This window comes from Eleginops maclovinus, chromosome 21 (genome assembly GCF_036324505.1).
Source record: "Eleginops maclovinus isolate JMC-PN-2008 ecotype Puerto Natales chromosome 21, JC_Emac_rtc_rv5, whole genome shotgun sequence".
Classification (NCBI taxonomy): Eukaryota; Metazoa; Chordata; class Actinopteri; order Perciformes; family Eleginopidae; genus Eleginops; species Eleginops maclovinus.
In genome coordinates, this window is record NC_086369.1 from 12481459 (window position 1) to 12706571 (window position 225113).

Genomic DNA, 225113 nt, shown 5'->3' on the forward strand with positions numbered 1-225113 from the left:
CAGGGCATTTGATGCAAAGTGCAGCACCACAACATCAATAAAATATGGGCTGTGCACAAGACAGAGGCTTACTCCTCCTGGAGGTTGTTTCAGTATTGTCAGATGATTCCCTTAATATTAAATCAATTCAAATAATGTAACATAGAAACAAGCAGAATTGACAATAATATCTCCCAAACTGTGTGTCAAAGATGAAAATGTGGAATCCAAGATCCTGTGTCTTCTAACAACAAGATTGTTTTAGAATACCATATTTTATTGTTATTTTCCACAATGCTTCATCTTAACGGTGGTATTTCCTTGGTGATTTGCCATCGTATGAAGCCACATGGTTCAGTTCCTCTTTACTGACAGGTACTTTTTCTTTGCCTCATAAAAACACATGCAGGTTGGTTTGTTATGCATTCGTATTGTTATTTTTTTTCTCAGGAGTTGTTTCTGTCTGGCCAAAACAGGATAAAGGATTGATGGATTGCTGCAGTGATGCAAGTCTTTGTGGAGGGTTTACTCCTGTCTCTAGAGGAACTCTAAATCTCTTATTGGTCACCTTTCTGACCAAGGCCCTTGTTGCTTGGTTACAGAGTTTGACCAGACAGCAAACTTTTGAAAGTCTCGTCCGAGTTAGTATCTGTTTTTCAGTGATTTTGCTTTTCTGGAGTTCGAAAACCTCCCAAAATCTATAATATTCAATCATCTCAGCTCTATGGAGCGGAGGTCTCAGAAGCGTTGAATGGGGTAACGGACAGAACTTTCATATTTTGCAGATATTCACTTTACTGCTTTTTTCAGGCAATAAGGAAAACAGCAGTTTGTTGCTTACTGCCTGAATAAATCTAATTTCAAATGTTGAAATCTTGAGTTGATATCGAGGCATAGCCATTTTCTCAGTGCTCATTCATTATAAGTACAAGTATAGTATTTCTCTCAATACGAAAACAACCTTTGAACATACTTCACAAATACTCACTCTAGAGGATAAGTGGAAGAACATTAATACACATTTCTCTTTTTCTCCTTTTCGTCCCTCTCATTATGTTTTGTGTGGTTGTTCTGTGATTGGCATGTGGTGTGAGGCCGCATGTGAAAATAAAAAATGTCATTGGAGAGTCTGTTCTTCACCTCTCTGTTTACCAGCCCGCTGTCATTAGGACAATGCACATGAAAACCATGACAGATATAAAGGGGAAAAAAACTCTGAAATGGAAGATTGAGTTTACCTTCCTCCCCCGTTACCCTTTTGTTTGCCTTCCATTCCTCAAAAGTCAGAGTAATATCCATCTGGCTCTCTCCCACCTCTGCTGCACCTTCTTCCATCTCTCAGCTTAAAAGACACAAGAAGAAATGATTACCTTTGCCCAGAGATATCGGGCCCTGACTCAAACTCATTTGGAAAGCAGATGCTCATACATCATATCTCACTCACCAGAATACAAATCTGATTACCATGACACCGGCTGAACCACGAGCGCTGAACTTGGTTTGAGGAATTTTTACTCTGTTAATGAAACAGCAAACTTTAGTGTTTTCTTTTTCAGGTTCTGCCACCTCGGTCTTTCATAGCACTGGCACTAAAACATTCCACAAAGAAATGAGTTTCTTTACTCGGATGTCAACTCACGTAGTTTATTAATAAGTCAGGTTTCTGAAGACGTCACCTGCAGCATCTTTACAGGGTTTTATTCATTTGCAAAACACACGGGGAATTTACCTTACATGTTATTTAAATACTTATTGAAAATAAAACCAAGTATAAAACTTATTCTATTTATTTACAGTTTTTTACTTCATTTCTTTATTCAATTTTGGCATTTTTTCTTCATGGAATAAACATGTAAGGGCAATATAGGTCAATAAAAAATACTTTAATTCTAGGCCAATTGAAAATGGTGGTCAACACGGAGTGTAATTATAGGATTTAAATCACTAGTATAACATTCAATAGGATGTGTCTCCTGTACATGCCATCAAATGTTAGCACTTTTTCCAGGTCCTGTGACATCGAGCTACAGTCCACTCTGGTAAATTCACAGAGGGATCTCACTGATTCTACGGACACTCAACCTCCACAAACGAGAAAAACAGCAAACTGTATTTTTTTAAGCACACTCCATGACGAAATGCACCCCAAACTAACCCCCGGCGTTTAAGAACAATACTAACCATATCCACAGCTCTCCGTCTCTCGCTGGGTAATGTATTTACACTAAATCCCAACATGCTTGAGATTGTGAGTGAGTGTGACATAAGGCTTAAGGCTGTGCAGTGACATCAGAGCATACTGTACACACTAGCAGGCATTCATCAACAGGATGTTTGATATGATTAAGCTTATGGACACACAATGTGCTGCTATGCTGGAATTAATCTGACATGCTATATCAAGAGCAATAACATCAGGAGTCCTTTGCATACTCTCAGCCGCTACTCAATTAAAGGAATCAACAATTGAATATAAACTTGAGAAAATCCTGAGCTAACAACTACACAGTGTTACCCTGAAGCCTTAGTCTTTAAGGAAATAGGAGTTTTGGATTCTTTGGACAAATAAGATGTATTGTACCGTGTTTTGATAGTAATTTATTCCATTGCCGCCTGTGGGCATGTAACGTTTTAGCGTGAATACTGTCACTTGGCTGCAGTAAGGGTTTTGCTCCGAGCTTTATCCTCAGAGTGTGAGAGCAGCTAAGGCTTAAGGTCCTTATTCATGCAGGACTTATTACTACTAAGGCCAAACACGGAAGGTCATACGTGTTGGCAAATACGGTGGAGCATGTTACTTTGGTGAAATGCAGCGGAATGTCGTTCAGTCAGGCCGTAGGGTCTGCACATACATTACAGCTCGACACAATGCAGTTATACCGTGAAGGACCGCTGCTGTAGTCCTGTCAGTTTGACTAATTCACTTATGAGACAAGGCCAAAGTCAGTGCTGAAGCCAGAAGTAAAAAATTTGAATCTGTGACCAACACATGCTTGGCTGAATTTTCCATCAAACTGAAATTAAAAGTGCAATTTGTTTAGACAACGTTTAGTTAATAAATAGTGGCCTAAACAAGGACAAGATTAAGGTTCAACAGAACAGAAAACGACCCAAAAGAAGCACCAATTCCCTGAAGTCATGGACAAGCTCTGAATACTCTGGCTTTATGAAATAATTGCAAACATTCACTGTAACTAAGAGCCAAGGGAGAGAAAGAAAGATGGCCTAACCGCAGTGAATGATTTATGGTAATTATTTAAGTCGGTGTGTCAGTAGTTTCACTTGGTCTTTAGCATGCTAGTAAATTGTAATTAGCATCATCATGATGTTTCTGAGTAACCACTCTCTTCCCATGATACATTTCTTCACTAATTGCAGTGTCTTCCAGGATGACAATGCTTGTATCTACAAGGCGTAAGTGCAGTGAACTGAACAGCATGATAATGATGTTGAAAATATACCAATTTATTTTCTATAAACACGCATCCAGTCTGAGCTTTAGGGGACATTTTTCAGGGCGGTTTGAGAATAAATCTTCCACAGTATGTGTTACACACATTGTTTTGATGTCTAATGGAGGTGAGGTCCCCTGATCTTGTTGGAGAGGCTTAAAGGTGAACATAATCATTCATTAGCAATGAACTTGTATTCCACCCTTGAGAAATAATTCTGTCAGTCTCAGGTGGAAAAACAGTACATGTATAATATATTGAATCTCCAGCAAATCCCACAACTGAATGAAAGGCTCCGTACTAAAATGTCAGGTCATCTTAAGAGTGAAACTGCTTCCAACATACACAACACTCACAGTCTCTTGAGTGCTCAATCATCTCCACCAGAGGTAGGAAGAGACCATAACGTTTCAACACACCGTTGGAAAAAGTCATTTAGTCAACAATCTGTTAAATTTGATAAAAAGTTGTTTCTTTTGAGATGCGTGCACTAAAGCTTCAATGATTGGGTCATTAAATCCACAGCGCCTCTTGTCAGTAAAGACACATCACTTCCCATTAAAGAAGACAATATATCAGCCCTTTAGGGACAAAGTTTAGAAGACTTTCCTGAGGCCTCTCTTTAGCCGTCCTTGTCTCTTTGTGTCTGTCAGGCTCTGTTAAGGGGAATTAAGGGGAATCAGGTGCTCCTTGGTGCTTTTGTAGTCACAAACTAACTTTTCTTCGATCTGAGAACCAAAGCTCAACTTCACCAGTAGAAACTTTAACTTTAACAGTAGACCAGAAGAATACCATTCTTCGTGTCTCATCTTGATGGTGTTTCGTGCTCGCAATAGATTCCTCTTGCAAAGCTTAAAGTTTATTTTAGATGTTGACAGAGAGTGACGCTGAATGCATCGGCGCTTAATCCAAACATTTGAAAAGCAGCATTTCTTTGTGTCATGAAAACTTTCAGTGTGTTTCATTGTTTGTAATCCTTCTGTAGGCAGTGGGCACTCATTATTCATGTGTGGTCATCCTGTGGTCATCTTTGCCCTCTAAGGGCTTTTGCTCCAGGCTTCACACAAACACTAAATCAATTTAACTGATGCTAAGTGAGAGAGAAATGCATCAAAAGAGGAGAATGGGAACCATATATAAAAAAAGACAACAGAATGATTTAAAAACTGAGACAATTTCCATTAAAATTAGGATTCTAATTTAACTGTTCGACTTGGATGTGTTGGGAAGCATCTGGACGCAAATGAATCGGAAAGGTTATACAATCACTGACAGATGGTTAGGCCATGATATGATGGAATTGGTATTAGGAAAAGGTAAAGTCCGCCACATGCTGGAGCCCACAGGCAAATCATTTAAGCGAAAGTCACTTATCTGAATCTGTATCCTATATTTTCCATGCATGGCTAACTGCTATTAAACAGAAAACGGCTTACTGCAGGACAGCCCCGTCACAACAGTTTCCTCCGGTGATGTTTTAAATACACTCCGCACTTTTTAAATGTAACCGCACACACAAGGTCACACACCAAGCACCTCTCTTGCCGGTCGCATATCTGTTTTAAAAAAAATAAAATGGATAGAGAGCTGTTATGAATAAGAAATGATACATTCATGAAAGATTCACCCCTGTCCATACTGAGATTTTAGGTTCCGACTTTGTGTCACTTGCAATGTACCGTGGCCTCACTGATGACTTCAGGTGTGGTGGCCGGGCAGCAGAGACTGTTTTCTTTTTGCGCTGTAAGCAGATGTCGAGGTACGTCAGTGGGCAAGCAGGACAAGCTGACGATGTGAAGGTATGTCCTGTCCCTTAGCCATGGCCACAAGGTCACTGGGAAAGTAAGTCCTTCTCTCAAAAAGCCTACGGGTCATTCTGGGTTGCTAGTGCACTGTGTCATATTTGACTTCTTTGGTCAAATCTGCAAAGCATTGAGACTGAAGTTTGAATAGCAAAGGCTCTGTCAACATAAGCCAATGGGACTTCTCTATGGAATTTGAAATATTGCGGATATTAAGCTCTGTGGCTATTTGTTATAATCACACGTGTTGCTCAGCAGGATAATCTCCACATATAAACTCAACTTTGTTATAACCAAAGGGCAAATACGACTGCCAGGAATAAATGGCTAACGTTATGCTAAGAACAAACTTCCTCATGATCACGTGACATAACATCACCACCGCTAAGCTAAAGGCGGTGTCTGACGTGATGACGTTTAGTAATCTTATTTAGTAACTTGTTATTAACTGCCATTTTTATGACAGATATAAGCTTCAGACATTCAAGAGTGGTTTATTTACTGACATCATTCATGTCAAAGAACAAAACAAGAACATTTGCCAGCTTGTGTTAACCTCAGACCTAATGCCATGCCTCTAACCGTTGGAGAACGAGGTAACAGGTAGTGGTAAAATATGAACTTATTTCCAGATTCATGGACTCATTCCTACACCACTCTTTAAACAGTCTTTTGCAAGTTATTTCTTTATCTCTATCCCATATATTTAGCGATATCTGACATACTACTGCACGTGCTGCAGGACTGACACATGTTGATGCAGTGTACCTGACATTCCTGAGCCTTCACCTTCTCAGTAGGTGTTTATTTTCTTTAATTATAATCATGCGGATATGAAGTGAATAGAATTGAATAAACAAAGCCTTGAGCCAAAGCGTGGATTCTATTTACAGTGGATAATTGGTATGGGTATGTCTAGACTCTAGCCTATTAGACACAGCTTAACCGACTACGCCGCTGCTGATACCATTGCTCGTATTAATCTGAGCAAATAATGAAACGGAGAATGAAAAATGCACCTGAGGCAAATCTGTGGATTCTCTCCCAGAATAATAAGCGAAAACCCAAGATGACAAGCACACTGCAGCGATGCATCAAGGAAGGAGCGTGGGTCACACACTGATATTCATCACATCTGTTAAAAGATAGCTGGATCCCTCTTCTTTCTCCCTCAACTGTCTCTGTGTTCGTGAGAAGGACATGCAGTGCGTGATGATCCTACGCATGTGTTTGTCTGCTGTTATGTAATCTCTGTGCTTGTGTATAGGTCCTGTTTACCTGTGATCTTCCCAGATGTTACCAATATATATTTTTTCTTCCTCCATACCAAGTAAAACTCCCACAATTTTGAAAACACACAGATAACCTAAGCTCAACATGGGCTGATAGCATGTAAAATGGTTTTGTTCCAATGAGAGTGATGCTTTAACTTCTTTTAAAATAAAAATGCCAACCTTGATCTTACAAAACTCTTATGGAACAGGAGAATTTACATTAAACTAACACTTGCTGGTCTAGCCTGAGGTCATATTTGAAAGCCTCTGAAAAGCTGGATTTGAAAACATGCAACGTTTTTCCTTCCAGTTTACATATCTGTACAATATGCTAATAACCCGATGCAAATCCAACAGACTTTTCATCAGTAGCTAGATAGTAATGCATGTGCTTCCACTCACATGGAAATCCAACGTCTTTCTGTATGTCTTTATGGCTGTCTCCATTGTTTTATTGTGAAATAATCTGCTAATTAACATATTTGATCAAACTCACTGTTTTTACTCATTGTTCTTTAAGAGTTTTAATTTAAAATGGTAATGTGGAGTATGAAATGTAAGCAGAGTCATATAAGAAGGAAATTACAGCCCTATTATCATACTTACAACACAATATAAGAAGACTTTATACATTCCTATGTCTTTTATTGAGCAATCAGTGCATATTTAGGACACCTTCTACAATATTTTCATTTTTAAACAAGCAAAACAAATCTGACACAGCAGTTTTTAACCAATTCACCAAGAAATGAGTGAGCTACAGATGTTGATTCTGACACAATCAACATCTGTAGCCTAGAAATAACAAGCCTGCTTTTATATACCATCTGAAATTAAAAACCCATTGTTTCAAAACGTTTTAAATAATGAGTCTGAAACTTAATTTAACCAGTGTTTAGATATTGTGCTGTGGTGTTCAGCCTGTTATTCTCCCTCAATGCTTGCTTGAGAACTTTCTCATCTCACTTTTTATTTTTCCTCCATCTCATGTAAAAAGCCTTTCCAACAGTTTCTCTGTTGGAGGTGAGAAGTGTGTGAAAGCTTGAAGCCTGTCACAGCCTCGGCCTGCACCTCCCTGAGGGCAAACACTCGGGTGCCAGGTGACGTGCTGTGTGGGACTCCACTTATTGACCCTGTATAGCTCAGTGGGCTTTAACATGTTGGTTTTCAATGGTGTGGCTTAAAGCTTCTGCTGCCTGCAGACTGGCTGAGTAAACACAAAGCGTGTTCAGTTGCCCATGGGAAATGTTTCTAATGGATTGTTAGAGCAATATATTTAGCTGTAGATGAACTGGTAGGATGACTTTCATTATTGTGCAAAACTTGACTTAAACATAGAGGGGGTTTCTTCAAACCGCCACATGGAGTTCTGCCGTATGATAAACCATATTTCCCTATAAATCCATAGCAGTGTTTTTTCTTTGCCTCCCAGGGTCCAGTAACATCGGCAGTCACTTCGATGGGATGAGGAAGCTGTTTTTAATGATCCCCAGAGATGAACCAATATATTTACCATAATCCCAAACCTCAGGGAGCATCAACTTCTAATCACCTCCTTCTTCCCTCCTCACTGCAGATAGAGATCAGTGCCCATTATAAACCTCATAAAGCACCAGGCTTAAGATGAATCTCTCTCTCTCTCTCTCTCTCTCTCTCTCGCTCTCTCGCTCTCTCTCTCTCTCTCTCTACCTCTCTACACTCAATGGCTTATACATACCAGAGGAAACACTGCGTTGTAACTGGGTGTGTTTCATTCATGTTTTTTTCACCATTTCTTTTCAAAAACATGATGGGATAATAACGCTGTTGAAAAAAATAAACATCGACATGTAGCATTTTCAAAACATCATTGTCAACATGAATGTAACATATTAAACTCATGTTCAATTAATCTGAAAGCTGCAGCTCTGATTTCAGTCATTTACTTTACTTTATTTTCACTTGAATAGCCCTTCCTGTGATCTCACACTGTTGAAACTGTGGCAGAATAGCATTGAACATTTTTGGTACTACCTCTGAGGAAGAATTGCATTTTTTATATATTTGCAGTAGTAAAAACTTAGTCTGTGGCGTCATTTTTGGAAAAACTAACTGTATAACAATTGTTAACCACAAAATAATTGGAACAATGCACACAGTGCTCTCTGAGAAGCCTGCATGGCTGACATACGAGTTGTCATGGTTCTCTGTCTTACTTTAAAGCGATCAATGCTTTTTCTGTCATGATGAATATATCAAATGCACAATATGACGCTGAATGATGTCTTGATGGTTCTTTTAGCAGAGAGTAGACTCGTCTTTCAAAGCTGATGTCTTTTGAAATGCTTTCGACAAAATGCTACATATAGCGCCTTAATTAAAATATGCTAGCTTGCAGAGTGGATTTGTCATAATTTTAGGGTTAGGGATTAGAAAACTCTCCAGTTATCCTCTTTGATTGTTCTCCTCGTGTTTTCCTGTATTACATCACATTTGCATTCTGGCGTGAGTCTTTCATCTGTACTCTCAGACCATCATTATGTCATTTCTGCCTTACAGCAAAGAATGTATGCCAGCTGCTTTCTGCTCTGATGGACCACTGCCTAACCATGCTCAATTACTGTGACCTCACTTTACATAATTACATGATTGATACTGGTAATTACCTAGAAATGTGTCAATTACTAAATTATCTTCACTTCTTCTGTACATACACTGTTATCTACATATGCTTTATTGCTTTTTGTGTGACCCGGGCATTTTAAAGGTGACAGGAAGTAGTGGAATAGCAGCCTACCAGGTCAAGACCAACAATCAAAACATCATGTGGCCAAATGAAGTTTCTTTACTGATTTTTAATTGGGTTATACTTAGGTTTGTACAAGTAGGAGAACATTTCACTTCCTGGGGGGGAAATTGTTGGTCCACCGTATTGGCAGATCAAGCAAATTAATCCCTTCTTTATTCTTAATCCCTCTCCTTATCATAAGATTATGAAAATCCAGATCCCTCCCTTCTCTCAGATATTAAATTGCACCCATAATATAACTCCTGGCTTAAAGAGAAAAAGAGGACGTCAAAAAAACCCAAACATAAAAAACCGTCCCAGCCCCTCAGCCCTCGCAGATCGTGGCTCAAGTGCTCTTTGTTTTGAATTTCTTTCAGTCATTTCTAATTCCTCCGCTGTGTGAGCCTGGTCCACCGCGCCATGAATAATGTCATGGGCCAGCCAGGCTCTGGTATTCTGGAGTTGACAATCTGCTTAAACGGAAGTAAATTGGCAAAAAATAGCTTTCAAATGGACTTTCATTCCTGTGTGCGGGGGAGAGGTTTAGGCAGGGTGATTTTTTTCTCAGCAGAGGGCGTTTTTTGCTCTGACGCTCTCAACCTCTCTCACTCTAGACTGTGTGTGTGTGTGTGTGTGTGTGTGTGTGTGTGTGTGTGTGTGTGCGCCAATCATTGCCCGTTCATTGAGACTTTGCAATCAATGTTTTTCTTGTTTTTTTTCTTTCTCTTACGGCTGCTCATGCTCCGGCTATTTTTGGTTCCATGTGTCAGCTGCCACATGGGGATGTTAGGAATAATTAACTGCCAGTAAACAGATTCATATGCGCATACAACATAACAAACTGTGGAATAAGAATAAATGTAAGCCTGACGAAAGCTCAGGGTGATTCTTTTCACATTTCTTGTCCTTCTAGCTAGAAACTACTGCTTTGTGTTTGTCACCATAAAGTGTTCCTATATAATTACTAGCTCAATGATGTGCATTTATATGAGGCTTTCATCCAAAGCGCTGCCTTGATAAAACCAACCACCACCAGTGGCTTTACCTGCAGACATCACTTTGGCAAGTTAGTGACAAGACAAACCAGATGTCAAGTCCTATGAGCACAACTACCCACCTTTGGTCATGGGTTGACTTGGATTTTAAACAAGTCATTGACTCATTACAGAGGGCAACCGAGATAGCGGACATTGTTGCCATGGGGCAGCAGCATTAAGATACTGCTTCATTAGCACATTATTGGTGTGTCTAAATGTCACACAGCCACAAAGGGGACTTGAACCTTTGGGAAATAGTGTTCATGCACAAGCCCAACTCTTTATTTGTGTCAGTCTGCTTTGACCTCTCAGAAAGTCACACCACAAAGTGGAGGCTGCGCGTTTCTGTGTGCGTGTGTTTGCTCTTATTTGTGTTTTTGTGTTACTCATGCAAAATGACACCGGGGAGGGGGAGAGAGAGGGAGAGAGAGAGAGAGAGAGAGAGAGAGAGAGAGAGAGAAGGGGGAAATAAAAAGGAATAGAGTGTACTCATAAATCAAGTCAAGGTCCAGCCAGTTGCCGCTGCGACTGCAATTTTTTTCTCCTCCGTGTTTCCCGACATTTGATGCTTCCATCTTCTCCTCTTTTAATCTCATCAACCTCAACAAGTGCAGGGTGGGGGGGCGACAGGGCTCGGCGGTGGGCTGTCCGCTGTGTCAGATGAGGTCTGTCGATATCTCTCATCAAACAGGAGCTGATCAAAGGCCTGCCTGTGCCCATGCAGGCGGAAGGATTAAGCCACATCATGCACAACCTCCTTGACAAAAAAAGCCTCTCCACACGAATAAAGAGATTAAGTCAAGAGTGAAATCTAATTCAACGGGAATTGTTAAAAGCAAGCTTCCAAGTCCAGCTCTACACCTGACTACATCTGTGTGAGGGGGATGTGTTTGTAAGCTTTGTTGCACGTTAATGGTTACAAGCTGGTGTTTTTTTTAATGGATGGACTCTCCAGATACAACAGGATCAATTTAATTTATTTCTCAGCTGTTGTGGTGATTTAACAATGCAGCATCAACACCAGATGCGTCTCTGTCCTAAAGGATACAATTCCCGAGGAATAGTTGTAACAATTTACCATCCACTTCTCACATTGTTATCTACAAGCATGTAAATTGCCCCGCAGCAACAAGGTTAAAAGAGACCTTAGTTTTAGAGTAAGTCGTCCTTGGAACCCTTCCAATAGTATCAGACCTTGGCTCTCACAGGACCAATCAAAACATTATCCTGACATGGCCAATCAGCAGGTGGGATTAGCGAGGCTTTGATCCGAAGGCCCAGGCTTTGCTACTTCTGATCCACTCCTCAATAAGTATTTACAGGCTTTGAATCACCAATCATGTTCTTGTACAATAGCACCGTAACATCGTAGTACATTTCAAAGTGGAGCTTGATTGCAACAAGTGTACCATAGTGGACCCATCTGACAAAACCATTGACCCCATAAAGACTCTAACTGCTGATCTATTGTCCATTTGTTCCATTTATGCATCATTGTCTTTTAACAACATGGAAACCCACGCTGAAGGCTAGATTGTAGAGAGCAAACCAACTCTGCCGCAATGCACTCACACTATTGAAGCGTTAGACTTGTAATTCAAAAACTTAAGGGTGTAAATTCACAGCTCACATTACACTATTGATATGGATATTGTATGCTTATTCGCGTCGCCCTTTGGTTTTTTGAATTGATAATAAGTCACCTGCGTTTCGTGCAGATCCCATGGGTTTTATTTAATTGGAGAGGGGTGGTGCGGAACCACAAACTTAAGAATACTATTAAATCCAAACATTTTGTTACCAATCAGCATAAAAAGCAAAGTAACACCGAGGCAGCGAATGGCAGGGGTGAGTGAATATCTGGAGGCACACATTTTAGGTGTGACTCTCACCACCTCCTATTCTTATGGTACATTTATTAAATAATGTACACATTTTGACCTACACAAGACTTGTGAAGTGTACACAACAGTGTGCACAGAACCCGTTTTATTATCCCCATAGCGTCGGTTCGGGTCCCGGCTACAATTTGTCGAACATTTGTGCTGAGATGTACTCATCTTCTTCTCGGGTATCTTTTACAGCAGCACTTTACCATTTTTTCCCCTGATTTTATCTTTTTTCACTCATCTTTCTATTTTAGCCTTGCCATGCAATTACAGCGCCCATTAATGTCTCCATGCTCTCCCTTGCTCTCGACAAAATGCCCCAGATCAGTGTCAGATGGGGAGTAGGACAGAAATAGTCTCTCTGTGACATGCATGTAATATACCAGCCTTGAAGGATGATTCAATATTAATCACAAAAGTTGAATAGCAGCGGATTTGAAGACAATGCAATGTTTCAAATGTCTTCTTTTGTTAGGTACAGGACCAGGTTAGCTGCACTTTAAACACTTTCTAAGATTTAACATGTTGTTCAACAGAAATTAGGGGCAGGACAGGAGGAGTATTTTATCAATGCTGGTACAAGTGAACAACCTTTTACTTATCAGTCAAAGAGGACCACATATTTTTAAATGAATCACAATAACAAGTGTGCATTTGAGGAGCCCTTAGTCGTGGTACAGAACATTACAACATAATATATAAGAAACACAGATAAGCTGGTGAAAGATTATATTGTTTTAAAATAGTATCAGAGACAGAATACTTGCAACAGGTCAGTCTGACGCCCGTGTCTGAAGACTGAGATCATCCTACAGGTCTTTAAACTACCCATCACACAGTCCACCCAAGGCATTTTTCAGCAGGAAACGCACTGATAGCAGAAAGACGCTCAAATCAAATCAAACTTTATTCATGTAGCACTTTTCATATACAAAAGTCAACTTCAAAAACAAGAACAAAACTAAAAACAACTACGAATCCGTTCCTGTAACAAAATAGACCAACACATAACTTCCTGTTAGATTTAAAAACCCTTAATCTACAGTCGATAAAAACATGACAGTAAAATAATAAATATATAACATGTTATTACAAGATATGTTATTGAAAGCCGTTTTTCCTCACTATCATCAGACAATGTGGAAATGAGGGGATGTTTACCTGAGCTGGCAATACATTCTAGGGTAGAAAACGTGTGATGATCCTGTTGTGATGTGTGGGCGAAAAACCAACAGCAGGCAGTTCTCAAAGGAACAAAATAGTGACGGATCACACCAGAACTAGATATGTGATATAAAAAGGACTTCTGGCAACGTGTCAAACTTGCGCTTGTTGACACAATCTGAGGTTGCGATCCATTGAGACCACAGTGGAGAAAGGATTTAGCATGTACTATTGTTCCTGTGAAGCCCAGGAGAGAATAGTGTGAAAGTGAAGTAGAAAAAAGAAGACATCTTAAGGAACCATAAATAAGTTGGGGGAAGAAAGGATTCATGCATAGTAGGTATATTGTGGCCTGTTGACAGTACAGAGTGTGAAACAATCGGTTCACTCACTATATCGTTCAAAGAAGCCCCTATGCATTTGGACAGCCGGCCTGCATGAATACCAATCAAGCCTGAATGATCTCAGAGAGCAGGGATAAAAACACCACAGGGAGAGAAAATATCAGCACAGCAGCCGCAATAACCTCCGAATCCACAGGATCAGAGATTGCAAAACATAAAATTGACTGCCGCCTGAGACGCATACAGCACCACCTGATCTACATGCATGCACAGTACATTTCCATGCTTGTTAGTCTTGGCATACAACCTCTGCACCTTCCTGCTTTAAACCATAAAATATGATGGAGCATGTTAAACAGACAGTATCCTGCTGGATTTAGTTTTATGAACAGAAACATGTCTAATGTTCATCAGCCTGTCACACGCCTTTTTATTTTTGAACCAAAAAGGCTCATCATGTAAGTCCATCCTTTCCGAGGGGTGGCGGACACTAATGAGCAGTCATCCATCACTGTAATAAAAGCAGCGGGAAGATTATTCCTGGGAGTTTCTGTACTGCTGCGGAATATCCGGTCATCAGCATGAGGCATGGACGCCTCTCAGGTGGCGTTATGGGCTGCATTGCGTTCTAATGATTGTGTATTAATCTCTAGGTCTATTGATTTAGTCTTTCATTTCAGGATAGAAGATGGTTGATTCTATTTTGAGATGATAACTAACTTGTGTATTTTATTATATGCAATTTTGTGAGTTAGGGCTGAACAGGACATTGTCAAGAGAATGAGAAAAAGCCCAGAAGAATGTGAAATCAGTCTGAGATGTCTATGGTTGGTCTTTAGTCAATGTCAGGGTTCATCCAAACCGGGTGACAGGGGCGCTGCGCCCTCATACCCAAATGCTGATTTTCCTTGTTTTCTGTTCGTCCAAAACTGTATAATTACTCCAAAATATGAACTTCGTGTCAAATAAAGCCTCAGACGGCACAGACAGCATTGGTTTAACGTAGCTCTGAATAAATAGGGGCTGGATGTCCGGGGGGTCTGCCGATGGACAAGGGGCAGGCAGCAAGTTTACACTGAAACTGTGACTCACCTTTTTTCTTAGAGGAAGTAAAGAAACCGTAACTCTGGATTTATTTGTTGTTTAAGGTTCAATAAATGACTCAGCAGCTTTAAGACAAGAAGGAACTATTATTTTCCACTTGCTCGAATGCATTATGTTTGCTGGAAAGTGGGCGGGGCCGTCATTTTTTCAACTGTAAAAGATCATAATGAAGAACCTGGATCCAAACCCCATTTAATATGATTTCCAAACAGCACATTTCAGGGAGGAGTTTGTAAATTTGGAAAAGAAAAAATTACCAATTGTATTATTTATACAGAAACAGTAACTTGTTATTGCAGTTTGACATATGAAAATAGTTAATTCACCGTTCTATGCATTTCTTTCTCTCATTATACATTTCACTGCAGCTTATTACAGCACACCTCTCTCATCGTCACTGTGTATAAAAGTCTGTGATGTAGGTGGAGAGTATTTTATCATCATTCTTGCCCACTGCCATCATCAGAATACACAGATAAACAGATGGTAGGAATTCACGACAGGACCATTTTTTCCAAAGACAGTCTGTTTAAAAATGTGCATCTTCACACTCACATTCTGCACATGCATGCAGACGAGCATTCTGTCGAGTTTCAGGTGCCTCTGAACACTCCCAGAGAGGGTGAAACATTTTCTCATCAAAGTCACTCCTATCTCCACTTCTGTCAAGGAAACCCAGTGGGATCCTGGGAAAGAGCATTGGCGCTGCTCTGGAGTGAAGGCCCACGCAGCTTCCTGGCTTTTGCAATGAAAAGAAAAGCGCTCATAGTTTCTGGCCCGTGTTTTTCTCGCTGCTTTATGGAAATACCATTTTGATTCAAGTTCTTTGTTTTGGATAAACAAAAAGACGAGATGGAAATGAGAGTTTAAGAGAAATGGTGGAGCCTCGTAGCTATGCCTCAGGGAGTGTTTTCAAACGTGAACCCGTTGAAATAAATGTCCTTTTTACTGCTTTTATTGTAGAACAAACTGTTCCCTGATGAGCCCATTAAAGTTGGTGTTATTTCATGTATAGTGGAACAAAATCATTTTTAGTCCCCTTTCCCCCGTGTTGGTGATGATGAATATAAAAGCTCATTGTCTTTCAGTGCTTTTTGTTCTCTGTTGTCTTCCTTTTGAAGTTCTGCTTTTGAATGTTTTTGTTATAAATCCATTGGGGCTGAACAATACTTATTTTTCTTTTATCAATGCTTGCTGATCTTTTTGTGCAAGGGGCCAGTGAATCCAATCAGAATGCGACCTCTAAGCCCTTTGATTCCACCAACACAAGTCTCCCACCTTGTAAGCTGCATATCAGATAATAAGGGGGGGGTCTTGAATACCAGCCGGTGTGCTGCAATGAGGGTGGTCCTGGTGTTTCCACCTGACGTCCAACATGTCTTTGCCAGCCGCGTCTTCACTGTTCTCTCCGGGGAAATCTCCTGAGAGCAGCTGTCCTTATCAATGCTCCGGCTCCCCGCTCACTGCCTGCCTGGGCCGCATTCTCCATGACAGCAGCACCGAGGTAGCGGTAATCTGCCAACACTTCAACAAAATTAAACCCGCAACCAGGCCACCGGGGGGAGACGCAATGGGGAAAGATTTTCTGCTCATTGTGATATGGCAACAGAGGCCATAGACATTAATATGACTTTGCATTTGTGAGATACAAGCAGTGCTTAGCGTACAAACCGGAGCCCTTTGTGCTTCTACTGCTGATTCACAGTTAACCCGAAATACAGTCAAACTGATTTTGTTTTTTCCTGCAGATATTTGTCCAATCAGATATCGTTGCGGTTATTTTATAGGCTTCATGGGATGTTACTGCAGTATAATGATGCTCAATACAATCTGTTTTATTCTGCTTAAGCTTAAAGATGTAAGTAACTGCAAAGCTTGAGGACTTTGCAGAAAGGACTTTTGGCTCATTCAAATTTGGGCTGAACTATTAGAGAAAATATCTAATTGTATTTTTGACTGATATTGCTTTTGCGATAGGATTCACAAATGTAAAGGGAAGTATTATTTTTGCACTTCTCTTCTCATGTTTATTAGAAAAGATGTATCCTTAAATGGTCAGGGTTTAAATGATTCGCTAAGATCTGTACCAAACAAGGTTTTTTCGTCCGTAAAATATGATTTGTAGGCCTGGAGCTCTCCGCAGCACCGCAAAAATCAGAATGCTGTTTCGACACAGATATTGTGAGGATGCACTGGTGCTACTGCAAATACTTCAACAGCTCCACAAATCCCTTTACAACTACCTGGATAGGAAGATAGCAAAACGTATGTTGTTATATCTTGGATGAACTGATCCTCAACACCCAATTTAAGTACCAGAATATTAAAGTTGGATCCTAATTATTTGTGATTCTGCAAATCATTCATAATGAACTGAATCAGCATGAATAGCATCTTACCAACATGATTCATTAGTTCTCTATTTAGGCAGTGCATACATCGTTGCAAGTCACTAGTTTATCGTGCTGTGAAAATGGCATACATTACCAACAAAATGCACTGCTTAATAGTTGAGTGTTATTGTTGTCTGGAAGTTGTTCATGTGTTTGGAAGAAACAGACTGTAGTGAGCAGCAGCAGCTCTTATAGCTGAACCAACAGAAAGGAGCCCCACCTACAGAAACGTACACTTCAACATCAGCGCACCCACCATACAGACGCTGCTCACTGCATGAAAGCATGCTGGACGTATCGTTACACATTTTATTTGTATAGTAATATGTCTCAGGATGCAGATGGCAGTTTCTATCCATCAGCAGTTTTACTTCGGTCACCTGAAAGCAGCCATGACACATAATGACAAAACATTGTATTCAAGACCCAGGGAGGTAAAATCAGGAACTAGTAAGGTCTTTTATAGCACTATTGTACCATATATTTCGTAGTACTATTGTTATATTTGGTTATATTGGTTTTAGTTCGGATAGCACAGAATAAAGTCTGTATACAATATCTGATTCTTCAACTGTTTCAAAATGGATTCATCTAGTCAAGAAACTGGATTAGAAGTTAACCAATATGCAGACGTTAACAGACTACCTTCATCTGGCTGTAAATATATTTTAATGTAAAATGATCACAGGAAGCAGCAAGTGGGTGAGGAGTTGGGGAGGTGTCTCAAATAATGGGGAAAGAGTCAAAGAGGGGGAACTGTGAGCTTTGATAAAATGTAGACATTAAACATGTAATGTATTCATACGCTGAGAAACCAGACACACTGCTGAACACTAAGGTACTCACACACAGTGGTGCTATAGGTATCCCTGTAGAGACCCTCACTGTGGTGGAGCGTTGCTTTAACGCTCATATCCTGCTGTTCCACCATGTCCTCATGAATGGTTCAGTGTAAAATATATTAAATTATTGTATACGAAAACAAATTCTCCTTCTCCTTATTCGAGGTATCTCGGGGAAGCAGCGCAGCTCATTGTTAAGGGCTAAAACAAGGACAGGAAAGAGAGGCTTGAGGATTAGATCAAGTCTGGCACATACTGAGACGATAATAAGCATAGCAGGAAAGTGAGGGAAAGAGAGGGAGACAAACAGATGAAAACAGAAAGGGGGTGGTTATAAAATGATTAAGGACCATGCTATATAGAATTTCATGATTTGAAGAGCACAAACAGGTCTGTCAGATGGCACTGCATCACCATCTGTTCTCTGCTGCCAAAATGTACAGCGGGGAAAGATTTGTGATGCTTCACCGTTTCAAACTCTAAACATCTCTCTGATCCAGAATTACTCAAATAATTGTTTGGCCTTAGAAAGTTGGGTCATGTGTGTATTAGTGCAGAGATACACCCTTACACAGCTGATACAAATGTGTGGGAAGGATTTGATTCCCTATTAAATCATATATTTATTCTGTATGATCATGCAGGAAACAAGGCTCTAAATCCAGTTATCATACACCGATGACTAAGGGTTAACAGTGTGCATGCTGTAAATACTCATCTGTTATTTTAGCTCATAGAGCCTCTGGCCCCTTCCAGTCCGGAGCCTGAGAGTCTGGACACACATACTAAGGGCCAAAGTGCTCCTGGCTCCCTAATGCTGCACGGACACACACACACAAACACACTAAAACAGGGACATTTCTTTAGCGGAACCCCCTGGCATGTAAAGTGTGATCACATACAGTGTACAGTACAAGGGGGTGAACCCGATATTGCTCACAGTATCGTTCAAAAACGATGGATTTTTTTGTATCTTTTCATAAGAGGAAGGAGCATTATGGTAACACGATGCCCACTCATCTCTGCATTATGATGAATGGCTGCGGCTAACTCCTTAATCATTCCAGCATCTTATTACTCTTAATGCGCACCGCTTCAAAGGTAATTATCTGCAAATGTGTTTATTTAAGGCTATACATGAAGCATCTTCAACGTGAATGAGTTATTAGCATGGTCGTTGTGATCAATCAGTTTAAAGGAAGAGTCTGTGAGAGAGATGAATCACTCGTAGTGTGACACCGGTTCAGATTTTTGGGGAAATCCTTTCAACAGCTGTACAAAACAGGTAAAAGTGCAGGGGTTTCAGATTTGTATTCCAGTAACAAAGCAGGGAGAAGCTGAACCAATGTTGGCCTCATGATCCCATTTTAAATCAGCTACCTTTTCAAACAAACTGATGTGTTGGTTTTTTTCGTTAACTATATTCTCTTTGTATCTTTTTTAAAGAAAGAAAAAGGACCATTCATGGTTACACAGCTTTTATGCAGATTTAATTTTTTAGAAGTGGGTTTCAACGACAAATCTCAATCTATTCAATAATAAATTGAGGCACATTTTCAAAATATTATGTGATGAATGTAACTGTTTTTGGGAAACATATGTATTAGAATTAGAAATGGCAATATAAAATAATTAAATCCATAAAATCAAGCAGCACATAAACAAGCCTGGTCCACTTCTGGATGTACATGTTTGTTTAAATAATAAACAGTAGGTTTGTATTAGTCCTTATTTTTAAACCAATACACTTAACAAGGTGCCAAAATAGGCAGTGAGAAAGAAGACTGTCAGGGAGTAAGATGTAAACAGTTCAACATGTGCACTATTTAAAGATTTAACATTACTAATGTTTTAATAGGAAGGAAATACAGTCAATCATATGCACAATGCACGTTGGTGAGAAACATTGAATGTAGACATAACTTTTAAATGTTTACTTCAAAGCTCCTAAAGGCATCTTTCACAGAAGGTGAGGCATCTGTGCGTCCAATCCTGGGAGTCGTTTCTCGTCTGTAATGACTAAAAAACTGTTCTTAAGTGTCCCATCAGAGCCTTTTTTCCAATATTTTTCCTGAAACACTGAATGTTTAAGCACGATTGAAAACTAAATAACCACAGGGACATATAATTAATGATTCCTCAGTACTACTAAATGAATTGTTATTCAATGCATTTTTTTCAGCACTGCAGATCAACAGAAAATGGATTTACATAATCAGACTGTTTAAGAAGCAGGCTCTTACTCAGCAGTATTATTTTATAAGAACTTATAATGGCTGACATAAAAAGAGGGGGGAAATGACCGTGCCCATTATATTACAAGGGCTATTGCGATGTTTTACCTTCATAGTCCCCCTGCATGATTAGAACGGCAGCACAGTGGGAGGTGAAATAAAGCTGTACGGCGGGCTCTATAGCTAGCATCAGATGACTTAATCAGGCCATAAAGAAGGCCTCACTTACAGATGCTGTGTTGCCCCTGCGCTCCGCATTTCATCAGCCCCAGGGAAGGGTGAAATATGCTTCCTCTGAAGGTAATGTGCCCTATCTCTGTCCAAGCGTTGACAAATTTATCGCGCCCCTCGACTATTTACAATCCATCCGTGATGATCTGGCTTGTGTTATTTAAGCTGCAGAGGTACAGCCATGTTGATAATGATGCTGTTGTGAGGTGCCAACAAAGGGGCGCGGCAAAAACAAGGGGGGACAGTGAAAATATATTTCGAGAGAGGTTTCATAGTCCCCACATGAACCACCATGACATGATTAAAGTAAAGCAAACGCTGGCATGCATTAAAGAGCACCAGTATAAAGCTGGTCGTTATACATCCCAGTCAACTGCATCTAGAACCTCTTATTCAACTTACAAAAAAAAGATTAACAACTGAATGATCACGACAATATCTCAAGTGCTTGCTCAGTGACTACCTCGGTTAAATGGACCCAAGTTTCAAGAAAGTAATTACAGTGAAACCAGAGGCTGGTGATATTTCTCTCAAACACAACACGAGTTTCCCTCAGAAAGCTAATTAGCCAGTCACATTTAATGAACCTAATTAGGCACAAACTACTATTCAACAGCATTAAATTATTGATTTACTAACTCGTCCAAAATGTATACACACAATCAATAAAAGCTCATTTGCTCTTGCTACATTTTGAATGATCTGTGGCGGCTCCAATGAATATCCAACTGTATTGTCATTAAATGAATTACATCTCAAGATTAAACTACAAATACGTACATATCAGTGTTTAATCTGTGTTGTTATAAAACACGAGAGTACATGAACACATATTTATAACGCAGTTTAACACTTAACACATATGGTCTACCTAGCGTGCCCTCGCCACTAAATGTGCTTCATTATGCTAAACAGCTCCAGGTTGCACGTTGGCTCAACACAACCTGCTGGACAGACCATAAATAGGTAAAAAGGAACTCCAGGTTGCTGACAACAGCTGATTGAGCAATTCTACTGTTGATTTAACATGAACACTGTACCGTGAGACTGTATGCGTAACACACACGCATACAAACACAGAAAGCTAAATGACTCTGGCAACATTTTAAAGAGGTAAACTGATATTTCGCTTTTTATTTCCTATATTTTCCTCTAATTGTGTGGGGGGAAATGGATATTAAGTATAGATGAGAGCTAATTTAAACTGTATTCCAATATCTTCAAAGCGGTCTTATCTCGAATTCCTCATTCATTTAAATGTAACAGGATTCCAGCTGGATATCTGCCACGAGGTCATATTGTCGGGCTCAGATGTGAGAACATTGCAGCGTTAGCACATCTAGACGCAATAATATTCTAATTCTAAAGGGCAATATGGCTCTGATGGATGGTATGTAACAGTTATGTTTCATACAGTATATATTTTTGAATCATCTATCAAATAGGATAATTTATCCAAATATTTCGCTTTGGGTAGACTTGTGCCCGTTCATCATTATTACTTAGCTGCCTCCATACTGTGTGTACATCCTAGCCACAAACACCGTGTTCACATACTTTAGGATATTTATTTTCTTTACTGAAATGTACTACCAATCATATTTGTTAATGTCAAATTGGTCATTACAACCCATGGCAATTTCCTTTGAAGTAATCCAGAAAGCCATTCTTATGTCATCATTGTGTCCAAGAAGAGTCCACTCATTCAAGGTTCAAGGTTTCAATTATGGTTAATTATAGTTCCCCTTATTACAGACGTATCTACCGTCTTAAGCATTATTTAGGATTTGCATTCACTAACTCCCCACTTTAGTATTGTTGTGTATAATCAGATGACCTGCTAACTCAACTGTGGTCTCAACACCAAATCACCACACAGCCACACAGACACTTGGCGATGTTGTGATTAAGGGGTTTCAATTTCAGTGATGACCTGCATTGCTCGGATTTCCTTTGGACACCCCGTGTGTAGAACTGAACTTCAGCTTGTCGCATGACCTGTTGGTTATATACTCTATTTTCTGTAAGTTGGAGAAGTTAGGGTACTGAGCACAGAGCCTATGTTCCCTATCTGCCCAAAACAAAGTATTCTTTAGCATTTAGCATTCTTGTCCTTGTTGCTTTCTCTAGCCAAATCTACAGGTTGCTGGAGAACGAGGCACTTTGCTGTCTGCACCATTTACAGTAGAGGTAGCAGTCTCAAGGGTTTTGTGAATCCTAAATGGGGGGGAGAGAGGTAAAAGGAACATTGACAACATTACCTCCAGTGAGTTGTATGCTAATCACATTTTCCTTACTCTACAAACCACCTCCGATATAAAAAGGCACAAGCGTAGCCGACATGTTCCACTGTGCACACACATGTCAAACTGCCAAAAAATAAAATAAATTAATTTTAAAAAATCAATGTCTGGCCCTCAGTCGATGTGCCAGTGTTCCAATACCCCCTTTTGGTTTCCCAGCCTCTCTCAACATGTGGGTTCCCAACATCCTTTGCTTCTTCCCTGTGTCAATACGATTCCCTTCCACTTGTCCTGCTCGCCAACTTCTCTCTCTAGAAATTATGATTGCTTATTGTACTGTGACTTTCCCAGCCACTGCCTCCCAGTCACCTACACACACACAGTTTACTTCCTCTATTGTAGCCTCAGGTCCCTCGCCTCTCTCCCTCTCTCCATCTATACCCCCCCCCCCCAATTCTCTGCTTCTCTTTCTCTTCCTCTCCGTCCTCCACTCACTTCAGTGCCTTTGTGATCGGAGTGACAGGCTTTACAATATGTCGCTGCGGATCTACCTCACCTTTAATATTTCAATAAAATGCCAATGCGAGGTGGTGTAGGACCCTGGGGAATGACTGGTCTGTTCCGTCTTTCTCTCCCTTTCTGGGTCTTAGTCTCTGTCATCTACCCTTTCCAGTCAAAACAAAAGGCTAAACAAACAGCCACAAGCAGAAATGATTAGACAATATAGAGCAGAGATGGATCCCTGAGCCAAAGACAAAAAGTCAGACGCCTGCCTGGTGTTGAGAAAGAGAGAGGTTTTGAAGAAAATGAAAAAAATACTTGTTAAAAATAAACACACGTGAAAACCTTTTTATATTTTGACTCTGAAGTGTTGAACATTGTGTTAAGACTTCTATAATTGGAGTTGATGCATTTGAAGTAAAAGCCATATTTAAGACAAAGTGCAAAGTTATGAATAAAGTAAAAAAGACTGCAAATGCAAAACATGTCATTTCTATTAGAAATGGAATGCCAAAAAGCATGACAAAAAGTTAGATCGTTTTTTATGCTCAGTCCAAAAATTACAAAGTCTTTGGACGTCAATCATCAAGTCCTTCCATCAGGTCAACAATTTAATCTGATCTGTACTTTGGTTCATGACAGAAAACCTGCCAAACTATGTTCAACTCGGCTATATTTGTGGTGATTGTCAGCTATTATCATCCCTACACACCAAACTAAGTTTGTAAACTTGGTTATTATAAGCTTGTTAGCACTTTGACAGTGAGCCTTTATTTCATCGTCCCACAGAGCTTCTACCCTGGCTTTAAACTCCTTCTTTTTTTACCAGGAATTCCCTTTGAGATGAGCAAAAACAAAAACTGGAACACACAAGATGAGTGCCACCTAAAACTTAGTAAGATGTCTTCTTCCGTGCATAGTCCTAATGTGTGATAATTGCCCTCAGTAGGCATCAGTTTCGAAGCAGAGTAACTTATTAACCCAGCTATTACTTCTACTGCCAACGAATAAAAGCAAACCACAACCCTATTCACATATCCTTGAATGGATGCCAATTATGCGGGACAACAAAATGAATATTTATCAAGGTCTTATGTGAGGCATATTTTAGCTTAATATGGTTAAATCTCCTTAAATAAACCCCTGATAACAGATGATATCTACAATAGATGACTATGCTCCGTGACTAAAGAGCATATTTACTTTTTTTCCATCGTTATCTTCCATCAGCATATCGCCTTAGTATTCGGTGGAAATCTCTTTTTAATTGCCTGCTTTGGATCTTATTTGTTTAACCAAAGATGTCAATTCAAAAAATATACAAAAGGTATTTCATGTAGTGGGTGTTCCTGCAATACAGGGGGATGATGGCTGGTTTTCCATCTCCTGGAACTGGAGGATTTGTTCCATAATAACCACAGTGATAGAATTCACGTGGAAGGATTCAGGATCAGTCCTCAGACGTCATTACACAATACCCTAAGAGAGATCGAGAAAATCTGTGTGAGAGAGAGAGACAGAGAGAGAGAATGGATATGTAAGAGAGACTATTCTCCAGCCTCCAATATTAGAAGCTGGCCTGGGGATAATGGTTGCCGCCTTTGAATTCTTAATCCAGAAGACAAGAGGCAAGGATTAATCATGGAGGAAATCTATTTTAGGGACAGGTCAAGTATGTTTGATAGGCATTAGCAGAGTGTTAATACCAAAGGTTAAAGAAGCAAGCGGTGTGATCACTAGAGCAGACAGTGAGACCATTTTAAAATGCTTCCAATGGGCTTCCATGATTATGGGGTAAACAAGTGCGCTTAAGAGCGGTGTGTAGGCTTGTCTTCAGCCACAGACGTACTGTTGCCAGTGCGAACGGTTGCATTAACTTGTGTGATTCGGCTCAGAGTAGTTTTATGTATATTGTGGGTGATTATAAGAAATTAAAACGCCTACTCACCACTTTGAATTTAGTTGTATAACTATTCTTATTTGTTCCTGAGTTCATTTTACACTGCTTGTGTTGCAGATGAAAGATAAAGCTCAATTTCAACTACATTTCCACACACACCAAAATAAACCTCTTTTGATCGGTGCATCACGCTTTGATTGGTCATTAGGCTGAGCTCTAATATGTGTTGATCTGTTCTATCCGAGATGGCAGGCTACCATGAAGATCTGCTCCATCAAATGTTATCTTTACATTTCCAAATGTGTAAAGATATATGTTTATCTTTAGAAAGAAGGATTAGTCCATCCAATGTTTTATTGTGAAGCAGACAAACTGTTTTGGGCATATCCAGATTGACAGGATATCTAAGACTTGTGGACAAAACAAGAAACAGAATGTTTTGTTTGTAAATGTTTATTTGGTTTGGATTTATTCAGCTGTTCATCTTTAGTTGTTGACGTCAACTTTCTATGCACTGTTTGCATGTTAATTCTTGGATAAGCTTTTTTACCATCAGCCCAACATGCCGTGAGACCTCGCTGCTGCAGCCGTGCAGTGAGTCTGGAGTCTGTGTGTAACTCTGGAGGCGAAAGGCGATACCTGTCGCCTTTCCTTCAGTTTATTCAGACTTGAGGTTGATCAATGCCTTGGCTCTGTATAGACTGGGACTGGTGTTCCTAGGCGTCACTGGACTCGTTTGTGTAGACAAGCCTCCAGCCCCCCTTTACCCCCACCAGTCCAATCTGTCTTCCGAGACTTTTAAAAGGAGAGAAGTAGTTAAAAGACTCCTGGTAATGATATGCTACCACTCCTTTGGTAGTTCTTTTGCTCCTTTACCCTGTTTTCAAACACGCTTGCCCACCAGCAGTATTATTTGTTCTGCTCTGTGTGACCTCAATGACAAGATAAGCAGCGGCTAGATCACCAGGCACCCGCAGTCAGTCAATTGTTCAGTGATCAAGCATCGAGATGACATCATTATGCGCTGAAATATTAGCCGAGCGCAGCTCTATCCACCCGGTCCCACATACCTGTCACTTCTCCCTGGACCCTTTTTGCATATTCATTGACAGTGTGATCTCCTTGACGTGTACCCAGGGGAATCAGGGGGATAACCTGAAGTGTTCATCTGTGCCCGTGTTTATCTGGGCCGCGGTATGGGGGTGGGTGTTAGGGTGCAGAGCGGGCGAGCCAGGGCTCAACTGGGTGTGTGCATACATGATTTATGTGGCTTATACACAGAAGGGGGAGATAGAGACGACCTTCCCTGCAGTCAAAGCCAAAGCACTCTCCCTACACGTTAGGATGCAGTTCATCACTGTAGGCATGATGGTACGTTACATTAAATGTCACATTACAACATATAATTTATGACGTGTATTGCTTTAAAGTTTCAATCAGGGTGTCTCTTTTATGGCTCAAATCTTGTTTTTTATGTCTTGAATATGAAGACGATTTGCTTTAAGATTGGGTTAGGGTTAGCAACTTTCCGAAAGATCCATGTTGCTGCTGTTTGTTGCCAAAAAACGTTTCGCTTTTACTCCTCTGAACCTCATGTGTGAACAATGCTGCACACATAGGCGGCCAAACAGTATCAAATATAAAAACTGAAACATAAAAGTGCTGCAGTTTTTTAAACATTACATTAAATGAATCAGTAAATTCAACATTAATGGAACATTAACTTCAAATATCAGAAATGGATGAAGTTTTGATAAAGGAAGGCTGAGAGAACCGAGTAGTAATTAAAAGTCTCTACCGTTGAATTAGAACACCCCCTAACCACATCTATTAAAACTACATATGAGCTCGTAATGGGGCCGCTAATGCTTCAGCGCTCGCATGTGGTTTTATAAATGAACAGGTTTCCGGTTGCTACCTTTTGCCCTTCACTTCACTTTGAGCACTCAATCCAAAATCAATGTGTGCGCTTGACCGTGATGACTTTTTAACCTGTGTCAAAACAAAGGAACGTGTAGGAAATGTTGCATTCAATTGTTGTGGTTGAAACCCTGTACATGCGAGTTCACAGTGTCATGATGCAGATAAGACCTTGCATTGATTTGTGTTTTCAATCTGACATACAGGCCTCTACAAAGTATGTTAAATGTGTCACCTGACAGTTTTTAGATCACTATGTCTGTAGTAGGCATATAATATAGTCCTGATGTATCTCCACCTCGCCTGTTATTATGTGTGTGAGAACAAAGTAGACTTATCCTTTTTCTGCATTCAAATCAGCTGTTAATCCACTTTACTGTTGTCATATTACATTCCTTTAATGTCCCCTGAACATTTGCTTAAATCTTTTAAATGCATTAAACCACGAGACGATTCCACTTGAATGTAGACGACAGCTTGCTAGCGCAGATTAGAGCCTTCCTCCTTTCGGACTCTTAATGTTAGTAGAAAAGTGTGAAAGAGAAACCATTTACCTGTCCTTATTACCACAGAACCAATCAACCGTAGCTTATAATACATTGGATACGCTTCACGTGTCACGATCACGTGCAGTTGTTTATGTGACAGTTGTGTTACAGCTGTCAAATACAGGCCATGTAAAACCCCGACAACATGAGAATGCAGGCAGCATGTTTCCTCGAACCAGATTGCTTTGAGGAGGCAGTATGTGACATGTTTATCCTTAATTTATGGGTGGAATGTGTCTGCCTGTGTTCATTTACCTGTCCTGCTGAGAAACTGTCAGTGTAAGGAGTCTTATACTGTACAAGAGCAGAGTGCGGCACCACTTTTCCAAAGGCTTAGTTTCCAAAGAATTTAAGCAGTGCAGCTTTGAGACAGGGTGGGGCAGTAGAGCAGACTTCCAAGTTTGGTCTTGGTTTTAATGCTTTTTTATTTATTCAAATTCTGTCAACTTCTGGTTGGTGTCATGTCATAAAAAAGACATAGACTAGCCGGTCAATTAGTATGATTACATGCGCAATAGTGCCCTTTTATATGTTATATCCTGGTTATAATGATGTGTGTAGAAGATAGGGAACCTTGAAATCCCTTATCCAATTTACTCATCATCGGCTTTCGGGATTCAGCTGGCATTGAGAGCAATCTGCTTGTTGATTTTCTCATAAAGTCTGACTTTGGACTCTACTAAAAATCAGGTACTACCATTGGGACGCATGCATCGACAGAATGCTCAAATTTAAATATAAATACAGATAAATTACTACAGATATTCTTAGGAGGACTAAAGAACTCTAGGTAATGCAATCCTACCAACATGTGTCCCAGTACATCAAGGTGCTACTCTTGTGTGCACTTGCATGAATCCCTATGCATTTACATGCCTACACATTTACACTCGCATCCCCTGCTGCTACTACCTTTTTTAAGATGGAGATTCCTAACCAGAGTATTTAATGTGATGCAAAGTCATGTTCCTGAGACCTTTTTGCCTTTCCAAATGGCTGCTCATCCTTATTTATACACCGCCGTCCCGCTGGCAGCACCTGCCCATGTCCACAGACCACGTCAGTCTAATAAGGCACGCACAAACAACCCACTATTATTCAGTACTACATGTAGGCATGTTCATGATTTATATTCACAGTCACACTCAGGCCCAAAGGCTTTTGTACACATTTCGGTCAAATGGGCCGGCAGTATGAACCATTGGTCAAGATAAGTCAAGTAGTACGGGGGCAGAGAGCTGTAACCAGGGGTTTCTTAGAGTGGCTTGTTCTTTTGAATCCAATTCTTCTTATTTCTACATCTGAAAACATAAGAACAAGTAATTACAAAAGAGTTCCATTTGTAGGAAAGTATTAGCAGATTAAGTAAAAAACTCAAATAATTGTATTTAATAAATTATGATGGCAAATCAGAAGCGATTTTTTGATTCAAGGTTTTTCCTTTTCCCAAACCTCTGTTCTTCTCCGCGTTAAAAGGCTCCAGAGACAGAATGTAACACTCAAACCCTTCATTGAATCAAATTAAGTTGTAATTTTCGTTCTTTTTAGGGAGAATTCCATTCATTTTCAGTAATAAAATGTATCTTCTTCTGCCCCTTCAGGGAAAACTTTGATCATATAAGCATAAAGTTTGACTCAGTCCAAGAGACAGAATTGCCGTCTGCAGCAGGATGGAATCCCAATAGCAGCTCCGGGTGCCTTACACACTCATTTGACATGTTCCCTGTCCGAGGCAGAAGATTTAAACTTGGCAATTTGAAAGCAAAATATTTCTAACTGTCCGTAAATTAAATCTGAAGTGTGAGGACGTTTTAGTTTTACAGGTGTTTCATTTCAAATCATTTCCATCCACTTTTAAGGTTTCAAGGTTCTGATAGAATATATCCTGCACCAAGTCTAAGGCTGATGGAATTGAAATGCTAGGGGCAAAAAGGGTCAGGGCATTAAAATACTTGCTCAGCAGAGGATAAGAACTGTCTCCCTGAGGCAATAACACTTTTTAATGAAGACATAAAATCACATACCATAATGATGTGAGTCACAGGGATGGAAACACTCAGATCTGCTTTCAAAATATCTATTATTGCCAAGCCTGGAGCTATTTAGGAAAATCAGAAACCCCACCTTCATCATATTGGCCATTCATCAACTTTGTACTCAAAGGATAACATCTATACCTACCTGCCACCAGTATACCTACTCTTTTAAGCACCACTAATATGATATCATAAATACGGACCTTTTCATACTAAACAACATTTCATTTTCATGACAACACTGGTTCCAATAGACCCCTATCAGCTGAGTGAATAGAGAATACTGAGAAGCCGTGGATGTGTGTAAGCGAAGGGAGGATTATCCATTTGGACCCACGTGGAGGTGGTTGGAACCGCTCACAGGGCCACCGGCTACTCATAATGTCTTGAGCTCTCTGGCTGACGATGCTTTAATAAGCTGCAGGCTGACACATAGACTGAGGCAGAGGAACTGCAGGACTCTCTTTGGGAAAGACACCTCTCTCTCCTTGACAAATCCTGGCTGTGGTGAAATTGTAAGATTTTAATTGAGCCGTCACGATTCATGCAGCTGAGTTTGAGTGATCTGGAGCTCTTGCGCAGATAAATAGACGTGCAATGGAGTAGTTACACATAATAATCTTAGGATTCTGAATAAAAGTTGTGTCAACTCTGTGATAAATCTTCAACCAGTTTACTTCAGTAGTGAGATTTTAGTGTTCGACATTGATCATAGCCTCAAGCAAAACTAATCCCAGGATAGGGGGATAAAAAAAAAAGGAAATCTACATTCAAGTCACCTGAAAGTATCAGAAAGCCTTTATTACTCGAGTCAAGGCAATAAGAATGCAGGAGAACTATTAAAGTCGCTGCGAGGAACATGAAGAGAAATGGAACAAATCAAACGGAGGCTTTCCTTAATTGCATGCAGAGAGGCTGCAGGGACTGTAAATCCTACGAGGGAATTACCTGACTGTACGCACCTCGTGTGGAGGACGTGTTTAATATCCTGTCCTGAAGAGAGACTATTTGAATGATCAGAGGTTCATCAATAACTGCTCTTATTCATCAGACATTTACAGCCTATTTCCATTCGGGATTGTTATTACTGAGGCTCTCGCTAAAGGCCATCCCTCAGAGTGAATCTCCTGTACATGGATGAAAAATGTAAGGGCTATTGCATCAAATTTTAAAACATGCTGGTAAGCAGTGCGATATGTTGGCTCTCCAGGCGAGTGTTGTCCTAAGACTTCCTGTCCTGGCATGCACAGTGACCTAATGGTCTGCACCGCTGTAACTGGAGCAGGGCTTGCCTTTCCTCACCTCCTTTTTGTAAAAGTTCCCTACACACACCACTCTTGAATTGATTCACTTCCACTGGCTGCTGCCTCTTTATCTGCCTCCAGATGAACAACTGTTGCAGCAGTGGCCAGTGGAGCTCGGAAATAAATGACCCCCGTTTAAGATTATCATCCTATCCTCATCCTATCAGCCTTCAGTGCATTGACTGAGCTGCTCGCCATGTAAAAGAATGCCACTGCCTGTCCCCGATTAGAGCCCTATCGCACTGCGTTTCCATTGCAGGGTAATAAAATGTAATATGCCTAGCTGTCACTCACAGGATACATCCTGCTAAGAGAATATGGAACTGGCAGTTTAAGGCAGAAAGATAAGCAAGCTGTACTATTGCAGGTGTGGCCCCTTTTAGTGGCAGGTGCTGGGATATTTGTGGAAAAAACCTGTCCATTGTAAAGCAATTATATTTCCAGCATTATACATGATCTTCCTGGATGCTACAAGTTGGAGAATTAGAGTAGACATGTCAAAGTCATCTGTGTGTCAGTGGCCCTGCTCACAGACCCAGCTGTTTTGATTGGCAAAGGTCAATTGATTAATTTGATTGGTTAACCTTGAGTCAGTTAAAACTGGATGGAGCTATCATGGGAATCACTTGATTTCACCAAATTCCAACCAACTTAGAGTAATCAGTGTGCTTAAAGGCATTTAAGTAAATAGGCTACAGAAATGTGGTTTCCGTAATCAGGGAACGGGATTAGAGAAACCTAAATAGTACACCTGAGTTTCTCCTGGAGAACACTGATTTCCTTGTCATGTACACTGGGTAAGAAGGTTTCTAGCTGGCTTTTAACATGTTCACAGAACATAGATATACAGATTTATGTGGATGAAAGAACAACTTAGATCAACTTTGGTCTAAATATTGTCTAAAAAGTCCTTGAGGGAACATGCATTTAAGTGTGCAGTTGTTAGTTAATGAATGGTTTTTGTTTTGCACTTCTTTCCACACTAGCTTACAATATGTTGAATAATGCAGTTATTTTACATAAGATGGCTGACCTTTAAGTCGCCTAATCAAGTGCTCCTTATGCATTTCACCCTGTAGATATACCAATTAAAACTGAGCTACCATTACATTAATATAACTTCTGTAATGTAGCAGGAGTCTCTAAAGTATCCAACATTCCTCACGTTAAAAGTACGTTTTTATTTTACTCCTGCTTATTCTCATGATGTGTTATTCAACACACCTTTTAATATTTCCATGGTTCAAAGGTAGCCAATAGCATTCTCATTCAAGTAAAAGCAGTAAGTCAATTTATTCCTATTGTTTATCTCCCAGAGCTTTTGTCAATATAGGAAACACGAACATCTTCTGTCAGGTATTAAACCAACCAAAAGCCTTTTTATTTTTACAGCAAATACTCACCGCTGAAAGTTGGCAGTTCAGTTTTTCTTAAGAGAGCAGCGGCTGTGGTCAGCTTGAATTCAAGTCAGCTAGAAACTGTTAAGGCTACATTTAAAGCTTACTATCACTGTGACTATCAGAAAAAGACGACTAGAAGGGTCGACAAAAACTCCTTTGGAGAAAGAGTGTTGTGAAAGCCTGAAACCTAGGAAACAGTACAAATTAAATGAATGAAGAAATCAAGTTAAATTCCCCGACAGTACAAAATGGCTTTTGCCCAATTTAATCGCCTGCCAACTGAGCCAAGCTGGTCGGGGATAACTGTACAGTAATTACTGGTAGCCTTAATTTGCCTGATAAAATAAGTGAAACGGTTTAAACTCCCCACTGGAGCATCTAATGCGAAGAGCATTTTACCTCTCCTGTTTGCTCAACTCATGCAGAAACATCTGGTCATCTGAATACGCTATATGCTGTCAAAACTAATGGCCAATTAGCTATGATATACCACCTAATCCCAAAATACGAGCTTAGCTTTTGACATGAAACTATCAAATCAACCTCGGTGATTTGTTACTGTGAGTTGATACATACGATGAAATAGGAAAATAATGCTCGTTGTTTTTTAATGCCATTTTCCAATAATGAAGCAAAGGTAACATGTGGAACCCCAAAGCATAACACATATTTGTGGTCGTTTAAAAGACTCTCCACTTCTCCCATAACTTCATGCTCTTTCCAACAGGGTCATGAGAGGCAAACACATTCAATCTCAAAGTAATATTAATTTAATATACGCTATTATAAAGATAAGTATCCAACTCATAGAATTGTAGCCTTGAACATGTTACCTGCAATGGACTGACTCTATACAATAGACATTTTAAGGCATTCAAAGAATGAACAGATAAAAGGTAACACTGGATCTAATGATGCCAATAATCTACAGGGTGGCCAAATGTGTGTAATCAGTAAAACAGACACCTCGTGTGTAGAACACAATTACAATAAAAACTGGCGGACATTAAACTCCCAGTGCTTTCCAAAGATAGAAAAAAGGTATTTGCTTACTTGCCATGCAGGTCACCACACAGACACACCCTTTGTTAAAGACACACTCCCAATGGGCAGCACACTGTGCTCGGCCCACAGGGATCTTCCTGAATGCAGAGTAGAGGAGAACAAAGAACTGTAGGCTGGCATTGTGCTTTGTAAATAATGCTGTTTTTGGGGATTTTATCTCACATTTGCGGGTGATCATGTGCTCACTATTGTGATACTATAGTGTATTGCATAGTATCAGTTATTAAAGCTGCATGTGTCACATTGTATGAAAGTTAATGCGTTCCTTGACCACTAGAGGCACTGTTGGAAAATTGTTTAATGAGGGGTTCCCATTTGGCCTGTTGCACGAGCACATACAAACACATAGGTGATGCGATTATATCACACCTCTTTAAAAGGCAGGGAAAAAGAAGACTGCTAACAAGTACGCATATTCAGCGCAACATTTACAAATGAAAAAAACAGATTCCACGTATGAACAGATGTTTACAAATTTGCGCTTGTCATTTCTTGAGCTCCGTTATGGTTTCCTGCCACACCTTTTTTGACATAACTAACACCGCTATAGATTTTTTTAAAAAAACCTGCAATGAAGAATTACCTGCTAATACCATGCATAATGCTGAAAGCTGTTTCAAGGGACACTCCGGCCCATGAAAGTGAGCATTTGACAGCGCTTCAATATATTGTCCCGAAAGCTATTTGGTTTCGCCTGTTTCTGCATGGTGGCCGTCAGTCACACACACACAGATCTCTTTACAGCTCACTTCACATTTTATCTGAGAGCCGGGAACATAAACCAGAGCGCTACACTTGCTCTGTTTGCTGCGAATGCTGAGGCAAAGGGACAGGAAATCATTGCCATCAAAACAAGTCTGGCAAAGGTCAGTCAAATCAGGGAAATGAAATTAGTCACCTTGAAGAAAAGCAGAGGCCATGTAACAGATGTAGGGGGAAGGAGGCTGTGACACCCGGTAAACTCTACATGATGGAATAGGTGTGTGTGTGTTTGTGTGGGGGGGGGGGGGGTGTGCATGTGTGGGTGTGTGTGTGTGTTTACTCGCTAATTAAGGTGTGTAATGGGGCCATTCCTGTTTCTTAATTAACATGACAATAAAAGGGATTTAAATGATTAAATAGGGTTGATAGTCTGCATTTGGAAGTAGATAAAAGCACGCTCTACACTTTGGTTGCATTACAATCATCACTATTTAGCAACGCAGTCATTACTAAAGCTTTTTGGTACATGCATGAATCTAGCCTCTTTTCTCTTTACCTTTTTAGAGCCAAAGAGGAAGTAATGATAAGGAGTTTGGTGCTGAAGGCTGAGAAAACAAACATGGGGAATATCTTTCAGTAGCAGTTTAACATACAGACGAAATCTCAGTTCCAGAAAGGTCTTGTCCATGCTATCAGAGGGAAATATGAGGATGGTTAGAAAAGGTTGCAACTGTCACATTTTTTTTCGTCTGAGCTGCTAGTGATTTTTCGCAATAGGATCCGTTAGACATGAAATTAATTAGTTTAGCAAAGTCTCATTGTGTCTGAGGCTGGGGCTGTATTCATAGAATCATCACGTATGTTTACACACAATAAGTAAGATATAAAACAGCTCACAACACAGGGAACCATTTGATTATGCACACAATAGATGTAAGTTTCCTTCTCAACACTATAAAGTGAGTGGTAATAAAAAAGACAGCAGCTTCAAACTGTTGATAGCATTGGTCGTCTTCCATGTGCCATCCAGGTGACTTTGGATTAAAAAACTATACGTTGAGGTACCATATGTTGCTACAGGCAAAGACCCTGAAAATATCGGCTAAAATCTCAGCTGTTTTTTTATCAAATTACAAACTGAATCCAAAACAGCATCTTAGGTTGTCTTTTAGGAATAGTCAAGCAGTGTTTCTGCGGCAAATACAATAGGGCACTCTATTCCACTATAATATCATTTCCATGTCCAATGTTCAGTATTAAATCGGAACTAGTGACTTTATATAGGAGACCCTTAAATTTGGATTTCAGCGAGACTGATTTAATTGAGAGAATACATGAGCTTATTTAAAACCAAATGATCCCCAAAAGCCTTCCAGTGCTTAATCATCACTATATATTTACACACAGTGGTGGTGCTGGATCTGATGGTGTTTTATGAATGCTTGTGCTGACGGCTGCATAAGGCCCAGAGTTAGATATACAGTTAAAATGGCCTGAACCAATGTTACCTAACAATTTAAACATGTACATTTTTCTTGCATTCTGCTTGCTTCATGTCAAAGGAAAGTTCTGCTACTTGTCCCTGCTCCATTGCATCACTCTGTTGGATTTGAAGAGCCAGAGGAAGGGTGCAATAAAAGCAATAAAAACAATAAAGTCTGTCAACAAGTCAGGCACTAAATGCTACAACTATCTTTACAAGCTACACCTGGTTGTGTTGCTGCAGTGAATCACAGCACACTAGCAGCTTTCCGTATAGGCACTAACTGACCTACATTAGGAAACTATTATTCAAGCTGTAATAATTGATGTTTGGCTGCTTGGGGCTAGTGCTAAAAGCTGTAAACAAAACACTGGTATATTATCACTTCATAAAGTGGTCATGGTAATTTTATTAGAGCCATTTGTGACGCTCATGAGAGCAATGAGGGTGAACCAAATGTTGGCCAAAATAAAACCAAAACCATAAGCTGAAATGACACTACAATTTACTCAAAAGCAGAAACTGTAGAGCTGGAGGATAAACAACCTTTGGGTTCATGATTCCTGTTACATTAATTATTGTTGATACGGAAATATTCATTTTTGCAGCTCTGTAACTTCAAGCCCAAATGCAATATTTAATTTGATGTCTGCCCTTTTGAAACATTTTTGATGTCTTGTTAATTGTTATAAATGTAGTCTGAGTGAATCTACCAAGCAGTGGATCTGATTACAACAGTAAAGGTTATTATATTATTGCCAAACATTTACAATAAATAACAATCAATGCCTTCAAAATAAAATATCACAGGTATGTAAGGATGCTCTGACTTGCCACGTCATGTTGCCACCTGCACTTACCAATATTTCTGAAAGCAAAGACCCAGCATGAGATCCTATTGATTAATTGCAAAAACAAAGGTTCACTGAGAGTGTGCTTGTCTGAAATTTACAAGCAGTCTTTGTAAAGGTAATGCTGATAAACAAGGGATGCTCAAAGAGGCACATATTCCCAGTGCTGTTAAAAAAAAAGCAAGCTTGAGTGTTTTCTTATTATGCGAGAAAGAACACGGAGAAAAAGAGGAGGGCGATTATTTACAGCTTATTAGCCAGATGCGGTGGAGCAATGCTTAGCCCCATGCTGTGCAGCCTGCCATCTCGACTGCATCCAGGGACCTCACAGCGGAGTCCTGTCATCTACAGCACATTGCATGTCTGTGCACTTTCTTCCAGGCAATGTGGCAAACTCTTTACTGGCTCTCCAGGGATGGAGAATGACCAACTTTAACTAAATGTCCTGTGCAGTGGCCCAGAGTAGCCACTTAGGGATGCAGTGTAATGTCCCCTCTGGCACATACAGCCGCGCCAATTAGAGGTCAGAATAGAGGTATTTTGTGCAGAACATCGCATTATATTTTTGTTGGGGATGAACACAAAGCAAAATGAAGAGCCATGGCTCAGTGAATCCCCAAGTGCAACTTTTAAGAAAGCTCAAAGCATAAGCACCCTTTCCAACAGCTTACTTTTAGAAGCAGCTACATCACACACAACGTGTCTTTTTTATTAGGCAGATGCACACAATTAGAAGTATAAAACAAAGGGAAACTTCATGTTCAAATCATGCCACAAAAAACAAGAATCCATTTATTATTTGGCTTCAACCAAACAGATGGCTGCTGCTGCTGTGAGGTTACTTTATGTGAAAACAAGTGTGTTTTGGGGGTGGACAGTAGCACTTTGTTTACTCCATCCTCTGAGGACACTGGCTATATTTGCCTGCGGCCCACATAGTCAACATAGCAAGTTCAAATAAGGACTTAGAGAAAACACCCAAGGCAAGACTGTGCATTTAACTTTGGGTACTTTATGTAACAATAAAGTCAAATGTCACAGAAAACACTGTAACCTGAGTGAGGCGCTACAATGAGAATTCTGAGGGTTGTGTCATAGTAACAGTGGGGGAAAGGGTCCTGGTGGGTAAGGTGCAATCGACAACTACAACCACGTTCTTGAATTTTAGAGATCGAATGTCCTTGGGCTTGAATTGATCAGAATCGGAGGATGAAACCCTCTTTATTGTCACATACATGCACACAGCAGAGCACACACAGTGAAATGTGTCCTCTGCATTTAACCCATCCTAGTACTAGGAACAGTGGGCAGCTTTTGTGCAGCGCCCGGGGAGCAATGGGGAGGGGGGTTTGGAGGTGTCCGGTGCCTTGCTCAAGGGCACCACAGCAGGGCCTAGCAGGTGAACTGGGGCCTCTCCAAGTAGCAGGCCACTTTCCATATTTCAAGTATGTTCAGGGACTTGAACCGGCGACCCTACGATTCCCAGTCCAAGCCCCTACTTACTGAGCCACTGCTGGACAATTGAAGCATAATATAAACACAATGCTATACTCTGAGCCACATAGACTTGTTGCTATAGCAGAACAAAATCCACTAATCCGGCATTTCTATCCATCATATCTGCATCATGTGGCCGAACATGGCACAAAATCATTTTATCTGTCCACTTAGGTTCTTTAATTTCACAATTCTATTTCAACTGGAGGAGGTTGTGGACCGATCAATGTGTGCAATAAGACACAGAGAGCATCACAATTAGCAGTTGTGCTAATGTGCTCGAATGGATTTTCTGATTAGGTCGGGGGAAGGCAATACTGTAGAGCTAAATCTCTCACCACCTGTCCTCAGTCAGCTCTCCATGACAGTGAAGTCGGAGAAGTCTCCCTGCAGTAGTATAACCCTCAGCAACATTAGATTTTCCTGATGCCGAGGTACAGCTGGATTGTTTGTTGTGGTTGTGCGTACATAATGCCCAGGAATAATCCTTTATACATCACTTCTCTAAAAAACTTCTTAACATGTTGCTGCATTCCTTTTATAGATATAGCTTTTTAAGACCTGAGGATATTCTCTTAAAATTACATATGTGATGTCAACAGTTTGGAGACTTGAGCTTGAAGACGTTGATTCTACCATTGAGGTTATTTGTATGCATTAGCACTCCATAAGGCAGTGGGAGGCAGGTCTTATTTGAACCAATATGTGAGCTATTCTCTAACCCCGTCCTTTAAAGTTTGTTCCAGTGTCTCTGTGGGACTGTGTCTGTGTCTATCTGTTCAGATAAACCCTCCACTGACACGCACTAACTAACAGTACAGGTTTTCCCTTCCTCTGTCTTGCATTCGGTGGGAGACACACGGAACCTTAACAGAAAGTGAATACTGCCTTTCTGTCCTCCTGAAAGAGCATCGATTTTTACTTTGCAGCACCCAAGGTCAGTGCGAAGAGCAAGCCGGGAGGATCTTATCACCTCACAAGTACAGGCCTCCCTCTTAGTCTATTTATCGAAGGGAAAATAAACACAAATGAAGTTGAGAACACAGCTGTCTGACTCATCATGACCTTGCATAATGGCAAATGTTTAAACTGTGAGGCGTTTTGGATTGAAAGGAAACAGAACAAAGTGTTATGACGCTACATGTGTTTGCTTTTTATGGCTGTAAGCTGAGTCTTTCAGTATTTTCACATTCCTCCGTTTATCTGCGCTTTCTCATTCAAATGTATCTCCTCACCTCAGACCTTACATTTCCTTGGCTGTTTGTGATATCATACATAAGGAACACACAATGCCTCAGAGGAAGTAAACAAGTAATTGGCCTAATCATAGCAGGTGACAGCATTTCCAAATGAATTATTTCCCGTGAATGACTTTAACTTGCCCCAAAGAACATGAGCGGAATTCAAACGGACAGCAGAACACAGGAGGTAACGTTCCCATCACAGAGGGGAATGAAGACGATGCAAATTTCCTCAACACAAACATTACTCATTACACGTCCGTGTTGTTATGGAAATCCACCCGACACTCAGGACCGATGAATCACATATTGAAAACCACTTTTTTAAAAATATATTGTTCACAGGGGTGGAAGATATATTGTGTGTAGTACAATTAACATAGGAATAATATCCTTATGATGGATTTCACTAAACATTACAATCCAAGTTGTATTTTTACACAGTCAAAATATTTATTTGCATCAGCTCGTCAATTGAATTCATTCATAATCCCATTTGATACAATTAAACTATCTTGCAAAGGCAAAATTTAGCTTTTCAGGCTACGTGTTTAGGTTATTCTAGAACCTCTCTTGATTTAAATAAACTTTTAACCCATAAGTGAAATGCATAATTTTCCAAATGTTCTAATATTATGTCACGTAATATCACAGAGAGCAACAAGAGGCGCTGGTGTGGTTTTTTAACTTTTGGACAAAGCGGAACTATTCCCAGTCTTTGGGCTACGCTACGATAAGCTAAGCTAAGCTGCTTGATATTTAAAAGGAATCAATCTTATCATTCGACTCTTGGAATGAAAGTGAATAAACAGTCAACAGTGTTGATCCATTGCCATTATTTGAGTCCCGTTGCTATCCCAAGAGCTAGAGACAAAGGGCTCCTACGATTTCTCCATCATCATAAGAAAGTGTGAAAGCTGCAAGAAGCACTACCCAAAATGTCATCCTCTTTGGCCAAATGGATTGATCCTCCCATGGCAAACACAGCATGCATTTGCATGAACTTGACTGAATTTCCAACACATCTCTTGCCCTTTGCCTCATGCTGCGTGCTTGCCTTGCACCACAAGTGAATTACATGCTTCTCATAGAAAAAGGACGGAGACAGAATCAATGGCTTAGTGGTCTGCAGTTAGTGTGACTCACTGGTGATCCATAGTTCTTATGCTGATGTTTTTGTAGAAGTAGAAGAAGAGTCAAAGTCTCACGTTCAGAACAGGATTATCAGGTAATCCTGCCCTGAACAGAGCACAGCTGGTTCCTGAGCACCAAGTCCCTGACACTAAAGACCTGGGTCTGCATATATTAGTTCCAACAGGTTTTAATTTATCCATTCTTAGGAATATACTGCAGAGTGCTGGCTCAAGTTTAAAAAAATATGCAGTCATTTCTCAAACTAAATAAATGCACTTCTTCATACATCTGCCATTAGTTCTCCTTCTGCTGCAGATGTAGTAGGGTGAGTATATTACATGTTGGCTGATGGCAAAATGACAATATGTAAAAGGGCGTCAATTACATTTGTTTCGATGTCTTTGAAATGGACCTTTCTTTTTGGTGGCTAAAATACATTTTGATTGTGCCACTGTCCACAGCAGTACAGTTCTTTGATTCTATGTTTGGGATTTTTTCAATGCCACTTCAAACAATCTGAGCTATCCCTTTATGTGTACCCACAAGAGAGGGACTGATCATTTATCTCTCCTCAAGGAAGCAAATCAAAATATTTTCCAATATGTCACAATATTCCCCCAAGGACATATGTATTTTAAAGACCTTTATAATCATTGGATGATTAACAAATATATATTTTACTTAACAAAGTCACTCTGTAGCATATATTACCTTCATGCCGATATCTGCAGAACCCTGATGGGTATAACAGTATCTCCAGTATCTATTTATGTATTTATCAAATAACCCCCATTAACAAACAGACAATATTTCCCTTTTACAAATTGTGCAGTGGATTTTCACGGAGTCAGCATAATACCCCCCCGACGCTGTCATAACTGCTGTCATGTGCCGGTTGTTCTTAGTAATTTAATCTAATTGCAGTGTAATGTAACTGATACTGGTGGCATGAAGGAAGTGAGTCTGCAGGGAGAGGGATGTAATTAATGAATTGATTACCGGGGCTGTGGATTGACAGGCCAAGATCCTGTAAAGTGATTGGTTGGGGCAATTGAAAGGCTTGGGAGGTGTGTGTGTGTGTGTGTGTGTGTGTGTGTGTGTGTGTGTGTGTGTGTGTGTGTGTGTGTGTGTGTGTGTGTGTGTGTGTGTGTGTGTGTGTGTGTGTGTGTGTGTGTGTGTGTGTGTGTGTGTGTGTGTGTGTGTGTGTGTGTGTGTGTGTGTGTGTGTGTGTGCAGTCCACTCACACACAAACAAGGCGATTGAAAACGCCTGGGGCAGGAAATTTAGCTCTGGCCGTTGTTATAACTTTTCCACTGATAAGTGCTGGCACACACTGTGTCCATATAGGGAGATGTCAAAGCATGAAGGTAGATAACACACACTTGGAGAAAGCATCCAGATGGATCCATGCGTGAAACTGTCTTTTTGGTTAGATGATATATATTTGCTGTAAGAAACGGGCGGTGAATAAGAGATAGAATGTGTGTTATGACACACAAGCATTCGTCCTCATTCTGTGGGAGTGAGATATCAAAGTAGCACGGTATCGATCCCAGGGAACAATCAATATGAAGCCATTGCACCTTTGTATTCGTAGCTCAGGAAGCCGCCTTCCTCTGAAATGTGTGATCATGACACCAAGGTATGTGTTAAGTCCTCTGCACGCTCTTCTGTGCAGGTTGCTATGCATGCGTGTATACATATCTAAGCAGGCAAGGTTATTGTTTGTGTGTTTGCTGCAGCAGCTGAGAGGTCCAGTAATACTGGCAGGACACAGGCAGTTCCCATGAGGCCGTGCATGCTGACAGCAGCTGGCCAAGAAGAAGAGCAGCTGCTGATGGGCTGCTAGTACAAAGAACCCACACTGCGCATCCCCATATTCTCTCCCCTCTTTAAACATGTATTCACTTACGGTGTTGTTTATTCCACTTCCTTTGTTTTATTACTGATATAGCCTCCCCCCTCTCTCTTGACAATATGAAAGCCCTTTATCCATTTAAGGCACACTCCATGAGTTCTCCACTTTAAAGGAGGAGGGAGATAGAAAAAAAAAAAGAAAGCTGGTTATGGATTTTTCGATGACACCCCTCATTGTCCAAAGCGATTTGGATTCCACCGTCCCGCCATGCTTGACCAACCCCTGCCTGCCTCCGCCGCTTTCTCCACCACGTCTCCCGCCTTCAGTATTATCTCCCAACATGTTTCAGGCACTAGGAGGGCACACATTCAATAAGGATGCTCAAGCACTCCTCTGACCTGATCATATTCAGTTTTTCATGAAGTTCTGATTTAGATGTGCAAACAGAAATTGGCCATGTTTAATTAGGAGGATGAGCTGTGCAAATATGTGGCTTTGTTCCCTTCCACTCATTTGAGAATGGGGACCAATTGAGATTTTATAGGAAGTATTTGAGAGTAGATTGTAGTATGAGGTAGCATACCAGCTTATTGTAACCCAGCTAGCATGCACGTGTTGGAACTCGTCGGAAAGCAGACTTTTCTCTGCATGAAACCAGATGCACTAACGTTAACTTAGTTTAAGGCTAAAGCCAACCCGTGCCAGGCATCTCACAGGGAGCGGGGGGTGTTGGCTGTGTCTGGGCCTGGCAGCAGTTCTACCTGAAGCTTCAGAGCAGGAGAGGATAACATGGCAAACAGCTGCTTGTCTGTCTGTCTACTGGCTAAATAAAACATATTTTGCCAAGTGCAAACACTCACAATTCACGGTCTGTATTTCACGCCTCAGTAATCTATGTGATTGTACATTTCCTTTCCTCCTTTGCACTTAGTCCAATTTAGCTTTTGACCATTTGGTTGTGGGTGTTCAGCTTTTGATATTTGGCTCGCTCTAGGATTAAAGGACATCTTTAGATAATGTTTGGTGTTATTGTGTTTCTAGTTCAACATAAATCAAATATATGCAAATGGAGTGTGGAGCTGTGAGTATGGGGTCAGTGTTGACTATAAAGGTATGACTCATTTGCTTTTGACGGTTGCTGTTTCAGTTACTCAATCTGAAACACATCAGTTCATGCAGAAGCACTTCCCTGCTTTATTCTCTATATCATTTTGAAAAGACTGAATTATTAAATGCACATATTTCCCAGGAGTTCCGGTGCTTGAAAGGCAGCATTGGATCCAAATTTAGAAATATGTTAATATGAATACATGCACATATATATATTCACCTACCCACACACACATTTGCTAGCCATGTTTCCTCTTAATGCTATTTTTTTTCACATTTTCCTGCATCACACTGTGCTGTCTTCTTCTCTTGAAAAGTACAAAATATCGAGCACCTTGCTGTATTTCCCCTCTAAAAGTCCTGCTTCCTTCTTTCCCTTTTTTTTCTTCATCTTTTTGAAATGGGATACAGCTCTTGCTCATTTGTCCGGTATCTTCTGCCAAAGATTTCTGAAACAGAGTGCAGAGGGTCCCATAGGACTGTCTAGAAGAGAGGAGAGCTGAGCCACAAGCAGCTGTGTTCTGCTTGCCATAACTTTTGGGAAAGCTCAGAACCGTAATGGCCATGCTGTGTTGTGCAGCTTGTTAGGAAAAACTTTTCGAGGAGATGCACCATAGATGAGTGGACCCCATGTTAGTCATAGAGTTAAATGCTGCAGAAAATGTATGCCTTATACAGTATATCACAGATGTACTCAGGGTTGTAAGGGCAACATGACAAGAAGATTACAAATAAATAATCTGATACAGCGTCATGTGGTGCACAGTGCAAATTCTTAGTGGCATTCAGTTCCTTTAACATGACATTTTGAGTATTGACGAGCCCAAATGAAAGAGGTTCAACTACAATGTCTTCTTTTTCAGAATATGCGGGAGGAAGAGGAAGTGACTCCAGTTTTCTGCACAAAAGACAACTACGAAATGTTTTCTCAGCTTTATGAACAACAAGGTATGTGAAAATGTAAAGGACTGCTTTTTGATTTTACTTGTGGCCTATGCAAATTAAAACGCCTAAAGCTCCTGAACTACCCTGACATTAAACAGCGAGAAGGGACACTTAAGTTACAAATTAACAAGGGGTTTGTTAAAATATTAAGTAAAAATATAAAGTATCAAAGTAGACATTTGGAAAAAATAAAATAAAAGTGGAAGTAAATCAATTCTCAGGTGAAAATTAGCAAGATATATTTACTGTGGTTATTCTACCATTACGCACAGATCTGAATAGTGCAATTAGTGCGAATGTTTTGTATAGCCACTCTAATATATTTTCCCATTTTACATAATTAAGTGAGTTATTTATTTATAGTGATTATATATCATTATGTTAATTAATTACTCACTATTATACCAAGTAGAAGCACATCGTCCCCCTGACGGTGAATGCAGCAGTTCGACCACTGCGTCACTATTGTTTGGATGTGGGATTTGTAGTCTATTTCAACACTTGTCCTTGCTGTTATGGGCGGCAGGAAACTACAAGTTCCAGATTTCCCAATGCGGAAGTATCGAAACAAAACACACTGAGGTTGTTCCACAAGAGCCGAGAAGATGTCTCATGTGGTAAAGAAACGAAAATTGGATAAAACCCGACAGGACAGACTTTACTTTGACAGCTATACCGATGTGACTATCCACGAGGAAATGATTGCGGACCACGTCCGGACTAACACGTACCGAATGGCGATACTAAACAACAGTGAGTCCATACGGGGGAAAGTTGTGCTGGACGTGGGTGCAGGAACCGGCGTTTTAAGCATGTTCTGTGTTCAGGCCGGGGCTAAGAAAGTCTACGCCGTTGAAGCTTGCTCTATCGCCGAGCAGGCTGTGAACATAGTGAAACAGAACAACATGGAGGACCAAATTGAAGTGATTCGAGGCACAGTGGAGACGGTAGACCTACCGGAGAAGGTGGAGGTGATAGTGAGCGAGTGGATGGGTTATGCGCTCCTGCACGAGTCCATGCTAAACTCGGTCCTTTACGCACGCGACAAGTGGCTCAAGCCGGGCGGCATCATCCTGCCCCACAAAGCTGAGCTCTACATCGCCCCCATCAGTGACCCGGTGGTGGAGGACCGCTTACATTTCTGGTACACCGTCAAAGACCAGTACGGTGTCGACATGTCCTGCATGTCCGACTTTGCTAGGGGGTGCATCATGAACTCGGACATCACTGTGAACTCGGTGCACGGGGAGGACGTGCTCTCCCACCCGGCCCGCTTCGCAGAGCTCGATTTACACACGGTGACCGTGGAGGCGCTGCGGTCCGTTAAGGGGAAGTTTAAGTGTGAGTCTTTCGGATCGGCTGCAGTGAACGCTTTCTGTGTCTTCTTCACGGTCACTTTCCCATGCCCGGACAAGCCACAGACGCTGGTGCTCTCCACATCCCCGTTCAAGCCGGAGACTCACTGGAAGCAGGCGGTGCTGTACCTGGATGCCCCGGTGGATGTGGTGCAGGACACGGTGGTCACTGGGGAGATAAGCATGTTCCCCTCAGAGGAAAGCGCCAGACATATATGCATCCACGTGGACTACACCATAGGAGAGCAGAAAAGACAGTCAAAGACTTTCTCCATCCCTGACTGGAGCAGTGAAGCTCAGTCATAGGGCAGCATCAACATCCAGTGATACAGTTCAATCACCAGGCAACACACTCCAAAGTCCTGTATTAATATATGTCACTAAGATTCCCAAACCTGCTCACTGTGAGTTATTGAAGAAGTGAATCAATGTTGACCAGTGAGGTGAATCAACATAATGTAATGTAACACTAACCTGTGATGTGTGGGTTAATCATGTGGTCTGTAAAAGGTCTTTATAATAAAACTAATAAGGAAAGAAATCCAAACCCGAACATTGTTGATTTACTTTCCCAATCACTATACATGTTAATACACATCAATCAAAAACCAGTGTTCAGGTATTATTGTCAGTGTGGAAAAAACATTCCAAACAATATTTGAGTAACACCAAATACTTCTGACAAATGAATAGTTCAAATTAGGTGTGTGTGTAGCTCTGTAAATCCGAGTGAGGCAGGCAGGTTTTACAAATTGTTGAATAAATGCAATGCCATGCTGCAGACATCTGATATTCTATTAAATTTAGTCATGCATATTGTGGGGAATCTGATCAAAATGCTGCATTCAAATGAGGTTTAAACAGATATATTGACTTGGAGCAGCTGCAGGCAGACAGGAGGTGTTTCAAATTGGGCGGTATTCAGTTTTTAATAACAAACTAATGTGGCTCATTGTTTAAGTTTCAAAAGTTGCACACACTGTCATGTGTTGCCACAAACCACTGACTTTATCCACAGCTGCATCCTGCAGAAGACCTTTACAGGACACGTACAACCAAGTGTTTCGTTTAATGACATGCATGACTTTGCTGTATCCAAATGAGAGGTGACGGTGTTTTTATCAGAAACAATCAAGGATAAGCCTTTTTAATGATAGTTGGATGTCCACCTTTTTAATAATATGTCTCAAGTCCCTGATCAGTCAATGATTCACTGAAGGATTTTGAGTGTGATTAGAGTTTGGTGTTTCACAGAGAATTGTTTACCAGCGACATTCATTATTGAACAACTGGGAACTAGACTAATAAATGGTTTGACTGTTACTTGTGTCATGAGTCCTGATTGAAAATAGTCACTTATTCGTCTAGAGAGAATCCTGAGAGTGTGTCAAAGTTACTACAACTATCTTTTTATTATTTATGTGTGAAATACTGAGATTGATTTTAAAATGGTGTATTCTATTGAAGTTGGAATGGCCAGTAACAACTTTATAGCAAATATAAATAAACAATCAAACCATAGCAACAAACTAAAGAGATAACTGGTACAATGATAAGATAACCTGTAAGTCAATGGCAATGCTGTCATAGATTTATGCTGATCCAACAATCGCTATATTCTGAAGACATTATTTATATATTTTATTTATTTAGTTTAATATTGTGTTATTCCAGGTCAAAGGACAATGTATTGAATTAACCTTTTTGTAACTCTGTGAATTGAAGCCATATTATGTGAATGATTCCAACGGAATAAAGCCATTATCTGTAATGAACATAATGAAAACTAATCATGAGCTATAGTGTCTACAAATCAAGAGCATTGTCTGTCAGTTTGGATAAAGTTACCAATGGCTGAATCTCATGTTTAACTTCAAACTTTGATTTATTGCAATATTCTGAGCCTATGATGACAAGCAAAAGAAGATGCACACATCCAAAACAAACACAAATGTTCTTAATTATAAATGAGTCTTTGCTCACATAACACTAAGGCTGATAATTCATCTTCTGAAATCGCTTTCAAGCTTTTTTAGGACCCAGACTTTCAGATGACAGCAGTCTACGGTTTGAAACACATGTACACTCTCTCTTCAAAAGTCAAGCAGTCAAATGGACTAAAAGCCAGGGTCAGATCATTGCTGTCAAATGTCAAAGCAGGTCTTTTCCTGGCTGCATTGTGAAAAGGCTGCACTGGGGGGGGGGCTTTTCAGTCTCTTTGTTGCTGTAGAACATGTTTTTTTGTCAGGGCGAGACAAAAATACATTCCTACGGCCTCAATTCAAATGAAATTATACCATTGGCTTAATGTGCACGTACAGTGGCTGAATATCTATATGTGCCTGGAAGAAATGTCGGTGTGCTGCACAAAGGAAAGTGTCCGGCGAAAGGAAACGTCAAATGCAGCACAGGCAGCCACTATTAAGGCCAGAACCACGCTCATGCATGCATGGCCACTCTTGGATGCTAAATGCTAAACTAATTGTGATCCATTGCTGCCTGAAATGGTTTGGAAAGCATTAGAAACAAGTGTTGAAACTTGAAATGGGATTATTTGTCTTGTATCGCTCAGCCATTTAGGAGACAATCAATGGACAATGTGCTTAATCTAACTGATTTCAAGAAAGCAGGACTGGTGAGTGAAAGCCAGCGGGGGGGGGGGTTCAACTCTTGGACTATAGCCAGGACAGATGTGTCGAATGAAATCATGTGTTCTTTTAAATTTGGTGAACATCATTTAAGTTAGACACAAAATATGTATGAAGCAGTTATGACTCAAATAATAATTTAGCAGCTATTCAAATGTTGATTTGTATAAACCTCTAGGCCTGAGGTGCTGTTGGAACACCCAGTGTGAGGCCTTAGGTTGTATTTATTCTTTCCACTGTCATTTTAAGGATAATCACGTTGTGTTATGCTCAAAAGTTCAGTTTTGGTTTCACCCAACCACAAAAATGAAATGTTTGCTTTTCAGTAAGTGTTGTTCATGATCCCACTTCTCTTGACTACTTCCGAGTCGGACCACAAAGGGTAACATGGTGGTGACTATAGTGAATATCTCACAGGCTCTCACCTCAACATTCAATCCAATGTCCCTGATAAAATCAAATAGTGCCCCTGAGACACAATTAATTATGTATCCCCACAACGTACCTAGAAAAATGTAAATCCCCTAATGTAATCTGGTTTGATTTGAGATAATAGGCCATTTAAATCCATCCTGGCGTTCCTGTTTATGTTTGCAGCGACCAGATTAACATACCAGCCCTCTCTATGGGTCATACAGTGTGAATCCTGAACCTCACTCTTACTGGGGGGAAATTGTTGAACGTGTTTCGACAGAGGTCATTTCTCGACAGTTGAAACCTGACTGGACTCTGGTGGCGTGCAGTATCTAATCATGGCCACTCATTCATCTTTGTATGCTAATGACAGCATGAATAAGCCAATAGGATTCAATTCCCACCATCGGTTACAGTAACCCATATTACTGTCAGCATTTCCTGTGAGGGCAATTTGGGAATATTTTATTGACAAAAGCTAATTTTGTCGCCAGCCGACCCCTCGTGGCAGACCATTCGTCATCGTTACGGTTAACAATAGGAGCTGACCCTTGCGCTTGCTGCTAAACCCCAAAATAGCTGTCCCACTATACCTTTCCATATTTTTCCTCAACAGTCATAAAACAGTAAACTTATTCAAATGAGAGGAAGTGTTTATTTTAGCTCTCAGCTGCAAAAAAATAGTAACTTCCTATCAGAAATGCATCCAGCTGAAAGCACTGAGTCGTGACTTCATGGACGGACACACACCGCTCAACATGGACAGATCTGGACGGCGACTGTTAAGAAAGTAAATCCCAAAACACTCGCAGGGGCACGTAAATCTGAACGGGATGCCCCTGATTTACAATCAGCCCGAGGCAGACGTCTCTCAGCCTGTGAGCAAAGTACAAATCCCGCAAACTATGGAGCCATATTCTCCCCCCCCCTTGCTCACCGACCAGCTAATCCTTTTTCAATCATGCACTTTTTGGATTATGCCTCTATGTAATTCTTCTCAGGTATTGTTTTATAATTTAATATGATATTTCACTGGGGTGAGGTGGGTTATGGGTTTAGGGCGCCGTGCAGGATTGGATAAGCAGCCGAGGTCTGCGGGCAGCAGATTGGAGCGGAGTGTTAGTGCCAGGCTCAAAGGACTGTGATAAACCTTTGACGCAAAGTCCAAATGGAGCAGGTGCACAAAGGTGCTGAGACTGACCTGATTCAGTCCTTCCAAAGAATCCCATAATGCAATGTGAATCCTGTATTCGTCCCGACTCTTACCAAGTGTATTGCCTCCCAAGAGAAGTTAGGATACATTGCATAGTCACGCAGAAGTAAAAATGGCAGGTAAACATCGTTATTCACCTTGCCCATGTTGTGAAAGACGGGAAACTTGGAGAGAATGCAGAAAAAAGCCCTTTTTTTTTTTTCTCCTCGGCTCTTTGCAGAGTTCACCAAATCTGAGCTTGCTGAATCTACACAAGACTCCTCTCTTCATGCATATTGTTATAGTTAAGAAATTGTGATTGTAGATTAAACTTCCTACCTAGCAATATACATCTATAGAAGCTCAAATGTGATGCCCTTCAACACGTGTGTGCATCAGTAGGGGAGCGGTATATGGATCAAATAAACTTTCACTAATTGGATATTGTGATAATAATATGATGAAGTGGATCTTCTAATTGTGATAACATTAAGATATATATATATATATGTTGATACTACGACCTGATCTGAGTGTCAGTTTCTCTGGCAATAGAATACATGAAAGATCAAGATACTTCATCACATGGGTACCACAAACTCCTAAGGTTGAGTAATGCCATTTTCATTGAATGATTCTTCAACATTGCGTGCGCTGTTTGACACAATCAAATATATGAATTGCATAAATACTTAGTTTACACCAGCTAATGGTTGAGAATTTTTCATGGTGGATATCATAATTTGGAGTGAACATATGCATCAGTTATAATACCGCTTAATACTTATGGAAAATACATTTCCTGTCTAACACTTTTCTACTTTTTCGTGAGCAATAGTCTGACTGCAGTATTTGTAATAGAGTGTTTCACAATGTTGTAGCCTAAACAGCTCCATGCACTCTCAGATTTAGGTGGATGACACGGCTCTGTCACACCACATAAAAGTGAGCACACTCTTATTTCTTTAAGAATATCCTGCCTCTCTCTGTCTCCCCCCCCCCCCCCCCCCTCTCCTAACATACTCCTCCGGATGAAGGCAACATTACCCTTCATTGAACAGGCGTAAAAATCCAATACCTCTGTGCCTGGTGTCTGCCAGACAGGGATGTGCTAAGACAGCTTTACCCATCAATTTTCTAATAACCATCATGAAATATGACAAGAACGGAAAAAAAGAAACCCAACAACACACAAGGGTGGAGGTGAGATATCGGAACACAGGCCACGTGATTATCGGTCTCTCAAGTTAAGAGCCACCTATTGAACCCACTGATAAGTCTAAAGGTGTGTGTGTGTGTGTGTGTGTGTGTGTGTGTGTGTGTGTGTGTGTGTGTGTGTGTGTGTGTGTGTGTGTGTGTGTGTGTGTGTGTGTGTGTGTGTGTGTGTGTGTGTGTGTGTGTGTGTGTGTGTGTGTGTGTGTGTGTGTGTGTGTGTGTGTGTGTGTGTGTGTGTGCATCCTCCTTTCATTCTGACATCCAGCACATCTTCTTTAAGAGCGAGTCTGTCTGCCTGAACTTGGTGTTTTAGGCCTTGAACAAAAATCTGAAAACATCTTAACTATCTGTAGATAGAATTTAAAATGTGTTCTGTGGGCGGCTTACTTTTTCACTGTTTATTTGGATTCAAAATAGGGAATTAAATGTGCTCTTAGGTAGCTTTTCACTGTGCGCACCTCTTTGGTGTCGTTGAATTAGAACCAGAGGTTTGTGTAAGTTGCCCTTGGGCTCTCCGGGGAGAGAGAAAGAGAGGCATCTGTGTGAAGAGTCCACAGCTGTAGCCTTAACCTGTCCACTGGTTCCCTTGTAAAGAGTGTGATTGTTGTGTATTGGATATCATTTGAAAGAGAGTCTGAGACAGGAGCTTATGATTTTGGGCATTTACTTCCAAGAAAGGCACAGTCATCCAATACACTCTCTTTCTCTTTGTGTAGTCACAGATACTGTATTGCACAAATTTACATCATTAAGTTATTGACTCTGAATCATTCTTTAGACACTATGGCTCTGACGCTGGGTCATCAAGTTCGAGTGTCATTACGTCTTGGCAGTTCATGACAATCGAGCAGGTGTCTCAAAGCACCCAATGGTGTATGTGACTCCATTAGAGAACACTTCATGCAGATCTGTATGTGAACTAAACAAAACTAAATACAAGATATCTGACATACGTACAGTCATAACCACTTTACTGAGATCCGAAATGCACCATAAACCAACTCGACCACGTTCCTGTACTTTTCATGTGCCGGGTTTATTGGGTTTATCAACTCAATAGATATCTGGCTTTCCATCTGGCTCAGAAGCTACCACCCTCAACTGTTGCTCTAAAATGGGGACAATTGAGCAGCTGGCATCATATGTTTCTATTAAAAAAAATTGATATGCAAGCAATTCATACAAAGCCCCGTTTCTGTTGCTTCCTATTTGATTTGTTAAGGGATGATTTGTGATTATGATGAAGGAGCTTCTAACAGAAGTTGCCCATAATCTACATGTTAACCGCAATCCCCTTTGGTTCATGTGTCTCATTGACTTGTGTTCACATGGATAGGAAGTTATGTTACCATAACTCTTTCAAGAAATCTTTATATTTTCTTATACGGTGTGCAAAAAAAAGTCCATTCATGCAATAAAGAAATCCAATAGAAATTCCTGCCACCATTGCTCCAGTTTATGATCAGATTTGAATGTGATCGCAGTGGCTTGGCACAGGAAAGTGTGTTTCAGTTGTAAAATATCACTGAATGATTTATTTAAATTTTTTAAAAGGAGGCTTAACTGCAGCAGTTAGAGATGTACTCCGCACTCAGCTGCGGCTCACAGGCTTCAGCAAGGAAAGAAACTTGAGGGGAAAGTCAGTTGTCAAAGGCTGAGCGCCTCATTGTGTCAGAGAGCAGTGAGTCCGGTCACTCCTCTCTTTAATGAGCCACTTGGAATCTTTTTAAATCACCTGTTTCCTTTTAACCAACTTTTTTTTTAATTGGTTACACCTGGCGTGGAGGATTTTTTTCTCCTTGTGTGCCCGGCTCTAAGTGACGTTGCGCCGGTACCGGGAGCTCTCCTCCATTCCCCGCGAGTGGCGGAGACAAGCTGGTCGCTTCTACGGCGAGCCTCCCGTTCCCGCGCCGCGCTAAGATGTCCCGTTTTAAAGCGGATTTATTTGGCTGCAACAGGCGACACGCGTGGCTGTCCTCCCCGCTATGAAGCACTGAAGACCAAGGTGAGAGTCTCAGCCCTTTTTCTTTTCATTTCATCCATCCCCAATCAAACCGGAGCGCGTAAACTTTTGGAGCTTCGTTGCAGCGCTCCGAGTGGGTGGCCAAATTGTGCGTCGTGTGGGATTTGTAACCTTACTAATTTGGGAACAGATCCATTCTTTTTCTGTTGTCTGCTTCTATGCGCTACTGTCTTATATGCGTGGTAATGCAGACCACAAATCAGCCAAATCAACACGTTGGGTGCGATAAAATATAATTCAGGTGTAGCCATATATATATCTGGTTTGTGTCTGAGGCTAAACTGTCTTCTTGCAATTTCCTGCACAACTCACCTGCGTGTGTTTTATGAGGTTATAAAGGACGCGCTGAGAGATGGTATAGGTACTGCGTGTCCACATACAGTAAAAAGTCATTTGAAATGAATCAGTCACGCTGTGTGCAGATAATAGCGCCCATGATTCCTTGTCATGTGTAGATAACACTGAGACAGCACTCTTGTCATCCAATTGATTTCTTTTTCTCACGCTGGATTAACATCTCTTATCTCTATCTCCTCTTTTAAAAGCAATCTTTTTCTTGTTACATGAACAATTTAACGCAAGTTTTCTGAGGTTCGGCTCTCTTTCTGATGACACCATTGAATGCTAAATGCCCCAGAGCAGGTTAGGGGGATATGCGGGGGTGATGAGGGCCTCTGTGGGCCTATAGAGGCTGCCTGCAGACTGAAGGCATCCACACATTGAGCTGTAGATGCTTGTCAAGCTGCTGAGAGGTTAACCTGTGCGCCAAGTGTCAAGACCTGAACACCACCGCCCTTCTACCTCCTCTCACTCTTTGTGGGAATCAATTAAGGTGTGAGAAGACGGTGCACTCTCAGGATTGATTAAATTGTTCTCGTTAACAATTTTATTGAAGGGTGAAGCAGGAATGAGGTAAAGCCATGTCGCCTATCGTCAGTCCGAAAACAGCGGCTATGTGAGTTTGTATGTGAAATTACAATCAATGATGTTCCCCTATATAGTTATGTATTGCCCATTTCTCATTTGAGTTAAAGGAGTTTCTGTTTAAAAGGACAACTTGGTGCTGGAGTGACATATGTTTCCATTACATTAAATTCAGACGACTTCCATACACGTATAGGAGATTAAACAACTTCATGTATGAGGCCATCATAGTAAACATAACCGCAGGGTAATGTCCTTTTTTTTTTTTACATAAGAGTTAAATCCCTTTTATTTAATGAATTACGCACCATTCTGAGTTGTTGCAAAAACATCTTAATTATCTTTATAAAATAACAATTAATAATAATCTGAATTAAGCAGTAGGAGATACTAACACAAAAGCATTTCATATCTTAAAATTGAGCACGCCTTTGGTTGCTTGCCCAGTTATAATCGCCATCTGGGAGTCAGAGATATTCCTCTTTCTATTTTACCCGGATGCAATATTTCCTTTGGGACTATTAACGCGCGCATTTGTTGGATAATTTACCGCGATAGTCGACCCGGGTGAACTCCACTAAAAGAGGCTCAACTGCAGGCGATCCTCCTCCCTCCTGAGTTATAACGGGTCCCGAAAGAGGATGCTGCGCGCTTGTTTGAGGGTGGTGGGGGGGTTTGAAGGCGAGGTGGAGTCGGGCTAGAGGGGTGGGGAGAGAAACCATAGGTGTGCGTGGGGGGGGAAACAAGCTGAGTGTGCGTCTCATCTAATAGAGCCTCGGAACGCATTATCTTCCCCGCCATCTCCGTCTGGGCGGTCGGTGCTGCGCCGTGCCGGGGAAACGTCCAGAAGAGCGGGTATTCTTAGACGCCGAGTGTAATTGGTATGATTATTGTCCTTGTTGGGTGGCTCAAACCTATTCATAGCGCGGGAGAAGGAGAGAGAGAGTGGGGATGAGATCTGCAGAGTGATCTTCACGCAGTTGGAAATGAAGGAATTATAAACAGGAGGGACGCACACGAGCAGGTCAAAGTTTCTTTTGCGAATTGGGCTTTTTTTTTTCCTTTTCTGCGGACATCACTGCGCCTCAGATTGACGCCGTGATGGAATGACACTTGGAGAGAGGATGATGGACACTTTGGCACCGAAGCTCCGTCTCAGAAATCCTCCCGTTTACACCAGGCGCGGTGCTGCTGACCGAGCCCTCAGGACGGTGATCAGTCATTTGTTTTGAAGTGGCAGGAAAATCCTCCTCTTGATCGTTTTCTCCAAACAAGAGTGAGAGATGATGCGCACAGCGATTCCTCTGAGACAGACGTGCGTACTCATCACATTGCCGTTAAGGAGCGCGTCTTAAAGAGCTTCTTTCTTCATCCTTCTTCATTCTTCTTCTCTGAACTTGTTGAACGGTGTTAAAGAGAGAGCAGGGGGACAGGGAGTACCCAGTACAAGAAATGTAAGTTCTTCTTTTTGCTCGTAAAGTTTACTTTGTGTGTGTTGGAGCGTTTACTCTACAGCCTTGTGTTACTCTGGCGTGGCTGCATTTATGCTCTGTCACAAACAGACCAGCAGTGTGCAGAGACTTGTATGACTTTTCCTTCGAAACTGCACAACTTTTCTCGGAACCACAAAGGATTATCCATTGGTACTACACATGAGGCGACCTTGAATGCATCCAAAACTTAGTCTTCAGGTCATTTTTTTGAGGCGCCCCCTTGTGGAACTTATTACCAAATCGTTGCCTATCTATCAGCATAATTACATTTGTGTCATGCTGCAGCCAGTTGACCTATACTCAATTTATGAGCAACCTGTTACAGTAAGATTAGTTGTGCCACAAGGTTTCAATATTGCCTCTCTCTTTACACATGCGCTGGCTTCTTATTTAATTAGCTTATTTCTTATTCTTCTTTCAGATATATTATTTCTCACAAATCTGTGGCTGTGTGTCCTCTGAACTTTGATTTTTACATAAAATGTATAATCTGAAAGACCCACATGATTTTACCTCTGCCTTGTATTGGATAACACCTTTAAAATATTATTATTTTTAAGGATTTGCTCATTACCAACAATTATAATGGCTTAAGGATTGAGGCACATGCTGTACTGAATTGATAAAATAACACTTTTTAAGATTTGTTTTATAATCTTGAATGAGTTGCCTTTTTAAGTGTTTTTATCGTGTTAGAAATTGTGATGGCACTCATAATACTTCACTCATGAAAGAATGACAGGTAATTATGAGTCATCTCTTGTGTAGCTGTTAGCAGCTGTCGCTTTAAACCATGTGACTGTCCCTGCTTATATTTCAGCATCGGGGAGCTACCTGGGCGAGGGCATTCTTTCGAGCTAAAGTGGACGTTTTGAGTATCCAGACATGTCACTGTGGTTGCAGAATAATGTGCCAGCAGCCTTTTAGGAAAAGTGTCTTTAATAATGCATAAGGTGTTCCTGTGTCGCACAGAGAGGAATGCTCGGTCGCGAGGGGAGGCAGGGTGAGAGACGGAGAGGATGGAGGGAGGTCAGGCGGAGGCTCATTGGGTGCCCCGTGCACTGCTGCATGGTGTGATGCTGGAGTAACCGACGCCCGGGGGTGTTCAACTCGACTCTGGGCGGCTCTCGGCGCAGTCACCCTGTCAAAAGTGCAGCTCTCGCACACACAGAGTTCATGTGGCAGCTTCAGCAGCTCAGGGCAGGGTGCCGGGGCGGGGTGGAAGGAGTTAGAAGGGACAGAGGAAGAAATAGAGGGTTGTGGCAGATTCAGCTGGTGGAGGCAAGTGGAGGACGCCTTCGGAGGCCTGACCTGTCTGACTCCATTGGACGCTGAATGTGAGGAGAGGCTGCAGCCCCTTCATTTTAAAGGAACCTCAGCAGGGTTCAACATGGGTTTCTGAGAGCCAGCAATGTAGCCCTCCCTAAAAGTCTATTCTACTGATTTCTATCATGTTTATCATATCAGAAGAAATATCAGCCCGGTGTTGGCTGTTTGTCCAACCCTATAGCCGAGCCAGAGCTTTGATTCCTTCTGAAGCGGCCCACCCATCCCCACAGCAGAGTCACTTAACCAGCTGTCAGCACTCCAGCCATTTGCTACCTGTCGTCATTATTAAAAGATCATAAGCCTGCCGATTGAAGGCGGCGACATTTTAGGAAGTGGAAAAGCGCGCTAAGTGATGGGCTGACTCAGAGGCATGCCCCGGGGAAGCATTACAGGCGTGCTCTCGCTGTTCTACCGTAACGCTGCCTGTCATGTTTGCGGGGGCCATGCTTCACTCTCCATATGTTTATTCATGAGGACAGTGGCCCTATTGGCAGGTTGTTAACAGAAAAGATTAGGGATTCTGGAAAGGCAGTCAGAGAAATCTGGTGAGTGGAGCACAGAAAGCAGGCAGGAGGCTTTTTTATTTCTGAAGCGCGGCCAGCTTCTATCTTTATCTATCTTTCATCCGTTTCTGACTGTCTGGCCTCCTGTCTTTCTGTCCCTCTCTCTCTCTTTCCTGTGCGCTTGTTTCTCTTTAAGCAAGGCACTGGTGGGGAATATAAAACAGGTAGAGTCAGGAAAGATGAAAGTAGGTAGAGACAGCACAGACGCAGGGTCAGAAATTGCCCTTGAAAGTGCATAAAATGCGTGAAATTAAAAATGAAAGGTGGGATAGAAGGGATATCAAGTGGTAACCTTGTAATTAAGCTACCCAACACTATACTGAGCACTTCATTTAGAGGTAAAGTGGACATTTCTTTCAATTTTGGATATATTTCTAATATGATAATTAGTTGAACTTTTAAACAGACAGGCAGGTGTGTGAGTACTGCCCCCTGTGGGCCACTGTAGGTGATCTGTGTGAGGTTATGACCTGGCAATTCTCGCCGCTGTGTCCTGGTGGAGGAAGAAATGATCAAAGAACGAATAAAATTGAAGTCTGGAGCAGTTGAAAATGTTGCCACCACAGAAGCAGCAGCAGGAAATAAATGCTGAACCCACAAAACCACTGATCAATAAAGAAAGATCAATATGGGCAAGAATTGACAAGTGGAAGGATGGGAGATGAAGTGGGGCAGAAAGAGGAAAACACTGTGGCTCAAATGAGTGTTTGTTTGCCAATTTAAATGTTAGGTATGATTCCATAAAATTGCCACTGAAAGGGCACGAAATGTCCTCTGAGTAAGAAGTGAATCACGTCTTTTTAGGTTAAAGGTGTGTCATATGTGAGGGATCGTTTGTTCATTGGATAAAATGCATGATCTACAAGTGACTCGCACCAGTAGTGAAGAGCGGCTCTGGGGACGTGCGTGTAACGCCTCCCTTGTGATTCGGAGAAACACTCAGTCATGCTCCAGTGGCCCCGGGGATGAAATGGAAGCAGACAGTGGTCGGGTTCACGAGTGGCTGTTTGGGTGGGTGGGACGGACTCACCAGCCAAACAAAACCTCTCCTGGGTCTGCCGGGCCTTGTGAAAGATTCATGTGTTTAAATATAAAATCCAGCCTCCGTTTGCAGTGCTGACTGGTGGGTACCTTCAGTCCCCTGCCGTGTCAGGCCCGGCCGTGAGTGCACAGACTGCTCTACTGTATGTGATTTACCAGCACTATATGCGGTGAAGGCTTACACAATTTTTAAGTATTAAATCTGATTATTTTCAAGCAGAAAGGCTTGCAAATATGCAGTGTTTTCACCAAAATGGTTAGAATTTTGGCTAATTTGCTCCTTCTTCAGTTAAGTGGTAAATACCTTATTTTGTAAATGTTATTATAACTACTTTAATTTGCTTTTTTCTACACCTTAAAGTAAATGCATTCACTTTTTATATTTCTATGACCTCGTTCAGACCTCATTGCTGGGGTGAATCCATGGTTAGATAGTCTCAAGATCATATGTATTTTTTCATATTGTAAAAGTGCTCCTCCACTCAAAACTGCAGAAATATCCATGTGCAGTTTTGTAATCACAATTTTGGGGAAATCCAAATGAGCTTGGAAGCCAATCATGCCCCAGTATTCAATTTAAAGATATCCTGTAGAAACTAAAGACAACAAAGTTAGATCAGCTGTCCAGAGCCCAATGAGGGATGACGAGCAGATGTTATTTTTAAGATGTTTTACCATTTCATCACAAATAACGATTTAAAGCAAAAATATTTGCGTTGATGTTTTAGGTTATTTTCTTGTTACTGCTTTAACACACCACACTGGTACATATTATTTTGGTTAACTCATCCATCAGGTTATAAATAAAATACATTACACGCTCAATTTCAGCTTTGATTTATTTTTTATATTTAAAACCAATCTCTATTTATAACAAGTGACTTCTTGCACATCTTTCAACTCTTCCCTCAGACGCTGCAGGTGATGCCATCGATAAAACGTGCTGGATAAATGTTGTGACGAGGCCGCATCAATTCACGTATTCAAGATATATTTGCAGTAATATTATCATACATTTGTTTTTTTTAAATGTCCCACAAATAGTCCGTCTGGCAGTCACCTCCCTCACACCCGGCGACCCCCCCCCACTGTTACTGTAAGTGTTATCGCTCTGTGCCTATATATATACTGTATTCCCTAACGTGAAAGAAGCTCAGACTTCCTGTGAGCGCGCCGCCTCTCATGTCCTCCAGGCCTTGATCGATGGTTGGAGAAAGCGACCGTCCCTTAAATAAACCCTTTTCTCACTTAAAATGCACATCCACACTTCTTCCATCTGCTCTCCTTTTCTATCCCTCACCTCTTCTCCTTGGGGAGACGGAGGGTTATAAGCAGGGAGTAATGAGAGGAAGGGGCCACTGTATGCAAGACTGTGGAGTTATAATGACCCCGCGCTTGTGATCTCTATTGCTTGTTATCGAAGCCTCGCCACCGCTTGTTGTCTCATTACACGTGACCTGAACCTCTCTTTATCCAGAGGTTGCATGTGGAGCATGCACACACACTTTTTCACACACACACACACACACACACACACACACACACACACTGGCAGACACTTTCAGGCCGTCTCTTTAGTCTCCTCCTTAACACAGTAATATTATGTCTCTTAATGGGAACAGGGAGCTCGGTGCCAAGAGTTCCCTTTGGATAATTGGCTGCTACCTCACCTGCTGACATCTCCCCCATTGACATTCTTACATTTAACATTAAAGGTGCTCCACACCCACCCCCCCACCCCCTTACGTTCTTCCTCCAGTCTCTGAATCACAATAGCTGCTTTTGTATTTTCTTTTGTACTGGTTTTACATTATATTTCCCCATGATATTGTGCGAACAATGTAATCCCAGTTCCCTGCTCTCTGTGGATTCATCACTCCTATTGGTGTGATGAATCACTATTTTTAAACAGAGCTTAAGGCATAAGGGGCGATTTCGTTTTTAAAAAAGCTAGCACTTGCAACCAGTCAAAAAGTTTTCATTTTACCGGCCATGTTCTTGAAAACCTCTCCTTTTACCAAGTTTGTTCTGCCTTGATTGTAGTGGAGGATAACAGACTTTTATTTCTCTGTTTGGGCCCTTGCTGAATTTGACGAATTTCTATGCCCCTGACCTTCACTGTTCATTACAATTATCATTTGCATCCATCAGATTGAAGTGTCTGTGAAAGACACAGTGTGAACATATCCACAGACGCAGCTCTACAGCTTCTATACTCTGGTACAACACATCACATGGACACTTTGAAGAGGCACATGCAAATACTATAACCACATCCCTGTTTAACTTTAGATGTGCCTTTCTAAAGTCATTTTTCATCTGGATGTCAACTCTCCATATTGTTTCTTATCACCGTCTCTATAATCAAGAGAGTTACCTAGAAGGTGTATCCTTTATTCCTATATGTTATTTTCCCCAGTCTGACATTACACACGTCTCCTTGTCATTCTGTCACAGCTCGTGCTCGACTGCTTTTTTACACAGTCTTTACTTTGAAAGTAATCCTTTTTCAACATCTGTAAGCAGTTATCTGTATGTGGCATGCTTATATCCTCCAATCAATGTTGTACTATTTCACTGTTCTTTTATTATTTAAAGCTGCTGTGACCAAGTGTCTTAATTAATCTCAATTTCTCAAAATTAATTAAAATTAATTGGCAATGTTTCTGTTAATAACACCATTTTTTTCAATTAACAAACACCCATCTACACTGTGGCTGCTAATTGATCACTGATGACTGGAGGGGTTATCGGTCAGCCCACACACACACACACACACACACACACACACACAACCACACACTCACAACCACACACACACACACACACATCACAACCACACACACACACACACACACACACACACACACACACACACACACACACACACACACACACACACACACACCCACCCATAAAAGATGATTGAGGTAAATTCAAAAACAAAATGATAACATTTTTTTAAACAAAATGCATTATTTTTAATGTACTTCTCCGTCGTAGCCAATGAATGTAGCAGTAGTAGTAGCAGCAGTGACACACAGCTCAGACTGGTTGTCAGATATTAATAGCTGCTATATTACCTGTGAAGTAAACCTCTGTGTGTGATATAGTGCAGTGTCTCCTGCTTCAGGCAGCTCTACCACTAACGAGAAACAGCTTTAGCAGCAAGGTTCACAAGATATTTAGAAAGATGTTGCTCAAACTCTCACAAATTTGCTTCGTTAAAACTTTTCAAATCTTTATCAACAAATGTATTTTATTTCACTTTTGGAGACTTTCATTTCAAGTACCTCATTATTACTCCACAGCAAAAGGTTGGTTTTATATTGAAAAGTTGTGACTAACGAAGTAAACCATAAAACATAACGCATTAATCATTCCAGCCCATGCAGTGGGGGGTGTGAGGGGTGTGTGTGTTGGGTGTGAGCCGATGGTGTAAGCTGTCTGTAACACTGTAGGCTTGATCCAACTGAGTGAGATAAGGGATTGGTGTGAAAGCAGCAGGATCCAATTTACCCTGATGGCCTCACTTACTGATTTCCTGTGTTTTGATGGACAACAAACACCAACCTGGCACCCCCATCTTGCACCCATCTAACTTTAAATCCACAAATACACCTTTCACCCGTATCATGGCGCCAGCTAATGTTCCCTCACTGTCAATTCATACTCCCATAAGGATGGTGTACTCACCCCGCCCTTCTTCTGTTTCTCCGCAGCACCACATCGCCACGCAGGACGAGGACCATGATTGACAGCCAGGCAAGCTGAGGAGACCTGTCACTCATCTTCCTATCAGCGTGTCAGAGGGCTATCTCCTTCTCGCCTTCCCCCCTCTTCCTCTTCCTCACCTCTACCCTCCCTAAATCCTCTCCTATTATCTACTCAATGGGCTGGTTACCTCACTATCCCTCATAGTTATCAAGCACTCGAGAAAAACAGTCAGAAGTAGTAAAGAAAAACAACGAGACACTTCTAAACCTACCCTCGCTGCAACTGAGGGGAGCTTGGCATGCCTCCTCACTCCAGTTGAGTGAGTTGTCGTAAGTGGAAGTAGAAAGAGGGATCCCTTGTTAGTACAGAAGGAGATACAGCTCCTCGAAGAAGGAGCCGAGAGAGGACCAATCATGCGTTTCCATTTCGCGCTGACGCTGTGGACCGGCGTTTGCCAGGCGGCCATGCAGCACTACCCCGCAGCATGGGGCCACTACGATGTTTGTAAGTCCCAGATTTACTCGGACGAAGGCTTAACCTGGGACTACATGGCCTGCCAGCCAGAGGCCGCCGACATGACCCAGTTCCTAAAGGTCTCTCTGGATCCCCCCAACATCACCTGTGGAGACCCTCCGGAGACATACTGTGCCCTGGTGAGTACAAGTAAAGAAACATATTCCCCTAATCAATTGCACACACACACACACATACACACACACACACTTCATTTCAAGACAGCCTTCTTATCTCTGTCCGTGAATCATGTTTCTTCTCGGCTTGTCCTGACCCCACAGCCGTGACAGACACTTTCAAAGCCTCAGTGTGGCTCAGATATGTTGCCAGGGCTGAGGGAATATAGAGGTTTGTGCCCATTGACGTCACATTCTGCTGTTTAGAGAGCTACGTCCAAGTGTGCACTGCAAACACTGTTTCATGTGCCGATGATGCTCTTCACCCACAGAACAACTCTGTAAAATGGGATATTTCCAACAAAAACACACATTTCATCATAAAAAAACCTTTGTCCGTTGTTATTGCAGCTGCTCTGTTGTGTAGATGAGTGGGTGGTCTAAAATTTCCAACAATCTCTGGGTGAAATAGTGCAGAGGTGGGCTAAAAATACAACAGCATGTTTGAGGAGTTAAGTGGAACTGTTTGAAGTCCCAGTACACAGTTTTGGTTTGTTTTTCCTACATTTGGCAGTTCTTCTGCACATGCAGTGTGCATTGCTTTGCTTTTGGTCTCAAACACAGCAGTCCAACATAATAATATTCACTGTCAGGATTTATTATTAGTCAGTGTGGTTATTCTTTATCCTTAAAATGTTTATTTGTGGAACTCAGTTTGCTTTGGAGACAGTTGCTCTCCATTTCAGCATATTTGCCTTCCTGTGAGGAATGAATAACTGTCAGTGTCAGATTATTTTGGTGATCGACATTACATGCAGGTTAGTTTTGTGACTTTGACCATGTAAGCAGGCTGTGGTTAACATTTAGCTCTAAGCACCACAGCGCCTGGGCCAACCTCACAGAGCCACTATCATAGCGGTTCTGTCTCCCAAAAATACTCATGCATAATGCAGTACTTCCTAATTTTCCAGTAGAATCAAAAAGAAATTAAATAGCATTTCCTTCATGACAAGAAGTTCCTACTTATTTTCTTGCAGGAAGTATTTTTATGACCAAAAACAGGTTGAGGGTTTTTTAATTGTATTATTTCAAATAGCTTTTTGACTTTCGCTCAAATAGAATCTCAGGGATGTTGAATCCCTGAACACGTTTTCCCGCGATAGAGCGACTTGTTGATGGAAGGCTCCACATTGTTGCATGTTAGTTTAATCCTGATTACTTAAAAGTGATATTTTGTCGGCTGAGAGGCATTTCATATTGAAACAGCACAATAAAGAGCAGTGATTGGTTGATTGCTTTACCCTTTGAAGTTCATGCGGTGCTGTTGATTCTGCAAATTACACTGCAATCACACAAAAAAAACATAAATTCCTCGAGGAGCTGAAAATAAAATGAGCAAAGAAGATGCATATTAGGTCAAGTATTTAATTAGCAAGCCGCCCTCCTCCTTTTTCCGGCATCTTTTCACTTTGAAACTCACAGCTGGTCGCCTCAGATTAACGATAAATGATGAATCCATTTTGGGCCGTCGTGTGTTACCAAGTCATCAAAGATTCTCTCAGAACAAATGCACTCCTCAACAGCTCCAAGAGCTCTTTAGATAAATAGCGAGATGTTCGGGAAAGTAGTAACTTGAGAAGTATAAATAGAAGGTCGCCATCAGCATGGAGTCAGCTGAGAGGAGACACAGAGAGATTAACAAAATACAGCGAGAGAATGATCAAGAGAGGCTCAGCGAACAAGGGGGAGACGGACTCAGAGGAATATGAGCAAAGCATACGGCGACTGAAGAACTAATATCTCCTGTGTGGGGCGGAGTGGAGGCTCTGAAATGTGAATAATTCAACATGTTTTGTAGCTAATGTGTTTTATTCATAGGACACATTATTCAGCCCGACATCTCTCAGGCACTTTTGAAAAATGCTGACTCCAATGATCGGCCAAGGTTGAAGGCGAATTAGGTTGGGGCAGGGGTAGGAAGTCGAATCTGGGAGGTCACCATCAAAATGGGGTTATCATCCACTCTCCCTCAGGGATCCTTGTGACCTCAGTTGATCCTCATTTGAACCTGAAGTGTTTCCGCTGTTAGCTGTAGGTTTTCTATTTCTGGACGCACATTTGATACTAAGTTTATTGTTGTTATTATTATTGCCAGCCGTTCAGCAGTCTGTTGATCGTTGATTGAGTTAGAGGGAGTTTGCGCCGCGCTCCATGCCCTCATGTCTCCGGCAGTCAATGTGATGGGAGGGCTTCAATTAAACAGGCAGCGGTTAGCTCCGACCTAGCCATTTCCTCTCTGGCTGTACTTCACTCATCACAAATCAGTGAAATATGACCCATGCCGCTTGCCATAGAGTCTCTGCAATTGGTTTATGTTTACTTAGGGCCGCTACATGGCTCCAAATCAACATCGGAACAATTATCATTGATATTCCAGCTACTCCGGCTGCCAGTACGCTGCTGCAATGCCAATAGTGCTTTGCATCGTAAGTCAGATCATTGCAGATTCAGGGCAATTATCATTAGGCCGTGTTATCGGAGAATTTCATGTCTCTGATAATTGATTCTGCGCTCGTACAGCCGGGTGTATTTTAAAGTCTGCTTCCTGAACGTAACGGACACCAATGCCTGGCGAGAGGAGAGAAAGGCGGGGAGAGGTGCAGCAGCTCGAGGGCGTGGTGCTTATATGAGCTAAGTTTCCTCGGGTTGCGGCCTTCATATCCCACACACAAACACACACATTACAGATCCCTCTCCCCAGTAAGGCTTTTTATTCTGCTTCTAGCCCGGTGACCTTTTCGATAGCAATAAGCTGGCATTCACTGAACTCTGGCACACAAATCTGCCATCATATGAGATTTCACTGTCCCCTCCAGTTCTGCTCAGACTGGCCTTTAAAAGCCGGGACAGGTCGCAGAGCCTCCACCAGTCTGTGATTGACTTTGTGCCGGACTCAGGAGAGCAGCTTTGGCTTCATAGAAAAAGGATGTGTTGAGAAAGAAACAAATTCTCGTTAATTTGTGTGTATTTTCCAAACTTTAACACCTATAACTGGCTAAGGTTAGGGCTGGTAGATTCAACTGAGTTATAGTTGTGCTTTCCTCATGTCTAGCTCCTGTTATATGGAAGAAATTGTTTGGAAATTCAGTGTTGTATTTATTCTTCGATAGTTTAAATCCATGTAACATCCACTTAGGGATACCATCACTCCAGCACAGCTTATCATACCCTCACATGTGTTTATGATGCACTTGGCATTAAAACATAGAAACCCTCTCTAGGTGTTACTCTAAATGATATACTAAATGTACTTGTGTGTGTCTATATGTCCTTATGCATTCCTTTCAAGTACAGTTTGTCTCTTGGTGCCATGATTTTACAACCAGGAAATGCTAATGAATACTGAAACCTGATTCCACACAGACCGGTGCAGTTCATAACCAATCAAATCTAGAGTAGACAAAGACGATTATTATAAAGGTGGTGCAGCATGTGGCTTATTTTCCCCTTTTTAGCTCTCATGACTTCAACCCAAAAGTTGAATGTATAATATTTTGCATTTAAGTTAAGGTAAAATAAAGGGGGGGGGCGACATTGTAACTCAGAAGCTTGCATCCTTAATGCACCTTTACTTTGCCATGGTTTTGTAATATCTGGCAGCCTTTCCAAGGTGCCGTTGGCTCCCATGGATTTACATTGAGAAACATAGCTGACCTTTTTCGAAGCAGATCCTGATTAGAGGTTTCAGACAGACCCGCCCCAGTACCACCCCTCACTCACCAACTGTGCCGCCTCTCTACAGGCTCCACACTGACATTTCCTTAAGAAGCGAGTGCTCTGTCAGCAGCAATATGTCTCATTCTTACCGTCAGTCTTAGAGGGTGAGAGTGAGGGAAAGAGACTGGGGCTTTTTCACAAGGAAAATGTTGCTTGTTAATCTTGTTGTATCGGCTTTTTCATGAAAAGGTGGGACAGCAAAACAAGCACGAATGTAGCTTTTCCTGCTGATTGACTTTTAAAGAGGTCGGAGTCAAACATGAAGTAGCAGTTAATCAGCATTGAAAAGCTAATTAATCGTTCAATAGAACTGTTTTAACATCAGAGGAATAAGTCAACTCATTAGGTCTTCTTTCATCTTTGCCAGAGCAAACCAAATCAGAGGCGCAAAATATAAACCAAACAAGCGTAAAGGAGAGCTGTGTGTAATTCATTAAGCCATTGATCTTGGTTTGATTACTGATGGCTATCTGGAGTGCAAAACTGTTGGGCTGGAATTCTTATCCCTGCATAATTCACCAACAGGCAGCAGTTGTGTGAAGTGACTGAATTGTTCACACATGAACTTAATCTGTGCTTGAGGGAATTCAGTTTCTTTGTATGTGATTTAATTAGTACAATCAACTCACAACCAACTATTTCAATTTGCGGTAGAAAACACTGCACTGTATTTGTGTTGTTGCACCTGACAGATAACACTCTGCTTTTGTGAGTAGAGCACGTTTCATCATCTGAGGAATTATAAACTGCACAGTGGTAGCTGACTGCGGAAGTAACCTAAAAATACAAAGCACTAATACTTCATAATTAGAGTTTCCTGGATGAACATGAATGGCTTTATAAACATCTCTGGCTTGCTTTATAGCAAATCACACTGAAATGTTTTCAAAATGCAAAACCAAATACTCGTTTTGAAATCATTGGAATAATCATTTAGGTACGATTTATGTTTTGCAACAAAAAATGACATGAGAGGGCGGAGCAAAGTCAAACTAAACTCTGAACAATACTTTTGTGGGTGTCCAAAATGTTTCAATTAACTTTCATAAACTGAAAACGCACTGTGAAAGAGTCAAATTGGTTTCTTTTATAAAATATTTTACTTGCAACACAAACATCGTGCTGCATTGAAGGAGATGTCAGAAATAAGTGATGTCATTTTCTCATAGGCTTCTGTAAAATCTTCTTCTTTTTGCAACCAGTAGAGTCGCCTCCTTGCTGGCCAGTTTAAAGCAGGTTTAAACCACTTCCACATTACATTGGACTTTTGTGGAACACCTACATTTCCCTATTTGACAAATAGTTAATATCAAGATGAGTCTGCTCAGATCCTAGTCTTCCTCACTAGTTCTTGTAACTCACAACCCAGTACAAGCCTTCATTGAGTGTCTCGATACATTCAGCTGAAACACTACCGGTACATTGAGAGTAGGTTGCATATTGTCTAACACAGCACAGAACTGTCAGACTATATCTCTCTGCCCAATGTGAAGGTTACACACACCGCCGTCACGGGAGGGATCTCATCACATTCCCCCCGACCCATCCTGTGCCATAAACTTTGCATGAGCGCGGGGCACCGTCTGAATTTTGATCATTTTCTTGTTTCGTCCAACCGCTCGCTCCCCCAGGTCTTCAGACACCAACACAAACACAGACTCGTCAGCCAGCACAGGCTCGAGAGGTCCATTAAACTAGCGTTGGCAGAAAAACCCACGCGTCCTGTTATGTGCACGTTGTAGTCCAGACTGAGTAAGAAACATCCGGCGTTACATGACTCCTCTATCAGTCTTTGATGTCGAATGCATTCCAGGGTGTTGTTAATGTGCCACGTCTACATCATTAATGGAATGTGCAAATGGCAAATGGTTCATTTTATGTGAATTGCTGTTGTTACTGAGGTGAATATTGCTTTTAACCTGCCTTGCTCTCTATTTTCCATGCTATTATCATCATCACCGTCATCAACAGCAGCGTTATCACCTTTAACACGATCACCCCCAATTTCATTATCCTCCGTAGCGTGTTGTTTTATGGATATAGATATTTGAGTATTGTTTAAAAAAAAAAAAGGGCAAACAGGAGGGAATGTTTACTTCCTGTGAGAAAAGTTTCCTGTGAGGAGTTTGTGTGCAGACAGCATCAGGTTTTTATGTGATGTTGTGTGTGTGTGTGTGTGTGTGTGTGTGTGTGTGAGAGTGTGGCTCATCTATCCTGGCTCCATCAAGGCGTTCAGTGGTGCGTCAGCGTTAACACCGCCATAACAAGATAACTGTTTTTGTCAAAGTTTGGAGCTAAAACATTTCCTCCTGTGCCATGAAGTATAGAGAGGAAAGCATGGAGGAGCTAGAGAATGATAAATCTGTTTTTTCCCGCCCTGTATTTAGATGCAAAACTAGATGTTGGACTGTGAAAGAGCCACCAGAATGAAGCCATAGGAAGCAAAAACATAATATTTCACTTTTATTCAGCTCTGGTTTCCGTATACAGACATGATGAATATCCAGAAAATTAGTATTGAATATAAGTCAAGGGAGGAAGGATCTCCCATAGCTCAGATTTAGCCTCGATAAATCTTAAAGGCTCTTGGTATTGACTACAAGTCACCCAGAAAAATAACATTGTGCTATTGTTGAATTCTCTGTGCTCTCACTGGATTTGAATTTGCGTGCATGTGTACTAAGCACATGGGCCTTCACATTCAGTTCTATAGCATTCGATGATACACACATTTCTTTCTTTCTCTCATGTAATTTATTTGACAAAGGCATTTGTACCCCCTTCTATTGCTCTGTAGGCTTTAAATCCCTACTGCAGTAATGGGGCTTTTGTTGCATTTCACAGTTCATCACTCATGGAAAATGATGGTGTGTTACCCCCCCCCCCCCCCCCCCCCCATCCTCCTGTACTCCCTTAACCTCTGTGCATGAGGCTCTGAGAATTAGAAATACAGTACTTGGCTTCTGAAGACAACGGTTGACTTTTTAATTGCTATTCGAACCTCTGGGGTGGATTTCCCCTCAGAGCTCGCTTGTTTGAACACTGATTTTCACAATACCCCTTTCCCTCTTTGGGACACGGCTAACAAACGGCAAATACACACACACACACACACACCAAGCTTACAGAGCCCAAAGCATGACATAAGGTGGCATTCATATTTAGATGCACTCGTGTTTTCATTATTTGTGCTGAGGGGCTTTTAAAGTTAATTGCAGCAGATAAGTGGGAGTGTTGTGAATGGAGCAATCCCAGTGATCCCATCTCTCATATTTATCCATGTTGGTGGGTGGGAGGTGGTCACATGCTCCCGCAGCAGGGACAGTCGCTCTCCCTCCTCTTCTCAGCATTTCAAAGCAGCAGGGCCTCTCGTTCCTTATCAGCACAATAGAAGCCTTTTTTTTGTAGTGTATTACGAGTGTGTGTGTCTGTTCCTATTTGTGTTGGTATCTACATTCACAACAATGAAGTCTGAACTACCACTCAGTTTCTGTTTTAGACAACTCTTCACATCTATTTCAGGATGAATCTACTGTACATGCCGTACCAATTTGAACTGTGGAAAAAAACACAAATATCCAGATTAACAGAGGCCAGTATGTTGCCTTCTATGATGGCTTTTTCTCTCATCCGGTTCAGCTTTGTACTACATATCCATGTCATCCTTAGTGAAAAAGTGCCGTCATTTTTTATTCAGACGTATCGGGAATCATCAGATCTGCATCAAAGAAAGGGAAACGTGAATAAATGTACCTTCAGCTGCTGAATCATCAAAAACGTTTTCATTTCTTTTTCAATTCTTCCCAAATAAATGTTGCAGAAACACTCAATCATTGGCAGTTTTGAAAGCAAAATAGGATATGGCCTAACACTAAATGTTATGTTTGTTGTTATCGACAGAAAGCATTGACAAAGTGTCTATTCAACCCATAAGAAAGGGGGAATTGGAAGCCATTTCACCCAAGATAAGGTTTTTCTTGCCCTGTTTGGTCCCTGAAGAGCGTTCCTATCCTCTCAGACAGCTTTTTGGCCCATTGTCTGGTCCTGTTTGTTTGAGGGGAAATGTGAGGCTGTACACTTCATCCTGACAGGCTTCAAAAAAGACTCCTGGATTACCTCGACTGACAGCTCCCAAACCCTTAGATCTGTTGTGTCTGGCCCACACCGAGCACAGGGCAAACTCTGAATCAATAGCACCGCTATCATTGATGGGGATTGAATGCTCAATCCAAACGCTGAATACCCTCTCATGAACGGCATAAGAGCATTTTTCCGCTGTTCATCTCAGGTGTTTTTCTCCCTGGCAGACACGAGTACAGCCGGAGCTGAAAGGGAGTGTAAAGTTTGTTGGGACGTGCGCCTTGTTGGCGCATCAAAAAATAGAACTCAGGGAGATGAGAGGCCACGGATGGAATTGTCTTCAAAGTGCAGAGTCGACAGGCTTTTTAAGGGATATTACACTCTCATAGAACATTTTCATTTCTCTGTGCGCTCAGCTTGATCTGACGCTGAGAGATAATTTGGCATTTGCTGCCATGTATCATTTTGGATGACTACTCACTGATAGTTGCAAACTGGATTTCTAGTTCTGAAAACACAGCGGATAACGGAAGGTAAAAAAAAAGTGGCGGTTTTCTTAGAAACTCTCCTATCAAACCTATACAGAAATATAAGAACTGTTACTGAGATGTGAGTTTATTCTTTTGGGAGAGCACTAATGGTTCCTGTGAGCACTGTCCCACACATGGCTGAGTTGCTTTGTAAGCTAACACCTGCTCAGCAGAGGGAACCGGAGTGGTCAGCGCACAAGACGAAAGGGAAAATGTGCTTGTTTAATTAAAGAAGAGGAAGAACCAGTGCTGCTATTTACTCCTAATTCTGACATAAATCTGCAGTTATAGCACCGGCGAGACTGTCCTCTCCCCAATTTAAGAGGTACCCAAGAGCTTTTCCTTAATAAGCAGTCCTCCTGATTAAGCCCAGGCATGCGTTACAGTCTCTTTCTGTGGGAGAGGGAAAGGACAAGCTGCTGAATTTAACTAGAGGGGAAGTAGTTAGCAAAGTGCCGTCACAGATATTGAGATGGTTAGCATTTTATTAACCCCAGTCTGGACAGAAAGAGTAATTGGTAAATTGGATGTAGACTTGCAGTGTCTGCAGGACTTTGGCCTAAGGGGGCTGGGATGTAGACACTCGGCATTTCAACCTCTCCATCTCCCGAGCCCTCCACTCAGGGAAAACTGTCCGCCTCAGTCCATCGCTCTGCTAATTAGCGACTTGTTTTATTTCCTGTGGCTGCTACTTTCAGTCTTTTTTTTTTATTCCCCCAGTCGGGAACGAGAGGACATTGAGTGAAAACATCTTCCACAAGGTGCCAGGCACTTGTCAGAGAAGTATCATGTGACAAGGGTTCAAGCGGTAATCTGTTCATTATGTTTGCGAGGACAGCGAGCGATTGAGAGCCTGGCGTGGAAATGCATTTTACATCCCCTCTGTCTGCACATCAGAGGCTCTAAATGAAATGATTTAGTTGGAGGTGCCAGGCTTTTGCTGTTACTCTGGGACACACATTGTTGTCACGTTGAAGGCTCTCTTTCAACCACATTCAGCATGGCTTCAGACTATTCCCCCGCCGTAAACACTGGGGCAATACGCCAAGCTGCAGACGCTGTGGCAGGGAGCGTTGGCGTTTGATACGAGTCTGCTGCCCCCCGCTCTCCCCCCTCCTCGCCTGAATTCCCTTGGATCTCATCAAGGGCTTTCTTCTACATGTATTATTAGCTGGCTTGCTTTCTCGGCATCACCCTCAGTGCTTTAGAAAAAGATGAGACACATTGAGGGTCGGACCGTTATACATTAGTTGTGGATGAAATGTATCAACACCTGATTTTATATGGTAGGTTAGATTGTGATGCCATCATATCTGGTCTTAGACTTTAGGATGTCTCAATGTATCAACACTGTCTCCTACACACGTTTCAGTTTCGCCCGGGCCAGACTCCCCTGGTACTGTTGTACTCTCATTTGTAACACAGATTCAAAGCATTGATATAATTATGCTTTTTAATTAAATTGATGGTTTTAGGGGACTTAAGGTTCTGGAATGTTTCGTGTTGAGGCGAGAGCACCTCTTTACTCCGGTAGTCAGGGCCGGCTTTGAGCAATTTGCTGCCCTAGGCAAGATTTTAGCTGGATGCTAAGCTAAACTAGCTTCGTATTTATCGAGTGGGAGGTATACTACACATGTTTGAACAATTTATTTAAGAGATTCAGATGTTGATACTAAAAAATATAATTCTAGGCTGCACAGTTGGGCTTAGTGACAGTAAAACTGGCTCAGTTAATATATGTATACAACAACATTATATTTCAAGTTTAAAATGCTGCTAAAAGGATTTCTCCAAAACACTCATCTCTGAGTCTCAGCACTTTGGCTGTCAGTAATTCAGCACTTTATTTTCAGCAATTGTTTTAGTCTCAGCTGAATTAAGTATGTCCTGCTAATAATCCTAATTAGCTACACTAATGTCCCGTCCCCCTCCCCCCTCCACTGAATACTCCCTCTGGTGTGCAATTGAGGTTGGAACCCATTCAGCCCTGCAATACATCTCACTCTGAATGATGGCAGGAACTTTAGCCACTTTAAATGGTGAAGCAGTGTTACTTTTTTTGAGGCTTTTGCTGTAGCAGAGCATCACAATACATACTAGACATTATTTTACAAAAGTCTACTAAATGTAATCTTAGAGTTTAAATCTTTTTCATTTTCTAGTCAGTTATTGTACTATCTGTTTTCTCTCTTTCGTGTCAGCTGCCAGCATCAATAGGATGTTTGAACAGTAAAAAAACTAACATCTTTGTTCACCATGATGCAAACCATCTTGGTGTTTGTTCTTTACAAAGAGCAAACACAGCCAGATTTATATCAGTTGACAAATTCAAGAGGGATCATATTTCCTGCATTTACCCCGGTGTTAATGATATAACGGAGTGAAACCTGGCTCCAGCCCCTGATTCATTGCTCCTGCCTCCTTTGAACCTGCGGAAGTGCTTTTGGGGAACAGATCATAAGTGCCAACGTGTGTCTATATGTGTGTTGGTGTGTGACGGTGTCTCGCTGTGTATCCGGGTGCCATGTGGCAGCGAGCGACTCGGCTTTGCTCTGCCAAGAGATAAGAACACAGGGTAAGCCGCTCGCTGTGCCAGCCTACTGGATTTCACCTCTGAATCGTCTTTGTTGGAAGTTGTAGGGCTGCTCTATTTCTAAAGTGACAATTCTTGCAGAGCGCCATATTGACTTTATATGCTGTTCGTGCTCAATGTACGAACCTATTTGAAATAGATTATCAATGGCAAAGCACTTGAAAGAGAATAGTCAAAGTTAAACCCTGCAAGAGCTAGAAACTGAAACGTTGTTGAAGCATTGTTCATGGAGGATGTGCTCACATGGTGATTAGGAGTGTTAGCAGCTGGTCTAATTGTTTTGATTATGTAAATACTGTAATATCTTAAGAGCTCCATATTATCATCATTATATGAAGATTATGTGGAATAAAGACTCTCCTGAAGTGAAGGTGTTAGACTGTTGTGCTGACTGGATGCATGTCTTGCAGAAGATTTCTGCCAATGAAATGTTGGCAGCAGTCGCTAAGCAGGTCTGCAACGACAGGGCAGAGCCTGCTGGGAAGTGTAGGCGGATGCTGGCATATGGCTGAGGTTGCTCACAGGCTTTTACCTCACCCTTGTTAGGCTGCCTTTTTAACTTGTTGCAAGTGTGCAGAACTGAGGGAATTCCAGTGGTAAATTAGTGTCTTATATTGCCGCACAAAGGGGTCCATAAACTCCTAGTGTCGTGTCTGTGTGGGGCTGGGGGCAGAGGATAGAGGCCTCTAATTGTCTTACTGCCATGTCGCCATGTTTCAGATGAGAGGAGACACAGGTTGCTGAAGATGTGCAGCCACTAGGTCTTATTCTGCTTTGTTGGTATGGGGTTGTTTGTTAATATTTTCTAACCATAAGGCTATTTTGTAGTGACGGTGGTAAGAGGCTTTCAACACAGCGGCTATACCTTTGTTGTCTAAGGTTTATTAATTGGCAACCGCTCTGTTAGACAGGCAGATTCCTCTGCTGGGTGACCTCTGCGGATCGGTGTCTGTGGTTGAAGAAGCACATTGTGAGACCACAAACACATAGGCTTCTCACACCTTGGTTCATTGGCAGGGGCTCGTTATCCGATTGCTTCAATTCCCTCGCTCCAGTCCTGGTAAAAGCTTACTTAGGCTGAAACATTTCAATTTAATGACCTGCTCTTCACAATTTACAAAGACTGACTTGGAAAATGATCTATTTCTTTGGACGGAAGTTTTTTCTGGCTTGAATCCCATCACACTGCAACTTTGAGTTGGAACAAACCATGTGGATGTTGCTCCAGAAGTCTTATAATATACATGTTACCCTTGCATTTTAATATGTTAAGCTTGAAGTATTTATTCATAACGTATCCTATTGTTCCTCCCTAACTGCCATGACTTTCCCTGAAGCGCTTACAGTAGATATGAACATTTTTTGTTTTTCAGCTACTGTACACTGAACCAGTGTTTACCTTTGTTTTATAATTGCCGGCGGCACAGTCCTTGTTTTTACCTTTTTTCACAGGGACATTTTAAGTTATACCTTATGAATATTCAACACAGAAACTTTTACATAAAGTAGAAATACGATATATGTTTGAGTGACAGCCACTAAACCCCCCCTCCTCCCAAAACCTTGTCTTTTCAAATCCCTTCTGGACACCGCCTGGCTGCCTCCAGCATAACAATTTAAATCCCACCTGATAATTCCTCTTGTCACACTGACAGCTGTCATCAAGTCAGCCGTGTTCCCTGTTTAGTTTGCTTTTCAAATTAGCAAGTGGATATTCTCACATTGGTCTTTGTTTTTCCTCCTCTGAAAAAGGAAAAATACACCCTCAGGGAATGCAACCAGGCATACAGCGAGTTTTGTTCCTGTTGCTGAGAATTGACAGGCGGTTTGATTTGGCATTTGCTGCAGTTTGCTGCCACAATTATTAAAGTTCAGAGTCTTTCAGTTCAGATTTGTCTGGTATCAACCTTTGTTGTGCACTTCCTGCTGCCCTGTTTGAATGTATCTGTTTCATTATACAAAAACCTTCTAATGTTATTCTGAAACACAACCCAGTGAGTCGTGAAGGGCGAAACTGATTCAGGTCAGTGAGGCAGGTGTAGTTTTGTGTTCCAAAGATTTCTTTTTTAAAAAAACAGCCTTGTAAAGTATCTTGGAACCAAGTTGAGTTGTTAACCAAAGCACATATGCCGCCTCAGCATCTGTTCAGCATCAAAATACTTGCAGGGAAGTATCATATCCTACCTCAGCTGCATGTAAAATGCAAAAGAATGATTATGTTGAATTACACCGGCATTATGGCAATGACTCAGGCTTATTGTCGGCCATAAAACAGCATAAGTGGAGCCTGTGGAGTAATCAGCTAATGTTCTGAAAGCAACAAACAATAATATTTAATCGGCTGACAGAGCTGCAGGGCTGAGGCGTGCCAACACATAATCACTAACCTATCCGCTAACCCCCAACCACAGCCACGTATTTCAGTTGTAACAGCCTCCAGGACCTGTGTTTCTGGTTGTTCATAGGCCACAGTGAAAAGGCTAACTGGATGTACAGCACGTCATATTTAGTGGGGATGCTAGTACAAGCCAAAGCTGGGAATTTGGACGTGTGTGGTCTGTGTGAAGCTGGCTGAGGTGAGGAGCAGACCAGCCTGAATTATTGAGATCCAGCCTGGCTGCTGATCACACCCTTCCTCCTCCCCCGGTTGAGAGTTCCTGCTGTGAGGAGATTCTGGTTGAGGTAAACACACGAGGATTCCTCAGAAGCAAACCTCTCCATCTCCCTCTTTCCCTGCATTTCTCCTGTATTTTATTCAAATGCAGGCCTTTCACAAGGTTAGCTTGTATTTCATCAGAACTGTAGGAACTTAGCATTGCTCTTCATTGCTCTTTCCCATCTTTTCAACATCTATTTCCTTCCTATCTGAATTCCTCCTGAGCGCAAACACACACCCTTGTTACCCTTGCTGAACAACACTCAACCTCTCGCTGGAACACTAAGCCTTCGGAATCAGGTTATCTCTTAGACCTGTTTCAACTTCCTGATGTGAGAAAGTCCTGAATATTGAACTAGATATATTCTGTAATGCTTCAGTTATACCCCTTAAATATTTAGACTCAAATATAAATGTTTTCACTTTACCACCTCAATTATCTTTACTTACAACATTCTATCTACACTGTCATTTTAATTTGATCCTTTGATCACCAGTTATCTGTCATGCGTGTATCTAATGAAACGTGTATATTGGGGCAGCAGAGTACGGACAGTGTGTGAGAATTCTAAGGTTGCGTGAATCTGTGATGTTAAAGATAGACCTGCAACCTCAGTCTGGAAATCACCCTCAGCAAGAACACATTTGCATGTGTGATCTCTACAACCATTTGCAGAGGCCTGTGTCTCCTTGTAGGCTCTCCAGACCCATACTTTCATTATAGGCTTATTGTTAGCAATGGTATGAACACCATTTTGTTTGTGTTCATGCATAACACAGTTGCTGACTTCAAGGCCTTTACTGTTACGAACGACACATGTACCTTTACTGCTCCCGCATAATGCTTAGCTCCCATTAAAGCCATTTGATTGCTTGTACAAGCTTAGGTCTAAGGTCATTGCACAATATTCTTTCACCCGTTGTCATCCTCTATTCAAGCAGTGTTCAGATTGAAACACACAATTGAAGCTTACCAAAGCCCTCTGACATAGAGTGAACACAGCGGTTTAAAAACATCGTTCACACTCTGGTTGCTTCATTTGAAGTCTGGACCGGTTCTGTGGCATCAGAACTGACTGTCTGCAAGTTAAAGTGAGAGATTGTAATTATTTTAAATTTCCACACCGCTTCACAGCTTGTTTTCACGGCTTTATTGATATTCAGGAGGTTTATTAATTTAGGTAGATTGGCTGTCATACTCTTATTAAGATGTTTGAACTGGGAGGAGGGTTGGCAAGGCTGCTCTGTCTCTGCCAGCTGTGTGTGTGTGTGTGTGTGTGTGTGTGTGTGTGTGTGTGTGTGTGTGTGTGTGTGTGTGTGTGTGTGTGTGTGTGTGTGTGTGTGTGTGTGTGTGTGTGTGTGTGTGTGTGTGTGTGTGTGTGGTGTGTGTGTGTGTGTGTGTGTGTGTGTGTGTGTGTGTGTGTGTGTGTAAACCTAATACAATGAAACAGCAGTATATTCATGTACACACAAGCGCATAAAAGTGAAATGTCTCTATATTTCAGAAGTGTCCTACATTGAAAATGGACACACACACACACACACACACACACACACACACACATGTATTGTTGAACGTGTGGCCATGTTATAGATCATTTTTGATTGCATTCGATAAATGTAGGGGAAGTCTATCGGACACAAATGAGACATAATTACATCCAAACCCTGTGTCTTTAAGGATCTGAGTTTCGACTTTTTGAAAGAAGTGCTTTCCCCAAACTACTGCAAAAAAAGTTGTGAAGCAAAACATTGTCTCAGATTGTATATTTGAATATTTGATAAAGAAAATCCACTATTAGAAATAATTTAACACTGGCCCAAGAGCAAAGGTACACAAACATATCCAGAAACAACTGTCCAGGTCTTTGTTTATTCATCAGAGCGTCATTTCATCCTAAAACTGAGACTGTTGTCCTAACCAATATAACAAGTGATCTGCACACACACACACACACACACACACACACACACACACACACACACACACACACACACACACACACACACACACACACACACACACACACACACACACACACATTTTTCAAACCCAGGTAGTGGTATGATAATGCCACAGAGATTAGATCTATAGGGAAGACTGAATTACAGCCAGCATTCATCCTGCCAATACTGTTGACTCAGAGGAAAGGCTGAAGTTTGATACTCCGCAGTGATATGCACTAACGTTATTTTTCCTCCACTGCTCCAGTGATTCCTTATTTACGATGAAATAAAACGGCAGTTTGAGTGGTATTGACATTGTCGATCCCTGTTGCATCATAAAGAGCTACTGTTGTTTGCTCCCCCTTCCGATAATGTGTCCCGTTTATTGATGGTGTTTTAGTGTTTTTTTCCTTGCGTACAAAAAGCTTGTTAAACCAACCACTGAACTGTTTATTTTTTTAGGCATCATTCCCTTTGGCATCCAGTGTTTGCGTTTTCCATCGCTTTTCCTTGCCACCTTTCCCCGGCAGCATGCTCTCCCTCGCCACTATCAAAACTAGGCCAGCCGAGCAGGGTAGACACAGAACAGTTATCCAGTGTAGTTGAAATGAGAGATAAAGGCTGAAGTCAAACAGGCGGTGGCGGGGCAGAGCGTCGTCGCCCATTTCCAAAGTTGCATCCGAAGAGCTGTCGAGGCACTCGCTCCCTGCCATGTTTAGCGGGGTGACAGAGCATTTGTAACACCTCCGCCCATGGCTTCCACAACTCTGTCACGTCAGATGAAATCAATTTCAGAGAGAAGTATCGGAAGGAGGCAGTGGAGGGGAGACGGGGAGAAGCACATACAGTAAATCCAGGGATCTTTTTCTGCTTAGCGAGGAGGAGTTTGAGACATTGCTGGGTCTGGAAACAAAGGCGCTGCACCCTGGCTTCCCTATGCATTGTTATTGTTGTCAGTCACAGGCGAGGAAGTCTAGCCTCGGCTTGTGGTGTTTGGATGGGGGGGGATACAGAAGAGCTGAACAGGAAGCCAATGAACAGAAAAAGCGTGTCGAGTGATGAATCCTGGATGGAGTGCCTGGGAATTAAACAACCTTGGTGTTTATACTCATAAATAAATACACTGCCCTGAATAAAACCCAGTAGACTACACACATATATTTTGAGGCAGTCATTAAAGCATACCAAGAAGAAAGTTGGTGTTTATCAAACATAATATGGAACAATCTTTTGTTGTATATCCATCTGCTTGTGAACATACGGACTCGTTTACACTTATTGTCTCCCTTTATGTTACATATTGCTTAATAATTGCTCATTGAGCGTGTAGGAATCTTATTACTAGAAAAACCTCCTCTCTTAATACATTATGTTTTAATCCCAAAGTTTGCATAATGATTTCCCAGCTTCTCCCTTATTAAGCCTTCTTTAGCATTTGAAAAGCAAGGTGAAATCTAACTGTGGTTGCACAAATGTAGTTTTATGCACATATCCTTGTAGGAGTTCATAAATAGTCAAGTACTAAAATAGGACATGGGAACCTGCAGTCAGCACTGTTCTCTTTTATTTTACCAACCCACTCTACAAAAAAAAACACTTCTAACACCTCTACAAACAACAGGACTTTATTATCTGTCCCAGATCAAATACTTACTGCTGTTTGATGTCATTGTATGTATATTGCAAAGGCTGGGGACGATGTATATCAAGGATATCCATCTCTACCAGGAGAATATTCTTGATTGCAGCAATTCTTCTGTTATTTTAGCTGTGAAAAGAAAAAGCCAATGATGCTCGGCATGCTGTCTTCCCGGAGTCACTGGCTTTAAAAAACACACTTGATTAAGCCTGATTGTGTTCTAGTGTCTGTCAAGACATAAGACATGTCTGAAATCTACCATTCTGCTCGAACTTAATGTGACTTCCCTCTTGTACGGCTACCAGCTGAGCAGCAGCTCATTTGACATGTTCTAACTTAGTCTGCATGACAGAAAAACAATGTATGCTATGTTTGTAAACTGTTGATGCAAACTTTAGTTGTCAGAACTCCAAAAAATCCAAACTTCACACAGACTGCATCAGGGAGTGACAATCCATTTCTTCCCAGTGATGGAGTATCTGATATCTTTGAGGATTTATCAAACTCGGAAGTATCAAAAGATCTAAAGCAGCATCACTACCCGTGATACAGATTTGCCATTAAAAAAAAGAGGGTAAGAACTAACAACACACAGGTGTAGCTCGTTTTAAGAATCAATATTTAAACATCTAACGAGTTTCATCATTCAGTCAACTTCTCCACACTTGATGTAAACTCACCGCCTAAAGCTGGGGACGGTCCAAAAATGGCATTCAAGTAATATGATTTCTGTCAATAGCTCCCTCTGAAATCCATTCACTTATGACTCATGATATCAACTCTTCCCATTGCATGTGCAACCTACTGTGCTAAAATGATGTTTAATAGCCCAATAAGCTGTCGGGCTGTCGCTTTACACACTTTATATTACCCTACAATCATCTAGACCTGTTTCTATAATAAGCAAGAACTCAAATTCTCCACAAGTATCACTGACATTTCAAACTTTCATTCAGACTCTGTTTTAGCTTACTATTAATTAAGATACACGGTTTAATGTTATGTGATTTTATATATTTTACAGCACAACTGATGTGGAATAAAAGTGTCAACGCTGAAGAACAAATATAAGAAAATAAGCTGTCAGGATGATATCTGGCAACCTGGACTGTAGGCGTCGCCCCCCTCTGGCTTAAATCTGAACACAGATACAAAGTATCTGCAGATGCAGATTCTAGCTGTGTGTTTCTGTGTTACACTCCTAATATTCCTATGTTGATTTAGATTCACAGGAACCAACATTAAACATACCACATGAAATACAGTCCTGGCATTAAACGCCTAACAACACAAAGCACATACTGCTGTCCCGAATGAGTCCTCCCTTTTTATAGTCAACATATGTACATTAAGTACACGTAAAATATGACTTTAAGGTGGTTTATAGTCCTATGAGTGTCAACAAAGAGGTTCTCCTCCCATATCCTTTTATTCCAGCTATTTTAAGCTCATTTCTTTTACTGAAGTGGGTTGCCGCCTGAAAACCAGTGTGCGTCTGTGTTTGGTGCCAGAAATGTACACAAGACATTTTACAGGCCACCCCCACCCCCCTCACACACACACACACACACACACACACACACACTGCTCTGTGTGGTCTCATTAGCTCGAATCTCTTGGTTTAATTAATCACTAACAGAGTGCTTAATTCATCTATAATTTTAGCAGAGTGGAGTTGATTAGTGTCGAGTTTCCCTCTGGCCCTGTTTAAGTTTTCCTGATTTTCCTTTTCTGTTTTTTCTGTCATCTTTTATAACGGCGGCTCATCAAGCGCTCAGAGACAATCAGCTGGCGGAGTACCCTTGACTCCCTTTTGAGGATTGTGATTACGATGGCGGCGGATACTCAAAGTTATTGTCGCGGAATCGAGTGGATACACTTGTGTTTCATTGCTGGCTTCACGCTATTAGAGTCTTCCTTTAGTTTTTATTTGATAGCCTCTTTTAGTCTGACAGGAGATCAAGGGAAAGCTGCAGCAAGCTTTCAGAGAGTCAAGTGTCTCTCGCTTTAGTGCATTGTTGGTATTGACAAGTTTCTTTAACTCAGTTTTAATGACGTTATATCACGCAGTATAACATTGTTTCTTTTTTTTATCACTTGAGTTAGATAAATTCAAGTTTCTATTATTTTCTGTGGTTACAACTGCTGATCATACTGAGTTATTAAGCTGACAATGATCATATTAATAGTACCAAGTTGATGTGTGAGTGTATGCAGTCCTTATTTTTCTTAAGGGTTCTGTGTGACTAGCCTCTGAAATATATTTGTGTGTGTGCTCGCGCCATCTTTGCCTGTCAGTACGTTTGAGTGTCATGATCCTGAGAGCTTCCGAGGAAGAAAAGGGCCGAGCTCTTTTTCCCAGGAGTCATCTGCCAATCACTTCCTCAGATTCAGTGGTAAGAAAAAAATGGAGGGTAGAGAAGGAGACAGAGAAAGAAGAATAAAGGGGAGAAAAGAAGAAAGTCTCCCTGCAGAATGACTAAATAGACCTTCAGTGATCTGACAGAGAGGCCTGGAGCTGAATCCCAACTACGCTGTGCACAGTTAAATATCAGCACTGGGAATGCCTAGCTTTACCACCCTATTGATTTTAATCATCTCTTAAAAGCTCTGACTTTAAGAAAAATAAATAAATAAGAGCCCCTAAAGACTGCAGTAAAGAAAATCAAATCCAAGGAATCCGGAAGATGACCACTGATTGGATTGTTTTGACATCTCCAACACCCTTTGCCCCCCCCATATCATGCCAAGACATTATCATAAGGTGCTAAATTTACCCCCCTGCTCTGCCCGCTGCTGACCGAGTCCAAAGGCTCATTAACGGAAATAGATGCTCCCTGTTCACATGGCGGTCTGTAGAGCTATTAATGAGGGGTGAAGCTCAATGACGGGAGCTTGATTGAGAATACTTCACTAGGAGTGCAGTGTGATTCCACTTATAGGACTGTAAGAGCTTTCAGAGCACAAATTGTTAAACGGATACTACTCTTATATTTATGATTCAACAGCAGCAGGACCAATTCATTTTTCTCCTGATAGCATTAACTTGCCTCCTTTTTCTGATCCTTTTCAATGCTTCCATTGAACTGTGGCTTTCCTTAAAATAAAAACATTGGCTTTCTGTATCTCTCAGCTCAGAAAAATAGTTATAATAGTTAAAGTTAAGCATTCAATAGCCATGATTTCTGACTACACACGGCCATAACAACATGGTCCTTTTGGTGATTTTCTCCTCTGAAACCTCACTGAATGAGACTTTATTTTAAACTTGTGTTTCAATACACTGTTTGTAACTTAGATAGTAAGCAGGGTGTTCCTGGAAAAAACAAGATTAACACGTTGTCTACATATTACATGTACGTGCATGTTAGCAGAGCAGCAGCATTAGTTCTCTAGTTCTCTAGCTTAGCAAATGTTAGCATGCTAGCAGGTAGTTTTTGTAAAATTGAAACTAAGAGCTGATGGTGGCGATATATGAAACACTAAGTGATCACCAGACGTGTTACACTTTATCCTGAAGGAGACATAAACATAGAGGCACAGGAATGGCAGTGGGGGGTGGAGCAGCAGGGAAAGTGTGATATGACCTCGGCCTCATGAAGTCAATCCCTGGGGGGTTTCTCAGCTAAAGGATGAGGGGTGATCATGGCTACAGGCGAGTCTTGTTCTCAAGTCTTAATGTATGGGAAAGATTCTTCAGGTTATCTGAGCAGACAGTTTGATTGAGAGATGTAACGTTGCAGCAGCCAGCCGATCGATTGGGCCCCGGTGTATTGGCTCACTGTGGAGAAATGTCTTAATCTTAATAAACGATGAATGACACTTGTCTCGTGGAAAATAACTGTGATCCATTTCTGTTTTGGTGGGGGCAGCAATGTTGCTATTTGAAAATATATTTTAAGTTTTAATCTGCACAATCTACTGTGTTGAGCAGAGCATTTTTCATTGTAGCCTATGAGTCACAATTTTATGTAAGACACATAATGCATAATCCAAATGACCAGTTTGTGACAGCACTCAAACTAAATGAATGACTTTTCTACTTTTCTCTTTAAGCAACTTGTTAACTAATAATGATTGTTATTTTTTATCTTGTAGAACTTCATAAAGGATGAGGCTTTCATTTGAAATGGTTCCATATTATTCAGTCTGTATTTTAAATTAATGCTACTATCACTGGGTATTCGTCACGGATAATGCCTTATTGTTAGCTGTGGAACTTCTGAATTAAGACAATATTGTCTAGGTTGATTTCCAACCAGGGGTACTACCCCAGGAGTCACCTGTGAAGTTGTCAGGGAGTTTAGAAGATTATAGCAAAGCTTAACTAATTTGAAACTATTTAAATACCTTTTTTATTTATTCGTCAGATGCTACGGATGTTGTACAGCGAGCATATCATCATTGGGAAATTAGATGATGACGTTTTTCAACACACAATCTCTGTCCCCTGAAGTAGTGAGAAGTGAGTGGTACACTAACTGGTCAAATTAATTGCCTGTGTTAAAGGTATGCTTACAGCCATCAAACACCACTTGGCTGTAGCTCCTGAAGTACTTTCCTCGCTCTCACAAATCTACCATCTCGCTTAAGCAGGGGATATCGTCCTGTCCTCCAAACCATATCGCAGTGGTACCCAGTGGGGCTCGCTCCGCCATATAAAAGATAATGGAATATAAAATTGTTTTTCTATCCTCTCAATGTGCCGAGGCTGCGTGCTGAAGGCTCTCCCCACCATTGTCTTAAGGCTCATGAATCTCCTCAATCGCCACCAATGATCGCGACGAACGCAACACGACGACATTTACAAACCGTCTCGCCTCATAACCTCCTCTCAGCCGACTGGACGGCCTTTACCGCGGTGCTTAAGGTGGTTGAACTGTGCGGCGAGTTGCTTTAGATCACTATTGGATTTCCCCCACTGGTGCCGCAAAACAGCATATTTCATCTGCTGGACACTTTGAGCTGTCTGCTATCAGGCCGCTGAGGGTCGGTGGAGCACCAACACCCTTTGAATATCCGTGTCTGTGTGGTGGAGCAACAAATGTCATGGTTACACAAACTTTATAGTTGTGATTCATTTAGGTTAACAACCAAAATATTAAATACCCAATGCTTTTAACAATCCTCCTTTAGCAATTAATGATCAAATGTGTTGTTGATTATCTGTTGATCAATATAATCAATTCATTTAGGATGAATACGTATTAATAAAAGATTAGGATAGTGTATCAATATGGCTCCCTTATGTATGAATGATCGTGTAGAGAGAGTGTGTTTAAAACTGTTCATCGTAAATCAGGGTTTAATTTTCAACCCATTCCTTAAGCTGATTATAATCATTAATTTATGTTCCTGCTTTTACTGTTTTAACCTAAAACTGCACAAATAACTAGTTATGCCAAAAAGCTCTTTTAAAACCTAAGAAAATCTATGCTAAAAATATGTCCCATGTGAGACAGTTGGCCTGCTGAGCCTGGTGTGTGTTTGGGTGTGTGTGTTTTTGTTAGTGTGTGATTTCAGGTCCCCCGTCGCCTTGTTGACCACCGTCCAAGCCGGCCGACCTCTGGCCAACCCTGAGCCATTTGAAAATATGATTGTAATCCTTGTGAGGATTTGGCCTGGGTGTCTATTACCACTGTAATCTGTCACACTGGCATCCAATATTCATTCCACGTCCAGGTTAAGCCCCTCTTTCTGTCTGCACCACCCAGCACCATGTGAAGGAGAGGGAGCGGGGGGGAGGGGTGTGGGAGGTGGAGGTGTTGGCATGACTGGAGAGAGAGAGAGGGTTTGAAATTGAGAGAGCATTGCTTCAATCAAGCCCCTGGGTCGGGGTGAAGAAATCTATTGTGGAACACAAGGTCTCATTAATGCAGCAGGGATAGCTTTAACCCCTACACACTGCGCCACATGCACACACACACACACACACACACACACACACACACACACACACACACACGCCTTGCTGAGGAAAGAGAGGTAAAGAGAAATGGATAGATGTAAGGTAGGGATTATGCATGTCTGGGGAAAAGGTGGGAGGAAATCTGTTGCTGCAATGACATTTTTACAGAGTTTTAAAAGTATATGTCATAAAATATAGAAATGACTCAACGTGTGGATTGATTTAAAACATATGATATAGTAGGATTTAAGTAATTAAAGTTATTTCCCTGTTTGGGATTAATAAAAGTAGGTCTTCTTCTTCTCCTAACTCTCCTATAAATGCACCTTCTATCTTAATGCATTTTTAACCTCTATAGCAATTCTAAACACTAGCCTAACATCCAACTCAATATTGTTAGGACAGCCGTTTAAGATACAAAGGATAAGAGTGTGATTTGAAAATGACTTGAATTTATTTCCAATAAAAGCATCGCGCAAAGCATGTTTCGTACCCAACAAGCAAAGGCTGGGGGCGTGTGGCGAGGAAGCAATTTGTTGTTCTCATTAGGAGTTCCTGGGCTCTGGTATTGATAAGTGTTTAGAGATAAACTCCCCCAATCACTCTCCATCTGTCTCTGTCTCTCTCCAATGCTACAATAACAGCAGAAGCAGGATTTCATGTGGGTGTTGTCGGTTGGATGGATCCGTTGTTTGCCTGCATTGTGTGGGTCCAAATTGCATATGAATAAACAAAACATAATATTTTAGTTCTGGAGCTATCTTAAATGAGAAGGAACAATATTAGCAGCAGAGAGAGCCGTTCCTAAATGTTTTGTGCTGCACCATCCATAATGAGTTCATTGACGATGAGGAAAGCATCTCATTTCAAATAGATATATTGCAAAATATCCACAAAAAATCCATTATTGAGCACAGTGTGGAAATATTTGTCCACACCAGAAGAGAATTTAGGAGTATTAAATCTTAGGTAATTTTGTCTAACTACAGAAGAGAAAGTGGTCAATCTGTATTATAGTCCAGTAATTGTAGGTCAAATGAGGGTAAAAAAGACAAATTCACAAGAAATGAAGAGAAAAGGAGAGGAAAGGCAGAGAGAGGAAAAGGTTTTGCTATCTGGGTTACAAGTCCAAGACATCTGTCACACAAACGAGTTTTGTTTGATTGGTGGAAGCCCATTTATCTCGAAGGCTTGTCGGCAGTTAGCAAATTTATATTCCCCCTTGTCCCGTCTTCCATCAGCGCTTATGGTTTTTCCGGGCCAAGACTGTCAGCCACCGTGGTCATATCTTATTTTAAACCTAGAAACAGTCAAAAACTGGGTAACTTGTCTTCACTTCTTTTTATATGTTCGCCGTTATCTACGTTTAATGGATCACAGCTTCGACCTCTGTTTCTGATTGTTGTTGCGAATACGATAAGTGATGGTGGAAATGACACCACCACCCCCCAAGTTTGATCAACTTTTTAGCTTAAGCTTCATTCTTGGGTTCAACCATCGCTAAAAACACATGGAAAAGAGAAACAAAGCAGCATGTTATCTTTGCCAATAAGTTATTCACATTTTGCAGTCAAGTAATAAATCATAGGAAATGTGAGAATTTGCATAAATGTAAGAATAATGTAGATAAAGTTCAAGTGCCTTTACCCTTTTAATTTAAAGGATAAGTCAAAACGGTTCAGCAGAGGAACATGTTTCTGTTCATTAATTGTGGCGGTTACAGAGACAGAATTTAATATTTACAAACTGAAATACGCAGCCAGAAAAAGCCCCTTGATTTACAAATGTTATTATGTTTCTAAATTGCTTTGGACAAGTAATATGAAGGCAAATTATTCTGCAATATGTCTAATAGCCTTGTTCGGGAATGAAGCAAGAGGAAACCACTTCCCTGTGACCTCAACGCTACAAATAGTGCTTGTCTGTGGAGTGCAGCTGAATGGAATTAGTCTAATTTATTATCCTCTACGTCGCTGCATTGTTGATTTTTATTTCTCTCGTCGGGCTGGTTAAAATTAGGCTGAAGTGTTCGACAATAATGGGGACAACGCCGAAGGAATTTAGAGCAGCTCCCGAAGATTTGTGAAATCCGACAACAACCATGTACATGTTGGTTTTACATCCACCTGCACACACACACTCGAGCACTCTATCTCACTGCATCACAAGGCTAATAATCGGATTAAGCCTCTGTGTTTAGGGTGGGTCGTGGCCATCTCTATTAGCAGCAATTTAGCGTGACCTCTCCGCTCCAGCAACCTCAGCGCTGGCTCTGTAATCCACAATGGCTGTCCCCCATCCTGGCCACTTATCATCACACTGGGATTAATAGAAACATCTTTTGTAATTACAGAAATGCTGCGTTGCCATGCCGGGCGCTGTCAATTATTTTAATGTGTGCCAAACCATTAATCGGCTAACGGAGAGACCTCAGCGGCGCCCTATAGTAAAATAAAGAAAATCTGCCATTGATTTTTTCATGAGGCCGTACTCAGCGTTTCTTCTGCTTTCTCTTCTGACCAGCGGGTTTATTGATCTTCATAAAGGCAGGATTGTGTCGTTAGGCAAGGAGCGGAGGAGACAGTAATGAAAGTTTTGTAACCTGTGTGTTCGGGGCAGAGCTGGACGGATGGCCGAGGTTGCCAGGTGCTATACGCAGCACTTTCTCAGCCGCTCGGACACAGCGATCGATAGGGATACATCTCTGTCTGATTACAGAGATGTGCTGGCAGTTAGTGTGTGTGTGTGGGTGGGTGGGTGTTACAGTAATTGCCGATCACTGTATCTGCCGGATTCAGACATAAAGGTACAAAAAGCTTAACCTCCAACCGGATAAACCTGCTCACATAAAGACATTCCGCACAAGGAGTTTTCTTCCTTTTACTCGTCAAGGCTACAGCTCAGAGGTTTCTGGGTATTATGGCTTGATGGAGTCATAGGTGAATCTCATAGAAGCTGTGATTTAAAAAAGTATCTGAGCATATTTACCTAATATACTGTAATTGTAGAGAAAGATTAATTACTTCTACTTGTAGTGAAGTATATTTTCACATTGAGGTATTCCTACTTTCCAGGAAGGATCTGGGTACTCCCCTGTTATAAGAATTAAACAAATGTACTGTAGAATAGTCTGCACGAAAAAAGGTCAGTAAATGAGTGCTCCATGTAAAAACAGCATTGAAATATAATTGCCTCGTTTGAAAGTCAATGTGGTAGAAATACAGTATAATTAACAATAATAATGGGGGAATTAAAGGCACATAATTGCCTCTCTCCTCCCAAGTCTACACCTGCACTCCGCCGTCATTGAACAACAGTTTTAGTTCTCCCTCGATAAATGCACATTTCCAACAAGCCACAGAAACACAGTGAGCCATCCTGCATGCCAAGTGGGCTTTTTAGAGATGTGCACACCCCCTAAGCAGGCATAACTGTCTCATATGAGTTATTACACATCTGTCTGTGGCTACATGGCGCACCAGATGCTACAGTTAATGGCACACCTAACCTCCCACCATGAGATGGTACACTAATACCAGAGTGGAATTTTACACTGCCACTCTTTCTCCATGTCCTCGCTGCCACCGCTGCCCAGGGCTGGGAGACGCCTATAGGGGATGGTCCAGGCTGGATATTAATGGGCCCCTCCGACAGTCAGAGGGCCTGACAGAGCCCTGTTTCATTGTCACCTTGCCTTGGAGGACAAGAACAAACTTGCAAAGCTTATTAACCGAATGGAGCTGTTTCTCCCTCTAACTTACTCGATCTCTGCCTCAACGCTTCATTAGACTGTCTTACATCAGAGGCCTGATCCTCTCCCTGTGTCCTCACTCACATCGCCACACTCACACACACACAGGCACACACAGGGTGACATCTCCCACCTAATCAAGTAGTGGATTATCTTGTCCTGATAAATTGGCGCTTGTAGCACTTCAAAGTCCCTCTTGGAGGACTGCCTCCTCCCCCTGACAACTAGATGGAGTCCCCAGGGAGCAAGGAGAGAACATCGACTGGTAACGATTTGTGGTAAAGGGGACAAATGTTTTTGGAAATATCTCTTTCAAGCAAACCGTGTGAAGAATCTAAACGCTTGCAGTGAAACTCTGAAAACCACAAACCACATTAGGACATAAGGGATTAAAATATAAATCTATAATTAAAGAAGTAATGATGAAAGTGATCAAATGTTCTAAAGGGTTTAAGTGAAGTTAGATGCGCAATCTGTTTGGAAGTTAATGTGCTCTGTGTTACTGAATCAAGTGGGAAAAGTAAATTAGATACAAGAACAAAGATACAGTATTAACAGATTCCTGAGGAGCCAATGAGATCACTTGGCTATTCATGTTATGTGATGGGTTTACTATTGAATTTGTGCTCACACTTTTTTTTAAATTCAACATTAGAATGCTGGGGGAAACTGCTCTTAATTTCAGGACTGGGAATGATGGGACATTTGTAACGGCAGGATGCAACAATGCAACAGAGAGGACGCGCTGTAATGACAAGCGTTAACAGTGGTGTTGGCAGGCTCTTCAAAGATTGATTTACAACATAAAGTTACGTGGCTTTCAAATATTCATATGTGACTGAACACTATGCCCAGGAGAGCATGTATATATATTTTTTTGCCCAGACTAACAACATGTCTTCTTCCTTCTTTGTTTTGCTCTGACTTTAGGAGAACCCCTACATGTGTAACAATGAATGTGATGCCAGCACAGAAGAACTGGCCCACCCTCCAAAGCTCATGTTTGACATCGAGGGCCGTAATCCCACCACTTTCTGGCAGTCCAGCTCTTGGAAGAAGTACCCAAAGGCCCTCCTGGTCAACATCACGCTCTCGTGGAACAAGACCATCGAGCTGACTGATGACATCGTCCTCACCTTTGAGTCTGGCCGGCCCGAGCAGATGGTCCTAGAAAAGTCTCTGGATTACGGAAGAACCTGGCAGCCCTACCAGTTCTATGCCACTGACTGTCTGGATGCCTTCACCATGGAGCCCAAGACGGTGCAGGACCTGACTCAGCATACACTGCTGGACATCATCTGCACAGAGGACTACTCACGAGGGTACGTGTGGAAGTATGACAAAACAGTGCGCTTTGAGATCAAGGACCGCTTTGCGCTGTTTGCCGGGCCCCGACTGCACAACATGGCTTCGCTTTATGGCCAACTGGACACCACCAAGAATCTGCGGGACTTCTTCACCATCACAGACCTGAGGATCCGTCTGCTGCGGCCTGCAACAGGAGCTACCATGGTGGACGAGGACAAACTGACCAGATACTTCTATGCCATTTCTGACATCAAAGTCCAGGGCAGGTAAGACTTGAATTCCTCCCAGGTTCCAGACAGCTAAGGACCCCAACAGTTATGTGATCAATTCCAAAATGTGTGAGGGTAATTTACGCCAATTAAACTAAATCAGGGGTCCAACTAGGAAGCAGTGCCCTGGGCTGCTATTGCACCAATGGGGGGGACTAATTCCCTAAAGGAACATGTTTTGGATTACTTCTCTGTTTCCCCTGTGGTTATCGCAGCGACAGCACTGCTACTCAATGGTAAAGAAAAATGAGTTTACCGTTACCATTCTTTCCAATTAGGCAGCGGATCCATAATGATGTGCGGGGTTCACCAGTTGTCAGCATGTCTTAATTAACCGAGATGCTTGCGGCTTGCTGAAGCACTCCATATTAGACGCGAAATTCACCCCGTTGTCTATTAGCCCGTGGAAGACATTTCAGTCGTCAGGTCACTGCTCGTTGTAATTAGTGCTTGATTTACTGAATTCACAGAGGATCGTATAACATGAAAACAAGATCCTATTCTATGTTAGAGGAAAGGCCGACAAAAGCATCCCAAGCTCTTTGACGCTACAACAAGTCACTGAGGCATAGACTTAAGTAGATATGTTTTACACTGTGTGGTTTTTCAATTTAACAGATGTGAATATGGTGTTGGGGGTGAAAGAATGAAGATTTAATTACCCTTGTTTTGCTTTTCACACATGAGAGGATGGCAGTACAGAAGTGCAGACTGGCAGAACGTCACAACAAACGGAGGGTGGGAAGATGACGGCAGTTAGAAATATCAGCAGGGCTCAGTCACAGCAAACATCAGTTGCTCTAACCGCTGTGGTTGTGTGAAAAATAAATCAAAACGATCTCAGCTGAGGGCAAGGATTAGTATCAGGTGTTAATTTCAAGATCTCAGTTTTAGTCATTCTCATGCTCTGCTGGCTATTGTCGTACTGTTATATTATGTTGACTGCTGTGACATTATTTACACTAATATTGTCAAACGCCTTCAAGCTATTTAATGAACCTCTAATTTGTTTATTTCCTTATAATGCCATCAAATTACAATAATTCGACACATGGCTCTAACTCAATGTTTATGGGCAGGTACCCTTGAGTACAACCAGCTATGAGAATGAATGCCTTCGTCAGAAATTGAATTTTTGGCTTTTCTCCTGATTGAGAAGGTCATTCAGTAAATTAACTGGAGGGAATTTATTAACACAAAAGGGTTGGACGGGACATCCATTCAACTCCCTGAAATGAAGGGGGCAGTCATAAGCTTAGCTTATTTATTCTATCTGACTGATCATGACCAAACTCATGCATCCCTGTGGGGCTGTGGATTTGAGCAACGGCTGTGCGCCACTATTGGCCCGCTGTCATTTACCAGCCTGCTGCTTCCAGAGTGACGCTCGCCTGAGAAATGTTTTCCACTGTTTACCAAAGGTAACACATAGTTCAGACATAATGAGATGCACACTACACAGAGAGTCATCACTCTCCTTTTCCCCCTCCCATGGCGAATCACTGCTCAGTCCCTTTCTCCATGCGTCGTATACGAGACATAAGCTCCTTAACCCCCGGAATTCGGTTCTGTGAGACTCGGCGGGAGCGATTTTGCAGGGGCAGTGAGCTTGAATTTGGCATATTTCACTATGCTGGACTCGGCTGCCATCCCCCTGGATCATGAGGGAGAGGGGGTGTGGAGGGAAATACAGTAGGAGAGCTTGCAGATTTTCTGCCCTGGCCACAACCGTGTGAGAAACAAAGAAAAGCATCTAAGCTCTTTGCTAAAGTAGGTCAACCACCAAGAGAAGAAGATAGGAAAGGAAGGGAGCTTTGTAGCACAACTTTGCAGAAGTACACCTCTTTGCATTAGTAACATGCAGCCCAAGTAGTTACAGGGAAGCCTGATGTGTCATGCATGGCCATTCTATTATGGTTGATTACAAAGGAGGACCAGACCAAAGGCACTCGGGAGAAAAAATCGATGTTCAGAATTTCAAATCAAACCATGCGTGGAGCTGTGGGATGGATGTGAACAATGCATACTGCTTGGTGATTTAAATGAATTTGACACCCTTACAGTTTTCTTGTATAAGCAGGGCTAAATGGGTGTGTGGAGATAGAAAGTGTGGAGGGTTGGAAGGAATTTCTAATCACACTGTATGACTGTGGCATAATTGCTCTGCTTCTCTATTTTAAATGCTTTACAGTAACTGCAGCCTGCAATTTGGTCAACCGTCTCCCCCTCTCCCCTCAATCTCCCCCTTGTCTTCTTCTGTCCCGCCTGTGATCAATACATTGTAATTAAAGCTGGAGGAGATTCAGGCTACTAACAGATCTCTTTCTGGTTCCCAGTTTCTCTCTTTCGGCCTGTCCCCTCTCCCTGTCTCGCTTTATTTCACGTGTGCTGAATAGACTTGTCTCTGAAGGGGGCTTTGGGTTCCTGCTTTGAATTATATACAAAGACCTAGTCCCATTCCATTCCTGTCCCGAGGGACAAACACCAACTCAATTCCGTAAACCTACCATAAAGGAGTGAACTCAATTTACCAAAACAATCCTCTTCATTCGCCAAAGTTTAAAAAGCCCGATCTGGTAATAGAGTATTAGTTCCTAACTTGTCTCCTGCTGTCACTGACCAAGATATAATGTTAGCCCCGTATCTTGATCTAAATTCAAAGCTGGTGTCTACCCTGTTTGAGTAGAGGAAAGAAGTAGCAACGTTTGTTTCAACAATTTACCGTTGCACCTTTGGTAGTTGTGATTGAATTTCCAAAGCAAATACAGTATGTACCGCGGGGCATTCACACAGAAGGTCACCGTCACTTTGACTTCAGGTTAGACAGGAAATTCCCTTGAAGTGGCAAATTGTTCATTAGATGCATCCACCTTTTTTCTGGTCTAGATTCCCCATCGGCCTCGTGTTCAGTGGCTGTGAATCCCTTCACTGACCATGTACCCTAACATCTCAGGATACTGCCTTGGAGAGCCAGTCTGGTTTTAATTGTCCCGTGTTCGGTCATGGTTGAATACACATGCACTATAACTTTTGCAAAATCAAAACTCTTGGAAAGATTATTTTGAATGTTGAGCAAAGTAAGAATCGGCCTTAAAATCTCTTCCCGCAGTAATGGTGAATTCACAGGAGAGCAGCACATAGCTTCTATTTATGAAATACAAATTCTGGTTTTCTACTTCTTGGTCCTCGCCTTATATGTGAAATCATTTGGAAATCACATTAAAGACAACATTTGGACTTTTAAAACACTGGTTTGTTATTGGGATAACCTTTCAAAATGTAGTGAACATATTTTAGAGTTATATACTAAAAAGGGTATCGAATCATCCATAGTAATCATGTTTCTATGCCCAATGCAAGCGCCCACAGAATTTATATATGTCATCAAGCCTCCACACTTTAGTCATCATTCCCACTCGTTTAAAATATGTTTTTTGGACACAATTGCATTTGGTGCAAGAGGATCACTGCACATTGCAACGTGTGTGTAGTGTTAAGAAGGGATAGTGCAATGTATTTAATTGCACAGGGTTGGCCATTCTCCTCTGTCAGATATATTTCTATGTTTTGATCTGAAAGCAAATAAGTTATATAAGTTGGTTGTAGCATGTAGACTGGTTCCAATCATTCCAAAAATAATGATAAATCAAAGTTTCCATCAGAGGCGTGCACAAACATAACACATGTTAACCATTAGCTCTTCAAAAGTGCATGGGTCATAATATTGAGCATTCTAATTGGCATGTATTCCAGTGCATGTGTGCTTTGGGTACAGCTGTTCCAACTACAGATCAGCAATTTGGTGAGTGATGGCTCTATCGGATCTCCCCCTAAGGGAGGAACAAACAAGAAGTCAATCTGCTTTTTTTCCCTCCTCCCTCTCCCTCCACACCGCTTGGCTTGCTCTTAGGCCTGGCTGTAGTCGACAGATAATCTATTTGTGCTAATTTCATGTTTCTCCCTGCCCACTTCCCCCTTGAATAAGTCATTCCACTTGTCTACCCTCCTTAGTCTCTGTCTGTCTCTCTCTCTGTGCCACCATAAGCATCTATTTACCTTTTGCTGTGCTCTGCATTTCAGCCTTTTTTTTAAATCAGCAGTCTGCATTAGTCATTGTGTGGGAGAAAGCCTCGTTGGTAGGAAAGGCCGAGCTGAGAGGTCCAGATAACATGGACCATCTGTTATAATCCACGCCACATGTTAGATTTATGGCTGTAATTAAATGACCTGCAGCCTTTTGTTGGTCCAGCAGAGTCAAGAAATGTATTAGAGATGTAAGAATGCTTTAATGTGTGTCTCTCATGTTTACTGTGGAATAATGAGAATGGAAGTGGCACATCCAGGGATCGCTCATGGTGGCCACCCAGATGTAAAGTGGTTGTAATCAGACAACCAATTAATTCTTCTGCCATTTATCAGTTGGTCACTTTGTTGGCCACACTGTCACTTGTTCCATAGTGTACACAGTTTAGGCTCAAAGACCACATTATTAAACCCAGTCCCAGAACACCGTGCTTACAGTAATGTGCTTAAGTGTTTTTGTAACGTAAAGCAATGATAATCAAAGCATGAATAACATTATTGATTTAGTCAAATACCGTAATTTCCTGACTATTGAGCGCACCTGAATATAAGCCGCACCAACTAAATTTTAGAAGAAAAACTTTGTACATAAATAGGCCGCAACTGTCTATAAGCCGCAGGTTTCCAGGTGTTGTAACATGAGATGTTCACACAGAAAGACTTCTAACATTTTTAATTACCGCTTTTTTCCAGACAGTGTCTGAATTGAACAGCCTCAGAATGGCTTCATCACACACTTTCTCAGTCTCTCCTTCGTTGTCTCGCTCTTGCGCTTCCTGCTAGAGCGCCCCCTGGTAGCCGTTAGCCCGTAAAAATATATAGATTAGCCGCATCGTTGTTTAAGCCGCAGAGTTCAACTAACAGGTGACCCCTGGTTGGAAACTGAAATATCATGGCTTCTCATTAAAGATTTGACTCTGATTTGACTAGATGTTCTTAAGACTATTGTCCTGTGGGGCAGAGTAATTAACTGCATGTCAGTAAGATACTTCACCTCACTTTACCCTCCTTCAGTGTTACTTTTTACCAGCCATCAGCCACTCCCTGATGCTCCTAAACAGCCCCAACTGCCTCTTTATTTCCTTTGTGTTGTCTTCCTTCTTCCATCAACACATACATCGCCTGTCATTCCTTACTTCCGTCCAGGTTGTTTCTCAACTTCTCTAGCTTTGATCCTCCTCCCCCGGTTTGTCTCTCACTGACGCCCTCCCAGCTTGACTCTGCCAGGTTGAAGAGCTCAAAAGAAATGTGTATCAGTTGGGGCAGGAACTTTTCTGTCACGTTCGTATTTGCTTTCGGGGAACCTGCTTGATAAGGCTTTGAAAAGTATGCATGGGTGTTCGAACAACAGTTTTTTTCTGGGGACCAAACTCCAGCTGCAGAGAAGCAAGGTCAACTCTGCATGAAATAAATCCTAGTATGATGTATTAGTTTCATTCCTCCCTGTAGAGATATGACCGGTCCTCACACCTGCCGTCCCCGTAGTGTCCTCATACAGCTTAATCTAGATAAAGAGAACCATAATGTTGAATTTGTTTCCTGTTGTTTATTTGTGTTTAGCATTTACCATTCACGATCTTTTACTCAAACATGTCCCCATCTCCCGGCAGCTGTAGTGGGTGTGTTTCTGTGTGAGGCGGAATTAATATAGAAGCTGCCCCCCCTATCCAATTAATTGCATATCTCCAGCTGCAAACACCTCCCCAAGCAGTACACTCGTGAACCGTGAAGGTAAAAAGGAAAGAATATGCGGAGAGGGCGGACTTGAAAAATGCGATAGGCGGAGGCAGAATATGAGATGCGTCACCATGGCACCAGTAGAGCGTGGTGCACAATATCTAAAGGCCACAGCTGCCTGCGCACAGTGATCTGCATATAGCTGCCGGCAACATCGGACCATCGTCACAATGTCTGTGTCCTTCATGGCAATGGACAAAAATGGAACATATTTCTAGAAATATTCGTGATGATTTCCTGTCAATCACGCCACAGTTCAGATGCTTAATTAGCTCCCTGGCACTGTGTCAGCCTGTCGGTCCATCACTTCAGTCGCTATATCATCGAAAGACTTTGGTGTGCCCTTGCTGTACTCTGGCGCCAACGTGAGGTTAATATTTGCTATCCCCCAAAGCAGTTCTAACTTACTGACACATTATCCTGCAGGATGTCATTTTTTAATGGTGCACCATTCAAGTTTTTTGTAAGATAGACTTAAAAAATGAAGCTTAAGAAGTGAATCTTCCTTAACCAAATGTGTAAACAGCATTTAATTCATCAGGCTACTTACAAAGGCCTTTTATTTTCATCACAGGGACACTACAGCATATCACAGAGAAACAATAAAATCCGCAGCTTCTGTTGAATTGATTTCAAAATCAATATGTTATTTCTAAGTACTGCAGTTTTAAAGAGATAAAAGCTCCATGCAGCATCAGGTCAGACAACGTGTGCTACAGGACGTCGGGTTCATTTTGTGCCACAAAACCCCAACGTTTAGTTTGTATTATTTCTGTTGGATTTAAACTATCATATCAAAACCATTGTGGATTGAAACGTGAAGCAAATCAAGCATATGAATTTAAGACTCCGTGTTCATAAAGTTTTCTCTGAAGGTTACAAAGTCTGCGCTGTGCTGCGGATGTGAGAAAAATGATATCGCTTGTTTGATTTGTTTTGTTACGGCAAACAAAAACTTTGTCTTTATTGTTCAAGGGCATATGTCTGAGTAGCTCAACAATACTTCCACTACTTTTTTCAAAGCAGCGATTCCTCTAGCTACTTATTAAAACCTCCTCCCTCTTTCCCCACTCTCACATACAAATGGCAGGATGAAAGCAGGATGGATTTTGACTGCTTAGTCTCTGTTTGCTGAATTGCCCCTTTCCAAAGACAATCCAGCTTAAACCTATTGTACTGTACTTTCATAAGGCCCATGATATTTCTCTCTGTTTCTTATATTCATAACACAAACAGCAGTGTTTGCTTTCAGCTTGCTCCTGTCTGAAAGAATTTGCTGCATGCATTGATAAAGGAGGCTTCCTATAGAAACCTCTGAAGGCGTAGTTTATGTGAGAAAATGCACCACGGTGAAAGTGGCAATATTTGCTCTTAAGATAGATGGTGCTGTAAAGGAAAGCTTTTACTGCAGTAACAAGAGTCAAAGATATTCAAACACTTAGAGCATAACTTTGAACCTTTCTGTTAAACATACAAAAGCCATTTTTATATTTTGTGTTTCTCACCTCAACACTGTATGTATAATGTAACACACAATTAATACTCACAGTATTTGTAATATTTTGAATATTTAAATATTGCATTTTTTAAGTCTGTTTGCTTCTTTGCAGTGTTTCTCATTATCGCCTTTGTGAACTGATTGCTATCTTTCTTTGCATGTTGCTATTGTTCTGCAGACCATTTATCATAACTAAATACGAACCCACTCAAGAACAAAAAATGTTTCGCATTCACTTCGGGTGCCTTCTGTTTCTAAAATCAAATGATGTTTCGCACTGAGACAAATCCTGCTTCCTGTAAATGGTACCGAACAGATCCTGAGTTGTGTGATAAAATCAGACACACTGAGAGCTTTATGTTCAAATGAATTCCAGTGATGAGCCGCCATGTCACTGGCATTGAACACGGAGAAGGTGTACAAGCCAATCCCTTACTGTTTATCACAGGCCAGAGGAATGAACTGAGTCCAGAGATATGAGGAGGAAAGCTACAAGTGACATGAAGATTTTATCAGCGGAGCAGAGGACTGGCGGCGCGTCGCCTCAAAAAATCCCATTCCCGTTCTCAGGGATGAAGCAACATTCATTTCTCTCTTCAGAAGTTAACTCTTAACCTGGCTATACACTTGTTTTCTATGGAGTGCTGCATTGCTGATAATGTAGATCTTTTGAGATTTCTCTCAGATTGGGTTTAGCAGGGGGGGCTCACTCTGCAGGTGTTTAGGAACTACAGGGTAATGGTTTCCAGTCCTCGAATGTATATAGTTGGGTCCAGGGTTGCAAGAAGGGCCTGGTTTATTCCTATTGAAGTTGCTAAGTGGCGAATTAAGCTAAAATGGTCTTTCTCTCGAGTATAATTCTATAAAAATGTATTAGATGCACTTTCTGGGGGCTTGGCAAGGATTGAGTGGCCTGCTAACAAGAGTCACCAAGGCAATGCATCCTGCCCTTAAGCAAGGCATCCTTACTGTATTTGCTTGGGGAATCGTGCTGCAGCAATTCATGATCACTTCCCATTAATTCGTGTGTGGTTGTGTGTGTGTGTGTGTGTGTGTGTGTGTGTGTGTGTGTGTGTGTGTGTGTGTGTTTGTGTGTTTGTGTGTGTGTGTTAATCAAGAAAATACATAACAGAGTTCTCATCACTATAAATAGCCAGCACAGACAACAGATTGGAATTATGTCATGGACTGGAAGACTGCACTGCTGAAGTCCCGTGTGTGCGTGCGTGTGTGCGTGTGTGTGTGTGTGTGTGTGTGTGAATGGGATTGCATTTGTGTGTGTACATATCCTCCAGGCAAAAGCCATCCCATATTTGTTCCATAAATCCAAATCTGGTCCAAAAGGAATTCAATCTAAAAAAACCACACACACACACACACACACACACACACACACACACACACACACACACAAAGATAATGCCGGCAGCATCTTTGATTCCCATCATGACCCATACATTAATACGCCCCCTACAAACCCATTTATTATTTGCTTACTGTTTACATTCATATCATGACGATCTCAATGGATACAACGAGCCATTTTCCAATCTGATTTCTCATAAAGCCTTTTGATCTCCAAGTTAAAGTAGCCAATTTTTCTGCATTGTGCCAAATAAGGGTCTGGGGCACAGAAAGCAGCCATATCGGGGGCTTTATCTCTGCTTCACTGTCGACAGAGCACATTCAACATTCATGTGGTGACCCATTTCATTAATGGAGAGGCCTTTTTCAACGTGTCTTCCCCCCGTCTTTGTCGGCTACAGCCTCCCTCATAATGGGTGCTCCTGTCAGGGTTTCATGACTAATCCCCTCATTGACCTCTCCTTCCCTTGCAGCCTCCACCGCCACAGTGATGATTTGGTAATCGGTATAGATGTTGGCAACACTTGCATTGTCGATGCCATCTGGAGAAACATAAAATACTCAGCCCGGAACTATTTTCAACATGGTTCTGTATTTAATGTATTATGTGTTGTATGCTTGTGACTGTTATATCAGTGGAATATTTAGATTTGGAAGGTAGGGGTAGAGTAAACAACCAAGTTAAACAGAGATTGAATATTTGACATGCATTCATAAATACACAACTGTCTTCAAGTTCCCCGAAAAAATGGTTTCTTTCATTAGTTTAAGTGTGTACCATACATCTGTACTAAATATGACTTATTTGCCATAAGTGCAATCTCTTCCCTAGCATGACTATGTAACTGTCACCATATCTACACGTTTTTATAAATGTATATTTTATAGAAAGCTAGAATTTGAAATATTTTGGCATATGATGTAACATAATGCAGACTTGTGCAGAAGTGTCTGATATCAAAGTTGTTGCATGGCAATTAGATTGTCTGATCTTAGTCATAAATCAAACGTAGAAGATTAAAAATACTATAATTAGGCGCCAAAACAAAGGTTTTTTAAAGAACCGACAACTCCCTGACCAAATATTCCCACTTTTATCAAAGTGAAAGAAAGGGGTGATGATTTACAATTATAGAATCATGAACGCCGAAGACGCTTGGCTTTCTCTTATCAGTGAGACATCCCCCTGAGCTTGCAATATCGGTATGTGTGACTAGAAGAAAGCCACGTCAGTGAAGAAAACACCATTTGGCAGTATGTCCCCCATCGTGAGCTGAAGCAGACATTTCTAACAAAGGGAGAAGTGTGGACAGCGTCATCACACAGTCCCTGTTTGTCTAATTCTCCTTGTGTTCACGCAAATACGCACACACAGCGAGAGTGACGATCTGTTTAGATCCCAAACCTCCCCAAGCGAGATATTTGATTCTGATCTGAAGACGACAGGGAGTGATGAATAAAAACTGCTTGATAATGGGATCATTGAGTCATGAAAAGTGATTCTGAGCAAGTTATCTTTCGGGGAGGCCGATGAATGCAGACGCTCATTATGTATGGCTATCCAACGGTGCTCTAGCCTTCAAGCAGAACAGGAGCGCACAATAGAGCTGCACCTGACAAAAGAGATGAAGAATAACAATCAAACAAAGAAAAAGTGCTGTACCGGATTTTCCAGACCTATGCTCTTTTAGCAAGGTAATGTAAGTTACTGGAGCATGATGTCTCACTGGAGGTGCTGAATGACGGATTAGAGGATGCTAGATGTTGGTTGGAGGGTCTGGGGAAGATGTAAGAGTTTTGAATTACGACGCTGTCCAAAACAAATCCCACACATGTACGTACCAGTTATTTTTAAAGCAAATATTTACCACTGACCCTCTTTTTTTATTTGTGTTATCAGTGATCCATTTAACAAGCCTTTGTGTATTGGACTATTGGATTTCCAATAAGGAGAGACATCTGAAGCCCTGCCGCTATTTTGGCAGATCTCGTGACTTTGCACCCTCAGATGAATATTTTGCACCCTCAGATGAATATTTTGCACCCTCAGTTGAAATGAAAATAATTATGACAAGTGCAAGTTTCAAAGCGCACCTTCTATTTTGGGTAATGAATGTGCGGCAGTTAAACAAGCAAAAAGACTTAGAGGTATAGGTAAATCTAGATCAGCGTAAGGTGCTTATAACACGCTTTCAATTATCTAAATGATACTTAACCATCAGGTACTAGGCGTATGTATAGCAAAATAAAGTAGTAGTGATATTATTCATTGTTCTGAACTGCAGATCAAATCAAAACTGCTTTTGGACAGTGAGTACGCTTCCATAGGCAACTTCACCCAGATGTTAATTCATAAATACCTTCCCCTGCTGCAGCGGTCGATCTGCAACAATAAATCCGTGAGAATAGTAAAAGTAAAAGTGCCAATTTTATAAATGTGTGGTGCGGTTTGTAGGAATACCCTCCAGTTCTTACGTTAACCCAAATAGCAAATCACTAAATTAGTATTTTTCTTTAAAATATTGTCTGCTCAAAGGTTTGATATGGCCCTATATTAAATAAACTCATTACAGTCTGAAAGCACACGTCCTGGCTCCAATGTCAACACACAACTCAGATATTTTCCTTTTGAATCCTTTACACACACACAGGGTTCGGGTTTGGGTTTATCAGGGTCCCCCAGTTATTTGCAAACCCAACAGATGACACTCATACCGCCCTGAGCTTATAAAGACGGAAAGGAGATGCTAAGAATTAGCCCCTCTGCTAGCTGGGAAAATGCCAACATGTTCTGTAATTTCACCTGCTCTCCGGGTCCTTCCCTGGCTTCAGTTTCTGGTCCCTGGCGGGCGTAGCTTTTGGAGTTGTCTGCTTCAGACATTGGGGATTATGTAACAAGGATAAGTGTTGGCAAAGCTTAATGGCGGGTGACATTAGCAAAAGTAACAAGATAACAGAAGACATCTAAGAAGTAACACTTCTTAGTTGTACATTTTATATTTTCACCTCATTTGTGGTGTTATTCATATGATTAGAACCTTATCAAAGAATAAGTGAGACTTAAAATGTATACTGTACGAAAGTGTTGGATAATTAATGAGAAAATGTGTTGGTGTGGAGGAGTCAAAGGTTTTTCTCCTGCTACATTACCCCTGCTCTCTCTTACTTTCCACACTTACACTCTCTCTCACACAGAGGTCAAATACAATATAACCTCTCGTTTGCGGATGAGCTACCGACCCAAACGGATCAATGCTGCAGAATCTTTGGGGAGTTACTTCCTTTAACAGCGCCAGTCATCAATGTCGCTTATGAAATGACAAGATCGCTTAATATCTCTTCTCCACCTGGCCTCTCCTTGAATCTCTATGGCACTGTCCTCCCAATGATGGAGCTCTCTTTCTCTCTCTCTCTCTCCTCTGCAGTGCATTTTCTGTGGCCGGGTCCACAGCCAATAGTCTTTAGCTGAGAGCAGTATCAGTGAGGCCCAGCATGTCGATTCTATTGAACTACCTTGGCTTGTCGCAGGCACTAAAGACCCCCTGATTGACTCCTGCTTGGATGGCATGTCCAACTGCATACATTAGTAATGTTGAGGATTCGATAGATGGATGGCCCGGATGGATTGATACAGGCAGGCGAGACATTTACCTCAAAGCCGGGAACCAGAGAAGGACTGAAGCAGCAGTACAAGAATCACAAAATATATTGTTCCTTTAACTTGGCTGCTTTTTATTATAATCATTTTAGTTTTACACGACTGCAAGAGTTTATATTTTTAATGAATTACTTTTAGAGGAACATACAACAGAAACCGGAACACGTATCCAGCTCACCAAAACAATCATTAAAAATAATTTAACGTGCTGCAACTGTAAAACCAGCTGCCACAGGTCAGCTAGGTCAGCATCCGAGTGAAAGTTCAAGACTTAATTGGCTACCTAAGCTTATCACTTTTTTACCAATACAAATATAATACTGCAATCATGAGCACAGCCAGGCTGTAAAATTAGTTATGACTTCTGATTCAACCCCCTATGTATATTGCATTTATACAAACTGAACCTAATTAAAAATATGATTTAAGAACAGGTAACAACTGCACAGCCTGGTATCTTTCTTGCTTTTATTTCTATTAACGATAAGGGTTAGACTTAGGGTTAGACTAGCCTTCAGTCAGACTGGGTTTTTACCTGTGTAAAATCTGTGCATTGTACTGTGGACTTAAAGCTGAAACCATCTTCCGACAGAGTATACAAATAGTACATCAGTTGTAAGTTACAAACGCTATATATGTCTTATATTTACTGTTTAGTTGAGCCTCTGACTAACAGTTTCTTCCTTTACTCCAGTCATATGTATTCACCTCGATGTGAGATCTGCAACAAGTTCAGTAATCTCCGATAGGTTAAACTGCACGTGTAAATACTTAAAAGCCCTATAATTCAGTTGCTCTGTAAATCACTTTTTTGCCTGCAAACAAAAATTGGCATTTAAGACAGAAGTAAAGAATGGGCCATGATTCTTCGCACAATCTCCATTTTCCTCTAAACTGCATGCTTTCTGATAAAGAAGGATGCAATTAAGGGGAGGTTTACGGGCGAGGTCCATCCCAGGAGACATGGTGCTGATATCTCACTTCTTCCTCTTCCTCCCACAATGCAAAGCAGGCTGGGGGAGAGAGGTAGAGGAGGCAATTAGTAAGTAAGACGTAAGCAGACAGGATGATCTGTTTCAAGCCAATACAGACCAGAAACAGATGTCCCCACTTCGTCAGCATGGAGTGATGGTCCCTTTTTGGTTGTGTGTGTGTATGTGAAATATTATCTGCACAAACCTCAACAGCCACTCGTGTGTTTTTATTTCATTTTCATCACACATAATTAAGCCTGAGTGCTCTCTGAACCAACAGCCCCCCAGGGCATCTCCCCCACCCCACTGCCCGACCTCTGCGACCCCCTGTCTGTTGTCATTTATTTGCACCACACACTGAATCCAGACACCGGCTTTAAAAAAGTGTTTATTAGCCGTGTTTGACCCAATTGGCTTGCGTATGAAAACACCTGGGCGTTAGATTGAAATTTAATTGCTTCACTTAGTTAACCCACTTAAGGACCATGTTGAGTTTAGTCTGCTCAATTTGTTGGGATCAGCAGCTTTGTGCGTCGGGGATGTTGTAGGCTTGGATTATGGATAATTACTATCAATTAGTGGCTGATACTTTGGCTTTGAAGCTGCTACCAGCTAAATAGAGCAATGTCGGGGAAGGAACTTGGCTGAACAAAACGATGTAGCTATTGGCTGAACTAATAGAAAGGACACAGACCTTTTTTTTCCTCTGTTTGTGTTTGTGTTTGCTGGAATCATCAGTGGGAAGGCGCAATATGTCGTCTGCCCTCATGGTGTCGATCAGAATCCCATTACTACAGAGGTCATAGACACACTGCTTCAGGTGAGCTAAGTCCGTTGGGCCGCTCTCATTTCCACCAGGATAAAGAAAAATAATACATTTGGGCCAAACAATTGTTCCTGTCTCCCACATTTCAAGAACTGTAAACTTTGGTCAGATTTGAGCATATGTGTGCTGCTTCCCCTCAGAAAAAATGGAATGTAAACGTCACTCAAGGTTTTCTCTTTTTTTTTTCTCTTTTGCCAGTCAAGCAATTTGAGCTCATAGCCTCATGGGTAATTTTATGAATGCATATCAGGACCTTTAGCTCACAGCCGGTGGCTGGCACACTCAATATTGCCTCAAGCAATATCTCTTTGAGAGCACCACACAAAAACAAAGATGCTTTAGCTCCATGAATATTTATTAACAGTAGTTTAAAATGACAGACTAATAGGTGGATGCAGAAGAGAGATATGAAAAGAATGATATAAAGAATGACGGAGTGAGAAAGAGAAAAACCTACAGAGGTTTCAAAGTGAAGCGGACCCAAAAGGGGAATGAAGACAAAAATTGCACACTTTTGGGAGCGCTGGAGGGAGTTTGCTATTAAATGGCTGCTAAATGCTGTTCCTTAGCTCCTTCTCTGAAGCTGTTGTTGCTGGCACAGCGGTGAGGGAGCCTCCCTTGGTATCCACATTCAGGGGCCACTGCTGATTGGCAGCACATCAGCGCTTGTGGGTATAAGGCCCTGAGGGCCTGAGTGGCGGCCTCCATCATTATGCCGGCGGCGCTATCATTTCTGGACGCTGATTAAATTGTTGCCGATGTTAAAAGAAGCTGAAGGTTAAACCACAAAGGACCATGTGAAGTCGTTTCACAGCTCATCCTCTACCCGTTCCTCACAGACACACACAGACACACACACACACACACATTCTCACACACATAGACACACTTACAAGACTTAAGAAGACTTATAACAGAGAAGGAAAGGAAGTGAATTGAACAGCGCCGTGTAGGACTCCATTCTGTTCCTGCCTTGATTTAATGGACGCTGACTTAACTCACACCACTTTTTCTCGATCAATCCCTCTATGTCTCACTGGGGTCTGGATATTACTGCCATAGCTGCTGAAGATTTAATCCAGTGTTACAAAGAGACGTCACAGTCTAGCTCCTCAAAGTGGACTCCTTTCGAGGCTCCTAGAGTGCTGGCTATTATTTATTTGAGAATACTTTAGTTGAATTTCTTTTAACATGGGTGCTTATTGCCTAGATTAGGTAGTAGGATGCTTTCAGGGAAGTGCCTTCCTGTGAGAAACATCAGTAGATATCACGCAACAAGACAAATGTGGACAATTATATATCTATACTGTATGTATATATAATAAGGGCAGCTAGGATTGCATTCATTTAAATGTGGATCGTTTAAAACTCAAAGGTTGGATTACCGTTCAGTAGTGAGTGTCAGCCTTATTACTGCTCACATCCTGTAGCTACAACATGGACAGGACATGAGAAGCATGAGAAAGGGAATGCTGATTCAAAATGTTTTGGACATGATTTAACAACAGGTGTTTCGCTTACTTCTGCTAACCTTATATTCTGGAATGGAGTAATGCCATCTTTCCATGTAAATAACAAGCTTTGTATTGTGCCATTTTGTTTGGCTCTTAGCATTTAATCCTAAAATAAACAAACACGGTTCCATAATTTCCGGATGAGTCATGCGTTGTTGGAAGTCATATTTCCAGTTTTTATTTAAAGTTGCAGCCAGTGTTGGCATTGGTACTGTGTCATGACTCATTCTGCACTTAGGAAACATTACTGTTATCTTAGAAAATAAAGCATCCTCCTGCTGGTAATGTTTGGAGCGTGCGTCGTGTGACATTTCTGCATCAGATCTCAGTTCAGCCCTTGTTCAAGTATTTTGTAGCACAACACCAGAAAAAGACAGAGGTGGCTTAATCATTATTCCACAGGATAATACCTACTGTACATACAAGATTTATAGATTTAGAATAAGAAAATGTAATCGTTATGGTAACTATTTCTAATATATCTTAAATGGTCCTTTCTTGAACTGCTATGACACAAGGCTCCATGACTACCTTTGCATAGCAGAGTTTGAATCGACTCACATTGTCTTCTATGGAAAGTTCTTTGAACGGAAGTCTAACAATTCCCCATATTCTTCAAAGCTCGCTGAACGAGGATCATAAATTAATTTAACAGATAGATATCCCCTCAATGCTCATCTAGCCACAGCACAAAATGAATTTAGCTGACTTTATTGTTAAATGAAGGTTCTGCAAGAAGGATGTGCATGAGGATTAAGTGCACCTTAAGGGAGTCCCTCTCTCCAAAGTGGAAATGTGCTTCTGAGATCTCATCTCATATTAATTTGTCATAGCTAACGTAGCCGGGCTGTTGCTCACCGCCGCCCTCTGGCTAACTCTGAGCTATTTCTCGCCTCGCAGATCCACAAGCCTCTGTGCCTTCATTTTCCCAGTGCTTGTTCCACAATTTAACTTGGCTTGTTTTCATCAGACTCCCCCTTGCACCTCTTTGTCCCTCTCTCCCTCCTCATCTCCCCCCGCCCATCGTCTATGACCTTACTACCGTTTTGCATCCTCCAGTGGGACAATTAAAACTACCTTCCCGAGTGGAGGGGGGGGGGGGGGGGGGGGGGGGGGGAGAAAAAGGGAAGAAATAATGATGCCAGATTTGCTCGTGCAACTGCTTGCCTTTGAACTAGCTCCTCTTAAACTGAACAAGCAACTGTTGTAGCCGGTCTGACTGTGTTCCAATGCCACCGCTAGTCAAGGACATGCTGCCCTTCAGCCAACAAAATAAAATCTGTGTGTTGTTCATTCAGTGCCAGAAAATTCACTCATCTTAACGTGGTTGTCTCTTTTCAACTTCCCTCCCTCTCTTCCCCGCTCTCCACCACTTTTGACAGGTGCAAGTGCAACCTTCACGCCAACAGCTGTGTGTATGACAAAGAGAAGTTGAGCTGCGAGTGTGAACACAACACGACTGGGCCCGACTGTGGCCGCTGCAAGAAGAGTTACCAGGGCCGAGCCTGGAGCGCTGGCTCCTACCTGCCCATCCCCAAGGGCACTGCTAATATCTGTGAGTACACACACACACACACACACACACACACACACACACACACACACACACACACACACACACACACACACACACATTGAGTAATTAATGGGTAACATCACAATGGAGGTATTAATACAGATATAGATATGGAAATGATATTAAAGACTTCCCAAGGCATTTGATGCAGGATCCCAATTAGCAGCATCCTGTGTGTCATCTGTGAGAGTTGTGAGGTTTCAAAGCAATGCAAGGCAATTACAAATGAAACGATGAGATAAAAGTTTGTGGAGCAAACACACTGCGGACTTACCTTCTGTTTTGGGTGTATATAGCACAGGATGTTTTCCTCTTTGCTTTTGTCCTTTGCTGTGGTTTAGACTAATCAAACTGTTTGGAAATATCAAGAGCAGATAGTGGACCAACTAATTACACAATTACAGCAACTACTAACTGAATGAACTGAAGCATTCACATTTAAGGGAATGCCCTTCTCCATATTAGCAATAAGTTATAACTAATATACCACACATGTTGCAGTGTGCAGTAGGATTATTGCTATGTGATTGTTAAAGGCTTACAGCAGACACCCTGTGTCCGACGTCACGCTTTGTTACTGTCTTCCTATCCTTTTAAAAAACACCCACAACATGTAGTCAGTAAGGGAAAAGACTGCCTGCCCTCTGCTTCAGTATGTGCAAACTGAGTGTGCAGGGTCAGGGCTGTAGTGCACGTTAACTGTCCCTCATTCAAATGATCTCAAGTATTCACATCAACAGAAGAACTGTGTGCTGCTTTCTGCATATTTCTGAAGAGTGTTTCATCTTCAAACTTCTTGTTATTTTAAAGGTTTAGGTGTAAAATAGGCTCTAGACATGACCTAGAAACACATTCACTAATGTAAGCCATTAGCCTTGCATGTAACACTTAAAACAGAGTGGAATCCTGATGCTAATGATTTAATCTCCCAAAAGCGCTACAATCAATAGCATTCACGTTAGCATAAAAACCATCAATGTCGTCCCATTCTAAACCTCTCCGGTGTGCCTGCCATACATCAGCTAAAACAACAGGGAGAAGAGAGGCAGTGGTATAAGTTGGAGCGTTCCGGGATTCATTTGTAAGCCTACGTTTTATCCCGCTCCGTCCCCTTATTGCCCCTGCTGTGATTTCTTCTCTCTGTGGTGCTCGAGGACTCTGGGCCACCGGCTGATGACTTATTCTGCCTCCCAGAGGATCCGTGTTATGAGATTTAGGGAGGGTTAGTAAAATGGCCATTCCCAGAGCCCAGATTGACAGCACATTATTAAAAAAGGTGCTCATCCAGACCTCCTTATTTCCCACACACACATCCATAACTACTACACAAGGACACACACTCTCCCTTTGCCCTGCAAGTGATGAAAAACTGTCTTAGTATAAAGTGCATTATTATACTTTGTCTTGGAGGGGGAAAAATCCATAAGGTAATAACACAGTAGAAAATCTATAGAAATGCAAGGCTATCCTTCCTGAATATAGAAAAAAAAAAGGCTGACAGAAAAATGCATCTTGTGCTGTTTTGTATTTTTCAAGCCAATTCAAGTCCAATTCCAAAAGTCTGCTTCACTCTCTGTGTTTTCCCCCAAACCCAGTGAACATATGGCAGCTCTTTGGAGACAAATTTGTCAAAGATGAACATTTAATTAAGATTTAATTTCTTTTTACTATGCCCATCAAGACGTCTGATGCGATAAGGAGATCGATGAATCATCATCCGGAGGGGGTGTGGAGTTGGGGAGGGGGCGGGGGAGATATTTTGTCGTACAATGGCGTGAAGAAGAAGAAGAACATGATTTAAAAAGTGATGAAGAGAGAAAAGGATGGCGGAGATAGAAGGAGGGGAAGTGGGCATCACTCTCTGTCACAGCTAACTCAGCCTTCTGGGGTGGCTCTGTCTCTCTCGCTTTTCCTCTCTCCATCTATGTCTCTCGCCCCCTCTCCCCCCTCACCCGTCTCTCAGCCTCACGCATTCTCCTTTTTTCCTCTGTGGAGACAGAAGGAGAGGGATCAGTTTGAGAATTAACCATGGCAGTTCATTTCACTGTGGGGCTGAGGACACTGAGGGAGATAGAAGCTGGCGGGGGAGGGGGGGCAGAGATGGGTGGCCTTTAAAAAGTTGATTTTGAAAAGTAAAAATGTACCCTCATTTCAAATCCTTAAATGCACTTGAAACTGGAGGACTGGGCTTTTTTGCAGCGTGTCTGTGTCTGAATGCTATGAGTTGTGCAAAATGCAGTTTTTGCTGTCTTTTATACATAAATATGTGTCCCCGGTGTGTAAGGAGACTCACAAAGTGTCAAAAAATACAACCCTCTCTCTTTTCCTCCTTACCCACATCTCTAAAAACGGGGGTACAAACGAGCTGATCCACATTTGCTGTCGATATGACGTCACATCGGAAATGTGGGCTGGCTTTACATTGAACTCCTGGCAACGTCCCACCCACGTGACACGTCCCAACCTATCGTCCGTAATATACAGTCGCAAGCTGAATCCCCCCCCGCAGCACCTCTCTGTGTGTCTGTGTGTTCAGCAGGAGGGACTCAGCACTTTTCGAAAACGGGGCTGAAACAGAGGTATAGCAGACCTGTAGCCGAGATCTGTTTGGTATTTTGAGCATATATATTTGAGACCCATAATATATGCCATAAAAGAGCATAATAGGAGACCTAAAAAACACATTAGCTTAGCATTTTAGCAACGGTGTGCAAAGCTAAGGAACCTTCGACAACAATAAAGCTATTCAGAAAACTCATAATTTCAGAACCTTTTAAGAGATTGAGTGTTTTTCTGTGTGCTGCTTGATAAAGGGAATAGATCTCATTGTCAGGACAGGATTAGGATACACTTGTTCAGATTTAGTAGAAGCCAGCCTCACAGTTTAAGGATCTCCTTTGATCAAAGCATTTAAAGGCACGGACACGCCGTGGATTTCACTGTAATGATTCATCCTCTGACTGAAGAGGAAAATCCACATGAGCCTCTCACCATCTGAAAAACCGGGCACTTCTTGGTCCCAGGTGAAAATGAAAAGACGGCCTGTCATCTCTGGACAGGGACAGTTATTGTTACAACGGATTGCATTTTAATGCTGTTGTTCTCCAACTAGTGTTCTTAATGCAGAGCCATCAGATGCAACATTCTTATTGTATTTTGCCAGTCCTACTGGGAGAGGTTCATCTTAGAAATGTCATCACACACACACACACACACACACACACACGCACACAAACATGATCCCTCACACTCATTTGCACACGCTGTACATACACAAATATAGACCTGATTAATTTTTCCTCCTGTGTAAAGAAAGTAGGTTTCTATACATTTTTCAATGACAAATCCACAAGGGACTAATAATGATCTACATTCTACTGTAGCATAAATCTCATTATTTTGTGAATGAAGACAAACAATTTCTATTGTATAAGACCCTCTAAGATGTGACATTTGAACATAGATTATGTGGTTTACATATTTATAGGCATTAAATGGATTCATGAGCCCTGGTTAGCACATTACTTACTGATGTATTGGTGTAATCACATTACTTTACTGATGAAGTGCTAATAAAGCACTTGTGTAATCACATTACACATGCCAGTGTGTGCCAATAATAAATAATAATTCCATTTATAAATTCAATTCAAAACCAATGTTTGATAAAATAAACATGGTAATCATTTGAAATTGATCCTTCCCATTGTTTAAATGTAAATACAGTAAGACACTAGGCTTTCAGTCATTCACTGCCACGTGTTCACAGATCTTCACACATAAACACATTTGCTGGGTAAACATAGCTTCATTCCCATCTTCTCCCCTCTCGCACCAACATCTCCCACTCATTTATGCTTCTTTCCTTTTTCCACAGCCATTTGAATTTCCATTTTACCCCCGTTCGCTCTCTTTTTTCTCTGTAAAGCTCATTGCCCGTTGTTTTGCATCCCCTCGTTCTTTTGCTCTCGCTGCCCTTCTTCCCCACCATCATCTTCTTCTTCTCCCTGCGCCTATTCTTGCTCCATCTTTTGGTTTTGTTTCATGCTCGCATTCTCTTTCTCTATCCCCCACAACACCCCCAACCACCCCAGAGACCAAGCTTGTTTACTCTGTCTTTTCCACATCTCGGCTCTGTGCAGCTGTGACGGTAATCTTTCTTTCAAATATTTGTTTCTTCCTTCTCCAGATTTTTTTATTATTCTTTCCCCCATAGCTACCACCAATGAAGTACACCTCTTTCCTTCCCTGAAATCTTAAACTGTTCTTCTTCCAACTTGGCTCCTGGGCTCTTTAAGACTTGCCACCTTCAATTCAGCTATACACACTGAAAGAGAGTGGGGTTTAGCCGGGCACTCCTGTGAGGCAAGCCGTAATTTTGCTCCTAAGGAATTCAATCAAGTTTCGCGCCGTTTGCTTTTGTTTTGGCAGCCTTTCCGCTGATAACCAGTTAGCAATGCCTGTCACCACCACTAGCCAAAGAGCTCCACATGATGGATTGCTATAAAATGATGTCAGCCAGGGAAAGTAATTACCAACTTTGCCTGCGGTGGAAATTTAGCAGTTAAGCCCTTTTTCAGAGTAGGTGGCACCAAGACAAACAGGTGAGACAAATCGAAGGTCAAAGCAGAATGGATACTGACAGGAACAATGTCATGACACAGACAAACACCGCCACGCCGACACCTACATGAGCTCTTGGCAGTAGAATCCCATATAGCACATACTGTATATATGTGACACATCGAGGGAGAATAAATTACAGATTAGCTTGTTCAGTGAGGAAATAGGATGTAAGCCAAAGATGTAGAGCCCATAGATCCATGAGACTACATTTTATTATTAGTTTCTGATGATCCATTAGCACGGTTAAAGTGGTGATCTTGGATGGATGACAACAAAGCTTCAACTGGACCAGTGACCCTGGGAATTGTAACCACAGCTCCCTCATGTGAGACTTATTGTAAATCAGTTGACGGCCCACATGATAAAGGCTCTCTGCTGTATTTTAATGCCCATGTTCGTTTGTGTGTCTATTCTTTTGCTGAACCCACATGCGAACAGATCATGTTCAGTGAATCGCACAACCCTCAGAGATCATGTTCACCAACCAGCGGATCGCAACCATGATCCCTGCATAACTCCCAAAAATCAATGGAGGACACCGTAAACATAAGCAGCTCCTAATGCTCTTCCTGTGCGATAGGACCAAATTAGATTGCAGCCATGCCCCGTAATGGTGGGGCCTGGGCAGGTGAAGGGGATTGGAAATGACGGTGATTGAAAATTAATCGAATGACCCGACATGGGATCCTGGACATCTGCTCGAACCCCACAGGTTGTTCATAAGGCGGCCAATAATTGCTCTGACAGTCCACTGTTGTTCCAAATCATGACCTGGAAGAAAAGGTTATTTGGCCCTGAACCAGACCAAATTACAGAGGGTCATTAGCTGATTTCGTAGTAAGTTTGACTCGATAAGATCACTTTTCTTACAATGGAGTGATAGGTTCAACACTTATTTAGGAAAAGCAAACACGTTTCATACAATGAAGCTTAATGTGTGTGTCTGTGTACCTGAAGAATGTTCTCTGTGTGCACACGCTAATGGAAGTCACCTCTCTGCAGCTCTCTGGTTTTATATTTACATCCCTCTCAGGTTAATGTAATGGGTCCCCTGCCAGGCTCGATGTAGGTACAGAAGCGCCTATGTATTATTGTCAGCCTAATCAGACTCATTCAGCACTTAGTTAGGGTTTTTCTCCCTTTTCATGGTTCACTTAAAGAGCTGAAAAACTTGCAATTTCACATGTTTGACTTTGTGAGGAACTACATAATGTATAATTGGCATATGCATACATAGAGATTGCCCTAGCCTAGTCACTGTTAGCATTGATATGGGATTTTTGGAAAATGGGATTTAAATATGAAACTGATTGACATATATATTAAGACTGAGGCTATACCTGCTCATACCAGACTAATTAAACTGTACTTTGTGAGTTAGGTTATTGTCCTTGCCCTTGTCCTTCCTGGTTAGCATCTGCCCAGCCCCTTGAGGTTTGACCACTGATACGCTCCTTCTCCATATGTCAGCATAGCCTCCTACACTTCACAGCTTTCAGACGGGTCACAGATTTGGCTCCCTTAATACAGCTTGCAGGCTGAGATCAGAGGAAGAGTGATTGAATTGATCAAAGTCCACAAACACATGCACATACGCAGGAAATCCTCATATTCCCCCAGAGTACTTGGAGATATTTTGTGACGGCTACATTATAGGCCCCCCAAACTTCCCGCACAGATACTTCCACGGCTTCCTCAGCCGAAGATGTGATGGTTAAGCGAATGATTGTAGAGAGACAAAAAAACCTACTTATTTCATTTCTTCCTCTTTAATCTATGAGGGCGCATTTCTCCCGGTGCCCTGTATGCTTCCCCTTTTCATGGTGAGGGGGTTTGTTTGTTTGTTTTTGTGGGCATGCTGCCTTATTGGGGACAGGGGGTGCAGTCCAAACAGATGATTAGATAAAGTGTTGCTGGCATTGATCTCCCGAAAGCAAATTCCTCTCAACACGAATGGCAACCAAAAATTACAAAGCAGTTTCCTTCAAGCTTAAAGACGCAATGTCGGTGCTTAGATCATTAGCTTCTTGTGAAGACTATTTCTGCCTTTTAAACGTCTCAATCAAACTCAGATCTACGGCCAGCCAACGTCCTGGTGTGGGAGAGATCTGGTCACCATGGGGATGAGACAGACTTTATTATCTGCTCGGTGACAGTCTGGCACAAGGGATTGCTTGATGGAGGGATGGGCAGGCAGGCAGCAGGATAAGACATGCTCTCCTATGGCAGGAATCAGACGCAGAATTTCCCATTTATGATATCATTTGACATGTTGCGTGTCTGTGTGCATCAGATTCCGTTTCATGTGTCTTTGGCAGCTCATGCTTTAAAGACAGTGTGCTGAGAAAGGGTCAACTTTTTAACTTCAAAATATCAAAGTCTGTCTGTGAGCTTGTGGTGTGTGCTGAAACTGTTTTTTTCAGTGATTTGGAGATATTTCCAGGTGTGTATCTTTTGCTGTACAAGAGGGCAGCAATGACCTTTCAAGGCAACAACAGGGAAATCAAAGCAGAAATAATGAAGGGAACCAGAAGAAACCAAAGAGAGCAATTGAGATCAAAACGAAGGTTCAAAGATGGATGTTGTAGCAAAAAGGGCGACTGTGGTTCAGTGTCCGATCGGTCAATCGAAGGGTCAGTGATTCAATCCCAGCAGTCAATGTGTCCTTAAGCAACATATTTAACCCTATGCTCCCGTAGTCATGTCTGCATTATTGAAGTGTATGTAAGCTGCTTTGGATAAAAGCACCTGCTAATAACACGGAATGAAATGCAATGAAAGAGTAGAAAGTGAGGGAAGGGACACTCTCTACCCCTAACCTGATACTATTGTATTACAAGTCTTCAGTTTCAAGGTATACTGCTCATCAAGATTTCATGGAATGAATCACGGGTGTTGGGGTATGAACACAATAAAGGCAGGAAGAGGATGGCAAGACTAACCATACACTGCTGGGACGAACGTTAAAGTGATTGCCTTAAAGACAATTCAATCTCAAATCTGATTGTGATTCTAATTTAAGTTGTGATTTTTCTCTTTCTCTCTTGCAGGTATCCCTAATAACATTGGTCCAGTTAGTAAGTACAACTTACAAAATAACTATATGAATGCTTGATGCTTTGCTTTGCCTATTGTGCCACCCTTCACCATACATCCCTGAAGCCAAGTGTTCATTTCTGATTCCAATCTTCCTACAAAGGTTCGCTCAACAACTGTTGACTTACCTTATTTTTGGGGAAGAAAGATAAGCAGTAGCTAGGGGCTATGTTGTCATGATGTAGGCATATTAATTTACCTTATCCAGACTCAACTCAACCAGATTACACTTGCCTGGATCTGCATGCAGAGTTACGTTTTTTTTTCTTCTTCTCTCCCATGCATTATAAATAAATGGCATCTAGACTTTATTAAAGTGCCAAGACGTCTCTGGCAGTAAAATGTCACAGGATGTCATTTTAATATAAGCCGCAAGCGCCTGGGCTGGTATTATCTTCATCAACCAGTAGCCCCTAAGGAGGGGAAGGAAGAAGAGAGGTGCCATGTCTCATGTTACTGCTGCCTGGAAGGCTATGTGATGCAGGAACCATGGGACTGTATTGAACAAGTCAAAGTGCATTCACAGCCAGGCTCAATTCTCTTTATCTTTTTTCTCACTGCTCTGTTCTTAGTGAATCTTCTCTGTTTATAGCCAATTGTTGGTAAATTGCCCCCTCCATGTCTGATCCTGGACCTACATAGCCTGGCTAGGGTTAAAGAGACATGGTAGTTTTTGATAAACTGGCCCCGATGATCAACTTGCCGGTCAAATGGTTAAGACAAGTCATCTACAGTATACTGTAGATGCAATATTGTCGTTCTGGCTCAAATTCACTGGTATGAGCGCAATTATCTTATCTAAAGAAAACCAAATGACCTTTGTTCATAGGAAATTGTAACTGGTTTTAAAGTATATTTTGATTAATATCCTTTGGGCACATAACCAATACCCTATTAACAGCAATGCCTGATCCCTTCACATCACTTCAAAGGAATTAGCATCTAGATGAGAGCAATATCTTGACAGTCTGAGAAACTATTCATTCTTTTTTAAAATTGTTTTATAATGCTAGTGGCGACCCAATATCTAATTCCCAAGTGTTACCAAGCCAAGCCAGGACACGAGGAGGACACGGTTGTTTTCATCATTTAACGGCTAAGATGATCCCTGGGCAAGTTTCCCAAAGCGTGCTGTGTCAGACCCAGGCTGAAACAGAGTGTTCCCAGGTGGTTTTTAATCAGGCTTGAGATTGGAAGTGAACACTGGTTGTAAAGTCTGATGCTGTGTCATGAGTCAGAAATGGACATATGGCCAAGAAGAGCAAACTACCCTCTCCAAATGTCCCCCTGCATGCCTTCCTCATCACATTAGAAATAATGTGTCCAACTCATGCACTGCCTGACGAGAGTTCAGCATGTGTGTGCATGCTCCTCGTATATACATGCCTACATAATCACGTGAGTCCTCTCTATCCCATCTAAATAGGCTGTCCTCAAATCCTTTACAGGGAGAGTGTGCATGCTGATAAGTGTATGGTTGTGTGTGTGAGAGTATGTTTGTTTTTCGGGAAGGGGTTTGATGTAGAAAAAACGAACGTCTTCACTTCTCATCCAGATTGCCCCTGAGGGATTTAGAGTTCTTCACACAAGAGGCTGTCTTGTCACTTTAGCCTCCCAATGAACAAGAGAACTGAACACACTGGAGAGGATTAGGCTGTTTTAGATGCAACACAAACCCATTTTAGTCCTACGTTCTTAATAGAGGAAGAATAAAGTGGACTTAAAAAAGTATTGGAGGTCCATGAGGTTGTGAAATGGACTAAAAGCAAAACCATTGTGGAAAAAAAAGAAAGCACAGCGTTTTTCATGCTTGTGTTCGAAAGCCAATTGAATTCCTTATTGACTTTTCTCAATTCTATTTCAAGTTTATTAAGTCAGGGAGAATTGCCTAATGCAGACCATTAAAGTGAAATTAATATTTTAAAAAACAATCCTGCCTACGCAAGATTGCATTTCATTATGGCTATGGCATTGATTAAAGTCCGTCACCAGTCATTTAGCTTGCCTAACCTGAATATTCCCCATAACGAAATAATTAATGGGACCCAGATGTGTATTACATCCAATCAATTGCCAACAAAGAATAATTAAAAATGACCTTACTTCACCAATTAGAAGATATAGATCCAGACAGCGCAGTTTGCTAATGTGTTGTTTCTCAGATAAAACATATTTTGGGGTAGATTCATTTCTCCTGCCCTAACGAGTCAGCTGTGTTCATGAGGAAATAACTTCCCCACTGAACGCTTAACAGAGGAGTAGAAGAACTAAATTCACAACAATTTGACAATTTACCAGGTATAACACCTGAGTTTGAGTGGACCCTTTTTCTTCAGCTCTTTATTTGTAAATCTATCACTTTCAAAGAGCCTCTCATCGAGTGTCTCAAGTGACTTCAGCCCACCTGAGATGTGGCAGTCATCACTTATTCCAGAATACCCCAGCAGGATCCATTGTAGAATATTTTTGGGGGAGATGAAACAAATAAAATAAAAGGATGTAAGCGGAGGAACTGCATGATAGTCTTTTGTTCAGGCAGTTTTAAAAATCAATGATTTCTGTTTTAAAGTCAAAGTCCACTTTATTGTCAAAATGTGTTATACATACAGAGCATTGAAATACCGTTTCTGGCAGTCCCACAGTGCAAATATAAACAAGGACATATAACATAAAAAGATAAGAGCCTAGAAAAAAAAGGCGGAGTGAAGAGGGGTATACAAAAATGTTTTAAGTATATACATATATTAGACACGATCAACACAATTTAAGAGCAAGGAGGCTTATGAGTGATTGTCACAGTGTGCAGACATGCCAAGCTCAAAGCTAATATTTTATTTAATTCCAATGCTGTAGTATAAAACAATCTTTGAATCAATAATCAAAAAGTCATTTTTTTTAATGATCCGGTCGGAATAGAAGTCTCGTATCTGATTCACGCTTAGTTAGGCTAATAGGCTCCATGCCAAGACGCCACTGGATGTTAATTACCCAAGATTGCATGATTCATGAGTCAATAGCAAAAGGACAGAAAGATCAAGTGAAGAGATAAAGGGGCACAATGAGGAAACTTATCCGTCTTCCTCCCTTTGCTTGAGTCCTCTCCATTTCCAACCACAGTGTATTTCCCTGACACGGAAATACGGACGTGTATGTAATTATTCGGTTATGCTACCCACAGCAGTCCCCCATTCCAAGTCCCAAACACCTGCCATTATTTATTCATTGTTATTCCTCCACCAGAAATACACTGTAATTAGATATTGATTATATAGTCGATGTGATGAATTAAACAAAATGCCCCCTAACTTCTTCATTTGCTATACATAGTTTAGACTCGCTTGCATAAATCATGACTTTAATACTAAATGAAAGAGGGTTTTTTAAATCTTTTTTCTTCAGTTTTTCACTCATCATCGCCATTGCCATAAACACACAAACAGACAGCAAGCCAATGGAAGTCACACCAATTACATACAACGTCCCTCCAATGTCCTCAATGGGTCTTTGGATGCATTCTCTTTGCTCATCCCTGCCCAACTGTTTTTGCTGTTACCTGATTTACAGATATAAGTCATGCTAGACATGTCCATGTCTCCAGGTCTGTGTGTACACTACCACCGAGTCCCCCCCCCCCCCCCATCCCTTTAGACTATATGTAAATTGCATCACATAAGTGCACATGAATAACTCCTGGTTTCTCTCAATTGCACGCAGTTCGGCCGAATGTGTCATCCCTAGGTGTCGCTAACCGAAAAGAAGGTAGGCATTTAAGAATATGCAACAACTCTTTTTTTTTTTCACAGATTCATTTATCTCCGGGTTTTTGCTAAAAGCACTCTTTGATAGCTATTAGTATTTCTATATGAGCACGGGTATCATTCCCCTTTCAAATCTTGGCTATTTATTGACAACCTAAAAAAACATCCTCGGCCTGCTCGTCTTTCCCGTGATGAAGAGTCGGGCTCCTTTAGTGGAGGCTTGTGCATTCATGGGGCACTCAACACGCTGCAGGGCCTTACATTATCCTCTCAATGTGTGCACTGTATGTTTATACATACACCCTCGATTTTAATTAGGTGCAGAGCTTCCAGGGATTCTCGCTCCCATCTTGGCGTAACTGGAAAAAAAAAAAGCAGGAGAGGTTCCACTGTGTTTTTATACCGATTGATGTTAGGCTCATCTCAGCCTAATCCATTGTGCAGATGTGATGTGCAGCCACCTCACAAACAACTAGCACACACCCACTGAGCTCTGTGTTTCCATGACTGCAGCCAAGCACACTCGTGTTTGTAAGGGGCTTATGTCACCCAGTACAATAGCAGAGGCTGGGCCTATTAATTCTTTTTCCCACTGTTTGTTTTATGACCGTAAAGAATTTGAGGGATTGATGTGTTCACTGCTAGCCAGTTTCCTTGCCTACGCTACTGTGAACAAATTTATAGGGCGAAAATTCTTGGATGGCCTCCATCGAGGTGGAGAGCAGTTTGTCAGAGCACAGTTTCTGTCCGGGGAAACACACATAGAGCACTTGTTAAGGAAATGAAGCATAAAAGAAGGACCATAATATTTGAATTCTTCTGCATCTAAAGCATTTGTAACAGATGCTGCTACATGCAGCCAACTTCACTTGGCAATGTCACTCCTTATTTCCCAATGCCATCATTCATCATTATTGCGTATGTTTATTTCTCTTTTTACAGTTCCAGTTTTATCAAGCATTATGCTCAGTAATTCTCTGACATAACATGTTTTATGTTTAATTGCAATATCATGTTTTTTTTTTTGTTTCTTCTTTTAAATTGTCTAGTAGCTCCTCAGGTTGCATTATCCACTGCCCCTTCTGTCCACGTTGCAAACAGCAAGCGAGGTAGGAGCTGGAATTCATACATTGCCCCTTAGATGACCCCCTGAGCCCCTCTCACTGTGTAAACTGATGTTTCTGTTTTACTGTAAGTCCCCTAACCCTGGTAGCACTAACCCAATGCTAGAAGCCTGTGTATCCATATTTTGGCCTCAATACTGGAGCGATGGCCCTCACTGCGCAGCGCCCATTGAGGGTTCATTCATCTATGGAATCGTTTCTAAACACCATAAAAGTCCCTTGGAATAGTATCTCTTTCAGTTCAAACTAAGTGGGTGCTGGAGACTACAACTATTTTTGGTGAATGTGTTTCCGAGAATCAAGACTTTTTATTCCACATTCGTGCATGATTTATGACCTTAGCCTATTTCTGGAAAGGAGGGATTATTTGTCTTCGGAGGGTATGTCTGCGAGAGGGAGGACTTTAATGTAGAAGATCTAAGCTCACAATGGGACAAGACTTTCTGCTTTAGGTGAAATGTAGAGTGGACTACACAGTTTGCTGCTCCTTCATTTTCAAGCCTAGTCAGGTCATTAGCATCCGGACAGAGAGACCTGACCTCAATAGAGATCCTTAATAACCACAATCCTTTGGACGAAAGCCCCATCCGCCACCACCCTGTTCTGGATCCGTAAGCATTCTGTCTGCCAGTGAGGCTTAAGGTCACATCTGTCTCTGCTGTGACACGTGGTGTCAGTGGTCACTCAGTGTGGGAGAATGATGCTTAATCGGAGAGTGGAGCTGCTGCACCCCTTAGGGCAGGCTGCCAGTAACTATCATAGACTGCAGCATGAGGTTTTACAGTCCAGCTACAACTCCATACATCTAATTCAGCATGACCTAACACTGCATAGCAGGCCTTGACACACTCTGCCAGTGCAACTCAGCTTATGCTCACTTTCCTTATTGACTGCTTTCGGTTGTAATAAGCCTTTAAATATGACTATCTAACCATTTGTTCAATATTTGTGGGATAAATTAAGTTTTTTTTTAAATTCAACATCATTCATTTCATTACAGAGGGTTGTGAAATGAAGTGTTGTTGAAAGTTTCATCCTGTTCCCTGGAACCATATTGTCCATAACAGTCAAGAAATCAATAAGGCAACAATTTAAAAACTCCCCAGTACCATTCCCTGAGTTGAAAGATCCATTTCATTCATGTTTTGACCTGCCTTACGCTTCCGTTGTCGTTTCCAATGTGACCGTGTCTGTGCGTCATCATTTCTTGCCTTTCTTGCCTTGTGTTGTGGTGTGCTTGAAGTGATGTGACCTCTTGGGGTCCAACTAACGCCGTGCTTACTTTGGTGTGATGTCTTCTAACTCTGGCTGTGTCCATGTCAGACTAATCATGAGTTGCCATCCCTTTCATCATTTTCCCAACATCTCTCTCCTCACAACCAAGTCTCCATTTGTAACCTTGCATGCCATGGTGCCTAAATTCTTGCTAACACCACCGCCGTAGCACTCGAAGCAAGAGCAACAATGCCAACACTCCCTACCGCGTCTCTCTCTTCCTTTTTCTCTCTTTCTCCCTTCTCTTCCCCTCACACTCTCTTTGCAAGACTGCGAATGCTTCGGCCACTCCAACCGATGCAGCTACATCGAGCTGCTAAACACCGTCATTTGCGTGAGCTGTAAGCACAACACTAGGGGCCAGCACTGCCAGCTATGCAAGCTGGGCTACTACCGCAATACCTCAGCAGAACTGGACGATGAAAATGTGTGCATAGGTTAGTCGCCCACCGGCCCCTTTCATCGCCACCCTGCTTTCACACAAAAACTGTTCTTTCCTCACCTCCTGTCTTTGACTGATCACCAGAGAAAGTGTCATCTTTCATCCCTGACCGCTTCATCATCACTACACCCGTCTGCCTCCATGTTTTTCAGTGGTCTTCACATATTCCTGTATTGCTTCTTCTGCTCTCACACAATTTGAAGGACTCTTATAATTCAGCTTTAGTCAGACACACACTGTGATAATGCTTAAGTGATCTGGGCATGGTTTTAATAACTGTAGAATGTGTTGTGAGTGCTACAGTACCAGGGTTAGCTAGCTGCTAGCTTGTGTTTATTGTTTTTATTGTATTAAGTTTCTAGCTCCTTGCTTGTACTTAGCAGCCAAAAATAGCCAAGCATTATTAGCTAGCATAATCTGATTTGCAGATACATATAAAAGAATAAATTATATGCACAAACTAATGGAAACACCTCAAACAGTCTCATGTCTGAACGAGTAACATGAAGCTGGCAGCATGTTAGCATAGCATGTTAAAGGTAGCCTGGGTTTGTGAGATTGAAAAAAAATAATGTTAATTGATGACCACTTCACGCGCCTTTTTTAATAAAAGGCAGAACTGTAAACGTAGCTTTCTCATTGCCTGGCTAGCTGTTTCCTTTTGTTTCTTATCGTTACGCTAGTATTTCCTAAAATGTATAAGTAACTAGATCATTTGTGAAACGGGTCATTGTTTAAAAATGTCATTTTACTATAAGTTTGAAACCTCATGCTTGTCTAACACCTTTAGAATTACAGACAAGTAGTATTCAGTTTAAGATGACTGGTCTGTGAAGACACTGTCATCTTAAAGATTTTGGAGTTAAAGGCCATCTTCATCTGGTGTTTCTGTTATTTTGTCCATTACCTTTACACCGGGATTCATGCACTGCATCATCTATTTTTTGTACATGTAAAAATGTGTGAAAAATTACATTTTACATACTGTAGTTCCTTAGGCAGTACTTTGGTTCCCTATTGGGTTCTCTAGTTAATGCGCGGAGTGTGAGTTCTCGGTACCCAGTGCCAGGTGCACTTGTGAGTCCTGAGGGGGGAGTCTGACAAGCAACACAATTCTTAGAGAAATGTCGCGAGGAAGCCACACCACCAGTCAGAGGTGCCACACAAGTGCATATGTCATATAGGCCTACATGAAATGGCCTCAAGAGTAGCAGCTGAATCCCGTCACAAGGCGTTAAGAGTCACCAAGGCGTTGCTTTGTGCCAAACTGGACCTCACCCTGCCTCTCTCCCACTGACCCCCCTGTTTGTCACTTGCCGTCACCTCTCTCCTCTCGCTTGACCCTCGGATGTCACTCGGGTGCAGCCAGCGCAGCCACAGAAGGTGCCATGTGATGGCCGTGCACCGTGTCAGAATAGGTGTCACTTTGAGTGCAGAGTGCTCCAGTCGCTGCTGAAAGCTGGGTGTCAGTTGAGCGTAGGGCGCCAGAGACACCAGAGGTTGTTTTCTGTAATGATATTCCAAGTGTAATCGTGGCTGATATCCATTCTCTTCTATAAACGACATTTGAAGATAATGCCAAATTCCTAGATTATATGTACATTTATTTGATAATAAGGAAGAGTTATATAGCATATTACAACAATGCCCATTTCAATGTGCTTTACTGTCATTCTTCTGAAACATCAACATTCACTCTTTGTCTTTCTGTTCTGCCGGTAACTACTCATCACATTTTCCTGTCTCCTCTTTTCATCTTCTCCTACGATCTATCTCCTCTGTACCTGTATGAATGAATACTATTTTGGAAAAGCATGTGCAGATTAGCCCACCTTGTTCATCTTATATCAAAGCTACTGATAATGCTTTGCATATTTGGCTCATTGCACGTTGTATAGCTATATAACAGTAAAGTAATTTTGATAGAATGACAAATATGCTGTAATGAATACAACGTTTTCATGAATCTAGCATCATTCACTCTTTTCTCATTCTGTCTTCATAACAGTTGAAATGGTAGCATTTTATTCTGTATGAGTCTTTGAATCTATTCAGATTGTTATCGATCAGACTCCATGTTGAAATAATGACCTTATTATTGAACTTAAGGACTGTGGTCTGCGCTGTGAAAATCCTAGACGTGTGGCAGGAAGTCAAAGCACCACCCTGTATCCAGCCTCTGTATGTGTGTGTCTTGTTTTTCCAGAGTGTAATTGTAATCCCTTTGGCTCAGTCAATGATCGCTGTAATGGCACAGGATTTTGTATATGTAAGGAGGGCACTACAGGGCCTAAGTGTCAGCAGTGTCTACCCGGCTATTTGTGGGACGATGGCTGCAAATGTAAGTAAAACCACAAACCTCCTCACGCAGCTCCTGGCTATTCTCCTCCTCAGCTCTGTCTCTCTTTACTATCCCTCTGATTTCTTCTCTCTCTGTTTGATTCCCGAGCTCTGGCTGGAAGAATGGGCTGCATATGCGCAGGACTGCCCAGCTGCCTTGACAAATACAGACCCATAACATGAGCTAACCCAATTTACTAAGCCCTTTACTAAACCCGCAATTCACACTTGCTGCAGCTGTGTAACAATGTAATATCAGCAGGTGTCCTCTGTGGCTCAGATAGAAATGGAGCAATGGCATGGCAGGATGCATGATGCTCGGTAACTCAGTTATCCAGCCATGTCGCACCCCAACAAAACAACAGCTGAGTCAATATTGACTGCTTGACATGCTGCCTGTGATCTGTTTGAGTAGCCATCACACCCCCCGCCAATCCACAACAGTACAATGTCATCCAACACTAGCATTTTCCAAAGGGGAATGCAGGTCCTTTTGAGTTCCAGCTCATTTATTACTATCTACCATTTATATTTCCCCCGGCCATTTTACAATGCATGCCCTGTGAAGTCATTTGTCTTCAAATGTCACCGATTTTTCTACAGGAGGTAGCCATAATAAAGTACACACCTTAGGAGGAAGGATTCTTTGATAATGAAAGAAAGAACTTTAATTTACACAATACCCATTGACAAACACGGTTTATACTTCATGTTTTAGGACTAATGGAAAGAGCACAGATGATTCGGCCGCTCTGTAACCTTACTTTTCCAATGCCAGTTAATGAATTCACAGAACATAAAGCCGTAATTGCTTCTAATTAGCATTTCATCAACCATGACCTATCTTTGTATCACCGTGATCAATTTACTTCAGAATTATTCAACTTTCCCAGAAGATGTTGACATCTATTTGCCTCCCTCCTGTAGCTCAATATTTATCTTTGTCCTGACTAAGTAAGGCGACGCCACATTGTAAGGTCTCTTGTTTTGTGGAATTAAGTTCTACTTGTGACCTCTACTTCTTCCTATGGACGAAGCAAGAGTAATAATATCATGAAGAACTGGGGGAGTATTTCCTGATCCAATCAGAGTGTGAATAGGTCTAGTCATGCAGTAAATTATAGAGGCAGTACATGCAGCTTGACATGATACCAGTACTACATGCCTTTGTTTAGTTATTCTGCGAAATGTAGAAAGACGTTTTCAGGAGCAGATTTAAATGTGTGAAATGAATAATTTGTTAATTATAGCAGTGTTTGACACAGATGGATGTTCATTAAAATGCACTGTTTAAATAATATATTCATTGTGTAAAGTGTGAATACGCACTGTCAGCACACACAACTGTTTCTACACAAAAGGTAGAGGTTGGGGCGTGTGTTGGTGCGGCTCACACCTGATTTCATCATATGACAAAGGCATTTAAAATATCACAACCAAGTGGAGTCCTGATAATGCTGAGCTATACAACAGCAGTCATTTGTGTTGTACTAACAAGACAGGTAAAAAACAAAGTGAAAGGAAAGGATGTTTTGATACAGGGCCGATTCATACAGATGGGAAGTGGAAATGGATCAGAAGTTGTATTTGTCAGATTGTGAAACAGTACTCAGGAAAACAAACAAACAACATTGTGTTCAGAGGAGTTCTCAAAGCGTAATGCCTTCAATATGTATTCTTCCCTCAGATGAGACTGTAGAGGTTCAAAATCCAAATCTCAAATTATTTGTATCTCAATTAACGTTTTTACCTACATTTCCCAGAATGCATTTGAGGGAAAGGAGGGTGTCATGTTGGCTGTAAATAGTGGTAGAATAGACATAAAGGGGTTATATACCTTTAAAATACAAAACCCCAAGCAATAATGCCTGTCTGTCCCAGGAGCTTACTGTCTTTGAGTGTGTCCTGGACTGAAAAAGTAAGAAAACGTTTCCAGTTTCACCTCTCCTTACTTTCTTTTAGACAATATTCTCTGTGCATGGAGAAGACTGAAGAATGCAATTAAAACTCAAATCTCTCATCAAACACTGCACAGTCCCAGAGAGGCACACCTAGTTCAGCGGTCCCCTCTCTAAATATTATCACTCATATCAAAAGCAAACGCTACAAATCTCATCATTTACTGCCTGTGCCGGCTCTGTTTACATGCCGGGAAATGGTTGATTTGAGAGATTGAAATAAGGTGTTCTCAAAAGTTCTTCACTCATCTATAGAATACCCCCCCTTCACAGTGTTACAGTACCTTTAATCTCATTGACCCTGTTATACATCTTTGATAACCTGGCTACTGATGTTTTGAAAAATCTATACCTCTGGTTTATTTTGGACTCCTGCAATGCTTAGTGGGCAGCAAATGCAGCGCTTTGTCTGCAGGGGTCGGCCATTACCTGAGCTTTTGAAGTCAACTGAACGTGCTGTAAAGTGTTGAGCACCATGCATAATTCATATCTAAAGCAGTAGCTCAACTTCAAATAAAAACACGCTCTCATACTTAGATGTAAACAAAATACAGGCTAGTAGGGACTGCCTCCCCTCCTTGGACACTGCTGAAGGCCAGTAGAAAAGAATCACATTTTTGTTTCTGAAAACCTCCACTCTGTCTTTCCACTTCAAAAGAAAAAATCAATTTCTCCCATTTTATCTCCTGCTTTATTTGGGCTTAGCCTACTTTCTGGAAGACAGTGAACCAGATTTAAATTGAGGCTAAATGCAACCTGGGGAGAGTATCTTTGCAGTTGGAAGCTAGTAGTAGTCAGTCATTCCCACAACATAAAGCAGCTGTTTTTACCTTTTATTTTATCTGGTTTAATATTCACTTGTTTGTGGCTGGAATCATGTTGTTTGTTGACTCACATCTTTTTTAATAGGAAGATTTAGCAAGTTGTGATTGCTGCTAAAAGCAGTTTGCAGCTCAAATAACACAATTAACCTACTTGATTTGGAGATGAATATAGAATAACTAATAGGAAATTACTTTATTCTGTTATTACCCAACAGTGAGGGCTATCATCAGCACTAAACGCTAATCTTCAGCTGTGTTATTTGTCTGTCCAGTAAGTAATGCCATCCTGAATACGGTGGAAATCAATATTATACAATGCAGATGACATGCTGTGGTCAACAAGCTCATTTCTTTATTTTGAGTTGAGGAAAAAGGCTGGACATGTTAGAAACGCCAACGTTTCAACCCCTTTATCAAACTAGCACAGCTCCTGCAAAGCTTTTACTTTGTTGCTCGTGGTTGGCCTTGATCTGTTTTTATTTTGAGAAGGTTTGCATGCACAATGATGTGTTGCACATCATTTCAAGTGTTGTATAATACACAAGTTATGCAAACCTCTTTAATCATCTTTACAATAAATGTTCGCATTTTATCATGAAAGCAGGAGAGATAAGACAGACAAGGAAAGAGTAGTTCTTCTGATTAAAGGAGCACTCGTTGGGGGAGAGCCTGTGTCTTGAGTTTATAAATTGCTCCTCCTTGTCATCTTTAAGGAGACATTTCTGTTGGCATGTTAAGCTGCCTCATTAGGAGGAGAAAAAAACACGACTTTCCATAGAAGGAAACAGAGGTAGCCGTTTTATTGACTCGTTACTTTAGTTTCTGCTGAGTGGTTCAATTGGGCTTGAAATTGATATATAATTTGGAGACAAAGACAGAGTTAAGGTGTGTGTTTTGGACCTAGGTGTGCATGGTAATTGTTGAGCAGTGGCCTGCAGCTAAACTCACTGAGCCAAACTGCAGCTCCCTTGCCTCCTGCACACAGACGGCACAAATAGGATCGGTAGAGTCAATGTTTCTTAACAAGCCTCCCATCAAAGCCCTATTTGGCTATTCCTGGGAGAAAGCATGCATCCCATCCTAAGTATTAGACGAGAAGCCTGATATTTGTTATTGTGATATTTACGTCCCGTAGAGTTCATAGATTGCTCACCACATTGTTTTCCCCTTCCATAAAGGAGTGGAATGGGCAGAAGTGGCCCCTGTGTTTATCACTGTTTATTTGTCTCTGTTGGTTTATTAGTTTGTGCGCCGCTGCTTTGTTTGCCTCCGGCTTGCTTGACAGCTTGCCTCCTCAGGGAATAGAGTGGCCTCGCTGTCCCAGCTCTAAATATACACCAATTTTCACCTGACGTTCAGTTTGTCTTAAGACGCCGCTGTTTGGGGGAAAGCCTGTCAGGCTGGGAGGGTTTCTGTGCAGGAGCATTACTGAAGGGACCGGGCTTTAATCAACTCTGATGGAGTTTAAAGTCAGAATGATCATATAACAGAAGAGGATGGTTCTTATTGTGTGTTCCTTTGAAATATATTAACATATTGTTGCATTTCATATTATTAGAGAAAGAAATTATAGGAAGGTATTCATGTGTTGTTTGATACTACCACTGGTAGCAATATTTCACACCAGGGTTTGGGTTGGTTTAACTTGTGCTTTTACCCACAGATTTATACTAACATGACTAACCTGATACAGTCCAATTTGACCACTATAATTAGGATGCATGCACTGCAGAGTTTGTCTTAAATAAATATATATTTCACACGTGTTACTTTTATCTATCAGGGATTATTTGGGGAAATCCAGTATTTTGCATAAGGAAATGTTTACACATATAAATGTCTTTCTTGAGTAATGTGAATATTGATAGCACTCTTTTAACGTGACTCTGTAAAGATTCAGCTGAATTTAAGCTGGAATAAAATGTGGTAACGCTTTACTTGAAGAAAACATTCTGTCAGTTTTTGATTTGTTCAAATCAGAGGGAACCCAACAGGGATCATTTAAATGTGATTTGAAATAAATTAGATTTTAGAATTGCTTTTAATGCAGCTCACTTCAAGTAAAGTGTCACCTGAGATTCTGTTTCCTGTTTGCCTCTCACTCCTCTCTCCTGTTTGCTCCCGCTGCAGCCCGGGTGTGTGACAACGAGCTCCTGCGCTGCCAAAATGGCGGGGTGTGTGTCAACAACGTGCGCTGCAGCTGTCCCTCAGACTACTCAGGCCTGCTGTGTGAGAAGTCCCGCTGCGAGTCGGAGCTGGGGGGCTGCAGGGGCCCCGACTCGGGCCAGGCCGCCCTGGTGCCTCCATCAGCCCTCAGACTGCTGCTGCTGCTGCTGCTGGGCTCCGCACTGCTGAGGGAGGCCTCCGCGCTCTGAGGAGACCCGGGACCTGGTCGGAGTTTGTCACTCCTACCTCCTCCACTCTAACCCCCCCCATCCCTCCTTTCAAATAATCAACCATTAAACAAGAACATGAGCTTTCTGGACTGTACTGTCCTGAGCTTCTCCGCCGCCAGACTCTATGAACACTCGCGCTGACGATAAAGAGAATGTGCCAGACTAATGAGTGCAAAAACTTTTCATTGAATTACAAAGAATATATAGAAATGAAAAAAAAACATATACTTCTAAAAATGCCAGATATTATTTAAAAAAAGAGCCTAATAAGAGTGAAATGTGCAAAGAACGATGAGACCCCCCCTCCCCTTCTAAGCCATACCAGGTACTCCTTCCAGTTTGAGAGGGGATAACTGAAGATGACAGACTCGTTCTCTTCCTCTCTTATTGCCACGGCAACAACAGCTGCAACCAATCAGCTCTGGAGCGAGCCGGCAGTGGTCATCGATCCCCCCCCCCCCGGGACGCTTCTTGCTACGTAACGCTCGCCGGACCGCTGCGGAAGACATCTCAAAGAAAGCGTCCCGGCTGTGGCTGAGCAGCCGAAGCGTTAGACTGCAGAACAGGAAGCATTCTTTGCTGTCAGTGCATTGTGGATAGAAGGGAATCTGTCCAGACTGCCACTTTGTGACACTAACCCCCTCACCCACGTTGGCCCCTCTCTAGCTTTCTGTCTCTTCCTCATCCTCCCTTCCTGCCTCCCACCCCCCCTCCATGCTGCCACAGACCTGTGCTTTCGTGAACGTTACTCTGTAAAACCCTTGTTGGTTGAAAGATTCTTTTGTCCGATGTTAGTGATGCACATGTGTAAGAAGCCCCTCCCCCCTCCTCTCCTCTCCTCCCTCTTGCAAAAAAGAAACTCCAACTAAGCCGTCTGATTCTTTTTTCTGTCTTAGAGCCGCCACGCTCCCCACGATCATGATGCAAGGATAGTTTTCACCTGAGCAGACGAAGAGCGCTTAGAGAACCATCGGTGTATTTGCAAGTTCCTCTCTCGACAGAGCAAACAAAAAAGAGTCACGTAGTCCTTTTGTATCTTTGCCGAACTGTGATTGAGAAAAGGCAACCTTTAATGTATCTATTGAAAAAAACATCCAAATGAAGAAGCAATTGTTTTTGATTTCTTTCTTCTTTTTTATTTTGGTTTCCATTTCTTTCATTCACTTATTTCATTTGTTAATATTTCTTTTAGTTGTGCAGTTGATTTTCCTTTGTATTGGCAACGTGCTGGCATCAAAGAATATCAGTTTACATATACAGTATTAACAAAGTGTAATAAAATCCCACCAAAGGACATTATAAATGTTTTGTTCTTGCTTTAACACTTGAGAATTTAAGTGAATAAAAGTTGAAAAATGAAATGTTGTTGATCATTTCTCACTGCAGGAAGGTGTATTACTTTTCTGGACACTTTGAAATCACGGAAATGGACGGATGTTCTAATATTAAAATGTTTAGTTTGAAGCATATCCTTATTAACACTGTTTTAAGTGTCTGACTTTAAAAAATGTGTATTTAAAAAGCCTCCACATTCTATATTGTTGTCATGTTTATAATGCCAGATAATATGCGGCACACACAGCTTCAGGAGTGCTGACACTAACGTGAGATGCCCTAACAAGGCCACCCTGACTAAACAACGGCATGAAAATCTGTGTATCAGCTCTGGTGATATTTCCGTGATATTTATCTAGAATTCAATCTGGTAAAGATTTGTTTCAGTGGCACGCATTGTCGGAGGCACTGAATTAAATATTTACAACTATCGATGTGTCAGAGAGCCTGTGTTCAAAGTTTATATAGTGGCTCCTGTCAGACACTGGACATTTTATCCATAACCTGAAATATTCAAGCCGCAGCTCCGGCTAAACACACTCCATTTGGTTTTTTCAAAGTTTGCCTCGGAGGGAATAAAATAACTTTGGACCGTTTGTTACACTAATAGCTAAAATATTTTTGACATGTCCTTCCTTCTCAAAAGAGCCGAATACAGCAGTTTAGACGACACTCATTTACCAACGTTAATGATGAGATGGCCAATCATGTAAGGAAAAATAAGACTTTTTGTTTATCCCAAAGTAATTACATTTGTCTTGTTTGTGTCAAATCCATACTTCATCTTTTCAAACACCTTCAGTGTAGTGTTGGAGCACTTTGATTAAACGTTACAGAACAATAATTTCATTTCTTTGACTGGATCATCATGTCAGCTGTCATTTTGCAAAATATTGTTTTATTTTCTTAATATTGTAGTTCAGTGTTTTTCTTTGAATTCATTTTAGTTTTCTTGTTTACACTTATTTAATGGGCAGTAGTGGAAATACATGAATGTTTTCTACTTTCTGCTTAATGCTCAATCGAACATAAAGATGACAATAGCAGCATTTTTCAGAAAAGGAAAATTACTGCTACATAAATGCAGCCATTTATAACTGCATCACATAAATCCATTTTAAAACAGGAAATGACCACTGATGGATAACCTAAAATGTTCCTCCAACACTGTGTGTGTGTGAAAAGTGTCCGACTCCTGGGACACCCTGATAAATTCAGTCAAAGTCACTTGTTTGTCAAGGTCCCCTGCAGTGGCCCTAATTTTAACCATGTGTTCAGCCCAGGTGTCGATGCACCATGCTGCGTGGAGAATTAAAATAGAGTTGATGTCGTTTGGGGAGAGGACTTCATCCCAGATATCTCACCTCCAGCAGCTGCCGGCTGACCCCACCATGAAGCATCACCGAAATGCTTTAGAGCAAACCATCCGCCACCTCCGGATTATCTCCCTGCTGTAATGTGCTTTGTGGAAATGAATGGTGAAAAGTCTTCAAAGGGAAGGTGTTATTTTTTACTTCTGCCCTGTGGCAAGAACAGTGTGAGAATTATCTGTGGGGAAATCAAAGACTAAAAGAAAGCATTAATCTACGGAGGCTGAGAATGTAACAACTGTTTTTGTCACTCTCACGCCACCGTAGCTCAGGGGACAAGTCTCGGTCAGCTTTCTGCAGGTGAAAGGTGAGTGTCAAATCCCGGAACACAACCCAGAACTTGAGGAGGAAGGACTTATCTTTGTCTTACAGAGAAGTAAGATGTAAAGAACATCAAGAACTTCACTGAAGTTTCCAGTTCTGTACAGTAAACCTAATGCCTCACTCTTGCAGCTTGAGGTTTTCCCATTTGCTACTGGGCCAAATTGCCATCTGATGTCTTGAGCAAATTATAGGCATCTTTATCCGTCCGCCATCCTTGCATTGTTGTGTTTTGGAGTTGTAATGCAGCTGATATGCCAAACTGCACAAGAAGGCCAGAAAGATATTTAGAGGTGTTTGAAAATAATTAGCTTGAATAAAACGTGGGTAACATAATGTGTGTCAATAACACAACGGGGGGGGGGGGGTCTTGTGCTAAAACACCTTTAAAGACATACACCAAATCTGATTTAGCAAGACTTACCGTAAACTCAGAGACAGCTCTACCGACAATTTGTACTCATCTGGCTCCTTCTGTATATAGACAGGACACAAAAAGTAAGGACATTTGTGTTTGCTAGATTATTTCTTTGATGTCACAATGCTTCTTGGCAATACATGTTATTCCGTTGGAAAGCCTGTTTTCTTACCTTTCAAATGGTGCCACATCTGTGAGGAACATGCATTTGTGGGAGGGGCAGCTGAGAATGTGGGTTGCGCCCAGGAAAAATGTGACAAATCTCCTCTGTTATATTAACATTATGTCCAGTTTCTTTGCAATAAATTGTGGCCAATATGTCTTGTTTCATCAGACTTCAATGATCCAATCCACCAAACAACACCAAAAGAGTCAACAGCAACAAAAAGCTGTTTTGCAGAGAAGATTTGTCACATTTTTCATGGGCGCAACCCACATTCTCAGCTGCTCCTCCCACAAATGCATGTTCCTCACACGTGGCACCGTTTCAAAGATAAGAAAACAACAGTATAAGATCTATTGCTAAGAAGCATTGTTACAAACAAGAAATACCAGACACAAATGTCTCTAAGTTTATCAACGGTGTCCTTTTGTTCAGAGCAGACAAGTCATCATGGTCATTTGACAAAAGAAATCTGTGTCTTTAACTTTGTCTGCTTTCTCTCCCTGAGATTCTATGGAAAACCACCATCTGTTCATATCAGGAAGGCCACACGAATACTTCAATAACCTGAAAGCGTTTTCTTGGCAATGGACGGACTGTGGTTTAAAGAGGACTGTGTATTGTGTCTATACAAAGGCATATACTCTGCAGAATTAGAATTGTCATTGGTTGCAGAAGTTCTTTCAATCTGCATGTCTCACCAATTGAATTGCAACTGCCATAACCTTGAAATATTGAGCATCTTTAAAGGATTCAAACTGACAGCAGACGTGTTACTTGTTCAGTGTTCTTTCTGTACTTCAGACTGATGCTGTGCAAGGGCAAGTGAAAACAGGCCTTAGCAGACTTACATTTGCTTGGGTTGAGAGGTATTGACCTTGCCCCGGCGCTCTTTTTCCCGCTATGGTTGTGATGTGTTTGTTTGTGTGATGATCAATGCACTTATTGAACCGCACACAGCACTTATTGATCAGATTCTTTTTCCTGCAGTGTGCGCTGAGTGGTTCCTCCAAGCTACAGTATGTCCATTAATGGATACTAAAGATGCTGCTCAGCGAGAAGCCTGACTGAAGTTCTTCCACTTTCTTTTAGAAATGGTTCTTTTGAGAAGCTGAAAAGCAGCTTTTTTTTTTTTCCTGTATAGCCTACATTTTTCCTTTTACAGTAAATCACACTAGCATTAGCAGGGTAATCTCAATGCTCGGCTAACTAATGAATACTTTCAAGGCTCCATTTTTCAAAGGTACAGATTCCTTTGGAGACCAGCACACCTGAGAGTTTCCACGGTGATGCTACCGGGGTAATATGTCTCCCTGCGAGTGATTAAGTATTTAACGTCTAGAATCCTTAGCTGGCTGGAATATAATGGTGTTATATCCTTTTGAAGCAGTATTTGTTGCAGAGCTATTGTTATTCGTTGTGTTATACTGTGATTTGATATTGTGTACCTCACCACAAAAATAAGACTTAAGTCACATGTTTCTTTTCAGTTTTCACTTTGAATGCTGCATAGACTTATTCATTACCTTTGAATCCCATAATAACAGCACAGCGCTGGTGCCCATCACATCTCAGAGTGAGACAACACGTAGAAGTGATTGAGGAGTGAGACTGAGAGGTGACATCTTGCTGAAGAGAAAATGTTGTGCTGTTGTTCACAGTAAAGCCATCGGGATTCCAGCTTTATCATGCTCTTTCCCAATACTTCAAAATACTCTGCGCTCACGATGGTGTTCCAGCTGTGAGCAGGGAATGTTTGAAGTGTAAAGCGAGTGAAACTTTATCGTGGCTCAACACGGTTGATGGATGTCAATACTGCTCTCATGCCGTCGAGAGTCAGGAGGGAAGAGGAACTGACATTACGAGAAGAGGCGGTTTCAAGTGACAGTTTGGCAATGACAACCTTTTCCTGGGCCATGGAGAGATGCACCTGTAGTCTCATATAATATACCGAGAATGGAATTACAACAGGATTGAGAGCTAATCCTATTTAAGACAGTAATTCTGGATTAGCTGGCTGTAAGGCGTTGTTAATGCTGAAGCTCTGCAAACAAAGTGGACAGGACAACATACAATGACTCGGGCTACACACTAAATATACACCATGAAGACCGCAGCAGTGGATATTATGGGAAATACTTACTCTGCTCTCCTGAATCCGGAGATATAGGACATAAATATCAGCTGTTTTAAGGAGTAATCTACTAATAATTGTCTACTGGGAATGTTCACATCCATGGAATAAAACAGAGATCTAATCTGAACTTTTCTATGGGTTATTGCACAGTTTAAAAAAATAAGAAACAAAAATCTGGGAAATAAAATAAAGTTGTTTTTTAGCCATCTTTCATTTTATCAAATATTTTAAGTTCAACATTCTCAGAACAGGGAGGTTTATGATTTATTTCTTATGGATTCATGTGTACACTCTGATACTTCAACTATTTGTATTATTTATTGTCTTGTGTTTCAGTTTGGACCGCATGGGGAATTAATTCCTGCTAATGACGGACAGCTGTGTGCAACAGGTGAGGGAGGGAGATGTCAATCAGGCCCACAGTGTTCCCAGTGTTAGGGAGAGGTGTGATCAGGCAGAAGTGGAGGCACCTGTGTGGGTGGAGCCAAGGTGAACAGAGCCTTTAAAAGCCTGAGTCATTCCAAACAGAGCTTCATAAAGGCTGATGGTTTGAGGGGTTGAGTATGATTTACAGAAATGAGGGATATAGGATGCTTCGTTCAACTACTCAGAAGTTTCATGTCCAGTTAATTTATATTAAGCAATCCCCCAAGGATAAACATTTCAGACTTCATTCAAGTCAAACACAGGAACAAAACAAATGACAGATGGATATAGGAGTACTGAGATGTAAAGTACGAGACCGTGTTTGTTTTGTTTTTTGTCACTGCAGTGTGTATAGTATCAACCTGAGTACACACTGGCAGTTTTCCACAGATGTAGTGTGTGCTGTGGACAAACGCTGTGTGCAACCCACAGTGTCAACACTCTGATTCACTGATAGACTGAACAAACACAGGGTCAAAGAAAAAGGCCCAAAGCTCATGTAAAACTCCTGAGAAGCTGCATTCATTTTACCTTTGTGTTTTGATTGGAATCATCACACATTAAATTGATTATCTCCGAGCAGTTGTCATGGACAGGCAATTAAATGAATCAAAGTTTTAAGAGAAAGTCATATTATTGTGAGTGAGTAAGGATATGTTTTGACTCCATTACACATTTTCTTTTAAATGCAGTTCTGATCAGAGTTCATTGTTTGCGTCGTACTAATCAGACAACACACAGCTTTATCTGAAAATATCAGCTTGATACTTCAATCTCTTATTGCTTCTGTAGAAATGAGGACACAGTTGACAGATAGTGATATGTTCATTTGAAGTTACTTTTACAATAGAGGACATGGAGATTAGAGAATTAGCATCACTGTAGCATTGTTCCCCTTCAAAGGGGGGGCTAATTCCTGCTGTCTTTGATGTTCCTGCAGGAACACCATGTAGTGGGAGACGGGAGTAAAAGGGTGACATCTGAGGGAGAGAGTGATGGCTGCTAACTACAAATGAAGGCCAAGACGGTCATCTGTGCTATCATTAGCCAGCATTCCTGCACCTTCCCTTTTATTGGGAGAACAAAAGAGCATCTCTGGGTGCTGTAAATACGATCGGCTTCACTGCTGGCATCCCTGCGGCTTTAATAAGGATGGGATAATCAGCTTTATTGTGGTCCAGTCATACAAATGGGAATATCTCAGCAAAGGCTCTGGCATAGACACAAACAAAAGGCTTTTATTTGAACGGTAAAGAAACAAATATGGCTAAAAGTCTGTTGGCCCGGAAACTTGACCAATAGCCAACTTTCAGGGTTTGGAAAGCACAGTATGTTCAGTGATGACAACCAGGGAGGGTAAATAACGTCTGTACTGGTTTCTCATCTACTGGAATTAAATTTCCTTTGAGTAAGCCACATTCAAAATGCTTCCGGTCAAATGAGGAATAGGCGTGTGGTTAAAAATGTTCCATATACGAAGATTAGCTTGCCTTGTATCATCTTTAAAGCACAAAGTGAGAAAGGATAATGAGAGAGAACACATAAGACATTTTTGTTTCCTGAAACCGGTGTCCATCCAGCGGAGAATCTCTGTCTGCTTTCGAGCTGATGAGCGAGTGCAGTCGGTAATCCAGATTGTTGCTTAGGAAGACCTTCATTAAGGAGATGTCTCTGAGCAGCAGAACATACCTTTTTGCTTTTGTTTATCCCCAAGGACACACACAGGTGTGAGGGAAATCATTATGCAAGGCATGTTTGTTTCTGCACAGCTTTGGTGTCTTCAGTGATGAAGATATAAATATATATTTGTTTTCCATGATGACGGGTATCGTTTCCGGTTTGTAAAGGATTGTCAAACTAAAAAATGTGAACTTTCTGTAGAAAAATATCTCAATTCTTGATACATAATCAACCGCTCAGTGTGGTGTGAAACGGTTGCTGAGGGTCAGCTCATCAAGAGATTCACCGACAATTTGATGAATAAAATACCTGCTTGCTTTTCATCAAACATACCAACAATAGAAATCACAAGGTCTGCTGAATTTTCTGTTCCCTATAATCTGCATTGTGGCCTTACAGAAGTACGCTGCCATTAATTGCACATCGATTGTTTGTCTTCACAGGCAAAACCACGCATAGCTGAGCCAAAGCAAAACGGCTAACTTTTTACTTCTCATTCAGTTTCAGTGTCGAGTGAAAATAGTCTCCAAGACTTTGGTTTGTTACCAAATACCTGCACATTAATGGCATACCTATCAGACTCAGCAGTAGCATGCTTATACGCTAGCTAAGATAAATGTGGCACTGGATATACCTGATTTAATATAAGCATATTAGCTCTGTCATAGTTAGCATAGCATTTAGCTCAAAGTACCACTAGTACAGGTAGAAAAGGATCCTATTAGGTAATGGCTCACATTATATTAAAACAAATAAATGGTTCACTTTTATCCAAACAAAGGTTCAGGGTCCTTTTTATAGAAACTCTACGAATCCGGAGGACTTATCTAAATAGTCTATTTGATCTGTGGAAAGAAAAGGAAAAGTAGAGCACATGGCCCTGACGAAACCATGAGCACATTTACAAAAGAGCGCATTAGAGCAGACAAAGAACGAATACACACAACAATCCAGCAGTGACATTAGCGCTGGGCCAATAAGTGCATTGTTATTCTGATGATGCACCTATATTACCTGCATCTGTACTAAAAAATGGTTCCATTATTTCTCAATAACCTTGAACATAGATATCAATAGATGTTTAAAATAAAAACACATCTATCCTCTGGGAACTGCAGAAACAGCAAGGAACGCTTAGCACCAAGGATTAGAAAATAATACATATAACTCACATTAGCGCTTGAAAGAATTTAAGACAGTGAGAAATCCTGCACACATTTGCATACGACCTTGTGGAGTGTTTTGGTGAAAGACGGAAAGGTGCTTCTCTGTGCACGCATCTAATCAGACAGCGTGATTAAACCCGGGTGGACCCCCTGTTGCATGAGGGCTTTGCACCTCACGTGTGCGAGCCTACACTCATTTAAGAATCGCTTATCAGGGTGAATGACAGTCAGGCAAGGTCTGACACATTCTCAATAATCCTCACATCTTAAGTTCCAAAGCATTTTTCTGTCTTTGTGGACATTTGGGGGAAATATCTGTTAAACAATGTGGGCTTTTTTTTACAAAGAAAAGTTGTTGATTCATTTTTTATATAAATATTAGGCAAATGTTTAAACTCTTATTAAATATGTGTTTATGATTATATGAAAAATGAACGAATGGGATTGAAAGTGTCTTCATTCAATTCACCTGTGGCACTAATGCTTCGGATCTTCCCCCAGTGTATAAGATATCAGCTAATTAACTTCCCTTTCTGGCCTCACTCATGCTCCCACTCCCTGTCAGTCTCTCTCTCCCTCATTTTTCTTTCCCAAGCCCATCCTCCACCCCCAGTCCGCCTCACACACAACCTCTCCCTCCCCCTGTCTTCCTATGTCACTCCTATGTTTTCCATCTCTGCTCATTTGGTCCAAGTTTATTTTGTCATCTAACAGATTCCTCTGCAAAGTGAAAAATGACATTTTGGGTCGAGACTTCAAGGATGGTCAAGTTAATGAATGGCCACCAGATGGCCCTTATTAGGCTAATGTGTTCCCCCTCTCTGCAGCCCCAGCGCTCGCCTGGGGAGTTAACTCGCTGGCAGCCAGTGTGTGTGTATCTGTGCATATGTGTGTGTTAAATCGGGTTAACCTGAGGAGGATGGAAGGACGCTGCACCTCCACTTTAACTCAGCCACTCTCTGTTTTGATGGGGTCAACTGTCCACTGCTGTCCCGGTCACTCCGGCACCCAGCTGACCCTTCGGCCCTCCCCATCTGACAGCCTGACACCACCCGCCACCGCTGCACTCCAGACTGAAGTTAACGTGCAAAATATAGGATTCAGAGAATGAGCAGCGACGCTTTTTTCCCCTCCAATCTGACAGCGGGTTAATTGCCTCATTTATAATCCCTGCTCATCAAAATGAATAATTGTTGTAATGCATGCATCTACCACAAAGACCTTTGTTAAACTCCAGAATAACCCTAAACATGGTAATTAATTGAGTTTATGTATTAGATCGTCATCAGTGTGCGCTGCCTCTGGGCCCTTTGTGTTTGTGGATGCTGTAGCTGCAAGGGAAGAGAGCAGAGCTGTCAAAGCTGTTTCAAATGAGCGCCGCCATTAGCCGCCGTTAGCTGCTCAACAAGTGACTGCAGGCCACAACAGCTTCTGCCTCGGTCTGATGGAATTCATCATATCTCTGGCTTTGTGAACAGAATTTAATTAGTAACCCAAAACATTGGCTTGCTGGAAATATAACGACACATTCTGATTTAGTTTGTTCACTATCACTTCATACAAAGTTTACTTTTAGTATGGAATGTGGATCCTCACATGGAACTCTTACATCCACAGATGAATGTGTTAATGTTGAATATATTGCATGCTGTGTTTGAAGGGTGTATTACGCTCAGGCCGGCTCTGGATATGAATGCACTTATAGGTTAGGCATTTGATATTTACAGCTTTTTCAAAAAATGATGTTGACCTGTCACGTCTTAACATCTTGACACAATATAAAGGAGTTGTGAATGTTATGCACACTAAAGATTTCATTTGAAAAAAGTGGCACTTCTGGAATGTTTGCATGCACCAATTAACTAAAACCTCTTCTCAGCACCTTCAGTTGTGGAATTGAATGGACAGGCATAGCTAACAGATCTATGAAAAGTGAGCCGGCACATAAATGAAATGCAACTGAATGAGCAGTCAATGCGTGAGTGTGCTTGCCACAGTAGACTAAATAGGGCAACAGCATCATCATTATCCATCACTCTGAAGGTATAAAACTGTAATAAGGGAGTCGGGTGACCTCAGGCGGGGCTGAAACTCCTCGTAGTGGTGGTGCCGCGCCATCAGTGGAGGCTGGGACATAACTGCTGACGCCACCACATTCCCAGGAATGACAAATGAGAGCTGAATACATCTGGAGGTGCTTCAGGGGACACTGGGGAATGGGCACATTGCGAATGGCACGATTGCCAGTTGAGGTTAGGAGGGAAAGAGAGAGGCAAGCAACGAGTGAGAGCGACTCAAAGACCCTAAAATAGAAGCTCTGCCTCCCACATCTCCATCATCTCTCTGCCACACGGAGGAAATAAGGGTCTGCATACATAATATAGAGGACTGCATGGGTGTGTACTATCAGCTAAACTCCCTGTAGCCACAGTTATGATTTGAGCCCCAGTATGGAGTTAAAGTCGAATCAATGGCTGCAGCAGAGTCCTACAGCTCACACTGATTGTCTATATTAAGCGTGTGTTAAAGACCATCATAACTTTACGCTCATTGTTGCTTTTATGTTTAAATGCCTTTATACAGTTTATGTAAAGTCAGCATAACACTGCATCAGCATATGTGGTCGAACATCATCTCTATTCATCTAATTTGTGGCCATGCCATACAAATGTTATTATTGGTGGCAGGAGTATGAAAATCCAGTCCTCCCTTTTCCTTCCTGTTCCCTGTAATAGAACATTTTATGCTTTTTTTTAAATTGTTCTTATTTTGTTATTCCACAACAATGCTGAATATAATCATAAGAGTAAAAAGTAGGTGCGATGGATCGGTCCAGATTAAAGTTTAAATAGTCATTTATTATACTGGAAAGGGTTTTTTTTTTAAATATAAGTCTATGACAATCAGACTGAAAAAGAATTTCTGGTTGCAGTTTGACCTTATCTGTCAGAAAGCCAGCACAGTGTTCAGATTTAAACACACAGACGTACTATAAACTGCATTTCTATGCATTGCACAACGATCCAGATAAATAATGGATGTGAAGCACCCCAGCAGTACCTAAAATAAACGTGATCTAAACAAGAGGCACTGGGGCATGTGTTGTGCTCACACCTTACACAAACATTATGCACAGCACCACAGCAAATATCACAGCAGGGTAAATACAGACAGGCAGTGGTGATTGTCATATAGATCATTGATACTTCAAACAGATGGCTTGTCATACGGCCTGTCTGTGGTGGTTGTTCCAGCAGTGGAGATCCTGTAACACGAGGCGTACGATGCCGGAAAATCTTTCCAGTCCCACTTCAATATCACAAGGCCTGATGAGCTAATGCATTTGGAACAGAGGGGCAAATGAAATGTAACCAAGACAGCAGCTTACCATGCAGAGTGATGGTTTCCTCATCTCCTCTGCTAAATTGGAGTGGATCAGTGTGAGCTCCACACTCCAGTATAAACCACGGGGGAGGGGAAGAAGCACCGGCACCGGATGAAGTTCCTCGGCTGGGTTAAAATTTCACTTGAGCCCAAGTTAAAGCACTTTAAAATCTACTGGAGTAAAAACCAAAAGGGCAGCTGAAGTTCATTTACCCCATTTGAACTTTGTGTTTCCAATATGTCTCAAACTTTGCCTTAGGTTGTCTGATAACACTTTCCACATTGTCAAATAACAAAACTGATTCTATTCGATATATGTCTATTTAAGTGGTGCCTTGATATTGCATCAATCGCTAAGGCTGGGAATATGTTAGTGCTATTTGTATCTCTATTTTCCAACACTAGAGCATGACTAGTACGGGACTTTTGAAGACTTCTGGAAAGTGATTGAGTTTTTTTTTAAAGATGTGTGAGGTGTAATCATACAATCAAATGTGTTGAGGTGAAACTCAACATTTGAAAATCTGAAAAATTCAAGGTCAATTACAAACATGACATTTAAGAAATGGCTCTGGTGCAATCAACAAATTATTTGAATCCTCCATAATCTGCTCTCTGTACAAAAAGAAGAAACACAAACACATATCTGTTTTCCTGACTTAAGAATCGGTTCTTTTATTTGTGCAGCTATACTCTGTATATGTTTCAAAATGCCTGGAGCAGCTGTTCCCCAAAACACATGCAATACATGAACGCACCAGCTCATATCACTCAATGTTTTAGTTTTGGAATTCCGTGCGCATGTGCAAATCATTAGAATTCAGTGCAGGAATGACTATGCCACTGACAATGCAAACTGCAGGTAACTAATGAATGAACACATGTAATAGCTCCTGCAGATTGTCAGCCATATATGCAGCGGCACGAGAGCTACTAATGATCTGCCATTCATATGATGATATCTGTGATAGTATGACTAAAGAATGTGTTTCACCAACATCTACACTCCTCCAGATTTCACTTTTTCTCTCAATTCATGCACACACAGAACCAACATACAGGGTGTCATCACACCTGAGTATTTATTTACAGCGCAAACTGAATATAACCGTGTAAGTATCAGCCACACGTGTGACGCCTGTTGGGATGCTTTTGTGAAGCTTGAATTTGACTCTGAAACAAACCTCAGCTGTGCGGAAGGTACCTGTTGACCTTGAAGCTGAATTGGGAAGGACAGCTGCCTAAACCCTGTCAGGAATATACGAGCAGAGGTCTTAAATATTGAAAGTATAATGTGGCTAAATAACTGCCTTTCATCAAATCAAATTATACTATAACTGTTTTATGATGCAGATGGTATTTAAGGTAATGTTTGTGCCACCACATGTTACTGAAGTGTGTGCATGTGTGTTAGGACACTGCTTTAGTTTGTATATGTGAATACAAAAAATAAAGCTACAGCGAAGAACTGCAGCTGTGAAAAGTGCACTAGAGTATGCATGACTGTATGCCTTATTTTTATGCCACTGCCAGTTGGAATAAATGCAATCACACTTGACTGCTGAGAAATGCCAAGCCATGTCAGCATGCACGCAGGGCTGTGGACGACATGCGCTCTCTCGAATCAACTTTCCAGGACTGCATATGTATGAGAAAAAAACCAAAAGCTATAATAATGTAGCTGCAACCTGTAAAGAAGGCTGCCGATACAGGAGTGTTTGTGTGTGTGTGTGTGTGTGTGTGTGTGTGTGTGTGTGTGTGTGTGTGTGTGTGTGTGTGTGTGTGTGTGTGTGTGTGTGTGTGTGTGTGTGTGTGTGTTTCCGAATGGGCCAGAGTGTGTGTTTTATGGTGATGAGCTGTCTGAGTGTGTTCCGTAGACAGCGCCTCAGTGTTTATGCAGTGCTGATAGTCTCCAGAAAAAACAAGGGGGAAAGAGTGCTGCTTGATATTTACACACAGCAGCTATACCATCTGGCAATGATGATGGCTCCCTCATGGCCCCAAAAGACAGCAATAAACCTGGAGAAAGCACGAGTGAGAAATAGACTGAGATATACAGAGTGCAGTCGGAGAAGTCAAAACATGACAGATTATATGAATTGCAGGGAGATGGAAGGGAGCGTGGAGGAGAGACTGCAGTGCCAAACTAAGAGAGGTTCAGTAAACGGAGCAGCTCATGGTGTTGCAATGGTCTTCACTGGTGTTGTTCATGCTAAAGACTTCAGTTTGCATCACTTAGATGTTTACATCAGGATTGACAGCATGGTATCATGTCTGCTGCCAGGCATCCTCTGAAAGAACATCTTCTTCCAGAGACAATGTGACTATAAACACAATTTATGTTGTGTCATCGCATGTGTTGACCCCTTTGATGGATACCTGTATACATTTGCCCTTAGCCCTTAGCCATATTTCCCTTAATTAATGCTACTCTCTTTAATATCAACCTCTATATTTAATTTGTGAATTTGAGATCACAAAATCTGAAAGCAGATAAAAAGATTCTCTGAGTGCTGTGAACAGGGCTGATGTCACCACCTCTCCAACCATCTGTCACACTGGAGGTCCGGCCTCAGCTGGAAGGGAGGGGCTGCTGGTGGATCCAGACTGGCCCAGCCCAGGCCAATGCCTGCCTGGTGGGTATTCAGCGTCTCCCTTCACCCCTGCAGGGCCAGCACTGATCCTTTTGGTCAGTTTAACTTTAGCCACGGCAGGTAGTCAGGCTCCAGATGGCAGGCGAGACCACCACCTAAACACACACGACCTGCACTCATGCATCATTTTTACGAGAAAGCAACCACAAGCATTACCATGCGGTGTGCGTCTTGAACGTACTTGCTGTCTTTCACAGTGTCACCTTTTTTGGATTGAATTTAACCCGCTATGTTTAGAGGTTTGGTTAACATGAGTTGTTATTGAAAGCATGTTGTAATAACAAGACCCGCACGTTATCCCCACATCCAATCACACTCACATGTATTAGCCAATGAGCTAAAGAGAAGCAGCACCCCACTGGCGGCAGGTTATTTAAGGCCTGTGGAGAGAATAGCAACAGAACCCGGCAGTAACACCATGGCAGCTATTTAATGAGCACTACTATACTTCAAGGACCGAGGTTTCATTTTCGCCAGGAAGTCCCTTCTGAGCACGCTGAGCTAACAGATATTACACTGACCACTGAAAAGACAGAACGCTGAAATACACCCCTTTACTGAACGAGTTCCCAACTGCATTGTGATCCTGAACCTATTCATGACGTCAGCATTTAAACACAATCTAGGAATGCTTAATAATTTGCGCTTATTAAGAGAAAGGTTGCTTTTATGTTTGAAAATTCCTTTTAGGTGTCATTATGGTTATGTATAAAAGGCTTAGTTCATGGAAATATGTCAATTGAAGGCTTCAATTTTCAATAACACCTCATTATAATGAATCACTGCCATGACTCATCAAATGGAGCACCCAGCACAATATGCTCCTGCATTCACTAAGGGTTTTTTATTTGAAATATCCTTCAAAATTAGGAATACAATATGTTGTTTACACGGTTACTTTTTGCTTTCAGTTTTGTGAATGAACCCTGCTGATAAGATATTGCTTAGCTTAAAGAGGCTCTATTCTGCTGTATTTGGGTTTTTCCCTTTCCTGTAGTGCGTTAAATAGGTTTTTGTGCATTTAAATGGTGTGCAAAGGCAAAAATCCCAAAGTTCCCTCTCCCTCTTTTCTTCTCTAACAGGGACATCACTATGTGACATCACGCCTCTCTAGGGCTCTGGTTTCAGACAGAGGGTGAAAAGAGGTGCTGCAGCACAGGCAGTATGAGAAAAATAAAGAGCTTTTTAAAGTCCTCTTTTAAAATCAGAAGCAATGTATATCTTTATTATATGCTATGTACATATTTACAGTATGGTACAGCAACAATACACGGTAATGCTACACAGTTGAGATTGCACGGTTTTAGAGTTAGGCCACAGCGGTCGGGTTCTGTGGTTCTGACACACAACACTGAGTGTACAGTTAGTACAGCGTACATCTTTGGCTTCATGGGGATCACAGGACATGGAGCGGGGACACACAATGCACAGTCAGGAGGGAGCAATAGTACACAGAGGGAAGGGGGGGGGGGGGTTTGTCATTGGATTAAGGATGGATTTTGAGTGCAGGAAGAAACATATTTTCTTCATGTATGGGTGATAGTGTGCTGTTTCTGCACAGGTTACTACAGAAATGTCCTCTCATGTTGGCAGAGGAGATTGTATCCTGAACCCAGAACATTTCTTCACACGTACACGGCGTGTGCCTCTGCATATAGACAGAATCAGTGCACACTCCATATGAGGAGAGGACAGAGGTGACAGCTAATTCATTCTCTAATTGCTTTTATTCCTCTCAGTTTATGAAGGTGTGGTCAAATTAAAAGCAGTCCTAATGTTGTTTACAGAGTATTCATCTACTGATGACCTGCTGTTCTCCTCCCGCCAATACAGCAGATACAGCCTACAGAGCATCGGGGTGAGGGCCAGAATACAGAGAGAAAGACAGAGATTGGATGAAAGATAGATGGTGGAAGAGAGCAGTAAAGAGAGGAAGAGAGAAGGGAAGTGACAAGGTGAGATAGAGCGAGGGAGAGGAGCCGACAGAGAGATGGATGCAGCGGGGTCGCTGGGGTGAGGAGATGGTGTAATGATTAGATCACAGATACCCTTGAGCCTTCCTCCCGTCCCTCCTGCACACAAAAAAAAATCTGGAAGCGCACTAGGAGTGGAGGAAGGCCTGCAGTTGTAAATGGCCCAGCTGTCAGAGTTCATCTGGGCCGAGGAGGACTGCGGGAGTGGATTACCAGAGTCTGCGATTAGAGCAGCCCGCTCTGCCTCTTCTCCCAAGACGGCAGAGACGCTTGGGCGGGATCACATTTGCGCCGCTGCATCGCCGCAGAATTCCTAAAGATGTTATAAATCTAATGTTTGGCTGCTCAGAGACTTTTGGGAACAGACGAGGAGAACAAATAGAAACACGAAGTTCTTGGAAATCTGTTAAAAGTCAGGGAATGTCAAGAAACTCCACAACTTTTTAAAATAATTTCATATCTGTTTCTTTCACCTGCCTTACTAATCCCGACGCTTCTCTTCTTTACACAACTTAAATTGTGTCTTAACATACTTTGTATTTGTCAATAATTCATCCTCTTTCCCTCACAGCAACATGTCTGAGGAGGATGCTAAATGCCTCCCGAAATATTGTGACCCTCCTTATCGGATGATGTCATCTCCTAATTTAAGCAAATTGAAGGTGACTGGCTTTGGGAAGTGTTGGGTTTAAGATGCTTCCATCTAGTGGTCACTTAATGACACTGATGAAGCACATTTTGGGAAAAAGGGGACGTCACAATGCATTAAGATGACACATTTCTTCAGTGCAGTTTGAAACGTGACTGAGAACAAAAACATATATTGTCATACGTATCATAATGGCGTGGAGTGGCAGGGCTGGCAGGGGGTTATTATGGATTTCCAAACATAATGGATCCATTAAGAGCCTACAAAAGCATATCTTTACAATAAATTCTTACTTTGATTCACAAAATATATTTCTGACACAATACCCAATGGAGGCATGACAGGGGAGGGTGATGGCTTTGAATGGGAGTAATGCCCTATCAGACGCAGAGTCCACTCAAACTTTTCCATTAGAAAGTTCTGACTCTATTCAAAGTGTGCTGCTTTTTTTTTGTCACCTCAAGAATGTATGTTATGTACATTTTATTTTTAACTTCCCTTAACAGAAAAGAGATGGATGGTTTTTGAAATGTCATGTGTAGGCGAGTGTGAAAGTCTGTATGAGGGGAAACATAAGAAATATAGCCAAAGAACAGCTTCAAAGCAAGAAGAAATTAAAGGATTAGTTCAAAGAGTTTGCCATGAATTCAATTTAAATGTACATTTTTCAAACACAGATTTATGGTTTGTAGTGTGTTTCTCACTCTATCTGCGAAAGAGAGAATCCAGGCTGAGCTTAAACATCGCTGCACAAAGTCAACAGCCGGGGATTTTCTGTCTCACCTCCAGACATAAATTGATCACTATTTTAATTCTGTGTACACTGTCTTCCCACACTCTCTTTGGCTATATAATGGCTGAATAGTGAGTAAAGTGGGTATTTATTCCCTTCAAATGTGGGGAAATCCTCTTTAAATGTGGATTAAGGAGGCAGTGTGTATATGTACCCCGGGGGCGAGGGTTGAACACAGAAGATACCTCGCGTCTGTTCCTATTGTGATGCATAGTCAGGTAAAATCCTGTTAAAACAGAGTGTCTCATTTTCCAAGATCAATCATCCTGTCTGTAGATGTTGGAACTTAGACAAAGCAAAGAAAGTGAGGAAAAAGAACATTTGATATGAAAGGAGAAGAAAGTTGAGCTGCTTATGTTTTCTATCGGCTTTATGTTGGGGACAGGTGGCTTCGAGGTAGTGCGGCTCGTTCCCCGACAAGCTGCTAATGCCTCCAATAAGATAAACCCTCGGCGAATGTGCTCCTGTCGACAGAGCTGCCACCGATAAGAGCCAAGGATCGCTAACGGCCGAGACAACTGAAAACATGAGAGGCCGGCTCGAGATAAAGAATGTAGGAGGAGGGAGGAAAATAGGAACAACAGCGATCAATTGCTGGCACTGCGCAGCGCTGCTATCCGACGCAATCCCTCTCAAGCATCTCCTGGAGGAGTGTGTGTGAGGCGATCATAATCTGAAGGGGGGGAGAGGTGGGTGGTGTGTGTGTAAATCTGGGTCATGGAGTCATCAATATCTACCAGCATTAGTGGAGGAAACACAGGCAAGGTCAAAGCTAACTGAAATCCCCTCAGAGAGAGAAGGGGACAGAATACAGTGTGGGTCTTTTCCTCCTCAAATTGCTCTATTCCTACAGGTGTGGGGGGTGGGGGGTTTGAGGATGAGCGCATGAATGGAGGAGTAGCATTCAAGTTCCTACTTTTTGACAGACTGGCGATGGCCGACTTGGCAAGCAGGAACAGGTGGGAGCTGGGGGCCGAGAGGGGAAGGGAGCGCAGGGTGAATTATGGATGGATTGATGAAGTGGGGGAGGGAGGAGGGGGATGTCTGGCGAGGGCTTGAGCCCCGCTGACAGGCAAGCTGCTAGTTGGTGGAGTCACTTAGTCACACAGAGTCAACCAGAAATGATGGGGCACCTTCGCGTCCACAGCCCTTTTCTCTCCCAAAGGCTTCTGGGAGTGTTGCCGGCGGCAGGACTCCATCGAGGAGAGCGCTTCGCTCTGAAAAGTAACAAGCAGCCGTGCAGAAGCTCGCTCTTTATGTTCACAGTGTGCTTACTCCACTGCTGCTGTTCTTCCTTTATCTTTCTCTTCTTCCCATGGTGGACCTTTCACTCCTCACCCTCCTCTACGTATGTGGATGGGAACCAGCCGACCTGAGGGGGGGAGAAACAGGGATCAGTATTCACACGAATAGTCATTTATGCTCTCCCAGCTTCCCACACTAGCAATTATATACATTGACCAGAATGCCCTTAGGCAACCTGCAGTGAAGAGCTGTAGTGACAAAAATTAAAATGTATATATTTGACATGCTAATTCTGGGATCTGTCTTAAATAAAAAGTAAGCCATTTGTGATGCTGAGGGCCAAATGTCAGGCTTTGAAATTCACACATTCGTATTAAAAAACTCAAGGTTAAATTTGACTGCTGTTCAAGGTAGATAAAATGTTGAAATCCTGATATTTAATTGAGTAGATTTTAGCGGAACATTCCTTAAATGTTTTTCAATTGAAAAAATCTGCCCGCTTTTCTCGGCCAGCAGCAGCAGCGATTGTTTTTCCTGGTTGAAGGCTCTACAGAGAGTCTAACAGCTCTCGACAGACTCTACATACAGAGTTTAGTTTCCACCAGAGCAGCATCAACACACACATCAGGCTTAGTGAAAGAGAAACGCTTCTTCATTTACAACAGCTGTTCACAAAACACACTCACGGCACAGACACATTACTGAGGGCTGACGTGCACACACAAACAAATAAACATACACACAGGCTGAATTTGTCACTCAGGCTAACACTCTTCACCAAGCTAAAAACGCACTGTGAGTAGGAGTCAGTACATATATATTTCCCCGGGTCCTGAAACAGGATTTTCTCAACGCTGCATGCCTGATTATGAAGCGCTCTTGGTGTATGCATTTAAGACAAGAGCAGCAAACCTACTCTTCAAAGTGCTAATGTTGGGAAACACATGTTGGAAAGGTGTTCAGGACGAGATACATAGACTGAATATAAACAGTCCCTTCCAGGTACCTGTAGACAAGAGTCTGTCTTCAAAGAACCAGTTTTAAGCATTAGCTAAAATTGGATGTAAGGAACAGCCAGTTTTCAGAAACAAAATAGTGCTTAAGTCATCTAAACTTTTTGAAGCTGTTCTGCCTTTATACATTTCATAAAAAGTATACATGAATGCAGTGCAAAGCTGTATCGTGCACAACTTAACGTCTTAACCTAAAAACCTTTCACGTTTTTTAACAAACTGGTTACCTGCTCATAAAGAGCCCGTAAAAAATATATCCTCCCCAGTTTTTGTTCCCATCCTAGGGCTGAACCTTACCCGGCCATTGACCTCGCCCCTCCACCAGCCGTTGGCTCCCGACTTTGTGTAGATCTTCACCACGTCACCCTCCTGCAGCGAGAGCTCCCGGGTGTCCCTCGAGCTGAAGTCGTACCGTGCGATCGCCACACCGATCACCTTTGGTGTAAAGACTAGAAAGGAAGAGGATGAGAGGTGGTTTTTAAAACATGGTAGTTTTTGTTTAAGGTAAAGAAGATGGGTAAAAAACATCAGTGTGTCAACACATGTACACTACATACAGATACACAAACACATACAGATGGAAATGGATGACTTTCGTCAGTTCACCCAGAAAAACCTCGTTCTTTCTCTCTCTTTCTTATGAAATGTAAAAACAGCTGACAAATGATCGTAGTAATGGCAGCAATTTAGCCGATTCACATTGGGTCTACTTCCATTAGCACACTTTAAATTCTCAAATATTTTGTCCAATGCAGCCTTAGACTTTGAGAAAAAGTATTTGTGGGCTAAATGGCCTTGGAAGGTGTAATTCCTTGCTTTCGCCAGTACGAAAATTGGCGAGAAAGTCAGGAGATCTTCCTTCCTCTACACCATGTAACCGCCAGAATTATTTTCCAGAAAGAGAGATAAAAGAAATGCTGAATGAGACTGACTTACATAAGCTAACAGAACAGTTCTTCTGAGCGTGCATCACAAATATGCTACAGCTAGTGAGGGCTACATTTTCACCTGTCACTAGTTTGACGGTAGGACTAGATCTAATGGCAAAATAGTGGCTCAACTAAGTGCTTGTGTAGAGCACTGCTTTAATTAAGATGGTACAGTTGGAGTGCTGACATTTGTGTGTGTGTGAGTGACTAGACATCCTGTCGAGCAGACAGCAGCATGAGGGGGCAGCTGTGGAGAAGGTTAGCTAGTTTCCTCTGCTCCATCCCACCCTGCCACCTTTCTACCTTCTACAGACAGGTGGGTCGGACTGGGCTAAGCTGACAGGTGGAAATGGAATGTCAGACCTCCACAACCTGGCCGTGGGGATAGAATATCTAATATAAAGGAGCATTTGTTTGGACACCTCCACCTTTACTTTGACAGACGGAAGCAAACACACAACCAAACACAGCCTCAAACACCACTCTGCCTCACACACTGATATGTACATGCAAAGATGCACACACACACCAAATAACATGCATTACTTAAACACACAGTCGCTATTCTCCTCACAGGATGCCATGTACTGTATGTGCACACCAGCACAGACGAGGTGAAATGCTGCAATAGGAAGCTGGATGGCAGATGAGATTCAGACGGTGATGTAATGTGAATACAGAGCTGCAGCCAGCATGCTAAGCAACATGAAAGGCAAGAGAGGGAAATAGTGTGAGAGAGGGAGACAGAGAGAGAAGAGATACCTGTACCTGACCAGAAGGGAGCAGAGGAAGGAGGTACAAAGCTGTAGCCGGCAGGAGTTACAAAAGAGAGGCCGCAGAGCAATGGGGCTAAGGCGGGGCGGGCCAGGCAGGGAGGTGTGAGGGGGGGAGGCCAGGGATGGTAGAAGGAGAGAAAAGCAGAGGAAAAGAAATGAAACATCTTTTTTTGAATCCAAACTCTGAGGCATAAAGAATACAGTTTAAAGATAAAAAGAGGTCTAACATGTGGTACGCCATCAACGTCATCTATCTAGACACTCTCCACCTGATACTTACAGGACAATAATGTGGTTTTCATATTCTATTATTAAAGTACTTTATTCTTCCCCAGGTTCAGACTGCCCACAGTGCAGATTTCTCTACTTTCCGGTGGCCCTCTGCTTTTGTAACTATATCCCTCTTCCAGTATTTCCACTGGCAAAGAAGAAAAGAAGCTACAGGCATTGATCCGGTTCCAACAATGTCTTAAAGTTGGCAGTGTTAGGGGCCTGTTCTGGGGAAAATAACATCTAATACTAAAGGATCAGTGCTTTAGACTTTAGGGATACTTCAAGCTGTTATTTTGGATTGTCAACACAGTGAGTATGGCTCAAGCACAGTCAAAGGAAAAGTACAGTACAAAGTGTAAATAACTAAATGGTTGAATCAGTGGATGCAAACGAATGATTTGGTCCAAAAAATGTTAACAAGCCTGGTTGAAAGATCCAATTTCTGGAATTATTTGTGCTATCCAGGGAATAAAAAACCCTCATTTCAAATTCCATTAGACAGATTCAAGGAGTCAGAAGAGGATAGGTAATAAGTGGCTCATTAGTATAATGGATTTATTACTGAGTGAGCCGATTGGGCACAGGCCATAGTGCCAATGGACCAGAGCCTCTGAATATATTGAATGTAGTCAAACTAAACAAAAAACTACAAAAAGCATTGCAACATGACTACAAAACCATGAAAAACAACCACAAAGAGAAGAAAAAGAACTACAATGAGATTACAAATGTCATGAATAATGAAAAATGACACTTAAAACAACTACAGGTGACACAAAATTGCTACAAGGCGATGCTAAACAACTATAAAGACACACAAAATGACTATAAAGACACACAAAACGACTACAGATGTTTGCTCCAGCACAGGCGTACAATTCTACCACTGGGAATTGGAAATGTAATCCCCACAATGGAGGATAAATGCCCAAACTTTATGAAAAATGCGCCGCTCCCAACAATACTTCTGGCAAGTTAACTGGCCCCGGATTATTGATATGCTGTAAGCAGAGCGGAGCTCCAGTGGTTTTTAAAATGAATACTAATCAGTACACTGAGAGACAGCTCAGCAACTGCTAATGGTGTCTAGGTACGAGCAATATAAAGAGGGATCAGCCGGCACTTCAAATAGCCACCAGAACACCAGCTGCATTTTACATGCTTCAGTTTTTACTGAATCTGATTTGTGGAACTGACTGGAATGCCTTATCTGCTAGTAGTACACACACCAGCAGCCCAGAGCCCAACAGTATTTGTTTATGGACACATTCAGTTTATATTTTGGGTTAACATTTGTGTTGAGCTGGCGTAGTTAGTAAATTGGTTAAAATCAATCAATCAATCAATCAGTTTTGCCTTCTGCAAAGCTGTTCAAAAATCATAAAACAACGCATAAACATCAATTAGCAGTCTTCCAGCCGTGCTCGAGGAGGATGGAAATCAAAACAATGAGTCATGTAGAAGTGAAAGAGAAAAGTGTGCACACCGGGAGAGGCTGCCTCGAAGAAGGAGCGCACACCGGAGCTAAACTAATTTGGACTAAAGCTGTCTCCACTTGTGTTTTGAAGCAGAGTTTAAACAACAGGCTTCTTACAGAACACCCAAACAACTCTGCACAATCTGTTCACATTTCTCCCGCTCGGAACGTGATCATCAGCAAGGCGGGACTGTGTTCTCCCTTTTTCCCATTGCATGCAGCGGCAAACAGCTTTCAAATGAAATCTCAATTTGCCACTGATTGCGATAAGTCATACATTTTCCATTTACCAACTGATGGGCTGATTCGCCAGGCTCACACACTGTTTAATACCTTTTCTTCCGAAACATTGAGCTTGTGAGGGGGGATGGATGTTTGAGAGGGCGAACAGCACTTTGTACTTCAGTGTTCACACCTCTCTTGATGGGTTTTCGAATTCCCACATGACATTATTAGCCAAGCCTCTGAAGAAAAGTCATTCTACACCAAATTTATTTATTTATTTGTCTTTTGACTCTTGACTTTGTTTTACTTTTAATCAGTAAAAAAACTGCTTTGTCACACATGGCTGTGTTCACTCCTGAAGCTGCACTTTGACAAAACCCTGCTGTTTCAGCTGTTGCTTCACTTCAAACCAAAACATCATCTCATTAAAATCTCTTTTCAAAGTCCAACACATCTGTTGCGCACAGAAAAAAATATTGCACTGGACCTCATTTATAACACCTCCAACACCTGACTTCTGAGAGGAATCAGGTAAGTCAGAGCGATGACTGAAAAAACCACTAAGATAATCATCAATTTGCCCAATTTCATAACCTGTTGGTGACAGGGTGGTGAGGTGTTGCCAGGTTTGTTCATAACATAACAAACAGCGCATTCTAACAAATCATCAAGCCAAGATCCACCAGACAGCACACCACAACATCCACAAGAACGTTTGCCAGAAACGTATTGAGGCATGTTCGCTAGCAAGTTGTAGCCTGTCTGAAAGTTAAAGTGTTCGACAGCTGAACTGTTAGAAAACTGTGATGGTAAGCTATGATTTCAGTATCAATAACACTAACATTTGGAATGAAAAGTGATTCATGGTTCAATGATCCTTTGTTCTATGACTGCAACTTAGTTAAAGCTATGACATAAGTTCAAGTGTAATACTTTAAACTAATGTATAAATGTTGTCATTTATAAGTGAGAAACATGAAATATATGATATCAATATCATGTATTTGTTTAATTAACTCTTAATGGATGATAATCAATCTACATCCAGTAGGGTGGATAAGACTACAACTCTGATAATTAATGCTTCTGACTTCGGTTAAGTCAATGAAGGGTCTACCAGATTATCTGCTTCCTCTGGACGTTTACTGAAGATCACATCGATTTGACTTCCAAAGAGTGTTATCAAATCTAATAACATGCTTAGTTGATTCTCCAACCAACATCTGACAGTTCGGTCAAAAGCAATTAACGTCAAAAGAGACCAGGATCTTTACAACAAATCGCTACATGGCACTTTTAAGGCTGTGAAGATGATGCCAATGGAATAAAAAGCCATGTGTGAGAGAAGCTGAAAAGGTGATAGATAAATAGACAAAACAGGAAGCTGAAGGAGTGGTGGGGGAATTCAGAAGTGACAGCAGCATGTTGCAGGATAAAACCAAAAGTATTTACGACGAAAGGAACATTTGGTTTTGGAATATTCAGATTTCAAGACATGAATCCAAGACATTTCTTCAAAGTGAAAATAAGGAAATAAATCACAACATGTCTTTACAATGAACATAAGGGAAGAATCAAGACATTTCCTCAATATGAGAATAGTGGTTTTAGTGTTGTATTGTTTCTATTGTTAGCTCTACTCACTGTTGCTACTGGACCGGTTGAGGCGGTGCATAGCAGCGTTCTCCGGTTCCTGGTAAGGAAACTTCAGTGTGGTGTCCAGACTCCTGAAACCTTCTCTCAACGAGTGGTGTTTGTAGTACTCAATCAGCTCCTGGACACACACAAACAAATAAAATGAGTAAGCAAATGAATAGATATGTTTGCATTTGACTTTACTTCAATGAGATAAATTAGCCATGTTCATGTTTCCAGCCCTCATGACACAAACATCCATCACATTTACATGTCACATAATGAAGAGCCTGCTTGAAAAAATGTATAATGTTTAATGTTATGAAAGCTGATGTAACTTTGACTTAATATACCACAGCTACAGACGTTTTGTCAGATTCTCTTGTTTTCTATAAAAAGCAGTGAAATGATATGTTAGCAACATCTTTTTTAAAGTATTTTTCCAAACATTTCACCCCAAAATGTGTTATGAGAAATCTCAGAGAACACATTAGTAATATTAAGAAAACCCTTCCAATATGCTCTGGACTTATCTATAATGCTGAAGCCCTGGGGCCAGTATAAACACGCCTCTAATCATGGCTATTTTTGTGCCCACTGCTAAAAGAAAATTCAGGTTTTGACACGTCATTAAGCGAACATGATGATTTATTTATGAATTGCAGTGGTGGAATTAAAAAGAAAAAGAGGCTGAAAAGACTCACCAATATGCTCCTGAACTTCTTGTTCTCTGCGATGTAGAAGCAGGCGTCCTTGGTCAGGATCTTTATGTGCTTCACGTCGTTGTTGTACCTGTGGGCCATTGAATAAGTTATGAGTCTAATTTCCGTCTCTGATCACAGCCATCGATCGGTGGCTGGCCCTTGGCCGCTGTGGAGAGCAGGGCCGTTGCTGCAGGGTCCCAAAGGGCTGTGACACGTGAATGATGGGTATTTAGGAGAAAATGTGCTCATGTGTGGTTTACTGCTCCCCCCACAGCCACATGCTTGTGTTGGTATTAACAGGGTGGCTGATGGGGCTCTCTAGAGTAGGCAGAACTCTGTATGTCCATCACAGTCATTACTCAGCAGATAAAGGGTAATGCAGCAGTTAGCCTGTTCCCTATTTCCAAATGCAACCTTTTAAAAACATACTGAAACTTATAGGCATTGTATTCCTTAAAAAAAAAAATGTAGACAAAGTCAAGCTAGCTTTTGCCTCCTGTTTGCTAAGCTAACTTAAGCTAACCGTCTTCTGGCTTTATATGGTGGACCTAACGTGAATGGAATCAATATCGATCTCCTCAATTCAGCATTATCGTGTTGATTACAACAACTTCTCATATTTCCTTGATCTATAACAACACTGAGATTTTGTAAGCCAGTGTGTAACATTTCAAACTAGTATTAATGGTCAAACTGAATTTGATGTAAACTACAATGAGACTTCCAAGGTCGAATTTAAAGATTTCTATTTAGTCATAAACACACTCAAATGTGCGTGGCAGGAACTATCCAGGAAGCTGCCTTCATGCCTGGGAAATACAGTACTTTAAAAAGCTAGATCTTAATCCGAACAGAACGCATCATCAAATATTCTCTGCCAGCCCTACTCCGAGAAACAGAGAGGGTAATTTCCATTTGTGACTCATTCTTTTTGAAAGTCGTTCCCACAACGGAGGTTTCTCTTTCCACTCGGCTTCTGTCTTTCATAGGGATGTTTTAATAACCTTGAACAGTCTTACAGCTGTTCAGACAACCCTTCTGTGTGCACACGAGCAATTAAGACTTCAGCGCAGAAGAAGTTGAAGGGAACTGAGAGTGATCCTTTCCAGGGAAGAAAAGGATGCTGAAAGAAGTTGAATGAATTTAAAGGAATGTCTCCGTCGCTCATGGAGAAAAGAGCTGGTGTACTTTTCACTGCCTGCGTTTTAGTCACTAAGCATCCCAACCTTTCTGAAATGTGCTTGGTTAATTTATCCAAGATGTGACCCCATGATCTTGTTTGGTCAGGTTCACACACATCATTGTGGTTAACCACAGTCTCAAAGCAAATTCACTCAAATCTTGTTGTAAAGCCAGGAGGTCAATACTGTGGTTTGGCTAACGTCTAGCAGCCGCAGACATGCAGAAAAACACGTCATGTTAAAGAGAAGTCATCAAATCTAAGGATTGTTGAAAGCTGGACCCAAGCAGGCCTTTAATGATCAGGCAATAAAAAGTAACACGTCAAATATTCATTTTGTTGTCACCACAGTCACGATTCTACTCATTAAAGTCGTGCTTTTTAATGTAATCTGTGTTCTTTCGTTATACTTATTGTAAATATATAACATCCATCCCACCAGGTGTAATCAGTGCATATGAGGTTCTTAAATGACTTGAAAGAAATGTGAGACTTACTTTATACTGACGGCGTACTCTGTGAATTCTCTGCTGCGGTGGCGGACCAAGTAGGTGCTGTTAACCCGGTTGATGAGTTCTGTTTCTGCCTGAAGCCTCTCCATGGGACCTGCAAACCTTCAACACAACAACCGAGAAAACAGTTAATTCACTGTCTGCATTTCATTCACCTGTGAGAACTTTCAGACGGCAGATGTTTTGTGGACATACCAAGCTTGAGAGGAGTAGTCGACAGGCTTCGGGACCTGTAGCAAAAAGCAGAAATTGAGATGTGTTGTTGTTTTTAATAACTTGCACTCATCCAAACTCAATACAAAGTACACCACTGCAGTAAAGTACTTGGCGCCAGGTCTGCAGAATGTTTTCATGCTGAGGTTTTGCTCTTCTATAAAACAGGTGCTTTAACAAACCCAATAAAAAATCATAATGCGCTCCTTATCTTTACAAAAGTGTAGACATGGTGATTTGTTATCTACAGGACAGCTCATATTCCTGAAGCAGCTGGACATAGTGTGAATTTCATTTTATCAAATGCAACATGACAATCCAGGAGATTTATGAAAGGAAGAACGAAAACAAGCAATAAGTCAGTGAAGACAAAACACGCCATTATTTCTCCCTCTCAGTTTTCCAGTTAAGTTTGCGCAACATAAAGTATTGCTTTATCCTTATAGGACATTGCTTTTTATCTTTTCTGCTTATTGATAAGGTGAATTAGACAGTAAACCACTTTTATCTCATAAGACAACACAAGTTCCTTGTGTTCAGAACTTGAGAGCCAATGGTCTGTTTTTCTTCTCATGCCAGGATAAATACCTTCGCCTCACAAATCCCAAACCCTCCTCACGCCATCACACTACAAGGAAATACATGGAACCAAACACAAGCTTCTACAACAGTCCCTAATGTAGTTCTAGAAGGAAATGCTGCTTACACATGGGCAAGGCTTCACAGCGTCGCTTGGAAAGAAGCCAACCTCTTTCGTCGTCAGGATTTTGCCCTGAAACCACAGAGAGATAATTGCATTATGTACATCTGGCTGACTCTGTCTCCATTATTCAGAAACAATTAGCTTGCAACACAGAGCACTGTAAATTTACAGCCTAGTTAACTATTGTGGAAATAATGGCTGGCAGGAAGAAGGAAAGAGGAAGTGTTCCTTATTCCTCCCATGGTGATGACTCGTTTTACTCCTTGATTTATAAACACCGGGGAGAGCTCAGTCTGTATGAATAGGGAGGCTGTAGTGCGCTCCCTCTGACGCTGTGGCTGCTTTTGTCCTGTGCACCCACAAAGCATGTGATTTATATGTGACAATAATCCAGTCATGGATACCATAGCTGGAAGAAATTGATGCTTAAAATGTAAGCAAACTAGGAGTTTGTGCATATGCATACTGCAGTTATCTAGCAGGTTGCACAATAACCTGCAGCATGCAACCACTTTGCATGGCCTTCAGTCATTTTTCACATACAACACATGATTTAAAATGTTGAGATATTGAATGCAATGCAAACTTTAGATGTGTTTATAAGCATGATGTAAAATGTTTTAGATTTTTGTTTTTATCTCCTTGCATAATTTGAGTTTTGCATGTTATAACCCACAAATACAAAGCTCAGCAATGTCCTGCATTTATCTTATTAATGACAATTAACCATGTACCAAGAGACCTACAACGGCATCACCACTAACACAAATCTGTTTCTCTTTTTTGTGAATGTTTAATACATCTTTCATTTTAATGTAGAAAGCTATTTTCATTTCCATGACACACTCACAATATGAATTTTAAGAGCTGAGTGGTTTTTGTAAGGTCTTTACATATTTGTAGCCAGTCGGACTTCAAATACATTTTTATTTTAACTAACATGTGTTCACTGTATAGTTTGTGAGCTGTAACCACAGAAACAGCTGGAGCACCAATTGGCTCTGCCTGTTTAACAGCCAGACTGAATAATTGATGTTTTTTTGGATTCTCTGGGTAATAAAGGGGACATAGGCCTCACACAGGGGTGTGTTTTCAGACACAGCTACTTCCAGCTCAGCCCTTTTCTCTGGTTTTGTGCTCCTCTCCTGTCACATCCCTCCTAACTCTGGCCATTTTATCAGCCCTGCTTTCAACTGCATCCTCGCTAACAGTGTGATAACGATCAGAGCTGGTAACACTGACAGAGTAAACAGATGGTTGCTGCTGAATGAAATGAAATTACAGTGATCGATTTTATATTTCCACGCATCCCGAGAAGAAGCGAACCGATTATGGTCTGCTGGCTATGAAGGTGATGTGTATTGAATGTTTTCTTTCTGCGGGCTGCAGCTGCCTCCAGTTAAGTGTTTATGCAGGGTTAATTGAAATCAGTTTCGTGTTAAGTACTATGAGATTTGTTGGTTTCCTCATTACATGTCTGATTATAATACAATGGTACAGTAGTTCATGTCAATACAATGCCCTTTTCAGGCCCCAGCTTTGATTCTGCCTCTGAAACCCACACTCAGACACTTCTACACAACAACACATCGTATTTCCAGTTTGGCTCAGTTTAACTCGTAATAAGTGCTCTGCTGTGTGTGTTATTGTCTGTGTGTTTTTACATGTTACTACAGACACAACTGGAATGCTACAGTATTCAGTTGTAGAGTTTAAGAACAAATCTTTAACTTAAGAGGAAGTTGATACACATTAATGACACATTGTAAAAAAGTGACCACACCAGATATAAGCTATAGTAAAACATGACTCACTGATTACCCTTGTTACAGAATATGAGGACAGTATGATTGTTGACAGTGTAAAAAGTTAAGATTGAAATACAGCAGGTGCGTTTTTGTGTTGATAAGTGATCGTGTGAACACTGACCTGCCACCATGGGCTGTGGAGGTCGGCACAGATTAATTCGATGATGTCACCCGAATGGATGCTGAGTGCCGGACCAGACGTAGGGCTCGGCACACCAAAATAATTCCTGATTACCAGCATCTTAGGCAGACCTGCAAGAAAGATGCAGTTAGGTTCTGCATACTGTCTGCAGAAGACCTTCAAACAAATCTGCAAATCAACCTTCCCTAAAACATTATTGACCAACAACAGAGTTAATAAACTATTTTTGCGTGGTGGCAGTTTAAGTAAATGTCCTTTTTATAAAACTACCTGTATATATTTGGGTAGAGGAGGACACATGTAAATCCCTTAGACTTCTCAGCTCCTTCCCTTTGAATGTCTGGCTGCATGAGACCATATAGCTGTGTGAATATGCAACAATGACCTCAGGCCACAAAGGGCATGTTTGCTATTCTCAGAGTGCGTCTTTGCTCTACTGAACGATTCCTGGCCCCGTAATAGGTGGTAATGAGAGGTAGTGTACACATGTACACACATACACACAACACACCCCTTGTCACCAGTGCACTGCCCTTGCAAATCATTTGGACCCATTATCATATCAGTGATAAGCAACAGTGCACCGTGATGCATGGCTGGTTATCAGGCTCGGAGATAAAAGATAAGCAGGAGTGAGTGGACGCTGTTTACTGCGGCACAACGCAGTCTGGAGAATTGGGGAAAATTCCCCGAATACATTTTTTCTCCTTCATGGATATGTGACAAAAACGTTTGAATTAAGAAACCTCTTTATGTCACCATTTCTATCCATTTTCCTGTCCACATTCAAGCTCATAGTATGCATTACTCTTCCTCACCAGCTATAAATACTAATGCAAATACTAGTTGAAGCACTCCAGCTGTTATATATATAATAGTAAGGGTTTGCGTTGGCATTTAGAAAAGTGCATTTTAATAATGCTGAACTTGTTTGTTGGAATAACCTCAGTCAGCACTATTTGATTTCGCACAATGGCCAACTTTGATCCTATTATTCACTGAGGAATCACTGAAATTGAATTAGAACATGTCTGTTAAAAAGCACCCTCCTATGCCAAACAAATCTGCAGTTCATATTTCATGTCAAATGAAATGTGCATATCTTCCTCTGCAGTGTTGTGCGATAGTGTTGTGCAGGAATACAATAAGAGAAAAATAAATTCAAGTGAGCGCATGAAGGGAAGACCAAAGCTTGAGGCGAATAAAAGAGACGTCAACAACATTGTATTGAAAGCTAATACATCTATATCTGGCTTTCAGGGTCTGTTCCAGAGCAGCAGCACTGGGGCTGGCAGCATGACATGTGCTAGCCTGCCTGAATAGGACTTCTAAAGACACAGGGCCGTGGAAAATTGAGTCTTGGGGGCTGAATTGCATTCCTATCCACACAAGGACAAGCAAAGTGTTAGCGCACCTTTGAAAACAGACAAAGAGAGCAGCGTCGAAATATTATGAAACGCTGAGGGCCAGGGCAATCAAACGCCTATTGATTTTAATGCGTCTTCAGTCAGAAATGATTTTCTGCAGCATAATGGATGGAGGGGTGGAAAAATGAGTGTTGAAGCCAGGTTTATGAGAGATTAAAGGCCCTCTGTGTCGTGGAAACACACACATGCACACACAATTCAAAGGATGCTGCATGTTATTCACATTCTACTGGAGGGAGATAGAGACAGAAAGCTGCAGGAGGGAGGCATAAAATTACAATAGCTATGTTTACTGTACACACTTGCTACTTTTTGCATTCTATTTGGGGTTTTATTTAACTTAAACTGTTTACACGAGCATTTCACACTCAGATTGAGTCTCAGCTGCAATGATAAAATAAGGAAATAGCTACGAGGCACCTTCGCCCGCTGAGCCTGGTTACCTCTGATACCAGGGAAAACAATTATATGACACCATGCCAGCAGCAATTCATGCAGAACTGTTGCCAGGTTGCTGACACACAACCTGATGGAAGGGAGTATTGCATTTCTACTGGTTGATTGGATTTCTACTGGTTAAGCGTGTTTCACTGTATGTGTGGCTGGTGAAACCAAAATAAATGTAATAAGTGTGCACAACTATATTTAATTCTGCATCTAAATTACCACAATAACAAGAGAAGGATTTGATATCAAGTGTGTACGTTTGTTTATCTCATTAAAATAAAAATATCTTTGTGTTTTGGGTTTTTTATTTCAAATATGCTAATGTGAAAAAGTCACCTGTTGCTCTTTAACTGTGTGAGGGGCGCTTCTAACTATTTACTAACATCTTTTAAACTTAACAACTCATCAGAAAAATAAAAGGGGTAATATCTTCAAGTAAGGTCATCTTAAATACAACGTCAGCGAGAGTAATCATCATATAATAATCATATTTTGCAGAGAAAAATGTATGTTTTCTGAGCTGATATCTGCGGAAACTTGCAGCATGCTGATATTTCGTATTAGCACATATCAACAGTGGCCTTTTCAAAATGTGGATCTGTTTTCTGTCTGTGCACATAAACACTGTCAGTGGACCAAGGGAAGGCTGAGTGTGAGGTGGATGGATATATGGTGAAGTGTTGTGTTCTGGATTCTCACCTGGATCTCGATCTTTGCTCTGAAAAACCACACAAAGAAAAAATGACTCACTGAGACAGGAACACATGGACATTCAGACTGAACAGTGTTGATGTTGTCTCTACTGATCACAGGTTCAGTCTTCAATCTCCCCACACATAAATCACAGGCATGGTGAAAGCATATTGAAACATCTCACGTCATCCAAAGTCAGTGCAACATGCATCCCATCATACCGCCTACTGAATCAGTTATTAGCTCAGTGAGATGAATACGTTCAGACACACAGCCTAATGCTACCAATACCTCCATCTACTGATGCACACAGAATTAATATTTTAGTCCAGTCTGCTATCTACCCTATACAGGCCACATGAGGCGGCTCTGATATACTACATACCATCTTAAGACCCTTACCACATGCACTGACCCCACGGGCAACATCCTGTGTTGCAGCTGGAATATTTCAAAGCTGTGCAATTTAAATTTTGGTGGGAAAATCTGGATATATTTCAGATCAGAGTTTTGATTTTAAGGTTTTGGTGATGATAACTGCATGTAGCAAGGGAATTTCTGCAGTTACAAATAGCACTTTTACCGTTAAGAATGACAATAAAACACGCTGTATTCATTTGCATTTACTTGTGTATTGCAACAAGTTCTTGCAATTTAAAAAGCTGGATTTTAAAAATGTGGGGTTTATTTGTGCACAATCTTAATCAAAAGTATAAACAAAGAGACTTAAACGATGAGGATGAGTCTATTTCAACCCAGTTTTGTGTTTTTGATGGTGAAATTGGATCGTTTATGGCTAAAACTGCACTGTGCATGTTAGATTTGTGTGCATAATTGTCGTAAACCCACTGTAATTTCATGCTTAAGCATTGTAAGGTAAAGCACACTTTTTGTTTTAAAAAACAGCAGAGGGTAAATCTGCAAAAAACATCTTGTGTCTGGTGTCAGGGAGGCTGCAGCGAGTAAAGTCAATTGGAGTCTCCTTGGCAAATAGCTGCAGGAGAGAGCAGTCTTCAAAGTGCAGAAGAGCTTTAGAGAGGAGGCGCACGGCAGACAGACAGACAGTACACACACCAACACAGACACACACACGCACAGCAGCAGCTCACCTGAGTTCTGACGGAGCCGGGATCTGAAAGAAGTTTGAGAACAGGCATAGTGAATGACGGGTTAGCAGGTGCACGCAAACACTTGCACACACTCGTCGGTACAAGGCAACACTCCCTCATTAGTGGAGGAGGTGGACGCTCGTGTCTGACCGGGGTTCGCTTTGTTTTGCTGCACTGCCACTACCTGACAGCCGGGATAGAGGAGGTAACGAGACAGGGGGGTGGAGAGGAAGGGGGGGCAGACCTGAGGTTTTTGCTCCACCAGTTTCTTTCATTGGCTCCCTGAGGGACAGGTTACACCCCCTATACACACACCTTTGCACACCTTTGCACATACACACACACACACACACACACACACACACACACACACACACACACACACACACACGAGTACTCCTGTACCTGTACAACAGCGCTGTTGCGTAAACACACAAATACCTTCACACTCACAAACGCTAACTGGCAGAAAGCCACAAATGTATGCACTGTACCTGCACGTCCTACACACACACACACACACACACACACACACACACACACACACACACACACACACACACACACACACACACACACACACACACACACACACACACACACACACACACACACACACACACACACACACACACACACACAGCTCAGCAGGCCTGTTGTTCCTTATGTGAACCTTGACCTGTTTCGCAAACATCTCACAGCTGATAACAGAGACAAATTGAGGTAAACAGTTGTCTTATCTATGACACACACACACACGCGCATGCACGCAGGCACACACACACACACACACACACACACACACACACACACACACACACACACACACACACACACACACACACACACACACACACACACACCTCTGTCTAATGTGTTGCTGTGATTGTGTGTTTTTGCAGCCCTGCAGGTGTATAACATTTGAACACTAACATCGACTCGGCTTTCTGAGCATTTTAGTGAATAAAGTTCATTATTTTGGTCGAATAGACATCAGGAAAATTTGCAGCAAAATAAAATTCTTGCTATTTTTGTAACTGGGTAGAATGTTTTGTACTTTTAGGACTTCCTAAAGTACTTTTCCTTTGGTATGCTGCTAAAGCACTGGTCCTCCTCGGCCTCGCACATTTCCCTGCACCAGCAGAGAGTGGGTTCTGAGTGGAGTAATGAGAGGGGGAATGTAAACCGACACCCCAGTCTTCACCGGCTCTCTGGCCGCCGGTGTTGCCCAAATCTACTCAGGTACACACCATGCCCAGGTGGGCCCGGTCGAGCCGTTATTGCCTCTGCGACCTGCTAGCAGCGTGACAGATGCCGGGTCCAACAGGAGCTGGCAGCTTGCCATTGGGAATACTGACAAACACGCAATTGTGACATGCAGGGCTGTAACAGTAACACCTTTAAAAACATTGAGCCGAGTTTTAGAGCCACTGGAACACAAGCATGCACTTTAAGCCCTGAAATAGTTTTCACAAACAAAAAGTGTGAACCTAGTTTTTCTCTTCATGCATTCTCTCACACATTCGCAGAGGACATGCTAAGCTGGTTTCTGAAGGCCTTCTTTTCATTCCACATGTCTGAAGTGTTCCCCCTATTCCTTTCAGAGCTGTCAGGGCTCCTGCACAGGGAGCTGAGTGACAGACGCTCAACAGGGGCATAATAAAAAAGTCAGGAGTTTCATAAAACTCCTCAGTAAAACTACTATTAAGCTTTGGGGAGCGATGCGATGATACACACTGACATTGCCTTTAAGGTGCTCTGAAGTGTCAAAACCACCCAGCGAAGCGACGGAGCTTTGAACGAATATCTGCACTATTGATCTACAACTTGATGACCTTGGTTGGTAGAAATAATGGCACCTAAAACTTCTTGTTTATTAAGAGCAACCTTCATTCCTTCAATGCTTTTCAGAACATAACTCTGTGGCTATTTTTCACAAGTCTCCAACTCACCTGTAATAAGTCTTTTATCAGGTTTCATATGTCCTCTGTCAATATGGTTTTATTACAACATATTTAATTATTATTTACATGCATTTATGTTCAAATAATCAGACTTCAGTGCTGTCATTTTGCTCTCTGCAAAATGTTACGTGAAGAATTATTGCACAATAGATGTTATGAGGTTGCGCAATAAAGCGGGAGACTTTGGTTTTATTTGCATGTGTGAAGCAGGAGTGTGTTACCTGTTTTTCCACAGCTGCCAAAGCGGCCCAGGCATTCTTTATGGGCACCTAAACCGCACTTGGAACACAGGTAGCCCTGGTTAAAGATGCCCCTGTAAATACACAAACAAAAAGAAAAGTCATCACTTGAAATGCTCCAGGCTGTTCTACGTCAGCCGACTCTGCAGCAGCCAAGTAAAAAAAAGAACACTGAAGGAGGTGTGGTAGGGAAGTTCTCTCCAGTGACTTTCCTTTCATACTATAAAAAAAGACCAACAGCATGCATCAGCTCTTATCTTGCAGATTTAAAACCCTAACCCTTTTGAAATCATATAAAAGGAATTGTTTTGGTTTGCTTAAGACTTCCCTTTCAAAATTAAACTTCCACAAGATTCTTGCATATCATGTTTTCTTATGAACCTTCACATCACCTCAGCCAATCAGGTGCTCTTATATGTATTACCATACTGAGTAGCAGTAGTACAGTGGAAGTCTGATATCAGCTGAAGCTTTTATAAAATACTATCTAACATCTTAAAATCAAATAATAACACTTGGCTTGTTGGATTATGGTTCATGAAGTCATTTGATGCGTGTAAGATAAGAGGTTCTATTGTAAGGTTAATCCAGTATTATTCAACAGGCAGTGCTAACAAAGACACAATAGGTACAGTGACTCATTGTAACACTTGGGAAAATCAAATAAAAGACACGTGGCACTTCACCTGCCTCCTGAGACCTTCCCTGCATTATTCTTGTTTTTTCTTCACACTTTACCCTCAGTAAATGTTGGTGCATTCAGTGTGTGGCTCTCAATAGTCACAGCGCAATAATCATGTCCCCTTTCCTCATCCATTGCCTTGAGGAAGAGCTGGAGTGTGAAAGACACTTTTTTCTCTACCGGTAGGTGAAACCGCTCAATCGTTCTCTCTGTGAGACCATGGACGCGGACCTCTGGGTGCCGATACCATTCAGCGAATTCAAAGGAAACTTTGTGTAACTAAAGCACATGTGCAGAGAAAGAGAGGGGAAAAAGAAAAAAAGTGACGAATAGATTTTAAGGACAGGAAGACGAGGTGGAGGTCTTTCAAAGGAGTCCTGAGGGAAGGGGTCTCGTCCTCGGTCTTTATGTCTGAAGAGGGCCTTGAAGGAGTTATGTGCTGCTTCCACTGTGTGTGTTTGAGTGAATAATAACTGGCCTCTTACCTCAGCAGCATGTGGCAGGAGTTGCAGGAGGTGATCCTTTCAAAGGTGTGCATTTTAAACTCATGGCAGTTGTTTGTGGCGTTCTCTGGACGAATGTTGGATCTAAAGAGGACATAACACACAACAGGACATTTTAAGAAATTGTGACTTTCCGTGAATTATCTGAAATGTTTGGATCACACGTCAGAGAAAATCCACAAACACTCAATCTACAAATCTTATAGAATAGTTTTATGACGGATAACACGGCAACAGAAGAGTTTTGTGACTTGTTTTGACGTATTAATGGACTCACACCGGTGTGCACCTTGCTGTGATTGCGTTTTCAAAGCTAATACACACTTCTTTTCAGACCAAAGAAATCTCCTTGCATAAATTCTATGTGACAGTCTCACATTATCACATGCTAATGAAGTTCAAGCTCCTGTTTATGAATTGAGGGTGCTTCCTCTGATACCGGGATTTGAGAGGGAGCTGTCGAAGAGAATTGCATTCACAATGTCAAAAAAAGGTATCCAGGGGAAAAACAATAAACGAAGCTTTCAAAAAACTAAATGCGATGTTTCTTCCGTTTAAAATGCAGTGTCACCACGCTGGCAAGAGTTGGGATGTCTTAAATGCACTGCTGAGTTTCAATTTAGTCTCTGCTCATGTAACTCTCTTACCATGATGATAATATGACATTCAGAGTGAAGTAAAAGCATGTTGCATGACATGTGGGGTTGATTATTAAAATCAGCATTTAAAACTCTGACACTTTTGTACTGAACAAACGAACACCCAATGAATGAATGAAAATGGTGTTTGTTGCCTAATTCCTATTACCAACTGCTTTGTGCTTTTGAGGAAAATGTGAATATTAAAGAAAACAAAACCCCCACAAAAGGTCTACTTATAATTGCAGCCAACAAATTCTTCCAGGAAACAATTAATGATACTCCTCTTTGAAGTGGGAAGGAGAGAATTGCAAATAGACAGGTGAGGTCTGCCTGACGTGAACTTAGAAGGATTCTTGGCCCCTTGGGACATGATCAGTGTGTGTGTGTGTGTGTGTGTGTGTGTGTGTGTGTGTGTGTGTGTGTGTGTGTGTGTGTGTGTGTGTGTGTGTGTGTGTGTGTGTGTGTGTGTGAGAGAAAGGAAAGACGAAAAGAGTTTGCCTGTAGCACAAATATTAGTTGGTTTCAAATTGAAGGTCTTTATTATCTTTCCTTGTTATAAGAGCTAGACATGATGACATTTTTGCACAAGTGTTACATGCACAGGTGCTATTTGTCCACTCAAAATTAACACGTTTTTTGAAATTGAAGAAGAAAAAGAGACCTTCAGGGTGTCATCTCCTCTGTACTGAGAACATATCCATATTGAACAGAAGATTGTTATCAACTGTACATGTTATTTTGCTGACGAGAAAGAGGGTCAATTTCCTCATGCAAAAACAATTACACCTAAAAATGTTGGATACTTTGCTACAGGATGAAAAGCCAAACCCTGTGCCTCACTTTCCTTGACTTTGAGAGTATGACCGCCCTCATCCAGGTTCACTCTTTCTGAAGCGTTTAAAGATGTACGACTCTGTCGGACCGCTGAGAGTTAGCTACGTGAGATTGAAGGACTTTAAAACTCAGCAATACAATATGACTATATTTGCAGTGTTCTCCTGACTTTCAAGGACGGGGTGCTCACTCACGGCTGTTTAATAACCGGTTTCTACGTTCTGTGTCTAGTGAACATAAGTCATGCGGTAAACAGGCGGCACGTGAGAGAAAACAACGTTCACAGATCGGCTGTTAAGCATCGCTGTGGGAGAGTGTGATCGTCTGGCAATGCCTTTCTATTCTCGCAGCTCGTTAATTCAGCTCCAAAAGTTAATCAACCAAAGCAGCTGTTTTCACACCACACCACGCTACATCTTCCCAATCCTCTTCCATCAGGCCTGTTGCTTTCCTTAGCCACTTGAAAATATTTTTTCACTGATTTTTGGGGGAAAAACTGAGGCTAATGGGAATTTTTTCAAGGATCCAATGACAGGTTTCTTGTGCTTAGCTAACGGAGACACAGAATAAGCAGGAGATTGGAGTTTTTTGACTTGGTTTTAAAACGTTTCTATGCAGATCATTGTTGTTCATATTATCGTCCATGTTAAATACAATGGATAGGATTTGATTTTTTCTGATTTAAAAAAGAAAAGTCTGTTACTTTGCAATAAAATACTGTTTCCTGCATTACCATAACAACACTATCTTTTGTGAGACACTCTCTGGTAAACTCACACATCCTCAAACCTCACACCTTCACTTTGTTAAACAGGCTTTCTGTTAAAGAAATTAAAAATGCGTTCTTTGAGATCGAACCGGTGTAACCCTGACAACACCACCACGACATCATCTGGGCTACTTTTTCTAGACCTTACAAAGAGATTTCACAGCTCCTAATTCACCTGTTGTACTGTTTTGCAGAGCATGTAGTATTCTGCTTTTTTTATGGTGCCAATTCCCCCAGACAGATTCCTGCACATGTGTTTGTTTCAGTGATTCTAATGTCATTAAATCTGAGCTTCATTTCACGGTTTGAAATGAGGGAATGGACCCTCTACTGCAGATTGTTGTGTCCTCCCTTTCTGTTCTCTTTGCCTCCCCTCTTTGCTCGATAAGCACAGGTGGTCCTGATCAGTGATTGGCTCTGCCTTCCCTCAGGTGCTCCTAATCAGTCTTGATTCATACATAAGGAAGGCTGGAGGGGAAGGAATCCTGCAGTCTCTCTGTTGCTTGGCCAGACACCACAGCACTCAGTCGTCCTTAGTTTTAGAGTTTATTTAGTTTTTGTTGTTTGTTTTAAGGATGGAGGACCAGTTTTCGGGGCTTTATTTCTTACTTTAGTTAATGCATTTTCCTGTTGGTTTAGGGGAAGCTCTGGGTCCGACAGCCTCTGGTGTGGCTGGCCCGGACTTCCCTCATATCTTTTGTTCTTTTTGGCCAATCCTCTTGTTGATTTAAAAGTAGTTTCTCTGGTTTGGCGTCTGAAATGTATGTAGCGTGTCACAAACTGAGCCACAAATGTTTTATTTTGTCTTGTGGCTGTAACTTAGTTCAAGCACCATCTTCATACAACATTTCATCAAACAATGCCACACCTTCACACACCTTTCTGTGCTGTAGATCTTAACTCTTCCGTTTCCGAACACAATATAGTTTACGCGCTTTGTCCAATGTTTTATGAATTGTGCCCAAAACTTCAGTTAGCATTAGAATAAGATGCCTTTTCCTACAGTTATTGTAAACCCAATACAACACGTTTCGTCTGTATGTGTCAAAGCTATGAGACAGAGGTTGAAAGAGTATCTTTGAAAAGATGAATCTGTGATTTGTTGTTTTTGTTCTCTAAAAGTGCAACACTAGTTTTCTCTTGGCATCAGTTTATCAGTTCAGGTGAACTACATTCCAGCTCAGGATTTGGACTAAAACTATTTAAGTGAATAGCACTAAATATTATTATTATAAAATAAAATGAAATTAGTTTTCAATGGTTTTTTTTTGGTCAGTTTCTGCCTTTTTGAAAGTTAGTGAGTGAAAGATGAGTAGATTATAGGTCGCACACGGTGTCGCGTGGCTCACGAATCATCAAGTCGCTGAACTTGAATAACAGGACAAACAGCTTGAGTTTTTTTGATGCTGTGACAATATGCAGCGAGAACAAAGAGCGACACAGTTCTTATCGCGCTGTGACTCAAATACACTCGCAAAAAAAAAAAAAAAAACTCACATGGCCATGCCAAACTGCTCCAGCCACTTCTTCTTCAGCTCTTTGGTCTTGAAGAAGAATTCAAAGCCGCTCTGGCCCTGGTTGTGAGTGAGGTAGAATCCGTAGGACCACTGCAACGGGAAAGAAAAAACACGCAAGTTTCAGACAGAAAATGAGACGGATAAATAAATTGAGGGGTTTCAAGTGAAAGACAAATGGAGCAGGATGGGGCAGGAGCTGAAGGAGACAGGATGCAGGGAGACAGATGGAGACAAAGACATGCAAAATGAAAGAGGGATGCCTCGGGGAGAGCAAACACAAAAGCTGAAGGGTGGCAGAACTGACAGTTAGAGAGACGAAAGAAGAAGAGCATAATGGAGACAGGGAAGAGTGTGAGGTAGCTGTGCCATATAACTGCTGGGCATCAGACAGCATGCACATACCCAAGTAGTGTGAGTGGGCCTGTAATCGGCCGTCATTACCCACTTCAAAGGCTAAATATGAGTCTATTAGCTTCTGTGTCAACACATGCCTCTGTTTTGTAGATGGCATCACTAAACAGATGCTTGTGTGATGCACTTTTTATGGCTCCTATGTGGGGTTTTGAACTTCTAGCACTCATCTCTGAAGGCGAAAAAACATGCCAAGCTCTCAGTGCTGTCAGGCAAGCGCAGAGGCTCATCCTTTCTATTGAAAGAAAAAGAGAGTAAAGGAAAGTATCGCTCTGCAGAGGCATTCCCAGCGGACAGCAAGACTTACGCTCGGCAAATATATCTCTAGCAACCAATTTGTAACAAAAGGTAGAGGCGTATGTCTCTCAGTTTGGACTTCTTCTTTTTTTTGCCTGGTATGGCTTTATAATTTTAAAAGGATCATAGGTCAAGACTGATAACGAAAATACAAATAATCCAACCCCTCGCTAAAGGGTTTTACTGTAGGTCAATCTGCCAAACTGAACAATTATCGTTTTGGGGCCACTTGGGGGCAGCAGAAACATGTTGTATACTCAACTTATATCATCACCTATTAAGTTAAATTATGAACAAACATCTCCCTATTCATCAAAGAGGCACTGAACAACATAAGCATTCATTTAGAGAAGTGTTTCTGTCCACCTGGCAAATGTTACTTCAATATCTAATCTCCTTTATGCTCTGTTTTGGTCTCCACCAACTCCTGAAGGAAATAGTTTACTTTTTCTAACAATGCTGTGAGAGCAGGGAGTGAACCCAAAACCAAAAGTAAAGATGTGCCAACACAACAACAGACGATGACTGCAGTTCACATAACAGCTACGGGTTCCATTAAGAACAAGGGGATAGTACTAAGTCCAGTTGAGTGTATTGATGGCACAACAAATCCTACTTACTCTAGAAACTTGGGGGTTATTTGGTTTTACCTCCAGATGCATGTACATGTGATGATATCGCCTCTAAGATTCTTTTCGCCGCTTTCTTCAGACAGCTACAGGCATCTTTGGTAATTCCATAACAAATACGTTATCAAGGAAACTGCATCATATCCATCATATCTGAGGTGAATGATGCTGAGATAGCGGAGGTTTCATAAAAAAAATTACGCTGTAAGCCCATATGGGTCTTAGCCTACTAATGTCTGCTATTTACAACATCATTATTCCCCAAATCATTGTTTCCTGGCACGCCTTAGATATCATTCCTCATAATGACTGGCAATATTTTTCACCACTTGGCACTTGGTATTCACTGTGTGTGTGAGTGTGTGAGTAGTCAGGCCCAAAGCGAGGTTTAATGATAGGACCATCTGGGAGGAGGCAGGCTGTTCTAGTCTGACACTTTCAGTATTATGCTGGTGAATGAACAAGACAATGTAAAACATGTGCTGCAACAAGCATGTATCAAATTAAAAATTAAATCAAATCTTTTCTGGTGATTATTTTCTTGTTTGTGTTATGAGCTGGAAAGATTGCAGGTAGTTCATTCTAGCAGCACATTAGGGGATTCAGGACACAAATGAAAGCAGCGGGGCATAGATGTTGGTACAGGTGCTTATAAAATACAATCAGCCCAGTTTTACTCAATTTTATAAACCTCAGTTTATCTGATAAATTGTTATGACTGCTCATTATGCTGGAGTAGCACCGTTAATTGGTTTGTCAGGAGTCCAACTGGTTCCTGAGCTTTGCTGACTCAGTCATAAAAAGGCAATAATGGACTTAACAGTGCAAGACTTCCCTCCATTATAGCGTTAGCTGTTATATGAGATGCTTGTTTTGTTGGTTCTATTTTACAGAATGTTAGAAAGTATGTTCTGCTCAGTCTTTTACTTTTGCGTGCTGCATATCAGAGTGACAGTAAAAGCAGAATATACTCACTACTTTGATTGATCCTTGGGTGGAATTAAATATCATCAAAAGATGTTTTAGCTGTTATAAATCACTGTACATCACCGCTTAAAGTGGGTTATTGGTTCGAAAATGGTCACACACCATAAAATAAATAGCTTAATGCATGAAAAAAAATCCTTTTCTATCAATTACTTACACCTGAATAACACCCAAGACACTAAAGCTTTCTTTTCCTAAGTACACACATACATTTAGACCTGTACTTCACACTTTCCTATCAGCTGTGATTTTTCCGGGTTATGAATTGTTTACTGTAAAAAAGAAACCATTTGGGTGCCAGAAATATTGGGACATTTTGTCATTGGATTATTTAATACCATCTGTGCGTTCCAATACTACCAAACTTGTGCCAGAGAAAGATTTAGAATGTCCCAATATATACAGTCATATGCCAAAAACACAAGGATGTTTTCCTGCATTGTCCCAATTGTATGTATCCATTTTGCATGCAAAAGTACACACTTTATTTATTAACAGCTGCAGTACAAGCTACAACTCTTAATGTCTTTCATTTTTGCAAACCAGATTGAATTGCCTTGTGTTGAAAGGTGCTCTATAAATAAATGTGCCTTGCCAAAAACAATCTGTGATTTGGAAAACAACCCATGTTGAATTGCTGAAAGTCTTGTCTTTGGGGTTTAGCAAAACAAGGAAGGAGAAAGTCTTTTATCTAATTTGCAAGTAAATGAAAAATGACCAACAAATGTGGTCTGGTAGCCTTGCAGAATTTTCTTTTTTTTCCATCTTACTTCAGTTTGATTTAATTTAGGCTAATATTTGTGCATGTCTGAGCTAAACATCGTCCCTGTGGCCTCTCCAAAAAAGGACTAGAGTTACTCTCTTGGCACCGAGAGGGAAATGTTCACAAAGGCATGTGTTGCTGCCAAAACAAAAGCTGAATATTTGCCTTAAAAACTATCCAATTTGTTTGAGAAACACTGCTGATAGTCATGTTGATACTTATAGTCAATATTTCAGACATTCACACAGGTGTGACTAATAACATTGATTAGTAGTGGCTGCAATCAGTGGCTTACAGCGGAGCTAAATCTTTCAGAGCCATGTCTACGAAGACTCTTTGTTACCCAGGAAACAGAGCCATCATAAAGGCGATTAGTTACACCTGTGATTAAAAGTCAAAGAGTCTGAGGTGAAAATCATGTGTTAAAAGCTTCATAGTGTCACAATAATACGTATTCTTGTTAGTCCAAAAAACATGTTTACTGGAGCAACATTCCAGTCAGTTCTGGGTGACTCGCAACACCCTACTCTCTGGAAGGGGAGACTAGTAAGGATCTTGTTTGAATTCAAACCATATCCATGTGTGTGTTTGTGCAGACCTTGCGGTTCTCTTTGTCCGATGTGGGGTTGTTGGTGATCTTGAAGAGGTGCAGGTCAATCACTTCTTTCATCTCGTAGTTGTCTCCTCGCCGCTTGCACACGATCACCGCCGCGTCGAACAGAAAGATGTGCCTGGGGTTCAAAGAGAATGATGTTTTCATGTTTCTCTGTCCAGTGCATTTTGGGAAAATACTGATATACTTACATTATAACTAACTATTCTTGGGTTCATATTTGAGGAGTTGTTAAAGGGGCCCTATTGTGCTCATTTTCAGAGTTCATACTTTTCTTAAACGTTGGATTTTAGCCTTTGCAGACCATTTACATGCACCAAAACCTTTATATCACACTACAGGAAAGTGAAACTCCCAAAAACACTAACTAGGACCTTTTAATATTAGCAAAGTATACTGTAACATGTTACATGTTTGTCTGGAACTCTGCATGGTCGTTACTCAATAACGTTGCAGCTCACTTACAACATTTTGTTTCTGATAGGACTTTGGCTCAAAGCAATACATACTCTGGCAGTTTTCCAAGCACAGCACCTGTTGTGGTTAAGTCATTCAGTCAGCGTTTCAGTCAACCAGCATGTCACCCTCACATCTCACCTGTCCTGTTTAGCTCGTTTGTCCACCGAGGCCACCCGTACCTCCCCGTCACCTTTGGGTCTCCCGTAGTTACTCAGAGTCTGATTCTACAGAAAGACAGACAAATGGATGGTGAAGGCAATTTCCAAGAAAAAGCTCTGAGAAAATTAGATCAGCATTTAATTATTTGGAAGGAACAGGTGGCTTACCAGGTTTTCGATGGATTTCTGATACTGATCTATTTCTCGCAGTGTCTCATTGTCTCGCTTGACTTCGTTGACGTACTGAGCCAAGTCCTGTAGACAAGTAATCATTAAAAAGTTTTTCCTTTCACCGTTTTGCTTATTATGTGCCAAGGTTTTCTTTCTTTTTGAGCTCTCTTCTGCAAAAGTCACTATTGCTGATGTGAACTTGCAGACTCCAATTAGACACTCGATATGTCTTTGGGAACAAAGGTGTTACAAAAAGAGAGAGGCTTGCTTTACGTGAGGAGATGCAATGAACTGCAATGTCTTATAGTTCATTTTCAGGACATGATAAGGTTATTGTGTTAGGTTACACAAGCTTTTACAACGAGTTGAGATGATTGACAAGACAGAAAATATGATTTAACCCAAATATTAATGATGGTGTTCATTGATTTTAAGGACAAACAGGAGCAGGAAGACAAACAACAATCCTAAAGAGACAAAGCGTTCTGTTAAAGGCCTATAAACAAATATTCCTCATTAAAAGCAACATTTCAATCAAATCTATAAGAGGAACATTACATCTAAATGGTTCATATTTGACTGTTACTTGTGTCTGTACATGTAAGCTATGCATGCTGGGATAAGAGTGTGTAGAAACAAAATACTAGGTTAAACTGATGTACCTTCATAGCATCCAATGCTGTCCGCAGATTGGTCTTGTCGCTGGAATCATGAGTGTGTTTCACCAGCTCCTATTGGACGGAAACAAATCACACACAGAATTTAGAATAAATTAAATCCTAAAAAAAACCTGAGAACCTAATGCTTCGGCTCCAGATATGAATAGAAAAATCTTGGAGCACATTGGTAGCCAAATAGCTAAAGCGCCACGTCCAGGGTTCGATTCTGGCCATGGGACATTTGTTGCCTCTCTTCCTCTCCCCCATTTCTCAGTCAAATAAAGGCGAAAATGCCAAAACATAATCTTTGAAATGCGAAATGAAAAGGATTACTGCCAGAAAAATCCTGTCCTGAAATGAATCAGATACTGTGTATGTGTGTGTGTGTGTGTGTGTGTGTGTGTGTGTGTGTGTGTGTGTGTGTGTGTGTGTGTGTGTATGTGTGTGTGTGTGTGTGTGTGTGTGTGTGTGTGTGTGTGTGTGTGTGTGTGTGTGTGTGTGTGTGTGTGTGTGTGTGTGCGCACTCATCTGTTCCAGATGTGTGTGTGGGCAACTGTGTATATCTGAAATTGCTTGCCAGTGCCTGACTGCAGCGTAAACAAGACATCTAGACCCCAGCAGTGGAGGATAAGGAAGGATGCCATGCATGTCCTTCATACAGGTCCATACAAACTGTATCAGCACACACACACACACACACACACACACACACACACACACACACACACACACCCTGAGCCGCTAAGGGAGATATATGTGTCTTGCTTGGTACTGCTCAAATCCCTGGTGTCAGTCAAGCTCAACCTGGGCATTATTATCACTAGCAAGGCGACAGAGTCCTATTTATCAAGCCCTACTCCCACCTCCACACATCCTCAGAGATACAGGGGAAGGGAGTGGTCTCACTGATAGCCGGGACCAAACATGATGGACTCGTTGAGGGAATCGTGTTCAGCGGGGAAGAGAAATGATGAGCGGATGCAGTGAGGAAGAAAGAGAGAAAGATTGATGACAAAGACAGGAGGGAAAGAAAGAACAAGCATGAGTGCTGGAGGAGCGAGAGGAGGGACGAGACATTTGTTGTACAGGTTCTGGCTGTCACCGCGTGGGAAAGTAACGCAGCCGATGTTTTATTTCATGTAGCTGGCTATTACCCGGCTGCTCAGCAGGGATCCCGGCACATGCTGGCGACACGCTGTTACTTTGCTGCTACAGGGGTTTTTCTTTGGATGGGACACGAAAACATGACACATCACATGGTATCAGGGATTCTCATTTAAAACCGTGAGGGAATTGTCTCTGATTAAACGTGACAAATAGAACGGGACCCATCTAAAGGCATAACCTGGTGTATTGGATTGTTGCTGTTAATTTCAGAGTGGACATGGGTGATACACCATTTAATATAGGTAATGCCTAATGTTAACAGATACTGCAAACCAAACTTGCACCGGAAAACAAATCTTAGAAATACTTTCAATTAAGTAAACAATTGCAAAAAGTAGATACAGTTGAGTACTTATTATTGACAATTAGAAATGTTTGAACCCACATCATATGCATACTGTGTGTCTTTATGCACAACTGCATTTGTGTGTGTACAGTATGTGTGTGAATTAGATTAAAGGAATAGGCCATGCTCACACAAACACACGTACTCTGACAAATACACACTAGTTACTCCGAGTAAATGTAACTTCAAACTGGGCTGTATTAAAAGTGCATATTATTATTTAAAACAATAATAAAATACCGCCAAAAAATATTTACTGTTGTCAAAATGTATCATGGAAGAAAAGTCCTTCCAACTTGTTAGCAACTTTTTCCAGAGTTTCCACAAATGTAGTTTAGCTTCACATCCAGACTCTCTCCACTTCAACACTACCTCACCTCCGCATCTGTCTCTCTTTAGTTGTTTTTCCTGTTCTGTCTGCTATTCTCACTTTCAGTCCTCACTTTATCTATTTTCTCTCTCCTGCTTCTCAGTTGTCTCAGTGATCAGATGACAATTATGCGTGGGACGTTTCAGACTGAGAGCCATAAAGAAGCTACAGATAGGCGAGATGAGCCTGCAGGACGAAGGCAGCAAACAGGATCCAAACATGGGCAACAGCTCCACCCAGTGACACAAAGTCCAGTTGCTCATAAAGTCTGATTAACAATGAATGAGGCTTTGATGAATTAAAACCTCCCTAATGGGCCTGTCACTTACTGACAGTCATCTATTGGGTCAGAGGGGACTTTTAACTTTAAGTTTCTGTCTAGCTTTGATCCCTAAGACAGTGATTGATATGCCAGAGGTAAAAAAAATGTTAATAAGTTAAAGTTAATAATAATTAATAAAAATGTCATAAATAAATAATAATAAATAAAGCTCAGTACACATAAATTAGTACGGTTTCAAAGGTTTGTGCAGAGAAAGAAAGAGAGCTTCCTGGTTTCCAACACACACAGCACAAACTGGAAGGCTATGTATTTATAGTATATTCATATAACTTTACACTTAAAGTATAAACAGTATAGAGGAAAGGTTGAAGTACCATACCTGCAGGAGGAGGTGGTACTTTAAGACTCGCTGCATAGGAACCACAAGCAGATCCCTCAGTGTGAACTTGCCGTAGTTAGCTCTCTTTGAACACTCCTGTAGGAACACAACAAAAGCAAATCTTAGTAATTATATATCCTGTAAAGAAAACAAGCCCATGATAGTGCACATCACGTGTAACCTCAGAATTAGTCAGAAAATGAATGGGACCCTCCATAAAGAAAACAGTTGAAATGATAGAACACTTTTTTATGCCGTCGTAAATCACCCGCAGTGCCTCAGGTGAACACTTGAGGGCATTATCTGACTATTCTGACGTGATGAACACTTGTCAATGAGGCTCTAAATAACCGTTTACTGACACTAAAGACGTTTTACCTCTAGTTTCATGCGCACGTCCTCCCTGTCTTTGCAGATGTCGTCCAGACAAATGATGGCTGTTTCCACATGACTGCAGTATTTCCCATAGATCAACAACCTGGGACAGGTTAAACACATGCAGTGAGGTGACATGGAGTAAAGGACTGTATAAGATGACTTACAGATGCATCATTTATTTAAGAGTATTACGAAAATTGAATGGCTTATGGTTACAACATTCATAGTGTACCTCTCTTTGAAAGTGATAAAGATCTGGTGGAGGTTCTGGGCACTTCTGTGGTGGACTGAGTCTTGGATTTCCAGCAGTAAACCTTTGTGAACTTTAACCAGTTCCTGAAACAAAGAAAGATTAGAACACTTTTAATGGTGATCTGCAAGACATATCAGTTACTTTCATTGCGGTAATCTACAAATTAACAGACAAAACATGAGAATGAATCTTCAAAACATTGGCAAATGATATGACATATAATTCAATGTGTGGTTTTCTCTTAGCAGTAATGTGTAAAAACTTAATTAAACAGGAAAACGGTATGCTTGTCTGCAGACTCTTAATACTGTTACAAATGTAATACTATTTCATATTAGTATAGAACACTAAGTGGTGTTTGAGCTAAAGGGTTCAAACTTAGAAATAAAACACCATGACATTGTGACAAATTGACAGTAAAATGCATTCGTTGTTTTACAACCTGTATTTTTCCTACTGTGATATAGCCCTTCAATAAAGAATTTAGTGACCTTTAGTTGACTACCCAGTCATATCATTACACTTTAAAGACTTACCGGGATATTCACAAACACCTTTTCCATCTCGACCATGGATAGGAACATAGTGAGGGGTGTCATAAAGTGCTGCAGCAGAGGGAGAGAGAACATAAGAGGATGAAGCTCGTCCCCTCCAGACTAAGAGTGGGAAAGTCATTTTGCGAGAAGCTATTACATTATCGAGCCAAGTTGCTGCAGTCAGCAAAAATAAGCAGGACTGTCTGGGTCATGACAATAATCTCATTTTCAGAGTTTGCAATTTAATGATTTCCTCTCAGACTATACTCTGCCGAATAGTCACCTCTACATCTCAAAGGAGCGTGCGAGCGCAAACTAACTTCCACCAGCCACTTCATATTGAAAGTCATCTACTGAGTATTCCCCGGGGAGAACAGGCAAAGCTTTTTCCAGACGTCAACGTACACAAGAGGTAGAAGACAAGTAGCTGTGGCTGAGGGGCAAGAGACGGCGGGCCTCCCACAGTCCTATAAAAGTGCAGCGTCAGGTGGAAAACATCCACGACCAAAGGGATTTGCTCATAGTTTGGTTTAAAGCAGCGCTGGAAATACTCATTACCCGCTCCTAATTTCACAAATAAAAATATATTGTTTCCCTTCTTTCTCTCAGGGATTACAGATGTGTTACACTAGTCATTATTTTTTCCATTATACCCCAAATTACCTTCAGTGAGTTTCACAGCTCTCATACTGAAAGAGATAAGAAGGCCAAATTGAATTCTAAAGCCTCTGTCATGCTTTCAATGCACAAATCCAAGTTAACTTTTATTTTAGAGCATAATGCACATCACAAAGCAATGTATTTTGAGCCACAAGTCTATTATAAAGGGACAGTTACAAGCCATAGCTACCTTCTCTATAGACTCCAGGGTCTCAGTGTACTTCTCCTCTGTCTGCTTGATCTCTGTTAAACAGCAGCTCCTGATGTCAGTCTCTGCTTGCTTCTGGAATGCCTACACACACACACACACACACACACACACACACACACACACACACACACACACACACACACACACACACACACACACACACACACACACACACACACACACACACACACACATACACACACACAGGACTGTTACTATGTGTCAGCGCTTTGGGCTGAAAAACTGTTGAGTCTTCAACCAGATGTAGTCTGTGCAACCCTTTGAGAAAGGTCACAGTTGCACCTGCTAGCTAGATTGTCTGCTAAATATGATAAAAGTGAGGTGTCATCATATTTTAGGAACAAAGCAATTATAATTTTACCACAAAACTCTAAAGACATTTTCATCCGAAAATATCTAATGTGGATTTACATATTGTATTATATATAAATAACTGAGTTGCTTTAATCTCCAGAACTTTATGATTGTATTAAGACAGATATCAGGGCTGATTTCTTAACTTTCACCATTAAAAAAATCTAGTTGTTAAACCCAACAACTACACTTAAAGGACTGCTACTTCCTGCAAAACCATGCAAATCCAGATTTCTTTGCCATGCTAGCTTGCAGCTCTTATGCTAAAGGCTAACTGGTTGATTTCTATAGCTTCATAAAGTTAACATTTGTAAGACAGCAAATAAGTGAAATGTGATGCTACTAATTTAAGTCTGTAGACTGTATTAATGATGTATGGTCAAGAAGTTATTGAAGCTACAGAGAGGAGGACTAACCGGGGGAGCGATGGCCTCTGTCTTCATCAGATCCTCATAGATCTCTCCTCCATCTTCATCCTCATACACACAGTCGTACAAATCCTCCTCATCCTCCACCCCGTTCTCACTGCAGCACATAAGACAGAATATGTTAATGACATTTCATCACATCACACAGCTGTTTGATCCTGGGGGTTACAGTGAGCAGGTAATGGTTTTACTCCTGGTGACAGCCACATGAAAGGTTCAGACAAAAACACACACAGTGCTGCTTTTACAGTAGAGGGTTTTTTTTCTTCTTACTATACTATAAATCTTGTTAGCTAGGGACCAAACTTAATCCATGGGTGTGAAAGTGGTTCAGAAACACACATGGACACACACCCTCACGGCAAAGAGTGTTATGTGTGACGCAACAGGCCTGTTCTGAATGCTCACATCTGAGCCAATTACTGTACCTTAGCAACTAGGCTCACATGACTTGACTGTGTGTGTGTGTGTGTGTGTGTGTGTGTGTGTGTGTGTGTGTGTGTGTGTGTGTGTGTGTGTGTGTGTGTGTGTGTGTGTGTGTGTGTGTGTGTGTGTGTGTGTGTGTGTGTGTGTGTGTGTGTGTGTGTGTGTGTGTGTGTGTGTGTGTTCTTATACTTCTTGTACTTGTATCTTAGAACCAAATGTCCTCAAGATTGAAGAAACATGGGAGAAATCTCAACTCTGAGCATATAAAGCTATTTGAAGCATGCTGGTATAATAGAGGTGAAGAATAGAGGGGGATTCAAGCGGACTCATCACACACATGTCTTTTGTTTATACATTTTTACTTCAAGGTTAATATTTTGGGTTTGATTTACTGTTTTATACACCTTGTTTTGGCATGTCTCTTATGTGGTACAACGATAGCATGATGTATTTTTATTTCCATAACACAACTCTTTTTGGTTTTTCTCAAGAGATCAACAAGCAGCTGGTACCTTGGCCTGCTGTTGTATCAAAGTGTCGGATCAAGAAGCCTGCCATATAATTTGCAGATTTTTAAGAATGTTTTATTGTTAAACATGTAACTGGCCAAATAACTTGGACTGGGTCATTATTTTTTCAAGGTGTTACAGTTCAGACAGTTGTCTCTATGTGGTCAAAGGTGGAATTGAAGTTCTCCTGATGGATAAATGTGTATGTTTCCAGACATCTGCTGCTGAACACTGAGCAGATGGGAGTCGAAAGGTGAACACGGCTCTGTTCCTTGTGATCCAGGCTGCCACTTCCACCTCTCATCCACTGCTCCCTGCTGTCAGACTGCTGTTTTCCTCTGTCACTAATAGTGGGCTGCTTTCTAGTAGGTGCTGTCAGCACTAAACATAGACCAGCACTGTGTCAGAATGAGGCTCCCCAACAGCATTTTCACTGTAAGATTAGCTGTCTCCACTGACTTACACAAGTTACAGTAGCTCCACTGCCAAAACCATTTCCAAATTGGTTAATGGTTTCTGCCATTTTGTTTGAGCAAAAGAAGCTATTCACTTTGATGTGTTCTTTCATAAACATAATTAAATTAAAAACATGGGGAAAAAATAATATATATATATATAATTTGTGTATATACTGACAGTTTCAGTCCAAGAACACATTTTAGATTCAGCTTTTATTGATGCACCAGGGGCTTTGTAGGAGGATCATGTTCCTTGTTCACTCTTCAAGGTTGATAAATGCATAATTTGTTGTTTTTATAAATGAATTCAGATCAGTATGTGGTTAGCGAGCAACAGATGTTTAGTGCAAGGCCTCTAGCTCATCTGCATTTTATGAACCAAAACATTTTAGTGATTTCATAAGGTAACTTCAAACAGGCTTTAAGAGTATTTGAAGAAGAGAAAAAAATATGTGTTATTAAAAACAGCAACACCTTCAAAAGTGTGGGAGAGAGGGTGTAAAAACAGGCAAAAGAAAAAATATAAACCCACACGACTTGTGGTTAACTGAGAAATGAGTGGGGCGAGCTCATGCTCAAAGCCTTGGAGGAGGTGGCTGCCTTCCAGTCAACACCCAGGGAACAAATAATGCCCCCGCCCACAACAGCCTGTAGATTCTAAAGAGTTGGGACACTAGGGACCAAATTAATTCAACTAGTCTTTGAAATATAGTTCTTGAGAAAATCTCTATCTTTATTGCACATGGGTGTGGATATGAGAGGAGAGGGAACATACTCTATGAGGTCCTCCAGGTGGTTGTAGATATCCTCATCTTGAACACTCTCCTCCGATGGAAAAGGCCTATGAAGGGAAACAGGGAGCATAATGTCAGTCTTCAAATATCCTTATTATATACCCTGCGATAGTACTTATGATTGTGTCATATAATACTGAATATTTGTGGCACTTGTTATTGTATAGAAGTGTTTGGGTCATTTCACTTCAACATACCTGATTCCAGTTTGTTGTGTAATCGATGTTTGGGAAAGTTTAGACAATGTGTCCATAACCTGCAATGGAAATAAGGATATAATCATTATTTTTTTTACATTTAGATAACACATACAGTCTGGGAAGCAAGACGTATGACTTAATGTGGTTTATAGTTGCCTGCTGGTGCTGCAATTCCAAGATAGGACACATGAGAGCAGCATTCTCAAACTGACAACTCTGCTCCTGATAGTGTTGAAATGTGTTATTTATTTCAGGCAATAACAGGCACACAGTTCCATTACATGAAAGTTAATAAGGTCAAACAAGCCAATTTATATTCTGTAATAATAAGGAATTTAAATATATTATAATACAGCATTGTTTTGGTGGGTTTAACATTCCAATGGGGCACATTTTGGAATAATCACAACTACTATCAATTAAATTCATGTATATCTACAAAAAATAGTGAAATATGGATGGATAAATGATGGAGGGAAACTTTTCTCTGCTCAGAAGAATTACTACTTGGATGCAAACTCAACAGTTACAGTAGCAGCAGAGCCCTCACACGACCTGATCGGTAATTGATCGTGCTGGGAAGTTAACCGCATGCTTTCGTGCACTGACATGATTGCTAATAGTATGACATGTAATTTCACGCTACTGTGCTCACTCCTGTCAGTGCCCTTGACCCTCTCTGTGTGTTTGTGTGTGACCTGCTTGACTAATCACTGTTTGAACTGGTCTGCAGAATGAACGATACAGCTTTAGTATTTGAGTCAAAGCTCCACAGGGAGCTCTTGTCATTCACAATGTTTTGCATACTGACAAATGGCACACAAACCATATTTTGTGGGTCATCTGTCCACTGACATAACGCGAAGATGAGACGATAAAAACATGCCCTTAAGCTCTCATTCACACATTACAGATGTAACAGTAGACACATCTGGCCTGGAGCATAAGCTTTCAGAGATCAATACTGATCACAAAACTGGCCTTTTCCCTCCCCCCACCAGTAAATAGAAACAAGAGGTGCACACAAAGGACAGAGAAAGGGCAGACACATGTTACTGCTGCACCCTTTAAGAAATACATGTAATACTGTGCACAACTAGTACCAATCTTGGGACATCACTAAATGAAAATGAACGTTTGTCCTATGTAGCATGCTAAAATTAAAATAATGAAGCAGTTTTAGAGTTTTAAACCACTGACGTAAAGACATAGAAGATCAAACTCGTCACATCCATCAAATACAAGGTGGATGACGTTGAGTGATATTCTAATAAATCTGTCAGAGTTTGACTTTGTTGATGCATTTTATCATCATAGTCCCAGCAGCACATTAATACAACATCACACGGAAATCCAAGCTGCACTTATCAGCAGTAGCTCTGATCAAACGGAAATATCAATGGGAGGGTGCAGCTGTTTCAAGACAGAGTTAAATGGAATTCAGCAGTGATTATACATCATGAGCGAAGGTAGCAACACCTGCAATCATGTACATCTAAGTCAATTTTACAGATCAGTTGATTGATAAAGGAAGTATACATCATGACAAATCCTTTTGGAGACTTTCATATATACAAGACACAGATCAAATGTATTTTTTACCCCAAAACATGACTTGGCATAATTATTTCAGACCCAAGCAATGTCTGCAGGACTCACTACAGCCCCAACAACTTCCACAAACTGGAAAAAAGCAGTCTGTAAGGAGCCAAAGAGCAAAAACAGGGCCAAAATAGTACAGGAAAGCGCTCTGTTCACAGGTGTTAGGAAGTGCTTCTTTCGATTGTCTGTAGTTTTTGTGTTGAACAAGTGATGAGGCAATACCTGAGTCAGTATTGGTTGGGGCTGAAGACTACAAGTTTAAAAATCAAAGAAATCTGGGGATTTGGTGTTGGAAAGAAGTGTAGCCCTCTGCTAATCTCTTCAGGCTACTACAGTTGCTTCTAACCCCCACATCTCAGATCAGACTGCTAGGTACCACAAGGAAGAACAATGTACTGTATTCTTTTGATGGAAACATGCTCTTATCATTCAATATATTTTTGCTCAGGAATATATGTTACTCTAAAAAATGACTATGCATGACAATGTCAGTTTTGAAATCCAAACACAGGCTGATATGACATGACATCCATGGATGACATCTAAAACGCAAAGACATTTTCCAATTATGAGTCTTAACAGTTACCAGACAGAGCTGAAATCACCTTACAATAATAAATGAAGGGCATGGCATCCGGAGGCCAGTTGGTAGGTACAGCATGTGCAAAAGCTGGGGATTCACTGCACGCTGAACAGAGCTTTGGAGGCTTTCCAGTTCTAGCTAGCAGGCGAGTTGGGAGGACGAGTCATCTAAAGTTGTGATTTTTGGCTTCAGTGAATACATGAGTCACTCTCACTCGCAACAAAACTGACCATCTGCACACAGCCGAGCGGAGTCTCTGAAGGCTCACAACAACCATCAGCTGTTCGCACTGTTCATAAAAAATGACCACAAAGGAAATAAATTTAGCGAGAAAAAAGACTACAATAATCCTTCCAAATTATTAAACTCAAAGGTCATGCATTAGCTTTGGTGTCCAGTGTGTGCAAGGCTTAGGTGGAGCAGCCATGTAACGTACGAGTGGTGATGCAGGGGGCACTGATCCTCTGATGGAGGCTAATAAACCTGCACTGCCGGCTCTAAAGATTTACAGCAGAGCAACTAATGTAAGATGAGGGATGTGGCTGCCTAGAGGAAGAGCGTGTGTGTGTGTGTCTGTGTGTGTGGGGAGTGGGGGTAGGGTGTGGGGGGGTGTGTGTGTGGGTGGATCATTTTGTGTGTGCTTGGATACAGGTGCATGTCAGAGGCACCATCTGCTTTCAATAGATTTCAACTACAATAATCCCTTCAAACCAGAAGTGTTTAATTCTGCATTGATAGACAGAGCATGTTCAAGTAGAAAATTGCAGCTAATTAATTTGGGTTCATAATAATGATGTTTTTTGCACTCGTGATTAAACAATAGAATACAACTTTAAACCAGATAATGTATTGTACCTAAAATGCTCTATATTGTCACAATGCAAAACCTCTGATCATATTTTAAATGGGAACTGGATCAAATATGGATGTCAAGTTTACTAGTTCCACTGAAATATCAATTGTATAACCCTAACCCCAGTGGCGAGCCGCCAGGGCCCTCTTTTTTAGAAGATATTCTAAACAATTATATTTAAAAACCAAAAATATATATATTTAAAGTATTTGTTTCATTAGTTTTACCAAAATAACTTGATTTAATTGTATTTAAAATAACATTCCCAAAGAAATAAATCCTACTCAGTTTCTGTTGGAATGTGAAGGGTTAAATGAAATAAGCTCCTCTGACCTCTCTGGAGTTACTGGGCTGGAGGTGGTGGTGGTCCAGCTATAGTAACTCAACGAGACAGTAATGTCAAATGACAATACAATTGACCAATCATATCTTCTCTTAATGGGTGGGCTTTATTATTGCGGAATTAATGACAAGTTCCGTCCGCTGTCAAACTAGTGGAAAAGTAGCTAGTTAGCATCGGAGCTAACGTCAATTAAGAGCACCTGCGTCACCTCCGGGCGAGATTACGGCTCCGCCCACCTTTGAGGCAAAACAACGCTGTCATTTGAATAGCGATAAATACAAATTCTGAAGTTTCACAAATGTAAGGAAACTGTGGATTTTTGTATCTTCAAGGAGTTTTGAGAGGCATTTTAATATCAGCAGTTCTACCCGATACAACTGGATGACAGGATCGACAAGGGTAGGCCAAAGTTATTTCCAATGTGTGCCGCCGAGCCGACTTCATTCATTCTGCCTATGAATGAATATATTTTGAATTAGCTGTGCCGGTTTTAACATGCAAGGATCGCTGTAAATGTTACCTGGCTGTGGGCGCCTTGTCCTGATAGGTGTTCATACAAGGGGGGGGGGTGGGGGGTCATAGGGCCTAGGTATAAACTGCCACTGCCTAACCCCGAAGGCAGGAAACCAAATCTACTTTTGACATGCAAAGTCATAGACGACCACTTCTTAATTTCTTCTAAATCATCATTCACTTTCTGTCAAAGAAAAGCAGTGATGTATTTTAGGTGTATGAAATGCCAACAGTCTTATGTTTCACACAAAATCAAAGCATGCTGTCCCAGATTTCTGCAATCCGCTTTTGTTCCTCCTTTCTCTGGCGTTGCATTGCAAACCAAGAAAAAGAACATTTTAGAACATTCCTGTTTGCAGAATGTAATTGAGGTCACCTACCCGCTTCTGAAATGTGGTTTAAAATGGTGCTTAACGACAGAGTTTTGGATGAAAATTCTGATTAAAGCTGCAGTCATCCAGTGTCCATACCTGTGCCATTTTACACAAAATGCATGCAACTTATCCGGGTTACTTCATCTCTCCTCATAGGTTAAGAAAGTAAACCACACGTGTTTCACATGAAAGCAGCCGTGGTTATGCAACTGAGGCTGACCAGGGATCAGCTGTTTGCTTTAGGGTCTTTTTAACCACCACATGTGACATTAACCAGGAGCAAAACACTTGGGGAGGTTGGGGGTTGATATGACCACACGAAACGGGCAGGTGTGAGAGCACCTTCAGTCTGAGTCACCATCATCTGCATCCCGAACTGAACACCTCACTTCCCACCTGATGCTTCAGAGCAGTTTCAAATTCAGATTACAGCTTACTGTTTTTTTCTCCACAAGAGACTCAAAGCAAGTGGGTGAAACTGGTGTTAAACTGGGCCCTATTTTGCTCATTTTCAGGTTTGAGTATTTTGTGTCCCTACTGGGACATGTCTCCATGCTGTAATGTTCAGAAATCTCTTTATTTTTCTCATACTGCCTGTGCTGCAGCATCTCTTTTCACCCTCTGTCTGAAACCAGAACCCATGGGTTAGGCTAATGACTTATCTTTGCAAGTGTACATCAATCAAGGTTTCAAAATGTTCACTCATTTTTTAGTGCCACTGTATCTCATTTTTGCAGGCCGTGCGTATAACATTTATAAGAAAGCAGGAAAGGAAGTCAGCAGAAGGGTGTTTGTGATGTTTTTCTTAGAGGAAGCTGAAAGGGTCTTCTCTCACACGCTTTCCACATCAAACATTTTGCTGTTGAAATTGTTTGTGACTAAAGGACATGTGAATATTTAACAGCCTCCTGTCTCTCTCTGTTATTGTGCCTAGTGGCAAACAATGGACGGATAAATTCACAATAAAAAACAAAACATTTGCTTTCAAAAAACCAACTGGAGAGAGGGAAATACAACCAGTCTGGTATAGAACATGTGTGGGTGTAAATGACTTCAGCCTGTTTCGTGTTTGTTGTACGTGAGATTGGTAATTGTTATTTGTGCATTTTAATGTGTGTATGTATTTGATAGATGCAGCCGGTGTGTAAAACTCAATCCACACAGAGAGGAGTCAATAAAAGCCCGATTGGCTCGGAGAGGGAGACTAGCTGATGTTTGGCAATCAGTGCCACGGCTCATTAACGCCCATCATACATAATTAGTGTGTTTGGATATACAGACGTGGAGCTGATTGGAAGGCGACACACGTTTGCCATTTTCCCCTCAGTCTTCATTGCCCGCATCATTTAGTCTAGCTCTCTCCTCATTGAACGCTGCTTTTCTTGCACTAACTCTACAGTCGAGCAAATGGTAAAGACAGCAGAGCTTTACCTCAGGCCCTTCCCTTACAAATCTTTTTCTCTGGGTTTTGGACCTCTGACCGCAAATGGAACTTTTCATCCCAGACTAACATAAAAATGGAGCCGCCATTCTCATGTTTAAATGTGGATTGGAAAAAGCAGACTCAAGGAATATATGACACAAGCGATACAAGACTTGAGTTCACAAGCTTCTTTAATCATGCATTTTAAAGTAATTAATGGAGTCATTGACATGTGATTATGGTGTCATGACAAATGCACAAAGTGGAAAGAGGCCCTATTATGATTTGGGGGTTTTCCTTTTCCTGTGGTATGTATAGATGTGTGTGCATGTAAATGGTCTGCAAAGGCTAAAATCACTGAGTTTCTCTCCCACACACTCCAACAGTACGTGATATGCTAAAGGCCGGGACATCTCTACGTGGTTTACCAATTTCAATCAGAGTAGACTGGGCTCTGGTTTCAGACAGAGGGTGAAAAGAGGTGCTGCAGCACAGGGAGTATGAGAAAAATAAAGAGCTTTTTGAACATTAACGCATGGAGACATCTCACAGGAGAGACGCAAAATACAAATGAAACCTGAAAACAGGGCCCCTTTAAATGTCTCACCATTAATGCTTGTAAACTGCATTTGTTCAATGAATAAATGGAAAACAAGACACCACACAAGCGATGTTCCTTTTGGGTTTCTAGTTTGTGTATAACACAGCAGAACTGCATATTTATAAAGCATAAAGTAAAATGTGCTGCAAACTACAACCATAAGGTCGAGCTGCTGAGATTTAAACTATAACTCGTGTTCCAGCACAAACTTTCTGTCCCAAAAGGAGACACTCCCAGTCCTCTGACGATGTCACACTCAATCTCTTGGACCATATTTCAGTTCAGTGCATTGCTGTTAGCACCAGGGTGTGCTTTACATTTGACTATGATCTTCTATCCTGCTATAATAACTGCATCTCAACAGGGTGAGGTCGAGAGCAAGGACATCATTGCTGTCCAGGTAAATCACATCAACCTCTACACACTGCAGCCCCTAAGGATAAACACACACACACAGATTCCCACCCTCCCCAGTAATCAAAGCTGATCCTCAAAGTCCCTTACTCCTTCGCTCCCTGAATGTTTTATGTGCATATTCTAGGGCAGAGACTAGCCTATTACCCACACGTGCATCTTTTATTTTACACACAGACAAGACACACAACCACACAGCAGCATACTGATGTTCCCTTGAAAACATCTCATCTGAAAAATCCTCACCTCCCTGAGAGGTGAGGTAACTCCAGCTGAATTTCACACTGTGTGATTCAGCAGGCTGCTAACATCGGACCAGCGTTCATACTGGACAAACACTCTGCTGTACAAGAAGAGGCGTTATACATATATAGGATTTAACCGAGGGTATAGGAGGGCTTTCTTTCTATTGTATTTGTTCTTCAAAGAACTGCAACGCCAAAAGGGTAATAATAATTCAGTTGATTAACTTTAGCCTCTATTTTTTAGGATCTCTGTCTATTTTCCATCATTTGTGAGTATGTATGGGTTTTTTTAATACATTTTGAAGTGTGTTCCGATGAATCAGGCAATTTAATGGCATGACCTTGGGCTTAACAGGATTGTGATGGCAGTTTTTCACTTTTTTCATGGCATGTTATAGACCGATCGATAGTAAGCTGCAGCTCTAAACAAAGCAGGAGGGCAGGGAGATTCTGAAATGCTTTCTGGAGACTAAAAAGTCATGAAAAAGACTCATTGATTGACTGATTATACAACACATGCAAGCAATTTTACCAGGCTTTCGATTGAATGGTGATTGTGCAGTTTGATACTTTTAGAAAAGGGTTGGATTATTGATTTTCCTTTCTAAATTGCGGCCTACTTAATGATTTTCACTCAATGAAAAGCATCTGTTTATTACATCAAAATGGGTATGTGCTTGTAAAACCTCAGCATCCTATTATCATCAAAGACATTACAGATCTTCCATTCAGCCGGCTGATCACTGCGGTGAATCGTCCACACAGAGTCAAAGCTTCTTGCTTTTGTGTTCCCTCCTGTTATTATCATTGAAGAAATTGTCGCAACCATGCTAAAGACATAACCTCATCGCTCCACCCACTCCCTAACCAATCGACAATGCAATCTCCATTGTTTCATCACATTGACATGACGATCTCATTCCCTCGCCGCTGAAACATTATCCCGCAGTTAACAGAGGATGAAATGAAGCAAACGGGGAAAAGCAGTCTCCCAGAGGGGTGTTTCAGCTCTAAAATATAAACTCTGCTTTTAAGAGTCCTTCTGCAACTCCTGTAGTAAAGTTATCAGGATACTGTTTAAAAGCCACAGATTTCAGCTCCTTGTAGACTCATTTGGGGAGCCAAGACTTAAAAGACTCGCCAAAACTGTAACCGAGTGTAAGAGCAAGTTTGAGTGGGATGTCTGCGTTGTAAACGATGTCCTAAGGCAGTCAGTGAAAATCCATATGGACATTCCTCAGGATTCTTTTTTCTGTCTTTTCCTTTGATCAGTCAGTCATGGACCCCCACACACTTTTAGTCGGCCCTCTCGCACCCTGTGGGACTTTAGGATTCAATAGGGGACACCTAAATGCTGTGATGGAGATTTACTACAACATGGCATCAGAGGAAATACGGAAGCTATGTGTACATCAAGGCAGGCCGTCTGTACGTTGTGTTCACACAGGAAAAGGGATAAAACTCAAGTATACTCAAAGGTGGGAATATCTGTAGTAAATTTGCTTGATTTAGCAGTGTGTTGCTGGGGGCATATATAGTCCCACAGTGCAATGCATAAAGGAAATTCAAGAAGCAAGGGCAAAAAAAGACTACAATCAGGAGAGGTTGAGAGAGAGCTCCACAGACAGTGTTACATTACATGTTTAGATTAATCTATGTTTTACAGCCCATATTTTGTATAATTTAACAGGATGTGTGTTTGTTTCATAACTGCCTTGGAATGACTTCAACAGCTGCAAGATGACACAGTGTTTGAATAAGTACATGTTGGAAGGCAACAGTGGTCATTTCAACTGTGAATTCTTCTGTGAAGTTATTTTTAAATTAAATATAAAGTATTTTAATATTTTGTATCCACAGTGGAAGACTTCTTTCATACATTCATTATTTTTGGAAAAGCTGGATTTTTCTGCAGCCACCTAATTAGGAGCTGAGGGACACCTGGGACACCAGGTGAGTGTAATCAACTCGTTAAGAGGAGAGAAAAGCCAGCCGGTCTGAGGTGCTCACGAGAACCAGCACCGAGCAGCTCTCTGTGGGGCCACACCACCAGCAGAGTGAAGAAGCACTGCACTGCTCTTCACGTGAAATAAGTCCCTATCACTGAGACCACCTGCTTAAATAAGGACATATAACCCTGTCTTATATCTTCAGATAAAACTTTAGGTAGCAAAGTGCATCACAGTTTATGAGCTCCAGAAGCTCAAACACAGGAGTTTTCAGGCCGGCTGACAGCACATATTGCATCTTAAACTCTGCTTTAGTATGATTTATAACCCCACTGACTGTAGGTAAACAAAAGGCTGAGGCAGAGTTATCCGTCTTGTTGCACCTCCACCACTATTCATCATGGTAGTTTACATGTCAGCCATTTTTATTGCTTTCCCCCGTCAATGCCGGATTGTACTGTTGTCCAGAGACACAACAGACAAATACTCAGAGACAGTGCCATAAATCCAAATCTCCAGGGAAAAAGGTAAACATAATGTCTTCTGTCTTACTACCTCAAGACATTACAAGCCTGGAAAGTAAATTATGAAGGCCAATACTCATGGCATATAAAGACAGTGTCACTCGAGGTCAACTATTCTTCTTCATTGGCTGTTTTTCATTAGGTCCAATACGGATTAGTATGTTAAATGCTACTCTTCTAATCACTGGATCAAAAAGTAGGGCTGAAATAAAGATGAGCTCCTACTCTTTGGTGTAACATTCTGATGTAAGATATATTAAGTGGGGGAAATCTTCTCAATGAACTATGTCCAACATATTAAATCCAAGTGATGAAATTCCAAACTGGCTGCAAAACAGCCGAGAAGAAGCACGAAGAGAGGCTGACTAACAGATACGCCTCACTCCTGCTATAATGCAACAATGTGTTTCCCACTTCTGTGCTGTTAAAGCTCTGGCCACAAATAGCCCGTTTGTCGTATCTATATGGCATAAGTGGGTTAGCATCTCTTAACATAAACCCTGAGGAGTTCCTATTATAATCATGCACAATTAAATACGCACAATCTCACTGTGCAGATTCTGCACGTTAGTCATGCGGCTGTGTGCAGTCTCGTTGTGTTCCTCAGTGACTTTTCGCTTCAGTTATTTGCAGTACTATGGCACTTTGGAAGAATGTTGTATCCATTATCATAGCTTGGAGTTATATGGGGAGTAGTGCGTGTAATAGCAACTGAAGAATAATTCACTTAACAGAGGGCCTTTAGGTTTTTCTAATGAAGATGTGTTCTATATCATATAGAAACTCACATGTATGGAAGCGTTTATGTGTACGTTTACTGGTTGTCATGCTGAGTTTGTGTCGACGGCAGTCTCTGACTAAGTGTGGACTGCCATGAAATGTGGTTGTTGTATTCCTCCCTATTGAATTTCAGTAGTGTTATTTTTTTTTTAAATAGCCCCTTTTAGGTTTGGGGGGGTTTTCCCTTTCCTGTGGTGTGCTATATAGGTTTGTGTGCATGTAAATGGTCTGCAAAGGCTAAAATCCCTTAGTTCTGTGTTTTGTGTCCCTGCCTGAAACGCCTCCATTGGACTCTTCTGTACCATAAAAATGCCATACAACACTTGCACTACTGGCTAGCGTTCCAACACATTGTACCCAAAAGGCTAAGAGGCGGGACAACTCTAAGCCGTTGATCAATCACACCAACAAACCAACCAGAGCAGACTGGGCTCTGGTTTCAGACAGAGAGTGAAAAGAGGTACTGCAGCACAGGCAGGATGAGCAAAATAAAGAGCTTTTTGAACATTAAAGCATGGAGACATATCAGAGTAGATTACAGTAATTGAAAACTGGAAAAGATTAGCATGAACATGAAATGGAGATGAACACACCTCTGCTTTTACTCTTCCGGCCAGATGGAGGATAAGTATTGATCGTTACCTCCCCAAAGACATGAGCTGTGATGGGTAACTCGCATTATCTGCCATTAAAGAGTGTGTCTTAAGAGAGACATTAGAAGTCATTTCATGAGGCTCACACTATTGGAGCTGCTGTGCCATTCATTGAATACACGTCTACCGTCTGCTTTTGGCTGTTTGTCTTGTTCAAATATAGAGAGACCCTTTTGATGATTTCTCATAAACTCAACAGTGATACATTTTGCAGTGATGTAATACTCATCAGTAGGTTCTTATATTCTAGAAACCAGGTCTCCACCATATTCATTTATCTACATGAATTTCAACTTTTACCCCCTCATTATCACATGTCATTTGAGCAAAGCTGCACATTTTTTGGATATTATATAATGCACAGCAGTGTGTATGTTGTGAGGTGGGCTCAGATGTTCTCAGAGTGTGGAGGATGGAGATTAGCTTTTCTAAGTGCCCCCACTTTGAATGACAGCCCATCCACCCACTCCACCTCCACCTCTGGGAAGCAATACAGAGAAGAAAAGACCCCCAACCCCCCTCATAGAGTCCTAAGAGCCTTGAGCATCTGGAAAAAGCATCGTTGATATCCATAGAGGTCTGCATGCACGGCTTCTGCAGGATCTCTACACTACAGAAAAACATCTCGGCGAGATCAGAAGAACATAAACGTCCTTGTGAAATCACATTCGTTGCTCTTAGCTCAGATTCGTTGGAGGGATGACAGAAGCTGCCTCTGGCTCCTTGTGAAAGATTTAGAAGAAAGTTTTTAAAGATGTGTCAGAGACAGGGATTGCGCTTCAATCTCCGTCCCTCCTCCTTTTTAGCTGGAGCCAGAAGGAAGACTTGATATGCAGAATGTAAACATTACTCCATCTCAGCCCAGGGTTGATCATCTGGAAGACAACAATGACCGTGGGGCAATTCATGTTCTGAATCTAAATGAACCGTATACAGTCATCTGTGCGTAGGATCAACACTTAACAGCTCCACTGCACAATCAAACTATAGTGAGGTTTCTTTATATGAGACTCTCAATAACTGCTAAGAAGATATCATATTTCAAAAACAATGTGCATTCAGTATTACATTTTTACCAGTTTTATAAGTAAAGTAAACCGGATCCAGGATCAGTTTTACTTCGCAAGCTGTCATGGTGCTAAATTGGAAGGGAAGTCTTCTCTTAAAGGAATAGTTTGACCTTTTTGTAAATACATTTATTTTCTTGCTCTCTGAGACCTACATTGGAATACCACATATCATAAAAAGTAGCTGCGGCTACAAACTTGTCCTATTAGCACGTCTAAACCTCCATATTGTTTAATATCTTCCAAAAAAGGCTCAGAATAATGGATGCAGTGGTATGGCATTACCTAAAGTGAAGTTCCTGCACCTGGCCGAAAAAATGACTGTAAAAAAATCCCCTTGACATTGATTGTAGGCGATTTGCATTGACTGGAGAGACCTTTCATTATCCAAATAAATCCTGTTTTTTGTTGGCTGTTCAGCTTCCCCATGTCATTTCCAAGCTTCTAGGTACAGAAGATCTCCCAATGGTTGAATCTGTATGATGTTCAATCCTTCTGTGACAAATTTTACGAGTGGATCTTCACCTTCCAAGTTCTGGGAGAGTTAGGGTGCTGGAAATAAATATTAAACATATTCTAAGGGCTTTGTTAAACCCCAGGTGTTTATCTTACCATGCTGAAAAAGCCTGTAAAGCACAACACAGCGCAATAACACTAAGAATAACAGTGACAATAAACCGTTGCTATATTGACACATATTTCAGTGGAATCCAATTTGTGTTACATTTCAAACAGTTCATTTCGAGGTCACCCCATAGGGACATATTGTAAGAGTCTACAATATTTGATGACGGATGGGGCTGTTATCTTTTATATGAATCAAACAGAATCAGATCTTATAAAACAGGTCAACAAATTACATTTCCAGGCCAGTGTCTGCCTTGCAAACCAATACATCAACGCACCCTGTGCCCTATTCTTAATGATTCAGTCACAGTGAGATGTAGGTCTTCAGTTCCAGGTAGCTAAGTACTGGAGCTGGGGGAAAAAAGCTGTCAGAAAGTAGGGCAGAGAGAGGGGGGACGGGGCTGTGTTCGTAGACCTGCACGTCTTCGGAGTGTTTGATCCTGACCACGGTGGCTTAGCTTCACGCGCTCTCTGGCTGGCCCAGACTCAGCAGCGCTCTATAAATACCTGGCATGTCTGCGAGGCCAGGTAACCTCAATACCGAGCTACACACTAAGTTAAGCCTTCACACTAAGACGCCTGAAGGCTGAATTACTCTAAGAACTATTTGCTACTAGTTTTGTCAAGATATTTATTGCATTGTAAATGAAACGTATAAACATCCCTTATGGATACTATCTGTAATTGAAACAAAACCATAAAGAATTACAATCAAGCCATTAAAAGACAAACATTTGTGCTGTATTATGGTTCATTCATCTCTATTTTCAGCTGTTGAGATGACTCCAAAACCCTTAAAAACTTAAATTAGGAGCATTTTCCTTTTGGATCTTTTAACTGTAGGACTACCTGTGGTGTTTGTGTTACACACTCAATGGGAGTTTCCCTTTGAACTGGTATGGGGCAAAGATGAACACACTCTCTCTTTCTCTCACACACACACACACATCTTTCCAAGTGGAGCGATTTTTTCTTTGCCTTTTTCTCGATGTGATAGACTCCCTGTCCATTTCACTCACAGACTTCCACTTCCAGGGCCCAGTGACAGGAAGAGTGGGTACTTGATAAAGCCTCTAACAGGACAAGACGGAGACAAGCTCAGGAAATTAGGGGAAGGCCAATTGTCTTGATCTCACACACACACACACACACACACACACACACACACACACACACACACACACACGCTTGCGCGCTAACAGATAAAATATAGGTCTTGACAGGCTTGTTGGCCATATGAGGCCGTGGTGAGAAGTATAACACAGCAGGGGTGGTAGTTTTGATTTTGACAGCATGCGGAGGGTTAAACACATCTGCCAGTGTGTTGTCTTGGCACACACACACACACACATATGCACAGATAATGATACTGGTGTAAATGAACCATTAGTCCTGAAGCTGATTTGAAAATGTCCACACACTCATATAGAGTGAAACAGCTCCAGAGGGGCTCTGTGGGGACCGTTTCCTCTTCCTGTTTCCTGCTGCTTGAAACTGAGACTTGAGATGACTCAGTCCTCAGGAGAGTTACTGCAAGATCACACACACACACACACACACACACACACACACACACACACACACACACACACACACACACACACACACACACACACACACATGCAACGACTTAACACATAGACACTCAGAATCACACTCACTTGCAAGCATCTAATTCCACCCCTTCATATTTTAAAGGGTCCTTGTAGCATTTTAAATGTCATGGAATCCCCTCTGGAATTTCTTCTTTAGTGGTATCTTAAGGGGAAATGACTACTGTCTCGCTCCAGCCCTAATCATGACAATATATCTCTGAAGTTTCATGTGTTTTCTGAGTAAGGGGCAGGCTGTTTTTTTTTGGTGGTCTGAAAACATTTCCATTGGCAGTTAGACCACAATCTGAACCCCTTCTGGAAGGAAATTCATGTGCATGTCTTAACCTCATTAACTACTTGCATTGTGAGCAAGAAAACATAAGCGATAAAAAGCCTCCCTGATGTATCAGCGTTTAAAATGTCTTCTGTTTAGGAGTATTGAACTGCCTGCATAAACTTAGCTAAACTGTATCATAAGCAGCTACAGTGTGGAGCTGTCATTGTCAGATGAGACTTCACTGTGTCATTTAAAGTGGGCAACAATAAATGCTATGTCACCTTGGGTGACATGATAATATTTCAACATTAAACCGGGACAATAATACACAGTTTGAAACCGAGCCATTGTAGAAACTACAGCTTAAGCTTTATTGTAGTTTTGCACCACCTAAGCTCCCCCCTCTCCAATGTAATGGCCTCTCAAAGCAACAAACGCCCTCAAAACAACATACTTGTTCTGCATATGTCACTATGTTGGAGAGGACTACGCTGTTATGTTCATTACCCAACCCACACGCTCGTCATGACGAGGTCTGCTTCGTGTGTATTTGTGTGTGTACATATAGCAGAAAAAGCCTTTGGGTTCCAGATGAAATACCCCTACAACACTGATGGTTGCCACAACTAGGATATCTAGTGCGCTCAAACAGGGATCAAACAGATGTCCGCTGTCATCACAGAAGTTTCTCTCACTCTTAAACAATCAAAGAGGCAATCCATCTCGGCTGCATCTGGCAAGCATGGAGGGCGCAGAGCTCCCTTGCTGAGCAATCTTCTGCCAGCAAGGGTTGGGTGTGTGTGTGTTTTTCCACATGTGTTCGTGCATTCACGCTCGAGGAAAGCCAGTTGATATGAAAAGCAAGATTTGAGTAGAGGCTGATGTCATGCAGTCAGTCACTGGGAGCCCATGGATTATACACAAAGCTTTCAGCACAAGAGCCTCAGTAGTGCAGTCTTCAGGAAATTGCTGTGGACACAACAATAACTCCAAATGCATTGTGAGAGTAAGTGAAGCATGGGAGCTTTTTCAGACACAGCATGAACACTGGAAGTCAAAGTAAATGCACAGTTTGAATGTAGAGCAAGCAGTTCTCCAGTGCCTACACATTTGATATCTCTTCATCCAAGCATACACCGTGTTAAAGGCACCTCTGCAGAAGTTCTACCAATACAATAAAACCACATTGTCTGCCCAAAACATGAAAACTGTACATCATTTCACATTGTTCTATTTAATCATGTGTCAAGAAATGCTTTTAGACATAATGGGTTTAAGGTTTTGCAGTACAAGGACAGACCAATGAAGCATGAATGGGTTCAGGGCTCCTTAAGGCTGACTTTTTAATTGCCGGTTTAACCGACTTGACACCCACGCATCTCTAAAGTAAAACCTCCTACACAGCACTTCAAAATGAATCCCCATGAGGGTAAGCACGGGTCTGGGATGAACCTCCAAATGCTGTTATTTGATTTCAATCAAAAAAAAACAATACTAAACCAATATATTGACTACAGTGATGTAGTCCTATTGGCAGCTGTTACAAGATGTCTCCAAAGCACGTTCGGACCACTGTTACTGCAGCTTGGCTATGCACTCAGAAACACCCCAAGTACCCATTAGCACGTAGCAGACATATGATATCTGACCACATAGATCTGCTGCAGGGAGCAAAGATGAAGGACAAAGGAAAGAGACAGAGAGGAAGAGATGGGGGGCTGTCTCGTCAGGAGGGGCATCAGCTTTAGTGGGTTTCTGAGGTTAAATTTATCACAGTCAACGGAGGAAGAAGACACTAATCAATAACCCCTCTCTGTCTGTCTCCTTCTTCCTTCCCTGCTTCGCTTTGCCCTCCCCCGGGCTGTCATTTTCCAACCCCCACCCAAAATGATAAGTGTCTTGTATCCACCTAAAAGTGCCAGAGAGGTGGAATATGGAAATAGATTAGGGCCCACTGGGGCTGAGTTGACACTGTCTTTGTATGCAGAGTTCTTTTTAAAATGTCTTGCCCCTTTTGAGTTCTGAGACTTCTGTCTTTAATATGGAATTGTGTTGTCAGCACCCGCCTGAAGGACACGTTTAAAACTGTAAACAGCAGCAAAAAGACTAACACATTGATTGTTTCCATCAAGGGCCAATAGTTTGGCTTCCAGAGCACTTTATACATTGAGTGTAGAGTTTTAAGTGTAAAAAGTTTGGATTGTGAGGAACAGTTGACTCTGTTTAATGAAACTGCCACAGTATCTACATCAGGGGTGTCCAAACTACGGCCCGGGGGCCAAATGTGGCCCGCAGGCCATTTAAAATCGGCCCTCAGCAAATTCTAAAAGTATAATGGAATACGGCCCACAAATTAAACTTTTGTTTGTCTTCTATTTTACTTCTCAAATATATATGTTAAAATATATTAATGAGCCCCATTTTCAAATAAATTCAGAATTGAAAGCATTGTCTAACAAATCTTAGTTGATAAAAAAACAAGCTTGAAATGTAACCTTCATATTTACTCTGATTATCAGCCATCTGAGGCTTCTGTTTTAAGGAATGAGCTGCCGACAGAATAAATGAAACCCTAAAGAGAGATGGGATGTAGGCTGTTTTTGCCTTAAACCATTTGAAGTATCGATCATTAGTCACCTACATTTGATTTGTTTTGCTAACTTATAACTTAACTTATGAGGCGATATTCACCTCTATAAGGGGCCCAGCTCTCCGTGTATTTTTCTGTATGTGGCCCTCGGTGAAAAAAGTTTGGACACCCCTTCTCTACATTAAAGTTGGATGATTTTATTGCTGAAGAACGAAAAGAAAGCAGCTGCAAAAACATTATTTTCACATTATACAGCTAAACAAATGCAGGTGTGACAACTCTTGGCCAGTCGAAAGGAAATTGCAGCAAATTATCATAGTCTTAACTTTAGAGTCCACAGAACGGAACATGGCTGATGATCTGAGGTTACAATATCAGCCCACAGTGTTCAATCACCCAGATGTGCTTTGTGTATCCACAACCTGTCTTTAAGGCTGTAATCATAGTTTGTATGTTAACTTCTGTATTTAATATTCTATACAAAACTGAAATATGAAGCCATTTTCTCAAAACTCAGAAGTTTGATGGCGTAGATGTTGATGTCTCACTGGCATACAGTTTTAAAGGGTTTGAGATAATATTGTGTGGCTTTATGAATAAGATTCAAAGCAGTTGTGTGATGCACATCTTACAATCAGCTGATTGAATGACAAGCGCAGCAGCAAAGATGATGTACTACTGTTATAGGTTCTTGGTAAATTACAGTATACAGCATTATTTTATCGGCCATCCCATGATGAGTATTAAGCAGCTGTCCATCATGTGACTGAGTATGGAGCTCCTGTCAGCACTTTGATTCTATTTTTGAAAGGCGCTGATTCGAGATGACTGGAATTAGCAATAAAATAGAAGTGAGATACTTAGTCATTCACTCTCGGGGATGATGTGCACATGTATTTTCAATCATGTCATAATATAGGATACGTGACGGTTTTTCGCAGAGATCACACGGTGATTGGGTTACGTCAGCAAAGCTATATACTCCACGTACTGAATGTGGAATTGTCTCTAGGAAAGTAAAACTAGTGATTCCAACGGTGGAATACGCAGTCTTATGTTTCGCTTCCTTCAACTGGAACCCTTCTGCAGGTTAAAAAAAATGGATAGTGTAGCTCTCAGTATCTTCATACATCCTAATATCAGCCCTCTCTCTCTCTGCCAGGTGTACATCAGTGTGTGTTCATGCCACGTTTCTCTTCTCCCTACAGAGCCAAACAACCCTCCATGTGTCTACAAGACAGATGTGCAAACCAGATGTTTCTGCACTGAGGGGAAAGGGCTACAGACCTGTTGTGTTTGTCAGTGTTTCCTACTATTGCAGTGTTGTGTGGAGGGAGTTTGAATCCGAGAACATCAGACGCTGTTTGTCAGATGTATTTGTGTTATCACAAATTCAAATACACAATCTCCTTTTGAGTCCGGTCATGTTTCCTAAGACCTGAATCTCATCAGGGACCCGTCCTTTACTGCTGGATTCATTCCCAGCTTTTAAGGTGGAGGAGTGAGGAAGAATTTTCAGGGTGTATGGTTAAGGTTACCTCATGTGGGTTCAGTTCAAAACATGTCTGCTATAACAGCAGGCAGGGAAATACTTCAGGTTCAAGAACAACCGATGAAGCCTCAAATAGACTCATCATGACTAGCAAGACTAAGACACAAGTACAGGCTTTATTTTATTCAGTAGCGGTCCGGAACCTATACACAAATATAAAAATGCTGGAATTTGCATGTGAGCTTGCATTGCTTGCTCCATTCATCTCTCCTCACTCCATTAACCTCTGAAGAGCCATCCAAGCGTGGATTACGGGCCCTGCTTGCTGTCTAATTTCAGAGATGTTAAATTCACTCTAATGTGGGATTCACTCAAGAGAGTATTCAAAGTGTGGTGACTGAGCAAACTGAAATCACTTAAGGGTAATCACAAGGAAATTGGACATCACAAAAACTGAAATTGAGTATGCATGAAATGAGTTTACAGTCTCATCTGGAACTGGACAGGAGACTAAGACAAATTTGAGGGAAAAACCTCCTGCTATAAAGTTTATGCATTTAGTCATTCAGTGTCATGTTATTAACGGGCTACCTGAGAAAGGATTAAGCCATTGTTTGAGGAACCACGAGATCAATCTCAAAGTTGTTTTGGGGGATATTATTATACACCAGAAAACAGATGTGGAGTGACACTAACAAGAGAAAATGTTAAATATTAAACAATAGTTCAACCTTAGGGAAATAGACTACTCTTCACATTCTTGCTAGACGTTAAATGATGCCACTCTGCTGCCTGTTAGCATAAGTTAGCATACTCGACACAGTGTTAGCATACCACTAAATAAATTCTGCCTGCCAGAACCTTTAAAGCTTACTAATGACTACATTATATTTAGTTTATTTAGTTAGTCTTTTTCTAAATAAATCCCATAAACTTAGCTAACTATATTTGTAGTAGGGTACAGAGTGAGGGGTATCAATCTTCTCATCAAACACTTTAATTATTGGGAAGTTCCTCAGACTGTGCAGACATGGTAGTGATTAACTATGTATATATGAGCTTTTACACTGGCAGCTTCGTCCTATAAGCCTGGGGCTGAAAATTTAATAGAAAAGCACATCATAAGGATAAAAAAAAATCTACAAAGCCGGTTTTGGTCCTTTCCTAGATTCTTTTCTCCAAAAATATTTATCCTGTAAGCGCGAATAAAAAAACTGGCCATCGGACCCAATGTGTTTTAATTAAAGCAGACTTAAAGAATAGATGAGTTAATGCTCTCGGCCTGTACGTAATTAAGCTTGGCACGCCAGCGGAGATGAGCATTCAAGTATGGATAAAAGGGGCTCTTTACCATAAATAAGCCTTTCTCTTTTTCCCTCGTCTGAGAACATGTTTTCATAATATATGCTGTGCATTGTAGGAAGGCTTCTCCACTCATATTACATATTCGAAGTTCCTCTGAGGGTTTAGCATGTAATATGTAAATGAAAGGCTTATTTAAGTAGTAAAAGTATTTCTTAGTGGATATTAGCCAATTAAGTCAACCTCTACTGGGAACACATAGAGGATTTTCTGAGCAATGAACAGTTGCTGTAAGTGGGATGATTTATTTTGGACAACATGGTCAGATGACACCAATTGAACAAAAGCTTGCCACGTTACTTATTGGCAATTTCATAACTCAGTCATTTCTCAAGCTGTAAGCTATCAAAACTGCTTCTCTGGTAAAATCCTTCACGATTTGTTTCCATCCATTACAGACTAACATAATGCAATTGATTTCCATAGAGCAATGTTTCAAACTTTTTCCATGATCCAGTATGTGGTTTTGTGTTTGAATTTTAGAAGTATTATACAGTGGAAACCATTCAAGTGTACAGTTCCTTTTTTTATTAGAAATCAGATATGACAGTCTCTGTTTCACTTCTGATATGATGGCTAACACAACATTCATTTTTATGGGGCTGAAGTAGGATTCATGACACTGTTGTCTACTAAAGTGCTAACATGGTATGCACCATGGCCCAGAAGCCTCCTTTGATTTCTAAGTTTTATTTCTAAGCTAGCCTCCTGGGGACTTCCCGGGCTGTCAAAGAGCAGCAGACAGTTTCACAGCACTACAAGCTGAGTCCTATCAAAGTAATGAACCAGAGGCCAGACTTTTAACCCCTCGTAAAGCCTGCACGCCGAGGCGTATTCACTCTAATGAGAGGAAGCCGTTAAATCTGCTGGGTCATGTTGCTGACTTCAGCATCAGCTTGGAGTGTGAGGAAAGCTGGAACATGGCCTCAGACTGTGTTGATTAGCACTAGCAATGCCAGTAAGAACATCAAGTAATGAGATTGTAGACATGAGCCAGAAGCCGTTGAAATAGATTTGACAGTAAGAGATTAAATTAACCAAATGGATAAAGGCAGCTGATGCAGGAGACCTTGGTCATAATTAAAAAGTCCAAGAATAAAGAAGCTATCCCTCAATATTTCTGAGTAAGCTCTGTGATTTATAAACTATTGATTTTGACACTTGGTAAACACAGTGAGGGTGGATGGGATTTCATCAACAAGAATGAAGCCTCAACCTGGGTCAGAGCAACTCTGCCTTACCTTTCCAAAGTCCCTGACGTCAAAAAGGTCAAAGGCCTCAAATAGCTCGCTTTTCTTCATCCCGAATACATCACCGCACGCTGCCAGGAATGTCCTGATGTTCTTCAGGCATAGGAACTGTGTTAGGAAGACAGAAAGGGTTCATCTGTGAGTGGCAAATGATACTACGTGTTGTTGTATTTCCATTTCGATACTAAAGCACAGCGTGTGATTTTTGAATGTGTCCAGATACTTCTGTTTTTCTGTTCTGCATCACATAGTAGCTTTCCTTCTGGCTGCCTGCTAATGAGAATCTGCGGCACACTTGAGGACCATAGCTATAAAATATAGATGGTTCTGTGGTTAAAGGCACCATGAGGAAGAAGAAGAGATAAGTCAAGACAGTAAGGAGAAGGGCACAGATCTTATTTACTCTTACTGGTAAAGCATGACTGTGTAACCTCTTCTTTCATTATATTGTCACTATACCCTGTTACATATATTCATTTTGAAATACAAAAGGGAAGAAAATACTTGTAAATATAAATGAATGATAAATTGAGTTGTATGTTAAGGTAAAATATTAATCAAAATGCATCTTGACGTTATGACACCATTTGAGTCATGGACTGATTTCCATGGAGGGTAAGAAGCGTGTTGTCGACATTAAAGTAACAAGGGCAGGAAGAATAACCTACTGTACCTCAGACACATTTTTAATCACCCTGAGCGTAATTACAGCTATGGGTGAACCTTGACCCCTGATGATTAAATCAAAAATCAATAAGTAACTCCTCTAATAAACACGGTCATTTACTGGCTGTATTTTTCTGCCTTGTCTGCAATGTAAATCTTCTGCTAATGATTTTAATGGGGCTTCATCCAGAAACAATTTGTCCAAATTATGCTGTAGTTATCTCTGATTAAGGGCTGCCTAACAACAGCAATGAAACTCAGAACACTGGGGGTAAAATCATGAGATTAAGTAAGAGTTCAGAGGTGTTACACTGTCTTTATGTAGTGTGGTTGGCAAAAAGTGCAGTGGAGGGAAAGGTTTCAACAGAAGGTGGTGAGTTAACGGCTAGTATATCTGACTAACGCCCATTAGCCTTCCTGTAGTTGATACAGGATGGAACAGAAATCCTATGGTTGAAAGACATATTTGTGGGGCCCTTCATTGTTGAGCACTGTTGTCCATTACCGTGTTAGAGAGATAGATCCTGCAATGTTTCAAATTAAACCCAAACATGCAAATATTTGCCGCACGTATTCAGCTGTCATTACACATTTCAAATGTGGCTTCATGCAGTGTTGAAATCGTGCAAGTGATGCTTGCATGATGGCATTTTGGTCAATATTGACAGTGAAGGGTACAGAGCCAACAGTATGACAGCCAACACAAAGACTCGCAGTGCAAAACGAACTGTGTGGTTGTGGCTTTTTGCATTCGAGCAGTGAAGCGTTAGTGCTGCACCAGTACAAGGGCCTGGCATCTGAACTGAACAAAGACAAGTAAAAACACTGACTCGCTGTACATACAAAGGGGGACTCCAATAGTGCAAGAAAAATAATTGAAGCATCAAAGTTATGGAGAAATTTCCGGCCCTTAGCCTATCATGTACAATGTGTTGTAGTGCTCGCCAATAGAAGGTGAGTGTGAGGGGAGGTGCCTCTGGAGGTCGACTTTGGGATTATGACCATTCACATGCACAAACACGTATATAACACACTACAGGAAAGGGAAAACTCCAAAAAAGCTTAAATAATATTAATTTACTGCATCGAAAGCCTTTACTGTCTGTCCCTATTTCAATTTCTCCAGAGGTATGTTTCCATATCACGAGGCTTCAACATCATCATTTCCTTCTTCTTTTTTTCCCCTTGGGTAACAAGTTTACAGGAAATGGAGTTCATTAGCCCTTTCCTGTTTCTTAAAAAAGAGCATAACCCTTTGTCATACTGTTAATATGTGGCATCTATACTCAAAAGCCTGACTGTAATTATGTTTGACAACCTCAACTTAACAAGCTTTAATAATTCAGTCAGCGCCATCCTGAAAAACAAACGGCTCTGGAAAAGGAGCCGTCGGACATATTCTGTCATTCATAACACACCTTCGCCCTCGTGGTACAGAGCAAAATCAGATTTGTCAGTACGGTGCATGTCCCTGCATCAAATATGAAATGACTCCCCACTCCGATTGAATTAAGCTTTACAGATGACTTGACAAAACAGAGAAAAGCCCCCAACCAGTGAGCTCCAGATAAGAGGCAGCGTGGAGCAGCGAGCAAGTAGAGAGTGAATAATATTGAATGTTTACACTTGTACACATCACTTTCTTTTATCAGACAAGCACATCTTGTCTGCCTGAAGTCTCTGGAGAGTCCCAAAGAACCTCAGCATATTATCTGAGGGAAGCAGCTTCACAGAGCGCATAGGAGAGACAGTGTGTCTGCTACACTGAGCTGAAGACAGTACAGGGGGAATTGTATTAACAAGAGTGTAGCAGCATGAGGCAACCAGTGACTGTTCCACTGGCAGCATTTCTTCTGCTGTAGTTACTCTCTCTGGGGCCCAGGAAGTCAATGGCCTCATGTGTATGAGTGTGTGAAAGTGTGTGTGTTTGTTTGTTTGCATGTTTTTTTAGACAAATGATTATGTGAAGGTGTTTTTGTTTTCTATGCATGCACATTTGTGAATGAATTAGAATTTTACCATGAAATTATTACTATTTACATAAATACACAGAATTACTTGGCATATGGTGTACGCTGGCATGCAACAAACAAACAGCAGTGCAGAAAAATGATAGAATAAAGACAGGAAAATTAAGAAACGGTTTTCCAATTGAATAGGTTTTTCTACAAGCAGTCACAAACCCCATCCAACCACTAAATCTGAAAAGAAAATGCAGCTGTTTCTTCTTTACATGCTGGTTTATGTTATGTGTGAAACTGTACCAAATCCGAGGCAAATATACCCAACAGCATTACCTATTTCTGCGTTTTGTTTGGTACCTGCACCGTGAGTTAAAGGGAATTAAGGATGGATTGTGATGTAACATCTCTGCAGGAAGCTCCAAACACACGTCTAGGATGAAAATCAATGGCATAAACACGGCCGACGTATGCAGGGCTTAAAATCCCACACATTTTATCTTGAAGACCAACCATCTGGAATATTAGGCCAAAAATATTCCTGTAAGACGAGCCATCTCGCTGCTGTGCACTTGATATAAACCAGGTCGTGCTCTGTATTCACAATAAGGATCCAGTTTCTGCTTATGTATTCCATGATACAAGTCAAAGCTCCATAGCAACAAGCTGGAGCCTTTTTATGGCCCCCGTGCGTATTGTGGAGCTTAATGAAATCCTGCTCTTGTTCTCTCATAGATCTAAGCAATGAAAAGCAGCCAGAGATTGGCCATCTCGCTGCTTAGACCTTGTTGAGCGTCAATTAATGCCAAGCGAATGGATGATCGGAATCAAGGCCTGTGTATGGGATCTAATTTGGTACTTAAAGCTCTTCTATCTGTCTGAGTCTCCTATATTTTTACTGACAGCGGAGCGGGAAACCAAAGATTTTGAAGCAGTGCTATGAGAAAAAATGTCACTACGATATATCTATCAGTTTTAAACCCCCTGAGATTTTGTGTCCAGAGTGAAAGACACCATGTAAATCTGTTTTATGAAGAAGTTCTGAATTACAACCAGCGGGTGACATTAAAATCCAAGCTTTCAGGTCACATCCATGTCATGTTGGAGCTTCTGACAGCTGTGTAACCAGGAAATGGAAGGTGGGCGTAGGTCTGCTGGCGATGACGAAAGTGCTGCTGCTTTCTCAGACGGAGGTCGGGGTCATCCCAGCAGACAGCCATCAGCTTACTTATCTTAATGGAATATTGTCAGAATTACAGTGGTCAGCAGCTTTTCATTCCAGCAAGTGTACTCTCTGACTTTATGGTTTGTCCTCTCTGGTGTGAGGAGTGCTGAACTGTGAAATGAGCTGCTTGTTTAGTTGGAAGAAAGACTTGGTTTACAACATCACGTGACTGAAGAACACCGACATAGCATGCATATGGTCTTTCCACTCACTTTTTCCAGTCATTTTCGTGACTCTGAATATCCCCTTCTAGTTAGTGACAGCCTCTTTATCACTTCTTTATCTTATCCCATTTCCTGTAAGGGACTAGTCTGTTTTTTCAGGAGTTTGGCTCGTTGGTTTCCTCCCTCTTTAGGTGATGAGAAGATTGGTGCAAAAGGTAATCTGTATTTCCAGGAGATAGCTCTTCGCCGTCCTCCTGATCCTTCCATTCAGTATGTTAAGTAATTGTAGGCTAAAAGCATTATTTTAAAGTGTGAAGTAAATGAAAATATGTGGCACTAAAAATGTTAATATTAAGAATGGATAACATACAATATTAAAGTTGTCGCTCTAAATGATAAATCACACATCACTGCAGTTCCTCACAACTAAACAGAGCGTTTTAGCGTCTTTCAGCAAATACAGCACCCAACAGCTTAAAGGCAACCACCAGAGACTCCTAGAAAATACTAGTCCAGAGCATAACCCACTGTACAACAGTTATTTGGATTTTGGACGAATCCAGCTAATGTGATAAACTGATTATAATGATCTTTAGAGGTGCCGGGAGGGGAATTCTGATCTCTTTATACAGAGCTACGTTAGCATTTCCCCCCTTGTTTCCTGCCCTTTAGCTATGCTACGCTCAATAGCTAATGGTTGTTACCTTCATTTGATAGGAAAGATATACGTTGTATCATTCCTCGCATCTTAACTGTTTGACAGAAAGTTCAACAGCCTACTTCCCATAGTAATTCAAATGTAACCGCACATACAATGCAGGTGTCCTCATTAACATATTTTAATAATTACCCTGCAGCTGCACTGGGATGTCAATCATTTCTCTTCTTTATATTCTCAAAGTCATCTGAGAAACATTAACATTTATATGGGTTACCCAAAATGCTGAATCGGCTACAATTAAATAGAACAATCACAAAAAGTATTGAAGATGACAGAAAACTGGCGTCCTGATGATCCGACCTTGTCTGCTTCAGAAAAGCTTTGATCCATCTCGTCTACACTACAGAATTAGCCCTTTCACTCTTCACAAAGGCACGCAGGTCTCAATGCTTCTCAGATTCTTTCATGTGATGACAAAAAGGCAATAAGGGAAAAGCCAACTCCCCCCCCCTTTGCTCCACCTCTGTACATCCCCCACAACACCAATGAGTGTCTCAGAGGCCATTTTCTATTAAATCCTGGTTTTAACCCCAATGACCCCAACATAATACACAAAGCCTACTCCACCCCCCCCCCCCACCCTAGATAAGGGAATTGAATTTGTGTTACGGTGTGAGATTTGAACCCTCTTTGCTATAGAAACCCAGTTCAAGTACTTTGGGCTTGGCTGTGTGTGATTGTCTAAAATTGGAGGTTTATAAAGACTAATGGAGGTGCAGATTGGAGAGCTGAATGTCATTTAAATGTGCGACGCACTAAATAAAATGTACACACTGAATGCACAAACAGTGAGGCGTGAATGGTGAGCAGACAGCATCCCTCCCCCTCTTCCTGCTCATTGCTCTGATTTCTACCTCTTAGAAGATTGTGTTAAAAAAAGTGTGAATAATGCTCTGCCACAGCCTGGTCAACTGCTTTCTGACCCGAGTGTGTGTGCATGTGTGTGTCCATTCAGGTGTGGCATTTGACCGCTATAGCGGACATACAGTATCAAGGCTGATATCTTTGGATTTCAACTCAAACGTTTGCACTGATAAACTGCAAATTGGTCAATTGTCAGCCCAAAAAGTGTTTCATCTTTCCAAGTATTTCTATTTCTGGAAGCCTCCAAGGAAACGGTGTGTCATGGAATTGTATACACTGTATTGGTAATAACGTCATTATATAGACTCGTACATGCTCTTATTCACTTTCCTTTCCACTGTGTGCTCTGTGATACATGTGGTGGAGCCACTACTGTTTCTATTGCAAGGATTCTTACTCTTTGCCTCTCTGTCTCCATTACACATGTAAGGATATTCCTATTTCCAATAGACAACAGTCATCCATCACAGCCGCCCAGAGTCTCTTAAGGCAGGGCGCCTTCTACATACAATGAGACTCCCTGCTGGAAAAAGACATGGGGTCAATACTGTGAAGCAGGCGTTATCCGCACACTATGCACACAAAAGGTTTAATACATATTCCATTGATGTGTATTAGGCAGAATATATAGGGTCAGTCTTACTATGTATCATCTTTCTGTAGGGGTTGATACAGTACTCTTCGCTTGACTCCAGGTTTCCACCACAGTGAACCTGACAGTAAAAGGTTGCACATACACTGCTTCTGGCTACGACCATTGTTATATGTTGGTATCATCTGGATCTAAATCTACAATTCCTTCCTGCTCACTGTCTTCCCGATAGCATCATGACATTTCCATCAAGCCAGTTCTCCATTTGCCGGCCATTATCATTCGTTTCAATGTTCCTATTTGAATTTTCATAATTATACTTGTCTTTTTGATTTGTCTAAGCCCCCGACTACACTTAAAATGTCACTTATGATGATGATTGTTTGCCAGTAAAGACAACAGACAGTATTGACTTTCTGAGAGCTTTCAGAGCACTCAACAGTGATTAACTGAACCGTCCACGGCACAATTGAGTAACAGGATCAACATTGATTGCAGGTACATTCCCCACCACTGAATATCTCCTAATAAAATCAGCCTGTGCGTTATCTATACTTTAATGTGCACTAGACCATAGCCTTTACCGGTTGGCTATGGTGGTGCAGCCTTGTTACCTTGGTGACAGAATGAAAGGTCAGTTTGCTCCGTGCACGTGCACAAGTGAGGTGCAACATATTCTTGTCTTTGGAGATATCCACGTCACTGTGCATAAAGCAGCACATGAGTATGCATGTCATTACGGTGTCGCGGCGGGACAAACTACTTCATTGCGCCACACTGGAATTATAAATGGGAAGCTGCAGCCGTGCATTGCTTGGATGTGGCATGCATGGCTGCGGTAATGTGGTGTTTACACACTGTCAGGTGCAATCCCTACTTCAGAATGAATCAACGAGGGCAGCCAAGCCACTGTAACTCAGAAGAAGTGATCAAGGGACTCATGCGCTGTGTCCAAATGCATGCATACTGCATACTAATAGCACGCAATTTGTAGCATGTGCAATATCAGTATGCAAATATAGGTTAAAGGTATTAATGCATGCAATATAGATCAGCATGTTAAGTATGAAGTATGGCCCCTGAAATCTGACCAATAACTCTTCTTATGCCTGCTTGTTCCCATAGAAACAACCCAGAAGGGAACATTTTCTACACAAGATAATGGGAAACAGAGGAAGCAGAACTGATTTAGTCTCCAATTTTTATTTTATTTGATAATATATCATTTCTGAGGCGGGAAATAGCTTTCACTGAAAGGTATTCTTTGAGAACACATCTGTGACATTGAGTTAAGCAGATGAACAGTGAAATGCACTTAAAATTTCAGCTTCTGAATCCTGACTTACAAAAAGTAAAATTTCACTTATTATTAGTTTGATTGTAGAAGAAATCACAGGAAAGCAAAGGTTTATAAGTGTTGTAACTAAAACACACAGTGCATTTTATCTGAGAGTGTGACTACGGATGAGAGAGACATCAGAGTGTGTGATTAGTCTGCTTTGTTCACACACTCACATTCAGAGATGCATAAAGTATTAACAACCTCTTTTAAAGCTTCATGTGGTTACACTTCACTTATCTATGACCTTGTTCTGCTGGAATAGGTAAACATGGGAACCCCACGATAGAATGTATATCTCTCTGATTACACTGAAGTACCTAATCTAACCTTACTATCTATTATATGTTTTACTTGCTAACATTTGGAACATCCCGTCTATATTTTAATCACAATCTGCTATGTTTTCTGAGCCCGTATGATTTGCAGAGGTCTTATTCTGCACCAACAAAAGGAAAAGCAAGACGTTCACTCTCTTTCGTTCTCATTCTCCCACGCTATCTCAGTCTAACTTTTGTCTTAGCGAGTGAAGAGCGAGACTTGGAGCCTTTGAAGCATGCCGTATGGAGTGCTTATGCGTAAAGCTGGATTTTTTTATTGTTTGACATCACAGGATTTTGGTCCCGGCCTGAACAAATGTACATGTGCACCATGTGGAGGGTGGAACATGGTTCTCTCTAAGTGTACTATATGTGCTCTCTCAAAGAGTCAAAATCAGATCAGTTCACCAACACACCTGCTGCACCTATCAAAATAAAAGCACACAGCTATGGTGATATTAATTAAGCAGGCTTCTTTGCACATGATTTTCTTAAATGTATTTTAAAAAACGCCCTTGCATCCATTCATATAATTAAAATAGCATGCCATCTATTCACAAAGGTGTTGATTGTGACTTCATGGCATGTGTTAAATCTATGAAACCTTTTCTCTCTTGTATTTCGGTGCATTGAGGCACTTTGTTGCTCTATGAAACACTTTGTACTTCTCTGAGCTCGTTAAAATTAGAACCGGCTCTTACTCAGACTCTTTCGCTCACTTTCAGTTTCCCAAAAATGAAGTGAAGTCTTTGAGGACGGCTCTATGAAGAGCCGAGTGTGTTCTTTCTTTTTTTTTGCTATGTAAAGAGAGCGGCAGCTTTTCTCTTCATTGTGTCTGTCATCTCAGCCTGAGCTTGATCGAGGGCATGTTTAGTTTCACTTCCTTCCTCTATTCCATTTCCTGATTTCCTGTGCTTGTTAAGGCTCACGCTGATGTGTGTAAAAGGCTCTCAGCTGCTAGGTTTTGTTCTGCAGCTTATAATTCTGTGTCATAGAGAACAAGGCAACAGTGGGTTTAACAAGTCAGGGCTCTCAGGGCACGTTTCAAGATTAACATCTGAAAGAAATGATAAGAGTGAATGAGTGAATGATAACTGATTAAGCAGTTGTTTGTGTCTTTGAACTGAGTGTATCATTAGCTGTCTTGTTCTCTGTTTTTCTGCTAGCCTGCTAACTAGTTTGTTTGTAGCACACTCTGTTAGCAGCATTACACCCACTCAAGGAGTTTAATATCCTTGCTTCCATGTTATACAAGCTGTATTTGGAATATATCTGCTGTCTTCTCAGTAAAAACAGAGATTCAGCAGAACTTCAAGCCAAATGTTTCAAGAAACAGATGGATGGAAAAGACTGCATGCTGCATGTTTACCACATGGTGGGTTCGTTGCGCCACGATTAGCAATCCATGGTTCCTCTTAACAATAAACTGCTCATTTTCACTGAGTTAGACAAAAGACAACTACTGATTATGTGGTGATTTTGGTGTTTTCTCTGGTAGGAGAGCATAAATGCAGCAGTTGCCCTGGTCCCGCCGCGTCTAGACTATGTAATTGGTTCATTACAGCCCTGTAAAATATGATCAAAGAGGGTGAGTATTTTGTTCTACACTGACATTGAACCCGAAACCAGACCTTTTGTTCATGACAATGTTTGCACTAATGTTTAAAATGAAGAGCTCAGAGTTTGAATACAGAACCAGTGATTCATTCTTCCTCTTTTACTACAAGAGCACAGACAATTTAACCAGTAAATAGTCTGATTTCATCCTAATATGTTTCCTGCCTGCATGTAGTTTGCTGGCTCTCTGTGGCCCTTTATATAAGCTCATGTCTAAACAGATATAACTTACTTCATATCTCACAAACAAATCTCCCTAACAAAATGAGAAGCAGCCCATCCTGATGCCAACATCACACATGTGAATCCTCCAGAGCTTCTGATGCTTTGTGCCTTAATTACGCAGCTTACAACATCACAGTAGGCTGGCCCTTCAGGGCCCTTTATGTCCTCTGAGATGCATCTATGGAGGCCAGCAGACTCTTTGTAGCTCTGTCCCTTCCCTGCCTTTGTCTTTCCATCGCATGGGTCCCATGGGTGACTCCACAGTGGAATCCGGGGTGTTATTATTGGCCAATGATAAAGTAGCTGCCACGGCCCTCATGAATTATGCAGAAAAGGGAAGCAACTCCGCCCTCAGTTATGTAAATGTAACTTGGAGGAGACAGAGGGAGGGAAGTTGGGGGGGTGTTTACGCCCATTTTTTGTTGAACAGTGCTCATAGAGGGAGTTGGCTATCCAGCATCACATGGTGTGTATGCGTTAGAAAGGGGAAGCAACGAGTCATGCTCTACTGACATACATATGAAGTGGTAAAGTCCTCCAATACAAATATTTAAAAGTGTATCAATGTACACTTTGCCACTATTGATCACAACAGTAACGTCTGGTAGGTTTCTGCTTCTCTGATTCAATAAACAGCAAAAATGAAAAGAGGTTATTACCACGGTTGATGCAGAGAAAGATAGTATCACCACTAAAAAGCTCAGTGCCCTTAGCACTAAAAGCAGTGCTGGCACAAACATGAACTTACAGGCACTTTGTAAATGTATGTGACTGTGCCTAAACCTACTACTGATGCTAATTTACCCCTGAATATCGCTTCATCACTGCCTTGTGTGAGTAAGCCATTCAGCCATGCATAAAACAAACTCGCCTATAAATAACCCAGACTGTGCCAGGCCAGGCTTGGCAGTGAGCGTTAAAATGGGTAACAACCGCTCAAAGCATTGCAGCTCTGTATGTTATTATGTCATGACTGACAGCAAACACTGACCAATTGATGTCCCATAATCAGTAATTGCATTGGTTCAGCACAACTTCTAACAGTAAATCGACCAATCAGCTTCTCCGTTTACAGTCCCAATTTAGTTTACTCTGAAATCTTCGAGTAACAGATCCTTTGACAGTTGATTTCCATTGCCACTGATAACATTAAAGTCCTCTATGCATTTTTAAATGGTCTACTTGACCCTGGTGCTCAGGTTAAATGGATACCCAATAAGATTGTGCATATCCTATACCATCCCACTTGAGTGTATGTGTTCTCTTTCAAGGAAAAGGCTCCCTTTCCTCATTGGTTGTGCACATTCATTTAATGTTTATATGACCGTTTGATATTCAAACTTTTATCAACTGTTTTGCATCAGATGAGAGAATTAGAGCATTCTGTGATTCTGTGTGTGTGTGTGTGTGTGTGTGTGTGTGTGTGTGTGTGTGTGTGTGTGTGTGTGTGTGTGTGTGTGTGTGTGTGTGTGTGTGTGTGTGTGTGTGTGTGTGTGTGTGTGTGTGTGTGTGTGTGTGTGTGTGTGTTACAGTTACAGTCTATCTTTGCAAGTCAGCTGGATCACTAGGTGAGTGTCTACCTCACTGTGTGTTGACACCGAGCCAGACGCCCAGATTCACTGTCATGAAGTAGAATATTAATCTGGCAAAGGCTCAGGCTGTCCTGTTATGGAAGCAGATGGTACAGGATCTGTGTAGCCACAGATAACCCTCTTTCTATCTATCTACAGTATCTATCTATCTATCTATCTATCTATCTATCTATCTATCTATCTATCTATCTATCTATCTATCTATCTATCTATCTATCTATCTATCTATCTATCTATCTATCTATCTATCAGTGATAGAGGGATGTGTGTGTGGTAAAGTAAAAGTTATATGAATAAGCTATTTTTGTAATATTGCTGAAAATTAATACAAAATCAAACAACCAATCATGATATTCTAATTGCCTTTGTTCTGTCATATTGTCAGGCAAGTCAAACAAAGAGCTTATTTGCATGAATTCTCAAAAATAAAATAATAGAAAGTTCTTTCATAAAAAATACCTGATTAAGTTTTCATGTTAATTCTACACTTCTTTGATTGTGAAAGCCCACAACAAAGCCTCATCACCACTCTATCGCCTGTGCTTCTACATCACCTATAGAGGGCATATTGGGGAGCTCTGTGCACATAACGGTTCAGTGTTGACCAACATTGTCCATGACAACAGTTACTATAAGTTACTCAATCTACAGGATGAAGTTAAAATAATTGAAAGGGAGTCTGGTGTTCGTCAGTTTTGCTCACATTATGATGTGTTTATAATGCTAAAATGGCCCAATAGATGTCAACCCAATTCCGTTCAGTTATTTGGCAATTTTGTGTTTTCTGCTAAATGTGTTATGTACTCACGTCATTACGCATCAGTAACAAGCTTTCCACAGAGACATGGATCCATCTTTTTCTTCGGCATTCATTCCACACTCTATTAGTGTCTTAAGTGATGATAATTCTAACTAGTATAATTTGTTGAATACTTATTTGTACCGTTTCCCGCGACCAAAATTTGCAATGGGGGCGTTAGCGAGCTCAGTAACCAAGATTTACAAAGTTGAAATCTCATTGAAAACAGGTCCTAATGTATGGATTAAATAAAGCCGAATTTGAAATATAGCTTTTCTCATTTAGAATATGCTTCAATCATTTTCACAGGGGTATTTGTATTTATGCCGACAAGCAAGGAAACCTAAAACTAGCATAATTCTGGTGATGTCTGGTTGCGCTCCCTCAACGGGGCTTAGCAGTAGTTTGGATACGGGAACAGATGAGGGTTGTCTGCAGTCGTTTCTTACCTGTGACATTTGCGGTCGGAGGTTGATTTCCTTAAGGTTGATGGACTGGGGTCTCAGGTTGTTGAGCAGATGGCACAAGAGGACTCCATCCCGGAGGGTCTGAGCCAAGTCAAATACTTGAGCTGACTCCCATGTAACCCGGTGGTTCGCTGGAAGCACCTTGCAGTTTATTAACCACAGCGCGCATTGCCTCCAATACTCCATCATTATTGTGACTTCTGTCGGACGAGCTTTAAGAAAATAAGATTTTTTTAGCAAGTGAAACTGCTGAAGGCTCAGAAGTGTGTCTTAAATGGTATCCATGCTATATCTGCAGACTGTAAAACCCGATGAAAACGGAACTGGAGCACAGCTGTTGGAGGATGAGTCCGGTTTCCGAGGCTATGGATGGAGCGCACCCTGCACTCTTCCTCTCTCGCTCTCTCACTCACTCACATACACACACACACTCTCTCACACAGTGTTTCTCAATGTCTCTCTTCCCTCCCCCTCACACAGTTCCTCACCTCTTCCGCTTGTCGCCCATAGGCTCTTTGTATATTACAGTAAGAACGAAATACTTAGTATGGAACACATCATATGCTGCTTTGAAAAAATATACATTTCTGTGATGAACAGAACAGAAAAAACATGAACTGTTTAGTTTCATTGTCTTTAATTTGTACAGCCAATATGATTTATGGAGTATAAAGATAGGGCTCAATTAATGGTTAACAAACGCTATCATAAACCAATTGAAACTGGTCATTTGCCATTGAGGTATGTGAAGTACAGTTTTATAACTTCCTGTATTGCATTAAGTTAAAGGCAGTGTATAAATCTGCACTTATATTCTGGTATACCTTCAATACTCTATGATATAATCAAATGTAACGGCAGCATCAACACATTACAGTTAATGTGACACCTTAAAAGTGTCTACGTTATTTTCATCTCTAAATTAATGGCTGCTTATCCTGTTTAGTGATGCATCTCAGATGCTTTTACCAGAACTCTGAACCTCACTTTTGCATGAGTGAATCATTAGGTCCAGGAGGAACATGTGTTGCAAAAAGTAGGTGTGTGTTTACTTTGTGGAATTTTACAGGTGCTGATTCCGATTTCAGTTAACAAATATAAACACTGTAACTTTGACACTAAAAGGCTGTTGGACAAAACATAGAGGAGGGGAAGTTGTTTTTTAACTGGATTTACTGAATTTATTTTCCAAGAAGCCCACAAAATGACACAGCCATTAAGTCCCCAATGCTTCCCCATCTGTGTCAGCCTATTACCCCAAATAGTCTCTATTAAAGTAATGTCATCACTTTCTGCAATCAAAGACCAAAGAGGTCTCCTTCTTCCATCTAATAATCACTTTGAGATTACCACCCCTTCACTTGTTTCTGCTGTTTTGGAGAAAGTAATCAAAACTACTTCTCTTTTCACTACTTCCATTTTAACTTGCCATTTATATATGACACATCTACATATGTGTCCATTACAATGTGTTTGCTTTTATGGTTTGAGACCAAGGCTTTTTGTGTTAATGACAGTATTTTCACACGACTGTATGATGAGCCCCAACAAAGAGGCATTTTTTAAACATTTTGCTCCACAAAGAATTAACATTTCTAACATAATGATTGTGCAAATACATGCTGGCTTCTTATCATCTCACTAAGAGCATGATTGGTGTGACTGAGCCAATACATGGTCTAACTGAAGACGGCTTTATCTCTTATTGCTTCGATGTGAATAAATGAGGAAACTCTCCTCAGATTCTGCTGCATGCTGACATCTCTGGTTAGACTTATGAGCATCAAATTAAAGGCTTTAATTTGATCAGTAATGCATGGAGCCTGGCAGGGGGGAATATGAAATATATTTATATACTGCATTAAGGCCACAATTTGCTCAATTGTGTGCATATGATATACTTTGTTCCTTCAATTGAAGTAAATCCGTCCCTCGTTTTGATGAATGTGTGATCACAGACTCCGTTTTTAAATACTTTTTGGCTTTGCACAAGGCCAGGTCATTTATTCCAGCCACCTCCAGATAAAAGCTCTTGATCTTGACGGCACATATGGATAGAGATTATTTCATTAAGCTTTACTCTAGTTTAGGGAGGAATTTGTTGTTTAATTGTTAATAATAATACATTTTATCTGGGGGGCGCCTTTCAAAGCACCCAAGGACACCTTACAGGGCATAGGGTAATATAGGGAGAGTTAAAATAGTGGACAGCCGGGGTAAAACAAGACAAGAGCCTGGGTGTTATTCAATGGAAACGCAAATTACATTCTGCATTTGCATGAGCTACCAACTAACTCGCCTTGCAAGCTACTCATCAATGTAACTTAAAAATAATTAAGGCTGAACTTGAGGGAGAAATGCTGGTCTGTTGAATTGCATGAATGTATAAATTGAGGCTTTTTATAGTCTATGGCTCTGTACGGTAATGGAAGAATGTTGGGTCATAACGGTATGCGCAACCTGCCTTTGCTTCAGCTTTACAAGGTGCCAGTTTATTGCGTAGCATAGCCCAAACATACAGAGTGGTGGAGCGAATGTGCCCAAGAATCCGAAGCAGTAGAATTACTTCCTCTGTCACTATCAAGATGCTCTTGAGCCCCAAGTGATTCAGAAGAGCTGCAGAGTAAGAGTAAAAGACTGCAGTGAGTAGCTTCCAGGCCAAATGTGAGGCGAGAGTGCGCCTGCAGTACAAGTTTTTATTGATCCTTGTTGGGCTATCAGCACAACGCTAAAGCAACAGGCTACTTAAAGACTGTAGAGTAAATGGGATTAAATAAACATCCAAATCAGGATGTGCAAAAAGGGATTTACAGTAGGCGTCAGAGCAGCAGCGCAGAAAGAAATGATATATTTAGACATTTCTAAATGTGTTACAAAATGGTCTTCATTATATAACAAAGAAAGGAATGTGAAAGAATGAATATCTGCAAACATAACTCTTTGTAAAATAAAGGGGTGCTGGTAATCACATTAACAGTGCTACATGAGGCGCCTCTTACGGCATGTGCAGAAATGATGAGACATAAGACGAGCAGAACTCCACACCTACAATATTAATAAAAATGAGACTCACAGAGATGTTAAGATTGCAGAAAAAAGGCCTCTTAGTGGAAAACCGTAGTGTCAATGAATCACACTTAGTTCATTTACATATAGAGGCCTGTGCAAACAATACCGTGAAGATTATTCTCCAGCATGTGCAGCTGTAAACACTTCTGTGATGTGGAATTCCTCATCTCCACTTGGACTCTGCATATTTGTGCAGATGATTTGGGTGAATGTCAGTCGCTCTTACTTTATTGTTTATCCACATTGTTTTCAAATGAAGACCGATTGTAATGGAAGGAGTTAGTGTGGCTTAGATGCGAGTGTCCAGCTTTGTCTTCCACTGGCCTCACACCGGATACCATGGCTGGCATAGTGCAGATGACAGGAGAGGTGACTAGCGGCCGGATGCTGGCATACCTCTAAGCACCCTTCTCCAGTTTCAGCTTCCTCTCCTAGACGAGAAGGACAACCATGCAGTGGGGCAATTATCAGCATTCCTCTGATAAATGCTGTACAAGGACTCAGGGGAAGCAAACACACACAAAAGTGTAACACAAGCATGCATTTGGTAAATTTCGATAGCCTATTTTGAGTCCTTTTTTGGAATTGCACTTTTAAAAAATGCCATCAAATCATAGCATAAAAACACGTTTGAAATACTCTCATCAAAGCACAGATATTTCTGGGTTATTTCACCTGGAATAAGACCAGAATGAGTAGTTAATGACTAGCTATGTGAGCTTCCAAGAAACAGCATGATTATGTCTAGGCACATATGGCAGATGTGATCTGACTGCCAGGGTCTTTTTTTCAAAATCACAGCAATTAATTAAAGTGTTTCAATAATCAAATAAGAGATAAAATGTTCATTGAGTCACTGGAGATGAGGAAAAACAAGATGGCACGCGATAAGAGGATGTAGGAGGATATCAAAAATGTAAACGATATTACATAAAGGCATGTAAATAAACTAAAAGGCAAGGACAGTCTACATAGCAGCCATTTCTTAACCCTAGCATTGTCAAACTTAGCTGTACTTGATGTTTAGAGATAATTAGCAAATGTTTTTATGCTAGCAGGCTAAATGGTGAATTTCGTTAATGTTATTCCTGCTTAGCATTTTAGCATTCACATTTTTTTGTGTTGTAATACTGAAGTCCCCGTTGTGCCTCACAGCTATATAGCATTGCTATTGACTCTTGCTAACTTTCTGGTTATTCATACATGCTGCCTTTTCCCCAAGCTTGAGCCTGAAAGAGAAAAATAACCCCCCAGGAGTACATCTCAAAGTGTGTCCAGCTAAAAATACGTGATCCCTTTGTGTTGTTTGCACATTTTTGGCATCAAGTGGAATCATTTCCACTCCCCACTATCTTGCAAGATGATCATAGTAGACAAAGCTTAGCACCCCCCCGACCATGCGGGCACTGCCACATTGTCCACACCCCTGCAAATTCTGCCAGGTTGTAATTTATAGAGCCTCACCATGCTCATTGTGTTACTGGATCTGGTGGCAGTGTCTGATCTATTTGTGCAGCTCTTTTATACCCTCTGTGAAGGGCATGTTTTTTCCCTGCTGGTGAATACAAATGCTCTCCTTTTATAGCAGACTTAAAAGAATTATCTCTCAGTTGCACCTGACACTCAATGTATGTGTCTTTGTATGTAAGGAAATTAACTGTGACTGTCCTTTCATAATCTTCTCATTCAAATGTTCTTCTATTGATGGAGCATTTCAGTTGGTCCGCCTGAAACAGGATTTTGGAACAAAAAGCAAGTTCAAACACTAGCATAAATATCTTCACTTTTGCTACAGAATGACATCCATGACAAATGTAACACTGGAGTTAACCCCAGCAGCTGTTGTCCATTGTTTTCTAACTGCTATTGATTACATGACCCTACCCGTGGCACTCTATTCGGCTGGTTTAGGAAGCCAGAAGAGAAATCAATGTCCTGGGATACCCATGAGAGGCGAGGGATAAGTGGAGCCTGGCCAGGCCTCTCAGGGTTCCATCAGAGTTGGAACAGGGGGCTCAGCTGGGGAATCATCAGGATTGACGCAATAGAGTGGAAGATATAAAAAGAGAGAACATGACAAATTCAAATAACAAAGAAAGTCTTTGAAAGTTATTTCAATGGAGTAATTCTTCCTCTGGTGTTGCAATATAGTCAGTCGAGTGCAAATTAACTGATACATAAAGTCTTTAACCTTCTGGGGAATTTAAGAAAAAGTTAATGGGTTGTTTTTATAAACCTTCTGGAGTTTAGACACATGATCGTGAGCCGAAATAGTCCATCTGGCTGGAGCCTCAAGCTCAGTGGGTGATTGGGTGACCCCCAGTGTTTTTTCTGTGAAGGGCTTCAAAAATCCAGCAAAGCAGAACTGTTGCCTCCAGCTTCAGACAGCTTCTCCAAATGGTCAGTGGGATAACAAAATGCTAAGCTAGCTGAGCTCAATACACTTGCAAATTATATGTGTGTTCTTTCTTTTGTCTTTTTCATTCCATTTCCTTTTACTTTTTACCAACTTAAACTTTTAACTGAAATATCTTGACGATAATAGGATGGATTGTCATGACACCTGGTCTCCCCAGCCCATCCCCTCAACTGCTGCCTCAATTAGCTGCATAGTATATATACCACTTGACTCTCATGTGTGTATTGCCAAGCTTCCAAGCATTCATTTCCTATTTGCTATTATAGTTATCTGCTCTGCCCGTTTCTGACACTGCCTGCCCCCAGTCTGGATTTGTTTGCCTGTTTGACTGATCATCTGGTTTGGAAGCCCTATTCTACCTCCCCTGTTTATTGGATTTGTTTGCCTGATAGCTAGATATCCTGGTTGTGACCCTGCATGCACCTCACATCTGTGTCGTGCGTTTGTGTTTAAGTACATAGCTTTAAACATTGCAGTATCATAATTACAGTATTATAATTAGTAATATAATGCGTGGAGGACGAACCCCAACTAACTTTTGTAATCCCTTTACATTTCCGTAATTGAATCTGTGAAGTTGATTTGA

General features: G+C 41.3%; 3 protein-coding genes across 11 annotated transcripts; 2 read left to right on the top strand and 1 right to left on the bottom strand.

Moving 5' to 3' along the window:
- The first annotated feature begins 44798 nt into the window (after window positions 1–44798).
- On the top strand, window positions 44799–46928 carry prmt6 (protein arginine methyltransferase 6). The gene has a single exon (XM_063912147.1). The coding sequence runs from the start codon at window positions 44856–44858 to the stop codon at window positions 45909–45911; it is 1056 nt and encodes a 351-aa protein (XP_063768217.1). The 5' UTR covers window positions 44799–44855; the 3' UTR covers window positions 45912–46928.
- Window positions 46929–52783: 5855 nt separating this feature from the next.
- On the top strand, window positions 52784–131682 carry ntng1a (netrin g1a). 9 transcript variants are annotated; one of them, XM_063912243.1, is made up of 9 exons: window positions 54790–55475; window positions 62170–62817; window positions 90605–91248; window positions 108289–108461; window positions 116159–116185; window positions 119919–119963; window positions 121012–121071; window positions 125010–125144; window positions 130056–131682. In XM_063912243.1, exons 2-9 carry the CDS (start codon window positions 62578–62580, stop codon window positions 130298–130300), a joined length of 1569 nt encoding a protein of 522 aa, XP_063768313.1. In that variant the 5' UTR covers window positions 54790–55475; window positions 62170–62577; the 3' UTR covers window positions 130301–131682. The 9 variants fall into 9 exon arrangements, with proteins under 9 accessions (XP_063768312.1, XP_063768313.1, XP_063768317.1 ...); XM_063912242.1 differs by lacking the exons at window positions 54790–55475; window positions 119919–119963; window positions 121012–121071 and adding exons at window positions 52784–53079; window positions 122631–122798; XM_063912247.1 differs by lacking the exon at window positions 125010–125144.
- A 14889-nt stretch (window positions 131683–146571) lies between these two features.
- LOC134883915 (guanine nucleotide exchange factor VAV3) lies at window positions 146572–219428 on the bottom strand. The gene is made up of 27 exons (XM_063912412.1): window positions 219022–219428; window positions 206479–206595; window positions 185368–185426; window positions 185152–185217; window positions 182972–183080; window positions 182160–182261; window positions 181310–181378; window positions 180753–180856; window positions 180521–180620; window positions 180143–180238; window positions 177601–177669; window positions 176936–177022; window positions 176748–176833; window positions 176136–176268; window positions 172431–172540; window positions 168672–168773; window positions 167487–167578; window positions 165302–165324; window positions 164199–164217; window positions 161605–161735; window positions 159679–159744; window positions 158955–158989; window positions 158745–158861; window positions 157068–157155; window positions 156373–156502; window positions 151346–151497; window positions 146572–150162 (listed from the first exon to the last, which is right to left on the bottom strand). The coding sequence occupies exons 1-27, from the start codon at window positions 219226–219228 to the stop codon at window positions 150118–150120; spliced, it is 2514 nt and encodes an 837-aa protein (XP_063768482.1). The 5' UTR covers window positions 219229–219428; the 3' UTR covers window positions 146572–150117.
- Between the last annotated feature and the right edge of the window lie 5685 nt (window positions 219429–225113).

Excerpts from the sequence above, each read along its gene's own strand:
- ntng1a (XM_063912242.1), top strand. The coding sequence starts at position 62,578 with ATGCGTTTCCATTTCGCGCTGACGCTGTGGACCGGCGTTTGCCAGGCG. Across the intron at positions 62,818-90,604 it reads CGGAGACATACTGTGCCCTG|GAGAACCCCTACATGTGTAA; the intron begins GTGAGTACAAGT and ends CTCTGACTTTAG. Across the intron at positions 122,799-125,009 it reads CGATGAAAATGTGTGCATAG|AGTGTAATTGTAATCCCTTT; the intron begins GTTAGTCGCCCA and ends TTGTTTTTCCAG.
- prmt6 (XM_063912147.1), top strand. The coding sequence starts at position 44,856 with ATGTCTCATGTGGTAAAGAAACGAAAATTGGATAAAACCCGACAGGAC.
- LOC134883915 (XM_063912412.1), bottom strand. The coding sequence starts at position 219,228 with ATGATGGAGTATTGGAGGCAATGCGCGCTGTGGTTAATAAACTGCAAG. Across the intron at positions 157,156-158,744 it reads GAGTACGCCGTCAGTATAAA|GTACAACAACGACGTGAAGC; the intron begins GTAAGTCTCACA and ends AATGGCCCACAG. Across the intron at positions 151,498-156,372 it reads CAACCGGTCCAGTAGCAACA|TCTTTACACCAAAGGTGATC; the intron begins GTGAGTAGAGCT and ends CTTCCTTTCTAG.